This window comes from Anopheles nili, chromosome 3 (genome assembly GCF_943737925.1).
Source record: "Anopheles nili chromosome 3, idAnoNiliSN_F5_01, whole genome shotgun sequence".
In the NCBI taxonomy this organism is placed as follows: Eukaryota; Metazoa; Arthropoda; class Insecta; order Diptera; family Culicidae; genus Anopheles; species Anopheles nili.
In genome coordinates this window covers 15,309,954-15,586,976 of record NC_071292.1, presented here as the reverse complement: position 1 = coordinate 15,586,976, position 277,023 = coordinate 15,309,954, and the positions used below count along the sequence as shown (strand labels likewise).

The window sequence follows — 277,023 nt, the reverse complement described above, 5'->3', positions numbered from 1 at the left end:
ATATGTATAAAAATAAATGTGCATGCGTTTGTTGATTCAATGGAGACACAAATAAAAACAAAAAAATCATAAATAACGCAGCTCTGTTCATGACAAATATGCTCATATATGGGATAAGCTTCGAGCTTCGTTCGAATTAAGATAAATTTGCATGTTTATCGAACATTATGAAGAACAAAATAAACGCATAATACCGATATACTAATGTAATGCATTGTATACGAAAGAAATATCATGCAAATGCAGTAGATGCACCACGCTCAATGTGCCCCGATGCGATGAAGGGGTTAAGCTCAACAAAACCTTTCCAAACCCCCCACAAAAGGCACACGAATCCGTCTATCCGATAGTTTTCAGTCATGCCAAACGCCGGCCGAGTTGCAACAAATGCACAAAAATCAAGCCCACGTGGCTCTAAGGCGCGCTAAGCGGTTCGATTCGGTGTCGGATTTTGAACGCCAAAATCATCATATTTGAATTCGCTAGTAACGAGAGATCATGCGTCGAGGAGGTTGCGTCTACCAGCTGGAATATCAGGCTAAATTTAATGGATTTCCCCACCAAATGTTATCAGTACATATCGTCGATCTTTCCAGCGCATGATAATCAGCATCCCATCTCATTTGCTCTCGTTTGCTATCGATCGCAATGTTCTACGCACACTGTAGGAACATATTGAGCGTTGTACCTTGTCGGTCATAATTCGGTCGCAGATTTTTGCCGTTCATAATAAATTGTGTGGCTGCGTACATTAAATCCTTTTTTGATATAAAACAAGACAGCAAACGGTGTGTGATAAATTTCTGTTATTTCAACAGCCGCTCCCCATATCATTGAGCATCTTTTTATCACAAAACTATATGAAAATAGCGGGATGATGAAACACGGTGTCCATCTAGCACGCAGTACTCCATAGTGCGGCAATGGTCACCTCCTACGCTCGCCTGGTACAAAATATAGTAGCTTGTCCTTGTTGCGCTCACGTGCTGCTGCTGTTACCCGTTATAATAATCTTTAAGCCCATGCCGCACGTTTTTAATCCGCAATACCAAATCTTTCGTCGATGGGCGTGGTTCTGGCGAAAGTGGATTTTACAAAATTCTATCGCTAAGCCACCACGATAAAGACCACGTGACGAATGCTGCTAATCGGGAGGATTTCGAGGACGAATTTTGAACGCCAAAATCGCCACATTTCATTTCGCTAGTAACGAGAGATCATGCGTTGAGGAGGTTGCGTCTACCAGCTGGAGTATCAGGCTAAATTTAATGGATTTCCCCTCCAAATGTTATCAGTACATATCGTCGATCTTTCCGGCGCATGATAATCAGCATCCTATCTCATTTGCTCTCGTTTGCTATCGATCGCAATGTTCTACGCACACTGTAGGAACATATTGAGCGTTGTACCTTGTCGGTCAAAATTCGGTCGCCGATTTTTGACGGTTATAATAAATTGTGTGACTGCATACATTAAATGCTTTTTTGATATAAAACAAGACAGCAAACGGTGTGTTATAAATTTCTGTTATTTAAACAACCGCTCTCCATATCATTGAGCATCTTTTTATCACAAAACTATATGAAAATAGCGGGATAATCAAACACGGTGTCCAACTAGCACGCATCACTCCATAGTGCGGTAATGGTCACCTCCTACGCTCGCCTGGTACAAAATACAGTAGCTTGTCCTTGTTGCGCTCACGTGTTGCTGCTGTTACCCGTTATAATAATCTTTAAGCCCATGCCGCACGTTTTTAATCCGCAATGCCAAATCTTTCGTCGATGGGCGTGGTTCTGGCGCAGTGGATGTTTGTATCGAAATCCAGCTGGTTCATGTATCCTCTTCGACGCATGATCTCTCGTTACTAGCGAAATGAAATGTGGCGATTTTGGCGTTCAAAATCCGTCCTCGAAATCCTCTCGATTAGCATCGTGCATTCCGGTGTCCCTGCTTGCACTATGGAGTGAAGCGTGCTAGTTGGACACCGTGTTTGATTATCCGGCTATTTTCATATAGTTTTGTGATAAAAAGATGCTCAATGATATGGAGAGCGGTTGTTTAAATAACAGACATTTATCACACACCGTTTGCTGTCTTGTTTTATATCAAAAAAGGATTTAATGTACGCAGCCACACAATTTATTATGAACGGCAAAAAACTGTGATCGAATTATGACCGGCAAGGTACAACGCTCAATATGTTCCTACAGTGTGCATAGAACAAGGCGATCGATAGCAAACGAGAGCAAATGAGATAGGATGCTGATTATCATGCGCCGGAAAGATCGACGATATGTACTGATAACATTTGGAGGGGAAATCCATTAAATTTAGCCTGATACTCCAGCTGGTAGACGCAACCTCCTCAACGCATGATCTCTCGTTACTAGCGAAATGAAATGTGGCGATTTTGGCGTTCAAAATTCGTCCTCGAAATCCTCCCGATTAGCAGCATTCGTCACGTGGTCTTTATCGTGGTGGCTTAGCGATAGAATTTTGTAAAATCCACTTTCGCCAGAACCTCGCGCAACGACGCCAGATCTGGCACTGTTGATAGAAAAACGAGCGCCATGAGCTTAAAGATTACTATTTCGGATAACGGGAGCAGCACGTGAGCGCAACAAGGACAAGCTACTATATTTTGTACCAGGCGAGCGTAGGAGGTGACCATTGCCGCACTATGGAGTACTGCGTGCTAGATGGACACCGTGTTTCATCATCCCGCTATTTTCATATAGTTTTGTGATAAAAAGATGCTCAATGATATGGGGAGCGGCTGTTGAAATAACAGAAATTTATCACACACCGTTTGCTGTCTTGTTTTATATCAAAAAAGGATTTAATGTACGCAGCCACACAATTTATTATGAACGGCAAAAATCTGCGACCGAATTATGACCGACAAGGTACAACGCTCAATATGTTCCTACAGTGTGCGTAGAACATTGCGATCGATAGCAAACGAGAGCAAATGAGATGGGATGCTGATTATCATGCGCTGGAAAGATCGACGATATGTACTGATAACATTTGGTGGGGAAATCCATTAAATTTAGCCTGATATTCCAGCTGGTAGACGCAACCTCCTCGACGCATGATCTCTCGTTACTAGCGAATTCAAATATGATGATTTTGGCGTTCAAAATCCGACACCGAATCGAACCGCTTAGCGCGCCTTAGAGCCACGTGGGCTTGATTTTTGTGCATTTGTTGCAACTCGGCGGGCGTTTGGCATGACTGAAAACTATCGGATAGACGGATTCATGTGCCTTTTGTGGGGGGTTTGGAAAGGTTTTGTTACGCTGTATCATGTATTTATGTACTAGAAATATAGTTTTGAGAACAATACAGCCAGGTCGTCATTAAAATATAAAAAAATTGAACTTTTTGACTCAAGTCACGAGAGTGCAAAGTTTGTTGTTCATGCAGAAGCAAGTGCGGTAAAAAGCTACGCAAAGAAACTAAATGTTATTGTAAGATTCTTAATAGAATTACTTGCTCCAGACAAAAGAAAACTACGATAACATTTAAATTCTGTTATAATTTAAAAAATAAAACTCATTGATATTGAAAACAATCAAGCAGTTTTTAACTCATTTTCTGAAACGCTGAACCAATTATCATTTATTAGCATAAAATCTCAACAAAAAAGAATATGACTTTAGATTTTATGAATTTTTGAGCACGTATTTTCCAAACCACAAATAAAAAAGAGTGATAATTTTTTTACCCTTTTATACAAAATGGATGGACTATGAAGAGGTTAAGCAAATTAACGGCGAATGCAATTCAGGCTACTATGATTAAAACGTGTGACACGTGACAACTATCAAATGAAATTACAAACCTTCTTAACTCCTCCGTTGGAAACCCGTTCGAACAGTAAATAAGATATGTCGATCGAAACATTGAGACACGCCAGCAAGTTAGAATCATATTTTATAACTTCCTTCATTTTGTTTTATTATACTCGTATCTCGTTCTCTTTTCAATGTTACACGTTCTGTACTCATATAATTCATCTTATTCATTCGCTATCTGTTCAGTTTCTTTTCTAGTTTTGTTCTTTTTCATTCTTTAGCTACTTCTTGATCCATTAGGTTTCGTGTTTTCTTCATCATCATCACGCTTATCTCCTGCGAGCCATTAATGCCAAACCCGTACTGTATTGTGTCATTCTGTCCCTTCCCCTGTCTTGGCAGCTGGTTCCTGTGTGCTTTGCATAAGTACATGTGCTTTGCATCGGTACATGAGCCTTTTTCCTGCGGGGACACTATCGCACCGCCGCGGGTGTTTCGTTTGCTTCATGATTTAGTTACATCGCTACCAATGTTCAATTGTACTTCCCATTTTACTCGTTTTGTGCATGCTACCGTACTCGTGTTGCCGCCTCTGTTTCCACCTTCCTTTCTTCAAGGAAACATTCACCATAAAAAATTGCCAACTTCTTGCGCGATTAGAACACGCATTATCTCGTTGGCGCACAGCATTTCACATTTAACACGTTTCTCAGTTCTACAGCAGCTTCACCGAAAGCGGGCGCCGTTGCAGATTTATACACATTCTTTCTCTTCCCCGGTCTAGTCGAGTCTAGCTTCTCAAATTTGTGATGAAACTTTGCGCGCCCTACCGGCACGTGGGGGAGAAAAAGCATCCACAGAACTCCTGCATTGTGCTGCCGGCGTAGGAATGAAGGGTTGCATAGAAACTCCCGATAAGTGTAGTGTTCGCGTTTTTCGTGTACACCACAGGGGTGCCATTCTCACAAGCACGTATTTCTCTCAATCTTCGCCGCGGGAAAATGCTACGAACGAACAATGGTAAGATTTATTAATCGCATCCTCTCTTTCGTGGGCCATCGCGAGCACCAGTCATATTTGGCCATTGTATTTTTCTTTTAATAATTTTGTGTTGCTTTGTGGGTTTTTCTCAATTATTGATCCTATCAAAGCGTGCCTCTATTTAAAGCCCGTACCGATGTTATCTGTCTCGCGTGCCGCTACAACTGTTTCTTTTCGATCAGTTTGCGTTGGCGTGCGGACGCTACACTACCTTGGAAGAAGTACAGCAACGCACCGCTAAGATGGCGCCCGTGAAAAGCAAACACAAAGCATAAAGCTCTTAACACCTTCTCAAAAATCGAAAATGGGAAAAGTCAGTTTCTTTTTCATGTTCATCAACATACGGTAGCATAACTGCAGGAAACACCTTCCCAGCCAGTGGGTAGAGTTTTATTAATGCATAAATCATAAAGGTAAATAATATCTCAGCAGTAGTACGATTTTCCGTGGGCGCTCAGAAGCAGCTGTAAAGAATAATGCACGATTAAACGAACACCACGCTACTGGAGGATTGCATATGGGAGAGCAGTTAAATCATTTAAAAACACCCAAGAATGAACATTGTTTTAGCGGATCTAAAGCTAAGCGGCCAGGTGTCGAACTAATGTAGTAACTGCACTTCTTTGTATCTTACTGATTCGTAGCTATTTTGCACATACCCTACCAGTACGCGTCCTAGGAGTAATGCTAACATATGCGATACTGTTAAGTAATAATACCTCCGTTTGTGTCATTGACCTATGCTAAAAAATGGTTAAACAAAAAACAATCCCTCGATCTTAAAGTGTCGGTTGACGGTTGGGGCTAAATGATCACCTCGGTAAGTAGCTTGAGCCAAACACGAACTTCTCCTACGTTTGACTTTCTCATCATGTTCGTCAGTGAAATGGGAGTCGGGATAACGGCAAGTATAGTTATCTTTGGCTTGGAACGCAAGGCAATTAGCATGCCGATAGCAATCATAATCTCAGCCAAAGGGAACCCCTTCTAGGAGAAAGGAGGAGAAGTATTTGAAACAAATATACGAGTAATCGCCTTTCAAGCCGTTAAAGGAAGAACGGCATAGGTTTTAATTGCACTACCACGTGGTGAATCAATTTAGAAATAATCGAAAGGAATAAATCCTTAAAATCTCGCAAGACAAGCCCTGTACGAGGACATTCAGCTAAACCGAACACTGGTAACTGCGGGGTGTACGTGTTTTGCTTTGGATTTGCAACATCGCTTCTTTCCTCGTCATCTCAACCTGCCCACTAGTAGTGACTGTGTGTGTAGTTAGTATTTAAAATTATCACTATATAATTGGCTATCAGTTATGTAAAGCTGGTAAAATCGTCTCTATTGATTACGCCTTTACCACCGGGGTGTTGTTTTTAGTTAGCAATTTCATCTCCATCATTACCACAAGGATATCTGCCATCGAAAGCATGTGTCATCGCTTCGGCTTAAGGTGTGACTAATGTGCGGTTATATCCTTGCTGCTTAGACATCGCTTTACCGTGCCAAACGGTGGCGTGAAGCGGTGTGCTACGTGTACTAAGCTGACACGCTCAAGGATCAAGCGAGGATCACTACCTCTACTTCCTGCTTAAGGTTTTCGGCATGCAAATTTCCCCTCGGTGAACGCGAGTAGAATGAAGAAAACAAAATTCTACGCCTCTGAACGTCACTACCGCACGTTCAGCAAGAACACGATAGGAGTGAGTCCTTCTTATAAACGAATCGAATAAGTATGTATTGCCCCCAGTTCTGTTCCTGTAAGCTATAGCACCGGTTCATGTGTATGTTTCTAATCGTCTCATGTACTCCGCTAGATAAAGGAGAAAAAAATGTAATAAGTTTTTGTTTGCATAATTTGAACTAAACTACACCTCGGCTTACGAATTAGCTAGCGATTGTTTCACCTGGTTTCGTTATCAATCTACTTAAAACTAAATTCAATGCTGAAGGCCCCGCAGCCTGCTGTAAGTACGTCTTGTAAGTACGCACACAGTTGTGCTCTATATCCTTTCGCTGCCCGAATCGCTCGAATCGTGCGCCATTAAGCTCTCCCTAAGGTAACGGAATGATTTCGAATACTTTCTGCCAACGCAACGTAACGCAAACGGTCGTAGTAACTAGTAGTAGATGATAGCTGGCGAGCACTACCGTAACAGCGCCCAGGTGTGCTTTGTGTGTGCCTCCATTGCCACGTGCTTCTTGGATGGGCAGCGCTTTACGCGTTACGCTGCAGCGCCACGCGCATTACGCAACCATCGCTAAGGCATCGCATGCTCGCGGAAGGAATGCGATGAAAACGAGTCGAAAAAAAACGCTAGAAGCTGCGGTGTTCAGCAGCCTCGGCTGACTTGGCGGTTTGTGCTCGTTTCGGCCGTTTTTTGCTTGGTCGGCCCACCAGCAGAATCTCCTCGAATAGTGCGCGAGCGACTATCCTAGATGAATATTTCTCAAATGGGGTGCTGTTCGTCCGCACAGTCTGCATCCTCGTCGTCGTCATCATCGTCTTCGTCCTCATCGTCGTGCTGGCCTTTGTTGCCGTCTCCGTTCAGTCGCCGCGTGGCACCGTCGGATCGGTTGTGGTGATGCCGCAGACTTGCACCTCTTTCATCCTCATCCTCGTCGTCGTCCTCGGAATCCGTCGAACTGGCCGACAGGAGGGCCGTGGTTTGCGGGTTCACAGGACCACCGCCCGCCGTTCGCCGTCCGGACGATTTCGGCGTGCTGGCGGATGACGCCTTGATTAGAGCCGGTCCTCGGCGGGCTCCGTATTTGTCTCGCTCGGGTAGGGATTTGGTGTAGTTCTCTTCTGGGATTGCCTCGCTGGTGTGGGGTATAGGAGGTGGGCAGTGGGCGTGTGTGGGTGGATGTTGTAGAATGTTGGAATTTTGTTTGATTTGGTGTGGGGCGGGTTGTCCAGAAAATGGCCGGAGAACGATAAGGAACCACCGAGAGAGCACATTTGCAAGATCAAACAGGAAGCAAGGACCACCGGACGAGTAAGGACAATTGAACGGGATAAAAAACGGATTGTGAGAGAGAGAGAGAGAGAAAGAGAGGGAGAGAAAGAGAAACGAAATACTCGTATGACAGAGTTGAATTTACAGTTCGATGGCATCTACGTAGCGAGGGTGAAGAAGTGGAGCTAAAATGATGCAGCGTTTGCTAAGTTGCAGTTGTTTTTTTTTTCTTCTTTTTTTTGAAGGATTTATGTTTTGTGAACACTGTCTTTCATCAACAGTTCGCTCGAAGGGATGGGACGATAAACAAAAAAACATAAATGCACTAGAGTGGTGAACGTTGCATTGCTCTAGAGGCATAAATCAGGCGGAAGAAGATGTTGGCGAGTGCCCATGGGCTGCGGCCCTACTTGGCCGTACTGGGTGAGGGATTTTTGTTGCTGCCGATGTTTCTCAAAGCACCAGATGGATTGTCTACACAAGCGGACCGGAAACGGCGCCTCCGGTGATGTGAGATACCATTCGGCGAGGCTTAAATCATACGAAATAAGAACTAACGAACGAACGAAGGAACTACGGACCGGTGGGGCGATTGTTTCGGAAGAAACGCAACAAGCATGACAGCGCCGATCTAAGCACGGAGTGGCAGTCTTCAACGATGTACGAGGTAAAACACATATCAAATGAAACCTAACTATCGAACCGAAAGCTACCAAACCGAACCAAACCGAACGATGCTGCAAAAATGAAGCGTCTCCATTGGTGGATATAATCCGCTCTAGTTTTCTAGCAATACTAGATTATAAGCGCAATACTTACATAAACGACAGATATACAAACTCTAATAAAATTAACTAATGAAGCCAAGCTTAATCGTCTAGATATGAACGAATGTTAATGTGGATTAATAAATGCATGCCGATTTGGTTTTATATCAAATAAAAGTGGCTCTAGAATTAAAAAATAAACAATGAATTTAAAACTTGCTAGCATTAATTCGTAGAATGTTATCGATTACATTGATCATTGTATAACATGTTTAATGGAGACGCCCAGTCGCTATGAGATCGGCAGGTTATACAACACTGTCCAAGTGTAATGGAGACGCCCAATCGCTATCAGATTAGAATCGAAATGTTGTACAAAATTTATTATGTTCATCATCATTGAACTTAAATGGAGAATCCCAAACATTATTAGATTACGATGAACATGTATTACAGTGTAACATTAGTACAACAATTACATACATAAGTTATTCGTACAATTCACATTCAATGGAGGCGCCCAGTGGTTATCCCATGGCGATCGAAATGTTAAGTTAAAACTCTATTATTTTTTTAAAATATAACAAATTCAGTATTTAGGTGTATCAGATAAATGCCCAACGCTAGAACCAATCAATAACCATTTAATACATCGATAAAAGTTAAAACAAATTACATCAAATAACACATATCTAGTGAGCGATTGCATTTCAGAGGACAAATTTCAAAAGGCAGTGTCGATATTAATGGTGCGATGATATTAGCAAATAAATCGAGTGCAAGTGTATGGTGGGGTGCATATGCAATGATAAGTGCATGATAATCAGTGAAAACCGTATGGTAACTAATGCATCGCGAAATGAAGACCCCGGGCAGCATGATGGCGAGCTACAGAACGAATATTTTACCCCTACACTGCGCGTTCGAAGGAAATTGGAACGAGTATCCGGCACTATGACAGGCGTTTTTCTTTCATTTTGCATCTACTTTCCAAAGCATACCAGAGGATCGAAATAAGCGATTCTTTTCTAAACTCATTTGATGATATATTTTACGATCGTTATTAGTAGATATAGTTAGACGACTACTAGAATTAATAGCGTTCCGTTCTGGTCTCGGCTATGGTCTAATCCTGGCCATTCGAATTATTTTAGTAACCATCCAGAATATCACCGCAACCCAGCACCACGGGACGCCTTTCGACGGTTCTATGACCGAATGCAGCCTCCAAGCGTTCGAACAGCGAAGGTACTTGCATTCTCATCGCGAACCGGAAAGCATCCCGGGCTTTCCCGATAGTTCCGCTTACAAATCTACCAAACCATTTACATCTACGGACTTCGGCAAGGCACTATACATTTGGTAATTCACAAAAGCCATCAACTGGTCGCACTTTACACACCGCTTTTCGCTCATGTTGGCTACTTTCCTGCTTCGTTTTGATTGCAATTTTCCCTCGCTTGAATGATGATCTTATCATTCGAAATAAAATGGATAAAAGTGTAGGAACATAATACTATGATAGTGATGATAGGATACGAGAGACGTTCCTTCTACCACGACTCACGGCGTATATCAATAATAAGCTAGAAACAATACTATTTGCCGGTAATGCATGCCTTCAACTAAATGCTACTCACTACGTTCATACGTCAATAATACTAGAAAGAAATACTTGCTTTAGTGGAAAGAAGTTACTCTGTGAGATAGGTTGAACGTGAAGTGAAGGATACGGGAAATTTGGGAATTTTTATAACAATTTGGTGCACATTTTGCGATTCAGTGGAAGGGCGGCTGATCAACACTTAACAGCTAGCTAGGGTTGGGATTACAAACTATGCTAGGGGTGGCGTTCCTTCCAGCGAGAACCGAGAAACGTTAAGTACATCGTTGCAACGTTTTCGACCAATTCGTTCGTCTCTCCAATGCACAACAGGAATGGGGCGTACAAAAGGAACGGGAGAATGCATTGCATTGTTACGCACGCGATTCGTGAGAATGCCCATGCCCAGTGGGCGTGGGCTTGTGGGTGGTGAGTGAGTGAGAACGATTTCTTGCATCTTTGCTCGCATCCGCTAATTAAAGGCACTAATCGTTAGAACAGAGCGAGCCGTGTAGCTAGCAAGGGAGAACACGAACGTAACGAGAAATAAAGCTAACAGCTGATAGATAGATAGAAAGATGGATATATGGTTAGACAAGAAAGATAACGAACGGTATCTGCGGTATTGGTGTCTGAGTGTGTGGGTGTGTGTGTTTTTAGCACACGCAAGAGTGATGGGATGCAAGAACAGATGCAATCTAGCTGAACGAGTTAAACGAGGTACGAGAAGAATAGCAAAATACAGAGTTAAATACCAGCATTTCATCGACAAGCGACGATGGGACACAATATTAAAGTCAAAATCGGTCGTATTGTACCTGTTGTGAAAGGAAGAGAAACGAAAACGCTCGGTAAGATATAAACACGCCCAGGGACGAGTGGTCAGCAGCCTAGCGTAGGACGGGGAGATAAAGATTGGCATTAAATCAGGTTAACGTGGGGCTTGAAGATTAAGTGGTAGCATATCGTGGAGATGAAGCGGAACTTTCAGAAGCTCGTACGCTAAAACTGAACTCTTAAACGTAAATCCGCCCGGCTAGACTAGGACGCGGTGAGTTCCCGCGGAGCACTACGAATGGCTACTAGGCACCTTAGATAGGATTGATCTACAGCAAAACGTGACTAAATTGTTCTATCACACTCTGAAGTGACTAAGGGTGGGGATTTTATTTGCGTACTCCAGACCTACCTTTGTGCGGCATCTAACGCTACTACATACTACTGAACGAATTCGCTACAAACCTATCAACAAAGATGGCTACACTATTTGCAACGGAGGTTCAACGGAACGAAAGAAAAAAAATAACCGAATAACACCACACATACAACAATCGAAACCGATCGTAGCTACATGACACATGCAACAGAGCGCTAGCGAAAGGGCAGAACGGTAGCGCTCTCCCTTTTAATACACCCTTAAAACACCGACCGTCGCACTCCGGAGGTTCAGCTGCCATTCGCGGGGACGGTGTCATGCAAATCAAAGCTACAACCGTGTAGTTAACCCAGGGGCAGCTCGAGTAGCCGTCACCGTCGTCTTCGGGGAGCTGCGAAGGACGATCCCCGTCGAGAGTGACCATTCGACCATCCATCCGTCTCGTTGGAAGCGGTCTCATGCAGTTGGGGTTAAGGATGAAGACACCACATTAATACGGGAGACGAATTTGCGAAAGGAAAGCATCCCAAGGTGTTACAATTTACCGGATCTCGTGCGTTATTACATTTCGTTACACAAAGGATCATTGGAACGGGGACAGGGATCGGGGAGCCCGTAAGAGCTGCTACTCTTCTGATCGCGAAATAAGGGGTTCGCTATAAGGATAGTTAGCTGAAGGATCGTGTCGGCTATCGGTTGCTTCGTTCTTAATTTGTTCTTTAAAATTTGCTGTTAATGCTACTCTCCACCGCTTCACTACGTGTCCCTAGCGAGACAGAACTACTCGGATTTCGTCGGTTTTTCGTCGTCCGTCTCGAGCGGTGGAGCTGGGAAGGGCTCAAGGGTGTACCGGCTTGGCCGTCGTCCGGGCACTAGCAGCCTGCGGAAGGGGAACAACAACGAACATATGAAAACGGAAAACAAAAAAACAACAAATCAAACGCACACACCAAACGACGCATGCATGTCTGTAGGGTGGGGTTTTTGTGTTCGCATTTTTGTGGTGGAGGCGCCCAGTCTTGATCTTGGTTGTGGATCGGAAGAGCTGGAACGCTTGTACGTAGTTCTGTTCTGTTGTATTCTGTTTTTTTTTTTGTGTTGTTACTTTCAAATTTTGATTCATGTTGTAACTATTGTGGAGTAACGTGTAGTGTTTTTTGACAAACTTTCCGATACATCGTTGATGCAAAAATATTGCAAAAAAATACAGATCCTTTTTTAAACAATTATGGGTTTAAAAAAGGCAACGTCTTCTGTAAAATTGAACATGTTTTTCATTCTAGAGCGCTTTGCCTTCAACGGAGCACACATTCGCCCCATCGGGAGAAAAAATAACAGATACAGTTTTTCATTTTTCTTTTGCTCCATAGTGCATCCTGGAGCATCCTGGCGCACAGACGTGTCGCGGGAAAATATTCGTTGCTGGAGATTCGTTATTGACGTCCACTCGGACCCGGTGAGTACGATCGTGCAGAGCACATTCAAGCGACGACACAGCTTAACATCGAGCCAGAGCATCAGACGGAAAGACGGCAACAAAGCGCAACACGCACATGTGTGGGAAAAGTAAAAGTAGGAATGGTTAGAAAGCGGGAGTGGTGTTTGTGCAGCAACGCACTGTCCAAAATTGCATTTCGGCAAAGTAAAACAACCAAAAAAGAGTTAAGCGAGATAGAACACGGTAAATACATAACCAACAAAGTTCTCATGAAGCGACAAACTCTCAATAAAACAAAAAATTAATTGCGTGATGGAAGCGACATCAAATAAAGATTGGAATCAGGAAAAATCACTGCATTTATAACAGCATTAGAAACTAGAGCCTTGTCACTAACACAAACCGGCATGTTGTGCGTGATTAAAACGAAAAGAGTATGCAGTAAAAAGGAACAAGAAAAAGACTACCAATTGAAGTTGATTACATACGAAAAGAAAAAAAATCTATGATCAATGCATTCAAACATCGTTTGCATTATTCAGCGTGACAAAATCGCCCCATGGGAGCACTCGAGAGAGTGAAAGAGAGAAAGAGAGAGAGCGAGCGCAACTGGAGCATGGAAAGCGTGGAAAATGATGTGCTTTTCGAAAGTGCTAAGTACGATTAGAAAAGAGCACACATTTACCGCTGAAAACTGTTTGCTAAGGCCACATTATCTAGAAGAGAGAGAATGTAGAAAAAAGAGAGAAAGAGAGAGAAAACAGACAGATGAAACCGTGGTCTCACTCGACGGAGTTCTCGCTGTTTTCCTGCTTTTCCCGTCACGTTCAGCCACTGCACCGCTGTTGTTGGTGTGCCGTCACGCAATTCAATTTCTCCAACTGCCACAAAACCAGGAAGGACAACAAAATAGGCAGTGTCCTTTTGGCTGGAAATTTTGTAGGAATTAAACTACAGCTTTTGATCACAAACAAAACACATTTGCGTAAAACCGTATTGAAAAATGGAACAAAAACGTACGGTAGCGCTTGATACCAACAAAGGAATTGTTCACTAAAATTGTACAAAAAATTGCAAAACAAAGTAAATCTTCAAACAGAAAAAAGCACCGTTTCTATGATAAAGTGCAATCGTTGGGAAAAAGGGCAAACCCTAGTATGTCGCTCACAATCACGAGAAGCAATGAGACAATTTATGAAGATTTTTGGCAGGATACGAGGAAACAACTTCAAGGATACGGGGTGTTGTTAATCGGCAGTTCACTGGTGGTAGTGTTAGTAATTGTTCTCCTTCGTCTCCCAACGGATAAGGATATTTGTGTTAGCCTGGATCGCTAGTGATGTGTTGAAGTTCCTTCTTGCTCCCAGTGTTAAGGCGATAGGTATGTGGAGTCTCCGATTGTGATGTGGGGAGATCGGTGTTAGTGAGTGTTCGAATGTGTTATGTTGATGTGAGAACGGTGGTCAGTAAGATGTGAATAGGTTGTATTATTTATATTGAGCTACGCTTAACATAGTAAGTAATAATCGACTACTGTGCTTAATATACTACACACGCACACGCGCACACACATACCCACACGGGCACACGGACACACAACACGGGCATTCTTCAGCAAAAACTAATTAAAATTAATAGACACTAATCTTACTCATGCAACGAATATTTGTAGGCATTGGGGAAGAGGAATGGCTATAATATAAATAATCATGGCATCTTGGAGGCTTTTAGAAAGCCACCGACGTTAATCGAGCGTCAGGGGGCCATTTTGCAGCCACGAAGGCAGATCACATTACATATAAAAGGAATCATTACGATATCAGGAAAGATATATATCAGGCAAGAGAGTAATTTATCTCCACATTGAGATAGAAAGAGGTCAAATAAAATTGAACAGATTGTAAATCAGGAAAGTAAAGACGGGTTGAATATTGGAAAAGAAAAGGAACCGATTGAGTATGTCCCTAGAGAGGGGGAAATTATTAACTGAAATTTTGGAACTTCCCGAAAGGCTTCCCCACCATCGGGGGTAAACACTTTCGCAGGACCACCTCGAAGGTCCTCGGCTGGAACGTAGGGACATCAATTTTAAGCAACGGTTGCGTGTGGTTCAAACTTACCCGCTCAGTTCCAGCATCGATCCCCGGCGGTTGTTGCGCCGGTGGCTGGCGGTAACGGGGAATGCGTTCGCATGCGGCACGGCCCTTGAGATGCCTAGCGGGTCCAGGGCAGCCGAATCGCCACCATCGATCGTGATGTAACCGGCGATCGAAGCCGACCGCTTGTCCTTAGGCACAGCCGCACCACGGGCACCCACGGGCGTCGTCGCTGCCGCTGGGGTAGACGTCTCGGAGTCGGTCACTCCACCGATGACGACCCCACCGGAACCGGAACTCTCGCGCCGGAACAGACCTATTACGGACTTAGCCTGTTTAGGTTGCGTTAGGCCACCTATGAGGGGGTTTTTTTTTTTCATTGTGGGAAGTTCACACATGCGTGCGTCGCCGAGTGGGATAGTTGGTTGATAGTGGCACACAATCAAACACACACGCACACAATCGCGGCCGGGCGGTGCATGGAAGGATAGACAACGATCGTTGCAGGAATCGGGAACAATTGGAACAATTGGAACAGGAGCAGGAAGTGTTGCCGCACCAGGTACCAAAAATGCCACGAGGACAACACATCGTCGACAGGTTGTGGGTGTGCGAACGCAGTGTGCGATTGTGTTGAATCATTGGTTGGTTGTCGCGTTTTTATTTGTTTATCGTTGTTTTGAGGGAGGGAGTTGTGTTGTTGTGGAGTTGTCGTGTAAAAGAGAGAAAAGAAACCATACGGGGAAGGCACGGATAGATGATAAAAAAAATGCGGTTAGGTGCAAGCTAATGCGCGGATGCAGAAATTATATGAACCTATAGATAGTATAACTAACTGAACAGTGGAAACGGAAAATGAACTGGTGGCAATCGGATAGCAGGGGTGGTGATGTTCACCCGGGGTGTACTTTCATCAGACGGCACTCAAACGCAATCACAATAGCACTTGAGTTGCTCCAATATTACGAAATCAGATTGGTTAGATGAACCAAACATGAGGAAAACACACAGATTTGGAATCATCCAGGATGTACTAGTGAAAAATCGAACAAAGAACACGGAAGAATTGACTCAACGGACATGATAAAGAAAAACCGATCAAACGTCACCCTGCTTGTGAAGGCAACAGTGTGGCACAAAACATTTGCTAATAACGAACGAAAACTGCACTCGCGCCGGTGCTAGTTGATGGAAGTGTGTCTGAATACGGTACGTAATGTTCGGGTAAGGACACGATCCTTGGCCTGGTCAGTGATCCATGAGCTAGACAAAAACGTTAGTACAGATAGAAGCAGCAGCAACAGCAGCAACAGCAGTAGCAGCAATTACTTCCATATATACTGGGATTTGTATGTTCGAGCATATGACATCGATATCGTTTCATTCGCCATGCACGTATATACACAATCAATACACTAAAAGAAATAGGCCTCTCGGCTTGAGCAGCCGAATACGACAGGTATATCACACATAGGAAATATGTGGCTCGCAAATACACACGAAACGAGAGACAGCGACACACTACGGAAACGGAAAAAAAGAGGCAGCACAACGGGTGGTACGAATAATGCAGTGCAGAAACACACGGAAACATCACTGGAGCGGCCATTGCATTTTCATGGCGCCACGCGTCGAAGAGCGTTGAGTTTTGCACGCGCGCTCACGCCATTATGGCAAAAGAAAAACGTACAACGGTTGCAGTTGATGGAACGAAATCAGGTACGCGCACAAAAACCGGTATGAATAAAGAAGCGGTGCGTTACAGTTTAAATCAAGATACAGGCTGGTTTTGATTGGGTTTAATTTCGTTCTAGCAAAGCTCTGTAGAATACGTGAAAACGAAGCATTGCTTGTATCGCTTGTACTATATCTCATACACGCTATTCAGCACTTTTCGCATCGAAGTGTACGTGTTTTGGATACGACAACGTATCCGTATGTTGTCGGTTTGGGACTGGAGGTGCTCTTAAAATAATCGAAACAATATAAAACCATAGACAAAACAAACGTAAGAAAATTCGTAATCTACTTCGATCTGACTGGCATTGCTTCAACGCCGTACGCGAGGCGGCAAAAAACATGCAAAAACAAAAACCTTTCCCACCGATAGGGAACGAAAACTGTAGCCGCGAGTAGCGCCGAATTTGAATTTACACGTGGCTTGAGCGTCCTGTCGCGTTGCGGTGAAGGATGTGAAGATTAGCGGAGAACGAACCAGCGAGAAGGTCGTAGGTTTAAAGTGCGAAGGAGAGTGACAAAATTGGCGGACTGGCGAACATTTTCTTTTTCCCCCCAACGTCGATATTCCAACGCAGGAGTATAAAGTGTGCGCCACCAACAAGGTAATAGGGCGGATAGAGAAGGTGAAAACCCGGTAGCCTCCAAATTCAATTTCCAGCAGATGATATGGCATATTCGCCTGATGCTACTCCAAGACCCCCGTGAGATGGTTCAGCTCACGCGGACCCTAATAGTGACACGGATTGTGAGGACACGAGACTTACCCAAAAACGTTGCACTTGGTGAATTATAAGCTAGATACTCCTTGTTCGAAGCCCACGATGGGAATTCGTTCTGTTTGATAGCACCATTATCGTCGCTCTCGTCCACGCGCTTCCACGGCAGAACCGATTCGATGGCCGTCGGAGTTGCGACACGTTGTTCCGCTGAAATCGCATCAAAAAAAAGACATGCCAGCTGCAGCCAGTTGTACGAAAGCCACCCGCAGGACTCATACTCACATTCCAGCACGCGCGATTCTCGGGAAAATCGTTTGTCCTCCCTGTCGGCACCTCTCTCGTCGACTGTTCGTGGTTAGCGATGGAAAATCGATGCATGGGGAAGGAAAAGAAACAGTTAATGAACGTGGCAACTGGAAGCAGCCGGGTGCCTACGAAAAAAAAAACATCTCGAACCAACAACTATCGGCTGGGATTGGGAAGGTAGCATAAGTGAGGTGAAATATAAAATACAATTTCTCCATGCTTGACACGTACTAAACAGAAGCAGTTCCAATTCGAATACAGAACAACATCAACCATTCTAACATCAACGTCAACTGAACGGTGGAAAACAACGAAACTATAGTGTGGTACTGGTACAGGTGTAGATGTATTTGCATCGTGCAGGAAGGGTAACGCACAAAGGTAGTAAAGGTGTGTGAAAAAAAAATGAAAAATCGGCGCAACATGAAAGTAGGAGGGTGTGGGCGGATCTGCAACATACAACAGTGAGTTCAGTGTCGTCCGTCCGGACCGCTTGGAGCTAGTTTCCGCAGCCGCGCAATATCACAGACTCGCAATGCACAGGATTCGAGCAGAGGACTCCTTCGTCACGAAGCTCGCCGGTGGTGGTGAGAGAGTTCATGTAACTAATAACATGTGTTTTTGCTTTTTCTGTACATAATGCACGTGGAATGGCCATATTTGGAAACAAAAATACTGAAACGTAATCATTGAAACTCCGCTAAACGTCATGCATAAACAAAACAGGGCAAGAGTGTCAACTAAGAGCTAAGAACCATTTTGAGAAACGAGTAACGCAAACAGAATACCTAATGCGATCGCGCTAAGAAGCGATCCTCCTAGGAACGGTTTGAACAACAGCAAACACAGCTAACGAGAAATTGCTTGCATTCTCCTAAGGAGCTAGACTGCGCCCATAACGCGGGTATAAGATAGCTAAATCTAAAACAACCAAACGGAAGGCGGCCTCGCAGCAGCGCGCCACCTCCGCCGCAAAGGATTCGAAAAAACGGAACGAAACAGCGTTCAAAAATGCAGCGTCACTAATGGCGTGATAAATTCGGTGCTTTCCCATTCGCTCTGCCTGCTGTCTGGCAAACGATAAACCAAAACACAACAAATAAGGGAAATAATTCGACCACAACTGAACCGAACGCAAGAAAACACGGGGAAAGCTTGCGAATGTAAACTTGCACAGCGCAACTTGCAAAAACGAGAGAGAGAGAGAGAGAGAGAGAGTGTGTGTGTGAGAGAGCGCGCTAGAGTGACAGCGAGCTTGCGAAAGGAAACACAGCGAAAGGGGGTTGGAAAACAGTGGGCGTAGAGTGGGGGCGCTGGGCGCCGGGCACATACCGAAGGTTTGGTAGGATCGCTCCCTGCGCCAGGGCAGGAATGATTCGGCCGCCGTCGGCGTGATCCTTTCCCTTTCGGAGGCGGAACTGATGCTGAAGTTACTGTTGCTGTTGTAGGTGGTGAGTGTGAGGGTGTTTCTAGTGGCTTTACTGGGGGGCTCTTGGCTGTGGGAGGTAGAGGGAGCGGGCGCAGAGGAGGAACAGGAGGAGGAGGAGGTGAACTTGCTCGTGTAGTGCTTCACAATGCGTGCCTTGGTGGGATCGAACCCGGGCAGGCTTGCGATATGTGCGATCAGCGAGCTGTTGTTGTTAGCAGTAGAAGTGGTAGAAGTGCCACCAGTGGCGGTTGCCTTACTTGCACCGCGGTCTCCTCCGGTGGCGAGGGATTGCTTTACACTTACAGCCGGTGATTCGGCTGGAAGAAGAGATAGACAGACAGATAGAGAGAAAGATGGGCGAGCGAGCGAGCGAGCGAACGTAACGAACGCAACTGAGGAGTGAAAACCCTAAGGATATTGTGAGCTAAAAGGATAAGCACCAGCACGAAACCTGGTACGATCGATCGAGGTACGATTTTGTGCGATCGAGCGTCAGTAGATCTTGGTCAAGAGCCGAGTTTGCATTATGCCAATATACGAAAATCAACATCTCCAATAAAGCCGCGATATCGAGATTACATAGGAACTGAAAACCTCTACTACATCGCGTATCGATGGCATCAAAAATGGTGATGAATTCTAGAGAAAAATCAAATTCCCTATCATATCGTCTCTAACATTGAACAAATAAACGTAACAACATACTGACGGTTGCTATCGATAGTAAGTAAAAACAAGAAGAAAAAAAAAACAAAACCAATCCAGAAACAAGTACACGCACTGGAACAAGAAAGAATCAAACTAACCGAAGGCTTGCAGAGAGGATGAGAGAGTTACAGATACAGCGTTCGGGAGGTGAAGATAGATAGCAGAAGTATGATAGAAGATACCAAGCAGAAGGTAATATAGAGAAAGGGAACACAAGAAAGAGGCTAAAGATGCACACGCTGTTGCATAGTGTCGAGCACATGGAAATGCATTGAGACCATCGAAGAAGTGTGCATTTTTGGTTTGAGAGAAAAAAAATATCACATGTCACTCACGCGCAGATTCGCGCAGACAGAAACAGTAGTAACGTAAAACGAACATTTGTGACTCTAGGTAACCACTGATGGACGAGGGAAAACCCGCCGTAAATAACGTACGCCCTTGACCCACGTGCCCAATACTTACGGGATGATTTGGCGGTGAATGTTAAGCCACCACCGTCCCACTCTTCGGCCGGTCCCGCCTGTCTATCCTCATCCTCGTTATCCTCGTGCAGTACTTCGTTGATGTAATCTGCGGTGCGTGTGGACAAAAAACAAAGATACGTTAATTCGGACGATGCAATGGAAACGCGGAAACGATACGTGAAGGAAAACATATGGATCTCTACACGGAAGCACGACCAGCTCGACACGACTGAGTTTTGTCCGATGATAATGTGAACCAAAGTAGAGGGTGAAAGAAATCGATATTAAAGAAGACACAAATATTTTGATTGCAGAATACCTTTACGGGTGTGGTGCATAGTTACAGTTACTCTACTAAACAAATATGTAAAACAAATGGCACAAGGACGACTGAAGTAAGATGATCGAAAATTAAACGAATTTTAATGAATGGATCGGATTTGTATCACAAAAAAAGTAAATACATTTCTCCCTGACTATATGGGATTGATTGTAGATCAATTGTTAAATCTGGTTGCCTGTTTTGGAAGTGTAGTTATCCTTCAACAGCAGGACTACAAAAGTAACGTTCAAATACATTCTATAAGCGTAAGCGCAACAGGTGTTTTTCTAGAAATGATTGAAAGTTCCATTTTTTAACTCAGTGCCACTAATTCTGTCACAATGCAATAAAACTAAAACATATCTGATGCAATTTTTTCAACCTCTTTCGAAAGCATACAATGCAGAATTTTATAGAACTATGGCTTGCTAAAACAGTTATAATAAACCAAGTATGACTAGCTGTATAGTAACAGCACAGGAGAACGCTATATTAAAAACATGTTTAAGAAACAATATTCAGTGTGGATAAGATAAAAGACTAAATAATGCTTTGTCGTTCTCGAACTACATCATAACAATCACTAGCAAAATAATGTTATGCTGCTCACATGTAAACAATTAGCACATGTATAGTCTGTGCATATGTCTAACGAATATTAAAGCCTAATTTACATCAAGGAAAACAGTCAAGAAAAGACACGAAGAAAGAAGATAAAGAAAGTTTGAATGTGCATAAGATATAAAACATAGTCATACGGATAGCTAAGATAGGCGTACAGCTAGAGCTATAGAGTAGAAGAAGAATAGGATATGGCTATTTTTATATATATATACGTCAAAGAGTTAAACGGTAAACGATCAAAATACACGACATACGACCAAAAATATGCATACCACATAGGAATGAACTTTAGTTTTTTACCTATTTCTAATCTACGGTACTTGTTAAGACTGTGAGAATGTTTTCGTTTACTTTTTTTGCGATTTTCTTGATCGGTTAGTGGTGGTTCTAGTGGTTGTGGTGGTGGTGGATGGTAGTCGGTAGTAATCGTAATTGTATCATTAGTCATAACGATATCATTCGTACCGTTCGCAAACTGTTTTGCGGATCCGTTCTGCACAAACTCCGGAAACGAGACGTGGTTTTGCTGCTTTCCGTCCTGTTTTAAGGGTGAGAGGATGAAAAATTCAGCATCATAAAGCTCGGCAGGCGAATGAAACCCTGCAACGAGTGCCACGGCGAACCAGAATCAATGCCCTACCTTAACGCGCTTGCTACGCTTGTGATGTTTCTTCTCACTGATCATACGGCGGATGTTCATCTGCATTTTATAGTTAACCTGCAACGAGCCGAAAATAACATCAACTTAAAGTTAGTGTCTCTGTCACACGTCGAAACCCTCAGTGCTCGAAAGTACCTGTGTAGAAAGGTCACGGTCATCCACAGCATGGCGGCTGTAGCTAAGTCTTCGATGCTGCAGAAAGAAACAAATTAACATTAGTAAAGCTCGTCGATGAATTGGTTTAGGCTGGTAAGATTCGTTCGCTGTCGATTCGTTTCGGCAATCGAAAATGACTTCCAAAGAAAAACATGGCACAACAGAAACGAACACGACAAAACGTCACTATCGAGCACAATAAGAAAACGATTACATCAAATCATAATTATGTTGGCTGCCGTTTTGCGAGCACTTTTGCGTGGCTGTTAGATGTTAGAGGGTGAGTTCCACACAAAAGGTTGCTCGCAAGGGAAGCAATGTCATACGTAATGCTTCCTTGACTCTCTTTCAAGTTCATTATATTTTTTCGTCAAAATCTACCATAAGCGGGAAACTATAGTCTCGGTAAAGCATGGACGAAACAAGGTGACTAAAACAAGCGAGAAGCCTTACAAGCTGGAAAACTTAACGAATACAATACACCATGTATAAACGTGTCTAGTCTCCAAATATTCGTATGAAATCGATATCAAATGTAAAATAATAAAACTATTGAAACAATGAATGCATGCAACTTGACGGAACAAAACAATGAAGCCCTAATCAGTCAAGAACTGTTTAATATGTATGGCAAAAAATAGCAATGTCTTAATTGCTATGCAAAGTCAGCTTTGTAATTTTTGTAGTAACGTATCTTAGTAACGATCCTATACGGAACACATACGAGAAACATATATACAAACAGTGGGTTCATCCGTTAAGGATGCAGATGAAGACAAACACGAACATATTTACACAAAGGAAAGGATAAGGATCGCGCATTCGATCGCGATCTTAACACAGTGTATGCAACGATAACGGGTACAGGCTACATCGAGAAGGCTAGTATGTGATCGGGAGATAAAGGATTATGTTGAAAACAAATCGCACCTTCACTTGCTACCGGGTGGCCGCCAGTGTGATCGCCACACGTGTCATACGATTGCATCCAAGCACGATCGCGAATATGTGTTAGGAACAGTGAGTACACGCAAATACATACACACACATATAACACACATACACACAGTGACACACAGGGACAGTTATGCAGCGCACGTACAGTAACATACAGAAAATATAGAAGAACACGTACAGGTGGATAGAAAAATTGTTAGATTAGTGTTTGGTTGTGACGATCGACAACGAAAGAAAAAGGACTCCAAATAAGAGGTGTGTGTGTGTGGGGGGTGCACTTCTTTTTTTTTTGCCACCGAATCTCACACAAAATAAAGAAGGGTGAATAAGTGAAACAGATCAGAGAGAAGTTGGGGAGCAACTCAAGTTTGTAAAACTTAGAGGAGCACGGAACGAAACGTCCCAAATGAACGGTTGATAACGCATATAGCCAGAACAACGGAGGATATTAGAAACATAAAGTTAGCTCATTAGAGAAAAACAAAACAATCATTTAATGTATTCGTACCGTATGCAGTGAAGCCTTCGTTTCGATTGATTTTTTTTTCGTTTGATTCGTTTTTTTGGTTTGATTCGCGTATGAAACAGTTTTAGCATGAGAAGGATAGAGCGTTTTTTAGCGCGGGAAATTCGTTTACGTTTGCACGGCATTGCCGCACGTGAAAGGCATTTCCGTCACGTTTCCGCAACGGCAGGAAGATATTTGATGATGGAAGGATTAAAATGGGAAACACATTTGTTGATGTGGTCGGTTGATCCGTGTTGTTGGATGGGTTTCGTTTGGGGAATTGTTTTTGAATTTTTTGTTTTGTTGGTCGTTTTCGATCGATTTTGGTGATGATTGATTCGGGGATTCGTGATTGGTTCGAGCGTCCGTTGGAGCACCAAATATGGAAACGAAGTTGGGCACGAAATCGAAACCGTTGGCGATGATATTATATATTTTTTCGTTTGTTTTTGGTTTGATTTTATCATTTTGCAGGCATGATATGTATATATTCGCATGTTTACATTGCATGAATCGGGTTGGTTTCAATATTCAAATATTTGCATCGGATGGTTTGATTCAATTTGAAAGCATTGAATTTTTTTTTTTGATAATTTTGAGCATATTTGTTGATCATGGCGAAGAGAGGAGAAAAGAAAAGAAAAAATATTTTTCATTATGTGAAAGTTCAGCACACCGATTACATTTGAAAAACCTCTACAGGGTGCAAATATTGGATGAGCAGGGTGAAGGATGGGTGCAATGTACAGAATCACGGCTCAACTCGACAACCGAATCAACGGAAAGATGAAAAACTCAAGCTGAGCCGATAAAGTAACATAATGGGAGTGAACACGTGAAGCATTCCTACAGAGGAGCAGGTGACCACTAAATGGGTTGGTTCTGCAGGGTCGGTAGTGTTGCAATCCTAGTAGTACCTATGTGTCAGTGTTTTGTACTTCATTCGCACTAGCATGATAAAGATCAAGCAACTACATTTTTGTGAACGTGTGTAACTCTGCTCTTAGTTCCGATCAGCCGTAACGGACGTTTCGGTTTGAATTTTGGACAATTTTGAACACTTCCTGCACGACAAAATGGAGCGAAAATTCGACCAGCAGTTGGCCATTGTGCGTGGTATGACTTAGTGCTAGGACAGTAGCTCGGGCAACCCGTCTTCTCACGGTGGCCGCCACTTACCTTGCGGTATGGTTTAAGCTCTTCCGACAGCAAATGATGTATCTTGGCATCAGTTAAGTCTTTCTTCGAGGGATTGTAGTCCAGCTCCTGCATGTCCAGGTTGCGTGTCGAGTTTTCAAGGTTCGTAAAGCTAGGGCTAAAAATAATAAAACGTACGGATAAGTCAACACGGAGCCAATTGCAACTAGTGCCGGTTTACTGCAAGATCATCAACACTGGCACACTCTACTCCAACATTACGAAACTAATAAATTGATGCATGTACTTCAGCTACAGTTACCGTGTAGTAAGTAGACTTACTGGTGAATATGCACAGCTGCTCGCTTACAGATTTACATTGTTTAAATATTCAAATAATCTACGCTTGTAATGCTACAGCAATATTGCGAATCATACTATATGTTAGATGCATTACAATTTTAGTCCAAATTGCTAAAATACTGTACGTTATTGGGTGAGGCATAAATCGTCGAGGGCATGATAGAGCAAGAGCAATATTGCATAGATCTAGTGCTGGCTTTGGCATACGATATCGGCTTAATGATTTTAACGGTTTTTACACATGAATTTGCAAGAAACAATATAACGATACCATACGGTTGCCCAGCGCTCCCGAGAAGTATTCCAGCCAGCGCGACGTTACTATCAACAGCAAAAACGCAAGGAAAAAAAACCCAAGAAAACAAAATCATAAAGGAAAGAGAGTTAAATCAAACACGACAACACACAGTGTGAGAGGGGCATGCATCGATCAATTAGTTTCCCGTTACCATGTGCCGAGCATCGTGGCGCCGCACCTTCCGCCGAAGTAGGACGTGTAGTTTCTAAATAATGCACTCATTGATTCAGTTCCAGACATTTGTCCGATGGTGGATGGGTTGCGTCGCATGTAGTCCATCGCGTCGCGCATCGTTAGCTTAGAGTAGGTTTCCAAAATCTTCGGCTCGGGGCCCTGGGCGAAAAAACAAGTTAAGGACTATCGATTCCATCTGCTACTAGCGAACCTCCTCTTACCTGTAAATTCTTGATCAAGTATGGACGAATGAACCTATTGTCGAATCTCTTAAACTTATCGCGTATGTTGTAGTTGCCCGTCTTGCCGACGATATCCTCGATGCCGGCCATCATGTGATCCATAAACTGCAACCGGAAGCGAAAAGAAACGGCTTTATTTGGTGGCTCTTCTGGATCTGGATTTTCTACCCTCCAACGTCTTACCCTTTCGTGGATGCGCTCGTTCATGGTTGGTTTGCGTTTGTTCGAGCGCTTTACGTTGAGAATTTTGACTAGCGGCTTTATGGTGATGCCCTGCAGGAACACGGTAAAGTAGACGACCGCAATCGTCGTCGTCAAGAACATCGGCTGCAGCGGGATGTGATCCATGTCAACCAATAATACTAAAGCGAATGCTACCGCTCCTCGAAGGCCTACGGAGGGGCGTTAGAATAGAAGACGTTTGGTCAGCGATTTCCATCAGCAAGCGAAATTCACACTGCATCTTACCTCCATAAGACATAACAAATTGATCTACTTTGGTTAGCTTGTGTATTCTAAATCGATTCGCTAATGCTGACAATATCAAAACGCCTGCGGAGGGAATAAAACAACAAAACAGATGGGGAAAATGGCGCTTACTGTCGTCATCCAGCGTGCAGCACAAGCCACTGCACCTTACCTAAGATTCTATACACCGAACAGAAGATTATTGTCAGCAAAACGAACCAAGTGTTCCACACGTGCTTGTTGTTGACGGTGGCCACGCCGAGGAACATGAAGATGATCGTTTCCGCCGAGGAGGACAGCATTTTCAGCGCGTACTTAATCGTCGTGTGCGATTTGTGCGACACGTTCTGCTCGACGTAGTTTTTCATCGTTATTCCGCAGAAGGTGATGCTGAGGAGGACCGACAAGAAAATGGGTTAAGTACGGCGTTGTTCGGAGAAAATTGTCACACATCGAGAAGTACGAGGTCGCAAAGCTTTCCGACACTGCAGTAAATTGCAACGTGCAGCAAATTACGAATGCACCGCGCGTGGTGTATAATTTATCAGGCCCGCCAGGTTTGCTGACTAGCCTGCAGTTCGACAAATGAACACAACACAACGACAATTTCGAAATTCACAATAACCATGCATCCGTTGCAAGCCGGTGCAGGAAATCGTGCCAATCATCCAGTACGCATGTTACAGCAAATAATCAAGCAAACCCAAGGACATGCCGACTGAGCGACGACTGATCCTTGCTATCATTATTCGACACGGATTTCCAGGATGCCTGCAATTTTCCGCCTCCCAACTCACCCCTACGCCTTGCCATTTGTCTACTTACGCCAAGATGCCGCTCATGTGGAAGATTTCCGCATTCAAGTACGCCAGGTACGCCATCACGAAGATGAAGATCGGCTCGATAACGCGCACGTGATCGGTAAACCGTGTCACCAGCCCGGTCAGGAAGCCCCAGATGACACCTGGAAGGTAGAAAGCAAACAAATCGCGTTCAAATAAACGACCACGTGCACGTGCGATGGGACACTTGAAACGGAACGCTTGGAACGAAACAACTTACCAATGATTGTGCCACCGAGAGCGACCACGAAGAATGATCCAATGCCCGACACGATGTCGACGGCGATGATGTCGTTAGCACCGATTTCGTTGTACACCTCGAACATGTGGTACATCACGACCTGCGCGGGTGAAAACCAAAAAAATCCCGAGCGTTAGGCGAGCCTTGAGTAAACCATGTAAGCCGTGTTCTAGAAACGTCCCCAAAAGGAACCCCACACGCACCGTGACGGCATCGTTGAGCAGCGATTCACCGAAGACGACGATGTACAGCACCTCGTTGACGTGGATCTCCTCAAACACGGCCAACACCGCGACCGGATCGACGGCTGCGATCAGCGAGGAAAACAGGAAGATGTGCAAAAACGGCAGATCGACACCGAAAATGCCGGTTTGGCCGCAAGCCCACAGCGAGGTACCGATGGTGGCGATATTGAATATCGTCCCGATCACAGCCATCAGAAGGATGGTGCCGATGTTGTCGAAGAACATGCGATTCGGCATGAAGTAGCCAGCGTCGAGGATGATCGGCGGCAGCATGTAGAAGAAGAACGTGTTCGGTGTTAGCGGTGACACGTGCAGATTGGTTGCGTACCGCAGAAGAACGCCGATGATCACGCCCACGACGATCAGCAAACAGGACTCGGGGAAAATGCGGCTCAGCTTTGGCGTCATGTGGAAACCTGGAGCGTGAGAGAAGGCATAATATTAGCTATACAGCTGGATGATGAACAGATATATTTATTTACAAGCAGTATATCTGAGCTTAAGAAGCAATGCAGAGAAAAATAGGATGCAATTTACAGCCACTGAGCTGTTTCTTGTAGTGGAGTATCATAAAATCATACAAATTATGAAGCATAATAGGATAATCTTCTACCCGAACATTACGGATCCATTTTCCAATCTGAGCTGCCATTATGGAAAGCCATCGTCGTTGGCATGATGAACCATGGCACCGCTTCTTGACCGCTTGCTCAGATTGCACCCTGTGCACATCCTTGACCTTCTTTTGTTGGGAAAATGGCTCGTGCTCGTGTCGTGGTAGCCAGCTTTACTTCGTCTTTTTTTCTCCCTTATTTTTCCCAAGTGCTCGAACGAACAGATGCCGCTCGACGGGGTTGCCTGGTTGGAGTAACAACGTTTTGATCTTAAGCGCCTCCTTTTCGTTCGGCATCCAAACCGTTGTCGCCCCACCGAAACGGTTCCCTACGACGATGAAGGGCTTGCGATGGAACGGATGACACTCTTCATCGCTTAAGCCGCCTTCAAGAGGCTTCATTGTTGAACGTTCGGGCTCGATGCATTCTCAGTGTGTAGCCCTGGTGCACGTGTCCACCGGCCGATGCAATAAAGCATCCAAGAACCGAGCCGCTGCATGATTGCATTCGATCCGGGTTTGAAACGGTCACTTGCCATAAACACGGCTCAATAAACCGATAAATACACCGAAGCCCACACGGCCAGATAGACGGAAAAGTGGCCCCAGCTTCATGCATTATGCAACGGCACGGCGACAAGCGAACAAATCGAAGCATCAGCGAGAACGCAAACAAAACGAGATGCAAATTTTCTCGCCCATGTTTTCCCCATAAACGGGGCGTGAAAAGCGGGCATGACCGTGAGGGCTGTCATTGTGCCTAATGTACGCGGGGTCTCGTGCGGTCCGTTAAAACGCTCCGGAAACCGTAACAATCAATTAGAACCGGTAAGACGAGCGTCTCGATTTTTAAAGAACTATGGCAGTTAAAGTAGCTCTCGAATGGCTCGGCACGTGCCCTCTAGGGTTTATTTGCTATCTCTCGCATCGCTGGCGAGGGGTTTCGAAAAACGTGAGCCTCGAGCGGAGTGGATCGTCGTTGGAATTAATTAAAGCTTCTTCGTTACGCTCGGTTTCAGGTGTCGCGATGAGTTGTTGAGGGATCGTAACAGATAAGCAAAACGTTTGTTGGAATTAATTCGTTGGGAAATAGGTTTACGTTATCATCAATACAGAATAATGATCGTAAATGCAAGGCTATTTTGTGTGTGGCAAATTCGCCCTCGCCAACATCAACAATTAATGTCTCTTTTGCTTTCAGCTATCCAAACACACCCAAGCTCAGGATGCTTCGATCGATAAAGCATAGCTGAAAGCTCCTGCTAAAAGTCAAGAGCTGAAAATGCCATGTTAGGATGTGACATGAACTTTAATTGCGTTGCAACTGAGCACGGTGCATGAAAAGCAATTAAAATGTTCCACCACCAGCTCATCGGCTGATGACACGCGCCCGAGATGTTCCCGGACGTCCGCCCTCTGCCGCCCGTTTTCCCCCGAAAGCTCCCCCGAATCCGATCAAGTGGATGGCGAGCTGGCAGATTGTCGGATCACGAACTCATCACTCGAGATGCAGATGGCGTGAAATTGCACCCCGGCTGGGTTAACTTCCCGTATGCACTAATACGAGTTGGCTTCCAGCTGCATCTGCCAGCCGTCCATTTCAATCTCAATCACCATCCAGCGAGATCGCGAGTGCTCGGAAACCGCAAGAGGACATCCGAAGGGCGTCCCCAACCCACGCCACGCCTTTAAAGGGCTTGTTTGCGCCGAAATGGAGCAACGAACCGATGGAATCGATTTGAATCGTTGCGCACTTTTGTTTCAGATCGTTCACCACTGATCGGTGCCAATTGGTGGAAATCAGAATGACTCCCACGGACGCTTATTGAGGCCAGCGGATGAATTATGGACTTTACTGGTCGGCCAGGCTGGTGGAGCTGTTTGAAGAAATCAAACCAAACGATGGTGGTGGTGGTGGCTTAATTGGTGTTGATTGAAATTTGATTAAAGTGAGTTTGTTTTTCATCCGGCAGCACGCCTTCGGTCGTTTAGGTTCACATTGAGCCTGGTGCCCATAACCCACCGCAAATCGATCGACGTTCAGTTGACCTCTCGGTTAGCATGCAAATAGCAGTACATCGTGCCGACCTACGAGAAGTACACGCGTACAACGAACAATATCAAACCTTCATCAGCACTGATCGGCTGGGAAAAAGGAGTTTTCAGACCCCATCTTGGTCGTTCGGTTCGATGCCCCTAACAGGCTCCTTGAGCGAGGGTGAAGCAAATACGACAGTCGATCATGAATAATTTATGTGGCCGCAGTTGCCAACCGATTCGAGCCGCAGTTTTATTCCTCCTTTTTTATTTTTTTCCCCAAGCCAACTGAACGGAAAACGATGATTTATCGATGGCCCGAAGGCAGCAGAAATGAGATTCACCAATTACCGTCAAATCGTCAACACCTGATCCATTTGAAGGGAAAATAAGACACTGTTTTGTGGCTTTCAGTCTCGTCGCTGGGCTCAAGGCCAAAGTTTTTTTTTTTTTGAGTGTGAATTTTTATTTTTTCTTTGAGCTACAAAACGTATTCTGACGACTCACCGAAAAACATCCATTTTGCCCTTTTCTCTGAAGTAAAGCTATAGCCGAGTGGTTGAAAAAAAAACACATCCAATACAACCAATTCTTACCGCTCTTTGACGCGGAACCAGTAAAAGGTGTTTCTTTTTTATCTCATCGCCAGTAATTTACGATCGACATCAATAACAGCGATTCGGGGAAAAAAGATATCCCCATACACCATCACCAAGGGGTGCCAATCGTGCTCCATCAGACAATTATCATCGCGAGTTGAGAAATCGGGAAGAAATTAGCCGACTAATGGGGACGCTTGGTCGATAAAAGGTCCGTCCATCGAGCACGATATGGCTGAATGATCGAACGGTCAGCGGCAGGAAAAAAAAACAAAAAAAACAATGTCCCAACCGTAACGAAACCCACCCTAAGGGCTGTACCTTAATCCTCATTACACAACCATTTCGTCTCGAAACGTGCACAGAATCATGATGACAACCGCAGAAATCGTGACGCGATCTAGCGTCTTCTAAACCGAGCCACCCTTCGAGCTGAACCCACGGGAGTTGGAGAACAAATCCGGAGCCTCCTTTCAGCGCTTCCTTTTGATTTCCTGCCCTACCATAGCACACGATTGTGCTGCAGAAATTATTCATTAACGGCAACCGCACATACGTCAATGGCGACGAACGGTGACATTCCGCGCTCGCAGGATTGCTAATTGGACGATGGATCAGGCCGCAACCGAGATCTAGATCGAATGACGGAACGGTTACGGAACCGATGTCGTTTCGAGCCGCTTCGGAAAGTTCCACTAATCTGCCCACGCGGGTCAATAATTGGATGAGTGATTGGCGGAAAGTTCCAGGAAGTCTGGCCCTGATGGGACTTTTCTTACACTACCGCTCGGGAAACTTTCTCTCCACCAAGCGATTCCGTGCGAGCTCGTGCGATGAATTAAAAGTCAATCATGTTAAAATCGATTTGTTTAAAAAGATAATTCACTTTCTCGCAAGCGGAATAAATCATCCAAAAGAGCACAAACAAACTCCTTCGGGGATGGGATGAAAAAAAATCCCGCCCAAACACACCTTCGAGTTCGCTTGGAAGCAATCCATATGGATGATAAAAATCGCTCGTGGAAGCGATCCAATGAAAAAGGAATTTATATTCGCCCGACCCAGATACCCGCCAGCTGTTTCGTAAGCGAGCGAAATGCACATTTATCTAGGTTCCCGGCCAACGTCCGCTTCTTCCTGCACAGGGGGGTCCGCTTTCGAAAGCCGATTCGTTAGATTGGTTTCAATTGCAAGCGCCATTCAAGCGCCCGCCTGGGTGAATGGGTGGCACTGATTGAGTGTGCAAATGGAATTTAAAAATGCATCCGCGAAGGGTTGAAGGTTTTTTTTCTCATCTTTTTTTTTTCGCTCTCCCATCCCAACGTGACAGGGTGCATCATCTCGCAGCAGACACCGTTTGATTTCGCATTAACAAACCAAGCCGGATTCGGATGGCCTCAATTGGTGGGTTTCATAGTTTATTGAATCGAGGCATCGTTATTGCGTACATCCATCCCGGGAACGCGGTGGGTGTTACTTAACCGCAAGGCAAACCTCCTCCAAATCAGATGCAGTGCCGCAGTGGGCAACCTCGTTTGGTCGTGTTATGGAACCTTGGACAACGGAACCCTGCGGTAACGCTAAATTAGGACACATTCTTCGAGTGTTTGCAAGCGAGACACCCAGCCAGAAGTAAGCCGCAGCAAAAACGGACTGTTTTATGATCTTGGACAAAGTACAACAAACGCCCCTGCAGTTGCTGCTTATTACCGTTGGCCGGACCTACCGACGTCGACGTCATATACGCTCAGAGTTTGGCTTTATTTTTCCAACCATCAAACCCGACTGGTTGGTTATAATTTCTCATCTTGCATCCTTTGATGTCGCTCGTACGAAGCACTTGAAGTAATCCGTGCATCGTAAAAATCAACGCCGGAGTGAGAACAACAACAAAATACGCTCACTGAGCAGCACGTAAACAACCCGCAAGTGTTCATGGGGGTTTTAGTTAACCTTTCATTGTCAACCATCACCGGGAGAGCCGTAAAACGAAAATTCAAAAATTTTAATGAGCCTTCGCGGCTCCAAACCATCACGTTTAATGAAACACGAACGAGAGCATTTGTACGCGATGTTTGCGTGTGTATTTTTTTCCTTTTTGGCCCATCTCCGGATCCTTGAATTACCGCCCAAGGGTTTGCGAGCAGAACTTTCAATCTCGAAGGTGAATTTAAATTTATGTTAAACAGATTTCTGTCTGCGATAGCTGCCCTGCCAGCAGCCGGCTCCGTCAAACTGTCTGCACTGCATCACTCGATCTTGGTGACGGAGAAAAGCAGCGGTAGGTACAAACAAACAAAAAAAAACGGACTGAAATCATCTCTCGCCGGCAAGCGCGTTTCGATGGCCGGTTGAGCAGAACGATCTTCTGGATCAATCGTCTGGGACGGGTGAAATTTGCATGACGCCCCTTGGCATCATAGTAATCGTAAAACCACGACAAAATAAGGTGAAAGAAAAAATAAAGCATGAGCACAAATAAACACAACTGCTCGGGGTCTACCAATCGCGGAGGAGATGTCGCCAAAAATCGCGCTTCCAACGTGGGGAGCTATATTTATCCCTTCGGAGAATGAGGTAACGTGTACGGAGGCGTACGTTACATCGGTTGTACCGGAATGTGGTGCAGCTTGCAGCGTGTGTCTCGTACAATATTTACAAAACACGCCCGGACAAACGTTCCCGATGCACAAATGTGCAGTCGTGCGGAACGGGCCAACGGGTGTTTGCATAAGTGATATGTTTTGTCTGAAAGAATTTTCATCTTTCTAAGACGGTATGGAAACGCTTAGAATATCTCGACAAAGAATATGAATAAAACACCCCTAAATGTCTAAAACAACGTTCGAAATCCAACGAACATTGTTGAAATGAGGCGTCCAGGGAATTCGAACATGCTGATTCCGAGACGTTTATCGCATTCGAGACGTTGGTCTAGCCATTTCAGGCGCTCGATTCACCGAGAGTTTGTTTAGGTTTAGGTCCAAAGATCAACGATACAACGATGAAACTCCAAGCTGCATTACCGCCGAGCGCCAGAACTATCGCTAGCCAAAACAAAGCATCGACCCTGAGGAACAATCCGCAATGAAGCACAAATGTGCACGATAAGCAACCCGTCTGAGCCGTCAAGCACAAGACGAACAGTGCGTTCTAACACCAAGATACTCGATACGTCAGCGAGGTTTACCACTCAAATCGTTTACGCTGCAACGAACACTCCTTACAGTTCATGGTACTTACCGATCTTGGCAATGCTAGCCGACAGAATCCAGACACCGATCACGAACGGTGTTTCCACGCGTGAAAAGTCCACCTGCGACACGGGATACCGCTCGTGTTCTGCGCCATGCTCACCGCCCGATTCCTCGCCCGCTTTTCCATGACCACCCGGTGCCAGCTCATCGCCAGGACCGCTATGACCGTCGGCGGTGTCTGAAACTGGCGCAGATGAGGACGCGATGATGGCAGCCGCTTCGGCCGAACGCTTTAATTGACTCGCGCTCGTTAGCGAACTACCGCTGGTATCGAACGCCAGGTCCAGGGGCGATAATTGACCGACAGGCTGGATGTTTTAGGGATGAGAAGAAAACCGAAAAGGAAACAAAAACGGGTGTGATATTAACGAAAATGGACGAAATGTTCTGCTAGCGGATGGAAAGAAGCGATTCGAGCGGCTGTGGAAAACCGTGAGAAGAGACGATGTACAATTTCTTCCTTTTCTGAAGCCTCGCTTTTGGCTCTTAGTGATAGTGAGAATTGAAACTCATTAGATATGAATTTTCTGGCACAAAAAAAAACCCATAAACCGTCACCACCGTCTAGTTCCCCGTGAGACAGCAAACGTCAGTAGAAGCGTGATCGTCCCTTCAACAGATACGCGCCCTCCAAAAAACACGCACTGTTCCGTGGCCCAGAGACCGGAAACAGCACGATTATCATGGTCACCGACCGATACCCCACCAGGCCCAATCACGCTTTCTCCACGCTCGAAGGGGTTGTCACCCAGCCGGCCAATTATCGGTAACCAGCCTAAACCACCCTCAGGCGGATCGTGCCCAAAACAGACGGTGTGTTCTGATAGCGCACCATTTTCCCCCATTATCGGCGTTGGCGCTTCACCTACAATTAGACCCGACGCCGCGTCACACAAAACAGTGCATTTAGGGGGTGGTAGTGTCACGTCGATTTACCGCCCGGTTGATAGCTCGACCGGTGCTTTAAAGTTGCATAATCGTGCGCTGTAAATGGATCCGCGGTTCGGACGTCAAACAACGACGAGCGCGTGACGCCTGACGAGTCTGACCGGAGAGATGATATCTAGCTGGAGGGCTTGTTTTTGGAGGGCTGTTATGTGAGAGAATCTCAAGACAAAAAACCCCATCGAGATTGGATAGTGTCACTGATAGTAGCGCCTCGTTGCCGATGGCACGAACATGAAAAAGATGAGATGATAGTTTGGCGGTTGGAATGAGAGAAAAAAAAACACGCTTTCTAGGTTATCAGTGTCGGAAAAAGCGGGTCAAGGTTTAGATAGCAGATGAAGCTATCAAATGCCAACTGCGAGAGTTGACTGTCGCATCCAACAGCGCGCTTCTTCTGAATTATTGCATCATGCATAATTCCCCTTAGTCCCCAGACGGTGCTATAAGTCAAAATTCATATGCCTCTTCTCGCGTATTTCTCGCACAACCTCGCCGCAATCGATTGTTTGTTACATTTCACGCATTTCCATTAACGCCCCCCCCCCCCCCCCCCACTCCCTTACGGCCACTTACCACCTCGACCACCTTCTCACCGCTGACCGGCGCACTCAGGTTGGGCCTTGCCAGGACGAAGCCACTGTGGCACAGCAAAGCACCACACAGCACTACATATATACACAGCCTGCCGGCCGGTCTCGGCTGGCTCAGCTTTAACAACACTTGACCCGTACACATCACGAGAGCGGCCAGCAGCATGTGGGCTGCCCCACTCCCCACGACTTCTTCACCACCACCACAATCCGTGACTTCCTTTGGCGGCGTCGGTACGACGCTGTTAGCACCTCGTTCGCCGCAGTTAGCGGCGTTGCCGCTTCTGTGTTGCCGCTCGAGCCTGCAGGCTCGGCGCGATAAATTAACCTCCTGCTTCAGCGTCACAGCCATATCGTCCCGTCTCACACACACACACACACACACGCGCGAGTGCACTACACCTCCGGGCACACTTCCGGTGGACACTAGAGCGTCGAGGTGGTACGGCTCATGTACACCTCCAGAAGCCGTTGGTCCTCGAACAACCGAACAGCTTCGGCACACTCGGAAGTGCGTCGTCCTTACGGTACCAATAATCCTTTTTGCGGGTACCAATGCACCGGTACTGGGCTGTGACCGTTTCTGGAAAGCGTGTCCTTGGTCCTTAGGCGGTGCACTTGAAGTGGATGAGCCCGTACGTGCCGGAACCGGCGTCTGCGTCTGCGTTCCGGTGCCCTTTCGAAGGGATCGGAACTGGAATGAAGCAAGAAGAAAAAAGAAGAGTAAAGCGAAAGGAAGAACTTATTAGAACGGGCCATTATTTGCACGAAGCATGCGGTAAGGATGCGCTCTCTAGTGGTGCCCGTGTGTGGTGCATAAGTGCATGTCTCAAATGCGGGATACGACCGTTTCCGGTAAGATGTCGATATCACCGACACGCCAAAGGATGCGGGTGTCGAAATGTTTACACAACATTTGGCTCTTTTGCGGAACGAAAGAGACGGAAAGCCCTCCAGCGGGATCGCTTTTCGAATGAAGACGCTTTTTCCGACGGTCGTTCCACAAACGTTCCACAGTCATCACAAAACGCTCAAAATTATCTACCCTCTGCTTTGGAGCAGCTCCTTGAGCGAAGGATTTTCCGGCGCACTTTCTTCGTCAATTCCGTCGGCCCAGCACTCACTCGACGTAATACAAACGCGCAGTTGCACCCACCGTGTGACCTAATTGGCGTTGGAGTACGTTATGTTATCACTTCGCTACGGACACACTCGGCGACAATGTTGCCGCCCTTCCTTGGTGACCCTCTCTCTCTCCCGTGGTGCCCACCTCGCGTGAATGCAAACACACGTGCCACCCACCTGGCTGGATGCGGTTTCGATGCAATGCAAGTCCCGTGATGCAACTCACCGTCAGATGCACCGATGGCGCTGTGTCACCGCCAGATGGACGACCGATACCGGGGGTTCGTTTTTTTTTCTCGTTTGTTTATTCCGTTTTTCTTTAACCCACGACAGTATTCTTCTCCTTCTCGCCCATTGTTTCGCCCAATAAATCAGTGCCCAGTACGTAATACGCGCGGAAATTGCCCCACACCGAGCAACCGATGGAGCGGTATTTTCTCGTTCCCATCTCAACGGACTCCCCCCGTGCGGGACGAATAAAGCATCGCAGACAAACGGACGACAATGAACGGCTTCATTGTAGTACAATAGACAGCCCCATCCGTCACCAACGGAGGGAGAAAGAGAAAGACCAGCAACCGGTAGCCGAAGGGCCGGCCGGCTGCCTGTTCGCGAGCATCGTAAGGAACAAAATGGCTAAAACGCGACCGTCCGGAGCCGCTTGGTCAGGATGATAATTTTTCAATTTATTCCCACCCCACTCTCTTCCCAGTTCTCGCCTCTTCAAACCCTTGCCGGCACAACCACCGACGACAACAACAACGTGGTGGCCGCGTGGCGAAGGGTGCAAAAATGCAATTCAATTTGCAATTGCATTAAGATCGTATCGGGCGACGGTGGCTCGTGTTGTCGATCTCTGGAGAACGGGTGGCGTTATTGTTGGGTTTTCTTAATTTTTCCTGACCTTCACTGGAAATAGACGTAATGTTTGTTTGTTTTCATAGCTGGCGCTGGCCTTTTTGGTGTACGTGTGTACGTGTGCTGCGACCTTTTCTTTAGTTAAGATGAAAGGTATAGCTTCGTTTCGAACGCAGAAACGATGCGCCTACAATATGCGCTAGAATCTCCGGCACGCTGCTCTATTAGTAGCTTCATTATTAACACCCGACTCGAGTGCCTCTGAGGGACGAAATTAGGATCCCAAATTAACTTTTCCAATTCCACATACCATACATTTTGGTGGGGGCGAACCCAACCGCCTTTTCCACCTTTTTCCTATTGTTTGTTTCCTTGCAAATCAGAACCTTCGCCGGGTGCGTATCGCTCCGTTGAAGCAACGTTTCTCCATTTGTCCGATATCAATCGTGAGGTTCGTTTTTAAGCGGTCACCGATTGATGGTCAAGATATAAATATGTATATACCCCTGTTAAAAGGGTTCCTCGAACCGGTTTCAGGTGCTTCCGGTTATTTATATCACTTCGACCCTCTTGGTTCGCTGTTCCGTCGTCGCGATCGAATTCCCTTCCGACTGATTCACGCCAAGGTGCGGAACCATCCGGGCAGGTGTGTCGTTGTTCCTCCCCTTTTTCAGTACCCCCCCCCCCCCCCGCCCGTCACCAATTTTGTTGTTCTGCTCACCCCCCAATTGGGGTGGTTGTATTCAAAACTCATTAGCACGGGCTGTTGACGCGGGAAAATGCGCTATCGCTGGTGCGAAATGAGGAAACCTTAACGAAGCGGGCCTTCGGTGTTCCTTTGGGGCGCGAAACAATGCGACCGGTGCGGGGATCCTCTGGGAGGGACCGTGCTGTCATGTTGGAAGATTTACGAATAATCGCACAAATTGGCGCTAATTGGTGCGGTATACACGGTTCGGTTTCGAGACACCACGCCACGTCCAGTGCGCTCGTTCGCGGTACGCATTTCCCGCGAAAATGTAATTAATCAATTTGCATCGGTTACTAACGAGCGAGAGCTGAGCTACTGATGAGCAGCCAGTGCTAGAAACCCGTAGCCCTAGGCGATGGAGTTCGCACGAGACGTGCTAGATCGAGTCACGATTTCGAACGGCTAACAACAACCGACGTCCCAACTGCAAGCTTATGGCACTCGACACCGAAGAGATCAATCAAACTACGTCACGCTGCACATGAGTTCATGTACCAAAGCCAGAGGGTTGGAATTTTAATTTAAAAATAAAAACAGCCCGCTTACAAGGGACGGCAAAATTCCAGTCACTTGTGATCATTGGAGCTATTTTTAAATACGCCTCTGGTTGCCGTTTCTCACATGATTGCAACAAACTATCCGCTGCCTTATCTGCCTTATCCCGCTAGGCGCCGAACGTGCCCTCGAAGGCAAACGATCGCTCCCAGGAGACAGCCGGCAACTGAGTAAACTATTTAAGCACAAACTAAACCAAGTCACGCCTGCACAGGGCTTGGCTGCAGCTCATTTCCCTTCCAACTGGCCCAACAACCTCGAGAAGACCTGTTTTCGGCTGTGGACTGCCTCTTTCTCTCTGTCTGACTCGACGAGACCGGTCACGTGCAGACAGCTTCCCGTTCTCTGCCCTTCTGCGGCTCAAGATCAAGGTCACCGAGACCCGAAGGGCCTTTCGCAGGCAACCCCTTTCGCCAAACACACGCTCTCAAGTGCACGCTGCTCGAAAAAAAGGGCGAAAGATCAAAAAAACAAGCAACGCCTGGAGCCTCGACATTGACATCGATCAAACATAATGGACCGGTTGTTGTTGTTTTATTGATTTATTTGTTTTTTGTTTCGCGCGCGTCTCAAGCATTGCCGCCACCATGTTTATGTTTTCCTCCACCGTAAAGTGCGTCAAAAGCTTGTTCGAAACGCGAACACTTGTGCGGGCTGTGGGCGAGTGACAAATGTTTCTAAATTCCGCTCAAAGTGCGCTCGATGGCGTGAACCAAACACACCTCTAAACGCAGGGCAAACAAACGCTCCATAAGGGTGCAACTTTTTTCGAAAGGGTTCGAAGCATTGCAAAAGAGCGAGAGAGAGAGAAAGGAAAACAAATCATAAACATCACCTTCTTGCACGAGCTGTCGAGGTGCGGTGGTAGTGATAAGAAACAAGCCTTCTAGCAAGTGGAATTGCGAAATGTCCGGAAATTGATAACGAAAGTACCAAAGATCGTCAAGCGGGATAGACCGCTTCTCGAGAGTGCCGATTTGAATCAACAGCGTTAAAAGGGCAGATTGTCGGGTGCCGGGAGGTCACTTATTCAAGTAAATTAAGGTGAATCAACACACAGTCACTTGTAGGCATTTCAATTTCACCATTCACCAACTCGCTCGCGATCGCGAGAAGCCGCAATTTAGACACGTTCCATCGCTTAATCTCCAAAAGCACGAATTCCCGCACGGCTCTGACGCACGCCACGGCCAATCCACTGGAATTAGTCCCGCAGTCTTCCATTTCAATGGCCACCGGCTCGACGGCGCCAAATTCACTTCGTTGACGTTCAAATGGTCGCTCGCGAGGACGAACGAAACGCCAGCGCTGGTAGCAATCAAACCGGGGTTTACTGCCCCGAAATGGGGCCCCACGACAGGCTATTTACACCCAACCCAAGCGGCATCTGAAAGCGACACTTTTCCCAACCCCAGCTCGAGGGCATAACTCTTTTGGGAAGGGCGGTCCCGTCGAAACAACAATCGATAAATGGTGCTAGTTTCGTCGGCGGCACCCTTGCATACGGCATCGGTGGAGCATAAAGCTCGGCCAGGATGCGAGAAGGCGTGTGCGTCCTTGCCCAGTTCAGACGCCTCTTAGTTTTAGCGCCGAAAGCTGGCCAGCGTACTTCCATTATGCAAAGCAGTGTCATGATGTGAAACGCGAAATGAAAGCAAATCCTTCCGAACGAAGGAACGAACGAACGAACGAGAACTTCAACATGGTTGGGTTGGGTGCTATTTTCCCGCCAAGCGCTGAGTGCTGAGGATAAAGCCCTGCTGGCGTTATGATACGCAAACTTTGCCTTCGTCGAAGGAAAATGATCCAAAAAAAAAAATGGGGGAGTTATTTTAATCACACATAAAAGGCGCTCCTTTCGGAACGAAAAAGCTTATGCAGCACGTGTGGTTTGTGAAGCTCGCTGAACACTGCCGTAGATGAACTCTTGGCTGGCTATTCCGAAAACGGAACACAGGCAAACGATAATTTGATCCAGCTGACGGTAGGGCCATGCTAGCGAGTAACCAGATGACTCCACGGATTACCGCTGGCTTGCGAGTTTGCCAATCATGTCCGGTGGCGAATTCAAGTGAACTTTTCGCTCGCTAAACGCAACAGCAGCACCAGCCTCAGGTCTCGAGAACGAGCTACCTAATTGCCCCGAAAGAGCTTGATCTTCTGGACAGCTGTTATGAAGCTTATCGAAAGTTAATACAATTTTCCCGCAGACACCACGTCGCTATCTATCAACCCGTCCAAAGACGTGCTAGTGAGGATCATCCATCCTGGACTCACTCAGTGCTCGGGTTCATGGCCAACAAACGAGGCTCCAAAAAAGACGTCTTTGATCAATATTCCCGTGGTGCACTCCGTGGCTGAGCGCCCTCCATTCCCAAGGGAGCGAGATGAAATTGCGATTGGCGCATTTTCCACCGTGACCACGAAAACCACATGGCGTGACTGCACGTGATGTGATGACTATGCGGTGTGGTTAGAATACATATATTTTTTTTAATAAAACAAAAACGAAGGCCACCCGCCTTTTCATTGGATGCCTGCGTCACGAGGCCATCGTTACGGGGCTTTCCAGTGCAGACGTACCGAGTGCTGGTGGCGTTGGAGTTGGATGAAATAAATCTTCTCCCCTGCTGAACTTTGGGTAACCCAAACGAAATGAAAACTCAACGATCGCGCTCTCAGCACGAGAAGGGATCAACATTCTACCCACCAAAAGCATGAGACTTCAATTAAGAAGCTCATCGGCGCCTTCGAATGCATTCCGAAAACGCGCAAATAGGTATAATTAAAGTTCTTCGCGCCCGGTCGCGCGCCTCGGTTCGTGACTGTCGAACTTCATCCAGCAAAGGGCAAGAATGCTGCAACGCTTTCCACAAACAGGTCCTTCCGAGGGCAACTCCAAAGATTCCACGAACGCACGGGAGGCTTTTCTTGCGAAACTTCAAACACAACGTCGGAATGCGAGCACATTCTCGGTATCGACGGTTTGCAGTCGACTCGCGACCTACATTCTCCAAGGAGCCACGCAAACATCTCTCGCACTTCTGCAAAGTTCCCTTCCGAAACGGGGAAACTTTTGGGATGGCAACAGCACCGAAGCTCGTTGGCAAGTTATGAACCGTCCGAAATCGAGGGGTCCCGTGGCGCAAACAGCTGTTCCCTTTTGCTCTACACCTGCAGTGGCGCATTCGTGCAAAGACCCTATAAAACCCCGCCGGGCTAATGCTCACCAAGGACTCCCTAGCGCAGGAGTGTGGGATTGAAATTAAACACCACCAGCGTCACGTGGAGTGCCGTTGTTGCAGTAGACAAAACGCAACGAATACCTCCGAATGCCTGCAAGTCTACCTCACACAGGCAGCCGAACACGACCTTTATGGCAGTGACACTGAAAATGGGCGCCAGCTTTGCAAACCCACTTTGCAAAGGAAGCTTCTCCTGTGTTTGGCTACTCCGGTTACTAACGCACACCTCCCCCAGCGAAGGCCATCGTCGCGTTGACACAATGCCACCACTTCTGTGCGGTTAAAGACGAGAATAGCTCGAGGTTTCTAAACAATTTGCCATCGTATTTTTCTCAATTTGCATGCACCGTTCCAGGGGAGTGTCACGTTACACGCGCGGTTCATGACGTTACTCATCTTTCGGGAGGTGGGTGGGTGCGCGAAGTTTTGCTAATGAGCCGAAAGTTTCCATTCACAGCCCCCAGTCACAAACGGTGTTGGTTACGGCGAGCGGCATTTTGTGGGGTTTTTTTTTCTCCCTAAGCGAAGAGGCAAAAATATCGCCCCCGTTTGAAAGCGAGCCGAAAAGTTTGCTTGTTAATGAGAATTCCATCCTCCGACTTGTATCTTTCACCCGTTGGGGAAATGCCGTACAAGCTTTTCCATTCGCAACCACGCACCAAGGGAGCGTTTGGAGATTAGAAACATTTTAGTTCCCCAAAGCTTGAACCCTTCCAACAACGCCCAAACGCCCATGATGGTGAATTAACCTACGCACGCGAAATTAGCTGCAGGATCAAGCGGACCTTTTAGAAAAAAAAAAAACAACGCCAACAAATGGATTATTCAAAAAGGTACAACATTCAAACCCCTGACCGCCCACGATCGGTCTAACGTGGGTAATGAAAACAAGAGTTATTGCACGCCGCACGCGACTGCAATTAAACCACCACCAGCAGTACCGGCTCTCCAGGTTCAGCTCGCAACACCTCTCGCTGCTGCCGGAAAATGCTACCGATCGGCCCCGGTGCAGGGATCGACCAAAAGGCAATTAAGGTCCGCGTGGAAAACTGGCTGGCTGGGACGATAAATTTGGCGGAAAAAGGCACTCGAACAAGCGGTCGGAGCAGCAGTACCTGCCTTCAATCCCGGTGCACGAGCGAAAGCAGTTCACCACCACCAGACAGCAGGGTGTTGTGGAAGGCGAACACGCAGATTGTGGGCTATTTTTAGCGGAAACAGATCCGTGCCATAAAATTCTCGAAGGCCAGAGCGAACAGGCCGAGCTGGTTCGATTTTCTTCGAAGCGTCCGCCGATAGTTGGGGTTTGCGTTTCGATCGCCCTGTGGGGAGGAAAATCTAAACACACCCCACACATCGCTTGCAAACCGGAATGGTTGCAATGGAGGCCGTTGAATGGAGGGACCACCCTCTGTTTTAGGGTGAACCCGAGCCGTAGTGGAGCGCTCAAATAAATGCAAAGTCCCTCCACACAAACTAACCGTCTTCGATTTTCCTTGGAATTGTGTTGATTTTTTTTTTCTCTCAACTACAACGTCTCTACATCCAGACAACCAACGGAAAGGACGAAAAGGGGGTCCGTGAGGGAGTCCTGGCAGGACGGACGTATTCATTTAGCGTTGGTGGATTTTTGGCCAACGATCAAGAAAACCGCCAAGCAACGTATCGATCGACGATCTCGTGGCACAAACGCCAAAACACGTCGCAACCATCACACACATGTTCAGCTAATGTCGCGACGGTTTGATTGTTGGTTTGAATCCGAGGGCGGGTTTGAGTGAATGAAGCACCCTAAACCTCTATGCCAAAGCCACCCCGAGCGAATCGTCGATCGGTTGATCGACTTTTGCGCCGCGAGGTTTCGAAAAGGCGCAGACTTATTTATGCTTACGAGGCACACGGATTTAAAAACATGCAAATTAGGCGCCAAGCACACCAAGGCAACGGTTCGATATTTTCTAGCTTATTGCAAAGCAAACCAACCACTTTGTGACACAGTTCTTAGCGAGCTGGTCAATGTGATTGAGTGAGAGAAGGAAAAAAACGCTCACTCAACGATCGTTATTTACCGCTTCGGTCGAGGAAAGCATGCTCATTTAAAGTTCATTTCATCGCAGCCTTCATCGGACGAAATATGCCTACTAATTGGATACCTTCGCCATTTCATGTCGCTCACGGGTGAGGCATCAATTTATTTTTATTTCACCCGCTTTCCAACGGTTTGTTCGGAAGAAAAAGCCACCACTCAACCGTTCGTTGTGTCCACAATCGTGGCACGAGCAGGAAACAACCCTCCGCATCGATGGTTTTCCATCCATAATACCGACAACATAATGCGCTGTGGTTTTCCCGTTGCAGTTTCAAGTGCATCGAGGCCTGTATGCAGACAACGCGTGCACCACGCAGAGCTCATCCAATAAAGAAGAGCACGTACGATTCGCGCAAGCATTCCACTCTTTGCTCATTGATTGTTGAACATGAGATGGAATTGTCGGGTTTTTCCTGCAGGAAGCCACAAGGAAACCGCCCAGGAGCGTGTGACACCACTAATTGATAAGTCGGAATCGGAATCAGCATGAGAGTCACTCGCGAATTAAAAAGACATCCCTCACACAGCCCCGTGACAAATGCAGAATTGACGAATCGTTTTCCAAACTAAAAGCATCATCAATCACTCGAACGAACTCGATGGGAGAGTGCAAGAAGCAGAACAAATTTGAAAACGAAAGAAAGCAATTATTTGATAACAGCTTAGCGGTTTCGGCATCTCGCAACCGTCCGCCATCGTTGATGATTCGCGAAATAAAAACAAAAAGGCAGGGGAAGAAAAAAAACAGCCCCTGCCCAAGAAACAGCCGAAAGTCCGCAAACGAATTTATTGGCGTTTGCGTTCATCGCTTGATTAGTAGGTCAATAGGAGGTCTCAGCGTGTGAGTAAAAAAAAAATACAACCGACCCCCCAAACTCGAAGGAGGGTGAGTTTGCGTTTGTGTATTTTTGCGGATGAAAATGTTTGCCCGAATCGTTTCTCCGTCGTTTCCAACGTCCATTTGCACATCGACGGTTGCCATCATTCCGGACGGGATTTGTCGCTTTCTCTAGAAGACCTTGACATTTGCTGCTGCCTTTTTTTCGTTTTTTTTTGGCCTACCGCAGGACCAACCAGATGGGTTTTCCCTGCTTCTGTCAGGGCTCTTACACAGGCTCACTTCACAATAGCCTGCGTTCGAGCGATGTGATCATCGTTTCACCAACCGATCATAAATGAACTCGTCCCATTGTGTGGATCCGTTCATCATGTCACCATATTGTTTTTTTTTTCCTCCTTTTGTCACTCTATCTTTCTCTCGCTATCCTTCGTTCGTTCGCACTTACTCACTCATTCCACAAAGCACTAGCAATAGCTGCCCGGGATGGGCATTAAAATGTAAATGAAATTGCCAACATTCCATTCCGCGTTGCCTTTCTGCATTAGTTCTCTGCGAAAAGCCCTCCCACCCCACCCAATGGGTGCTGGTGGGGTGGTGAAACCATGAAGGCGGAAACATAAACGATCCCGGTGTGCCTGCGATACCGTTTTTATCGCGTTCAAATCGAGCATCGGAGAGCATAGATAATGCGAGGCAGAAACCGTCGTCGACGTCGGCATGCTTCAAAAAGCCGGGCCCGGTGTATTTCTAATGCTGAGGGTTTCTAGCTCATGCTCTCGGTCTCTCTCTGTCTCTATTTTCTTGTGTTTCTGTTCGTTTTGTTCGTTCCTTTCAACCTTCCAATCTCACTCACCCATAAACGGGCGCTCGGGCACAACATTCATTCCAGCGGAACCGAGCCAAATTTGGGCCACGCACCGGTGTTTGAAGCGTTAGTTGCTGTTTTGTGTATGAGGTGGTTTTTTTTTCACTCGTTTTCAGCATGAAACCATCGGAATATTACTCATACCCTACGTTTGGCACGTCATTCAAAGTGCCACGATTTCAACGTGATGGTTTATTTAAAAAAACCTTCTGTAAAAGATAAGGGACGATTTTGAAACAAGTTTGACAACGTGAATTCAACCGCTCTTGTTCAACCACAGTTTCGTAGAAGCGTCTGGCAGTAAATTAGTGCTTATTGTGATCACGACAAAAAAAACATAAAACGGGTTCGCGGGTATTTTCCCAAAAACCACCGAATCATCGCAATCCGGTAGCAAACTCAGCGTATCCAGCGATCGAGCGGCTTCCTTAGCAGCGAATTTGCGATCTCCACAAGAAACGTTAAAAGCAAGCAGAAGGGATCGATCCTACTGCCAGGTACGGCAATGAGAGCGACCGGGAACGAGAGAAACAAACCAGACAGCTCTGCAGATCACCATAAAGACGCGATTTTGTGATTCACCAGAAACTGTTCCAGCTCGACAGCAACTCAGAAAGGATTGTCAAATGAGGCCAGCATTTAGATCTGTTCGTTTACATCCATTAGAACCACAACCACAACCAAACGCTCGATCGTGTGAAACTTACTGAAGTGCTAAGCCGGAGACAACCACGCGGTGAGCCTCGGCAATAACGGTCTGACAGCGAGCCGCTCGTCGAATAAAACAAAGCAAAAAAGCAGATGGTCGGAGGTCTGTTTGGATTTTACTTCTCGCTTGCTTTACACAGCCGTTGCCGGCATCTGCAGGCGCTGCTTACTTCCTCGATTGCCACCATCCATCTATCTTGCTGGGGGCTTTGCTTCTCTGGCCCTGCCAATACACCGATAATAAAGCGCAATCCGGTCGGTTTCCGGTGGCGTTTTCATTCACCCGTCACACTCGCAAGGACACTCGATCACTGGCGTTCTTCCGCTCGTCACTTGGGGTTCAAATTTGCTTCCAAAAAACAATACAAAACCTTCCTCGCACTTTCGGGAGAAGCAAAATCACGTCACGTTCAATGACGCTCAATCACGCTCACTAGTTCGTTCAGACGACGCAAACACGCACGCACTTTCCGCTGGTGAACCGGAAGCCACCGTGAATTCCTTCTCACACGCGGTACCACTTCAAGCCACACAAAACACCCAAAACGAGACCGGTATAATTTGCGGACGCTCTTAGGCCATCGTCAGAAAGAACCCACGAGCGTTGTTGATCCTTAAGAGGACGGTCGCGCGCGCGTACATCCGTACAACTGGCAGACTGCCTGCAGACGCGGCCAGCTGGTTTTCCAGAAGATACGATGCACCGGAGTTGCGCGCCCAAGCGGATCTCGGTTGAAGCACAATTCCGGCGGAACCGCCGAGACTGGTGCCGTCTGCTGAGCTGCGAAAACTAGTGTGCTTCCCCGGTGCGCTTCGGTCGGCGTTTTTTTTCATTGATGAGTCCGTCCATTCGCTGCCGTGTGGGTCGTGCTGACTCGCTCACGCGCACCCGTTCGATGTTGGTCGTCTCTCGTGCGCATAACTCCATGCTTTGCAATGATCTCGTCTTCCATGATGTTGGCACTACGCGAGAGCGCTCGACGGCGAGAGAGAGAGAGAGAGCAGGAGAGTCACGCTCAGCACACGCACACTGCGATCGGTGTCTCGGTAGGCGGCACACTGGGCGAGAGTGATGTTAATTTGAACAACCATTCGGTGGAAAATCGGTGAAAAACTGCCGATTGAACTGGAATGTTTTCCTTCTTGTTCGAATTTAATCGATCGAACGGAGCACCGAAGTGGAATGGAAGATAGTAAAATCTGCTGTGTGTTCTGCGTTATTTCTTGATCTTCGATTCGCTCATCTACTCTAAAGTAAACTCTTTAATTTTTGATGCTGAATCAAGGACGATTTAACATAGCATCTAGAATACCCTCCAACTTATAGGCGACTAAAAGCGGTTTTGGCAAAGATGTACCATCACCGGTTCTAACGCTTGATCGGTAATGTTTTTCATCGTACGCTCTCTTACCGCCTCTTTCTCGCTCTCTCTTATACGCACACATTTACATGCCGATAGACAAACATCGTCCAAAATGCATCCGATGTCGCTGCACCCCAGCTGCATGCTGCCCTCACGTACACTTATATCTTTTATTTATAAAAAAAACACACATCTATGACGATGCAACCAACTGCACACATGGCGAGCGGTGCATCGATTCCGGCGAATGCATTCGTCCTGTAAACAAACGCGATCGATTTGGTGCACCATGGGCTTGGGGCGTTCGGGTGAATGATGGACTACAAATAAAACTGATTTCACGGCGTCGCCGTTGGTGGAAAATTCGATGAAAATTTACGAACAAAGTACATCAATTGCCCCGGCTGAATGGGGTAAGTTTTTCCGTTATTGATCAAAGCATAAAACGCACAATTCGTTTTATCATAACCTTGTTCGGTTGTTGTGCTAGCAGACGAGAACATAGCAGACAATAAAAAGGGGACATCGATCGGAAAATGCCCCCCTCCCCCCCCCCCCTCTCCCCACCGATAATCACTCTTCGACCTTTCATTGACCAGTCGTCCATTCGCTTGAGTGGCCCAACTCCACCGAATTGGAATTAGCTCCCAAGCGCGGGTAAACATAACCATAACCAGTCCAGTCAACCACGCTAAGGACAACCGCCCTCGAGCTCGGGGCTATCAAAAGGACGACCAAACACACACACACACCCTGACAGACAGCAAGGTTATCCCCGCGTGGTCGGTCAGCTTCTTGGCGCCCGGTCAGGTCGCATAAATTGTCCCAATCTCGGATTGGAGCGTCCGATTGGAAGCACGCGACCCATTACGGGTGTCTTCGCGGTGTCTTTACCTTTCCCAGTGCCCTGTGCCCAGTGGCATTATCACACCCGTGCCACTTTGCGCCAAACGGTGGCTCGCTTTGGGTCAAAGAAAATCAATACCCACAACGGCTGCCGAGCTTTTGGCGTTTCAATCCGAGCGCGGAACGGTAACAAAAAAAGAAAGGTGCATGAATTTATCAGACGCAACGTGTGTAAGTGTATGTCCGTTGGTGGATAAGCTCGGGAGGGAACAGAGCGGAGAAAGGGCGCAAAAATGGCTTACGGATTCAGGCGGGCATCGCACGGCAAGTTATCGTATCTCGCTTATCGCCGACGCCAGCTTGATCGTAAATTTGATTCCAAAACACCGCGCGCGAGACGACGTAACCAAGCGATGGAATAAACAACGGTAAAGTGGGAGGGGGGGGGGGGAGAGCTGATTGGGAAATGCGGAAAATTGGATGGCTTCAATTTATCTTATTGTCCCAAAATACCTAACCGAACGGACCGAATTTCGAGTAAAATCTCCTGCAACCGTACACGCTGACGCGTCGGCTTATCAGCGTGTGCTATCATCGACACAAATGTCTCCCACGGAGACGGTCACAGTCAGCGAACCGAGCCAATTGGCCCGCTGTCAAAGGGACCGCAGGCTGGCATGGTGACCGCGGGGAGACTCCAAGGGCAAGGATTTCCCTCGTGCAAGGGCCGCTCGTGTGGATGGGGCAAAATTTGAAGGTTGAAAATTACATAACCTTCACAGCGCGCTTGATAGGGGCGAGAGCGGAGACGGAAAAGAGAGTAGAAAAAGAAGGGAAGAAAAATAAGAAAAACTCGAACCCGAACCCACCGCACGCGGGATGGCCGCGTGCGCTAAAGGAGCCGCCTGGTGGTTGTTGCCGATGCACGCCAGGACTTGATTTTGGGGCGAATGGGATTTTGCATGCGTGATGCAAGAGCCGCCATCCTCGATTACCTTACGACGGTGGTGTTTCTATTCTTCTACATGTGCACGATAGCACGCTGGAAATGTTACATCTTGTCGGTTTGCTTCCAGCCGGTAGGACACGTCTTCAGGTTTCGAAAAATGAAAGGAAAACCACACACAACACGCACACACTCTTGAACACGTGGGAAAAACACGAGCCTTCTTGAAGCTTCCGTGCCTGTCCACAAAACTTCGGTACGGGTCCGGAAAAATCACTCCCAAACCGGTAAACAAAAGCAAAATGTCACACGGACTCCGCACGATTTTCCTGGACCTCTCGATGCACACAAAGAGCCCATCGAGAGCGAAGGAGCCCAGTGTGTTTGTTGGGTGCGTTTAGATATCTCGCACGCGTCCACGGCCTACTGCGAACGTACACGAACGCGAGCGAACGAAAACACCACGGACGCATACAGGCACACGCGTGTGTTTTCACTCCCATCGCAAACGCTCGCTTTTCGAAACGTCAAAACGGGCGCACGGAGTTTTCCGGGCCTGGTTGCCGGATTGCTGAGGACAGCTTGGAATGTAAATACCACCCTTTTGCACCCGGGAAAACACCCTTGCTGGAGGACAAAAAAAAAACCCCGCGACCCATAGACTCTTCCCGCTTCTGCTCACAGACACAAAACACACATGGGGGAGGTGGCCATTTATTTTCTTCGCTTTCGCAACACACTCGCTTTCCATCCGGACCCGGATCCCTCTCTCGGTCCGTCCGCTGGATCAATCGCCCTTGCCCTTGCACACACTTACGTAACGTGGAGCAAATTTTCCTCCATCGAATCGCTTTTCCACGCGATCGTGCAGCAGGTGAATGAGCTGTTTTCTTACCTTTACGCCGGCGAAAACACGCGCGGTCGCTGAAATTTGGCTTCACCCAACGCACCGAGTTCTGCTTCGTTTCGCGCTGGCGAGACGTAGTCCCCCGCGAGGGGGTGTGTTTCTATTACGCATTCAACAACAACAGCAACAACACGCGCGCGCACATACACACACTTCACCTTAACTCCGTGTTTCTCCGGTCCACATCGCTTGGTGCCCGCTTACGGTTCTGGGTGTGAGTGTTTTTCTTTTCTTGTGTTTTTTTTATCACCTTTCTCCGACAAGCAAAAGTCGAGTCGTTTCGCAAAAGGGCCACGTGCAGGTGGATGGAATTTACGGGTACCCTGCGAGGCCCCGTTGGCGCAACAAATCGATAGTTTATTTTCCCCCTATTTTCCGCCACACCAACACCCGCGCAACGGCGCCCTTTTGTGGGTGGAAGGGGTGGCCGTCTGTACACGTAACGCCTGGTGCACCCTTCGCACTTCGGAAGCTGGATCTCGCTGTTGGCCCTTCGCTACGGGAGCGAATCACACACCAGTGGCCACAGGAGCGAGCCCGATATCGACCGCCAGCAAGGACCTGCCCGAGGACACCGGAGTGGCCCGGGATGGCCGTGCGGTCTGAACGCAACCGGGGCTGGTTCGGGGAGCCCTTCGAGAGCCCTGAACACCGCTGCTGCAACACCGAACTGCTGGTAGCTGGCCGACGATGACGGGGACGACGGTTGACGTGGCCGCCATTTCTTAGCTCACCAACTGGAATGAGCGATGGCGTTCTGGGCCGTTCAGCAGCCGCGCTTCGGTCGGTCGGTTAGTTTTTCCATTTCCAGCTCCCGCCGTCCAACCACCCGGTCTTCCCGGTCCAACCATCAAATGGAGGCGCATCGAGCAAGAGAGAAAGAGAGAGAGAGAGAGCGAATGCGCCTGGCGAGAGCGAGAATGCGCACAAACGGGAGAGACACGAAACAAACATGGAGAGAGATAGAGAGAGAGAGCGAGAGACATTGGATGACGGGCAAGCGCGTGGAAAATGCGACGCTAAGAGTAAGAGAAGGCAAGCATTTCGCGTGCTCTCTCTCTACCTAGTAAGGGGTGATTTTTCCACAGCTAGTGATTTTGACAGTTCCGTTTAGTTTTGGGGTGGGAAAATTGTGGTTTCATCTACTCTCTTTCGCTCTCTTCCCTCGGCATGCTAACGAGAGAAAATGTTCCACGCTAGATGCCCCTTTCTCGCTTACCATTTTCCGAATTTTCCACTCTCACGCGAAACCCTCTCTCACCCACACACACACACACGAACACGTTTGTTGTTTCGTGACGAGAGAGGAATGTCGTGTTTGAGCGCATTTGTTATGTTTTGTTTTTCTATTGAGACTTTTCTTCGGCGTCCGACATGTGACTATATCGGAACGGGGGAGTATCGCTTTTCCGCGAGCCATACATCCTATCGGCAGTGAACGTTAACCGTACAGGTGATGGACGTGGCACAAATTACAGCGATTAACTTCATTTTACGCTTCATTTCGGCTATGAAACCATTTCCCCTTGGAATGAAGTAGATGAAAAGCCAAACAAACAAACAAACGTGTTTTCCATCACCGCCTGCTTCGGCTTGGATCGGTTGTCACGTAACGGCCAAAACAGCTGATCCGTTGTTTGAGGGAAACCGCGCAGAATCGCCTTTTCACAGCTGCAGATGGGTTGGTTTTTCCCCGCTATACATGTGTGTGTTCTCTGTCTGTATGCATTTGAAAGGCATTTCACTCCAACATTCGTGGCGACCATTAGCAGTTTTTAAATTGAAACTAACGTCAAAATTTCATTTTATTCCGCTTTCGATTAACCTCTACTTTAGCTTCAACTTGTACGGGCGGGGTGGTACGTTCAAGCTCCACCTTGCTCCATCAACCAAACCCCCCTCGCCAGGAAGACTAATTGGCAATGTCCTTACGCCGTCAACCGCGACACGACACATCAATCAACACGAACATGCGGCTGATAAGCCGATCGCGCACAGCCAACCTAGACCCAGAGGACAAACCGTTCCGATGCAGCACTCCGCTGCATGACGTCCGCCGATAACGGGTAATTTCCGAGATCGTGCGCGCTAATGAAATACCATCCGAAATTCGTACCGTCACTTCCCAACCGAACAACGAACGACAGACAAACAGAAAGAAAAAAATGGCGACCATCCCCTAATAGAAGGGGTAACTAATTGCTGTCAATTCAGCGCGTGCGCGCGCATTGGTAACGCGCCTTCGACAAGCAATCCACCGCTTATATGATGCGCAATCGAAAGCTACACCTCCGGGCCGGCCTACTTCGATTATGATTGATGTCTGGGTCGATGGAACAGGTTTTGCTATTTTTTCCCTCCTCCCAACGCCTTTTTTCCTTCGTTCCTGTATGTGGGCCATTTTGGGGGAAGAACTTTATGGCTTGCAAATTGCACACACCCGCCCAGCTTAAGCGATAGAGCCTGAGCCGCGGTGACAAGATAGCTACTTTCTTGTGGATGTGCAAGCTGCTGAACCACGTCATCCCATCCAGCATCTTCAGGGTGTCGCGTGGATGACAGGTGGATTTACAATATCACGAATCCGGATCAACAGCACCGGAGTGTGTAAGCTTATTATCTTGCTTATTCCGGGCGTTTCGCTGCAGTAGAACGAGATCTTAACCGCGGGGGTGTTCTAGTGGTCGGAAAGCCCTGCTATCATGGCGCCCTGAGTGATGGAGCAGGGGGCCAGGCCAACAGGAACGGGGCCCTTGAGGGCAAACAATCCATCGCGCATACTCGGCAAATTAGTTTACGGCCTTATCAGACCACCATAAAGGTACGTGGCCCTACACTGGCCGCCCATTTATCTAGTTCATGCACTTACAGCCCACCGAACAGGCCCAAACAGTAAATATAAAATACACAAAATTGACACTGATCCACATACGCTGTCCGGCCACAAGTGGACCCTCTTGCTTAGGTGCACCGCAAACACTCTGGGGACACCTGGGGTGGATCTCGTGAGGGCTCCCTTCCCCTATTCGATTGGAAGGGCCTGGAGTTTCGAGCACGTTTGTGGGATGATTGCTTGACGCAATCCTGTGTTGCAGGACCTCAACAAGCCAGACGCTTTGTTCAGGTGTTTAATCCACCCAGAAGAGAGTAGCCGGAGAGGGATTAATTGCAGTTTACACTTACAAAAACAGCACCGATTTCATTTCAGCAATGGAAGCGCGTGACGCAGTAGGGATTAAAGTACACGAAAGGGGAAGCTAGTGAAAGTATCTTTCATTTAAATTTACAGCAAAAGCAAAGTATATAGTGAAAGTATAAATAAGCACTTTTAGTATAGATAAACACTTTTAGGATCACAAAGTGTAACTGTAACGTATAGGCACCAGAGCTGGATATTGATATAGTTTTACACAATTTTGAATTCTGAAATCACTCAAACTTACCGTAGTTTCTGCTGCTATGGATGTACTGTGCCGTTCTGCCAAATACTACTGCGCCTCGCAGCAGGATCGGTTGCAGTTTTCCGCAAATTCCGTACCTCTGCGATGATCGAGCACCAAATCACAGAGGGAACCAACTCTACCAGTTCGAGACGGGACCGTCCCGTGGAACGATAAGTGCGCGACTGAACGTGGCCAGCTTAGCCATGCGTCATTACCTTCGGTGGCCAAGAACTCAAAAGCCTAATCAAACAACCTGGCGCTACTAGGCCTACGTAACACAGGGGGGAAGTAGCCTAGGCGGTCCTGCCATCCGTCGATGGACGAGGTTAGGTTTATTTTTTTCCCTATTATCATTTTAATTAAGTAGTTGACTGCCATTGACACATACACACCGAAACTCAAGTTTCGCCTTCAAGGGCGCGCGGATATCCTGGGAACTTACGGGAGCCTGTGGGGGAGGAAATTAAGTCGTACAATTTTTGGAGACAAACTCCCTCGTTTCGCGAGGGAGCACGAGAAGAGTAGTCCGTTATCAGTCGAGTAGCGAAATTGTATGCGATAAAAGACTACCTTACTGCACGAGATGAGACTGACGGACAAATTAAAAACGTATGTACGCCAACATATTTGATCCATACTGTCGTAGATAACAGGCTCGCATTTGCGCGAGAAGCTCGTGCTAGGGTAGCTTCTGGAGTGTTATATTACGTCTGGATGTTATCTTTATTACGTCACATAAATAATATATCTTTGGCTTGTTCAAATTAGACCTGATTTCAATTCTCCGGTAACGTAAACCTATCAATGTTGGTAGCTCTGTAGACAGAACTGTATTTTAATAGGCTCAGGTAGCGAACGAATATCATGTACGCCTCTTATATGTAGAGAAGGCAACATAAACGGGGACATCCATTTAAGGCGAACGTTTTAAGGCTCATCTCACAGTAATAGTACATCACAAAAAATCATTTAAATGCTCTTTCCAATCTAAATTTTCTATTGTTAAATAAAAGTCGGAGCACACGATAAGCATAAATTGCTATCGATATGCATGCTGCACTAAAAATGAGCATAACAACATATGTTTCCATCGTTGATAGAGTGAGAAGGGCATCATGTGCTGGAGTGAGATGACAGTTGTCACGAAATGATGCTCGAGTAGTGAGAATGCAATATTCTATGATTCGAGCAGTGAGATGGATGCGTAGTGAGAAGACGTGACAAGCTCGATATCTCACTCATTAGAGGTTGTGTAGTGAGAAGGTGCATTCTGCTAAGGGTATTTTCGAAATAAGGTTAAATCAAGACTATTTGAAGCAAAGAAATTAATTATGATACGAACGTACGATGCAAATCGTATTTATTTCGATTGTCTAACGGGAACTAAATGTTGCCAAGGTAAAATGAGTAAATTAAAGCCAATGAAGTTTGTTACTACGGTTCCCTCCAACCGTATATTTCAGGGGCGCGGTGTGCACCATTTCCCATGTTCGGATAACCGTTTCCAGGACGAAAATGAAAACCCATTTTATCCATTTTCCATGGTACAACACGCACGCATTCACACTACATCGCTTTACATGCGGTTTTATCTAGTAAAACGTGACGCAACATCGTTACACTCCACTTACTGTTTATGTACAACTACACTAATATTGTGTTTTTGTGTTCCATTTCTCGCCAGCAAACGTTTCCTTCCACTATTCAGCTAGCAGACGCGTGCACATGTTGCGCACATTACTTTTCCCTAGCCTAAGGATTGTTACTATGTGGGGATGGGGGCCTGCGCGGAAACATACACAACCTACGTTCTCTTCTAATATTCCGCTCTCCACTTGACCGCAGCTGTTACATTAAGGTTCGTTTGAGATCGTTCGGCCCTCTCATCAGTTTAGTGTTACTTTGTGTTTTGCACACGATACGATCTTTGCCTTCTCAGAGGATGAACGCGACATGCATCGGGTAGCGTTTTGGAAAAGATAATTTAACTGATGCCTTGCAGCAGAAACGCAGGGCGCAACACGTCACACAGAACTTCCAAAATTTAACAGCTAAAATAGTACGACGTTCAGCTACAGGACGTGCTCGGTATTCTAGCTCCGGCATGGTAGCTTTACAAAGGCCAGTGGAAACCCCTATCACTTATACGATAGAGAGTGAGAGACGCTAAAACGAAGAGGATCGTTTTGGAAATAATAATTACTAAAGCGATCGCTGCGTCCGCATGGTTGAGCCGACATATCAGGCGCACACGTGGGAACCGTTAGCATCTCGATTTCTCGTACAACCGTTCTGTTCAGCTCGTTTAATTTAAAACCGCCTCCTATAAGTAGTTATAGCAAGTGAATAATAACCGTCGATCACCGGCGATCGTAACAGAAAGACGTTCTGTTGCATAACGCCGTACCGCTCGTCCTTAACGGTGAGAAACCAAAGATCGGGAGGCGCAACATCGCCACGCCTCAGAATCGCAGGAAACTCGCCTAGCAGAACTTCCAACGGTGGCCACATTCGTTGCACATCACGAACGTAGTCATCGGTTCATCAGCGCTTCTCGTTTGCAGCTGATTGTACGTGCAGTTTCTCTTCTTGCACTTGCCGCATTTCAGTAGATCCGTCTTGGTACCTTGCACCGTCGCTAGCTGAGCGTCGTTGATCGCTTCCTTCACGAACCGATCGCGCAGGTGCTTCATTTCATCGCTCGCCATCTCCTCCGAGGTCATTTTTGCGAGCCGCTGGGCAGTGATGGCGCCGCTTATGAAGTTCGCCCGCAGGTTCGGGTTCTTCGGATCCTTCAGATTGGCAACACGTGACCGAACCCGGTTTTTGTACCGCATGTCGGTGTTCTTGAACTCAACGAAGATCGCCTCCTCTAACTCCTCGCCTAGCTCTTCCGGTGTTTGACATCCCTCAGGTGGCTCTCCTTCTACGCGTAACGCGTTGGCCAACATCTCGCGGCACTTCAACCGGACCGCGTCCGTCGTGTTGCTCGACTGAGACGACACACTACTGGCAGGTGGGGCTTTTATTTTGCTTTCCTTCTCCCGGTCGTAATCCTTCTTGTTACCTCCGACGCCCCCACCGGCACCGCCTCCGCTGGCTGTCTTTTCACCAGGGATACCACCGCCACCCCCACCAACTCCTGTGTTGCCGCCGTCCGAGGATTTGCTGCTCGACTTGCTTGACGATTTGCTCGACGACTTGGAAGAATCCTTCGAGCTGTCTTTTGAGGGTGGCGTTCCGGCGAGGAACCGCTTCCAGCTCTTGATGAGGGATTTGGCCAAGCTGATTACCTCATCGTCTTTGCTGCACTTGCGCAACTCGTTCACGGTCATGCCAATGCGCGTCTTCGTCAGTATGTCCAGGTCGATGTTGAGTCGCTGGAGCTCACGAAGCAAATCGAGTGCTTGCTCTTGGCCCTAACAACACACAAAAAACTAAGTTAGTTAGGCAAGCACACGCATTTGAGGCAACGAAGCGATTATAGAATAATAATCCCATTTATTCTGTGAATGTTTCGACATCTCTACATGAAAATCGAATACCGCATGTCCAACAGGTAGCGAATGACATAAAAGCGCATCTCAAAAACAGAGGGTGCTTTTCGATTCACCCTTCCACGCGTACTTGGATGCACTCTCCTCCTGAGCAGGCTCGTTGCGCTCCCGGTGTATGAAGCGAGCGGGCATCAGCATGCATGCGTGTTGGTTGTTTGGGTGTTGTTTTGTTTTGGATGCAAAAACCGGTTGGATCGACGCGCGCGCTCTCGCTCTTCGAGCTGCAGGTCTCTTCGAACCGTGCGTGGTCGTGTTCTGTGGTTCGCGCTCAGTACGTGCGCGTGCGCGCGCTTTTCTGCCGGCTCGAGAAAAATAAAACGAACCTTTATTCCGCCCAGTCAGAGAAACACAAACATAACGAGCCCCTAGATCGCCGTGGGAGGAACCATCTGGTGAGGAGGCGATCGCAGCAATCAACCCTCGAACGAGCATTTCGGCAAAGACACACACAGATGCTTGACAATGCTGCACACTACCGACGGATTCCGACTCGAATCGGGGAGAAAAATATCAATTCCCCGCACATCAACGGCTGCCAAGTGGCGTATTTTCTTTTTTCGCTGCCTTCAACCACCCTTATTTCGCCCATTCCCCACACCATACCATCGCAACGTGATTTTCGCGCGCGCACTCTTCCATCGTAACAAACACACACCTCCCAGTCGCGAACGAAGCAGCCAGCGAAAAAGTAAGAATCTTGCGTTTCACTGTTTTGACAAATGTTACGCAAAAACACGACGTGTGTACTACGGAACCGGGCCGCATGCTTCAAAAAGAAATACGGTGCTTGAAAACATGTGCAAATATCTGATGAATGAAAAACAGATATTAAAACACCGCCTACGACACACCACACCCAGTCTATGGGGACGGATGCCGAGGGAAAAATGTAAAAAAACGCCGTTGCAACCTGATTTAATGTAGCGAATCGATGCCGATTGTAAAAAAACGGTTCGTTCATATCAGTATGAAAATTAAAAAAACAATCATACATATTTTCTAAGCCATCAAACCAGAACGACAGGGTGTCGAGCGCAAAAAAAATAACCCTCATTAATGCTGCAACTTCTTCTCGTTCTCGTTCGATTATTCAACCGAGCCATGGAAAGCCCACCATCGGCAGGCAACGGGGCGGGAAATGAGATGCAAACATAGGGCCCATCGTCGTCTTCGTTATCTTCATCAGAGTATGCAGGGGCGTTAAAAACGCACGCTTGTAGAATCAGGTGTTGCTGGAAAGCTTCCAACACCCCATAAAGCGGAGAATATCGCATTTATATCGCTAGCCTTCGCTTTCATAGCTCAAACACCCTTCTTCATCCGGAGCATTCTGGCACGGGATTCGTTCTTACCGATCCATCCGATAGGGAGGTCATTTTGCCCAGCTTTTTCTGGATCCGAAACACCTCCTCCTCGACGTTCATATTTGGACAGGAACGGAAACGACAGCAGCGCGAATGATTCGGGAACCGTGAAGGCTTATGTTTTGTTTTTCCTGTTAAACACTAAAACGGGTTTCAATCCAGCGGACGACAGAAGAGGCGCGAGTACCCGCGTACTGTTTTGGCTTCCAGAGCTTCCGTTCCTTGCAACGCTTTGTATTACAGCTTCCTTAGCGTCGGTCACAAAATTCAGGATGCCGGTGATTCGCACAAATCTCAGCGCAATGCTAAACGGTGTGGATTTCACTTTTATTCAATCTTTTCGAGGCGTACGAAAAACGCGGTTCTTGCTAGCCCGGGCGGAGGAAAAGCGATTTTCTGTCCGCCATATTGAATTGCACTTTGACAGTTCGGAGCGGCGTACGAAGCAAAGCCTACGAGAGTCTGGTTGGCTCAGAACAACGTGCTCAAATGCCATGTGTCAATTTTAAATTCAGACAGATGCTATGTTTATTTGTACTTGAGTAAATTTAATTGATTCATGAATTAAATATACTTATTATTTTAAAGATTACTAGCACATACCTCACTGAATCAGAGACACGCTCAAAATAGAAAGAAATGAAAACTATTCTGGACTTTTAAGCGTATACTTGTGGCAAATCCTTGAAACTGTCGTTTAGAGTGATGGGTCGAAAGTTTTTATTTAAAATTCTAAGTTAAATTCCGTTAGGTTTTTGAATCCTTGAGAAACAAAGAGAAACAATCGTATCGTTGATAATAAGTAATATGATTCAGCGCAATAAACACAAAATCAGAAATCGTTAAAAAAAATTATAGAAGCAAACTTTAATAAACTTAAATGTGTAAGAGAAATGTCTTACGCAAATCTTTCATCTCGCTAATAAACAGTCTGAAACATGTTTAATTTCCATCACATATCAATGTTGTTAGGCATTTTTATTTGTTCGCTTTAGAATAGCATCTTCGTTTTGTACAACATTCACTTTCGTGCGCTACATAGAGGAGCTATGAAGATACCGTTTATATGCTCTGTGATAAATATGCTCACTCGCTTGTGAATGAGAACCAGCTTTGCTAATGTGCTACATTTTGATTATAATTTTGGTTTGCGCGCAAGTCCGAAAATATAGTTCTTTGTCAATATTTCGTAGTAGCAAACAGTCACCGGGGAGGCGCGAGGAATCTACACATGAATTCTAAACACTTCTAATCTGCATGCATTCCAATCACATCTTCATCCTTTGTCTCAGGTCATGGTTATCAGGTAGGAAAGAATGTTCGGTTTATCGCCACTCGAAACCATAATACTCCTCCTTTTCCAAGGAGGGTGGCTGACTGGGCAGCCATATCAATAACACCGATACACAACGAGACATACACAAATTTTGAGCCATAAATACATATGAAAAAAGTAATGACCACACGGCACTCTCTTCCGGCCAGATTTAGCGTGCACCATAGGGGTTTGTGCGACCTGTGGACCAGCAGGATAAAGCTGGCAGGCAAGCGAGCAAGCCTGTATTTCCATGACGATTAGGCCATGTGCACGAATCGAGGCTCGGGAGAAACATTGAAAAACAAAGCATAAGTCGTTGACGAACATAAATAATTGAATATTCTTCTTCGGTTGGTTATATTGACAAAAAGTGTTCCGCTTCCTTGAAGCCAGGCTTGCAAAGCACCCTCTTATTGACTAGACTTACACGGTATCCCTGATTGGGATGGTAAAAACTAAAATCGATGGCTTTTGGTTCAATGATGCATAAAATCGCTTACATTAAGTGATGACGGTGGTGAACAGACGAGAGGAAACGCATGGATCACATAGAAAAATATCACCTCGCTATCCAATGACACACACACACATGCACCCACCACCCAAAAATACCAAAAAATAGATCATCGAAAGGCTAGCTATGCTAGACCCAGACGATTCAGGGCAGCCTTTCGTCGGAGGATTTAATCCCGACGTAGCTTCTTCATTTCCCATGCCGTCTGCATCGACCATATGCTTAGCGGACGCATGTATCCGATCGCACGGTAATGCCGTTCAGCATACAGTGCCTCAGGTGTCTCAAAGTTCATGCCGATACGCTCCGAAAGCGCTTGGTAGAGTCCTCCGGCAGTTTGAAACGCCTCCTCGAACATTCCCTCATGGATCATGGTGGAGGCGAGCGCGTACGTCACACCGGTCCAAACCTCCTCACCCTGGATGGTGGACGTATCCGGGCGGCCATCCTTGTTTGGTTGCCCACTCGGCACGTACCCATTAACCGCACCCAACTGCCCACCACAGAACCGCATCACGTTGTTCTCGTAGATAGTTCGCATCGCTAGGCGGACGTTTTCCTTCGGGAAAACGTCGTAGTCGAAACCGCAAGCCCGCAGGTACCAGTGCCCACACAGCTGATCCGACATGATACTGTTCTTCGAGCCACTCTGCGCGTCGAACCGATAGTACGTTCCGTTCCACAGCTTCTCCTCGAACGAAGCACGACCCTTGTCAAGGATCTCCCGGTAGCGATCGCTATCATCGCTCTGATCGAGCAAACTAGCCATAGTGGACATGCAATGGAGGCTAGCAAGCCATAAACCCCCACAGTACGCACTCGGCCCGTCCATCACCCACGTGTCGTAGGTCTGATCCGGTGATTTGCTGTTCTCAATCAGTCCATCACCGTCCTTATCCCACTCGAGCGAGCGCTCTAACACGGCCCGGCAAGCCGGATACATCGCTTTCAGATAGGTGAGTGCGTCCATCAGGTACACCTTGCCGTTCGTTTCGTTGATGTACATCGAAGCGGATTTGCGGTTGGCCGCCTTGTTGTCCACCGGCGAGGCACCACCGTTCGGGCGGTTCCGGTTGTCCTGGATGTACGTATCGTACATACTCTCCTTGTCGATGAACTCGATCGAGCTGAACTTGCTCGCGTTCTCAGCGTTCAGCTGTGCGTAATGGTTGAGCGTATAGTAGTCCCGGTACACCTGCAGGATGAACTTGATGTTCAAGTCGCGCCATTCCGACACGTCGTGGATCGGATAGGCGTTGATCAGCTCGAACGGCTCCTCCGCTAAAAGCAAACGGAAAGTATATATCACCGAACTGCTGTCACAGTCCTCTGTCTTTGCTACTCACCAGGATCTCCAAGATCATGCGGTACAGAGTTTTTAATCTTCCTCGGTATGATCTTCCCATCGTACAGGTGCTTCCTTCCGTCGCTAATTTCACGATCTATGCTATCCTTGTAGTCATACTGGATGCTAACCTGCATGCGAGAGATACCGTCCAATGAAAAGTAGCCCAAAATGTCCAAAACGAACAAAATCCTTACCTGCAGATTCGGCCACAGACTAGCAAGAGCATGCGATGCATAAAAGTGCACGTCATACGTGCTGTACATCCGGTACTCGTGACCCTCGAGATACGAATAGCGCCCATATGCCAGCCGAGGATCATCGTACGGCAGATCAGTCCGATCGTCCATCGTAAGCCAAACACTGCCACCATCCGCAATGAAATACAGCTCGTTAAAGATCGCACTCTTGTACCAGTCCGGAAGATCCCTGCGGAATAGCGCGGAAGTGAGTCTACTTTCCTGTCCTCGCACCTGCTCAGTTGATCGCCTTACGCATCCTCCAGGATCGGTCGCTGCCATTCGTCGATCAACCGCTCCCACTTGGCGTAGTTGTTGAGCGCGTAGTCTGAGATCATCGGTCCTGCATCGCCACTCTTGCCAAAGTACTTGGTGTAATAGCGATGGTACTCCTTGCCACGCTTCTGGAAGTGAACCTTCGGCATATCCCACACCAGAGCGAACTCCAGCTGGGACGTCGTGCCTGGTTGCACTAAAATCTGTCCACTCACTGCAACAGCAACGTCTTTCGCTGAAATTGAAAGAAAACCCAAAACCAATCAATCATTAGCGATCCTTCCAGGATGCAAAGCTTCCATCCCACTTACACTTCAACGTCTCATCGTTGGACTTCTCCGTAAGATGGCCGTTCTCCTTAAGGTCGCTCCACAACTTCTCCCCGTTGCCAGTTGGATCAAACCTCTCACACCGGGTCAAATTGATCTCGGACGAGCTGCGGCAGCTGACGGAGTACGTACACGGCATATCCGCGATCGTTTGCCGGATGGAGACGCCACGTGCATTACCCTGAGTAAACGCACTCGTTTCACTGGCGCCTTCGGCATCCTGACGCTTTGTACCGGTGCCATTTTTGAACGTGAACGTCAGCGTCACCTGCCGATCCTTGTCGCATACGTTCTCGACCGTCCAGACGAACACACCGCAAGGCAGCGAGCTTTCCTTGTAATCGTGAGGGATAATCGGTGATATCTGACGTTGCACCAGTCGTACGCCGTGTTCGCTTAGATCATACTCGGACCAGGCCCGTGGGTACAGCGCAGTGTAGCTGCACTTGGATGCATCCAGTGCGCTTTCCCAGCTACCGAGCGGTTGCTTTGGTCGGCTGCAACGACGCGGTTTGGTGGAACCGCGGGTCGACGATGAAGGATGTTCGTTAGTGAATCGGTTGCTGGCGATCGAGCATTAAGCGCAGGCGTAGGGTAGGTGTTTTTTGTGTTCAGCACGATGTGTGTGTTTTACAAGCAGTGCAGCGTGTTTCAAGTTAAAGCAGCGTGTAATAGCGCAAAAATGGTTCGTTTTGTTAAGCATATTAAATCGGCGAAGAAGGCAGTCACATGAAGCGGTTAATGTTATCGCGAAGAGATGAAACAATGAATGGTTTGTGTGTTATATGTCACTATACAGATACATTTTACATAAAGGATAACTAGTCTAAGGATGTGATTCAAAATGCTACCAACCATCTACACCTCTAGCCTATTCAAACATCGAGAAGAAGCTTGTATATATTCAGTTTAAAAGGTATTGGATTTAAATATTTTAAAACTCAATTAACGTTGTTCCACTGCCTATTGCAACAAGTCAGTCAAAGTAAACTTGCTACAAACGAAACTCAAGAGTCATTTGTATCCACCGAAAGGTAAACAAAAGGGGTGCAATGTTGTCTTTCTACAAACGCACGCTACATCTCCTTTAGCGTCAAGATGAAAGGAGCTTCAATGACGAAATCGCAGCAGGCGGCTCCACGGATGGCTTTGATGGCATTGAAGATGGCGGATCGAAAGAGGAGGGAGTGGGATATCGAATATCAAACCACCATCACACCCCGTAAACCACACGTGGTCGTGTACGTTGCGGTTGGACGAACTTAGGCACGAGTACCGCCGATTCAGCGGCAGTAAATGATGAAACCAAGCAAACAAATCCGTACCTCTCGCGTTACAGGTGTCGAATTGGCCACTAAGCAAGTGATGATGCGCGAAAAAAAAATCGTTTAACGAACGGGGCGTTAAAGGAATGCCCCACCTCCCAGAAACACGAGATGTAATGCAAGAGTTAGACGTAAATCAGCGTCGTAAATATGAATGCCTGATTTATGGCTCTCCCAGCGAGCGTGTCCTTTTCCTTCCCTGTTTTCTATCCGCTTAAAATATTACCCCCACGACAACGCGTTAATGAGCTCGTGAAGTGAAAAACCAACAATCGAGCCACCAGCCAGGATGGTGGTGATTAAAACGGAGCGGCATTCTGCGAGTGCACGTGTCCGGGCTGCGGCCTCGTAACAAAAGGCATCCAGAGCAGCCCTATCGCGAGAAGAGTGATGCTTTCCACCCTCTAGGGGTGAGCTATTTAAGGACGAACTCAACCCACACGTTGGGGATGCCTCCGTTGGATGCAGGACGTGCACGCAAAAGGAGGACTTTTGGCCGGGGCTTACAGAACGGCAAAGAACGAAGAGCAACAAAAAACAGGACCCAGAACCGGAAGGCGAAAGCCCTTTTTCCCAGACGGCACAATCGATTTTTGTCGCCCGTTTTGACGCGAAGGCGGAAAGTTGCGAGACGGAACAACCCGGTACGGCCTGGTTCCGGATCCTTCGTCGGTCCGTTTTTTTGTGTGTGTTCTTCTTATCCCTTCCAGCGACGCGACAACACGATTCTCGATTCCTTCGCGTTGGTTTCGTCTAGCGTCAGAAACAAACAAGCCAAAAAAAAAACCCGCGCAATTTCTTCCGGCGCGGTTGGTCTGGTTTAGTTTCCTCATTTTCTTCCTTTAGTCCCCGTTGCTTGGAGTTGTACCGCACCGGACGTGCATTGGACGATTTTCCGATGCACACCCCTCGACGGTGACACAATGGGATCGGGTAAAAGGAAAACCTCGAACCCTTTTGGCTGAAGAGGTGTACCGTTCCGTGGGCTGACTGCCACCAACAGCTACGCACGCAATCGACATCGTTTTCAACACACACGAGGAGGTTGTTCTATTTGATGTACCGAGCTGGACTGGGGTACCGTTGTACCCTTTCATTACTTTAGTGGCCGGAAACGGGCTAGGATGGTGCTGGAAGGAAGAAACGGAACTCGTCCGCCTCGCCACACAATCCTTGCAGGTGCACACAACCGTCGCATCGTCGCATCGTTGCGTTTTTTATTCAATTATAAACGCAACAGCGGCGTGGCAGGATCAACCGGCGGGGGAAAATTACGCCAGCGTTGGATTAAACAAACGTGCGTCTGATTTTCTAGCTTTGAACAATCCCAAAAAGAAAAGCGAAACGGCATACGCGAGGCTTTTCGCGCTCGTCCTATTCCACCCTTATTCGTGTTAGGTGCATTGTGGACTTAAAACGAATTAAAACACTCAATGACGTCATTGAGAGGACGTTTAAATCCGCAGTAAAGCGCAGCGAACTGAATTAAAGAGAGGATGAGCGATAAATGTATGCAGTGGGTGCATCTCGAAGCATTAAAAGCATTATAAAACATCTCCACATTGAAAACGTATCGCGTTCGTGGTTTAATCGAATTCAGTTAATAAATAATGTAATTTAAAAATGGAAACTGGCGATGAAGCAGTACACAGAAGGATACATCTGGCTCAAACTTTAAAAAGTCGAGTCAATAAAATACACTAACCGCGTGCATGCACACACAAAATAACCAATAAACTATAAATCCCATTTTGGGTCGTTTCCTGTTACTTTTTTTCTGGCTAACCCTTTTTCCCTCCTCCAAAGCAACCCAAATAAATCCGCCAAGCGTTACGCTGAATCACAGGATAAAGGAAACTTCCAAAACCGAACGCATGACATCATTTTTGGGCGGCCGAGGAGAAAGAAAAACCTCCCCAAACGAAGATGGAGTTGTTGTTTTTCGATCTGGAAATTGCTTTTGATCGTGTTATTTTTTTTGCACGCTCTCTCTCTCTCTCTGTTTCGTTCTCTCGCTCGTTTTGCATCGTAAAACAATATCCACCAGAACCACCAGGAGTGCTGGAAAAACAGATTGCACGACCATATCATCCGCTATTTTGAGCGTTATGGAACGCGAGCAGCGAGAAGGCAGAAGAAGTGAAAGGGTTTTGCCAATAATTTATCAAATCTCATACCGACAGGCAAAACATCTCAACCGCAATCACGCTAACCCACGGGGACAGCGTGGGCCGAGCGGGTTTTTTTTTCGCCCGGCACAATTATCCACTCTCGATCTCGGCCCCATGTTTTTGTTGCTGATGAATTGTTTTCCTTCGCCCCCATTCGTTGGGTTCCTCGAAGGTACAACCGATTGCATCATCCGGTGGCGTCGGCTGTGCCGTCATTGCCTGCGATAAAACGCTAGCATAAGGATCCCGCATCCCGAGTGAACGACGGCCGTCTGGGCTGATGTTTGCCCGGTCGATTCTGATGATTTTTGCATTTGCGAACCATTCGGTGCCGGCGGCTCGAAGCCCCGTGTGGGAGGCATTTTCCGGCAGGACTCGCGAGGATCTCAGCACTTGTCGCGGTGTACATGGCCACTTGCCAAACACTCGGTCGGCTCCATTTCCAGTACGGGGGAGGCGCGTACGAGAGACAGAGAGAGAGAGTGGGTGGATAAAAGCGGATATTCAATTAGCCCGCGAGCAAACATTTTCCGCACCTCGGTACCGGCCAGCGGCCAGACGAAAACACCGCCATCTGGGTAAGGATTTACGTGGCGGAACATGGGCTGGCGTTTGGTCCTGGCGCCCGGGCCAGATTCCCCCGCAATACGAGCACGTGACCGAGCCAGGAGGACGGGGAAATGGAACGAAATTACATTCAACATTCAAAATGCCGTAAAGAATCGCTTCGTTGAGGCGATGGTAAGCGATCTGCTGCTCGGTCCGCGAGATAGTTTCGTGGAATTTATGTCACCCTAGAGGGGCTTTCATTTATGATGGGTTAGCATAAAAAACATTGTGCAATTGTGTCTGTTATAAGCTTAGGTGATATAAAGCAGAGTTTTCAACTCATAAACTACAAATGTTGGTTAACGTTCAATGATACACAATAATGTTATAAAAAAATCCTAGCATAAAAGCAAATCCACCGAAAGCAGTTTGTTTGGTGTGAGAAACAAAAATGCAACAAATCTCACAAAATTACCATAAATTAAGTCGTAAATGCCCAATTTCCACACAGCCACACAAACTTATCAATCCGTCGCGACCACCCCAACATCTCACACTCAAAAAAAAAATATAACCTCACCGAGAGGAGGGAAAGCATGCAATCAAGCACATTTACTGCCCACGTCTGGGTCCACCCGCCGACCCCCCGAGTTGGGTGGTCAGGCGAGCCCTCGGAAAAATCCTTTTCGCACTCGCCAGCCACTAATAAAATACTAACGCCATCGACAACGGCGACGCTGATGATGACGATGACTGTTGGACGCGTGGTAGGCGGCAAGCAACCAAGGACTAATGGTGGTCGTCATGCAGGAAAGGACGAATTGCAACATATATACACACACACACACACACACTCGCACACACATACTCCCGCACTCACCTGTAGGTCGACAGCAGACTGTGGAAAATGGTGGCGCCAGCTTCGTCCTTAATGGTCACGATGAACTGATTCGCGTGCACGGTGTTGTACTCGTACAGGCCCGGTTTCAGCTGGTAGCGGCAGAACTCGCCGGCAAACCCGCGCCCAATCGTCCCGGCGCCAATGCCACCGAGCGGGGCTCCATAGATCTGCTTCCCATTCTCCGTGTACCAGTAGTCCATCAGCACCTGGCGGCCCTCACGGGACACCTTCCAGTAGTAGGGAATGTATCTGGGGTTGGAAGTGGAGCGAAAAAAAGAACAGCGGATCGTAAGGATCGGTTCACTTGGCAGACGTGTTTAACTTTCGCTCCCGGGAAGGGGTGGTTTAGGAGAATGAAAAATCAATTGAAAATGCAAACCACCACAGGTCAACCGACTTCACCAGCAGCAGCACAAGGGAGAATTTCGATAACACGCCGTGGGTCGTATAAGATTTTTTTTCACTTTAATACACATTCGAGGCTGTTGGATTATACGCATAATGTCAATTTCTGTTGTTTTCTGGAGGTCTGTGACGCGAAAGGGTGCGGACTTTCTCCGGTCAACACCAAGCGGAGGACGGCGTCGTATTTGTTTGATGTGAATTGACCACATTTCCCTTATCAGCAACGACGGCTGTTTCAACAGAAACCGAAGCGTTTGAAAACGTAAGAAAGTTCGCTCTGTCGTTTGCCAGCACGCGCGAAAGGGTGTCAAGAGTTAATGGTCCGCTTTCGTAGCGTTTCAATGATCAATATTTGATTTAGAGCTGCTGCAACCGAAACGCACACGTGATGCCTCCTAATGCTGGTGTCGGTTGCACTTGGGGAGCATATTTTTCCAGCTGCACGAGGCCGATTCTAGCCGTTTAAAGAAGGTCGTACATCGATCGCAGTAATACGATAGAGAGGAATCGCATTAGATGAACACACTAAATTTAGCTTCCTCACTGCGGACGACACGGAGAAGTGGAACAAATGGCTCCCGGGGGAATATACAGGAGCACGACCTCCCCGGGTATGCTTTTTTTCTCCAACATAAACGCCAACCAACTAATTTCTCGTCCCTCGGGTCGTCGGGTGGGGGAGGCCACTTGAAAAGTGTGGATACATATACAATTTCGTTTTATCTACTTTTCCTTCATCGTGCCACCGGCTGGACACGATGGCCGTGGGAAAAGGAAATGATGAAATTAGATAAGTTTGAACGTGCCCGTCCATCGGACCAACCGGACTGCCAGATGGCCCCGTTCGTAAGAGGCCCCATCTTCGGAGTGTTTGGCGGGAAAAAAAAAACCACCGAAATCAACAACACCAACTCCTTCCATGGGGTCCATCACACGAATGTATAACTTATCGTACGGTGAGGCCTCACAAAACGGGTGGAGCGTTTCGTCATGGCCATCAAAATGGAATCTCAAGTCCGTGGTCATGAAAATTAGCTAAAAAATCCTGGTAACTCCACTTCAGAGGGTTTGCCTGGTTTCATCGACCACTCGAGCGCGCAAAAACAGCTGCACACGAGTGTGAAGATCAAAACAGCGAGAAAAAGAAAGGAAAACGGTGCAAGAAATCCCTCGCGCCCTTTTTGGCGGTTATCTATTGTGATAACGCAACAAAAGCGCGCTATCGTCCCGTAAAGCACGAGCGTCTAATGCGTTATTTAGCCTCATCTATCACGCGTATGATGCATTGCATCCGAGGCTCCCAGAAAAAGGGCACACAAAGGCCAAACTCCCAGGCCATGCGGCGTGAATTGCTTCAGGAAACTGCTGACCAAATCAACATAACGAAACGGGAAGGCAGCAAAGAGCGAGAGAAAGCCACGTCCGTTTAATGTTTTGCTTTATGCTGCATGCCGGTGCGTGGCTGCGAAACGATAAGAGAAACGCACGTTTACACCCATTTTGGGTGGGAGAAGTGAACAAACAAAATAGCATATCGAGAGAGAAAAAAAACCCATCCCGAAAAGCAATACCCATTAGGTGATTTAATATCGCTATAGAGAAGAGATGAAAAAAAGGTAGACAAGACATAACGATGTAAACTTTTCCCTATTCACGGTGCTCGTTATCGCGGCAGCATAAAGACGTGGGTCGGTTGGAGGGTAAAAATCGTTGCAAAGTTTGTCACACCAAACAAAAAGCTGTTAGGAGCCGACGTTCTTATTTGATCGCTTGAAGACGACTCTGTTTGATGGAGGAAACATGAGTCGTTGCGCGGATCAGCGATTTTTTTACGAAACTCCTCAGGATGATGATCATAGGAGGCTTTCTACTATCACGCAGTTTACGACAACACTGTTGAAAAGTTCAATTTTGGTTGTAAATATGCTCACAAAATATGTTCAACAAACGCGTTGTTTTATTCATGAACAAATAATCCACAGCAGGAAATGCAGGAAAACGTAGGACATTAAATTTCAAATTAACAATAAAACACGCAGCAAATTTAAACATAAGTTATGGAAGACGTGAGCGTAGAAAATATGCACAATTTACCAGCAAAAGGTGAAACATACCCCTGAGACAAGTGAAAATGGGCAAAAAACCATAAAGCGCGTCGATTCCACGCAGCATTTCCCTCAGCGAGCTTTGACGCATAAATAAATTCGACATTCGTCGCACTCCAGCCGACACACACACACAATCTTTTCCTAAGCTCTTCCCACGTGCAGGACTAACGGCACACCCCCACAAATGAGACCATTAGTCTCTCCGGCAATGCAAAAAGGATCGCGTTGTGATTGACGATCCGTCACAAGCCACCGTTTTCGGGCCGTTCGAGTGGCCTCGGTTGCGTGGAAGAGATTACTATCCTTCGGCACGCTCCCACCCACGAAAAGGGAACAATTCCACAAAACAAAAACAGGGCTCCAAAACGGGCACATTGTCTGCTGACTTTGATACAATGTGTTTGGTGCACGATTTCTTTTTACCATGCCCATTACCAGGCGGGCACAGGAAAATCGATAAACCTGGCGCGAGCCGCGGCAGAGGAAACATTCCGAGACAGTTTGTCTTGTCCTTGCTCTCGCGCCTCTTGCCCCCGCAACCACCACCTACCGCTTTCATCCTCTTACCGAACGGATGAAGTGCGAAAAAAAATGCTCCCATGAGGGGACGGGTTCGCCGGAATGATACACGCCCGAACAAGTGTACCTTTTTGCGGGATTAGAAAATACAGAAAAAAAAAACAAAGCTGGGCCTAATCTTCTGCGTAGCTCGCGGCCAAGGATTTGACGTGCGTGACCGTGTGCCTCACCTGCGAGGTCATTTTTCGCATGAAACTCCTACCTCGCCAGGTGGGTGTGGGAAAAAGCCACGCGTAAATGGTTTATGGTAAAGGAGATTGAAAAGTTGAAAAAACGGCTCGCCAGCACATACAAAAAAAAAACACGTCCCACAATTGCCAATTTGCTTATCTCATTTTCGGACCCACTTTTATCAATTCAATTCGACCCCGTGGGCAAAAAAATAAAGGCTGCTGCGATGATTTCATCCACGCGCACGCGACAAAGAAAGAAAGAGAGAGAGAGTATGAGAGAGAGCGAGAGCGAGAGAGAACGGTACGTTTGGTGGGGTTTTAATTTCCCATTCCCATCAACCGTGGGGGTTGATGGGATGCAACTTTGGGCTTTTGCTGGAAGAAGGAATATGCTACAGGAACCGATCTGGGGGACGTTTCAATCTCACCTCAGCGCCATCGGTACCATCGGCAGGATCTGCCGGATCGACGGGCGCAAATTCTGGTTCCGGGTGTCACTGAAGACATGGTTGAACTTGAGCTTTAAACCGTACTGCGGCACGGCGGCCACTTGTTGTTTAAAGTCACTCATCGACTGCACGCTGTCACCGTCCATCGCCGTCAGAGAAAACCGCCGAAGGGCAGAAGGGATGGATCCGCTGGCAGCAGTAAAGGGCACACACGCACACACGCGAGAGACACACAGAACGCGATTATCTCGCGAATTTCGCCCCACCGGACACGTCACACGGAGGGCTCTTCTGTAGAGCGCGTGTCGTGGATTCTGTTCGCTTGCTGAAACCTAAGCTTTCCGGTGTACCTTCAAGGTGTCGTCTAAAATAAAATAAGCCTCCCCACCCTTCACTAAGCCTCCACGTAGGTAGGCTGGCAGGTGCAGCGAAAGCTTCGACGCGAGGGAAATTGAGCAAATGCGATTTGTCGCTTTCTTTTTTTTCCTAACGCCAGGAGGGCCCTATCGCACTATCACAGAGATGCACGCACGACACACGGTCACAAAGCACGAATAAATGGAACCGATTACAGCAGGTGGCAAACATGGACCGATCTGATACAGCAAATCGTTCACTAAACTGCTACGAGCAGAAATTCGGGGGCCGCTGATCCGCGGGATGGACTTTTGTTTTCGTGCGGTTAGTTCGCGGCCGCGAGTCCCACCGTGTTCCGTCAGAGTGCGTACGCTCGAGAGCATAAAGGGGCGCGATACCGCGGATGCTCTCCGACGACGGGTCGCAATGCAGGACTGTCAAACCAATGGCATGGCAAAGCAACGGTTCGTGAGGATCGTTTTTCTTAAGAACCGTGATCATATGGTTTCCAGAAGGAGCTGTATATCTATTTGATTCTTAATTGCACGTAAACAGGCAACAGATCGGTAGAATTACTTCGTTGGCCATTGCACTGGAAAAGAATGAAATACATTTGACACACCTGGTTGGTTGCCCTCGAGTCCTTGAGAGCGTTCAAAATCAAAATGAACGTGTTATACCGCGTTCTCACAATTTTCATTTGGTTTTGGTTTCAATTTATTTTGAATTTAAGTAAAATCGATAAAAATATCCATTTCTAAATGCGTAAAATGGTTATGCAAAATAAAATATTTACGCTTGTAAAAATACAACAGAAACAATCTAACACATTTCTGGGCGCCTCCATCGATATTTGCAAATATAATAAAATATTAAAGAAATTATACATTTATTGATAAGTAAAAATAAACAAAAAGGAGGGAGTTGTTGAAGAAAACAAAGCGAAAAAGATTGTTTCACGTGTGAAAATGTACTCATGCTAGAAAAGAAAATTGAGTTTTCCCTTACCGGACGTCACCGTACCGTTCACTTACAATATGACGTCACAGTAGCATAGCAAACTGAGCATAGTATTACGAGCAAATGCACGCAAGCCATGGAAAATTACACGAAGCATATGTTTTCCCGCATTAGCACGATTTCCACACGCTGCTATATGTGCATATAAATCTTTGATATTTTATATTAAATCTTCATGAGCCAATGACCATTTGGCTGCCGTCTACCAATCACGAATGCAGGCTTTTTAGGTAGACTCATCAACGCATTCGCTAATCTTTCGCTTACCACGCACCATCAGACCACGTGGATGGCCCAAAAGGATGCAATTCAAATGAAATGGCAAGTGGCTTTATTCGAGGACACCCAATTGGCTTTATCTTAACCAAGTCAATAGCAAAACGAACACTTTGCATATAATTCTGTACAGCAACAGTAATTAAACACGCTTTCTGTTATCAATGAAGAAATTTAGTTAAATTTTAATTCGACAGTTTTTGCTCTTTACACAATACTTACAAATGATTGTAATGTACACTTCAACATCCATCCAATGCTGCCAGGCCGATGATGGCGCCGACAGGAAGGATCGTCGATTGCATTGCTTTTTTGAACCGCTGTGCCTCCATGCATCGCACGTCCATTCCGATGATCTACCATGCGCACAAACCAACACAACGGGTAACAATGAGAGAACATTCCGTCGGATGGTTTCATACTGAGGTACTTTTGAAAAGAGCAAAAGTGATACAAATTTTGACTGAGCCCTGACATATGTTCTCTCCGTGCGTGGCTTAGGAGTTTCTGCTTTTTGCTGAAATAAAACGTAACATAAAATATACATATATATCTACCTAAGCGTATCATAATCTCCGAACAGACAAGCGTTCAGAGCCTTGATGCTGCACAAACGTTTCCGTCGGAGGGAACCGTTAAACCTGGAAAGCGTACGATTTCAAGCGTTGTCCGATGTCGAACTACACAAGGACATGATTTTAGGAGCTTAATAAAGATAATTAAGAACTAAAGAAAGTAGGACTGGTGTACTAAGCTTAAATGTAAGTTACCAAAACATCCACATTCGTTCCCTACCTCTCTCGCTGCCATAGCTCTTCTCGCGCCTCCTCTCTTTACTGCCTACCTACTAAAGGAACACATAGTTTCATTTCCCTTTTTGAGACTAAAGTAATAGTAAAAACTAGAGGACTAACAAATCCACGCAACGAAATCAAAGCACGTTTGGGAACATTGCTAGAATCTGATCGGATCGTGTGGGCTCTTTTTGTTTCTGTTGCCAGCTTCGCGTTGTCCTTACCATCCGGTTGCGCTGCTGCACTATGAATAAACGCGTATGTTGGCCTTTCCTATGGCTCTCTCACTTGACGACCTGAACACTTTGACTGGTTTTTATGTTTCTATAGGATGGTTTTCTTCCCACATCGCTTCGCTTTTAAATGCTTTCCTTTAACGGAGCCATTCGTGAGTTTGCAATTTGTTTAATAGTTGTTGCTGATTGTACGAAAAAAGTGTATATTTTCATATGTGTATATCAGTAAAAAAAACGAATTCTATCAGAGAAAAGAAATCTAAATTGCACTAACTACCACGTGGCCGGTTGCAATCGCAACTTGCACATCGCAATGACTATTTTATGCAGTGAATGTTATTGTTTTGCTTTACGCTGGCTGTGAATTGGCTATCGGAATAAGTAGATCTATTGAGTCTTGTTGTTGGCTATCGTATGTATATATGTATGTATGGATGAGTATCGCGCAATGATCACGAAATGGGCAGTGTCTTAAATCGTACGTATGAAAAGCAACCTTGCAAGGCAAACGGTATCGGCACAGACAAACAAAAATGGTGCGCTAATCAATATGCTCGCTTCAATCCTTGGAACATGAGCCTGCTTTACTGCATATAACGATGGGTGAGGTAATTTCAATGGCGAAGGGACAGTGTAAAAAATAAATAAATATTAAAGCTTGAATGACCGTCTTCCGTACGTACTATAGGAGAGGATGAGTGGTTTGATTGCAATCTGATAAAGCATGCCTCACATTCCAACGGATCGAAGCGGCTTTCGCCTAATGCAATCTACCAACTTCATGATCATATGTTTGCGATCGACGGTGGCTCTGGTGGGAATGGATCAAATAAATAGCTTTCTCTGTCTTCTGAGGTTGAATGGATCAATTTTTGCGGTGAGCTTATATCCTCCCGCACTCACAAAATGGCAGTAACAGTACGTATTATTTCCCCTCATTCTAGGACTATGCGCTGCTGGGCTGTTTTAATTTTCCGCGTCGTCGCATATACTCGCGCCGTATCGGGCTAAGGCGAACCTCGAGAATGTTGTTCACCTTTTCCACGATCTGTTCTGCCGCGTCCAGGCTAGTCTCCATTACGTAGTGCTTAAAGCTAACGGGCACTTCAGAGTCGGTGCTGAGGACGCTCGAGGTGCAATACACCAGTCGTAGGATCGCTTTTGAGTGCTTCCTCTCGACGATGGTGCAGGCGGCCACGGAGTCCATCGGATGGCAGACCGGCTTCTGGCGATTCCAGAATTTGCTAGGGTTGTACAGAAGCGGATCGATTTCGAATCGATCGCCCGATATACCGAGCTGTACTTCCGTCTTGAGGCGAGACTTATGCAAGATGTGCACCTGGAACGTGCGGTACAACGGGGCCTCGATCTTGGACGTGTGTCCTTTGATACGATCAAGATCATCTCTCTGCTGGCTGCTGATACGCGGCGATGAACTCGTGGGCGTGCTTGGTGTGGGCCGTTGGGGCGAGGCGGGATTTTTTTTACTGTCCTGTTTCATCATTTTCGGTTTCGTCGTAGTCGTTGATGAAGCTGCGACTGTTGACGTTGTCGGTGTTGTTAGGCTTGCCCTGTGCTCCGTACTTAACATGTCGAAATGCAACGATTGGGCACTGAAGGTGCTCGGAAGCTGAGCGCTTGCGCTTGTCGAGACACGCCGCTCCGTCATTGCGAGGTGAGAGAACCGAAATTTAGAGCATGGTTCGGTTGGATCGAGCGGAGGAAAATCAATGTCCACCTCGCCCTCCGGCTCTGTCATGTACAGATCGTAATGCTGAGCGGAGCGCAGCTCCACCTCCGGGTAAGCGATTGTACATTTGTAGCAAATCAGGCCTATAAATTCCTGAATCTTGGTGTTGGCCAGCACGCAAACTTGCAACGGAAAGGCACGCTGTTCCTCCGGAAGGGCGTGTATGAATATTCTGAAGGTACGAATTGGCACTTCTATGTGACCGGTGCCGTCAAACTTAGCGAACGTTAGATATTTGTTTTGTGGCAAATCACACAAAATGCTCAACTGCTTGCTAAGCATCGAACTCAACCTTTCTGCACTAGAATCGACCGTATCCGATGAGGATGTCCTGGGGCGAAAAAACTGGTCATCATCTTCCTTTTCTGCTGAGCTCCGTACTGAACCATCGTCCAGCTTCGAGGTCCTGTTAAGCATTCCCTTACGACGTAAGCTCTCCAGTTTTTCCAGCTTCATTTCCGTATTTGACCGTTGGCGATGGAATCCACTTTCCTGGTCCATCTGTATTTCGTACGATTGCGACAAAGTATCAGCATCCTCCTCGTCCGTATCGTCCAATCCGGGGTACGAGTAAAAATACTCATAGTTTGCACCAAACCGTTCGTAATGGGTCTGCCAGTGGCTGTAACTGGAGCTGCTGGCACCCGTTGATTTTGCCGCTTCCGGTTCCGTAGACGTTCGTGTTTCGCGGTGGCGTTTCGCCAGCTGAAGTGGAATATCCTCCATTACCATGACGGTTTCACTGACACCGGTGTCGTCGGTAGAGATGAAGGAGTTTCTGATGTGCGACAGAAGCCAATGGGCATTATTGTAGGTTGCCATGCTGAAAAAGAAATATGATAATATGGTTCATTTTGTGTAGCAATGGCAGGATTTGGTGAATTAAAAGCATTACCAGAGCCGAACAAACGTACCTTTACCGGCGTTGCAGATTGGATCCTTTTTTTCTGCGCAGTGGAAGACGAGTAAAAAATGCCCAAACGCGCTTGCGGTGTGCGATCGCACCGCACCGTCTCTCGTGATTATCTATGTTTAGCCTTCATGGTGCTCTCATTTCCTTTTGGGGCGCTAGTACTATTAGAGCACCAGCCGCACGAGACCGTTTGTGACGTCGATTTCTAGGAGCTTATTTTGAATGCAACACAACTTACGCACTGCTAGGAACTGCAGCAAACACATACCGCACTTGTAATTCCAATATTTTATGCTCATACCCTATAAGTTCCTTGGGTGTAAGCTGCTCCTTTCTTGTGCGAATTGTTCCATTTTTGTTACATACTTTCGAACGGTAATACTAACATTGAAAATAAACACACACAACATCAGATAATAACAACTTAAGTTACGTTAATTTCAAAAGTTTATGTTAAAATTTTATAAAAATATTTCTTCGCTTATTCAGGCAAGCCGAAACAACAATAATCTGTTAAAAAGAAGGTTGGTTATGTAGCGCATATTTTGACGTTTTGGAGGTTATTGTTAAACAAAACAAGTACTCTAATATTGTTCGCATTTAATGAACTTAAATACCTTTTACATTGCATCTGTGGCAAAAATTTATTAAATATTGATTTTTTGTAGTTTGTTGAGGCTAAACTTACTGATTTTGTTTTAATTATAGACTCAAAAACATATTACCAACATGAATCACATTTGTTGACATTGTAGAGGATGAAAATAGGCGTGTGGCAAGATAGCTGTCAACAGAGGATAAAAACACAAAAGCAAACTCATCAAAAGCCGAAATACGTAAAAAATATCGTAAAAACAATACCAGATACTTTAGCAAAGTATTGCGCAGTGCTTTCTGTTTCATTTTGGATAATGATTTTTGTGTAGAATGCCAGTTGGATCGGATTAATTCTGCCGCATCATGGATTCTTCGTTTTCAGGTATATTTTGACTGTGTTTTCTCATCAACTAAAGGCGGTCTCACGTATTGAATTTTATTGGCATGTTTGATCACAGGTCATGAGAACTTTGATTTATCTCTGGAAAATGAATACCTTTCTCCGGCAATGTTTGAGAGTGTTCCACTCGCCGCAGGATTCAGCGATTTTGAGTCAGATAACCTCATACTACAGTCGAACCCACCCACTTGGAACACCATCAATGAGTTTTCAATGGATACGTTGGAAAGCGAAAATTGTAATGAACTATTCAATCCGGATGATTTTCTAAATGATGTACCGTCCAATAGCTCTGCTGTATTAAATCGCGACACGCCTTCACCTTCCGATAGTCAAAAGAGCTACGATTCGTTGCCTTCATCCGGTGGGTTTGATGGTTGCCATGTTGTACCAATGCATTTGGACAGTCCACCGATATCACCCCAGACATCGTCAAGTCCGTTAGATGGAACAAACGCAATCAACCACATCGGCGGCAGTGATAATATTCATCCAGTCAAAGTCGTCCCAAAAAGTACGTCCTCGAACGTTACTAAAACCATCACGAAGAAAACGATCGTTTTGTCGGCGAAGGACTATAAAGCTCTGCTGGAAAAAATGCAACGAAAACCCTCAAGCAATACTATTCTCCTGAAGGCAACTCCTACTAATAACCCACCTATTGGAGTGGCAGCTAAAGAAGGAATGGAATTTATTTCACAGGCGCTTAAACAAGAAAAAGCAACCGTTTTACCGAAACCATTAGCCACTGGTAGTGCTTTGACAAAAACTAGAAACGATGTTAAACCACAAGCAGTGGCCAAGGAAGACGGTCTGAATAGCGTTAGTTCGCTTACCGTTCCCATGATTCTAGGTATCGGTAGTAGCATTTCCGAACATACGATCGATGAAAAGATGCTGAAAAAACATCAGCGTATGATAAAAAATCGCCAATCAGCATATCAGTCACGGCAGAAGAAAAAGGATTACGTCACATCATTAGAGGAACGCCTCCAAGAACTATCCAAAGAAAACAATCAACTTAAGATGGTTAGTTGGATGGATGGTGAACCCGCTCTTAATATATCGAAAATTATGACAATTTAATTTATTTTTTCACCTCGGCAGGAAAATGCATCTCTTCTCGAAAGGCTTAGTATACGATGTACATGTGCAGCTAACAGTTTACTCTTAGGCCATTCAACCGTTAAGCAAGTATCGCCCAACGCGCGGAAGAATGCTGCGATCGTCTTTGCCATGCTTTTCATGGTATCGCTTAATTTCTTTCCTATTGGGTATGTTTTGAGCAAATCAAAAACTCGAAGCAAATGGTCATCATTTGTCATGAGGCCATTGGATTAATCAAAAACGTTTCGAAATATCTTACAGTAATCTGCTTACCAATCAGGATCAGGCAGCATTAGATAGAATACCTATCAACGACAAGATACAGTATCACTCCCGTGGCTTACTCTGGACCAATGATTCAAGTGAACGCGGTTCCCAAAAATCGCTCCGAATCAATATTACGGCACTCGACGAGCTCACAAAAGATGAGTCGTTTCCTTCCGCTGAATGTCCTTTTTATGTGAACCAAACGGAAAACATACGCTTGGCTAGCGAACTTCGTAGGTGGATTGGTGAAAACGGGTTTAAAAATCTCACCGATACCACCGGCCAAACGGCAGATGTTAGCATTGATACGTTCGATAAGATGTTCCGACTAAAAGACACAATCGATTCCATGTATCGGCAAATGAAAGATATCAGCGTACAGATGAAAACGTATGAACGCAGGCAAAAATTGGCTCTGAATGGGAAGAAATCGGCAAGTAAACGGCAACATGCGGCAGCTAACCAACGTGAGATGGCCACGTATCGCCGAAAAGTACCTCGCCAGCACGATTTAGATCTATATTACCCGAGTGTTCACGTGAAATATGCGGAATTCTTTGAAGAAATCGGTCGTCGTGATGATACCTTCTATTTGGTATCGTTTAGTGAAGAGCACCTATTACTGCCAGCACTAGCTTATAACAAAACGAACCGACCGCGCATGTCACTTATGCTGCCTACCATCACGAGCTCCGGCGTACCGATGGCCAACGGGACGGATCGCTCAGAAAAGATCACGCTTATGCAGATCGATTGTGAAGTGATGAATACGTCCGTGATACAGATACGCGAAAAGACGATCCCGGGAGATTTGCGTCCGCAGGGTGGTGATCCATCGAAAGCAGGCCCGGGTTCGACGAAGGCCAGCTATGAAGGTCGCAATACTACGGCATCTGGGGCTCAACAGAATCGAGCGACAGGTCGAGCTTCTGCTGGAAATAGACTAGTTCGAAGTAACTCCACTACAACCGGTCATCCTGCTAATACGTCGGATGGGCTTGTTCGAAAGCGTGATAATCCCCATCATCATCATCAGCATGTTCCTAATAGGCCGTTCTTTGTTGAACGCATGAACGAACATCTAAAAAGTGAACTGCATGTTAATTAAGGTAGTAGACGAGTAAGCGGTCTCTGTTCGAACATATACCGTTGGCATTTTGTTAATATTATTTTTTTTTGTTCCAATACGATGTCCTGGCTGATCTCAAATCGTAAGCAAATCTAAAATACATTGTAAACCACTGCTCTATATTATACGAAGCAAATCATTAGCTTAAATTGAAGTATCAACAGGATTATGCATTTTTCTGCGAAAAATAATATATCTTAAACAAATGATAAAGATTGCTATAAAGAAGATATTTGATTTTCTATCCATTCCAAGCTCTCGTAATATCAATTGCAGGCAATGTAGCGATAATGAATAGACTAAACCAAACCGCTTACCGCTTAGAGAAGACAAATTACAGTATGAAGAAATTATAGCAATAGCAACTACTAATACCGATTAAGTGCAATCATACGACAGGAACTAATCATAACGAGCAATAGCATTTTTTGCATTCTTAAGCTATTCTCTGTTTTTATTAGAGAGCTTCTATTGTTCAGCATAGACTAATCGATTTTTGTTTTCAATGTTTAGTGTAATGCACAAGCAGACTGATCCGGTTGATAAAGACGAACGAAAACGATAACAACAAGCGATGGTTGTACCGAATAAGGTTATTTATAATGTTGTTTTCTTACACTGGTTTTATACGAATAAAAGTAACACATATTAGTGAAATATAAGTTCTTGTTTTCAAACCAGCCCTTATCCACCATCAAAGCAGAAGGTGAGGGTTTTTTTTTCGCGGCAACATCTCCGAACGGCTAATCGAACCCTTGAAATGATTACGATCACTCATCCGATTCTTTAACTACACCCTCCAGGCCCGTTTGTAATCGTGGAGCCTAATATTATCTATGAGCTACGCCCGACCCAGATTACCACCGGCCGAGCAGCAGCGCAGGAGAGCATTTTGGGTGGAATTTAACAAATCACTGAAGCCTAATTTTGACCCATCTAACGTCGGCTGCTGCATCCGCTCACTTCGAGAACCGACGCAGTTAATCGGTTTAAAAGCCACCAACGACCTCGGGCCCCAAAGCACAATCAAAGCACCAAAGGCTCCAGGGCGTGAAGGCTTCGGGTGAACATCGAAACCCTTGGTTTGACCGGTGACATACGGTGGTGGTGACACGCGGATTTTTTCATTAATTCCAACAACCGGCGCACAGGGCCAGTGTCAGCCGAGGCCACCCAACGGATGGTCCGAAGCTCGAGGACGCGGTAGCAATCGTTGGCCGGTAATGGCAAACGGTTCAGCTTAATCCGACCGATGGTTAATTAATTTCGACTGGGGGCGCCATCGATGGTATCTGTGGCCACCCATCGCGCTGTCGGACCAACCCCACCAACGGGTGTCGATGCACGTGGTGGGGGGCAAGGTGTTGGGAAATTTATGATCGACTGATTTTCGTTAACGCCCATTTGTTTGCCCTATATGTGCGGCCGGATTAGGACGTTCCGTTCTTCGGGAATGGAAGGGCTTTAAGCTCAAACCGGGCGCAGCTGCATACCGTCCGGTGGGTTGTGTCTGGGTCTAGGCGATCGATTGAAGGACTGGGAGACTCACATTTCGGTGTACCGATCGCTCTAGGAGCCATGAGGGACGATCGCAACGGCACTGGTCCCGTTGGAATGTGTGACCCATTTCTGACGGTGGCCAACGGAGAAACCTGGCCAGCCGGCCACGGCGTAAGATCAGTGTGATGATAATGTGTCGATCGTAATTGCGCTGCGCCGCTGATAGCATGCATTCTTTAGTCCATGCAAATGCAGAACAATGACGTCGCGATGGGACGGTTGATGGGCGATGGACATCGGTTGATTGACAGGGTGTGCCAATAGCGGCACTATGGGAGCGTTCTGTGAGGTCTCAGCATGTTGTGTTAAGCTCTTTTGGCACAATGATACTCGTGGGGTTGGCCATCAAACGATGGATGGTGTTTTAAATTGCCTCCGCATGTATAATTTTATCCATCTCTTAACGGAGAGTAGCTCAAGCAAAAAAGGTTTACAAATATATTAAGCTACGTTAAACTCATTAGAATATGTTTTCCTATTTATTTAAAAATGGGTAAGAAGACGTAAGACATTATATCTATCTTTTATGGATGTGAGGATTTAAGAAATGGTGTTATAAAAAATTGGATAAATTTGTCCATCTTACGATCACGCGTATCGTAAACTTGCCATGCAAAAATGCATCAGTTGCATAATCTAAATGGATGCAAACGCACATTCATCGCAGGACAGTTGAGCCATCGCAAAAACAGGCTTTAAAAGCGAGTCTCTTCAGAAGTCTTTGCAGCTGATTGGCGGGTCTTTGTCGCTTCGAGGAGGAAGTAACGAGTGAGTAATTGAACGGGCAAACGGCGATCGTCTGCTCGGTAACATCGTAACGAGACCTGACGGGCCTTTTTTCCCAACGAATCTGAATTGGTGCCACCCCTGGGGGGGCCGCTGGATCCTTCATTGATGTAATTATTTTATTACAAGCACTTCCAATGCCTGGGAGCCGCCTGGTGACCGCTAGCCAGAGAAAGCACAAGTTCTGAGCGGAGAAATCGCCCGAAGGCCTAAACTGAACGCGCGGAGTATAATGCTCCACTTGTTCTGCGATCATAACCGTGTCGTTCTGTAAAGCCGTTGCCTTATTTTGCATATCGGCCATTGATGTAGAGTAAAGATAAAGTGATGGCTTTTTAGGTGTTCTTAACGATGGTTTTGATACATATAAAAAGGTTTCGTCAACCCGCAGTGAGAATGTTTTGATAAAAAGAGGATTGAAGGCTTGTAAAATGTGTTGAATTTATTGCACATATGTTTTTAAGGACAAATTAGTAAAGGAAATGAAATGATGATTGAGGTCTTTCTTGATCATTGCCATCCAATCTGGTAAGGTTCAGTGCCCAACATCTAGAGTAAAGATAAAATAACCCAAAGGTAACGGAGAACGCACTGATGTGGTGCAAAAAAAAACTCAAGATATATTTATTGGGGAAAAATCGTTAAAAACGACCAGGAAACACCGCCGAGATGGCAGAGATAGAACCTAAGATCTAGATCGGTACGGTGCGCGTTCGCGAATCTGGAGGGCAATAAAATTAAAAAATCAAACAAGCCACAGCACGGAAAAGCCAAACCGCAAAACGGTGCGCCACGGAAAACGGCAAAAAAGCTGCCGCTGAATCCACCGATCGGCCCTAATTCCTACGCTGACGTGTAGGAAATGCCGTAAATTTTAACAATTTATTGATCTCACACATTTCTCGATCGCTCTGCCATTCTGCCATCCGGTTTATTTCGATCCGTTTTTTTATCGTCCTGCGGGATCTTTCACCCAATGTCACCGATTGTATAAGACTCGGCCGGGACTGTTCTGTGTGGCTCGTGGCCTTCGGGCGTTAATTCTATCTGAAAATCTTGGCCTGAAGCTGAAGGATGGGATCGTCACATTCCCGTTCGTTCCTGGAATGTTGGAGGCCAACTCCAGCTTCAGTCGGTTGCGAACTCAAGGAGAACGACCCCAGGTGGGAATGGACCTCCAAGGGATGGATTAATATTCATCTTGCTGGCAGAGAAAGCCTTTAGAAGGGATAGAGTAGGATACAGAGATGCAAATGGGCGTTAAAATAATGCTTCTTCATGAAGAAAATGATCAGATTGGTTGAATTGTTTTAGTTGATTAAAGATTTCCATTCTAAGAAACTAGTTTATCTAGATAAATCCTGTTATATATACATTTTGGGTATCATATATAACTTTTTTTTAATAATGAAACGTTTTTAAATTGGTATTTTATTATACTGATGTTATTATTGCACAAAAAAGACGTAAACAACAACTCGACATACATTCAAAACGACTCTTTATTCAACAATTTTATACAAACTTTCCGAATCGATCGCCACATTTGTTTGCGTACCTTTTTCCATAATATTGACTCCTCTGAAAGCGCCCTGCGACTCGAAGGAAATGTGTGTACTTTTCGCTTTGTGGCATTTCCTTGAATTTCCACCGGCTCAACGAGCGGCCCTGATCGGTTGCCCATCATTACCGGGCATCAATTAACGAAATCCGCCCCCCGCGGGTGGCGTTCGTGCGTGGTTCGCATTTCCGCGCAGCTGATAATTACGCTCAATTACGCGCGATGCCGCACCGATTTGCGAGAAAAATGTGGAACACGGCTGATCCGCAACCTGCGTCAGACAAACACCAACCGATCGTGCAGAAGCCCTTCCACGAGAATCGATCGTTTGCTGGGGCGGAAAGCGAACTTGAGCATTTCCACGCAACCACCAAGTGACGGAAAACTGCAGCTCGGGGTAGCTGCTGTTGGGTGAAATTGAAACCGTACACAAAAAAAAAACAAGGGCGAAATGTAATTGACCGATGATCGCACTCCACGCCGGTGTCCGATTGCATCTATGTCGGGTATATTACCGCACCGCGGGCCAGTAAAGCAGGGTTCCAGGAGAAGATGAACCAAATTGGCCTTCAATAAGGTTGGCCCGTTTCGATCCGTTGACCCGTTTCTCCGGTGCTCGGTGCATCCATTTGCGTCATCCTTTGAGCAACCCGCCTTTCGATCGATGTCAGTCGGTGGCTTGTTTTCGGTGGCTCGCTTTTGGCCCGCGCTAGATCATATATCAATTTGCTGCATGCACATTCCGTTTTTCATCCCGTGGCCCCGAGCCATGGCCGGGTTAATTCGAACCGAGCCAGGCGTGTATGTGATTCGGGGCGGTTTGTTTATTGGGTGAATGGGCCATCGAAAATGATCGCTTCTTGTGTTTTATATTGCGCTTCCCTGTTTCGGTTTTCCCAGGGGGAAAGTATCGTATTTCGATATGGGTCACGGTGAAGCTTATGAGGCTTCGATCCGCACCGGGGCATGTGTATGGAGTTTATGAGTTTTTGATGCTCGCTATCGGTAGCCGTGCTGTTGGAGCAGCGTGTGAGCCCGTCACTGAAGGAATGCGGGCTTTACTGCGTGTGATAAATTAATTTGAATGTATAATCATACGCAGGAATATTTCCATCCCGACTTGGTAAGCTGAGCATTCAGGGGAATCGTAGCTGAAAATAAAATACACTCCTTGAACCACGCTGAATGTGGGTGATACGGTCTCCAAACAATCAGTGAAATTTAAATAAACGGAAGCTTCAAGTTGCTGCTTTCCCATTCACTTTCCCGATCGTGGAGGGAAAAATAGAGGTCCATCCGCCGGCAGGCACTGTTATCAACGCGCTATTTTCGGGTCAAAAAATCAATACTCATCGGACACCGATTGCAGGTCGAACCGATTATGATTATCTGCGGCCACGGTTGGTGGTCAAAATCAGGCCAGTGCGAAGCCTCTACGAGCTGCAGCTTAGACACGACTTCCATTAACACCTGCCGGAAGCCGGTCGTTTGTTGAGCTGCTGTTCGACCATTTAAACTGCTTTTCCTTCCATTTTCTGTGGCGCCAGGCGGGTTGGTGTGGATTCAGGTTAAGGGTTTCTGTAGCCAATTCGATTTCAATTTTATCTAACCTGCATGATAGGAAGCGATTGATTTGGGGAATGATACATAATACAGCTCACGGTGTTTAACATTAGCAATATCATGAAGTAAATTATGCGCATCGCTACTGTCCGCTAGATGGCGCTGCGACGAGCACGCTTTCGCCGGTAATCAAAGCGGGCGTTTCGTAATTCTGCTCGGTTTATTGAGTGATCAACCTTGCGAACATCCAGCCCGGTACCTTCTCTTGTTTCCTTAAGCGACCTTGATGATGGTGCGGCCAACAATTATGCTCCCTTTCGCTTCCATATGCTGACCTCGCCGAATTGCACCCTTCACCGAGGCGCCACCTTTCTCTGTGATGACCGGAGCGCACGAAACGTTTGCACGGTAGCCCTGTGTTTAACGTCCGTAAAGCGTGCGTGAGAGGCTCACCTGTTTGTCGATTCCCATTAGTTCCTCTAGTACGCGTGAGTAAACAAATCAGGCTGTCGAATTAAAAACCCCACAGTAGCTTTTCCGCTGTCATCGTTAGCTGCCACTCCATTCGTCGAGAAAATGATGGTTTTGTTGTGCGTCATAACGAAAATTAGTGCATCGCCAACGTGCACACGTTTGCCAGCCACGCCAACCCATGTCTGCGGAGGCTTTTTCGGGACATAATGCCCACCCAGAGCTATTTCTGGCGTTTCTTCGCCCAGTCACGCTCGAGCCATTTCGCAATGGCACTCACTGTTAATCCACTTTGTTCCACGCGCGAGTCTCACGTGCATATGCCTCGGCCACATGTACCTTGCACGCCACACGGAAGGACATCCAGCTTGGCTTTGGGCATCTTCCAGCCTGGCATGGTGACTAAGAAATCCATACCAACAGCGGACGATGCGTGTGGTTCGTTTCGAAAGTCATCCACGCGGTGGCGGTGGTCTCAAAAACAGGCCCAATGTAAATCGCCCATAATTCATGTGTGTGCACCTCCCCTTTCTTCTTCTTCTTCTTCTTCTTTTTTCGGTCCTCTTTCACCCGCGTCACCCACCGCCGGGGGGATGCAATTCCGTCAAGGACAGCGACATGGTTTTGGTTGGCTTTCGCACCCGGGCACCCGTCACCGTTTAATGCGTTCATTATTGGTTTCGTTTTTACGCTGTTTGTTTGGTGGACGCCGATGAAAGGTGGCACGATTTGTTCGAAAGTTGGCGCTTTTAGCCGCCGGTGGGTGAGCGTCGATTGTGCAAACAGTAATTGGATGTGGGAGCAACCGTTGGGAAAAAGTGATCGAGGTATTACAGGTGTGCGCATTCGACGATGCTTTGAATGATCACTCGCGAATATGGTTCCATTTTTTTACGTATACTCGTTTTGTGTTTTCGGTTCCTTCTCTCTGGATATCGAATGTATGATAAAATATTTCATAACGTGTCTAGTAATATTTCGATCCTCACAATAGATAGAATAGCTTTAACACCCTGTTGTGAGTAACTACGGTAAATTTGAAAAGAATTTTTATGACACGAACATTCGTTTTTATTACTAGCGCAACATTGTGGGCCCTGTTTGCGATCAAGATACGGCGGATGGGAGAGTTTATGGGTAGCGAACAAAAAAAAAAGTTTCCCCAACCCTTCCCGGCACACGATCGCGACCGATCGTAGGCAAATATGTTATTTGAAGATCAGTTTCCTGCGCCATTAGCATAAGCTGCTAATATCTAATCGTTCCCGGTCTCATTAGGCCGGGAGATTGAGGCGAAATTTGCATTATTAGTCAGCGCGCTGTTTCTGTTCTTACCCACTCCCGGCATCACGCATGCTCCTGCCTAATATGAGAGAATGTCACAAATTATTTTAATGACCAGTGATAGCGATCCCGCGTGATCGGGATGCCGTGCGCAATTTCATCGCACGTCCTCGTGCCCAGGTGAGCTCACGAAGGAAACGGGAACAGATTTCGTCTCCGATATGAACACCGAAATGACATCACACGGTGAGCGAACGAATGGCGACCGATTAAAACTTGCGGCTTGCCAAGATGGGGGGAAAAAGCTGGATGAAGCCCTCGGAGAGCCTTATAAAAATCAACAACAAAAAAAAAGGCCCCACGTGACCCTGGCTTCGCTGGCCGGCAGCCGTGCCGTTCTAGCCGAGGACTCGACAGCTAGCGAGATAATGAGGTGTGTCGTTTTATCGTTTCCTTCCCAGTAGATGGCTTTTGGGACGTTGGAGCCCGACTACCCTGAGCCCTGCTGTTAGCGATCCCATTATTGGTGGACGGTTTTTTTCTTCCTTTAGGCTTTCATTTTTTATTCCAACCATCGTTGACTCCTCAATTTTTTAAGGCTCAAGGCTAGGTTCGAAGAAAATCCGCCTATCTTGCTGGGGGAACCTGCAGGACGCATTTGGAAGCCTGGCGTGTAAACTAATGCAAACGAAACTTCTTCCTGGGCACCATCAACCTGTGGTTATCGAACCGTGGGCTAATTTTTGTTATTCATGACCGTCCTTCGAACGCTTAGTTTTGGTAACACGACAGTCGCTCGCGTTTCCGGTTCGCTTCCGGAGGTCATCGAAGCGTGGTGCATTTTTTGTTTTGTTTTGTGGGAAGAAGGTCACCCTTTGCGATGGCAAAGATGGACAGGAAAGGATGCACCCTCGCAGTGAGGGTGCATATCTTCGAGCGGTGGAAGGGACCTGTGAGGGATGCTAACACCTCGCGGAAGGGATCTCATGGGAATTCTTTTTTTTGTTGCTCCCTTCGATCGATGCATTCCGATCCTCGCCGTCGACGCTCGTTCAAGGCAACCGGGAGGGATCTTCGTTTCGTGGTTCTGCTTCGCTTGTGTCCCGTTTTGGCTTTGAGCAAGGATGACGGTCAGGTGATTAGGGATCCTTCACGGAAGAACCTGAATGCGTTCTTGCGTAAGCTGCGCTAGGGAACGAATGAAGAAACGGGACCTGAAAGGAAACATGAAGGAAGACTCGGGAGGATATGTGCTCGGATCTGTCGGTGCATTGCCGAGGATGGGATCCGTGTGAGATGATTCGATGCAGACACCGCACAGCAAAGAATGATAATTGAAACTGCCTCTAACCATTGAACCACAAACGCTGGGTATTTATCATCGGGAATAAATTTTGTTTTTTAGGATTTTTTTACCCTAACGTTCGAGCGAAAGGAATCGTCCTAATTGAAATCCTTCTTGGGTTTGAAACGTGAAAAGAGCTGGAAAAATACAGCGAGAGAGATGAAATATGCTCAAAGGAAAGTATTGATGGGAGGCAATTTTCTTCTTGATTGAAGTGTTTCTTGAAATTTAAAATCCTTTGATCTATAGTTTCTGGACCCAACCAATTTCGACATCTTGCGTACTTTTGTCCTTGAAGTATTTCATTATGAAAGACGCAAAAATGCTTGCTTGGCAATAAATTTCTCAATGCTATGTCTAAAAACGAACCCATATTTCTCTAAACGGGAGGCAAAAGAAAAACGAAAAGAAAAACTACACAACTTTGTCAGCTTCTGCGACGCGTGTAATATGGTAACAAGAGCGAAACCGCAGCAATAAAATACGAAAACGATTCGGCCACAGTGCGAGTACCTGTAAAAGAAACCTGTTGCGCTAATAACTTGTATCCTATAATTATGGACGGCTTCGTATCGGCTCACCAAAGGCGGCTTCCTGGTCGCATCTTGCATGCCTGCCTCTACGCCCTCTCAAGAATCACGAACCCAAGTTCTCCCCGGTGGGCGTAGGACGAGAAAATTAATGGCTTCCTCTCCAAAAGGCCAACGTCGCGTTGGCTTCGACTTGTGAATGAAGCCTCTCGAAACCGCTGCTTTAGGGGGAAAAGCAGAGTAGGAAACTAAATCAAACCGATTCGATAAGAACTCTTTTATTGGGTGTGATGAAGCGGCGTGCAAATGGACGGGAGGCAGGAAAAACAACAAAAACACGGCCACAAACATTGGCTGCTCGGTGGCTCGGTCATCAGCGCGGCATGCTCAACCGGAAAACTGGCCCTAAGAACCGTAAATTGGGTGATGGATTTTTGTTTCGTGTCGTTTTTGGAGTTTTTTTTTTGTCTTCTTCGCCCTATCTTCAGAGCTAGAGCCTCTATTTTGGTGCCTTTCTGTATGTGTGGTTTCCATTTCCCGCGGTTCGAGCACACCCACCGTTTGCCGCACCATTGGCCACGGTTATGAGCATAATTTAAGTGGTTTTTCTTCCTTTGTTTCTATTTATAGGCTTCGCTTTTACTCGTCTTCGCTCCAGGGGAGTATCTTATCTCGCCGTTCCCATATGGAGCGGAGTAGAACGGAAGGAAAATGTTTCCCCTCGGGGCAGCAACCCAAATCCACTAAACCCGTGTGAGTGGAAAAATGGGACGCGTTTTGGGGAAGCAACAAAAAATAAAACAGCAATTATTTACTGTTAACAAAGAGGCACCTAATTTTTTCTCGTAATGCTCTCATAACGAGGGTTGCTTTCATTTTCTCCCCGAAAACAAAAAAATAAACGAGGGTTACATGTTTGCCGGAAATCGATGAAGATGAGCATAACTCAGCTCGCTCAGGCTTTCGGGTGACACTTGCATGTGATATTTTCCGACTCATTATGCTGCTCCCCGTGATGTTGCATAATGGCGCCAGCAAAGCATAGGCCCGCGGAGAGAAAAAAAGGGTCCATCCCCATCGAGAAGAGCTCACAGATCAAACAATGTGCTTCGGAAGCTTTCCATCTTTCAAGCGCACATTATGACGCCCGATCGTTACGACACTCGGCTCTGGCTCCATGGCATCTGAAGGGTTGCATCGATTAGGTGCGGTGCGACTGCACATGCACCGATGCATCGGTGGTGCATCGAACCCGAGAAAGCAGTTCACTTTCGTTCGCTTGGCCGTGCAGAACGGGTTGCATTACGCGTGCGATATGTCTTCCTCTATGCAGCCTCCTTGCTGGGAAACGCGGGTGAGATTATCAACCGGTTCTGTGATAACAATGTGCCGATAATGATGATGCGGCGTTGGATTTTCCTTCGCATCGATGCATCGTGGGGAAACGTAGCGCATCGTTCCCAGTCGAATCACGCACGGAGGGGGCCTAATTCTCCGACCGATTGTGCACTCGAGCAAACAATCGTCCAGATACGCCCCAGGCCTCGAGGAGACGCATCTTCTTTCGACTGGTGACGCAGACGGAAAGAAAGTTCGTTACGCATCCATTGATTTGGACAATGGCAGGTGCGTACGGTGATGCGTACGCTTCGATGCTAGCGTCACATAAGTACGCAAAAGAGTAAATTACCGGCAGATTTAACGGGCTATCTGCGTGGTACACCTGTGCGTTTGGTGGAGTGTTGCCAAAAATATGCTCGAGCACAAATTGAACGGATGTTTGCTCGCTCGTGGCCGGAAATGAGCATTTGAAATCACCTGCTGCACTACCGTTGTTATCTCTCGTATAATTAAAGCCAATCGGAGTTGTTACACTTAATGAGCTCGATTGTTTTTTTATTGGAGTTGGATGGAAGCAGCAGCGAGTAGCAAAAAGATTTCTTAACGTTTTGAACAAATTACTCATAACAAAATTGTAATTTTTTCTTGTTTAATTGGGTCTGAAAGTCTTCCAAATGGTGCTTGATTAATTTAAAAAATACTATTGCTTTTATTTTGAAAAATATGATTGATCCAGGTATTAGGGACTCATGCTAGTAAAAATTCGTTCATACTCTAGGCCATCTTATGTAAAACGTTTAAAACTTATGCTACTCGTATTTTTTCATTTAGAGCGCTACTGATCGCAGTAGCCAGATTTTCTTTGTTCCCGCAGGTTAGGGTCCTGAACCGAGGTGAACTTCCATTGGCTCGTATCTTGCTACCGTCATCGCCCGATTGCCGGGTTACGTTCCTGGAGCATCGTTCGTTGGGAGAAGAACATTTTCCCGAGCGACCACCCTTACGACTCCACCCGGGGGTCATTTCACTTTCGGCGCCCTGACGGAGGTTTCGCTTTCGATCAAATCGCATCAACCTGCCCCGGGCGGGCGTTCACCGGTTCGATGCGATCCGATTCGGCGGCTCGGCATTGATTGATAGCTTTTGTTCCAGAACGTTGGCCTCGTTGGGTTTACACCTAAGGTGAGAGGGCAAAATTTGGGATGAAGATTAAACCGAGAAGATTCTGTTGGCTTACGTGGAAAGCTAGTAGTGCAGTAGTGTATAATTTTTTGATCACCTATTGTTGGACTTTAGTGTTGATTTTTTCATAAACATTTTCGTCGATAACTATCATGTTGATGCAGTCGTTGAACTTTAATTTTTGACCCCTCTAAATTGACATCAAAAGCATTAACATCAGCGACTGTCTGCCAGCCTACACGGTGGGTTGTTGAACTACTTTCGCAACCATTTGCGACTGCAACTCGCTACATTGTTTCATCGATGCTCCCGTTTTGCTTCAACCATTTGGCAATTTGTCATTGTTGGAGAAATTGTACATCGTCAGCGGGCGAGCGCTGGGGCTGAATGCATCCATTATGATGGCGTTGTATGCGCTTGAACCTCTTGCACGATGCACAATCCGACCGACCGACGAGACTTAGCCGGGACGGCGGGAGCTTAATGTGCGTCGTAAATCGCCATCGTTTTGGAAGTTGCGCTCCAGTTAAGCGCACCTGCGACAAGCCACACACGTCATTAATGCGTTCGATGCGTTTAGTTCCATTTTCTGCCGATGTTGCTGCATTTCATCCACCTACCGATGGTGCCGGTTGCATTTCGCAACGCACACTCTCCGAGACCATAGCACGCTAGCAGGAGTCGCGCTTTCCGTGCACGAGATTCATCGCAACGATTATGCGCTTTTCATACGACTTGTACCGTAAGTGAGCGAGCTTTCGAGTTGGTTGACTGTTTCCAGGTTTCTTTTCATTTGGCCGAACCATAAAATGCGCTTTGTATCGGTTCCACGTGCTGCCGCGTGAACCGATATGTCCTTTCCATTCGGTGGATCAGTTTTCCCTGCGATCCTGCCCTCGACAACATGTGGCCTCCTTTCGATTCCACACCGGGTTTGCACCGGACTCTCGGAAAGCAGGTTAATATTCTCACATTCCACCGTCTCACCTTCACCTAATCAATCAAGCAATGACACTGCACTTTTCCGCGTCGTGGACACGGACCCCTCGTGGCCGGTTCAAATCGCTGTCAATCGTCCGAGGGTCAACGAAGGGACCTGCCACTCGAAGCATGGCACATCGGTTGACCAGTGCAGTATGTTTTGGGGTCAAAAAGTAGGAAAAAAGCGGCACGATCAGGACACGCAACATATCCCAGACGATGGGCAACGATGATTTATGCACGCAAGAGCGTACAAGGTGAGACACCGAACTTTGGAAGGACGGTTTTGATAATGAGGAAGCAAACGTGCTTGATGAAATACATGCTGCTTAATGTTGTTTTCGCCGTGTATCGCTCACTTTTATCGGAATCCATTATTTTTCAGCCATTTTTTGGTGCTGTGTGCTTTGGGGCGCAGTGTGGGCTTTTTAAACGCTAAGCAAAGTGTGACCATTAATATTAATGCTGATAAAAGCATTATCCTCCAAATGGGTTGATTATATGATTTAGGGTTCGTCGCCTTGACAAGTCTTTCGTTTTACCAATATCCGTGTTTATTAGCTCGCCTTTCATTTCTGGGCGCGAAAAGAGTAAAACCAACCGCGTTCCTAGTGTCACCCGGTATCGTGGTGATAGATGCTGATTATTACGCGATCGATTTGCGCCACCATTTTCATCGACACCCATTATCATAAGTTACACCGGGAATGTGCCGCGTGGAGTGTGTTACCCAATCTACGCTCGCATCGGATCGATTCGGTAGGGATTTGGTGCCTAATCATCACGCGGCTGAGCGCCATCGTGCGCTATCGTTTTACACCTGTCTCGTAAAAAGCGGCCCCTTTTTTTTGTTTCATCGGGAGAAAGAGTGAGCAAAAAGGCACGTTAGAAGATGGAGGAAAAAAACCACACAAATCAGCCACCGATCTGCGCCAGCCAGTAGGTCACCCCTAATCACGGTCCGGTGGGCTCGTAAACAACGCATAATCCATAAATCTATCGCTGGCTCGGGGGCGATTGGCCACCGTGAATCCGAACCGGCCCACCTTTAACCCGTGACGATGGGCCTGCGTGTTTGTGAAGATCAGTTGGGCTATCGTGGTGGAGCGATCTTTGGTTTCGTTCGTCGTTGATGTAACAAACTTCCAATTATTCAACAAACAGATGCTAAAGATAGCGAACGAACGGCTTTTTTCACGATATCTGAATAGGTTTGAAAAAAGGTACACCCGTTTTGAACGAGCTCACACACTTTGGGTCATAAAAGATATGCTGAAAAATATATAAAACTTTTAATCTACGCCATAAATCACGCCACATCGATGGCCGTAATCGATCGATCGATGGACTATATCGACCAACCGAAGGTCAGCGAGAAAACCACCACCTAAATTGGTGCAAAATAATGCGCTGCATTAGCATAACGGCGTGCCCGCGGGGTCACTGCAGTAGCTACGCTGTGCTACTTTCCCTTCGGGGTTGAACTTTCGCTGGTGCACTCGGTAGGGGGTGGGTCAGAAAGTGACCGCAATAGGGACCCAATTCGAATGCATTCGATCGTTGGGTCAAGCGATCGAGCGAACGAGCGATCATTCGTTAAGCAAAGTATCCATAGATTGACCGAAAAGTGGGCGCCACGGTTAAGAATTACTCGGTCATCGAAAGCACGGCCGTAATCGTTAGGCTTAACGAAATTCGGACAGGTGATCGAAGCCGTTTTCTTTCGCCCACATTCCTCGACATCATGCTCCTCGTTGTGGAAGAGAATAATGCATTCTTCTTGTAAATGGTTGGGAGTCTTTTCAGTGGGGAATGACGTTATGGATTGATATGTCCTTAGAAGACTTGGGCAGGAGTGCCAATCGCAGCAAGCCGATGGATTCACAAAAAACTTTCCACCGTGCGAGAGAAATGAGCAACTTTCCTACTCTGGATAATCCAGCACCGCTTCTCTATTCATGCGATTCCTTTCGGTTATGATACCGTCACGCTTGTCCAGCCGATTTTTCGATCCATCCAGCAGGATGGATGTGAACCTAATTTGCGCCTCTTCTCAACGCTTCGGAACGTGAACCCCGGGATGGAAAGTGTGGACCGTGTGTCAATTCCTCCGTCCAGTCAGTCAGTCAGTCAGTGGGCCAGCCAAACCGTGAAGCTTTAAGGGTGCAAGGAGAAGAAAAGAGGAAAAAAAAGAAATTTCCCACCGTTCCCAGGAGGCAAAGAGGGTGCCGAGAGACAGGAAATGCTGCATCGCCACGTAATAGTAATATCGCACCGCCTGAGCTCAGCCCGCTGGGAGCCAAAAAGGCGGCCTCTTCGCGACGCTTTATCGGTGGGAAAAGCTTTTCTCCAGCTGCGAGCCCACGGCTTGTGGGCATATCTTTATCTCTTCTTTTTCGCTTTTATCCCCTTCCATCCGTTGGGCCTCTTCTACTGTCCCTTCGCGCCGACAGCTTGCGAACAATTTCTTGCAGTTATTTCGCTCGTTAAGATTGTTTCGCCAATTTTATACTGCCCCCTCTGCATTATGTGATGAGTGTGTTTATGATGGGGGTTTTACTTCTCTTCAGGTTTTTGTTTTTGCTTTATCGCGCCGGTGGGCAGAATTCTATAATCGTCACGATAATTACGTCATCGAAGGGAACGAAGTAAAACAAAAAAGTGCACACACTGACAACACTCTTGCCAAGGGGTTATTCGCTTTCCCATGGCTGCCGAAGGGGCGCGTGGTTTCATTTCTCCCGCGGGAAGCGTGACACGGGCATGTTTATTTGTTTTAATTCACAATTTCTCATCACATTCCGGCGCTATCGGCGTAACGATGCAGTTATTCGCGCCACGCCGTTTGTGCGCACGATCGGAATGGGGAGGATTTTGTTTAATAAAAACGTTCCGGACCCGGTCTTTGCGCAACCAAAATGCGCAAACCAAATGAGGTTTGAATGCGTAATGTCCAATTAAATTATAAGTGCGTATTGTGTGGATGGAGAAAAAAAATGTGGCTTAATTCGCTGTTGAGTCAACGAGCTGTTTATCGTGTGGTTTATTACTGTTGCCTAATTTAAAGGAATGTTATATATTCCAACATTCAAATTCGAGAGTGATTTTGGAGCAATTTACTACAAAAAGAAAAGCATCACAAATGCTCCATCTCTACGTCCTGCTTAATCAGATACGCAGCCGAGAGAACCCTTAAGCCGTGAGGTTTTCTTTGTTTATCGTTTCTTATGAAGCGCGTTGGGATCGCTTCCTGCTTAAAACGATTAAAACTCGTCCAATCATCGCACTTAATAAACGTATTTCACTTTTATCTCTCTCTTTTCGTTCGTCAACCGGCTCCAGCCTGGTGTTGCTGGTTCTCGCCTCCCGGCTGGCCTGTAGCCAATTAGAATATTCTCGCAAGACGATTACGAACGAAAATGCCCCCAGATGGCAGATCTTTAAGCCTTTCAAAGCTTCCGAGCTGCGCCGAGGAAAAATCCGATCGATCGAACGATCTAATCTCCCGAATGGCAGGACGGAGAAAGTGATTAGGACTCACGGGGTAAAGGAAAAAAGACCCCTTGTTTTGGAATGTTGGGGGGTGGATTTTATCGAGAACTTCTTCTTCTTCTGGCCTTCCGCCGGCCGTGAAGGTTGATTCAAGGTCGGCTTGGCTTAGGTCATGGTTGGCGTACCCTGCACGACGATTGTCATTCGTAATCGTATTAGGGCGAACGGGTCACTAGCTTTCTAAAATCTCATCCTCGATGTCGGCAAACCGGCTTGAAGCTGACGGCATCAGCGGCAGTGATTTAAATTAGATATTTTATCCTCCAAAAAGCATAAAAAAGCAGAACGTTTTCCTCAGACAAGCACGCACGGTTTGGCTCCATTTCTGTGCGTCTATTCTCTGTAGCCGCCCTGCGGGTAATTCCGGCGCAGGAGCAGTTCTAGATGCGATCCCCTGATGGCTAGAAGCCATTCTCCCATCCCAATGACCACCAATCGGCTTTAGTGCCGTCGGGCAAAGATGTCGAATGATATGAAGCAATAACCTGAGAACTGTGGACACGTAAATTAAGATGTTCGATCGATAGAACGAGAACTAGTTCCGAGAGGGTGTGAAGTTTTGTTTGGGATGAACGCGAGCATGGGGCTGCGTGTTGCGTGTTTAGAGAACCTCTTAAATTCCTAAGAGTTTAGAATGGTGCTCCCAGGAGAACATCTCATGGTAGCGTTATAAGTCGAAGTACAGCGTGAAAAGGTTGCGTTATAAATTGTTCACAATGTGTTTCAAAGTCATTTGAATTCAAATTATATTATGTTATAAAATCTTGTCTTTCATAAAATATCCTTCTAGAAAGCTGAAGTTAGACGCTATACCAGGAACAGTTAAGCCTGAATCATGCCACTCATATACTGCCGATTTTTCATGCACTGCAATCACAATGAAACCGCCCCAAGATTTCGAAACCGATGCCAGTGAATGAGGATGAAATATACGTGACGTAAGATAAATCGTACGATATAAAATGTATTTATTGTACGGCCCTCATTTTTCGTGGGCAATGAGGCCACCGCACCGTAATTACGAACGATAACAATGGAAAAGAAACCCTCGATGTCCTGCCTGTACCGATCTGCTACGCACCTCCGTGCCGGTGCCAAAGTAATTCAATCTCAACGTGGCCAGATACGTGGCAGTACAATTGGCCCCCTTTTTTTTTGGCCTGCGATTCCCGCTCAAGGATGGCATCTCGCACGCATCCCGAACCGGACAGACCGGGCGATTATCGGATGCACGCAGACAAGGGAAATTAATTAAATTGACGTGCCCAACCTGGTGGGCGGCCTGGTGGCAGGAAGCGATCGTACAAGCCGTGTGTGTGTGTGAGAGAGAGATAGAAAGAAGGAAAAGATTGATCTTCCCGACGACCGAACGACCGTTGACCCGGGCTGGGTTGGGCGCACGTCAAGCGTCGTGGGTGCACACACAAAAAAATAAGGGCTCCCCAGCGGCTAAGCTGGGATGAAAGATGAATTTTATCGCCCGGCTCGACCCCACCAAAAAAGCGCCATCCACTCGAAACGGAAAGGAAGCCAGCTCACGCGGGACCATTAAATGGAAACAGGTTCCATTCGGAACGTGCCCGGTGTGCGTGTGTTTGGGCGTTTTTTTTTTTTTCATCTCCTTCTCCACCAGAAAGGAAGCGAATTCCTCCCGAATTTCAAACATCCCGGCCGTTAAGAAAGGGTGAAGAAACGCCAGGAAAAAAAGGGCGACCCGTGTAAAATCTAGCGATAAAAAAAAGCTGACGGCCACCCTACAGCACGCGCGAGTGCGATCTTCACGCAAAGGGGTAAAATACCTTAAGGAAGGCGATAGTCATAATAGATGACGCCTTGTTTGCGTTTCATAAAGGAAGCTACGAGAGAGAGAGAGTAAGAGAACGGGGAAAAAGGGGGGCAGCAAACATCCCCCAAATGATGCGTACGTGAACAGGGAAAGATAAAAAATACCGAGGAAAGATAGAGCTCGGAAGGGCGATCGGCAGGAATTTCGGACGACAGGCAGATGAGCGCATCTTCATGACCGCATATCTTGACCTTCATCAGAGGTGGCCATTCGCGTCCTGTGGCATAGCGATGGCAGCGATTCTTGCCAATCGGAGGAACGACATCCAAGGCACGCAGGGGCCACCGTGGGCATCCGGCGGATCGGAAGAGTGTAAATCAAATTTATTGCCTCGCAACAGCAGCAGCTCCAGTGAAAAAGAAGCGTGGAAAAACCACCCCATCCAAAGCGGGGATGATTTCGATTGAGTGGATTTGTTTGTCGCGCTACCCCCAGGCATGGAGATGCCCGATGCGAAGTCATTATGTCGTGGACAATTGCTGTAACGGTACTGTCCGAAAAGGGGGGGGGGTGAGATAGGGCTCCGGACAAGGGTGGAAAAAAGGGCTCGACCCGGTGCCGTGTCCGTGTGGGGGCGAAGATGAAGGTGCTGGCCTACATTCGCCGTTGTTGCTGCTTTACATAAAACTACGATTATTCGGTGGGTGGTGAGGGACATCAGGCGGTTGGAAAGACAGAGGGGGCTTATCAATGAAATCCCTCGTCGCGGTTGGGCGTGGGGAATAATAATAATGTGTCGAATTTATGAACACAGTTTCCCACCGTGGTGTGGGGTGATGACAATTTCGGGCGTGTTGCATTCTAGGAATGAGCGGTCTGATGCAAGCGAGATGCATACTGAGGACCGATAGTGCTATCGGAAGGTACAGTTATTTTATTCGGTTCGAGAATGTATCCGTAAAAGGCCGTGTGGGCGTATACTGTTAGAACTTGGCTATCCCTGAGTGGAATTACTGACTTTTTTTAAGTTTTTGTTATATTTCATATTTTTTGTTATATTTTGTTGTTCATTTTTATAAGATGGTGAATCAGTGAAATAGAATTTTTGTGATTTTTTAGCACAATGTACAATCGATGAATAATTCAGATTAAATGTAACTATAAAAAGTAACTATAAAAGAATTGAATTATGCCGCTTAAATGGATCGACGCTCCTGCATGATCACGCAATCACAGCCTACTTTGTAGAAAAACGTAATTACCGCTCAAGCGACAATCGTTTGCAACTTCCACATCAGGAAGTCCTTTTTCCCAGCCCAGGTAATCCAAAGCTGCGCAATAAAAACGATGCATCACTTTAAAAAAAACCCCGGACGTTCCTATTACGCCTCGCAAGCTATGCAGTTTTATCCATCGCAGGCCACCGGGCGGACGATTTCCAGCTCCAACCCGTACCCAAATGAGTCACTTTTGATGAGTCAATTTGATTGTAACGGCTCGTCCGGACGGCAAGCAGCTTTATCGTCCACCGGCCCCCATCACGGCACTAGTTACCGTTTTCGCGTGCCAACGTTTACCTTTTCGAGCCACCGACCGCCGGCGTAGGGTTATGGGCCGATGATAGGTGACCTTATTTGGTGTCGCTAAACTCAACGCGCTCGCGCGCGCGTGCAAGGTGGAAGTCGCGTCTGGAGGCCGCGTGTGGACCGCCCGGTTGAACGTCCGGCGTTCGATCGATCGTACGACATTTCCTAAGCGAGGAAAAACAAACGAATCTTGCGTCCAACGCAAATTGCAATTTAAAAAAACACACACACACACACACTCCAAACAAACATCATTAAACGGGGCGGCGAAAGAGCTGTCATCGTTTGCCGGCGTTACCGAGGTGACACGCGGCATCGTGACGAACGACCGTTACGATTGTGCGAAACCCTTGTAGGTTGTGATCGTCTACTCTTTTTTTTTTGTTGCTCCCTGTTGTCCTGCCGCCTGGTACGTGCCCGAGGCTTTTTACGTAAGGTTGCTCTCCTTGTCGACGAGCCTTATCGGCCAGCTCGCCAAACCTCGAAAGGTGAACCGACCGTAGAGGTTACATGGCGCAAATTTCAAACGGTGAGGGTGAGCGACATAAGTTTAACATCAGCTGCGCCGAAACATGCGCGCCACGTGAAATGAAACGGTTAGCTGCTATCTTAAGAAAGGTGGCGAGGTGAGTGTTTTTCAAATGCCAAATGGCGGTAAATGGATGGTGTTTTATTTTTCAGACATTTAATTGAACCTTAATGTAAGAGTCCACTCAGATAAGAGGGTGTGAAAAGTGTATCAAAAATAAGATCAAATTGCCTCCTTTTTGATCAGCCTCCCACAAAAGGACACATCCGTGCGGGTTGCTCATAACCAGAAAAGTACAAAACAATCCCCACCGTCGTAATGATCGCTCGAGGCACACAAAGCGAAGCTGTCAAACAAATTTAGCTCGAATCCGCGCGTCACCTCCGATTGACGGGGTTTAGACGGTGCCTGCTCCGATTTGTCACGTCGTAATGGGCAGGCAATTAAAGGTCCACCCGACGCACCGACACTGGCAGGGGTGCAATTAATGGTGGCCAGGCTCGTGACCAAGCAAAGTACCCCTTAGCGTACTTGGGCAGTTGGAAGCCTTTCGAGCGCATGCCGACGATCGGTCTATCTGCCGCATGTGGTCGATTTTCCCGAGGCAAAACCCCGGAAGAGCACCGGCCGGTGGGCTGTGTGTGATGTGAGGCATTCCTAGGGGCACGCTCTCTTGATTACAGGCCGGCTGATCCGGTTGGTGAGCCCTTGCAACCGCGAAGTGGTAGAACTGCCCGCCAGCTGGCCAGCGCAAAGGAACTGTGCACGTGTGGAACCATTTCCGGGATCGGTATCGATCGCGAACGGCTGGCGATCAGTTTATCAGTCCCACCGGCACGTCGGACGTACGTTCGGTAATCGTTGCGGTAGTTGAAATTCGATCTAGCGGTTTCGAGCTGGGTGGGTATGCTGGTCGAAGGGCGATTACGAGAAGGAAATCGATTTCGCTCGCCAGCCGGTAAACCGTTTGCTAGATGTTCTGCGATCTATTCTTCCGGGGTGCTCTGTTTTTTGTGCTCTCCCACGATGTGGAATCGAAATCGTTAATGGTTTGAGGGCAAAAAATGATGACAAACCTGTTCGTGGTAAAGGAAGACAAACCCGCTCGTGGTAGATTGCTTAGGTGGGATGCAAAAAAAAACACATAACCTCCATTGAAGCGACATCGTAACGTAACGTCGTTCGTTTCCTTATTCGCAAATTAACACGCTTTTTATGCCGCCGTCTCTATTTTGTATTTTTATCTCCCGCAAGCGTTGAGCGCTGTGTGATAGAACTCGTTACATTTAAAGCGTTATATTGCTCGCCAAAAGCCGATTGATAAACCCACGCCCTCCCTGCGATCAGTAAACAATGGCGTGGAAAGAAAGAAAAAAAAGGCACGTACACGTAAACGTTCCAGGCCCACCCGAACCCGCCCGCCCGTTAATGATGTCTTTATGTTACGTCGTTAAAACTGAACCAATTTCCTGTTCCCGGTGACAACGGTGTCGCAAGGAATGTGGCCGCGAGCTTCTTCCCTTCCCCATTATGCTAGAAAGGCTTAACCCCTTCCGACTAGAAGCGGCAAAGAGCGGAAGAAAACCCTCAAGGTAGTATCTGGTTTCACGCCATAAATGGCCCCAACCGGGGACGTTCTCGTACAGAAGTGGTGAACGATAAAAAAAAAGCGCCGATTACGACGGCGCAAGAAGAGCCCGATGCATGGAGTCAGCGATCTAGATTTTGTCCGATAAGCCGCTGGTATGGGGGGGTTGGTTCTGAACTAGGAAATACAATGGCGTTTGATGGGCTTTGGGTTTTGATTTTACTGTCACGAGATTGTACAATCACTACCCTAGGCAGGGGTGGGCAGAACGTCCTAAATCGGGTTGACTTATCGGTGCGACATTGATTGAAGCGCCATATCTTCGCCCCATCAGCCTTAACTTTTAGGATCGGATGATCCTCACACACGCACCCAACGATCTCTGAAAGCGTGCCGGATTCTTTACTCACTGGGAGGGAAAACCTACACGATCTTCTAGACCGGGACTCTGCTCATAACTTCGAAGAAGAGGGTGAAATGAAAACGCGCCTAATGCGCTTATAATTAACTGACCCGTTCAAGGGAAGGCGTTCGGTTTCGGCCATTCGTATTTCTAGGTTTTTGGTAAATCGAACCGGTCAATCATGGTGCGTCCCTGGGCACATGAAAAGGTCCGGTTGACCGATGTTACAGTGAGTTGTAGCCTTTTAAGGTCGATCTATACGGATCAGTAAGAAGTAGCCACAACTTATGATGAGCAATTTATCAACCAAAAATGCATTTCGAAACCAACTTCCAATAAGACGCACAACCATGTGATCGCTGCACATAAACTTGAGCCCGTCACTGTGCTTTCCTTCGCGTGTCCTTCGACACCGGCGACCCGACGGGTTACACCAGGGTCGAAACTCCCCCGGCGAATAGTCTTACAAGTCCGGTGATTATAGCACACGCTCCATTAACGAAATCCCGGTCCCGGGCTGGCCAACACGTTGGGCCATTTGTTGGCCGATCGGTTGGAAAATGTAATCACCTGCGTGGTGAACCGGGCGACCGAACATGCCGACAAATTTGGGCGAAAATAGTGGGTCAGTTTTACTTTTCCAACCCGCGCCGGCCAGCGGATGGAGTTGTTGGTGTTGAAGTTGCTTTCCTCCCACCCCGAAACATAGCTTGCCGGCAATCGAATGTCCAATTTTGGCAAATTCCTGCTCCTCGCCGGGGGTCAGTTGGGGTGCCTCGATGGACTCTCGTGTGGCGGCGCTTTTGTGCGTGCGATTAGAAGACAGAGCGAGGGGTCGCTGAGAAGCTATCGCCGACTACGGTTTGGGGCGAGTACGGTTTGGGAATTGATAGACTTTCCATTTTTTTGTGTTGCTTTCCTTTCGGAGTTTTGATGGTTTTTTTTTGTTTGAGTGGCTACACTTGGCGGCACGCAGAAACGTTTGTCCTAGGAGTGGAACAGACACGATCGAATGCTCGTATTGCAACACCGAGCGACCTCCTTAGGACTCCATTTAACAACCAATAGATTGTGGATACTGCCAGCAAATGGTGGTTATTAGGGCGTTCCAATGTTGCTTAACATATCTGTTTTGGAATGTGTACATCAACGATTTTTTTTAAGAAGAATGTCAACATTAAAAGAAACCATCTTATCAGCGGAGCCACACGCCCTTATTGCATTCCTTAGGTGCATACCAAGGCGTCTGGCTGCAATAAATGCAGTAGAGAAAAAATGTGTGCTGATAAGTGCAATGTTATGCTGCCCCATCCCAAACTCGGTTGCATAAGAGCAGGTGCTCTAATAACACACTTAGATAGCGTCACCAAAACGTCGAGTGTCGAATTTCACTTTTACGCCCTATTTCCTGCCCGTTCAAATGGATACGAAAACATGCTTCGTTTGCAGAAGATGTTCATTGTTTTTTCCGGCAGTAGGAAGCGAAGCGAATTTCCAATTATGACGAGTCGTGCATCGGTGGTTTTAGATTGTGTCGATGGGAGGAAGAAAAAAACGTAATTAAAACTAACCAAACAGCAGACAACTTCTAAGCGCTTTACGCGGATGCTCGGCATTTCTTTGTTGTGAGGAGAATCCATTATGCTGCCTTCTAACTGTACTCTTTATCATATTATCGCTGCTCTCTAGTATCGGATCGTAAATAACTGAGCGCTAACGCCGTGGAAACAATTTATATGCTAGCGCAAATTATGACAGCCGGCCAGAACCTTCCCAAAAGAAGGGGTGGGCGTGATTTTCAAAAATAAAAAAAAATACCCAAGAAATGATCACTCACTTACGTTTACGTCTTCTTTGTTCTGCACTCGAAGGCCTATCGCTTTTCCGGTTAGCTTTCCAACCAGCGTCTGGAAAAGTGAGCTAGCGTACGTTTACCCGCAGAAGCGGATTAAAAGCATAAGCATAAGCATTTACCAGAGATGAGAGCCATGAATGAAGCAACTGCAACGGCCAGAAACTCCCCATGCGTGCGGAAGACGCTGGAAAGTAAAATCGAAAACACGGGAGCGACGACATACTCGAAGCATGGCGAAGCGAGAAGAGCATGCTTGGATTATGCTGCCTGAGCTGAGCCCGCGAGAGGACCTGTTTGATAATCAAAGCATGCCGCACAGGTGTACATTAAAAAAAATACATACTCATGGTTCGTTGGTCCGGTAGAACGCAATGCAATCGAGGCGAAACGCTCCGGAGAGCGGCTATGTTGGAATGCTCTCTCATCAGGCTTTCTCTCTTGCTCTCTTGATGCATTTTATGAAAAATCCAGGGATGGACAACCGATAACATTGTATAGTGCAGCATTTATGTGAATAAGTGTCGTTGGGCGTTATTTTATCAGCACAAAAGAACCTATATTTTACCGAAAAATCGAACCCCAGTGATGGATTATGCACTACATGTACCGTGTTGTTTTCAAGATAAATTTAAATGTGTTGCTCACCCCTGCATGCGTCATCAAATGCAATCTTGATCAGCTGCAGCTATCGTCAGCACATATGGTGGAATAATGGCTGTGATAGGACAAAATTCAGTCGACTTGCAGACCTGTGCATTTTGAAGCGTTTGTAGATCTGCATGTGCCTATAACTATATTCCATGTTTGAGCAGTCTGATGATTCGATTGAATGATCATTAGTCTGTAATAAGTTTGTAGACTGCTGGTTTTCCTTACTTTAATAAATTTCATATTCTTACTACAAAAGCACTCTATTATGTTATGCTTCCCTCAACATTATTTCAAACAAAATTCAATTCCTCATTCACCATCGAAAAAAGGTTTTGTCCAGCGATGCTCTCTTACATCCCACCGTGCGAGCAACGCAATCAACGCTCGCGATCGGTGCGTCAAGTGCTCCCGGGCCGTAGCGTTGTTTCTCAGAACAGTCAAACCGTTCGTGGCGTTCAGTCGCGAGTCTCGTTTTCGTTCCGCGCACGCGTCGAGACGGCTCCGTCGCAGCCAGTCCCGTAGGAATTGCGTTTTGTTTTGCTTCTCTCCCTGCCAAGGTATGGTGTGTGTGCGGTTTGTGACTGCGGTTCGCCCTTAGGCACGCGCGTGTGGCCCTTGTTTGCACAGATTGTTTTGGTTTCGAGGGCTCGGGAGCCACCCACCGGTGGGGTGGGTGTGCCAGTGCGTTTTGTGTGAACGTGGGTTACGTGCGCTTGGGTTGCGATAGCGCGCCTACTTAGTTGAATGTCAATCACTTGCAAACAACAACAAAAAAAGTAAAAGAAAAACACCAATATGTCAAACGCCGATGAACTATCGAACTGCGTGGTGGGACGCGAAAGTGACGCAAACCCGGTAATACGGCTTTGTGGCCAGCGGTGATAGCATTTCGAGGGCTGGTTCAAGCCATGGTGCGTGTGTATGTACAGTGAGTTTCGTGCGTGAAGCCACCGCAACCCATCCACCGGGTTGTATGTGAAAGTGAAAAGCGCATAAATTTCTCCTTCACTCAGCGAGACTCGAAGATGGCGGCGTAGGGTACGCGCGCAGGTGACAATCAGGTTCAAGGAGGGTTCGTCCACAGCTCCTTCAACGTTTTGTCGAATTCTCGTCCCGTTTCGGTGACGGATGCGTGCCTTTTTTCCCACAGGAGGGTGTTGGGAGCCCCCAACTCGCCGGGCTGTATTTATTTGTGAAAGTATCCATCACGAAACGTCCGGTTCGGTGTTGGAATGCCGCCATGAGCTGTGATAAGGGCTCGGGAGAGAATCCCTCGTGAACAGAAAGGCCTCTAGAGTAGGCTCGGATCTTCCCTCAAACGCTCTAACACGCACACGCACTTCTCCGGCGAAGCTTGAGACTGATATGTAAACAACCCTTCGGCCTCCGCAGACAAGGCGTGCACGGGAGCTAAAGCAGCTGGTTCGCAGAAGGGTGAACGTAGGACGAGCCCTCTTCACGGCTATCCACCCTTTGTGTTGTGCTACGCGCGCAAAAGTACCGTACCGTGTTGTGAATGCGCGAGTTTGCTTTGTTCTTAACCCCCATGGCTCCTGGGGCTCGATCACGTGGGGGCTTCTCAGAGTGGCTGTTTCCGGTTCCGCGCTGGATAGCGGGCTCATTTGATAGGGCGCACGAAGAAAAAAAACAAGGAAGAGATCAACCCCGAGCCCAGGCGCCTCCGGGGAACGAAGATTTTGACAGTTGTTTCAAAGGCGCCCGCAAAGGGGGTTGAATAAAAAACAAAACAAACCCCAACCCGTTTCTCTCTCGCTTGATTCGTGCGCTCGTGGTTGTGGGGTTGACATTTGTCGGTTTAGGGAGCTTGCAAAGGGAGGGTGGCGAAGTGTACGTGTGGTGGATACTGTGTTTGCTACTGGTTCGCCTCGCCTCGTGGTATGCGCCATGTACTAAGACGGCAGTACACTAGAATTAGGGCTGGTTCAGTGGAATAAGAAGGAGAAGAAAAACCAGGCCCGTTCACGATCGGGGGTTTCGAATCGCGATCACGGCTTTGAAGGCCTTTCCTGTCGTTGCCGGTGATGTTGGAGTGGAGTGTTCTAAGCAGCCAGACATAGCCCAGCAACCGGTGAGGTGCAGCAATGAGCCTGTTCGAAGGTCCTTCAGCAACACAACCAAGGAGCATGCGGTCTTTTATTGTGTTCCCTTTCGCGCTACCTCGAATTTGATCTTCAACTACGCCACGGGCTTGGCTCTCTAAAGGTACGTACTGTTTGTGTCGCCATATTGTTGCCGGTTGTGTTTCTTATCAGATAAGCAGAGATCGTTGTGGGTTGAGGAAGAAACATTCCACCCAGGGCGGGTTCAGAGCAAGCCTTGTGTCTAATCTCAACACCACTAATTGAATTCTTATCGGGTGAGCTGGAACTGCAGTTTGTTCACGCGGGTGGGATTTTTTTTCGGCATTCCCAACCCACCGCGTGTTAAGTGGAGTAAATAGTACAGGACCGTCCTCTGAATGGGGTCTTTCTTGCGTACGTTTTTTTTATTTGAGTGGACGATGATTAAAATCGTTCTAGTGCCAGGTGGGAAATTGGACACGTTTTGAAGTTCCACTCGAGCGCCAATTTCAAGCAATCAATCACCCCTGTCGCTAGGCTGCTTCGGTGTGTGCGAAAAATGGCCACCAAATCGGCCCTTCGTCGAATGCAAGTAAAAGGGTTTGGGATTTGCGTCACCGCGATTTTCCTCCCACCCTCCCCGGGGTGGGTGATATAATTTCCACGCCGATCGTCAAGCCTCCCTTCTAGCCTATTTAAGGACCACCGGTAAAAGTTGTTTCTTTTTGTGTCCCGCATTCCGTCACCTTCAAATGGGCACCTTTTACCGGGCGATTTCATGCGATAAAGTTTCACAGTCCACGAGTTCCTGATAATTAGCGTTTCTTAACGGTTTTTTCCTGACCGGGAGTTTTTTGGTCAATATATCGTGACGGTATTGGTGTCACAGGCCCGTAAAAAAAGGGATAAATGCATAAGGGACCAATGCTAACTGAACTCAAGTGCGAAGGGTTGAACACATCGTGCAAAAATATGACATTAATTACGTCCGCGTTAAGGGAGACGAGTTCTTTCACACCAAAGCGGAAGATGAAACCAAGCTCCCTGAGACTGTGGCTGATGCGAAAGCCTTTCTTATGTGATGGCAAACACATACGCAATCGCGCAATGCGCAACACTTCCCATTCACCTGCACGCCACACGTCAGACCATTTTAGGCCATATTTATCGGTCTTCTCTCCACGATCACCCCACGCCGCCACGACATGAAACCCAGATGATGAATGATGCTGGGTTGCGCGAGGATTAGGTTCTGTAAAATTATGCGTGACTTGATGGAGGATGTGTCAGCTTTGTTTGGTTCTCGTTTTGGAATTTGGTCGAAAGCAGCAAATCCCGACAGCAGGTGGTTTGTTTGGAAACATCGGACCGAAATATTTTATCAATGATTTCATCGCAAAACTCGTTCCCTCCTAGCACGTAGGAGGCGATTGACAAAATCTGAATAAACTTAGCTCGCTTCCTTGGGGGGATTGATGCGAACGTTCCAGAGGGCACCCACGGACATGCTGAAGAGCTGCGATCGAGGCGGGAATATTTGCATAAGAAAAAGCTGAGTTATTTTTAATTAATTTATCTCACTGATCGTAACAGTTTCACACCGCAAAGAGAATCAGCATGGAAAAGGGAAAAAAAACATCCCGCATCTCCTTTCAGTTGGATTTTAATTTTAAACTTTGTATCCGCACGCGGTATGTGGTTATATTTTAAGTTTAAAAATAATTAACCACCCGATCCTTGGGCTTCCTGTCCTGATGGGTCGCTTTCGTGTCCTTCAACATTAATATGGCTTAACTACGCCACCGCTTGCCCATTCTTCTGCTCCCTTTCGCCGGTTGGTTGCAAATTATGGTGCGTGATGTTTTGCGCCGAAATTCACGAAGAACCTGTCGACTTGCCACGGACCATTCCAGTCCCCGGTGTCGCATTTTGGCTCCTTCAACCACACGAACTCGTTTATGCGCCCGAGCGCGACATAGAGAGAAACACATCACAGCTTCCCCCCTGAAAGCCCTGATTATTTAATTTGAAGAAATGAGCTGAAAGTAAAACAACAACCTGTTTCTTTCGGCGTTCTCTCGCTCTGATCCCTCTCGCGTCCATCACGTCCATATCGGGACGTCAGACAACCCGTTTTGGCCCGGGTTCGGCACCGAGAGTGGCCAACATCTTCCAGCGGCTGGGTAAAGGTTTGTGGGTTGTAATTTTTTTTGATCGTTTTTATCGATCTTCTCTCTCCCTGATCGATCTTTCTCGCTCGCACACTCCTGAGAAGATCACGCACATGCGCGATCGCAGTTTTTTTTCCTCTCGATCGCCTGTCCCACAGCGGGGCAGTGTGTCTTGAGACAAAACGGCGATTTTTTAGGTCGCCGCGAAAAGGGAACGGAACACGCCAGTCCGAGCGTATTTGTATGTTCCGTAATCTGGCGTCCACCAACGTGAGTGCGGCTTATCGGGAAGCTATCGAGCAGAAATCAGGCACGCGGTGAAATCGTTAATTCGAACCCATCCTTTCGGCTGGGACGATTTTAGGGGCTGAAATCGTCGAACCACCCGCGTTATCGTATGGGGAGGATTTTTGATTGAGCGATCACAGTGGGAAGGATGATCGATTAGCCCATCGAGCGTACGAGCCCTTCAGGACCCATCTGGTGCCGTCACCATTCAAGCCCCAGGAACAACACGACGTTCGGTAGGGCTGGATGGAGTTGACCATATTTGCCGGCGTGATTATCGACCAAGTAACCTTGCCGGCGACAGAGGAAGGTTGCTTTTCTTCCCGCCAAACCCTTGGTTGTTTTCTCGTCGCCAGCTGACTATTTTTACGTATGCTAATTGGCTTCGATATCATCTTTCTCCCGCGGTTCCGTCGCTTCCCAACCGATGATAGATGAATTGGGATGGTCCGCAAATGATTGGATCGCATGTGTGTGTGTGTGTTCGCCTCCGCAAACACTACACGCCAATGTTTGCGGTTGACGGAATACAAATTCCGGCGATTTATTATTACGCACCAAAAAAAAAAAAGAACGGAAAAAATCGCACCAAGGCGTGGCCGAGTCCGTGACCGATGCCGCTCGCAAGCGAAGGGTTCGAATGTGTTTGCATAACTTTGCCGAGGATCGCATCAGGGCGTTGCTGTTTTGCGATTGGTTATCTGTTTTAATGATAATCGCAATTGAATTGCCAACGTTCCATAAACGAGCAGCAATTTGAGGTATTTTTTTACTGCAAACAAACATGATGGTATCAAAAATGCGAAATACGAATCAATCGATGAGTTATGGTACTTTGAGATATGTTTCTTAAAGCCTCAAGTCCCGTCATACCAATGATCTCAATCAACTTTTAAAATATTCCATTGAAAACGTGGCATTTCATTTCAAATTCAATTGAAAATTGATGCCAAATTATTGCACCTAAAAGCACAATGCGAAAGTGCATCATCAACCCACCGAATGCACCGAGTAATGCCGCGTGAGGAATTGTTCCGAAAGCTTCCCCCATTTGGCAAATCAAAATTCATCACGAGCCAAACCCAACGACATCGAAGCCGACCGCACATCAATTAGTGCATTACGCGGTGGTGCTGAGCCGCGGAAAATAAAACAATGCCCGCGCTACCATGGCCACCCGCCCAAGCCACTGCCCTTCTAAGGCGGGCACTTTCTTCGCACTGCCGCTGGCCGCTTTCTTCGGCGGAACTAATTTTTGCACATTTCACATTTTATGTCGGTGGCCCGTGCGCTGCTCGGCTCGGAAATAAATGCACGCCGCCGGTCGAAAAGGCCCACGAATCATCCTGAGGAGCCCATTTGAAGGAGGCCCCCTCATTTATGTGCAGATTTCTCGCGCTCACACGTGGGGTTGAAAATTGGTTCGAATATTTGCTGTGAACCGTACCGGCCGGGGGCTCATAAATGAATAAATGCATCACGATAAAGGCCACTTTTCCACCTGTGGCATGGCAAAAGACGCGACTTTCGGGGTGGTTGGTACGATTTTTCAGCGCCCAATCGTGGCGCTGATTTATTTCCGTCCATTTTGTGATCTTATGGATCACAATTTCCGGCGTGGCTCGTTCCGATTGAGGGAGATTCGCGGTCCTTTTGGATGGAGGTCACACAAATCATGCCAGAAATGAAAGCTACACATTATCGAGTGCTATTGAATTTAATGGCGCCTGAAATGCCAATAAAAACGTATGATTTCGTCTACGTTTAACGTTTCGTTGATTTGGGTTTTCACACGTTCCGGGCGCTCCCATTCGAAGAGGGGGACGCTTTTTTGCAGTTGCAGTTGCAGGACTCGTGCATTCAATACTGAGCAACGCTGCCAATCCATGCAGCTCACGTGTAGTGTTTGAATTAACGTCGAACCAGGAACAAGAGCCCCAGAAAATGGCCTCTCAGCGGGGGCTCTTTTTGGCACCGATGGTGACGTGAAGTCGACGCGATTGAACCGATTCCCGATAGGGCTTCCCTCCGCAGAATAGTAAGTGCGGATTTTTCACTTAACATTCCTAACACCGCCGCTCGACTGGGGAACACCAAATAGGACCTTCCCGGCATGTGCCAAATGCGGGTGCCATTCCGGCGATAAGCGGACACACGTGGTATTGAGCAAATGAATTCGTCCGATCGCGGTCAGCTGAGGTAACGTGCTGAGGCCGTACCAGTATCCTGGTCACGGAATCGGAAGCGCGATCCTCGCAGGCTGGTGGAAGGAGAAAGTGTAACTGAATATAAATGATGCCATGTCTTTTTTTTTTGTTTGTTTCGCCTTGTTTCGCCCCCTTAGCCGCCTGTGCCTTCGTTCGCGAGGGCTCGATTGGAGGCGGCGGTGGCGAAGGCTGCAGGTTTCCCATACGCGTGCACTCGGCCCACAACGCGGGCAAAACGTGAAAGTTTGGAAAGCTTTCGGGGCCAAAAAATCGAACCCGGCTCGATCGCCAAAGTCACGTGCGAGAGCTCACCGTTTTGGGGGGGGGGTTCGCGTGTTCGGTTTGGTTTGCGCTTTTTCACGCGTTTGGCGAAACGTACATTAAATATTAGACTGCCATAAACGGGCGGTGCCGGGCCGTTCCGGATGGGAAAATGGGCTCACGTTGGTTGGGCGGTTGGGTTTTCTTGCTAATCGTCGAATGGCTTGCGCAAATTTGGCAAGAAGCTGAAGTTCATAATTGCGATTCATTGATCAAGCTGAAGTATGGATAATTCGCTTTCAGTGTGATAATCTCGCACAAGGCTTAATTGCGAGAATTTTCTTCAAGCGCCCACCCCAGAAGGGTTGGTTAAACCAACAGACTTGACAATGCTTTCAAACAGCCAACAAAAGGCTTGAGCCCTTGAGAGAATTGGCTGCGAATCTGCATCTAATTGATCGTGACCGTTACATTTCGGTTGATTTAATTAAATTATCTTATTCTCAGCCTTTTAGCCTTTTGCCGTGGCGTTTAATTTGGGCCCTTATTTGCACATCTTGCTTCCCAGCACAATCGCGCCTCGTAGCGTTCTATCGCATCATCAGACCCTAAATGCTTCCCTAGTGCTTTAGTGACGCCACTCCCGCACAGCTTGCGAACGATTCCGCTCTCATCCAGCGGCGTGGAATATTCGCGCGTACGCGCGGTGAAGCAAATTGGAGTTTAAAATTTTCGCGTGTCGAAAATTAACGACGATTTCATGGAGAGTGCGCCCCCCAGAGCGTGCCGTTAGATGGTGCATTTTCTTCCCAAAACCCTCCTCTTCGCGGGCACCCGGTTCACGCCAAACGAAAAGCAAATTGAACGTGGCCCCCTCGACTTCTAGCGCCGCGAAAGTGAAGTGAAAAAAGTCCTAACAACAGCAAATAAAATAAAGTACGACGACGCTAAATGCGGCGCCCGGGAAAGCACTTTTCCGTTCGTTCACCGGGTGGTTCGTTGATGTTTTTTCTTTTGCTTGCTTGCTTTGCCTTGCCTGCCTTGCCGGTGGAGTTTTTCTCGCCGTCACGCACCCGGGGGTGCGATGGCGATGAAAATGAAATGTTTTCATTTTACAATCGGATACCGGAAGCGAATCGAAGTGAGGGTGAGGAGCTGTCCATTTGTCGAATGGGTTTGGGGGCTCCATCGTCCACCCGGGCTCGGCGGGACCTGAACAAATGAATCCTAAATGAGCTTCGCTCGTCGGTAAGGTGGAGTGGCCCGTGGCCTGGTGGAGCAAGGGAAAACGCTGTCCAAACGCGGGCAAGAAAAGCGAAATTGAATTGAAGTGACCCGAGAGCGCCTTGTGCGGTAACTTCCACTCGGTTGTCTGCCCGTGGTCAGGTTTGAAGAGCACCCACGGGTCGCGATCACGGTGCTGTTGAATTATTCAATTTTATGATAATCGAGCACATCTTCTTCACCGGCTAGATCTCGGATCTTGACGATCTCGCGAGCGGTTGACCTTTCTCCACCTCCCCCACCAAGGGTGGTTTCAGGATTTTCTCTTTTCTGCGACCCCTAATGGGGTTGGGTTGGGTTTCGTCGCCGAAATCCCTCGGTGCGCCCGGTAGCCCGCGTAGCAAGGCGGTGGAAAATTGTGCATTTTTCACGGTCCAAATCGTAGGACTCACCGAAGCGGTTCGTTCCGGGCGTGAGCAGTGAGTTTTCCTTGGGGGAAGAGTTAGGTGAGAAAACTCTTCTTCGCGTGGCTTCAAAGCCAAGCCCGCGAGTGATAATGCGGCCCACCGCCAACATTTTATTACGGATGGTGGCGCACGTCACTTCCTGGCCTTGATTTTCCTTAATTTTCACCGGGCTTTTTGATTTTGGCCGTGTTTTTTTTGTTTGCTTCGTCGGATGAGATTAAAAAAAAAACCCACCCTCAACGTAATTAGTGACCCGAAGAGCTTCATCCTTCGTTTGCAACCACTCCCCGGGTGGGGCAGCTCGTTGCGGCCTGTTTGATTTTTGATTTCGTTGTTTTTCTCCGCCATAACCTTCACCAGCATGCGCTCATCACCGGGCGCCGCTGATGCTGATGGGTTGATTCGGCGAGGAAAGTTTGTGGGGTGAAAGTGAAATCAAACAGGTTGATCTGAGATTTGTTTCGGGTGCTTTTAATCTCGAACACTCACGCACACACACACATTCACAACAATTATACGATCGTTCCGTCGATCCGTGGCCGGGCGGCAAGTGTCCCACCGGGGTGGGGTGTTTCGTTCGTCCGTTCGGGCGATGAAAAATGTCCGCACCGTTTACGGGAGGAATTTCCCCAAAACATTCACCCCGAAATGCCGAGGAATGGGCTTAATTGGTTGCGAGATAGCTTATTAAGCTGAACGCCCAACGTGCGGGGGGTGATTTATTTCCGAACGATGTCACAGCATAGAATCGGGTGCCGTTCGAAAGGGGTGAGAAAAAAAAATTAAAACATGCCGCCGGACGCGCGTGCACTCGGACATCCGTTGCACAATTGCATCGTAAATCGTTACGCCACTGAATGCGCTTGTAAATCGCAGTGTTCGTTTTTTTTTAAATCATGTTATTCACCATATGGTCGAACTGAGCTGAGGGCACATCGCAGAGGGCGCATTACTGTAACCATGAAAAGTAGGTTATCTTTTATCGCCACGTTGGTCCGGCCGAAGGGATTTCACGGCGCAAGGCCGAACGAATCGGACCGCGCTGGGTTGTGTTTTTGTGAACGAGTTATTTTTAGCAATTTTTTGCCCGTGCTGTGCTTTAAAATTAACTCTTATAAATGGTAGATTTTGTCCCTTTATGGAATTGATTCTGTTCTGTGAATATATATAGCAGGAAAACACGACACAATTAAATCGATTTAGCTGATGTCGTTTAAGTTGTGATTTATTTCACGTTATCGGACTGATTCATAAACCATTTAAGCAATCTGGTAAACATTTATCAATCCGGCTAGTTTAAAATAGCGTTCATAGTGACTTCATCGTTTGCCCTTCGTCTTATCTACAACGTTTTTGTGGACTGTGTGCTGATAATGATCGCGGGTTTAAGCTACAGGCCATTAGTTTTACCTCGTTCCCATCCAACCATCATAATTCCGAAGGCCAATCGAACACCGTGTCGAATTCCTTCGTATGATAGAATAAACAAACGAGACCCACACAAGGGGCTCTCTGCTTACGACGGCGTCGAGTGTTTACCTATCGTCTATCGAGACTCACGCTCACGTGTAATCAGGAAGTTTCCCGCGTCCGGACCCTGATCACGGAAGATTTATTTACCCCCCAAGCGGATGGTGATGTTCAATCGAACGGATTTTGTAGCCTTCCGGAGGCATCGCTCGTTTCGAAAAACCCGATCGGTCCCGTTCGAGCCATTATGGCACCTGTTTTTCGGCTGCCCGTTTGCCACAAGGACGCCAAGGTCTCAATATTCTTCAAGCCAATCATAAGCGCTCAACGATGGACGAGCGCTTCCTCAACGTCCAGCCGGTCGCTATCGGCCTTTTTAATGCGAAACGATATATCTCTCCTTATTGCGCAGAACATGCGGACGTTTGAATGACGACGGGGTTTTGAGGATTGCTGCTCAAAACACGCTTCCGATCGTTCCGTCGTTAAACGTCTGCTCGCGAGGCCCAGATGGCGCAAATTTTTCAATAAATTTATGAAGCCGTGTGTCATTCCGTCACCGCGGCGTGTTTCTCAAATTGTGATGCCGAGCCTTTTAAACGTTACCATAATGTGGGCATATTTTACCCAGCTAGATCGCCAGGCGCGCCGAGATGATTTAGAGAACGACAGCGCGGGTTTTTGCATATTTTACCTCCATCAATATTAGTATTCCTAAAGTACGCCTGCGCGGCATAACGCGGCTCCAACGCGTTCAAGATAAGATTGATTGAGACAAGCGCGCACCTCTCTCGCGTGTTAGGCGTATGACGCATTTTGAATTCTATCCTCGGCCCGTTCGCAGATGGTTGTGAAGATGCGTTCTAGCCGGCTTGGCGGTCGTCGAGGATGGTCACATAATAAAAGGACCTGAAGTGGCGGCGTTGCGGACCCGCACGTGTACGTGTTTCGCTTAGCTAATCCGGCGTGTTTTCCATGCCCTCAGAAGGCGCAAGAATGTTGCGTATTTGCCTCGAGGCAGAAGATGATGGTACATGACAAAATCACTGCTCTCCTGTGCGGTATGTGCTTGCCAGTGGGATGAATATTCATAACGCTAAGCAGGCGAACAAACGGCGGGTTTAGATCCGGCCTACGGCGTGTTTGCAGGCGCACGTCTAGACGCACTCTCGGACTCCCGGAAAACTTTGCATAAAACCAACGCTGGATCTGGATTTAAATGTCCTCACATCGCGCATCATCGCATCCTGTTGGTACGAATGGACGGTTATCAGTATCGCTTTCGCGCGTGAAGGAATAATTGTGATCGTGGCGACGGTTAGTCGCTTCCAAGACTTGTAGGCTTCGAATCTTGCGTGATGACGCTAGTTCACGGTGTGTTCGGTTTCTGGCATTTTTTTTTCTCTCTCTCTCTCTCTCTCTCTCTCTCTCTTCTGCCGTCCATGTCTGTTGTTTTACGAACCGGCTGACCTTCCTACCGGCCTAGCCGTGTTTCATCGCTGGCCGCGTGGTTTGCGGTGGTGGCGTTGAAGATATTAATGAGATTCACCTCACGCTGGGAGCCAGGACGATGGGCGATCGTGATCCGTTTCGAGTGACCGTCGATCGTGCCTTCGACGAGGGTGCTGTGGTTGTGTGGCTTTTTTTTCCCGCTTCGAACGGCCAGTACCGCGGCCAGAAAACCGGTATGCAAATGTGACACATTCCAATCAGAAGACGACAACCACGACGACTTCGGCGACATTGCTGTTTGTTTTTTTTTTGTGTATTTCTTCACTCACCCACCGAGCCACCCTGCGCCCGACTTTGCCACAGGGTTTTCTTCCAATCTTGAGAGAGCTGACGCGCTCATTTACATCTGCGCTATTCTGTCACCTTGCGCGCGGTGTGACTGCTGGAAATGTGGAGGGCAAAAGTAAACACACATTTCGCGCCAACAACACGCGACGGTGCCGAGCTGCGCAAATGGAAAGGGGCCCATCCCAGGCGAACGGATGCCACGGATGAACCAACTCCCTCTGATAGCTGACGTATCTGTCAATGAAGTCGCGAATTTTACGATATTTTTTCTCCCTGTTGGGGAGTAAATGAAGAGTAGGGAACTAAACCTTGAAGGTGGTGATCGTGGTGAGGTGTTGAATGGCTTCAACGGTTATTAAAAATTCAATTTACCTTTTATGGATGCGTGGTTCTAACGCTAAAATATGCCCGTCTAGGGAATAACTGAATAAACTAGCCAGTCCCTAGGAGTTTGCGTGTCTGAGTCACCAATTTCGTCGTTGATTGCGTTCTGATACCACTGATAAACGGTGTCTGAATCATCGATCCCAAGACCAGAAGTTGTTTGACCTGGTCCGACGCCATAGTCCATTAAAAAAATTGCATCTGGTTGGCGGAAGCACTAATGATTCATGTTTTTTTTTGCCAACCACAAACTCTCGCCTCCAAAGGGTGCCAACGAGAGACTCCAAAGATGGTAGGGTCATTTGTTCAGCTTCTGCTTCGAGCTTCCGCTTTTCCTTCGCCGGTTACCCAAACCTGACTTCCGAGAAACACCTCGAATAATGGACCCGATGAATCAGAAGTGACCTGCAAAACAACACGCAACTCCGTCCGTTTCGGAGAAAATTACAGTCCTTCCACACGTGTGCAGCATACATCGCAATTCATAATTACCGGGTCAAAGGACCACACGATGCAGCATGGCATCTGACGTTGTCATTTGTTGCCGACCACCGCCACGACAGCTGACACTCCTGTGTGTTCTTTTTGAGAAGGAAACTCAACCACAGGGCCTCTACAAAGTCTCCCAGCGAACCTGTAATCCCTCCAGAACGCTATCTCGCTGGTGGATGAGCATGAACCGATGCCAGAGAACGCGCGATAATTACCCTCGCCGGTTCGGTTGGACTTTTAATGCCTCGAGGGTATGCTCGCGATCGTGATCATAGCCAGCATAAAGCGACCTGCCGTTGCAGGTGTTGTGTGGACGCAACGCGCGAGAATACGCGGCCATTATCGCGCAGCCTCATGCGCTTAGTTTGTTTGCGTTTGTAGAAAACGCGACACGGTGGGCACGTGTTAGGCAGGTGTTGTGTCGCGGTGGTGTTGAGACCCCACTGCTACGGACGGTGCATAAAGTGCACGAGCGTATTTTAATCAACTTCCCACATTCCTGCCCCCTGTTGGGGTGGCCCTTCGCGAGAGTTCTAATCCGCTGCAACGAGCTGGTTCAGCGTGCGATCAAGTTCCCCACCAACTGTCAACTGGTCAAACTCGTTTGCGTGTTGTTGCGAGCCGTTGGCGATGTGGTAGAACTGTGGCACGGATCGGGTCAGACCCACGAGAACACTGTGGTTGGAGAAACTGACGCCGGATTTGGGACATTCTTCAAGTTTCCGTTCCAAGAATTGGAGCAGAGTGTGGTCGAATGGACGGCTTGTCGTGCAAAGCTAAACGAGCCCGTATTTTGGAGGTGTTTCTACTTTCGAGTGTCGATCCTACGACCCGATACTCCCTCTCGACTTACGTCATCGGCAAGAGTCGCGCGCGGGCCAGCTCCTATGTCACGGTCATCTGATATACCTGACGAATGATCTCCAAAGTGCCCATCATCTCGCAGCCAGAGCACCCCATTAATCTGTTTCACAAGTTCGATCTGTTTCTCTTTGTCGCATGATAAGGCGCGGTTGTAAAAAGCACTGTTTTACGATCGCTTCTCGCGATCAAGCAACATCGTGTGGATGTCGGTCGGTGTTGAACGGTGTCGGTGAGGTGTTACGAAGGCGAGTGGACCTTCATTTGCGGTGGAGGACCCGTTCACTAGACGCCTGGTAGATCGTAGGCACCTCAGATTCTCCGCCTTCCGAAAGGATGTACTCGACGTGGGCACCGTTACGTCTAGCTCAGCAACTACTCATTCGTGGCAAGTGACCACAGCGGACTTCCTGCTTCCAGATTCCAGGGGACCGGTTTCGTGCGCTTATCGTGGGACGAAAATCCACCCCGTGGAACACTGAAACGCGCTCGGTCGATTTATTCTGAACTAGTTTCAGAGACATGCCGCTTGGGTCGGGGCTATTAACGTTGCGGTGTCTATCACGTCTGGCATATCAGCACCCACCCATCGGAGATTTGTGGCCAAGGTTTCTGGTGGCGTCAAGCGCCAGGGAGCGGGCTCGTGGAAAACCGGCCTTAATGGAAACCCTGGAAGCGGTTCGAGTGTTAAGGGAATTGTATTTGGACGCGTATTTTGCGATTGGCGCTTGCGTGTGGCCACCTCACCGTGTTACTTTGGGTCCTGTTTTTCTTGTGGTTCTGATGGTGGCTCATATTTCCATCGATCGCCACATACTCAGACCTCGCGTGGACACATTTCGCGGTTTTTGGCGTCTCGCATTCGCTCTCCTTGTCTCGCATTTCCATTCCCTCGTGCCGTCGGTCATCAACATCAATGGCAAATGTGTAATCATCGTTAAACGCTAAGCGATACCATAAATCTCGACGGCAACATGGCGCAGTACGAGTAGTAGGAAGTCGACTTAACTTTCGCTCACGCGCACCGCACGCGAATCCCGGTGTGGTTGTGGCGACGTAATCGCTTCCTCCGCGAAATGGGCCTTCACTGGAATGGTAAATGAGCTTACTTTTCGGCGAACTGCATAAACAAACACACACACACACACACGGTCGCGTTTGGCAAAAATGCCCATCAGGTTCCCTTCGTCCCAGCCGGATGCTCTCGTTGGAAGAAAGCAGCAAATAAATGAGCCCGGTTAAGCTTTTGCGGCAAACTATCTGCCCCACAAGCGCCTTCCTGGGTGATCTTGGTGGCCCGGCTCATTTGCAAGTACAATGAAGGTAATCAAATGCTGGTGCCCTATGCGAATGAGCTGAACCTTTTACTCATATGTCAATGGTGGGAAGAGAAGAGCTAATAACATGCCCCGAAAAAAGAAACAAAAAAAGCCCACACAGAGAGATGCTAATCGCAAACTTTGCCTCCATCTTTTGCTCGATGGCTAACGTGTGTCGTTGGGATGTTTCGTCGTTTCGACGCATCTACTGACGCATTCAATGTTTGATGTTCTATTTTAACGGTGCATTATTGCCCCAAAACCCACAATGAATGACTCAAGAGCCTCAAGGGATCGCGATCAAATATTAACCTTCTCGACGGTCATGTTTGGTTGGTAGCTGTGTAACCTAAATGAACGCAAACATTACCGGGATCCCCTTTTTTCCCAAATACCCACTCACCACGACCTCCACGAGGGCACTCGAGCACTTCAACGTTCCCGTGGGCTTTCTCGTTGTTTGACTGAAGTTCTACTCGTTTGCTCAGCGAGCTGCATCATGACGAGCTTCCGCCTGACATTGCCAAACAATGTGTCGCGAGCTGAAACGTAGCCGTAGGCGTTTTCGTTTCGACAACCCGCTGAAGGTGGTCGACGAACAATTTGGTTCATTTCCTGGCGAGGAACTTGCACGTACTTCATCCCCGGGCGTCGTCAAGGTAGTGTTGAAGGTGAAGGAGACCTGTGTGGGAGTTTCCCGAGGTTGCTGCCACATGACACATCACCATCTGTGAGTTTCGAGCTTCTTCTCGCAAGAGGGCGCTTTTTTTTGCCTCCTCCATCAACATGGCGCCATTCGCACGATGAGTCAATGGCGTCGTCATTCATGCGCACATACGCGAGCGTGTACGCGTAAAGGACCGCACCGCCTTAGATCAGCTGCCCGGGATCCGTGAGCCGGCGGCAGCCTGACGATTCCGGTTCAGAAGGGTGTGTTTTATTGCGGCGTTCTCCTCCGATCGCAGCACCTAAACCGGTACCAACCGGGGAGGATGACCCAGCGTAGAGACGCTAGGCACAGTTTCACCGTACGGCTGTACGCCCTTCTACGAGTGCGATGGTTTTATGAATGAAAAGTGAACGAACGCAGCCGACGTCCCCCGTAGTGGGACATCCGAGGGCGACAAATTTCTCAGAAATTGCGTGTCTCGCGTGGAATCGCGTGACGAGCCGCTGCGTAGAGCCCCGGCTCTCGGGAAAGCCTTTTAAGGAGATGCGTCCGCTAGGAGAAGAGACCCGTACGGTCGCGGTTGATAGTAACAAGCCCGCAGCCGGTGTACCTGTTTGGGAGGAAAGAAAGTTGGAAGGCACCCAACGGTTGGTGCAACGTGTTTCCGAGCGTTGTGCCGTTTCTAACCAGGCTGAATGGTTGAAGCATTCCTCGTAACGTTGACGAGGCAAGCAACGCTGAAAGAACTGGCAACAGATTATTTCAACTCGATCGTCCGTTTAATGCTACACTTTCCACGCTATCCACACCCATCTGCCGGGCATGAATGAAGCTCGATCGCTCGATCGTCTGATCGTCCCTACATGAGATGCTCGAACCGGAGTGTGCCCGCTAACTGGTACAGCAAAAATTCGACCCTTATCCGTCGGCGAACGTCACAATCGCACCGTTCCCATCACACTTTCGCTGGCCGCATGGTGTTCGGATTTGGAAGTGACTGATCGAGGCCAGCCGGCCGGCCACCGGCTGCCAATCCGATCCGGAATCGGAACCATGGGGCCTTGGGCGAGCGATCGCGCCAGCGCCGGAGACCCCGAACTGGGTGAAATCGAAGTCGGAAAATCGATAATGACACATCATCGCCACCGCCGCCGCACACTTGGACACGCGCATTGTGTCCGTAGAAGGTCTCGCGTGCCACCGTCGACGGTGGTTTTCATTTCGTTTTTCACCGCTGCGTTAGAAATCGATCGTCGGAACTGGAGAATGGGATTTGTGGCTCAATAAGGCACGAGGACTTTCCGATCGGGTGGCTGGATGGGTGGTTCGGACTGGTGGGGTGCACTTGAGTTGATGCACCCCTGGGGTGGTGCTGAAAAGGGCCCACCCTTCGGTAGGTTTGGGCTTTCATTCATCAATCGGCCGGGCGAGAGTCAAGTGCCCGAGAGTTGCGCTAATTGATTCCATCGCTTTAATGTGTACGACGAATCGGGACGAAACCGTGCGAGCCGGGTGCATGTGTGTGGGTCGGCAATCGTCAAGGGGTCATTGAATTGAGCGCTGTCGCTTTTCCTAGTAGGCCTAGATGTTTATCTCATCTTGCATTGAGGCTCGTTGGAGGTAGCTCCACTTGACAGCTGTCAAAATGGGGTTGCTTTCATTCGCGTTCCTGTTAACGCGAGCCTCAATTCCAAGCATAATCATGATATCAGTATCACATTGATCAAGTGCGCTTTGAGATGCTGTGAAGATCGATTCAATTACAGGGTTGAATCGGGAATAAGGACAGGCTCCTCTAAGCTCTACTAAATAGTCCCCAAAATTAACATATAATAAACCGAGCGTACAAACCGGTTTAGCTTCATAAAATCGACCTTAAAACGCGTGCTGCCAGTCGACGCCGTGATCCTTCTAACACACAAATCTCTGTTCCACCAGCCTTGCGGGTTCTGCTCCGCCAGTTCAACACACTCGAGTAAATTAGTGTCACCGCGCGAATGGTACACTTTCGTTGGCTGCACACCAAATTCGTACAGCACACCACTTTCTACGTCAATTAGCGTTTTTTTATCGTTCTTTCTCTCTCGCTCTCCGGCGTGCACTAGAAAATAGAAACAAAAAAAGGGCAGTAGTTTTTGGGGGCAGATGGGAACGCACGTAGGCGTGCAGTACTGTTCTGCGCACGGGCCGTTGCGCGAGAAAGCGAAATCCTAAAGCGGTTGGTTTTAATTTTTGTCTGTTTGTGTTGTTTCCTTTTGTGCTTGCAGGCGACTGGACGTGCATTAGCCCCGAGGGTAGTGTGTAGGTGAGTTTCGCTGATTGCTTTATTGCGTGAATGGGACGTAAATAGGGGTGGGTTTTTTTTGTATATTAAATACGATGCATTCCACTGACAGGCATTTGTTTCAGTATCGTTCAAAACGTAGATGAATATTTTAAAAGCAATAAAAAATCCTTTGGACGGCATAAAACGAACTTGATCGATGGGAATATTTGTTTCGCAAAAAAGGAACACATCGTAAAAGCTCTTTAACAGCGAAACAAAAAAGAGAAGATACTCAACCCGGTGTTTAAAAAACTCCTTACTAAAGTGAACAATCAAGAACCCGTTACAAAGCAGGACAAGCTGACCGCGGCAACACCTTCAATTGCGCATAATTTATCGTCGGCACTTCGAGTGCTGCGTAGCCCGCGGTTTCGTGGAATTGGTGTCCAGAATTTTGAGACCTTGTCATCGGTTTATACGTTAACAACTTGTCCGGAGCGCTTTTTTTGCACTTGTGATTTTTTGCATCGCGTGCTTCCCCTCTGGAAAAGTGTCCCACACGAGTGCCATCATCGGCAGCGTAAGCGTAAACGACGTGTCGCCTGAAGCTCCCATACGTAACCCATTGACACAGAAATGAAAAAATTGCAAAAATTTCGCTACGCTTCACGGTAACGGATTTAGTGTGAAGCTTTTTTGACTCTCTCTCTTTCTCTCTCTCTCTCTCTCTCTCGCTTACTATCATACTGCTCTCGTGTGTATCCATTTTCTTCGGATGAAAAAAACCAATCATCTCGGAGGACTGCGACGTCTCACGGTCTTTATAATGTGTCCGATGGGAAGGCTCTCGATCGCGTGTCATTTGCGCGCGACAGGACATGCGAGGGTCACTCATCGTGCCTATGTTGTTGTCGAAATTTTGCAACGTTAAAGCTCCCCCCCAAACATTCATTGACATCCATGGAGTGTCGGGTATGTAAATATCTGTACTTTCTTCACTTCGTCCGTTTCCTCGATCCGATTTCCGATCACCTATCCCGCACGGCAACGCATGGGCGTCAATGGTGGGAAGCAGCGTCTGTACGTTTTCGACGTACGAAGTCAATAGTAATTTGGAAAGTTACTCGATGGCAATTACGCCAACCGAGCGCAAGTCGATGCGAATTTCTGACAATTCATTTAAGTAACCACATTTCTCTCCGGTTGGCTGTGTGTGCCGTCATGGGAAGAAAGCAAAGGTATGGTCGAAGTGCACCACGAACAGCGAACAATCCATTGCCAGCCTAGGGCTGCAGATTTCTAATCGATTTAGTCATTGAGCAACGAAAATGGTAGGTGTTGGCGGATTTATTTGCCAGCGTGAGATGGATAGAGAGGAAAAATACGGTTCCAGTCAACATTGTGCTCATGATCGCTTGTCGAGATCGTGTATCGAGGTGCGCTTTTAATTGAGTAATTGCCTAAACGCTCCATTTTGTTGTCAGTATTGCTTTAAGTTGATAGGTTTTAAGTTAGAAGACTTGCCCTAGCGAATATTATTTCCATCCATGCGAAAAGTAAGCACATTATCTCAAACAAATCCATCAATTTACAACATAATCTTGCTCTTTTTCCAATTACACTGGCTTCGCCTTTTTGGCGGCAGAAATCGGCTTCATCAAATGCCGCCACCCAAGTAGCCGTTCGGATCGGTTGGCCTTCAAGTAAAAGCTCTTCTTCCATCGGTCCGAAAAGGCGGCATTTTGCCGTAACCTTCGCCGCTTTCGAGTGAAATCATTCCCAACATCGACCCCTGTTCGATGAAGCCGGTTCTCCGATGGAAGATTTTGCAACAGTTGCGATCTTCCCACTCCAGCGTGTTAGCCAATTGCCTAAAACGGATTAAACGGTCGCATCACTTTCGATCTCGTCGGCCACTGCGGCTGGGCCGGTTTAAGGATTGCACTTTCTTCGTTCGATTCATAAATCAAATAAACCTGCTCCCCCTGCCAGCTCTTCTTCTGCTGCGTTAGATGGCTCGTAGCTCACTTGAAGCTGGAAGAAGGAAATGGTGACGGAAGCGCAAAGGCAGACAAGCGGAAAACGGCTTCGATGCGATGGGGCGGTTGTGTGGGCAATGGGGCGAACGATTGGTTTGAGAAAAAGCGCCCAGCCATGCGGCGAAGTGGTAAGCGATCGGTAAATAAACTCCCATTCCGGCGCTGCAATCGCAAACGCACGCACGCACTCGAGCCGAGCGAATGGTGCATCCATTCGTGTTGGGAGTACGACGAGGAGAGAAATTCGACCGTGGTGAAGGAGAAAACGTGCGCCCCAGCATAAGCGGTGGCACCAAACATAGGCCGAAACTGGCGAGAAGGAAAAGAAATCCACTGGGGTGGAATAAAAGCAACGTATCCCCTATGCGAGGGGTTTCGAAACAAATCGAAGCAATTGATACACTCAATCGATCGATGCTCGTGCCTCTCGAGATTGATCGACGATCGTTTACTGTTTGGTCTTTTTTTTTTGTTTCTCGGTTGTGGTTTGGGGCTGCTCGATTCGTCTCGCAAGCTTAGCCGGATGGTGAGTCAGTGAGACGGTGAGTATTTGTTTTATTTCCTGATCGTCTCATAATTGAGCTGAAGCTATGGATGTAGAATGTGTCAGTTTGAAGGACTTTTATGCTACTATACGTTTGAAAATTGCATGCCTTTAAGCATACCTTCCTTTACTAAAATATCATAATTACAGCTTGTTATAGGAAAATTGCGATGTGTGGGTCATAAAAGGAAAATCTCCTTCAAAAAGGCTGCCGCACTGTGGCGCTGGTCAAATAGAATCGTAACCGTTTTCACGCTCGTTTGTCGTAAGCCGGTGCGAAATTATCTACTTTTTCAAATCACCTGGCGCCGACCGGGCAGCAGTGATTTTCGCAATGCGCCCTAGGGGAACGAAACCACAACCGGACCAGGCCCGACCGTCAATTTTCGTCCCATTCGAAGGAGAGCGAGGGCGCAAAAGTTCCTCCGTAGGATAGTGCCTACTCGCGCGATCAATCTTGCGATAAATTCGTTCCCGTCACGGTGTGTCGGAATATAGTTATTGAGCTCGGAACGAACGAAAACCAGACGCACGCGCTCGTACCCGCAGGTGGGCTTGATTTCGAGGCGAGCAGAGAAATTTAAACGTCGACCATATTTCATGCCCTCAGCGGACATCGCGCAGATCGCGGATCGCGCAGTTTGTTGAGCATAATTTGGACCGGTAGTATGTTCGGTAATTAATAGGCCCCCACCAGAGAGGTCTTGTGTGTTTGGGAACGAGTTTGAAAATGCGTCCCAAAACCGTTGCGTTTGAACTTGAACGCTCAGTGCAATCGATCGACCAACTAGAGCGGTAATGCCTCTCGTTTTTTTTTCTCTCTCTCCCGCGTGTTCTGCCTACCTTGCGACATTTAATTTTATGCCCCTATCCTACAACTTCATCTGGCCAGTTGCAACACACAACCCAGAAGGAAGGAAAGGGCAACCGAAAAACGATCGGCCAGCGTCCTTCGACGTGGGGTGATTTCGAGTGACGCAAAAAAAAAGAACGGGCGACGGTAAATTTAATACCGACCCGCAACGAAACAGAAATTGGCAACCGAAGGTGACTTGGGGTGGGAAATGGTTCTGCCACGCTTCACCGGACCCTTCCGCCCGTTTGGAAGGTCGATTCGCGAAGGGATCGACCCCACGATTGGAGGGTACGCATCCGCTTCGGAAGTGATCGCGGATGAATCGATCGCGTCACGGTGCCGTGCCCTTTGGCCGCGAGTCTCAGGGACACGATCTTTATGTAGCGATCACGGTTATGTAGCGATGCCAGTAGCACCAGTTTGCGAACCCCAACTCTGCCGGAGTTACGGCTTTGAAAGGGAAACACGGGTGGCTTTGGATTTCTTCCGTCACCTCAGCAAATCGCCGCAGGTTGTAGGCATTATGTCTTCCGCCCGTTACGACAAATGGTCACTTTTGTCAGTGCGCGAGTGCGCGCCTCGCCTCAATCGTTGCTAATCGCCATGTCACTCTTAAAACCGGAGACTCTCGAAGGCGCAGAAAAATGCATTTTCCGTAACCATTTCCTGCGTGCGAGTGGAAAGTGCGTCGTTGTTTGGTTGCTCGTTTGTGAATCCACTCCTGTGTGTTCAGCGTTGTGACCACTAATGCCAATCGACCTAGTAAGCGATCGGTTGTAATTGCAGCCCGTTAATTGCGTTGTCACATTCAACGAACCGAAACCGATCCGTTTGAGGCCGAGCGTGTGCATTTCGAGCCGCACGCGTTCGTTTTGAAAAAAAAATAAAGATCATCATAGATCAGGGTCTGCGGCGTCCATCCAATTGATGTGCAAGAAAATTCAATTTGCACCCCAAGGTTGTGGCTGAAAATTGATGACATCAAACCTTGAGCCGTCCAAGCGCCGATGCGCCGAGCTGATGAGTGATTCGTACCATTATGATTTGAAACCAAAATTCAAGCCGTTGTCTGGCACAAAAATCCGTTCCGTTCGATTGGTTGCAGCCTCGTCACGTCACGTTCTCGTTCGACTGGCCCCGTAATCAGAACGTCCTCCCGGAGGATCGATCGACGCAACGGGTCTCATCCTCAGGCCGATCGTTGCGTTGATTATTGGTTTTCAAACGGACGAAATATGCGATTGAAAGCAAATGGTCCGCGGCGTTGATCGCTGATCCATTCCCGGCTAGTCATCTTCACGGTGTTCCGAAGGCCACCGGCACAAAGAAGAGTGCATCCACCTTCGACGGTCGATCGGACGTCGTGGGTTTCTTCTCCCGGTTTCAAGGTTGCACCCCAAAAATAGCCAAACCACAACCCCCACGCGGACTAACCTGCACGACCGTAACGACGGCGCTCGTTAGGGTGGCGTTAAATTAAACCGACCAGGCGTGCTGGAACACGTGGATGTGAGGAGAGAAGAGAAAAAAAACAAACACGAAAAAGAAACACGAGCAAAATAAATTAATGCAAATGCATGGCGTGCCTTGCACACGCGCCCCTTGCAACCTTCTCTGCGCCATTCCTACGTTATTAAATCGATTTCACGCGACACCCTACCGTTCGGCCAATCTCGAAGGCGGCAAGCGAATGTTGCAGCGTGCAAAAACATTCCGGCACGGGTTTTTTGGGTGATTGCGAGAATTGTTTATCGAAACGAATTGGCTGAAAGTCGCAAACGATTAAAGCGTGAAATACATTTTTGCTGGCATTTACCAGAAGCCGGGTGATCGTTCGTGTGCAAGCTTCGATTTCTTTGTGCCCCGCGATCGAGCTCTAAATGGATCGAACGAGGACTTCATCGAGCGAGTGAGATTCTAATGCGCAATTATCTACCATAATTGGAAAACAAATGGAAGATTAATTGCACATAACAAAAAGAGAACAGTGAAAATTGTTCACATTTCTTAGACACCTTCCCGTCGAATGACTGGCCACCGACTGGGGAGATATTCCGCATATCATTCTGTGCTCGCGGTTTACGATCACGGCTCACGTGGCCCGTTAGATAAACACCTGCCTGCCGCAACAAGTACCCGAGTGAGCCACTCGCCAAGCCTTGCGCTCCTTCCGAGCGGGTCCGATACGCAAATGGAACACGCCAATGCCGTTCTGGGACGCGAGAATTGCCGCGCGTAATTACGCGTACGCCATTTTTCAACTCCCCACCATGCTCGAGGCTGAGCTGGAGAGCTGTGCTTTCCGTAGGGCTGCTATAATCCTAATCGGAAGCGATGTGGCATTTACGATAGGCGGGAGACTGTTTGTCAAGCAATTGAACCGGGCGGGTGAGCGAGTTTCCTTCGGCGGCCGTTTTGATGTGGTATGGTGCGAGTAAGAACACAAATGACCGACGGCGTCATTCGAGAAGGACGAGTTTCGAACGACGCAACAAACTGCTTGGGATTCTAGCGAGGGAATGTGGGCCCACACGTTAATGATGCCAATTTAAAGTGACAAGAAACCGCTTCGGTTTTAATGGGTTTCTAACGCGCAAATCGGGGGTGCTGCGATGGAAAATTCCACCCCGTACGTGCCCGGCTGCCAGGAAATATATCGCGTAGTTCTCTGTTCGATGGGCATGATTAAGACGGCAGGAAAAATGCTGGAAAACTGTGAATTTCAATTCGCGGCAGTGAATTTCAAAATAAAGAAATCAGCCCGGCAGTCGCCTAATGCGGCGGTGCTTCGTTTCAACCGAGTGAGTTTCTTTAGACGGGTTGCGTTAATTTGGTCCGATTCTTAAAATATTCAACCCACATGTGAAGGTGATCGCACACGGTCACTCAACTGGCGCGCAGGATGCTAAAAGGGACGGACGTGTTGATTTTTGTGTTGAATTTTTATTGCCTCTTCGGATTACTCCGCAATCACAGTCAAACGGGCGTTTTTGGGGATTCCTTTTTTCTATGCCCAAGGACACCTCTCGGTTAGGGGTGTGGGCCGTGAACCGCATCGAGTGTGTGTGTGTGCGTGTTAATAAGTAGATCACTTTATGGGCAGCTCAAGTTTGATTATAGCTGTTCACTTTCCGCTCTTCAAAGACACATGCTCCGCCTCGAGCAGCTTATCTGCGTCGGCCTTGCTCTCTGCACACGTCCTCGGCGTGAGGGAAATTTATGGCAGGAAATCAATTTCCATCAAGCAATCCAAGCGCCGTGAAAACAATTACGACTGCGAATCGACAATGGGTGGCATTAGCGCGACGGCCGATCTATTATCACACAATAATTTGTGCAGTAAAAGGATCGCGGGCAATCTGGCATATCGAAGGAGGCCTTTTTTTTTGTAAACGCATCCGCTCGTGGATCTCAAGTGACTCCAAGAGGTGGGTGCACTTTATCAGAGTGCTCTGATCTTCGCCGTATCGTCTTCACCGGCGGCATTGAGCAACCCAACAACAGCTGGAGTGGATATCACGAGAGTCCATTAGCCAAACAGAATCGACATGTCGACATCTCGTGGTTTGGAAGCGCGCATCAATGTTCGCTCGGAGAAGAAATGCGAGATTTATGATGGGTTCATTAGGGCGTAAGTGGTTACCATCTGCCGCATTAGTGTCTTTTAAAGGTGAGCGAGGGTTGTTTTTTCCCCAAAGGGTGTAGAACGAGGCGTTGGTGCAAAGAAACAAATCCATCTCAAACGTGGGTCGTTTGTTTTTCCTCAACTATGCTAGGCAAAGATATCATCAGCCGCTTTTATGGTTAGGATTCTATCGACCTAGTCAGGTTTTACATTGCTTTCCAATTACCGCTACAACGGATCGGTGAGGTTCTACCGTTTGGCCTCAATGTTGTTTTTATTAACTTGGTATTAAAAAAGGCTCTACTTGGCTCGTAAAAAACGACTCCCGTAACCGTTCGATCTGGCCCATCCGCTGTACGAATGCTCCTGATTTCCACCTGATGAAACGATGGCGTTCTATCCGGCAGGTTTTGTCGCTTCTCGCGGCCAAAGTGGCACAAAATTAGGTCTTAATTTACTGTAACTGTTAATCTTCTATCACCAACACCGTGGACCCTTCAAACCTGTCGGTGGGGCAGCGATTGATTCTTTCCATTTTCTTCCGTCTGCCGTTTGGAGCCTTTGTCTCGGCTTCTTAAGAGAACTGTCCGGTGACTCGTCGTCAACCTTGCCACCTTGGAGTTGGTTTCTCAAGCCACACCATTTTAGAATCCCGACTCCCGCGGTCGCGATCGCGATCGTTGAATATTCATATTTTGGGCAGTGGTGGTGGCGATTTGAATAAAATCTAGTTTCCAAACAGCCACACGGTTTCTGGTTCGCCGGAGTCGCGTCGGTTTGGTGCTGGCCAAACTGTCCGATTACCGCACCGCAACATTATATATCTTATTTTATGGGGCGCTTTGGTTGCGTCTGTTGCTTTTTTTTTGCCTCTTGCACGAGTGAACATCGTGGTTCGGCGAATCCTGAACGTGAGAATGCAAAGACGCGAAGAGGAATATGTCTCCAACAAATCGAACGAGTTCGCTGAAATGCCTCAGAAATGTGAAGCCATTCAACGTGTCCGTGACGCTTCTCAGAATACAGCGTCTGTAATCCAAAAATGAAGTGATATTCCAAAGTGTAGTATCTCCAAGGTGACTCGCTGTAACAACCCCTCGAGGCTCATTCCAGCGAAAGTTGCGTTACATCCCTGGGAACGGAGGACTCCGATGATACACGCATCCTCCGCTGACGTCAGGTGAAGTTTCACTTTCTTCCCTGCGCGCAAAAAGGCATCGCGAGCTCTCGCGCACGCCCCGAAATGAATCAGCGCGACAAAATTGGCATCAACCAACGGCTCAACGACCCTTTCGTGATCGTGGAATTCCTGACCTCCTCCAGCAGCTGCTGCTGCTGCCGTAAAGGCAGCTTCTGCTTCATCCCATCCAGTCGCGTCCTCGCGAAATTCGACTCAATCTAGCCTTTCCCGCGCGAACTTGCCCTCCGGCGGTACCGCGAAATGTTACCACACGTCGCCGTTCAGCCGCCACTGGCTACAAGGTCTCGTGGATGGCCATTTGCGAAGTGGCCGCGGTCGTGACTGCTCAAGTGCCCGGAGTCGAACCCGCCCCGTGTAAGATAAACCTGTTCCGCGCGACCAGCGCCCAGCGAAGGGAGGGCTCGATAATGAAGTATTCACCAACCACACGTGGAGATATCGGCGAGGTTCCTTCGGCTCGGTCTTTCAGGCGTAGGTCCGCGAGGTCGCCCAAGCACTATCTCCCTTTCGTTCGTGTCCATGCGCACCCACAGCCCTGGAGGTCAACCTGTTCGATCCAAAACGAGAATTTAATCGCTAAATCGCCGGCAGGGCTTTAAGCTGGACCGCTCTGGTCTGGAGAGGGCGCTGGAGAAACTAATGGCGTCGCACAAGAAGGCACGTGGTGGGAAAGTGCGCCCCACAGGTGCGGGTTTTCATTCGAACCACGCTGGACAAGCTGTCCAGAGATCTGCCACGGGTCATGCCAGAGTTCACACTTTTGCTTTCTACATCGGGGTGAAGATGCGCATGACATCGATGTTCAGCCGGTATTGCTCCCGGAACCGGCTTGATTCGTGTGCGGGTGATTGTAATGCCTTCTTCCGCTACCGGCGCAACGGTGCCCCAAGGAAAAACCTGTCGTACCATCACTTTCACTGTCTCAGGTGGGATTTTCTCCATGTACAGCCGTCCCCTTTTGCCGGAGGCTTCTTGAGCAGAATGTCACAATCGCTCGACGACGACGACGACGACGACACAGCGAAATGGGAGCTGGAACAACGTGTTCGTAAAGGGACAGGGCTTCCGCAGAAACGCAGAACGATGGTTTCCGGTGGTGAGAGCCACAAGTGCGACTCAAACCGCGTGCGGGAGGAAACCGGAATCGGTTCCATTAAACGGCGCTTGGTCATTTAAAGCGAACCCGCGTGGACGGTTACTTGACCACAAACGGCAGCCGGTTTCTCAGGCGCATAATTCGCGAGCTGCGTGCGGTTCTGTGGTTGAACGACACGGTTTCAACACTGACGCCGCTAGCGGAGCGAATGTAATAATGGTTTAATAGATAGATATATGCGGGGGACCTAGCGATGGTGGTGACCGTCTCGTGGTAGCGAATGCTCACCTCTTCGGTGGATGTAATGAAATGGGGCGGCTTTTTCCGTCCCGGAACGATACGGCCGCCTATGTGGGGAGGGTTTTTCCCTTCGGTTTCGCAATTTCTCCGGCAAATTATGGGTGTTGATTTTTAATAACCTTTTTTTTCTGCGATCAGTACTAGGAGCCAGCGGCACCAAACGGCTTAAGCGGAGTTAAATACGGTGGCTTAAAGAGGGAAGCCTATCGGTTCGTTTTAGTTCGAATGGCTTTTCATAAGCGGCTTATGTTGGAGGGCCTCGAACGATCACGACAACATGGGATCAACGCGCACGTAAGGATCAATATTTACATCGCAATATCGTTTACTTCGCTCCTTTGGCGTTGTACCTTCAACTGGGGCATCGTGAAGAAGCAATATCTGTTACATTATTGCTCCATTATCTTTATATCGCGTTTAATTCCACTTACAACCAAGTGGCCATGGCAGCCATAGCGCTTCGCCGTGAGTTTCTCGCCCAATAGTTGTGTTTAATGAAACGGAACGGATTCCTTTTTTTTTCGCTCCATCTTCGTTCGCCATCGCGGTCGTTCAATCAAATGCAATGATCTGCAACTTGTGCGCCGTACTGCAGCGTGCCAACTCGTTTCAAAGCGTTCTCCGCGACATCGCAGCCTTCAAGTCGATAGTGTCCGAGTGTCTTCCTGGCTTCTCGCCGTTGCGGCCCTTTGAAGGGACCCTTCGTTTAAGGCTCATTGCCTGTGCTTCCACCTGCCACGAGGGACCACGATCACACCGAAATGGCCTTCCCGCTCGCGGGATTACTGCGCGCGGGAAAAAGTACGATAAATTATACGCAACGCGCAAATGTGCCCGTAATTGTTGTAAAAGGTGACCTGTCAATGGCGTGATTGCACGGTAATCGAGCACGCTGGGCGATCGAACCGCGCGATCGAGTGATCGACTCGAGCAGGAAGGATCGCCAGAAGGATGGACCTGCGTGATGGTGTTAAAGCGCTCGCTTGCGGACGCCATTGTTGCCTTGTGTCCTTCACCGTTGACCGGTGAAGATCGCGGTGCGATGGTACGCAGCCGATTAATTGAATTTTTCACACAAAACCCCACCACCGGGGGGGTTTTGCGTTTCAAGAGCCAAAAGTAGAGGGTGCGCGTTAAGCCGCGAAACCATGGGCAAATCTGCGAGTGCTCTTTCGTTTTGTCCCTTTGAGATTGTGGATTCTGGCGACCGCATTGACACGTAAATATGTTTACGCGAACCCGAAGTTTAAGCGCTTGTCGTGAAGGGGAGAACCCTCTTCGAGGGCACGCTTGTAATGGCGGCGCAATTTGTTGTGTTCCTTTTGTCGGTTAGCAAGTGCCGGGATTTCTGACCACCGAGCCGTGAAGCTCGTTGATAGTGGACGCAGAATTCAGAGGAGGCGTGCCAAACGACGGGATAAGCAAAACCTGGAGCAAGAACGACGTTCCGGACACCGCAGCGAAGGTGTTCGGGGTTGGAATTGCGCACTTTTACGCTGAATCATGGGGTGGGTGTTGCGATTTCAGGATATTTTTCCAGCTGACAACGTGGATCGTTCTCGCGGACACGCGTGTGGGTCCTCGATGTGGTGCGTTTCTTAGTTTGCTTTTGTGAAAAAATGCATGCCAACCGAAGAAAAATGTTATTTTATGCAATCAAAACGCTCGCAATCAAACGCCCATTAGCTGATGATTATACACAATGGTTTATATTGTTGTTGATCGAGCAGCCCGCTCATATGGTGTTTGGTTCAATAATTTTTCAACAATTACCACGCACAATAACTCTCGCCCATTTTCAATTACTACTCGATGGAAGCAGCGTGAAAACATTTATCATTTATCAACAGCATCTCGCGTGCCGGCTAGGGGGATACGTTCGCACCAAACAAATGCTCTCTTTCGAGGGCGGTTTCATTTCAAGCGTTCTGTATTTCTGTGCTTTTGGAATTAAGCAAATCAACGACACCACATGACGCAAGCTTCATCTCCGAGGAACATTTCGACCCCCGGAATGGATGGCGGTTTTTGTGGGCTAAATTACGTAAGCGATCTCCGCAACGTGGTGCCCGCCGAAAGGTTTTTCTTTTTTCTTTTCCCCTGACATATACGCGGGCCCTCAAAATGGTTGGGTTTCTTTCTCCATTTTTTTTTCTCCTCTCGCTCTCCACCACACAACACAATCACCGATTGTAAGGTGCCGTTTTTTCGTTTAATCACACAGTCACGACGAACTGTTTCAGCCGGGATCAATTATCATTTGCTCCCAAAAAGCACCCGAGCAAGTTCCGGGAAGATCGCGCGGCTCGATCTAGCCATCCGATCGTTAGAACATTCATGGGTTAGCTTCTTCACTAGCTTCTTGGCTCATTCATGGCCGGAGTACGCGGCCAGAGTGATTGATGATGGCCCTCCTGGTTGGGTGCTAAATTTTAGGATTCCATTTAATTTTCGCCTATAGAACTGTCCACCACAAGCTTCTTCGCAGTGGGAAATGATCTGCGTGTTTTCTTTCGTTCTTGTTGCTCTTCTGAGCGTCTCAGGTCTTATCGATCGCTCTGACTTAATGTTAGGCAACACGCAGAGTTAAAAAATGTTTACAACCGTTTCTCAGCCGCAAACTTAAACAGTACGCCGGGCATTAATTTATTAAACTGTGCCTTTTACTTTCCCGAACCCGAAACGTAACAGAATTAAACAAATCACTCCGTTTTTCCTTCTCCATCCGCAGATTACCGCCGGAAGAAACCCCAACGACGAAAGCCCGCCCGCCCATCGATCGGTGTGAGAAGCGCGTTTGGTCTAACTATCCCCAGCTCAAAGGCGCCTCTCGTGGCTCTCGGGGCGATTCAAACAGCCCAACAGACCTTCGCCGTGGCAGCCGTTAGTTCAGTGGCAATTAGCTGCGATATAACCATTTCCGACAAATCACCACCCCGAGGAGAGGGAAAAACACTGTTCGCCCGGTAGCAGCAACCATTTTTCCATCGCCCAGGCATCAAATCATTCCCAACCCCCGGCACTGGCCGCGGTCACACGTGGACCAGCGGTGGACCGGAACAGGAAGTGAAATGAAATTAATAGCGAGAAAGAGATGAACACAAACACTGGCGGCAAACAAACGCCACAAAGATACTGCGTGCTTGGAACCGACGCTTAGGCTTATCCGCTCGGAGTCGGGCCATTATGATATTATGAAATATCGAGAAAAAAGCTCCCCTGGTCAGAGGGAAAGGACAAATGCGGTGTGGAAAAGAGAGAGAGAGAGAAGGGGATGGTTTTTTTTTCTCTTTCGAATTCCCCACAGCATCCTAGTGCTTTGTGATTTTCTATCGCCCGAACTGCTGATTCAAGAGGGTTTTTTATTTAGGTTTTTTTTTTGCTCTTCAATTTGCAAAAGCAATGCGGTGTTAATTGTTTGCTGTTAATTGTATTTTTGTTTCCTTTTACGGTATAGCAGTCGAAACAGCGAAAGAAAGATAACAACAAGTGCTATCGTAAGGTACACCGGAAGAATCAATTTCGAACGAACCGCCGATGTGATCTGCCGGTGGAGACGGTGCAAACAGTGGAAGTGAAAAAGCAAAAGCTCTAAAGTGAGACAAAAAGCTCATAAAAGTGCAACATCCTCCCCCACAAAGTGTACGTAGAAACGCGCGCGCGCCAAATGGTGTAAATCGGTAACGCGGCAGCTTTTCTGCAACGACTTGCATCATTCTGTTGCAGGGCCCACGAAAGGGTGGCCGAGAAGTGAAGTGTGGCCAGGTGTAAGGCGAGAAAGAAGAGCTCTACGCTAAAGCCCTGCTGATAATGCTATCGCGCATCGGCGGCGGCAGCGGCCATCATCATCAGGGCCAGCAGCCCTCATCGGCACCACCATCGCCGCAGGCCGTGACGATGACCGGTAGCCAACATCATCAGCACAAGGACTCGCACGAGGTGGACGATCTGGACGAGTACCTGTCGGAGTACAAGCTGCAGGCACCGATCGAACCCATCGCCCATTATGCCGGTAAGTGCGAGCAACGGTCGCGTGGTGGACAAACTATTTGTTTGACCTTCAACCATTTTTCTAGAGGAATGTCGAATGACGATATCCAATCGGGGTCGTTGTTGGGAACAAACACACTACATTTGTGCCGTTTGCATCGCTCGTATCGATCACAACACGGTTGAATACTTGCAATTAAGGCCACTTACAGCAAACAGCAGTTGGCCGTCGCGAATAAGAGCCGTACTAATTTGATTCCGGAGCGTTTTGTTTAAACTGCAAAACAAGGTCCCGTGGGCGGGCACAAACATCTCATGCGCCAAGGGAGATGCCAGATGCGATACTATTTGAATGCTTCGCGGCCTTTGATAACGTTTATCAAACACACCGTTGCGTGCGGCACCGTTCACTGTTTATTCAGCGATACAACGTAGCTACACCGTGTTGCGATTGCCATCTTTGTGACGGTGGGGTGGTTGTCAACAAGTTGTTGCAGGGTCGACGATTTTGTATTGCTTTGTTTTATCCCTTCCCCCCCTCCCCCAGAAACCCTCCACCCTTTTCCCCCGGTTGCCAGTGACATAAACAGAAGTGAACTCATTTTAGATAAGCCAATCGCCAATCAGGCACAATTTATTTGCTTCTCCTATCGGAAACTCAATCCAATCAAGCCGACCTCATGGCGCAGTGTGCTTGTAGAGATTCGTCCTTAGGGAGCAGCGTGCGTATCGACAGTAAAAATAAAACGCTAGCATTTATTTTGCTCATTTTTTTATGTTCCCCTTTCACTCTAGAAATCGTATTATGGTGAATCTTATCGTGAGCCAAACAGAAAGTTCACCTGAATCGTACGTCATTGATACGATTTTTGCGAATTGTGGTCGAAGATAAATGGTAGCAAAATTTCTACGGATAACAATAGATAGCGTGAAAAAGAAGGGTTACTTTTTTAATTAAACATTTGTAAGAAAAATAGGCGAAACCATTTCGTTTGAATTTCTCATGAGTATTGCCACCGCAAACAGACATGAGATTTTCTTAACAACTCATTAGATAGAAAAACCGTCATGGAATAAAAATATGCAAAAAAAGGTTGCTACATCAGCCTTTACCGGTACGGTTTCACAACCGTTACACACGTTTGCAAGGAAAGCAATTCGTCTGATGTAACGGGAATCGCGTAAGCTCACCTGGCAAAGGCGACAATCGGCGCCGAAAGCGATCCTTCTAAATCGTGGTGCTCGTATATTGTGTTATTATTATTTTCCTCTGCCAGGCGGCTAAAAGCACCCCATCCACCGGGACGGTGCACCAGAGGGGCCCCGTTAAGAGAATGCTTTTGCGCGCAAAATCGAGCATACGACTTGGAAAGTGCAGTCGCGTGCACACGTGAAATGCTGCAGCTGCAGCGGAACAGTAAACTGCCGCGTCGTTAGAAAAAAAATCCCGCACCGTGGTCGGAGGTCGGGCTCGGGTGCGTGCCCATTTTCATTCCCTTTCTGTTTCCCAACGTTGCACTTTCCAGTGGCAACGAGGCCCACTCGCCTGTTAGGGCAACGCCACAGCCAGCCTGCCGGTAGTCAAAGCCACTAAACATCTATCATCTCATTAGCCGGTCGCGTCAACCTAGCGCCGGGGGAATAATTTTTGCTCAAGTACCACTTACCCTTTTGGGTGTGTGCACCGACCCGCGGAAGTGCATCTAAATGACGGTGATTTTCGGTTTAAAATAAAATAAACAAAAAAAAGGTCACGCCCGGCAACGCGACGCGCAGAGAGAGAGAGAGAGAGAGAGAGAGAGAGAGAGAGAGAGCCTGCCCGATGAACGTCCTTAACTGCAGCGGGTTGCCCTCAGACGCCGTGCCTTTTATTAGCGAGCGATCGTACGATCAATCGGCGCGTCATTATCTATTGGAGGCTATCATTTGGCGGTGTTGCGGTGTTGCTCACGAGGGCCACCAATTGCATTTTCTTAATGATCTCTCGGCTCGAGTGGCCCGCTGAAATCGATACGTCGATCGCTACCGATGGACCCGTATGATCTCTTTCCTCATAAACATTGGGTAAGGGCCCAATTCGCTCGAGGCGGCATTAGAAAGTCCGGAAAGCAGGGCCCGCGTGTGCATGTGACGAAACGTGCATGCATTTGTTCGATTTCGTAAGACACCGGGAGCTCGAGATATGTGATCATTGCATAGTCGCACTCCTTTTCCCAGCGGTCATATAAGTAAAATTGAAGTTTCTCGCGCTGTAGATGGTTAATGTGGGTTACATTTTACCGTGAGATATGATAATCATTTCATTCATCATTTCATTAGGCGGCATTTTATTCAATTCATTAGCTACTATGGGTTTCCTTCCTTTTATTGGACACGTTTTCGATTCACCGGCATTCTCACGTTACCACCATAAATTGAGCATCTTGCTACTTTTCCCAAGTCCAGTTAGATTTCCGAAGGTGACGGAGGGAAAGCAACAAAAAAAAAACCCCCGAAAGTTCAGTAACATTTTCAGTAACCCTAAGCCGAAAAGGCGAACATCGTCAAGGCTAAGGCGCGATCACCTCACAGCGACACAAATTGGCTTAAATCCAGCTGATCAATTTATGGCCCAGTCGGCGCGCATCGTTCGCCACCGGTGCGGTATTTCGCACCGCGTGACCATTTCGTGAGCATTGCGATTTATTAAGCGATCCCACCCCACGCGAGAGCATCTTCACGCAGAGTCCAACTCCACCGCCACCCAACAGGGATCATCCGGTGCGGTGTTCGAATGGGCCGTGATTAAACGAGGTCATCCGCCACCGGTCGGGGTTTTTGAGCTGATGGGACCGATTGAGGGTGCGCAACAACCTGCTAACCTACCGCCCGGCCGACTCTCGGATGCGCTCGCCGAAGGCTTGGGTGGTTGAAATTTTAATGCACTGCCCGGTCGCCAACCATTACATCATCGAACGGCCCCTCCGGGTACAGGCAAATATGTGTCGCCGTGTGGCTGCTGCGAAGCTGTGGGGACGATATGGGAGCCATCTTCTCGGCGGTGCATGAAACGGCGATCAAATATGAAGTCCCCACGGGTCGACCTCCACGATGGGGCTTCATGGTGTGACGCAACCGCGGTTGCTATCGGCGAGAGGCGATTTTTGCTTCTCGATATTTCTTTTCCCATACGTATATATATATATTTATTCCTTTCGCGATCGATCGGGCGACCATCACCGCCCGTGGGATTCACGATAAGACGGGGTGAAAGAAAAAGAAAGCAAATCTTCCCGAAGATCTTCGAGGCGTGTAAAATAAGCAAGCGACGATCACGAAATAATAATACTCAGCCATCCAGACGTGCCACACCTTATGCTCGCTGGGAAGAGAAGTTGTTGCTCGGTTCCGCTGAACAGACATTGCGCAAACATTGCCACCATGTGTATGGAGGCTGCTTGTTAGGGAGTAAGGGCAATGCTAGTGATGGAGAATGAACAAAAAAAGCCCATTTTATGCCCCTCGGATGACTCCATTCAGCCCAGCGGCTGTGGCGGCTCACGTATCCGATCAGATCGCTAAATTATCGCACAAGCTGTTGAACGATCGCACTGTACGCGTTGCCTACTATGGACAGGGAAAACATAGGTTACTACTAATCGTCCACTAATTTGACCCAAAGAATACTCACTCGCCTCCTCCAGACAGGGTCCGCTTGATGGCTGCAGCACCGTCTGCTTAATGATGCACCACGTTGACCCCGGCGGCCAACGATGGGTAACAATTTTTCTATTCACTTTGCATTTCTTCTTCACCCAGCCACGATGCCACGGGAAACGAACCGATTGTTAGCCCCCTCAAGCTTAATCCCTCAATTCATTCCGAGCATTGGAGTGAGCCAGCGCTTTACCAAGTGATCGCGTCATCATGCCGATGCCTCAGATGGCTCCGATTTGGTTCTGCTCCACCCGCTCTGGGTATTACAAAATCGGTTTCGTTTCCTTCCTGGCACCGCGCGTCGACTCAACCCCAGGCGATACCGATCGTACATCGATTGTTCTCCCGCGAGATCGATCAGCAAGCACGCGCGTCGACACGGGCTCTACAGGGTGGAGGTTCGAAACGAGCCGCTAATTAAACGCAAGTACATATGTAAGTTCATTAAAAGCGCTGTCGCGCGCACTGGACGGTGACGGCGATACTCAACTGTAGCAGTGGGGCGAGACGAGCAAAAAACAAAACACACAGCTCGTCCTACACCAGACAAAGAAGAGCATGAGCATACGAAAAAGAGAGAGAAAAAAAAACAAAGTACTCGCCAAGACGGAAACAAGCGAACCATTGCAGGTTGGCATTGTTTTTATCGACGAAGCCGGGTTCGTCGCTTGTTGAAGTCTTTCGTATTATTTCGATGCTTTTTTCGCTGTTGCTGATTCTTCTGCACAGCAAAACCGATAAAGGTGGAAGGGGCGCGTTTCTCGGGCCCTTCGCGGGCGTCGTACTTATTAATTGTTGCGCAAGAGCCCCATTCCGGACGCACCGTCCGGCGACCACCCCGATCGGGTAACGGCCTCTTCGAAAAAAAGGGGGTCGCGGATGGACAGTTTCGCGGGCGATCAGCGATCAAAACCCGCCACGTTCAGAATCGCAATCGTGATGGAATGGACCGGCAACGATTGGCAGAAGAAAGGCCTCAGCTTATGATGCTCTTAGAGGTGTTCCTTTTTTTTAATACGTGCTTTTTCCCATCTCGCGCGCTGATTGACACCCCGAAAAACGGTGCGGGTGTTGGTGTTTTTTTTTTTGATCTTTTTTTTCTCGCTCTCTTCCCAGAAAGATCAGTAATGAGCACGAGTGCCCGCTTGCCTCCAACGCCCGCTCGACGCTGTGCGGATGTTATTACGCGAATTTGGGCACCGCCATGTCGTGCTCGTGAATTATGGATTGCGTAAGGAGCTATTTTTTTTCGCGAATTACAATAATCGCCTTCGACGAACCGAAAGGAATGTGATCGGGTTTTGGAAGCTCGCCCCGTCGGGTGCGCGGCGTGTTGAAAGTAAATCAATGGCAAGCAAAAAAAAAAAGAAACGGCCACAAATTCGGTACGACAAAATGGGAGGATAGAGCCGATTGGCTTCGACTTCTCAAGCGATCGTGCTGCTGGGTGCGCGCGCTGACGGTAAAAATATCACAACCGCAGTTACGCCACGGCCAAATGTCAACTCGATGCGGGTTTGGCCGCTGTTTGACCCCTTCGCGGGGCTCGAGTACGACCGTCCTGCCATCGTACAATAAATTCTAATTCTTATGCGCCTCGCGCGTACTCGCTGGGACGCAGGACGGCTTGGTTGGTGCGGTTGGCCATTGAACGTGACCATGTTTCATAACCGTCTTTGGGGTAACGCTTCACGTAAGCCGCCGCGAACGTGCGACGCCGGGCCGTGACGCTGTACGTGCGTAATCTTGGCGTCACGGTTAGGCACAGTCTGGTGGGCCAGTCTAGCTCGGTCATATCTGATCCTCAGATTCGCCGGTCGGTGGTGACCACCTGCTTGACCTCACGCGGACAGACTTGAAGAAGGTTCTTTTGGGTACGTTTGTCTAACGCCTTCCCCCAAAAAGGGCACCCATTTCCCGCTAGTCACATCGCACTTTGGCGCGATTGAGAAAGCAACGCCTTTGTTGAGGGAAACATTCCAATAATTGAGCTACCGGTTCGATTCCACGCCCATTAAGGGTGCATTTGTGTCCGCCCGCCCGCCCGAAGATCATCGACCCTTTGTTCGGGTGGACCCGGATGAGAAAAAGGGTTTGTTGCATTTCTAATGCCCGCAAAATAAAGCCCATTTCTCTGTGCCCCGGTTCAGCTGCAGCGAGTGCAACCTGCAGGCAATCTGAGCCGTCGATGGAATGCGAACTTTAAAGCCGACGTCGGCTGGAATAAGTGGCACATAACACCACACACTCACACAATCGGTTAGCTCTCGGGGCACGCACCAACCCACCGCCCTCTAGGTGTCCTTTCTTCGCCCTTTCTTCGCGTCACAATACGCTTTGAATGCTCGCCATACCGCACACTTACCATTTCCAACCGATCGACTAATGGCCAGGAGGATCAGAGGCCAAGCTTTCGCGGACTTTGTTTGCTGGTGCTGCCCTCGAAGACGGTCGAGCTGTCGCACGAACCTCCACGAGCCCTTTTGCATCCCTTAGCCCCCTGGGTGCGGTGCATTCTGTCTCGGATGCATGCGTGCCATATTCCAGCCCCCATTCGGCTGAATGGGGCAAATGAGTTATATATTTTTCGCGCAAACATATGTTTGTTTGCCGCCCACCGTCGTTTGTTCGTGCAACGCTGCGTGAAAACAACGCCGGTCTTCTCCGATCCGCCGAGGGAGAAGGGCTACGTGCCGAAGCATAAATATGCCAATCTCGCGGGTCTCTAATGAGTTGAGCCTCGCCGGCTAAAGCCCATGTTGAAGCGGAGGTGACGACGGCAACGACGACAATTATCGGAAATTGGCATTGGCAGACTCAGTCGGGGTGGGCATTTGTTTCGCTAGTGCATAAATCTCACATTGTTGCTGAGTTCCCATTAAGGCTCGGCGAGGAATGTCAAAAGGGAGCACTAAAACCCATGCGTCTGCTGTGGGCGCAATTTGTTTGGTGTCTGATTTCATAACAAAAGCTCTAAAAATACGATCTTCGAACACGTTTCGTAATGCGGCTTTTTTTTATCAGCTTCGTACCCGCCGGTAACGATCTGCGAGAGGTTATCCAGAAAATTGACTCATTAAAAGTAAAAATAAAACACACCCATTCGCAAGTGTCCTTAAATGGTTAACTCCTTCGAATAAAATCGAACGACCAAATGACCTACTGCTGGTTGGCATTTCGGTTGTGCGAGTTGAAAAAAAATAAGAAGCACAAAGCAGCATCCTGCGTGCGCTAAGCCTTCCCGATCCCGCACTGATGCAAGTTGTCATCGCGATCTGCCGACGGGGAGTCGTCCCATAAAGCAATAATCACCGGCCGAATGGGTCTTTGCAGAACCACGGCCCATTATCGGCTTTGCAGCCCAGCCCAGCGCCCTGCGGCATGAAGGGCTGGAAAAAGCTGCAAAATACCGAAATAAAAATAAAAAACACAACCCCGCGAGAGGCACCACACGGACGTGACCCATATCATTAACGCGCTCTTCGACGTGTGCTCGAGAGTTCGAGGCAAACGAGTCGCGATCCTGCAGAAGAACTGCATCCCCACAGGGGTGGTACACACACACACGCACACACGCTTGAGAGCTGCAATTATTTACTTTATCAGCTAATTGTTGACTCGCTGATGAGCCCGACCCCGGAATGCCGGCACCGATCGATTCGCGAATCGATTAAGCGAAATCGCGGCCCAACCTGTGGCGCTGCAAAATGTCACCCATCGGTGGTGGTGCTGCTTACGATGGGAGCTGGCTGACCTTGCGTTGCATTGCGTTCGTCCAGCCAAGCGCAAAGGACAGAGGTTTATTAGGGTCGAGGTGAATCGTGGGGTCCATTTTGGCCTTCGCCGGAAGATGCAGCTAAAATCGAAGAACCGTCGGGGTAATCGAATACCCGGAGGTGCCGGGTTTTTTTTTGTTATTAGCTCAAACGGACCCATTCCATTCGGACGTTGGGGTGTTGTTGGTCCACCCACGTGATTAAACGACCTCGTGCTAAAGGTGCCGCTCGCCACGGAGTGTCATTAAAGCTCATTACCGTAACCGTGCCACGATGACAGCTCCTTCGATGGGCGAAGTATTCGCTCGCGATCGTTCGCTTAAAGGCAGCCAATAATTTGTTTATTAAAATGAAACATTCGTTAAGTAACCAAAACGAACGCCCGTTTTTCCAGTGTGGGGGTCAATTGGTATTGGTGGTGAGCTTCAAACCCTACAAACCCCCTTCGCATTTATGGCACATTTTGGGGCCACAAACGGAACAAACCGAACCGCACCACCTGCTTAATGGTACATTTCAGGGCTCCCCAGCGGGTTGGGCCTTGAAATTCTATGCATCCCTCTGACTGCACCCCTTAAATCGGCATCTATGTAGAGGCGGAATCGCGGTGCTGAGGTGGTTTGATTGGTGGATCGATTACACGGAATCAAGATCGCGCGCAATTGTTATTGGGATCACGTACGTGAAAGCAACCCCCCTGTGGCTCGGTGGCCTCTCGCAAGCGATTCCCTTCGAGGCGAAAATCGGCCGATCGAATGCAAATCATCGCCCCCGAAGCCACCCTCAAATGGAGAGAGAGAGAGAGAGAGGGTTGGTTCAAGTCCTACTCAACGAGGGTGCGTGCGCACCATATAGGACGGGAAGTGGGAAGCTTTTAAAGTTTTTTCCCCGTAGTTGTATGGACCGAAGGTGCTGTTACTCGTTCCCGTTCGAACGCGTAACCCTGAGGTCTGCTGCTCGTTGATGGAAGGGTTAGCGAAATTGAGTATTGCCCCCGGCCAAGGTTTGGTGTACCCCAATTGCACCGATTACACTAAGGACCGGACACGCCAACGTAACGCACAAACTCGGAAGCGGGCTTCGGTGGAAAGGGATGCGATACCGTTGGCTGGCCATTTGAATGGCGAAATTTGCGTAACGTGGATGCTGTGCGTGAAAAGTTCTTCCCAATTATGGAGCGTACCGAATGCCCGGCGGAAAGCTAATGAATGAAGTTAAACGGGGGTTTTGATCGAAATTAATCCCCGCGCGGGAAAAAAAACGGTTGGAAATGTACAGTTTGCTTCTATCGGAAAGGGGTCCCTCATACCTTCAGGTCATAATTAATTGCACAAAACGTGCACATAAACCCATTTCAGTCCTGCAAAGGAGGCTGTCTCGAGCATTCAAATGCCACCCTTTTCAATTTAAGATTTTCATTATGTTGGTTTTATTTTTCTCTCTTGCCTTAAGCATCGCCTTTCGAGCTCAACTTTCCACTAATAAGCAGCTCTGATTACTATTCTTTCACTCTCAAAAACGGCTGCTTTTGCAAGACAGATTCCCATGAACTTCGCCGGCATTCTTCCTACGCCGGAAGCGATCGTGAAATGCGTCACTCAAAGCTCATTCTCAGCCAATTCCGGTGGCTGAAAACGCACCTGTTGTTCACCGTTCGGCACGTGAGCTTTTGTACGAACCACAGGCAGGAAAGGAATTTGTTTTCCCTCATTCACCACCATCATCGAGCCAGTTCTCCCCGAGTGTTGATTTCTCTATTAATTTAAAACGAAATCGCATCTTTCGAAAAGGTAAAACACTCGATCCTCACCCCGCCTTGCTCGATGCGAACTCATAATTACCACCGCGGTGAAGGAAACGAAATATCGCATGACGCGAAAAGCGACGGTACGGAAAAGAAAAGCCACCCGTCACGCGGGAGGGTTACAAACCAAATTAACCCCCGTGCGGGTGAGAGGCTGTGTGGCTTAAGAAAATGAGAAAGAGAGAAAATAAACGAAGCAATTATTGCCCGACGAGTGCGCATACCGTGGTATGCATAAGTTCACCAACAACAGCAGCGAAAATTCGCACCAAATTTAATTTACAAACTTAATAAAGCAGTCGCCACGAGCCCACCGGTTTGGAACGGGGCCCGATCGCGGCACAATAATGAGGGAAAATGCAGCCGCGGGGCGGACAGTCATCTCAAACGTCTCACGTGCTGCGCAGATTATGTTTCCTCGGGCGCGGTGCTCGTTAATTAATTATTAATTTATGCCCGCAATATCTTACCATTTTATGGGGCACTGGTGCGAACAGGTCGCACCGGCTGGTTGTGGCTTGTATTGGGCTGGGTTCATCGCGATCGTGATCTCGATTTGGGACTGTGAATGAGGATCGAGCAAATTGTCAATGGGGGAAATTGTATTTAAGATACAAATTTGCATTTCTTTTCGCTTTAAATTAACAATTTCTTTTGGATCCGAACGAGCTAACGAATGTGTTTGTTGGAAAATAATATCCAAAGCACAACATCTTGATCAACAACGTGCACGATCAGCCAAGTGTAACACACTGCACACTAGCAGGAGTAAAATTTAAGCTTAATTACCGATGCAGCACGTTATCAAATGCTTATCGCAGGCTTATTCGAGCACGCCGTGTATGGTTTGCTGTGTTTGAATAACGTTTACTGCACCGCAGTGCGTTCATGCAGTCTGCCTGTGAGAAGGGAGGCGTTTTGGAGACCTGCTTTAAATTGCCACGACTTAAACGCAGCAGTAGTTGTACTATAGCCCTGGCCAACAAAAAAAGCTTTTAAGTCTCACGGGTGCGAGCAAACAAACCTTGCCGGTTACATTTTCTTGCATAACATTCCGTACATTTGCATTGGGGTGTTGCTTTTATTCCTCTGTGCAGCAACGAAGGGAACTCCCTTCGTGTTGAGAGTGTGTGTGCGTGTTTTTTTGTTGGTCGTTAAACTTACCTTCGCTCGCGGTCACAGAAAGAATCACACTTTCGCCTCAGCTCAACCAACCCTAGAACCTCATGACTCCACGATCGCGAAACTAGTGGGCGGAAGGCCACGGAAAGTTACTCGGTGGTTGACCTTTGAAGACTTTACGAACCAAAAATGGCACATGACGGTACGGCGAGATTCGCCCACCACACCCAGAGGTCACATGAGAGCGATCGTCTCAGTCTCTGGTTTCCATTTTGGTCGATTCATCCACCGCTCTGTTTACCGGATGCTGATGTAGACCGATGTATGTAAACAGGAAGAACGGTTCCACACTCGTCTGCGTGGAGAAGATGGTGTTGTTGATCACCGCCACCGACTAACGACTTCCGCGTGTGTATGCACCCGGGAGCGCATTCCCTTCGTGCTGGGGCTAATTGGCGCGAACCGCCACAAAGGGCACTTTCGAGGGCTAAAAGGGACTTCCTTCAAAACGCACCCCTTGCGATGGAGGCAAAGAAAACAAATCACTCACCGAAGGAGCGCGTGGCGGAAAGGTACGAAAATTAACACCCTCCTTGGGTTCTTCGAGCGAAGGTGATGGAACGAACAAAACCCCACACCGATCCTCACGGCTCACCGTGTGATGGAAGAAGGTGTTCTATGCGCGTTTGCGGCTTGGCTTTGGTGCAACACCGCAAGGTCACAAGGGCACGGCCGCAAAACTCGCGATGTAATTAAGATGAAGCCCGCGCGAGCCCGTTTCAGCCGCTAGCAAGAAGTTAAATATTTGTTTCCTGTTCTCTCTCACTCTTCCGCAGATGGCGAACTGGAAGCCGAATGGCTCGCTTCGGCAGGATTTCCCCAGCTAACCAAAGCATTCGAAGAGGTAAGTGTCTGTGTGCAACGTTCTACAACAGCAAGCGGAATGGTGGAATTATTTGATTAAGGCGATTAAACACGCTGTACCAGTGGATGCATTGGGTAGCATAAGATCCAGCAACTGAGCAAACACCTGCAAAGTGGCAACTTGAAGCCTTCATCCGGTGTGTTCTCATTAGCGGGGTGCGTTCATCTTTCGGGTGACGTCGTATCAATCACGTCAACGGGATCTCTTCTTCGAACGCTTCTGGGGTTAGGTTGTCCCAAACATTTAATTACTCCAACCGTGACGCTCGGAACCCGCTTCCGAGTGCAATCTTCTCCGGTGCGTCGCGTTCGCGAGATTGAGTTTGATTGATTGCGTTATTGAAATTTGAAACTGATGAACGTCAGAGTCGTCTAGCAGATTCCTTAAAAAACGGTGGAAAGAAGCCATTTACATCACACATAAACGCACCCATACATTACCGCAAGTATATCTGGATGAAAATATTTTTAATTTCCTCCCGGGCATAAACACCGCGAACCAGTTTTGATGTTGTACGAGAGAAGACAGAATCGTAGTAGGCACTGACAGCGAGTAACGAATTTTTGACAGATGCGCAACAGTAGTTCATTAGCATCCGTGTTCCATTGGCGGCCAGTCCTGGAACTGAAGCCCGTTCAAGCCTTCGGGAATCGTTGCCATCGTTCTTCCGGCAGATCCCGGCTGAAAATTGAGATGCCTTCGAAGGCGTTTGTTGAGGTGATTAAGAACTGTGCGATCTGTGGAAGAAGAAGCCATCGGCGGCGGGTAAAGGATAATAATTTTTTGGAACCTGTGTACTTGGATGGGGCGTGCTATTTTTAGTTCAGCGTCTTCGTTCTGACGTGAAGTCGTATCAGCTTTTAAATTCTTCCTGCTTTGGGAGTCTAAACGCAATTGACTGCTTCCTCGCGATACCCACGAGCGAAAAGAGACTTTTAGCAAATTCTTACGGAGAACGCGGATGTGCTGCTTATAACGACGTGTTCTACTCACCCGTGACGCGCGTTTAGGCGTGAAGATCCGTGAAGAAGCCGCAGCAAAGGTTACCCAGATCGCCGGCTAGGGTTGTGGAATTTAATATCGAAGTCTCGCTTCATTTATTATCTCTCCTCGCTCGTTGGTTCAGACATTCGGTTGTTAGAACGAGTTTTTAAATCCAATGAGTGTCTGTTTGTTTTTAGAAGTCTCAAAATCCCTATCCTCCATTCACATTTGATGGTTAATTACGATTCCGTTCTTTCCCACGTTTCTTCCATAGGGTCGCGAACTATCCGCGACGGAACTAGCTCCGGTCATCTCTGGCCTATCGAGTGTACACGCGGAAGCGGTCAAACAGCGCGTAAAAGCACTCAACCGCACGGTACGTGGCCGCACGCGTAACCGTTCGACCAAGAAACCGGACATTCGAGACGTTTTCCGGGATCAGGACTCATCCAGCACGGGTACTCGTTCACGCAGTGCTACTCCAGATTCACTCGATTCGCTGCCAGGTGATGACGCCTGGAATGGATCAAACGGTAATGGGCACCATCATCCGCATATACCGAGCTTCGTTTCCGTATTCGATGGAAATGGAGTCGTCCGACCGACACCTATCCGTGGCAAGCAACACCTTCGGCGTACACCGAGTGCGCCTTTGCGAGGCTCAGCTGAGCTTTTCCGTGGATCGCACATCCGCTGCGACATCCCAATACACAACGGTGAGTATCCTGGCGACGTGGGCTGTCAGAATCCATTCCTCTCTAACGCTAACCTGTTGTTCTTTTTTTCAGAGGGCATTGAGTTGCTCAATTTCCAAAGACTGGGTACGATCCACATACCAAGGATTCGATCCGGCTCCGATCCATCGTGCACCATCGGGTAAGGATGCAAGACGGCCTCTTCCAGCCTAACCTTCTTCTAACGGTTCCATTTTCATCTCTCCGTAGACCCCACGCTGGTCAGCACATTTCTGGCACGCGCAGCCACACGAACCTATACAACGGTACGCCCGTGGTCCGGCGGGACAACGATGACTCCGGCAACTCGTCCTCGGAACAGAGCCCGCCAAGCTCGCCGCCCCGCAACAGTCTGCTCGGGTCGGTGGAGAACTCGCCGCTTCGATCGTCATACGAACCGGTCAGCTTCGAGAGCATGATCAAGCAGACGACCCCGTCGGCAGCGGACCAGTGGCAACCGGCATTGGAGGCGTCCCGAGAGCCCTGTCTCGACATCGATCAGATTTCGGAGGGTGAACAGAAACGTCTCCAGCCACTGCTTTGGCTCGAGCTGGCTTCACTGTTCGATAAGAATCACGTATCGTTGGACAAACGGAAACCGTTCAAGCGAAAGCGCAAGGAGGAGGGCAACGTGTTTGGCGTGTCCTTGAATGCGTTGGTGCGCCGAGACCAGCAGGTCACCGGTGAGGATACGACACTGGTGCCACGTGTGCTGCAGGCTATCCTGTCGGAGTTGGTAGCACGAGGTGCTAAGGAGGAGGGCATACTTCGCGTACCGGGCCACAAGCAGAAGGTAGCCTATCGAGATGTGAACGAAACGTGTCAGAGTTCAAGATTCTAACCACCTAATTTCTATTCGATTTTTCCCCCGCGTAGACCGAAGCTCTCTATAATGAGATCGAGCACAGTTTCTACTGTAAACCGGAGAAGATCGAGCCTCTTATCAAGAAGGCCGGTGTGCACGATCTCAGCGCGTTGTTGAAGCGCTGGTTACGGGAGCTACCGCAGCCACTCTTGGCCAACGATCTGGTGCATCTTTTCTATCAAACGAATGGTATGTGAATGTGATTTTGATCCCTACTGAACGTTGAATTAATGCACATTTTTCTCTTATAGTTCTACCTCCGCACGATCAGTACAAAGCACTGGCGGTCCTTTGCCAGCTGCTGCCGCACGAGAACCGCAACACGCTGCGCGAGCTGTTGAACTTTTTCCGCCGGGTTGTGGAGCTGCAGGATCTCAACAAGATGTCCCAGCATAACGTAGCGACCATTATCGCACCTTCGTTTTTCCCTCCACGGTGAGCAAATAGACGCATTCTACCGGTAACATAGATGCAGGAGATAAATCCTTATTTTTTTCTGGATCACAGATTCGTCCATCCACCGGATAAGAACGATATCGCAGCGCAGGTGCGCATGGCGGCCAAGTGCTGCAACCTGACGAACGTGCTCATCACCATGACGGACAGCTTGTGGATGGTGCCGCAACGTTTGATTGAGCAGGGCAAGTTGATCAACAAGAACGGCCAGGTAAGAGACGTCCGCGTTGTGCAGTCGTTGGGAAAACTTAACAATTTGCTTCTTTCATCTGCTCTTCTTCAGCCGAAGCGGCAGCTCACGCGGAAACTCAAAAACGGAACCGGCAGCATCATATCGATCCATCGGAGTGCGACCAACGGTGGCGACTTCGTGTTCGACACCAACCACATCCACCGGTTAGTGATCTGATTGCGGGCGGCCGCCACATCCCACTGGAATACAGGGTCTTACCACCAATAAGCTTTATCACCGTCGTCAGAAACAAAGAACATAAACGCTAAAACCACTTCAGATACTTAATACTTAATATAACGCTTAATACAAGCAGTAGTTACTAGCGATACGATACGAATGGTATTAATCTTTGCACGCGCATTCGCCACCATACGTCCATACCTCATTAGGCGATAGAGAATGGAGATTGGAACGCCCTTTTTGGGTGTTTCCGTCTTTCGAGGCCCTTCAGCCGGGTGCTTTGTACAGGTCAGTTAGCCAGGTCGTTTGGTAAATGGTGCGATTTGTCGTGCATCTCCACGAAACCGTGCAGGGTGTCGCGAGGAAATAGGACATTAAGGACATTACTTAAGAGTTTGCATAGCACGCGAGCGTTTTGGAGCACATATGTATATAGTTTTGGCGTGTTTTCTAATTCGAGCAGCATTTAGAGCTTTCTACTCCTTCCCTCTCCGAAACGTCCGTTCCGTAGGAACGGTGGTTTAAATATAGGTACACTCTTTGACGCCAACAAGCGATGCGATTCGTTCTTTACAATTCTCTGCGAGGTCCGCAAGGAACGTTGCATCTATTCATCGATTGGGGAGTCACTCGTGCTGGTCTATTCTTGGAATGACCGGAGCGGATCTTTTCCCGCGTTCTATTGCGTTATGGAAGAAAACCCATTAATGTTCGATTGGTTGGTTCGGCAGGGTTAAAAATAGACGCTCTATCCACATCCATCAACAAATTCCAGCTGCGTTTGGTTGGAAATAGATAGGAATTGAATATGGTTCAAAGGTTATTGGATGGATAAGCAAACGATGGAGGTTTTTGGGAGAACAGAGCATTGGGCAATAGCAATATCGCGGTTCGTTGCACGCACCGAATCGACCATTATGTTAGGGCAAAAATACTATCGAACGATCGCTTGCTAGGAGGCCAACGAGAAATTGTACCGAATATAGTCAACGACAATATTTATTATGCTTAGATGGAACGCCGGAAGCTGAAGGAGTTTTTCTTAATAAAGGAATTTATGAGCAGTCCCGAATCGCCAACAGGACACAGGATGATGCACATCCTGTTGCCTGTGCGAGTGGGTGTTATTGTGTGCATAATTAACGTGCGTGTGAAACATTACCGGTTAGCAATAATCTGAGTGTGATGATAGTGTTGCCTCAAATAAACGATATATTTTCCAACAATTCGTGTGTACTCTTATTTATTTCAATGTTATTATAATATCCGAAAGCTAAAAAATCTATGTAAAATACAAGAAAGAAATATTTATTAATGGTTAATTGAATACAAAAAAATTCAGCAAATTTTACTCATCCAAACCACTTCATTCCGTTTAGTTCGATATTTTTCATGCAAAACACAAAATCCCGATTTTCTTCAAAAAATCCATTTCGTGACGCGCGCCACTTAGCGGGCGAAATCGGAAACTTTTACCAGGAGCGCATGTTTCTCAAAAGATGCTGCCAGCCGACGCAAATTTGCTTACCAAAAACGACAGTACCGAACCGTCCGGTAACAGGAGAACATGCATCAAAGAGGATGTACCAGCCGCACTCGAATGCTGTCTCGCTCTCACGGATGAGTTCGATTGGGCTGCGAGCTCCGTTTTATCAACACATATCGTCGCTCTTTCTGGCGCGTGACTATCCGCAGGTCATCTCTTTTCCCTTCGATCTCCGCTGTTTTGATGCACTATGAGATATTGGTGGGCATAATTTTCGTGAAAATAATCGGCGTTAAAAAATTTCGCGACGAATATAGGTTTGATTTTGAACAAAAAACAAAGAAGCAAGGATTGTGTGATAAATTTCCATGTCATAAAACAATGTTTTCCAACGCATTGAGTATCTTTATTGTACGAAATCAAATTAAATTACAACGATCAATAACAGTGGTCGCTGACTAGCACGCATTGCTCCATAGTGCAGCGATTATCCGTTAATCCAATCACGTCGCTCGCCTAGAACGAGAGAGAAAGCACATTTCTTCTCATTTCGTGACCAATCTTATTCTATCGCCAGGTTGTTTACACTCACGTGCCGGCCGCCACGTGCCAGTCGCCACGTGGCATATCTTAAATCATTATTTTAATTTTTAACCTAAAATACAATTTATCTCTTATTAGAACGCTAAACGTACATTCGCTAAGCACCATTTCCACGCACGGAAATATTACGAAAATATTCTTCTGAAGAAACATAATATAACAAGGCTGTTGAAGCCGAGGCAGACAATGATACTAATAGGAGTTCGTGCTCCAAATAGGCTGCATGCGTTCAATGCTTGAAAAATACAAGCTTTAAAGCTCCGACAAAGCTTAAAAGCTCAAGTACGAATAAAAGCGTGTGTTCAGCGAACTATTCCCTTTCCGCAAAGCTTGTCTAGACGTCGTCTAATAAATTAATAACGGATATCGAAGGCACAATTTTTGCTCTACTAAATATAAACTAAACTACCTAAAATGATATGCATCCTGGATGATCAAAAAGATACAATAGATTGCTATATTAAAATAACACAAGCTATATAGTATATCTATCGCAAGGCACAATTCAAAACTTGTATACGCCTCATTGCACATTTCCCGGGCGTATAATTTAACGGCCAAACAATAAACGGATAACACTTTACGGTTTCACCTATTCACCTTGCTCGCTGATAAATATCTCATCGAATTGTTTTTGACGAGAGATATCCCAGATAATGGCTCTGTGCCCCCAGCCAACACAAGTATGACACTGCAGCATCAAGTGGTTCGGGTGCAGCGTAATTAAAACGAAGGACCGCCCGGGGCCACTTTACCGGAATGGGTTAAAGAAAATGCGTGCAAAAAAAACGATAAAGGATTATAAAACGGGAACAAAATCCCACTCCACTCGCGCTCTTAAGTGCAAGCTGGAACATTTCCACCGACCGGCCGGTCGTTACGATTGTGCGAATTTTAATTCATAAATTTCCAATCCATATTCCAGTTCCCTCCCTATCCCTCCTCTAGAACGACGAGGAAAAATGGGCCAAGCGAATTATGCTCCTCATGCCGGATGCAGGCACTTGCAGCGTGCGCACAATTGTTGGCCATTCCACCTATGGCTCACCCGTTTCCCCAGCTGCGTTTCGTCTAGCCCAGGGCACGGAAACGTGACAAATAATGGGAGCCCAGATTTATTTGCCTGCCAAACGAACGAACTTCGGGCCCAGGCTCATGGAACGAGAAACTCATCCCGATCCGAGGGATCAACCCGTGAATGTGTGCGGAAGGCGGATAGTTGGCGCCGAAAAAAAAAATGCAAGAAAATTGGATTATTCGGCAGCGAGCGAAAAATTAATTATCGTTAATTGAAACGACATTGTCTCGCGAGGTGACGGAGTTTTCGGAAGCAAAGTGGGGAATAGCAGTGCTGACAAAAAAACGAAGTGCCACCAGCAACTTCTCTCCTACAGAGTACTTAAGTAAGTATTGCGCGAGTTTAATAAACTTAAGTAAAAATGGGGACAAAACAGTCAACAAACCGGCCCGGGCAGAGTGCGAGTGCGTTAGGAATGGCACAAAAACACCCCCTCTCTCCGACATCTCGTCCTCGGGGATAGGATGTGGCATTCATTCATTGTTGTCCGTGAAAACAGCCCGGAATCTCAAATCTAAATAACAATAAACCATCCACTGCACGGACGCAACCCGGTACGTGATCGAAAAACGCTACAAAAAGCAACAATCCTAAATGCACACGAACGTGGGTGGAAAAATTGCATCCGAATTGAGCACGTGCGCGCGAAAAAAGCGTGGCAGGATGAAAAGCAACCAAACAAAATACACGAAACCGTATCCTGCCGGGCAGGCGACACCAAAGCTGCCGGAGACAATGTTGTGACTCGCTGGCGATGGTTGAAGTGTGCGCAATTAATTATTAAAAGATTGTTTAGAAGTCCCGCCGTTGGGACCGTGAATTCAAACCGGCTCGTCGCGTGTAACACGCTCATCGGCGCGCTTGAACGAGCGACCGGAAGTTGCGAAATCCCAGTCACACAGATCGTAACGGTGCGATACGCGAACAGAACCGTCACGAGCAAACAATAAATGTTGACAAACGCACACACACGGACGATGGGACACTCGCAAAAAGTGGGTGCATCCTTTTGGCATCCCATCCCAAACAACGCAAGCACGGAATGGTGCATATTCCATTGGAGTCCGGTTCCATCACAGCATCGGCCGTTGGCTTGATTCGCAGCGGTGACATTTCGGTGCAGCGCTGCAAAAGCGAAACTTTTTCCACTTTCATCTGGCGCAACGTCCAGCTGCAGTTACATGACGTGGCGTGGCGCGATATCATCGGTTCCCGTTGTGCCGTCAGGAGAAACAGTTTACTTTGGGACTTCTTGGGTTTCCTGTGATCTCTCCGGGCAGCTCACTCCCTCCGGGCGTCGAGGATGATTGAGAAGATGTTCAAAGCGCCTGATGTGCATGAAAGTACTCCATGGGGTGCTGCTCTTGCTTCAAGGGTAGTCACCTTCACTGCATGCAACCTGGAAAAAAGGTAGTAATTTCAATCAGATCATTTCGATTTATATCAGTTTCAGTAAAATTGCTGTACGCTGAGGGGGACACTCGGGACCATCCAAAAAGGATTTTAACTTCATTGAAGGATGCCCACAATTACAAGCGCTAATTAGGCCCCGCTAATTACCCGACCCACCAGCTCGGTGATATTCATTTTAATCGGCTTGCACCGAGGCTCTCCGAGTCCTTTTTCGATGCACTAAGTGCTGTTTACAGTTGCATTTCACCGGTATCGAAACGAACCACCCCAGCAGACATCGACAGGTATGACCAATTGCATGCCAACGGCATTTCACGTTGCAAAAACGAATCCACTCCAAAGGCGATTAGGTCGTGCCGTTTCCGGAGCGTCAAATGCAACCGAATACCACCGGTATCAAAACCAACCCCACGGTCGGTATGCAACCCGCTGCTGGCCGCAATTGTTGCACCAAAGCCCTCCAGACGCGGGACGGCGTTGTTTGCACAATTAATATTCCGCAAACATTTGAATAACCTTCGATCGGGCGTTGGTAACGGCGTTAGTGGCGGTTGCAGAAGAATCGACCGAGGCGGAAATTTGAAACTTGTTCAATTAAATGCATACCGGAGGCAGGTGGGTATTAATAAATTATATTCACGAGTCGACAAATCAATTTTCCGTACGCTCCTAACCCGATTCTCCTCGACACCAACGACCCTCGCCAGTCCTCGGAAAAGCGTACCCCCTTGGGGGAGGGCGCCAACAATCGAGCGAGCGCATTTCCCAGGCTGCAGTCAAACAATCAGCAAGTGGAATTCAGCCCTATTCAAGTGGCATTCGGTGCAATGTAACGGGCGGCAGCGATATAGCAACAATCTGCGTCGCTCGGTAAGGCAATCAAATCCCTATTGACAGTGTTTGGCGCATGCATTTGGCTGGTGTTTTACATTTTAAGCACTGTTTTATGCACCGTTAGTGGTCGAGTAGGAGCAGGAGGAGTTGCGCAGAAAGAGAACTAATCAAAATGCATATGCATTTAAATGGGAGAGTAATTTTGCAAACCGTACCAGTATTTAATTCGTGCAAATAACCGCACACCAAACACGGGGAGAGTGCGTTATTACATGCATGCGTCTGAAGGTGGTTGTTTTCCATTTGGTCAACCCTCTCGGCATTCCGCAGAATAGCCGTACCGGGAGTAGTTTAAAACCAACGCAGGATTTGTTCGAAAACTCCAAACAACTCCGCTTGTGGTACGCGTGCTTTCAGCCAGCCGTTTGTCCGCGTGTTGTATGAACACGTTGTTACATCAATCCCATCCAATTCCATCCCATTACGCCGGTCACAAACGCCTTCCATCCGGTCTGGCGGCTGTGGCCGTCTGGTCAACGACGTGCCTTCCCGGGATTTATCTTCATTTGCATCCGGCCAGGCCTGCGTGTGTGTGGGTGGGTGTTGCAGAATCACGCAGGACACGAGCCGCTAGAATCAGGCTGTGGTAAACGGCACCAAACCGGCGAACGGGTCCGTTTGGCGCGAATAGCGTTCCTTCCCAACACGCTGTAACGGAAGGCAAACATTTGCAATGAATAAACGAAACCCGGCCCAGCCCCACAAGGCACAGCTCCACTGACCGGTTATCGCAACAATAGAAGGTTTGTAATTCTGCTTTCGCACACCACCGGTGAAACACTAAAGCTGAAACGCTTTCACAGCAGTCCTGAACGAACGGGGACACTCGGGAAAAAGGCCTACTGCGATTGGAGCGTTTGTGGCACTTGAGGACACCTATTTTGACGTATTATTGCGTCAAACATGGTGATTAAATCATGAACAGTGTGTCGAAAAAGTTGTTTAGATGTACCGGGTTTACCACAAATGGTAACCCGGTACTACCCGGTATTCAAAACCCCGGCACTCAACAAAGTCTGGAATTTAATTTCAGCGGAAGTTCTCCACAGCCAATTGTTTGCTGAGACCGGTACGGAAAATAAAATGTGTCTCTCTGGGCTAAAGGCATTCCGCCGGCGCGGTACGAATTCGTGTGGACTCCGCTGCTCGGGAGCACAATTGCATTGCTGACCTGTCGTTTGAAAGAATTCGATTCCGATGCACCGGAACCACCGGTACCGTCCGATGCATGTGCACGGCGTGGTACAGCTTCCGGCTGTTCCTAGGTTTGCTGGACGTCTGAGCGCTCTCGCTCCATTCGACCTTCATTCGGTTGAGCGATTTTTCAACTACATCACGCTCATAATACCCGTTTTCCACGGGAGTGGGCGAACGAGTTTCCGTGTGATGCCGAAGTAACGGCCACCATAAAACAATCGGTCCCGAGACTGGGTTTACTTTTACATTCGTCCTCCAGCTCCACCGGCCGGGGATTCCTCATACACCATTTAACAGCGCGCCAGAGGGTCCGGTCCCGTGCTTTGTTGGGTGAGTTTGTTTGTTCGCGTTCATGATGGTTGCTGGAAGACGGAGAAAAAAAAACTCCCTTCATAAACAACAAACAAACAAAAAACCATCACGCCTCACTGCCGGGATGAAATGGACGCCGATTTATTTATTGTTAAAACGACAGGCGACGGTGCTGTGTCCTTTTGTGTCCCCAGTCTCGGCTGCCCACACCTGGCTGCATCATTTCCGTGGATGATGGTGAGTGGAGAAAAAGCCATTGCACTTTTTATCCAACGAACCTCGACACCAGAAACGGCGGCGGTGGCCGTAGGGCACTAAATGGACAGCAAGATTTCCTTTTCAGCCGAACCACCACTGCAGAGGAGCTGCAGTGAAAGAAAGAAATCGAAAAATTCCGCTCTGATTTGCATATCTGCAGCCTGCGAGTGCACGATGCGGGGCTGATTCGCGTAACAGACAACCCCGGGTCCCGGGAAAGTTGCCTGCTCATTTCCATTCTTAATGCAGCTACTTAGTGGGTAAAGTTCGCCACTCGCGCTCGGATGAAAAGGGATGAAAAAGGGGTCAGCCAGCGCGAGAGACTTGCGTAGTGCCCAGCGGCTACGGCAATCCCGGTTTCTGAAGGGGGTGTGTTTTTCTTTCCATGCTCGTCTTATCGCGAAGTTAATTTACCTGAACGAACCCCGGGAAGGGGACTCTCGAAGGCGATTTCTCTTCACAAGCCGGCTCCCCCATGGAAAGCGCAACGTTATCACAAACGCGCGGTGCGCTACGCTGCAGCGTTTGCTTAAATGATTAAAATCCATCAAATGAAATGGAAAATGCAGCTCCGGTCCGTGCGTCACTTGCATCCTGTTGTCAGCTCGATCGGTCGAGCGAGGGCATTTCTTAGCGTTAAAGTTTCCCAGAATTGGATACGATTTTTCCACAAAGAGCCATATTGCATCCTTGTCCCCGTAACACACCTTCATAGAACGGTTGCTTACGTACTGCCCTAGTGGACGACTGGCTTGTTGAGCTAATGGAAACATACCGTTGTCCAAAGACCATTATATGGAAGCATCCCTTGATCCCATTGTTTTGAGGATGCCGCCCCGAAATCACGCTACGAATTAGTGCATTCTGCAAACGATGGTCCATTGTCGATCATGCTGCAACAGAGCCGACAGATCTCGAGTTGATTGGGAGCAGAAGCTCGGTACTCAGACTTGTTGTCGGGTATAAGCTTGCAAAATAAAACAATAGTATTTCCAGTAAGATGTTTTATGATAAAACAATCTTTTGTGAGGTTGATTCTGCCGTACACCGTACACAATATGCATTACAAAGGTCAGCTAGTGGAACACGTTTGAAAATAATTAAGTTGCATCTCTCCAACCAAGTGAAAATTGGCACTAAAAACTGCATTATTTATTATGCACCAGAATGGCAGCACAAAAATAAACATCGAATATTTACAAGGTTTTATTATTGATTTTACATGATAAAATGAAATGTTTGTGGCCTGCCATTCAAATCAATCATTCAATAATATGAAATTAATTTTATCACAGCTTTCAATTTACAGCTTACTAAGGAAATGGAATTGAAAAAAAAAATGTATGCAAATCTCTTTCTCCCGACACCTGGAATCCCCAAATGAATCCTAGCCTTACTTCGAGTAGGGAAAGGGCTTTCGTTTCATTCCGGCATGAAAATGAATATCAGATAGCACGCTTTGCGTTTGTTTGCGCCCTCGTGTGAAATTGGCACAAACGCGCCTTCCAAAAACGCTGCCGCCCATAAATCATCACGTTTGTTTGTCGGTTTACTTCCACGATTGCCCACTTTTTGTCACCCGGTGGGCATTAAATTGTTAAGACGTGGCTTTCACTCCTCTCCACGCGGACTTTACTCTTTGAGCTCCCGCTGGCGTATCATTTATACGCGAAAAACACGTGGAAATTTAATAACACAAGCGCAGCTTCCTCTTTAATTATTCACCCGGAGGTGCTATCTCAGTTTGCTGGTTCTCTCCCACTTATAAAAAAAACCATCTAAGGGTGAGAAATAAAGAGCTCCTGAAAAGAGGACAACCAGAGGACGTCAAAGCTGGTGGGCGTCATTGATTTGATTTCACATCCGCCAGCCAGCTGTTTGTGTGACCCTTGATGCTTCAATCTATCGAGGTTCATTAGCACGTGTTTTCCTCCGGGGCGTAGCGGTTTACCGTTCCTTAACCTCGCCTGCAACTGGTCACCGTCGTTAATTCCTGTGTCCGAGTGGGTGGCCGTCGGTTGAAGCAAAAGCGTTGGTTCGAGCATCTGAAAGTTTTGTCATTTGGTTCTATCTCGTTGTGGCGAAAGCTTTGCGGGAAAGCGACCAACTTTGCCGCCCTTTACGAGTGGGGACTTTTTTCCTCCCTTAAACATCAAGGGTCATTGACATGCCACCCCGTTCTTGTCACTCCGGTACAACAGCTAGGCATCCTCCGCTTCAAAACAGCAGATAGCTCGAGGAAACATTTGCTTTATAAAATTCGCAAATAATTAGCTGTAAGCCGTAGGTTCATTGGACTGTCCATTAGGCACACGAACGACCCAATCGGCTACCGGCGGATGTAAAACACACACTTCACACTTGTTATCGTGCGGATTTATAGTTCCGAAACGGCTTCGTTCCCTAACCCGGGCGGATGTTAATTTACGTTTTATGGGCTACCGCAGTGGAAACACAGGTGGGAGCAGTCATGCCGGAACATCATTTGCAAATTAGCACTTAATGATGCGAATTAACAGTTGATTGCTCATTAAATTTCCGGTTCAACCTCCCCCTCCCTCTTCCCTTTCTCCCATCTTTCGCAGGTGGTTGCTAGAAACCGAAGAGGGGATTGTGCGGATTTGAATATAAGTGGATTATCTCGAATGATTTTAAGGACATATCATCGAAATTAGCCATGAGCGGGGTGAGTACGGAAAGAGGTTTTTCGGAAGGGCCATAAGTTATGGAGCCTGCTGACACACTCGTTGTAAAATGAGGCTTCAATTCGAAATCATAAAAATATGCTCCAAAATTTGCTTGGTTTCATTAAATATATGACATTTAGTAGATGTAATGTAGAATGCCCATTTATCTTTCCGTACGATGCAAACAGTCTATATCTCGGCGTGTTATTTAATCGTGATGCGTGATTGTGTGAATTAATCCCCCTTACTCATCTTTTGAAACGTTTCAAAAGTGTGTGAAAAAAAATAGCGAACAGGGTTCGCTTCCATCATTCGCACTCACGTCACGCATCGTGAAACATCAAAGCAACCACCGGTTCAATAACTTCTCACTCGACGACGCCTGTTTGTGAATGAAAAAGCAGGAGAGGATTGACTTTTGTTGGCCAAATCGATCATACACACCCACACCACGACGACAGGCCTATCAAAACGCACGATCGTCCGTCACGTCGCACACGCAAAAGAAAAGCGGAGGTGTGTTTTTCCAACCGGCGGCATACGAGCGAAACCATAATCTAAGCGCTCATTTCTCGTTCCAATCGACGGAGTCCATCGATCGTTGGTGTCCCTTTCGAAAATCACACACACGCACACATGCATCACTGACGATTGAATCCTGCCAATCAAAACGGCACGGCTCCCCGCGGTGCGGTGGAAATTTCAATCGTCACCCTGCGCGAACAACCATTCCCGTGTCTCGCTTTCCACCCGAGTATCGAACATAAATATCAATTTTCTCTAGCCCTCAAGGGAGGATAACCCGGGAGCTCGAGCGTGCCGGTTGCAATTTTCGAACGAATGGTACGGACTCGGAAGCTCGCGTCCTCGCGGGACGCTCCTGAGTCAGCTGTGCCACGGAGCCTGCCGAAATCCATCGTGATGCGCGCGGCAGTCCGATGCACGGAATTAAATCGATTATTTCAATCATCGTGCTCCGGCAAACGGAACGGTCTCGACGGGTGGGATCCGGTGGGATCGGTAGGAAAAGCGGCAAAAACAACCGAAACAGTTTCCACGCCGGGTTCTATTTCCCTTTCCAAGCAGCTCACGCACACTGTGAATTGCGACATCGGCATTGATTTTGCATTGATTCGTTAAGCTTTCTGCATTTTTTTTATTTTATCACAGCAAACTTTTAAGTATATATTAAGTTTGGCTACCCTAATTAAAGTTGCTATTTTCATCACTTTGTCTAACCTCATCCCGAAAAGTTGACCACGCTACTCGGTAATACAGTGCCACAGTGTGCTCTCATCGTAGGACTAGTTTTACGCGAAATCCATTATTGATCACTCGAATGCGGTTCAAAGTTTTGCGCGCCCCTTATGCCGAAGGGTTCGTTCGTGTGTTACTTAAAGCAAAAACACAAATAAATAAATGAACAATACAAACAACACCCGTCGTCCCGAGTGCGCATAAAGCCGCGATTTTTTTCCAACTCTCGCTGCTCTCAGTTAACGACTTTTCTACGTTTGTTTGTCTTCGCAGAACAGCTCGTTTGGTTCGGATTTTTTTTCCGATGCATTCCGATGCGCTACGCTAGCAGGTTTCCAAGCGTGGCTTCTTTTATTCGGTTGCTAGCAATTGAGACTGCTGCTAGGAATAGAATAAACCTGCCCCTCTACGAAGGCTCCTTAGAAAGGTTTGGACCCGGGGACGCTAGATCGAATATTGATTTCGGTGTATTCGTCTGCAACTTAACATTTTATTAATGGGGTTTTATTAGCCCACTCTGACGAAGCGATGTTTAGCCACCGGCTGGTGCCAGCTGAACAAACGGTGCCAGCTGCCGAATGTCCTCGAAGGCGCTCGCCTTCTTTCTTCGCTGTGGGAGGTAATTTTCCATACAATTTGCTTCGGATTGCATTGCATTATGACCCTTCCAGTCTCACTAGGCGACCGCTTGGGGAAGGGTCGGGCATTTTGAATGATTTTCGCTAGAATGGTTTCATATTCTATGAAGGTTTCGGGTGAAAATCTAAGCTGAGTGGACATGAATCTCGAAGAACAAGATGAAGATGCCGGCTCCTCTCAAAAGAGTGCAGAAGAATCCGATCAAAATGACAAAGCAGGCGGGTAGGAAATGATACTTCTAAATTCCACAACTTACGAAGTTCTTCGAGCGCCACGAGACACCACTCGATCGATGCCTTGGCCAGGTTCTTCAAAATGTTTTCTATGTCAAATTAAATGATGAAACAGCTCGCAAACTTGACCCAGCTGCGGTAGGTTTAATTTCGAAAATGAATTCTCCGCCTCTCTACAAAACACCAGGCGGCTCCATTAAAGCTTGCGACATCGCACCGGTTAAAGCTTTAATGTTCTCGTTCGGTAAGCAATTGGAGGTATCTAAAAAGTTACTACTTAAAACTTCACTTATGTTTAGAGAACCTTTCATTATCTCTATAAAATAGTAAACCCCAACCACACACAAGCATTTTTGACCACTTTAAAAAAAGCGATGCGCTTCGTGCGTTTTCAACAATTGAATAATCGATTTTATGGCAAAGTTTCTTCTCCTTTCCGTCAGCTAATGCATGACCCTACCCACTAGTGTAGCCAAAGTACCGGCACGAGATGAATAGGAATTTCCACAAAGCTAGACCGATTAATTAGTGGGATTTTGGCGTACCGCCGCCACTTTGCCTGTTCGCCGCTAGCTCCAGCTTACCTAGGTATCATTCATTAAGAATGAGAAGCGCCTTCAGCCTTGCTAAGCCAAGTAATAACTTTCCCACTGACACGGCGATGCGTTTCTCAAGCTCTTCATTAAATAGCCCCTACTTGAGCCCGTGCGAAAGCTCATGAGTAGCGAATTGAAAAAAAAATTCACATCCTTGTAGACGCACGTGGTGATCATTGGAAGCGGTTTGTACTAGCGTGAGGATGAAGCGAAGGGAATTGAAATATTACGCAACCTGTTCGAAAACCACCCTGCCCATCGTCCACCCGGTGCCTGCCAACAGCGGACGGAAGGGCGAGATATTTATGAGGCAATTCGAAGTACATCATCATCCCATTAGCATCAATTTTACGACCGAAGAAGATCGACGGAATCGATGCGTCTGACAGGAGATTGGTGGAAAAGGGACCGAAATGAGGCACGTATTTCAACAACGACCGGTGGTGTTGTTGGTTGCCCTTTTGGTGGCACGAATTTTAACAGAGACATCACTAACGCTGCTGCCAACGTCATCAATAAGCCGCTTAAAGTCCGCGGATGCTGCTAGCGTGTGGTTCGCTATTCTATTAAAGAAGCACCACCGGGGAAATGAAAGCATGGAAAAACATACATTTCCCATGTACTTTAAAGCCTACCAAGCGATACTGGACAATGCTAATCCCTGTAGGGGGTTTTATTGTTTTCATCGATTGTTTAATTAATGCGATAATTATGCATTGACCGGTTGCTATGATAAAGACATAACGAGCGGATTATTGTACGGATAAAGGGTGAGCTCACTATCTCGAAACTAATCTGCACAACTTATACCCCAGTAACGGTGGTGATAAAACTGTGTAAGTAGCTCACCCAAAGAAGAAAAAACCCAAAGCCCCGACCGCAGAAACTCAAACTAACCGCTTGTTTTCAAAGAAAGGGCGAAAAGCAGATTACCTTCCCGGGGCCTTTGGTCCAATCAAAAAAGTTAAAGTAACCACGCTATGCGCCTTTTCCCGGCTCGCAACCATGGCAACACGCGAGCCTCTTGGTTGGTGCCTTACGGGAGGGATGACGGGGCAAGTTCACACCGCTGGCTGGCTGACGTTAATATGCGACTTTATAACGAAATCAGACAGCTGCCAATTGGGAATGTTTCGCATGAAAAATTCATGGCTCTACCGACACCGCGGTTCAACAGGCGGCCGGCGTCGTAGTCTTCGTCGTCGTCGTCGTCGCCGTCGTCGTCGAAGAAACATAAAGTTTGATTGCAGTACCCCCGGGGGCGGCGGCCACGTGCAGACGAAGAGTAAGCCCGAAGAGTGAAAAGCGTACTTCTCCGTTTCCATTTCCTTCGCTGCATATTGCCCGGTGGTATTTGTTTCTCGCTTCCTGGCCGCACCTTATCGCCCCGGCATTGAAACGCGTACGCCAACCAACGGACGAACCGAGCAATCGCACCATCTGGAGCAGCGTGCCGGAAAATGCCCCCACCCAGTTGATGTTAGGATGGGTGTTGGTAAAGCGCATCCAAGCAGGCAATTGTTGCTTTACATATTCCCACTCCTTGCGCGTGTGAAACGGACAGCGAACCAACGCGAGAAGCAGCTGGCTTTCACTTTTCACGCTAAACCGATTGCCCCGCGTGGATTTAGTGAAAACATCGCGAAGGGAAACAACGTGCCACAAAAGAGGTGATCCTGGCATAAATCCGCGCTATTTGCTTTGGGGAAGAAATTGTTTCGGAGGAGGGTAAAGGGTAAATTGGAAGTGTTAAAGGTTGTTTTTGTTTCGTTTTTCATCCCAATCGCAATCAGCTGATTCGGAAACGAATGAACTGTGCTGGTGGTCACCAATCGGGGCGCGAAAACTGCTTCGGATCCAATCAAAGTGTTCATCGGATCCTTCGGGTGAATGTGCTTGCTTGTAGTGGTTGGATTGTTGGATGTGTGCGTTGGGCCCCCTTCGATGAATCTAGCCACGAAGGAGAAACCCCATCATTTCACTTCCTTCGAGCGCATGCGTCCTTCTCCAAGGATATTATTCAAAACTGATGTTCGAAAATGGTCCAAAACATCGCACGCAAGGATATACGTATATGAAGCCATATGAGGAAAACGAATCTTTTGAAGCTTTTTTTTCGTTTTGAGATGTTCTAGTGAAACAATTTTCAGTTTTTCATGATCTTTCTAATGGAATTTACCATAGCCTATTTACTTTTTCGTGATTACATGATTACAAAAATTAAGAATTTTATTCAACTGTACCTCGTCCTCCATACAAAATAGATACGCTCAAAAACGTAATCGAGCACTTTTCCATCTATTTCAAATAATCGGATCGCTGTCCTAATCGATTCAAATAATCAAATTTATGGGCAGATTGTTCGTACCATGTCAGAGTCGAACGACATGATTAGTTCTTGAAATCATCCACAAAACATTAGAGGTTTTTCAGAACTAATCAACGATGTCTGTTACTTTGTTCAACTCATTAATTCACTCGTTTCTTACAACGGACATGTTTCATTCCATTTTAATTTCAGATTGACTCGTTTCTTTTCAATTTGCACCAGACGCTGTGCGCCATGAAAAACGAAGATCTTTAATTGCACACCCGCAATGTCAAAACATTCGTCATTAGCATCATGCTTTACGTACGGAGAAAAAGCATTGCATCGGCTTCGGAAACCGTACAATCAGCCGTAAAAGGGACATCAGCCGGCTATAAAAAACCAGATGCAATTGGCTTTCAGGATTCAGAAACACGTCGACATTCATTGAGTGAAGCTAACGACACGACTAGCATCAATCGAGACGCCACTAGCCACAGCTAGTACCAAAAAAAATTAATTAGCCATCAAAACCCCTTCCCCCGAACAAAAAACAATAATGGATACCGCGAAATTATTCAGCATTTTGTTGATTTGTGCCACTTTGATGTTCGTCTGCGATGCACAGGTAAGTAAGAATGGCGAATTTTCCACCGCACCGAAATACCGATCTATTGATTCGCGTTCCAGCTGACCTTCACGCCGGCTTGGGGAAAGCGCTCGCAAGGCGCCTTGGGAATCAATCCTCTTGGAAGCACATATGGACAGGATGCGTGCAAAACACCGGTCGACTCACTGCTCGTCATCTACCGCATGATTCAAGTGAGTAAAGTTACAGTAGGATAACGTCCAGGGATTGGCATTAATCATTTGTACTAAATGCACTCCCCACAGGCCGAGGCTCAGAAGATTGTCGACTGCAGCCAAAAGTAGACCTTTGAGTAATGGGTTAGTTCCGGAAGCACCGCATCCCGTATTCCTTTAGCCTGTCCCTATTCGCCGACGCATGTTTTGTCCGACCGGGCAATGCATCTTTTTCCCTCTCTCTTCAGCTGATAGGATACAGATTTTCCACACCACTAGCTTCAGGCATGTTTGGTCAAGTGCTTACCTTGCGAATGCGCCTTGTCCAAAGGACTTCACCATCAGTTCGGCCTTCGTGGTTACGATTGTAAATATCTCGTGCTGCTATCATCGACGGAAGGATTCAATGTAACGAAAACGAAAATAAATAAAATGGCATAAGTAACAATCATGGCTTTCCATTTCTTAATTCGAGAAAACATTGATGATCAATTAATGCTTTTGGATTGCAGATAAACTCCTAATTATTTATTAAAGGCGTGATCAGCGAACCATAAATCAAGCTGCCAAAAGAAAGGACAACGGAGACAAACTTATCGGGTGTTTCCACCAGACAAGTGTCTGCAAACGCGCCACCATCCTTCTGCTTGACTCAAACGGCTCAATTTTTTCATCATTTCACACCGGTGGTCTCAGATTGAAAACTAAACGAATCACACCGAGAGATCTTTGCGATTTTTATGCGGCAAAACCCACTACCCTTCCCACGAGAAAGCTAATGGACCACATACTCTCTGTCAAACGCAATTTCTTTTCTTCATCGACCGCATTTGATGCTGTTAGGGGTCTGAACATTTTATACTTTATGATGGAACATACCCTGTGCATAATTGTCGAAAATTGCATGTGCATAACCATCAGCGCCTGGAAAGAAAAATAATAAAGCATATATAAGTAATAATAAAGAAAATGTAGAAAATCTAACAAGGGTGTTTTTTAACAAAACAAATTTAAAATAGATAATATCAGGGGAGTAATCGTAACTGACAGAAAATAATTAAAAGCGACATGTGGCTTTTTCCGCCAAAAAGACACAACAAATCACCTATTTAAAGCTTTAAACCATCGCACGTTAACTAATCCGGTGAATAAAAAACCGGTGCCACTAGAACATAAATTACCAAGAACGAGTTTCGTTTAGCAGGGGATTTCTTCAATTCAAACCTACCACCCCAAGAACATCCAGAATGAACACTCAAAAGACCAAAGACCCAATGGTTTTATCACTTGCAACGCATTCGAGGTGCGAAACCTGTTTCTTGTGAATCCACCCAGCGCGTGGTTCGCTATTTGAATGTGCGTCCCGCGTGCATGCGTAGAGATGAGACTGCAAACGGTTTCATCAATCGCCAGTTGCTCCCCATTCGTGAGAAAAGTACATCAGAGGTGTAACAAAGCAGCAGCGATCGAAGCCACCGATTGTTTGCGATCGCTCTCGTGCATTCGCGCCATAGAACTGGAGCAGTAAAGATGGGCTCACGCATCAACACACGGTGCTGGTTCCGGTGTGCGTCATCCACTCTCACGCTATCCGTAGTGTTACTGTTAACCGTGATCGTTGTTGTTCGTGCGGACATGGAAGGTGATTTTGCGTGCAATTCGTGTCTGAAAAAAGAACAGTATCTACAAATACTTTCTCCTTTTTGCAGTGGGAGATGAGTGCGTAGTGCAACGTACGAATGTGCCCGGTGTCTGCCGTGCCGTGTCCGAATGCCCGTCCGTGATCGACGACATCCGGAATCGGCGGGGAAATCCAACCAAGTGCGGATTTGTCGATCGTGTGCAGATCGTTTGCTGTCCCCGTGCAACCACCAGTGTGGCACCCACCGTCTCATCTACGCCATTACCCTTGACAAGCAACAAAAATCAGCGGGTCATGGAAAGTACGTCGATGAACCGTAAAACAAAGCATAGTTTTCCCCCTATTTTAATTAGTTTGCTCACACGTTCATCCCGGCAACTTATCTTTCCCATGCAGAGTGTGCCGAGTACGGACAAGCGGTTTATTCAAAGGAATACGTCAACTCGCTCACCGCTGACCAGCCCAAACTGCAAACGATCGATAAATGTGGCCACACGGCCGTCGAGCTAGTGGTGGACGGGGAGCTTGCGAAGGCACGCGAATTCCCGCACATGGCACTGATCGGTTATGGAAACGGATCGGAAATCAGGTACCTCTGTGGGGGATCCCTTGTTTCCGATCGATTCGTGTTAACTGCAGGACACTGTCTGACGTCAACAACGTTGTAAGTATACCGACAAGCGCAATCAGTTTTCGTTGAGGTCTAAGTTAAAAACAAACCTCAAATTTAAAAGCCCACGAAGTGTTGAAACATGCTAATTCATCGCTTCAATTTCCGGGTTTCTAAATCATTTCGAGGCGCTCAAGCTCATTGCATTTAATTGTTTGATTGACAGGCGTTGGTTTTATTTTTACAATTAAACCATAGTCGTTTCAACTGCATTCGTTTTACACACAAGCATAACGAATTGAGCCAACGAAAAGATATCTAGTTTCGTTCAACGTAAATCAATTCGACCTTCGGCAATACTGTCGAAACATTAATTGAAACAATTAACAGGTTTTTCATTGCATCTTCGATATGAATGATGGATAACCAATCCATTCAACTGAATAGAGAATGCAAAACTATGCATTCGTAATACAAATTCTGAGGATGCTAGAGTATAAAATTACATAAATCTTATACTTCTTATCTTCTGGACCTATCTAGTGGACCTGCCACGATTGTGCGGCTGGGCGAACTGTCGTTAAGCTCAACAACGGACGAAGCATTCCCCGAGGATTACGACGTCACCGAACGGATTCCACATCCCGAGTACAAGCAATCGTCACACTACAACGACATTGCTCTAATCAAGCTCAATCGGAAGGTTATTTTCTCACCCTACATCCGGCCCATCTGCTTACCGGTGCAAGAGGGAATTACGCAAAAGCGAGCCATCGCCACCGGATGGGGTGCAATCGGATTTGGCCTAGAGCAAAGCACTTCTCTCCTCAAAGTAACGCTCGATTTGTTTCGCTTCGACGAGTGCCAAAATCAGTTCGAAATAACGCGCAAGCTACGCACTGGCCTGAACTCCACGACGCAGATGTGCGCAGGGTCGCGTAATTCAACCAAGGACACCTGCCAGGGTGATTCGGGAGGACCTCTCCAGGTGTATAATGACGCCAGTGTGTACTGCACCTACACTATCATTGGTGTTACTTCGTTCGGGCAAAGTTGTGGACTGGCCGGTGTTCCGGCCGTGTACACAAACGTATTTGCCTATCTTTCCTGGATAGAAAATTTGATCTTTTAAGTTCACAATTTAACCTAATAATCTCTACCTCATACTGCCAGTCCTCACGGCTTGTACCGTTCGTCCATCATCAGATGATAGATGATTTTGCTGAGCTTTTCTCCGATCATCCGGTTCGTTGGACCGTACGGGATATTCAGCATGCGCTGTCGCTCCTCCTCACTCGGGCAGCGTTCGTAGGCGCGGAACAAACATTGCGGCGTCGGATACTTTTCTACGATGGCGTTAACCTTTTCGATCGTGAGCAGCTTTATCTGCAGAAGCTGCTTCATGAAAATGTCCCGCACGGTGCTATCACGCGTTTTCGAGGATTGTTTGTAAAAGTAAGCGAATGAGAAAAGGGGAACCGTTTGATCGACAAAGCGGTAACCAGCTGGATCGTTAATTTCCGACGATGGCCGATTGGTAATGTCCAGGTATAATTTGTTCTATAAAAGCAAAAGAAATGAAGCAAACAATAAAAAATGAAAAAAAAATGTTTCAAAAAAAAATACAAGTCGTTATCGTACCTTGAGATAGTTGTTTAAGAAGTTCGTCATGACCGACAGATACAAGACGGTATGATGATGATTCTCTGTGTACTTTACGGTGAAGCCCTGCACGTAGGTGTTTAAAGCAGCCTGAGTTAGCGTGGCTTCTGGAACACCGACCTGCCGATTGTTACCCAGATGTTCGATCAAGTAGATCACATTCGGCAGACCGCATTGCTTAAGTCGAAACTTTTGCTCCTGAAACCGACCATCCTTGATACTACTGGCGAGATCGTCCATCCTCTTACGTTCGATCACGTAAGGCAAGAGAAACTCTTGACCGGAATTATCCCTGACTATCCAAACGAAATCTCCCACACTTAACCGACGTACTTCATGCTCGATCGCATTCCGAGATAGCTCTTGGAGTGTTTTATCCAGACCGCTTTTTGATTTGCCAATAGTTTCGCAGGTGTCCACTAGGAGAATTGCTTTTGGGTGCGAGATGTTTCTGAGCTTTTCTTCCTCCGTGGTGATTGGGATTTGATCAAAAATAGAATCATCTGGCATGCCATCATTACAAGGATCGTTATTTTCAATTACAGCTGCTTCCTCGTCGTGGTGAAGGTGCTTAGTAAGCTCCTGATAGTGTTCACTCTGTACATCATTCAATATTGCTTCAATAGAAGCATTATGCTCGGTTTGTATCCGTCCACCACTGGCCAGGTAGGATTTTAACCGCCGATCGAGGTTCTCGCAGATCGTTTTACCAAAATCCATCAGCGCTATACAATCCCTCCCAGATGCCAACGGCAAAGGATACCGACGTAGGGACGTAAGGGCTTTTTGTAGGGCAATTTTCCCCATTGTGTTTTTATTTTCGGCTTTCGCAATCATTTCCTCTAGCCACATTTCGAACAACGGATTCGGTCGCTTCAACCGAACGCTTATTCTTCGCCGCCGTGTTTGATCCGGGTCAGATGCGGGATCGATATCGCATTGTTTCACTATTTTGATGGTGTACTTTGTTGATGGCATGCTTGCAGTGGGTATTTTTTACTCAAAACTACACTTTACACACTAAATTACTACAATAACTATGAACTTACAGTTATAATTTCAATTTTTGGCGCTAAGATACTGTTTTCATACGAAACCGGTAAGACACTTGAATTAGAACTGTCTACAATCATGCCTACATTACAACTGTCAACAATCGTGAGATCATGCTCCATGTATGATGAAGTAAAAATCATTTTTACATTAAAAAAGGTGTGAACTGAGTAGATATTTGGAACGAGCACAAATCCATATTTGCTGGAGTAAATCGATCGTGTAATAATAAAAGCAAAAACTTGCCGTAATGATATATGAGTGCAATTTACATGATTGAACAAAAAATCATTTGACGTTCGTATGACTTTTGAAGAAACGTCAGATACCAGCCTATACAATTCTTGTTTGTCATTCAGCTAGCTTCGTCGGTGCCTTGGAAGGAAAGTAATTTGTTGTAACGTTTCTGTTTCGGTGCAAATAATCGCTCGCAGTTTATTCCAAAATGGAAACCTTGATGGGAATTCGTGGTCCAGACTTTGTGATGCTATCCGCCGATAGCACGCACGCTCATTCGATCATGGTACTGAAGGACGGTAAGTGCAAATCAACAAAACAAAACTCGGTTCCGCTTGTCATCGTTACACTCTTAACCTATAACGTTCCGCCGTCCCGTCCGGTTCCAGATGAGGACAAAATCTACAAGGTATCGGACAACCTGATGATGGCCACGATGGGAGAAGCCGGAGATCGTGTGCAGTTTACAGAGTACATCAGCAAGAACATCCTGCTGTACAAAATGCGTAACGGGTACGAGCTCGGACCGAAGGCTGCGGCCCACTTCACGCGCCGTAACCTGGCTGATTACCTTCGCTCACGCACCCCATACCATGTCAACATTCTCGTCGGAGGGTATGATGAGGTGGACGGACCACAACTGCATTACATCGACTACTTGGCCAATTCACTGCCGGTCAAACACGGGGCTCACGGTTACGGTGGCATGTTCGTGAATAGTATTTTCGACCGGTACCACCACGATAAAATAACGCAGAAGGAAGCGTACGAGATTTTCCGCAAGGGTGTCACGGAGATTCATAAGCGGTTGATCTTGAACCTTCCGAACTTTAAAGTAGCCGTAATAGATAAGGACGGTGTCAAATATCTAGACGATATTACGCAGGATTCTCTGAAACAGCCTTCCGCTGCTTAGGAGTGTTAATTTTCGTCTGGTTCCTTTAACGAAGCATCTTTGTGGGGAAGGCTTTTTTTCACGTATTCTGAATAAACAAAAATCATTGTAAAAATTGATCCCTTCTTTTACAATACGTCAAACTTTCGAAAAGTTTAATCATGATTATGTTGTGGATTCTTGTTAGAGAAACTTTATTGCATTCTCATGCAACCCATGGATGTGACGAATTCCTATTTCTCTCGTATTCTTGTCGTCTTAAGTTGTGTTCAACAAGTCACCTAAAGAAAATAATTGTTAATGTAAATACAGCCACACAAAAATTTTCATGAAGCATAGTTGAGAGATTAAAATATTTTATTTTGAATCACTCTTCGGCAACGACTATTCGTTGCATTGCTGGAAAGCTCCGTGAAATGGTTCTTTTGAAACATTTATTAATTTAAACTTTACATCCCGAGTGTCGATTGTGGATGTTCATGAGAGATCCGCAGACCCGTTTTACTTCTCACGGAATCCCCAATTCTGCGCTCATCTTTTGTGCCATATCAAAATTTGCCTACGATCTTAAAACCCTATTTCTGCTTTATTCACGCTTGCGCTTCTCAGCTGTATCGAGATACAGAACCCCAACGCAACGGTTTTTCAGTCAAATTATACACCTTATCAGTCATTCGGCTGTGTGCGCCTCAATAAAGATATTTGGAAAAACGTTTTCTCTGCAAATTAAAGCATCTACGGAAGTCCACGATAACGTGAGTAACTTTATGTTTGTGCTGCCGGTATATTGCTACAGGAAAAACAATATTTAAAATAAACAAAAAACAAAGCCACACCTGGTAGCAGTGGTACGTGGAAAACAAAGAAAAGTGATGAATCGCTGCAGGGGCATGCATCATTGCTTATAGCTAGATGCTAATTCATGTCCAATATGTTCACCAGTTTTCACACGAATGTGTTATCCTGTCGACGAGAAGTTTTGCGTCGATAGTTTATCCATAATCATGAAGAAGTTGGACACACTCCCAGCACTGATTGTTAATTACGATCTTAATACACAATTGCACTAACAGGGATACTTTTAGCGTCTAAAAAAGATCAACCGATGTTGGAGAGAGGAGAAAACGTGATGCTACCGGGTTGAGATCGCATTCACTTTGCTTTTTTCGCTTCCTTCTTTTTCGGTTCCTTTTTCGCCTGCGGAGCCGATTTTTCGGTTTTTTTGTCGGTCTTCGTTTTCTCTTCCGGATGGTCTTCGTACCTGTGAACAAGAGTTTCGTGTAAGGAAAGGTTTTCATTTGTTTGCTCCTTGAAATGCAAGGACGATCTACTTACGCTAGCAGTTTCTTAATATCTCCCTTCAACACTGCCAACAGTAGCGGAGTTCCCAAGCAAGCCGGCACCAAGTACAGCAGGGCGGGCTGCGCGTGTTTGAACACGTGCATTACAAATATCGTTGCCAGTAGACCCACAAAGTACGCGATAAAGGTAGCGTAGAAGTAGGTCTTGCTTTTCCGTTTCAAGCTGTTGTCGAAACGCAGCAGCAACGCGATGAAGATTCCCGGAATGACGATATCACCTAGTCCGAGCACGGCGAAGTTTGACGCCGACAGACCGTTCGTGATGAGATCCTGCGGGAACACGAGTTTGATGGGTGCTTCGAAGGATTTCGCCACCGTTACCATCACGTTCGTCCCAAACACCCAGAAGATGTCGTAAACGAACAGTCCGCACAGCAGAATACATCCCGTGGCGATGTTGTTTAGGTGCAGTAGCTCTACGCCATTAACGGCGAACGAAAGTCCCAGCAGGTTGTTGGCGATCCAGTGCTTTTGTACCAGATACCACACGCTAATGATGAGCGCCACAATAAAGCACACAACGTCGTGCGTCGTGAAGCGGTAGTCGATGAGGTACTTCTTTTCTTTGCTTTTCTTCTCACCACCCTCCTGCGGTCCTTGCACGAACGATAAGTGATAAGGAATCTTCGGAATTGAGGCCGGAATCAGCGAGCTGATGACGGGGCTGAGCAAATGCGACAGGGCCATCACGCCCAGGAAGAAAAAGTACCCCGTCAGCAGGTAGTTGATGTTGTCCTTCGAGAAGATCTTGAAGAACATGTACAGCCCGAACAGGGCGCAGGAGGCCATGATTGGGAACATCATTGCGTCCTTCGAAGACATCGTGTCCGGCTTTTCGCCCGTTTTCGCAAACGCCGTCGACTGCTCCTTGTGATGTTTGACCGACCGCATCGAACCGAAGAAGATCGGCAGCATGGCCATCACGACCAGCGTGCCATATGCTAGGGCCATTCCCTCCGGAGTGGAGGGAGTCTTCCCGGTGGTGTTTGTTGCACCACCCTCCACCTCACCCACAGTGGCGGTCAGGTTCTCCTTTAACTGTGCGATCACTTCCTCCACAACTTCGGCCATGGTTCCGCGTGCTATGGGGTCACTCTACAGGAACCAAAACTTACGTGCACGATACTGTTGCTCTCCAGGCGGTCCTAGAGTTCGGTTTCCCACGAAATGGTGGTCTCTAGGCGCTACGTGTACACGGACTCCAGCTATTTGCCTAGATGGAAGAACATTTACGCGCGCAACAGTTAAACAAATAACACCGAACGATACCGGGGCGCCGCGAAAAAAAGATTCATTAGCTACGCGCCACTACGTAGACACCATTTCGCGCGGTTGGAACGGAAAAAGGGCCACCTCACAGCTTTTACTACACGTACGCAAACTTGTTTTTGTGAGAGCAGGCAAGGGATACATTTTGACAGCACAGTCTCTCTCTTTTCCCCGTGTGTCTTTCCCGATAGTTCACTTACTTAACGAAGCATAAATAAAACCATCCCCTAAAACCCCTTTTCTACCCCTTTCAAACATAACAACTGTCACTCAACATGTTGCTCAGTGGAATGGGCTACAGTACGATGGGTCTGCGAAAAAGACTAGAGCAGAAAACGCTGTATGCCTATGATAAGGTAAGAAGTAAATTCGTATAAACCACTTTTATTAAGCACTGTACAACAGTATCCTTGATTCTATCTATGCTGGAAATATAGTATATGTTATCATAAATCCAAAAAGATAAATCTATCAAGTCATTCATTTTATGCTGTTCAATTCACGCGCATAGCTGTACCCTATACCTTGTCCAAAGTTTGTATATGATGACGTCACGTAGCACAGAGATGTTTCATTCACTTTCATGTAAAAGACCTATCATAAACAATTTAAAAAAGCTATAAAGCTAATGGGGTACGACTTATAATTCAAAATAGTATGTTGCGTTGTACATTATCCTTAAAGAGGTCCTTAAAAGCCTTACAATACAAGCTTTCCTTGAACATATTTTTTTAACAGGGATTTATTGTAGTCATAAATAAGTCTCGAAATGATAAAACGTGTTCTCACAAATGCTTGGCCCCATCCTTGGCGTTCCTCAGCGAGTGCAGCATAATGCTTTCAGCAGCTCACTGCACAGATTTGTCTTTACTTTTTTGCTACCGATTTGGTGAACCGATTGCCAAACTCAAGCATACAGGCGCGCAATCCCTGCTGACAAAGATGGTAGTCCCTATACGGGGGCACCAGCACATCGCTCATCGTATCCATCATCTCGACGTACTTCTTCAAAGCCGCCTCGAACTCACCCGCCGTATGCAGGCGCGTTGCCGCCTTAAACAACATATCGGTGTCCTGCAGCGACTTCAGACCCTTCATGATGTTCGTGTGCTCACCGCACTCCGTACACTTCACCATGAACTCGTTCACTTCCGCCGGAATTTCCAGCACGTTCGAGCAAATCTTGCCTCCATCGCACCGGAACCGGATAACGTTCGGATCCATCTCGGAAAAGAGTGGCCAGTTCTGCATACACGGCACACACTGGCACGTGAACCGGTACTGATTGAGTAGCGTTTCATGGCGCTCATTCCGGCGCACCTGCGTGAACAGTGGTCCGTAATTTTCGGCCACCATCGAGTCAGCCGGAATGTTCTTCACCGTACGCACACACACCTGATTGCCCCGGTAGTAGCGGGTCACTCCAGGATCACAAGAGTGATTAAACAGCGCCAACGTAGGATAAAGACCACCCCCGATGAACGTTGATTTGCCGATGTCGTCTGGTGTCTCTCGGATCATTTCCGACACCTCGTGTGCGTTGAACTGCAGCAGTTGCAGGTTGTGCACGATCAGTCCACCAAGGTAGTTTTGCTCTTGCATGCAACTGCCATACCCACCCAGGGTGAGACACGTGTTCAACAGCGTCGCCATCAGCGTGCGCTGGAATAAATCCTCCGGTGATCGCGTAGACTCGTGTGTGACCAGCTGGTACACCTTGCGGTAATCATCAACCGGCAATCTGGGAAGAAACAATTCACCGCGACGCGTTCAATTGATCGTAAATTTCTCGCGAAAGGTTACGCGGCCCGTACTTACAGATCGATCTGCTCGTTAGTCAACCCCGTCTCGAGTTCCGGTTTAAGCTTCATGAAGTACTCCTCCGACTTTTGCGTGATCATACGCAGCGCCATGTGGCACGTGATGGACGCACCGGAGCTCCACAAAATGGGAAGGAAGCCACACTCAAACCTGTGGTACGATTCGTTCGCTTTCTTTTCACACTCATCGGAACAGAATATCACGTCCGCACACAATGGACACGCGATCGGTACCGAAACACGCTTGAAGCAGTGCGTGCAATGATCCAAACTGTAGTCCTCCAACAACACCGACACGTGGGGCCGCTCGAGCAGCAGAATCGTGTTCGGTTTAAGATCACTACTAGTTCGCGCGAATCGACCCTCATCCTCGGTTTGATCGAACCAGAGCGCCTGCTCAACGAAGTGGTCCGGAATCTTCGCGGCCACCGGTCCCGTGTGATCGCCGGGTTTTGAGGAAGACTTTTTCTTCGCCTTCTGCTCCAACTCGATGTTTTTCGGCAGCAGATTAATCATGATCTGGGCGTCACGTTCTAGCTTTTGTTTGCGTTCTAGCGGAAGGTTCGAGTCATCCAACGCCGTGACGGTAGATCTGAGGATGAGACAACATCAGCATGTTAGCAAGGTTAACAATAGATGGAGGATCAGCTACGTACTTGAAGCATTCAAGTGCTGCCTCATAATTCTTCTTTGCCAGAAAGCACCGTGCCTTCCGTTCAGTCAGCTTATACATCATCTGGTTTGGATATTGGTGATCCAAGGCACGCTGCATGTCTCTTAGGGCGAGATCATACTTTTCCAGATGGTATAACGCTGCACTTCGATTGGCCAGAATAATTGATTTTTCTTGAACTGAAAGCATAAATAAAACGGGCGTAGCTTAAGAACGATGCTTGCAGGCATTCACTCTCGTAACTGTGATAAGATTTTTCACGCGTCATAGCGCGGGGATTTTTATGTAATAATTTCACTACATTTATCTCTGCCTTTGCAAAATAGTACAACAGCAAATAAACTAAATTCGACTTCACGATTGTGTTTAACCGCACCCGAGCCGTTTGATTTTCTCTGCCACCACTAAAACTGGGTCAACTATAGGGACCATTCCTGCCAAATATAGCTCTAACCCGGCGTGCGATGAGGTTATGTGCACTTTCTTCAACCCCAATGCCGTACCGTTTTCCTTCGGTGTGGACACATAGCATTTGTTGTAGAAAACGAGCGCATCGTTCCACCGTTCCGCCTGGAACGCCTTGTTTCCCAGCGTCTTAAGGGCGACCGCCTGTTCCATGCCCTTTCCATTGTACTCCCGCTTCAGCCGCAGTTCGTCCACGATCGATCGCAGCCCATTCACAAACCGGAACCGATCCTCGTTGCTGGTTAGCCCGGCGAATGCGTTGAATTGATTGCTATCGAGCGATTTCCGCACCGCATCACAGTACCTCGGAAAGGTGCCGTCTTTGTGATAGATTTCCATTTTCCACACGCGAACCTGCAACGAAAGATGCCCACGTCCACGAATCCGGCCGATTGGTGATCACGGTACGTCTGTTGTCACAAAGCCTGAGCCGTTTTGAACCCCGTCAATGCTGGGGAATGTGGCCACTGTCACATTTCGGCTTTCCTCGACGTCGATCCGTAGAACGCATGCTCGCGGGACGATATTTTTAGAATCCCCCATCCGTGTGGAGTAGTTGGCGTAGCTGGCGTCGAAGTTACCGAAACGCACATGCCGTTGCGTGGCGGTTTCGGATGGATTGTTTTTGTTTACAAAATCAGAACCACATCGGCGCGTGCGTGAAGCCATGTTCTCAGCTGGTCGGTTGATTTTTTGTATCATTTACGCAACAGCAAAAAAACGGCAAGCGGAAGCTTACGATCGCTTCCGATCGATGGTAGTGTGAAGCCCAAGAACGCCTTGTGTAAACAACCGTACGAAACGAAAGCGAATTGTGTTGATTTATCGAAGGGTCTATCCACGTGAGTCACCTCTCCACGCTAGAATGATTTCAACCAGCAAAATGGAGCATTCTTGCATGTCGAAAGTGAAGATCGCGGTAAGAGTAAACCATCTACAATGATCGAGCCTAGAACGATGTGTGGACGATGCTTTCAGGAACAAACTCCTTCCTGAGTGCCTTCTAATTTAATTCCTAGTTCTAACAACCATCTCAGGGACATCTTGAAGCGGCAGCTAATACCCACGGCATGTCCGCAGGTGTCGAACTGCACAACATAACATTCCGGACTTCATAAGTACGAAACAAAACGGAGCCTCATCATCAAATGGGTCAGGTTCACATTCACCAACCAATCAGCCTCGCAGGCCTAATAATTACAATTTCAAACGGTAATTGTTGCCCAACGGCTGGTGGACACTTTCTGAACAAATTGGAATAGGTCTAGCTGCTGTTATCGTACCAGCAGTGTTGTTCCTAATCGACTGGACGTGCATCAATTTGTCTGGTGAAGTACCTGCGGACAAACCAGTTCAATTGTCACGCTACGGGGCGAACGGAATGTTAATAGTATCGTCATTAATATAGAGCACCGTGGAATACTTGCAGAAACAGTCATCATGTAACACCTCGATGACGATCGATACTCTGGTATCGTTCTACTGGCGATAAACTGGAAATAAATACTCTGTAGTCGAACAGAAATAAATTTTCCATCACAGCAGACATCTCCAAAAAAACGCAGTTGGCGTTGGAAAAAAGATACCCGCTTTCCTTTCTTACTAGTTGTCATTATTATCCTTGTTAATTGAATTAATCTGACCTACTACACCCCCACAACCCGTTTAAATCCAATTTGTGGTGTTTAAAATGCTAGTTAAACGTACAACACGTTCCCATTAAGCCATCCCGAGATCACAACTGGGAGACTCCACATCTTAATCGCCTCCCCGTCTCGAAGCCAGATAAACCACAAGTTAATTTTAGTGCTTTTTTATTCCCGATCACCACCACCACACTCGGAGCATTCGTTTCTCACCCAATTAAGCGCGAAATATGGCTGGAAATGGGAGTTGACAAGCCGAGACGAAAATAAAACCCCAGGATGAGAATGTTTATGGGCGTCTCATATGCTCAATTTCCACCGCACCGCAGTTTCCCAGGGCTGATTCGCACTGCTCCATTCACTTTCACGGGATGGCCTTAAGGTCCGTGGAACGTTCTCGCCCCCAAAACTTTCCTGCATGGGGGTAGAGTGTGTTTTTTTTGTGTTTACTTCATTTTTTTTAATATTTACCCCATTGCTTGAGGTTTTTAAACTTCCCGCCGATCGATGGAGCCGTGTGGGACGAATGTGAATACCGCTCGTGGCACAAATATTGCATCATATTGTTGTCATTTTAGCGTTCGCTCGTCTCAATTCAACCCGTCATTAAATATGCGCCCCAAAAACGGTTCACACGAGCTAAAGGAAACCCCACCGTTCCTCCAAGTGGAAGCAATTTGTCAGCGTAAAGAGAGCGTTTGAAGCCAATCGTCCCCTAAACGGGAGCCTAAAAGGGGTTGTTTGGTGGGACACAAATCGAAGCTAATCACTGCTCGCTTCCGATCAGACACTTTGGTGTCAGTTGTTTCCTTCGGAATGGTTTAATTATAAATAGAAACCGAAAACGAAACCGGTTAGCAATAGGAAACGAGCCTAGGGTTTCACAGCAAGGAACCCAGCGTGCCAAATATTAAAAAAATGTCAAATATAATTGTACAGGAAAACAAAACGCACGTTATGAGCTCGGTCAACAAGCGAGATGAATCGCAAGCAAAACAATAACCAACTGCTGACTCACCCCATTCGTCGCTGACATTCACCCCACTGGTCAAGCGTGCCTAACCTTGTCCCTGTTGGGGGTGGGGAGATGATGCGCCATAATCGACCGTGATCGAGTATTATGCGCTCGCACGCGTGCGAGAGGAAAGGAATCCGACGGATATAAAGGAGCGAATAAAAAACGGCAATAAAACATGCATACGCCCGGTTCGATCCATCAATTTTATCGCACTTCGTTAATCGTGTTTATCATGCACCCACCAATCGTGCACACCCACATCGATCGAATTTCAGGTCGAACGCTCCACCACCACCTCTGCTCGTCGTCCTTCATCCGGTACAGGAGGGAACTGTCGCAAGAGACCTCCAGAAGACGCTCCGTTGGAATGGGTCGAAAGATCCGCGCGCATCGTGGGCGAAAGTTGCGATCGATCGCCGACCATCGATCGAGCACACGTGGGTCTGATGGTTTCGAGAGGGATGCCGATGAAACACTCGGAAGACGATTACACTCGAGTCCTTTCGAGGCTTTTTATTGACGTGCCACGTGAGATGGAGACGCGCTGAGGGTGGACGGCATTGAGACACGGCCACGGTGTACGAGTGCCATTCCCTTGCGAGGCTCTTTCTAATGATCTGTTCTTCGGCTTCGATGAGGTTCCTGGCCCTGGCAGGTGTGGGTGGCCGTTGCCTGGTCCATCCATATTGTCTACGAAAGGTCGAGGAGGCCTTTTTCTTTTTTGCAAAAATTAACAAAAGCATACAAATCGATGGGTCTGGCGTGCGAAATGGCCATAAGTGGTCCGGACGAGCGGCTAAAGGGTTGGAAATAATGAGAAGGGATAGCGCATGAAGCGACCCGTGCCGTGGTTGTCCAATCATGTTTGTGTGTTCGCGAGGCTACATTCCTGACCCGACCCAAATTTGCGTCATTAGAGATGCAAGGGGATGGGTTTTGTTCGTTATTTCTGTACAATACCCATCGGTTAATAGTGACAAAAAACAATTTCCCAGTACGAGTCTCTCGTGTTGTTTCTTTCACATTTAAGGACTCACAGCAGCTTTCAATTATTTCTTTCGCCCTTTAAGAGTTAGACCTTTCCCGATCCTTCCAAAACAAAAAAACGCAAACGCCGGCGGTTGGTTAACATTATCGTTCGTTTATTCAAAGATCTTCCTTCTCGGCTACAACAACACGGTTTTGGTAAATTCCGATGTATATGATACATAAATAGAACTTACGAATTAAATCGGATCCCTATTCGATAAATGATGTCCACGAAGATGTTGCGAATTATCTGTTTGCTTCTGTTTCTGTGAGTGCTATCCTTTGCTTTTCTTAGCTCGTTTTGATCGGCTTGGTTTGATGCATTTTTTTGTTTTGTTTCAAAAGATATCCAGAAGACTGCCTTTTTCGAGCGGCTTCCTTGTGAACTATTGCTGAATATACACGACGGGCTTCTGCGCGAGGCCACCCTAAGTTCGTCGACGAACTCGTTTCTAACGTCTTAAGGCCACCACGTTATCGCCCACGGGCTGTCTAGGGGCACTCGCAGCAAAAGCCTCTAACTCGCTAGCTCACGTGCCAGCTGAGGCTCGTTTAAATAATACAATATAATGCGATAAGAATCTTACACGAGAACGAGTGAGGGGGTAGTGCATGTGCGTGTTATCACCTACCGGTTCCAAACAGCAGTACAAATAAGACGAAATAAAATAAAAAAATAAACAAAATACAAGATAGAAACAACAACAAACACGTAGAAAACTCCGACCAAAAACCTGGCGGATTCGTAATCGCGTCCTGCCGAAACCCCTATCTTTGCGCTGCGCCTACGGCCTGTGTCCTTGCTGCGGCCAAATAAGTATGCTCTAGGTGGTCAAAAGTGTCGGTGTGGGTGTGCTTCTCCACTAGTACAAGAAAGCTAGTCAAAAAAAAAGACACGTACTTCCGAAGTAGCCTCCTACAAGCCTGTCATATTATTTTACGTCGGAATAGTAACCTGCCTATCTGATGTTTTGTTGCATAAAAAACACACAAACCCCTTTTTTTACTGTTAATCATTACATGCACAACACGCAAACGTAGTGGATAAAAAAATGCAGTTAGTAAGCCTGTGTGTAAGTATGTTGCCCTTGTGACCTGTTAGTGCTAATATCAGTGTAATAGAAATGGTGATCCGATAAATATTACTTGCGCCCCCGGTCAGTACGAAGCGCCACACGAGCGAACTCCATCCGGGAGGGCGTTTTGCGCCTCCATTTTCCACCCGACATGCGTTCCACACGTTTTCCATTAGCGGGTTTGGGTTAGCGGATGAGGTGTGATGAGTGTTTCTGTATTTTCGAGCGTCCCACCAAACGTTTTCCCACGTTTCCGGTTAGTTGTGTTCCGGCTGGAATCGAAGCTTTTGTTTTGCGTACGATCGCGAGATCGATCGAATGCGATCGGTTGGAATCCGCACACGACCGGCGTCGATGTGTGTGGGGGTGTATGTATGGCGTGGTTAATCGTAGTAGAAGCTATGAAGATGGGCTAGTGGATTACGCTCCGGGCTAAATGTACTGGACGTCGTTAGTCACTTGGCCTACTTTGTTAGTGTTCATCTACCCGTGGGCGGAAGTTAATCGGGAAGAAGGCAGCGATGAGCAGGAAGAGAGAGAGAGAGAGATAAAGATAAACACAAATAAGATTCATCGATCAGGACATCGTGATCACTACGCACACACACACGGACATCCATACACGTACACATAAAATCACATAATTTAGAAATGGTCCACCAGAGAGGGAATGATTAATCAAGGATACAAAAGGTTATTTGAATGGTTTTTAGAACATTAAACACGAAGAAAAAACAGGACATGAGCCTGCACAGGACTCTCCACATCTTCTTGAGACAAATGTGTTGCAATTTTCCCACCACATTTTACACACTCTCGCACACACACACACGAACGCACGCACACAAGGACACAAAGAACATAAAACCGAATGATTTCTGTAAGGACGCGCAAACTAGCAGCAAGGCTGCTCGGACGCTTCCTTTCGCATCCCGATGGTGCCGATTTTCTTCGCGCCCGATGGCGCCCTGCTTCGGATTTGGCTGGTCGGTGAAATTTAGTACTACGTTTAAGCTGAACAAGGGGGTTTGTTTAAAAATCGTATGAATTTGATTCCTCGTCACCTTTTCTTACTTTGAAGAACAGACGATAGACGGCACCGGCGATGATGCCACCGACAATCGGACCAACCCAGTACACCTGAGGGCGAGAGTAAGGGAGGGCGAGGGCAGAAAGATGTTAAAGCTGATAAGCAAAAGTACCTACGTATGATAGGGGATTTGCAAACGAGAGCACTTACCCACAGATCGGTGTAATTGCCCATTACAACAGCGGGTCCGAACGAGCGAGCCGGGTTCATGCTGGCGCCAGTGTACTTAATCTGGAAGGTTAGCAAATCGAGTTATCTCTCCACTTGTCACCCCCTCCTCCCCCTCTTTCTCTCTCTCCCTCACTCCTCTGACTTACCGCAGCGAGATGGCCAGCCGTAATCGAGAGCCCGATAGCAAGTGGAGCCGAGCCCTTGACATCCGTACGTCGACCGTCACACACGCCATGGACGACGAACACGAGCATGAAGGTGATGAGCGCCTCGATCAGGACACCCTGTCCTGTGGACAATCCCGGGGCAAGGCCAGTCACGCCCAACCCTCCGACGACCTCTGATGGGGTGGCAGCCTGCAGAAGGAGCAGTAGTTGAGTGAAAATTGGATCAAGCGACATCGAACGACCTTGGGGCACGCACACGGAACCACCTTGCTCCTGACAGGGAAAGGTCATCCCTTCGTTCACGCGTGTGAGACGCACCGGACCGGTGCCCCACTGTCATTATCTCGTAATTAATTTAGGCTCGGTGTGATTTCGAGCGGCTTTTGGGGTGTGAGAAAATGGGGCGATCCAACGGTCGGTTCAAAGTGGAAGCATAAAGCTAATGAAAACGTTCCATTTTGATTGAGCTGTTGGGGCAGTTGCACGCTTTGCTAACGTACTCACATGGAGTTGAGTGAATTGGCAGCGATATGCTTTAATATTCTAGCAGCTCGAATATTTTATAACGTGCATATTCGTGCATAAAGGGGGCGCATTTAACGAGACATACTTAACGATTGCGAGTCACGATAGTCGGGAGTGATAAGAGCTCATGAAAGCAGCCCCCGTTCAGCAGATAATTTAATTATTTCCCCTTTTTGTGTCACGATAGCGTTGTTAAGCTCTAGAAAATTCCGCTTCTAAAACATCTATAACGCTATAACTGACCGTTCGAGCATTAGTGTGCACATTAGGCAGCTTGAAATGAACAACCCCCTTGCGATACCTATCGCGGATTCCACGCCGTCCTCGTCAGTCGGCCGGAGTTGACAGGGTACGGCTGTTTACCAAAATTTCGACTCACTCCATATGTGCCCTCGGGTCCGATTTTAATTGCTACCATACAGGGTCTTGCAGATCGATTCACGATCAACGAGACCAGACACCGTTGCGGCGATGAGTTCTACTCGTGCTTGGCTTTAACTTAACGCAAGCAAATGAGCCCAACGGCTGCGTTTTCGCGCAAGGAACACAACGCGAGCGGTTAGAACGTGAATCGCAACGCAGAGGACCAACGTTTTAATCGAAACTCACCATTACGGGGGCCACCATTTAGCACGTCCACACCGTTGCGAGCGTGCCGAAGGAAGCAACCATTAGTCGGCCGCACCGAAGGTTGCCAATTAACGAAGTAATAATCACGCCAGACGGGACTCGGAGCGCCTAGGAATCCAAAATTCAATTACCAAGAATCGATGCTCAGAACGACTGCGGCGGTTCGGTGCAGACCTTTTGCGTCCTTTGCGAGCTTTTGCGGTGCGTTGTTGCAGTTGGCTCAAGTTCCAAAGCACCGTGGTCGAGTGAACAAGTCGTAATTAAAGCAGATTAGAGCGTCCTCATGTCACGTCACGCGTGCTGTCAGAGTGTCCGGTTAAGGGAGTGCGAAACTCCACCGGTTCCATAAGCTACCGGAACTTGTACAAAATGGCATCGGACCTGGTTTTGATGGTGAAGGCGACATCACCCAACATACATGCCAAACACGTCACTCTTAAGGGCTTCTCGGCTATTTAAAGTCAGATTCAAATGATCAAAGCCACCTTCTTGAACCAAAGAACGAACTGGCTTAGCTGTCACACACACACACACACAGAACAGACCTCCAAAAAACCACCTCAATGTGGAAGGAAGCATACGAAAAAAAAAGCAACCCTCCGAGTGACTAAAGCATGCACATTAAGCCCACGGGCCAATATAACACTCCCACCTGCGTGCCTGCGAAAGGGCGAAAGGTTAATGCAGGGGCGCTCTTTATTATCTTTTTTGGTCTCTTTCCCCTCCGCCTCCCTCCTCCCCTCCCATGAGCTCCCTCCCCCCCGTGTCACACATGGTTTTTTGGCGGCAAATCAAAATTGGATTGATCCGACGGCTACAACCGTGTAACCGGTTACACGGGTCGGTTTTTGGTCAAGGTTTAGGGCAAGGGGAACTCTAATAGATGGGTTCCGAGATCCGTTGCGCGTCCGTCCACCTCTCAACCCCCACGTCCACGTGCCGAGTTCGGTTGAACCGAAAATTGGATTAGGGATCTGCCGCAAGCGGGGGGTGTTATTATGCGCCTGATGGATGGTGAGTTTATCGGTTTACAGCACGTGTTAACTGCGTGCCGGTTAAACAGCTTTACGGTAGGGTTCTTGAAAGTCCTAACCAACGCTAGACGGCACGCGTGACGAGCTGCACCGCGACAGACAGAACGTCTCGGCGGCTTTCGGTGGCATCGGAACGAACGCTGGTACCGTGCTTGATTGATGGCTGCGCGGAAGATTGTCGTTTGACGGCTGGTTGAATGAGCATCGCAGACGGGCAAGGTTGACCAGGTACTCTGGGGGGGGGGGGGGGGGGACAGACCAAAGGGGTGGATCGAAACCAGCCTCCCAAACTCGGTACGGGGTGGATTTACCGCGAGGAAGTAAGCCATTGGAAGAGATTATTTTTTCAATAAAAGGACCTTCGCATGACTCGCTAGCATGGCTACACGTGTTCGCTCGCTTGAGTTACTTTAACGTCCTTTCTCTGCGTATCCTGTTTCAATCAAACGAACGCATTCTACACCATGTCGTATACCAGCGTGATACGATAACAGTAAGCTGCATTTCGAATGACCCACTATAGCAAGGTAAGAGCACCTTCGGCACCATCAGCTCTGTGATTATCACGCGGCTAAAAGGACACCGAACGGGCTGCAAGAACGAAAGGTCCACAAATGAAAGGTGAACGTGTCAAAGTTTATTTGATCCATTTTTATGTAAACCAGCGATGGAGCTCGCCCATTAACGAGGTCATACCATGGAGCTAGCTGCTTTTAACGTGCACAACACAGCTTCCTGCACCCATTAGGGCATCCGGGGTCTCCATTCAGCGGCACCAAACGAAAGGGACATGATTGATAAAATGCTCTCCCAGTGCCATTTCAGAAGCGGACTAGCAAAAAAAAAGCCACACAGCCTTTCCATCGATGCACCGGGGGCCGATGCAAGGGAGTACCTTGGCATTTCGAGGCAATTGTCTGCCACTTGTCGACCAACGGGCTCGCCCTGAAGACAGACATAAAGCATGCAAGCGCACATGACACATGCGAAAGCTCGTACGATCGATCGATCGGGTGATCGAGTTGAACGTGGGACACCCTTCCCAACCCGTATCGGCCCTTTACCAGCCCATTGACACACGCTTGACAGCCAGCAAATCAGCGGGCGACGCGCAGAAGCGCGTTACTCGCGCGCTCGAAACAAGTGATTTGTGCGCGCGCAAAGGGAACGAAATATAAGCGACGAACCCCCACGGGCCGGCAAGGGATGGCTGTTACAGCGGAAGGAAACCACGGGTGGAGCTACGGTTTCATGTCGTCGTACAGGCCACCCATTACTTCAATAGTAATGCAAAATAGTGCGATTTAAACATCGTAAATACGGTCGGTGACACGAAACGCAGGTTTGTACGCCTGAAGGTAGGCAAGGTCCATGGGGGGAGCATTCCCTGGAATTCCCGTTGCCTGCCGTCGAACGTAAAGGGACGATGGAACGGCGCGCTTGCTATTGTTATTCGGATGGGCACGTGCACCGAACCGGTGGGTAATTTGGGTTACACCGTCGCAAATGTCGCGTACGCGCATTGTTGTGCACCTTGATCGGCGCACCGGTTGAGGTGACAGTTGAAAAGAAGGTTTCATCTTTGACATCTGCATTGTGCATCGAGGGTTGGCGTTGGGTATGGTATTATTCTACACCCATGGGGGGGTTTTTTTTTCGTTCACCATCCCATATGTTGACGCGTTCTAAAGCTCCAAGCAAGGCGTTGTTTCCGTTCCATTCATCGCGGCGCTGACAACAGGTTTCTGCGCGAGCGTTGTGGGCGAAGTGCGCTGGAAAGTGCATGTGCATGTGCACTGGCACGATGACGGGCTTGTTGACACAGTTTGGTGCCATTTAAAAATTAACCATACCGTGAGGGTGCCCTGTTGTAGCTCGCACGCACGATTTGGAAAGCCAACAAACGCCGACAATACATTCGTTCGTGTCGTTCACACGAAAATCGATTCGTATGTGAACGCCAAATGGCTTGCAACATTGATGTTACCAGGTGGAAGGAATAGTATTTTTAAATGAATCGTTTGTAGATAAACTAAAATGGGTTTTCTTGACAATTTTGGAAATTTTTTATGATCTTTATCAGATCTTTTTTTGTTCGAGTGGTGTGTCCCCACCCAAATACGTACCTTAATGGCAGCTGCTCCTGCGATTGCACCGATGCACTGCGACACGATGTAGAAGGCTCCCTTCAGTATGCTGACGTCGCCCGTTACCATTAGCCCGAGCGTGACGGCAGGATTAATGTGGCATCCGCTCACGTGCCCGAACGCCTGCAACGAAGCGGAGAAGAAATGCGTACACAATAGAAACGAGGTGAGAAAAAGATTCGATCGCGAGAGACCAAAAAACCCACGAGCGAAGAAGCGTAAAAAAATATAGTGTAACCGCATGAAAAATAGTGCACGCGCGATCGCAACTTCACACGTGCTCTACATATCGCGGACGGGTGGTTTTTCGAAGCCGATCCCAATCCGATACGCGATCCGTTACTCACCCCACCGATCGGTATCGGATTTATTGTTCGAGCTTATTTAGCGATCGCGGATCCGACAGGCGGCTTGCTGATTTTCTCACGCGTGTGTGGCTTTTTTTTTCTTTCTTCCTTCTACACCAAACGCGATCGTCGCGCGTCGATGGCTCGTGCGCATGGCTCATGTGAGAGCCCGCGTTAGCCTGCACGCCTCGATCCGTCACGTTGGGCACGATTTTTGGCGCGAACGGCACACCGTTTGTGGTCGATCGGTCATTTTTCATCGCACCAGGCGTGAAAATGATGAGAAGTGTTTATTGGACGCGTGTATAATTATCGACGGCGGCATCATGGGAGCCGGTTGGTGGGATTTTTATTAGCCCGCTGTATTTCCATACGGCTTTATTATCTTCGGGTGAATTCATTCATTCGAATAAGCATAATTATTTCAATACGTGTGAATTACCGCATGCAATTACACGTACCCTTTTGCGTCGGTTAATCCAAATTTAATTATATAAATTCCGAAACATTAATAAATATAATTTCCCAGCTTCATTCCCATCATCCACACACCACGTGGTGCAATCGTGCCCAGTTTAAAAGCACATTCCCACCCAGAATGGTCTTTTATTTGCGTACCAGCAAAAGCCAAACATTAGCGTACGATGGTAATTAAACAAGCTGCGTTCGACCTGCCGGTGGGCCCGTCTCTTAAGGGTACCCACCATCTTCTAGTGGGTGCTTGTGATGGGAAATTAATTACATGTTTGCTCATCATGTCAAAGTACCACCATTTGCGGGGCACAAATAAATCAAGTGCCTGGTTGTGCCTCATTTCCTATCGCTTTATGCAGAAGTGCACGCGAACCGCGAATGTCAACAAATGCAATCGATATCGCACGAACTCGACCGCAAATGCGAAGTGGCCACCGACGAAGAAGGGCTCGCAGCTCACGATGAAAGAGCCTTAGGGACGAGGGAACGAGGAGACTAATTTATGCGTCAATTAAGAGCAGTAGAGTTAATACGATGGCATTAATCACATTTCAGAAGTACCTACGTGACGCATAGGGGATGAACATGGTGGGTTTAAATTACACATTCAGTAAGCACGACATTTCGAAGCAAAAAATGTATCAAATTTTAAATAATTTAAATATCAATGCAAAAGATTGCTCACTGTTTTTTCTATCATGTCTCATCTAGCACAAAGATGACTGTGCAGTGAAATTATCTAGGACAAAAAAAAACAAAAGTCGTGACGAATCTCCTTTTCATCATAGTCACACAAATTGGAGGGTTTAACCCAGGATAATATTCGGCATGACACACGACGCTAGCTGTCGTCGCTGGTTTTTCCTACATTCCTCAATTTATCGCCATTCCTCTCACCGGGACCTTAACTTTCCCGCAGCTTCCGATCGGCCCGTTGCATGTTGCGTAACTCACGCCGTCTCCGTTCCGTTTCGCAACTCGTTCGGAACCACCAGATCGGATCGTTGACCGCCACACAAACCCACCGGCGGGCACGCACAAACGCCTGATGCTGATTAACGCGATCAGAATTACAAATGCACCACACATTAAGTCGTGCGTACCGCGCGAAGGTGTGTGCAACGATCGGTGCAACAATCGATCGATCGAGCAATATAAGACGCACATGCAGAAGAAGAAAAAACCCAGCTCAAAGCAAAAATCGAACAGCGAACAGAAGGGAGCGCGGCGAGAAGCCTTAAGTATAACAACCCTCGCGACACTTCGCTGAATGAAAACGGTTTAATCATTCATCGATTTTTTATTACTATTTCTCTTTTGTGCACCCAGCCGCCTCGGTAGGGATAGGAACCGGTTTTTCGCTCGGTCAGCCATGCGACCGAGAAAAACTCGAACCGTCTAGCCGCCTCGAGCCACACGCGAGAGGCTGTTGCACGTGCTGGGGGAGAAGTTCTTTTCTTGTCTGTGCTAGGCCACCATCGCCGTGTGGCCGCCATTTGTCACCCGTTCGCGGGAGGCTCTCGAAAGCCCGGGCGCGTCGATGGCGTGGCGTATAATTAGTTCACATTATGCGCTAATCGCAAACGCGTAAACCCGGCCCAGACGCAGCACCGGCGGGAGGCCTTTTGTCGCTAGCCAGGTCATCGATCATTTCAGCCGCAATACGAGTGCAAATTGAAGGTGAGACTTTTACTCTGACGGAATGATAATTGTACCCTGTAAGACCGCATGAAGAAACCGCACTCGCGTACTTTTATTCGTATTTAGGTGCCTTTTTTGTGTGTGGTTTTACGTTGAATGATCATGTTCCGTTCGAGTGCGCACCTTTCAAATGGAGCGCCCGCGGAAGTGGCTTAAAATGCCGAATTCCGGCGATCCTCTTGCAGGGCTATCATCATCCAAGGTTAGCCGCCCTGACAGCCCTGACAAAATGCCAATGCCAAGCGCGAGATCAGCGATAGAACGCGAGCCCCAAAATCGAACGCATCCTACCGATCGAGCGGAAAACGATCCTCGAAACCGATCCATCACGATCGCGGGATTTCGGGCGCGTGCGATCGATTTACCCTTCGCGGTTCTAGTTCTTTGACAATTGGCCGCGACCCGTCACGAACGCCGTGAAAGATTGCAAAAATGAGCCCCATCGAGTGTGTAAAACGACAGGAAAAAATATAACTCAACCCTCCCGAGATTCCATTCTACCGACCGCAAGATGAGCGATCCGTTGTCCCTGGCAGAGATCGATCCGTGGCGGTTTGTTTGGTTTCGGGTCACATGTTCGTGGTTTCATTCACCAGCGAGCTTCTTTTTGTTTTGCTCCCTTCCTGACATGTCGCCTCGTATCGTCCCTTTCCTGCTGCGCCCAGTGACCCCACAGTTGGCCCAACAATAAGCTGATTGATTGGGCGAAGGATAACTTTGCGAACTGACGAGCGTATGCGGCCGTTCCCTTTCCCTTTGAGCGGTTCATTTCTTTGGTACACGAAGTGAGATGCGTTTTTTTTTTTGTTTGATGCCTCACCGCCAATCGCACTGAATAGAAGGGAATCGATTTTGGGGCTTAAGCGTGTCTTTTTTGTACTATTTTGAGGCGCTTTGCTGCCGCCGGCTTTGTCTTTTGGAAGGGAGTGCAATTCCCCTACCAATAATGAGCCCAGCACGAACCCGCGGAATCGTCGCAGTGCGATACAAACTATGCGACCTTTTGCTAACGAGCTGCTCTCGGTGCTCCTTTTTTTTCTGTGCAACCCCGCAGTTTCTGTTCTTTTGCAAAGTTTTTTTTCTGTTCTTTTGCAAAAATGGGAGGGCAATTCTGCGCGAAAAGTGAATTTAGAAAAACCACCAAACGATGATCCCTAGCGATCTGATCGGCGCCGAGTGATTAGGGTTGATGTGGAAAGAAGGATGATCGTGCCGATGGCACAAGATAGCGTTGACATTTTGGTGCAAGGTTCTTTGGGGTTCCGCTTGCCTTTTTTTTCTGCCTTTCGTCAGACAGCCAGCTTCCCAATAGAAAGATTTGAAGGTCGGTAAAACAATTAACCCATGGCCGAAACGATATCGATCGTGCCGTACCTGATGGATCGCTTCCTACGCGAAAGACTGTGCCCATTGCAAAGTGACCGTACGATTTGGAGCTTCCCTTCCAAATTGTTTCAACTCACGTTTGTAACATTCGAAATAGGCGAAGATTTCTTACGCACGGTTCCGTTTGTGCACAAACTTAATTTCCAATCAATTTCATCATCGAAAAGCTAGCGTAAGCTCGATAACCTGCACGTTCGACCTTCGCCAAAACGCTTTGATGAGATGAAAAAGCCTGCAGCGTTGAGAGGGTTTTAGAAATTAACCTCTTTTTAATTGAATTGAAAGGGTATGTTTAAATCATACCCCAAGCGTCCACTAGATTACTGGTCGATTTTCTTAATAAAATTTTAATCATAGCACTACCATTTCCCCCTGACCGGATTAGCGCGCTTCGTTTCAGGTCAAATTGTTTCACGAAACGCCTTATCGTCGCGCGAAGGATGAGCCGATTCGCTGCGCACCAAAGCCAACGGCGAAAGACGGCGAAGGAACGCCAATCCAAGGGCTTATCGCAATGGCAGCCTCTCGGCTTTGCCTTGCGTGCTCGCGATCGGCAGCCGACAAAAGGAGCAAAAACATTTGCGAGAAAAATTCGAAACGATTAAGCACCACTGTGGGGGGAATCCAGCGTGGTTTGTCATGTTTTATGTTGCGGTTTATTTTATTCTTTTTTATTTCGTTAGCCCTCGCTACCTCATGACTCGGTTTCGCCGGTTAATGCCCACAATCGGCCTATTAAAAGTAATTCCCCTGGTGAGCCGAATCCGTCCGCACGCCGATGGTAAGCACGGTTCCAGTTTGTCTAGCAGGGGCGATTTTGGTTTGCCACGACTCGTACCATTCACTTTCGCCTCGCGAATCGCGTGAGCGCACGCTCAATCGCGGGTACGCCATCGCACACGGTAGCGAAAGCTCTCCAGGCCTACGCAGGGACTCTCGTGTGAGCCTTCGAATTACCACAACCAAAAGGAAGACCCATTACCACCCGTGTGAAACCGACAATGGCAACACGAAAAAGGGATACAACACGAAAGTCGACGCACGGGCTGCGACTGATCAGCACCACACTGTGCGCCCTCCCCAAAAGCTACAGTGTGTGCAAAAAGCTTTTGTTTGTTTGCTTTTTCTTGCGTGGCAGCAAGGAGGGCTGTACGCGCTATTTTACTTTTTCTCAGCTCGTGTTCCTTACTGCTCGCCTCACGTCTTTCTTCGGTTTCGTCGATGATCTTAATACCGGCTCGATCGCCTTCAGCGCTCTCCGAACCAGTCCTTCAGGTGAATGAAAAACGCGACATAAGGGACCGCCCCGGTGGCAGGGAAGGGACCAGGCCCGCGGGTCGACGCGAGCGAGTAAGAGATGTCAAGGTTGCAGGCGTTATATTGAACAGTATTATGCAATGTATTCGCTAAACAAGTTACCGAACGCACACCGCGCAACCCCGATCGCCTGGGCCGAAAGGGAGAAGCCCCGGTGGTCCTGCCATTTGCAGGCACACATACACACCTTCGAGAAAATATAAAACAGTTGCCTCAGCGAAAAGAATAAGTCATTATTTGAAGTTTCGATAGCCAGATGACTATCGGAAGATATATGTCCCTTCGCGGACACGTCCTCACTGGAACGTTCTCTTTGCGACCGAAACATCGTACGGCTGAGACGTAGAGAGTTCTAGAACCTTGACTTGTTTACTTCTAAAACTATGATTTGTGTTTTTGCGGTTCAAAGTAGCAAAAAACAAACCGGCTCCACGGTTAAGCTGATCGGGTTTATTTATTGACGGAACACAAATGCTTCGGAATATGGGCCCGAATATTCGAGATTTATCTGTTTTTCATAGCTTAAACGAACGTCAAAGATGGCGATCTAAGTAGACAGCGAAATAACAATGCATCAACGGACGGAGTTACGGACATGTGTCAAGTGTCGGGCAAGAAACCGCAAGCGAAGGTGTTCTGTAGCTAACCAGACCGACAGCAGACCGACCCACATGTCCACGAGCGGCAGCTTTAAGCTCTCCTGCTTCTGCGGCCAAAACCACCCTTAAAGGTCTCCAATCTCGCCGGTGGTACGCTCAACACGCGGGCACGATTCGCCAACACTCCCATCGCCAACAAAGTGTCAAAGAATAGCCGACATTCGACCGTACACCGGAGGCCTCCCCCCAAAAGAACCCATTCTGGGGCCACTCTAAAAAAAAAAGCAGCAACCACCCCATGAGGGCAGTCAAGGCCCCCCAATCTCCGCCACCGGCACCTGCAGACTTCGTTGACAGGTTAACGCCGCTCGGAATCAATTGCCATCGCGCGAGAGTGCGCACGCGTGCAAGCTCGCGTAGTGACGCAGCTCGGCTAAGGACCTAAGGCAAAAAGGGCACGATGGCGAGGGCCGGTGACGATGGTGGTGGCATCGATTCGCGATACATAAAATTGCCATCGAAAAAGGGTGGCCCCCGGGTTGGCCCCAGTGTCGCGGCCCATTAGACTTTCGTGCGTTTCCAAAGCCAAAGTGAACGAACTTTCGCACACACCAGGACCGCCGCTGCTCTTGACTCGATCATCACGTTGATCGCGATCTTGGGAGGTACTGGTTGGCAACCAAACCCCTTTCCGAGCGCTGGTTGCAGGGGTGTTACACTTCGCTGTCGGCTCTTGTTCACCCTTCATTTTTCTTTTTCTCACCAGCGATTCCTTCGGTCCAGCGACAGTCGCTGACCCTGAAGTGTGAGTGCACCGAGAATCGGCACCGATCGTGGTGTGCCCAGCGTTCGGCGTAGTACTGCGGATTTCTTTAATCGCTGAGGCCGGTCCCGTTCGGGGTTTTCGTGCACCCCAATCGCCCCCGGTGGCACGATCGTCGCCTTGGCAGAGGGTTGGGTCGGTACTTTGGCAAAAGGAAAAACGACCAAACGCGCGAACTGCCAACTGCGAACGAGGGTTGAGATTGAATCTCGACATCGGGGCACGTACACGCGAGATAACGATCCGGGTGTTCGTGGGAATCGCGTGCATGACTCATGGAACAATTGCTCAAAATCGCTCCCCTCACTGGCGAGATGGGCTGCTCGAGATTCGCATCGGCAAATTGTGACACCTGTCAACTGTGGGGTGCGATCAATCATCGACCTAGATTTATTTTGATCCAACAACAGTGGATCTGATCAACCAGCCCAGACAGTGGATCCTGATCGTAAACCCTTGAAGTCTTGTAGCAACATTGTGGTATAAGTGAGTACTTCGACAAATTTGGTCTCACTAGAAATTCTCGGCAACTTCACTGGAGATCCCACGCACAACGCATGTGACGCATTCTAAGACCCCTGGTAGCCTCCTTTCACTTTCTCGTTCGCGGTCGCACCTCAGACGGTAGCCGATTTGTTTAATGTCACGCACCAGACGCGTAGACCTCCGCGCGAGATCTTCACAATCTAGTCACATCCGAAGACGAGCAGCTCTTATTTGCATACGGATCCGTATCTACACGAGCCAGCCGTGGAACATCGACATTGTCGGTCTCCTATTGCGGCCTATCACACCATCTAACGGGATTGGAGGTCTATTCCACCCCAGCTATATCGGTCGGTGTCAATATTTGAACATTCGCACGCTCTAGCCGCCGCATGTACACTTCCAGCTCACCCTCTGCAGCAGTTTAAATATTTATCAGCACCAAGCACCGGCTCGCAGGCAAGTGTTCAAGTATTGTTATCTTTTTAATTATCGTACGCATTAATCAAACACAGGCTCCTAAAAAGTCAAAGCCAAAACTAGCGCAACCATCGTCCCCGAGGTTGGTAATGGTGACCCTGTATCAGGTCGGGTGACTCGATTTCTCTGCAGTGTGCGTGCGTGAGCCCGGTGGATGGTAATTAACTCGTAAATCGTCCTCACCGCCGCATTAGAGATGGTCTCAAGCAACGAAATGAGTCCACAGCCTGCAACGCGACTATCTCGACACACCGAATTAGCAACCGAATGGTTGCTTGTTCACGGGGTGTTTAATCAACGTATCTCAGACGTGCCGATATGTGCCTGGGTGGCCTCTAAGGGTTGCCTCTGGCCGCGTGTTATCTGCGCTATCCGATCCTCGATCCCCTTTACGAGCGCTCGTTACGGGTAGCCTATTTACGACCGGTGGCGTTTAACAGCTTCGAGCTTCCCAAAGGCAACAAACGCTTGAGATTTATTGATCTCGAGCGCATCCGAGCCACCCCGTTTCGGGAGCAACATGCGCGAAGCTTTATCTAATTGATGTTCGGACTTCACTCGAGGAGCAATTAAGGGTGACATATGGCTATCGTGGAGTGGATGAGTGCGGCAGATAGATAAAAAGAGACAAAAAGAGCAAAAAGCCGGAGCTATCAAAGAGGCGATTTTACAATCCACGAGCAAAACTCTTACGCAGGTCGGTGTCGGTCGGAATTAAATTGTCACTGTCGAGAGGAGCTAATGAGCCACCGGTTTGACCTACTGTCTCGAAAATGTGCACACGGTGCACATTAAAACCGGATGAGAAGTGCGCCCTCGGGGGGAAAAATCGCTCTAGAAAACGCTTCACTAAGCTCCGTGTGTGCGTCGTGTGCGAATTTGCTCAGGGATGCTCAACCGGGTGCCCTTGTGGCCATGGGCGACCGATGGACAGGAAGGAGCGATCTCGCAACAGCCGTTGGCGATTGACGTCCGTCGGCGAAAATTCCAACCTTCGAGGCGAAGCACCACTGGGAATGTGGTGACTTTTCGCCCTTTCATTGCTGCTTATGGAGGACCCGGGTATACCTCGCGAGATAGAGACCAACCCTTACCTTCACCTTCACGACATCAGATCCGTAGATGCCGCGTGCAGCAGCAGTAAAGAGCGACGTGCACTGATCGCCCGTTCGTCCGTTGATGGATTGATGGAACCGACTCGCTAACACGCGGGTTAGAGTGCACCGAACCTGATCTAATCTTTCCTAATGGGCGCGTATTGTTTTATAACTATTATTATGATGGGTGGGTAATCAGAATCGTTACAACGGCAGAAAACAAACATCATTCCACTTATCCTCGAACGGCGGGATCGTTCTCCGTCTTGGAGGACTTCCAATGCCACGAGCCCAGCGAGGCAACAAGAATTCTACTCAAACAGCTCAGAGCGGCATTCCACCGAGCCCAAAGCCCACTGCGTGCGCTCACATCCCCAGGCTATCAAGGAGCACGCGTACGTGGTGGACTTTGGATTCGAATGTCAGGCTCGATCACAATCGTTAGTCACATAAGGCAGTGGTGTGTAATTGGATCAATACTGCCCGTTGGACTAAGGCAGGTGCAGCAGCAGTTCTTGTGAGGTTTGACCTCTGTGACCTTCCCAAGCGTTTTCGGACCTTCGTTCGAGTGTCACTGGAAGGCTTTTGAGTGCACCTCAAAGAACGAGCAACTGCTGGCGCCGGAATGCCCGCATCCCATTCCAATCGATCATCTAACACTGCTGGCCACGTGTCAGACTTCTGTGTGCAAGATGAAAGACATCAAAACTGCCAGCATAACCCGAGAGACAGCACTCACTCAATCCCTCGGTGGCGGGAAAACGTGAGCAAAGCGTGAGCGGTGGATGAAAAGCGAATCAAAAAACCAAGCCGGCGAAAAGCACGCCAGTAATGACCATGCCCTAGGGCACGGTCGCCGCGATGCGTGATCTCGCACGCCATGATCGGTGCTAGTGTCCTTCCACCGTGTGCACGCCGCAAGATGTCCGATTCAAACCGAGAACCGGTGCGGTGACATAAAACTGATTGGCCAAAGGTGCACGAGCGGCAGAAACGAGAGAGAGAGAGAGAGAGAGAGAGAGAAAAAGCAAACGCAATCAAACCCGATTTTAGATAGTTAAAACCATCTAAAAAAAGCTCCCAGGGAGCCCCTCGAGCGTGGTACAGGATGGCGATGAATCACCTCACGATAGTCCAGCTCCACCAGGGGGTTCATTCACAAATCTTGACGTGGAGACACTCCTCTCCCCCCACCCCCTCGCAAACCCCCCTAGCTTATCCGCAATCTCCACCGAAGGTCAACCCGCTCGCGAACCGGGTTCGCGGTTCACCCAAACTGCCCAAACCGGGTCCGATCGAGCGCCGGCGAGACGAAGAGACGACCCGCACTTACCTGAGCAAGGGTGGCGACCACCAGACCGAAGGTGAACGCAATCTGCGTCAACGTGGGGCTATAGTCCGTCCAACCAGTCGTGCTACCGATGCCGATGGCGACCAGAAAGAAGGTGCCGAGAAACTCGGCCACCAGCATGCGCCATATGTTGCGATTCTCGGTGATATCGGACACGCCGACGATCTGTTTGACACCTGCGGAAGACGAAAGAACATGGATGGGCGCGCGTTAGTGCCGGTTCGGTGTGATTGTCCAGGGTTCAACGCTACTCATACGCTACGACCATGCGCTACTCGATACTCGCCCACTGAAACCGGGAACGGGTGTCGTTTTTCAAACACGCGAGGAGGAGCAAAAGAAAAAAAAACGAAACAGGAAATCGGAATAAAAATAATACATAAATGGGAACACCCGTTTGGTGGGTGGAAATCACAACACGCAACCACCATGCATCGTGCATGCTACACCTTTTATGCGCTTCCCGATGCACGAAACCCGTCATATGTTGGTTTCGATCGTGCGAGTTTGGCCCACATTCTAGGGGTCTCCAAAGGGGGAAACTACGACGATGCGGCTACGACACAAATCACTTCACGCCCAACCCGCAGGAAAAACGACAAAAGGTGCCTAAGACCGCTAAAGGTTTGGTGACATTACTCGAAAACCGTCCAAAATACCTGCTTCCTGCTCTTTCGCCTGCATAATACGCACGTGAAAACGCACCGCCAACATTTAGCGCACCGAAGACGAACGGCCAGTCGAAGGGCCAGTACACCGTAACGCTACACTACCTTCTTTCAGATCGAACTTGCTCAGGATGGGTATCATCTCCGCTCCAAAACGAGGCTCCTGTGCCTGCTGGTGCGTGCGTTCGTTGGTTTATACTGCTCCCTTTGCTTGCTGGCTGGGTTCCGGTTCACACTCACACAACGCCACAACACGCTCGGGATTGCGAATTTTCCGCACGCGCTAAAAACTCTAACTCCGCACGCGTCCTGCAGCGTGGTCGCTGGTGAAATGTCACGGAATCGAGCGCACGGGAGCAAACAAACCACCGCCAATGGTAGCCTGGCAGGATATTGGACCGCTTATTTTTTGATATTGATCAAACTTTCCAATCGCGATGAGCAGCCACGATGCGATGGGGAACCGACGAAGGGCCGTGAAAGGGCAGCACGCTGGAGTGATAATAAATCAACGAACCGAACGGGGGCTTTGTTTTAGCCCGCACGAGCGCTACAGGGGGGCTGGAAAATTACTTCCCGCGAGTTAAACGATCGTACGGTCTTCTGTCCACTTAGTTTTCCGCTGGCACGCAACAGTTCGCGAATTAAAATTAAATAAACCACATCCAAAGGGGGCGGGAAAAATCAACAAGCCATGATATCGCTTTTGGTCGCAAAGTTTCGCTGACAAACTTTGAATCCCAACCGTTACGTTGGCGCCGTGTGTGTCGCGTGGTCCGTTAGATTCGCGCCAAAGGGCTCTCTCGCCGTGTACCGGTTCGGTGGAAGGAAAGTTATCTACTGAGACGAACGTTCGCGGGAACCGATCCGTTGACGGAGCCAGCGCCCAGCAATCGGAAGGCGTACCGCCTGAAGGCTTGGCGTGAAGAGATACAGAGAGACAGAGAGAGAGAGAGAGAGAGAGAGAGAGAGAGAGAGAGAGGGTGCCTAGGAGTGGGTTGCAAATCACCGTCGCAAGCCCTACCACCCACCCTGTCAGGGGGTTGGTGTTGTTCGCGCTTTCACGTACCAGTGCGAATGCAACGCGAATGCCCTTCTCTGGGTTCACAAAGGGTGGCGAAGAAAAACGAAACGCCAGTGAAGGGTGGAAAAGGGGTTCGGAAAATCGTCAAACACGCAAGAGCGGAGGGGGGGGCTCAAGGGCCTGATGAAAATGATAAATGATTATCAACACCCTTTTTTAGCTACCCTTCTAATAATTTGAAAATCAAAGCAAAACAACACAAATTCGCACACCACAATGAATCAATCATAACGCACTAAAACAAGCCCCGTCTCAGGATGGCAAACATCTCGCCCATCCAGTCTCGGTGTCTTCTCTTATCAACTACACTACGCGCTCTATGTGCCGTTGTTCAATCAGGATCGATATAGCGAGACATGGTGTTTTTCTTCCCACTTCCGCGCCTTATCACCCTTGACACCTTTACGGGTTGTTTCGATGGGCCCATTTGCTAGATATCTATCGGTAGCGCAAAGTTCAATCGAACCCTTTCCATTGATGAAATAATTGCGCGAGCGGAAGTACCCGCACAAAACTACTCCAAAACACACAAAGTGCAACCAGCGTGTTCGATTGTGCTGAAAGGCTGTTTGCGTAAGCCATGTTTTCCAAACGACTATAGGAGAAAAACACATACACACCCGAGAGGCATTGCCGGCGACACTTGGCTGCATTTTCCCTTGTTGCCGGGCGTTTTTTTTTTCCTGACCTTTTTCTGTGCGATGTTTTGAATTCCATCGACTTCTCGCGCCGTGAGGAGGAAAACGAGACACGAAAAACGTGTCTGAATGCGAAGGGGTGAAGTTGTTTTTGCGAGAAGATGTAACGGATCACTCCACGTCGCGGCTTGGAAAGGGCCCAACGCTAAGAAACACTAATAGCCCTTCCATTAGAACATGCCAGTGGCGCGACGCCTGATAGCGAAGTGTTATTAGTTCGCGCGATAAGACGGGACGAGACATAAGAATCCCTGGCCGTGGCTGTACGTGAGCAACGTGAGGCATCAGCGCGATGTCGATTGGAGGAAAACAAAGCACAAAAGCACCGTCGATTGAATCGTCCAGCGTAATGGCAGCCATCGGGGGGGAAAGAAAAAAGATAAATACACACCAAACCACCCCATAAGCATGCGCCAACGGAAAGCAAACATATATGGACGTTTAGTGACACAATCACTAAAAAAGAGACGACATTCTAAGCGGCCGGTAGTCGATAATTGGCGACATCTGTCGGTGGACTAATTGACTTAGCAAACGGCAGCGAATGCCTGCATAAAACCGGCAGTGGAGTGTTTGGGTACGGTTCAATCAACATCGAGTAGATATGATTTAAGTCGGTTCTATGCCAACATTAAGCATTAGAACACTCTCAATCCAAAGGAAAATGGCCACAAACCCACGAAGGGTTCAATGGCCCCAGTATGCCTCATGGTTTCTTGCATGACCTCGATATTTGTTCATTTTGTTTAAGCAATAGCTGACGTTTGAAAGCGAAAAGAAACCTTCCTCAACAAATCAAGGTCTCTGCATCGATGCAATCATAAAGTGCAATTCGTTCGTGCACAGGAGATAACGTTACTATCGAAAACGTCACTAGCCTTTTTCTGGTATCAATTTCTCTCTCCACCGGTCCATTGAGTTTACGCAATCGGCACGCGATTTTTTCCCCATGTCAAGTTGCGATCAAAACCCCTTTCGTGTGATAATCTGCGCGTGAAGATACGCGTGCAGCAGCGTCTGGACACGTTCGCGATAAGCGAATCTAGCGAATCATATCGATTGCTAAATCATCCTCCTTTGATATTCGACAGCCACAAACCCAGCAATCACAAATCTCGGAGTCATCCATCCAAGGGGAAAAGCCACGCACAAGTGCAAGCAACTATGCACCGGTGCAGCGCTGGAAAGCGGCATATGAAATGTGTTTGCTTTAATTAAAAGAGAAATTTTTTCCTCCAACCATTATCTCCCCACACGGCCCGAAGCCGCACAATGGCGTTGTTGCGAATGTATGTTGCTGCATTCTTTCCGGGGCCGGAGAAAAGCGACCAAACGAATGGAAGGTGGCATTATGTTCATTTCGAGCCCTTTCGCGTTCACTCAACCCATTTCACTCGTGATTGACGGAGCTGAAGCTGTCTTCACGGTTTCAACGGTGGCACATTGGCTCGAAAGAAGCTCATCTCAATGGCACCCCCTTCCGAGGAATGCAAACCTCACTCGTCTTGTAACGTGTCTCGTCTCGCCACACATCGTGATGCACTTGTGCGCCCTTTTCTTCTCCAACATGAAGCTCGGTGGTGGTCGGTGACGTTGACTGGTCGAGCTGCATAATAAACAATAATGCCATCTCATAAACCGTGCATAGACATTTCCCTCCGCTGCGCCAACATAAACCATCGCTGCAGGGAGACCATTTCCAATCCCCGCACAATGGAGGCGCTCTCTAGGAAGCGTGCGGTTGTAAAACAGCGTACGGCGGTGCCACCAATCAATTTGCCAACATTTTCTCCCCCCAACATCCCCTAATGGGGGTGGGGGTTAGGGCAGGCAGCAAAAGATGCCCCGAGCACTTGGCAGAGGGTGCGGAAAACTACGACTAACGGGTCGTGGCGTGTGCGCGAGAGAAAAACAACTGTTTTCAACCGGCTGTTCAAATTAGCGTAATAGTAGCCGGGAGCCGTCATAGTTTTGCTATGCCGTGCGAACCAACGTTGGTTGGTGGTGTTTCGCCTCATCGACCGTACGGACGAGGGTAAGAGAGAGAGATGGTGAAGGCGAAGGGATGGGTGGGAGGAGTTCTGTGACTAAAAGGTGGAAAACTTGAGACCCCCGAGAAGCGATAAGTTTATGGAGTAATATATTGAACCGAAAAAGCCGTAGTATTTAGCTATTCAAACTATACTGAATTAAGTACTTAACAGTATCGTAATAATAGCTCAATTTACTTAAAATGAAAGCTATTATTGGAAAGTTATATAAACATTACAAAGTTTATAGTTTAATAAATCGACTCAGTTCATTTTCTCCTCATTTGAACGATATTTCGAACTCGAAAAAAAATCTCCACTCGCTAGCAATTTTCATTTGCATTCCTCAAACTTATCAATCCATCCCCAACGACGTCCCAGACCCCTGAACACTCGGCACCCGTTTGGGGTCCGTCCTCGGCCGGCAAGTAAGGAATTCAATGTCAAGGAACCGGTAACGGTCCGGACCGAGCCATCGTTTCAGCGGCCAGGGTTACGATACCCACCGCAAAAGGTTGCCCGTGGTCATCATCTTCCACCCCATCGGCAAGGGTTGGGTTTTTTTTATGGCACCAACCAAACACCGCGCGACATCTTACGAGCCTAAGTTAACCCTTTTGAACGAGGAAGCACGAGGTTCAAGTGTTCGAGCGCAGGTGTGATGGGAATATGAATGCATTAACGGAGTTCCTGCATGGGGCACTCGACGTGATCATTTGTCCAACAAACGATCACCTCTATGAAGCTTCAAAACCGTACCGAATACGACGACGTTTCTGATGGCAACGGACCGATCAAGCGGGATGATCATTCGCATCCAGCAAATTGGCCACTAGTTGTTATTTATCAGGCTCATTATCGCGTTGCACCTCACGGTTGCGGTTAAATGAAGTGAACCGATAGAAATGGCTAGGCACCTGGTCGGTGATAGCTGGCTGGGAATAATTTATGATTCGTCCAATTGGCGTACGTAATAAGCCACTGCACGCTTTCACGCTCGCACGCTAATCGCCAGCATATTGAGCCTTAAGGGTGCGAGACTTTAATCTTTAGCGCGGGAAAACTTCTCCACCAATTCGCTAATCCAACGCCGGAGGGCAAATAAAGATATAAATTTGTTTCGTAGACGACGTTTACGATAAAGCGCAACAGCTGTTTCCATGCAGCAGCAACAGTGACCCCCTCGGGCAGGTTGTAATTACATTTTAATCTGTTTGGCGTGCAGAATCTAAGCCATGGAGTGTGAGTTTTTTTTTGCTGCTGGTATTGTTTCATTTTGCGCCGTTGCGTCTAGTGTGAGCGGAAATTAATGGCTCGATCAAACCGTGCAACACGTGCTCAATTATCGGTGCGTCCTTGAGATTGGCCGAAATAAACAAATCGGTACACAATTTCGACACACATGACATTCAGCTCGCACGTTACGCTCGCAGCTTCCCCGTGGAGGAGACCGTGATCCAAGGAGCCACAAATTACACGGTACCATCTTCTTCCTATGTGTAACTAGCGCGTTTGTAAGCCCAGCTCCCTTAAGCGCAACCGATCAAGGATACGCACCGGTTGCGCTCGATCGTACGGCTGTCAAGCCATTTTTACGAGCTTCCCTAAAAGATGGACACGCGTTTATAGCCGCGTCATCTCTTAATTCATTGTTCCATCTCTTGGTGGCAACCAATAACGCACCTCAGGGGAGATGTACGATCGCCGAAAATCAGCATCAGTTCAGTTGCGTTCACCGGTTCCATGTGCGCGATGTGTAAAAATGCGCGACACGAGATAAGATCCGATCGAACGCCAAATGGGCACCCAAATACGGTCACCACCTGGAAGTCACCACCCTTGGGCATGGTTAAAAAGCGCTTTCGCCTTCATCACCAAACGCATCATCGTCGATCGTCTCGCACAAAACAAAAAACACCAAGGTTGAGGGCATACGCACAAGTACCACAAATCGCACCATTGCCAATCGATGCGCCGCCCAAGTGCAGGCACAAACTAATTAAGCGTGCCGCCATTACCACCCCAATGTCACCACCCCTTTGTAGCGCCGGCCACACGAAAGCACGAAAGGACGACAGATTCATCTGACCACTTTTGGAACCGGGTGATGATCGCGAGCGCGCGCGCTTTAGCAATCACACCGCCGGTTATTACCAGAAACCGCACAAGGCCATCACAGGGTGAGGCATCCGTAGGCATTGAGCCATCTCCCTGGAAGGGCAGCCGTGCGAAAGCACCTAGGAAGTCGCGGTTTGGTCCAACCAGACCGCAAAACGTCGACGACCACGTCGTTTCATTCATGGACCGGTCCATTCAAGCCCACCCGAAAAAAAAACTGTGCCATCACATTCATCATGGCGTGGAGTAGTGAGAAAGATGCTCCACCCTGGGTCCATCGGCTTTTGGAGCCGATTCGCATGGGTGCGTTCGATTTATCGCCATTCGGTGGAGCTAGGCCATTCGGAAGCGGTTTTGCGCAGATTGATGGTACGATCGGGCAGTAGCTGACAGGGTTAGGGTCGACTAATCGCTGCGTCGTTCGTTGCGTAGGATAATTGATCGTTTCTGGAGACCCGTTGGCGGACGGACATAACCCGGTTGGACTTGCAACAGGGCCATCTTGGCGACTTGTGCGATAGCTCAGACGTATCGCATGGATCGATACCTGACACCTATCTTCACGATGGTGGCCTTGAGATGATCCACAACGATCGACATCTCAGACTCGCAAGGTAACATCTATGGAGCAATCGTCATCACCACTCGTTACAGCCACAGCTAATTAGAGCCAGTGCTTTTCCTCCAACAGTCCGACGACCCCGCAGCTTGGACGAAGTTTGGGTGAAATGGATGCGCACGAAGCTGGTGGATGCCGCGAAGCCCGCTTGCGTTTGGTTAATAGACCCAGCCCCGGCAAAGCGGTAATTGCCGGTTGTTAAGTGCGCGAGGCTACAATTTCATTGTTTCGCACTCGGCAATTTGCACAAATCGCCATAAACGCACCCGCGCACGATCGTGATGCTGGGTGGGCGAGATCGAGAAGGCTCATATCCTGAGGGTGGCCCTCTGGCGGATGACTCCCGTATCAACCTGGGTGACGATGTTCCCTACTGATGACCGGTAAATGCTACCCTCAGGGTGCCCCGGTGCCACTTCACTGCCAATTAGACGCATCATGGTACATAGCTCCACCGACGATGGCTACTGCGAAGTCTCCGGTAAAGCTGCCACTACTTTATCATGCCACCTCGGTAATTATAATTTCAAATCGTTCCTCCTGCCACCGGTCGCTCGGTAACCGGAGGCTCTGGTTATAGGTCAGTTTAGGCGAGATTTTATGAGCACTTCCTAGTGGCCGGAACTAGACACCCTTGAGCACGATCGTTTCGTGAGCAACAGAAGACAAACGGTCGCATTAATCCGGCATGCACGAACACCCCGAGACCGGGACTCGAACCGAGACACAATCGTTCATAAATTTCCGCGCCAAGCGGTGATTATCGCGGCGGAACACTGTAAAGGTTGCGCGATATCTTCTAGAAAGCATCGCCATTTGTATGGTTCGATCGTTTTTTTTTCTCTGGAATATTCCTGCCCTGCCGTGTTGAGGTGTTGTTTGCACAATCAACGGCGAGTGCGCGTCTTCCTCGAGTGCTCTCACAATTCTAGCAATTCTATCGTCTCCATCGCACATGGTCGTTGCGAAACCACGCCACGTTCAAGCGCGCGCGCACACACGCGGTGGCTAGCTTACACGCGAGACTAATCCGATCTGTAGCAAGGACAGCACGATCTGAGGCTATAGACGACGAGCGCAAGGATGCCTCCTCCTTCAAAACCACACGTAATTGGCCCCACGCGCCATTAGGTGCGAAGTAATCCGACTTAACGCGAGCGAACCAACCGTGATTTCCAATTCGCGTATGGCGCTGTGCCACCGAACAACAGCAAACCGCGAGCTGGGAAAAAATAGTCCTGCAAGCGAAAGCGAAATACCCCCGTTCAAAATAACGCGCCAAACTTCAACCGTGATGCAATCGAGCTCGCAACCGCAACGAGAGAGCGTGTTCGAGCGGCCGCACACAGATGGGATGGTTCAATTATTTGCCCAAAAGCAGCCGTGCAAAATGGTCTGTGGCCGTAAGAAAGACAACAACCACTAGAAGAGAGAGAGAGAGAAAAAAACGGCAACAAATTGCCAAATGAAAACAACACAAGACACAAAATTCCGCACGAAAGGAGAAAAGAACCGCACCGCACAAAAGCACGCCGGTTCGCTGTCGGAGAAGCACTTGAAGAAAGTATGCTGTCCATGTTTGGGAACCCTTCTTTCCCTGCTGCCTTTTGCCCCTTATTTCCTCATAATGCCGGGCTCGGACCACCTGGCGGATGATGATTAACTTATTTCACGCCGACCGCTGAATGGATGCCCGCGAAAGGCGACTGCCGAAAGCGGCCGGTTGGGCTGCTCATAATAATCGATAGTTTGGGGCCTTGTTTTCTGGCTGAAAGGAAGGCAGAAGGAGGTCTGAGCCCTTGTGGAAGGAACTAGCAGCATGATGCTAATGCACCAGAGAGACCAGCGCGATGGTGGCGATTGTGTGTCAAGTTCAGGCGGCGGAGTACTTTTACGATGCGTAATATTCGTTTTCGGATGCGGTTACGTTTGCTGGCGCCTGCAATCAACGTTGCATTATCGGCTTTAGATCGAGCTGATCGAGAAGGGAGCTAGAGATCGGTGTAATGGGTGGCATGTAAATAATAATTCCAAGCACATTAGCACTTGCGGAACACTGCATAATGAGCTAATCATGGCATATGAGGCGTTCGTATACACACAAAAATCCCATCGAAAAACCTCCTGAAGATCACTTTCAGCTCATCACACCACCTTTCCAAATCCACACAATAAAAATCAGTTTAACAACCCCACGCATGGCTACGCATGATTCATCTCCTGCATCCGATTGCCAAACAACCCCCCAAAAAATCAGCCCCTAGGTGGATCGATGCTTGCCCGATAGCGGTGGCCACCTTCACCGGCATTGGCTTCCTTTTTAAGCCGTCCTTATTTGCATACGACACCACCATCGGTGGGGCTCGCATTGATTGATACCAAAGGCAACACTGCCCACCCTCTGAGGTACAAAAAGGGGGGCTTAATATTTATGCTGCATTATGTCTCGGCTCGTCCGGACTTCGGTCGAGCTCCTGACCAGCTGAAAACCGCCTCCGAGCGTGCGAGAGTCTTTTTAAAAAAAGGGTGGCCGTGGGGCGGTGACGGGAGTTTTGCTTGTTTTTGTTTTCCTTCATTTTGAGCGATCTTCGCACGCGCACGTTCCGTGACGTCGTTGCGCCCCGTGTAGGTCAAGGTCGTGGGCGAGTGGTGGTTTTCTTTCTCATTCTCTCGGTTTCGTTTTGGAGGGTTTTTTTTTCGGGATTTTTCTCACCATTCGCCCAATGTGATCCTCTTTTCCGATCGTATCGGCTTTTGGCCAAATTTCACGCCCCATGAGATGGTTTTTCTTCTTTCATTCGGTTACCGTTTCGCACAGCTTAAAGTGTTCTTCTTCCACTGATCGCTACTGTTTCTCTGGGAGCATAAAACAGCGATTGATTTTGTGGGGCCGCAGGTTTTTTACATACATCAGATTAGATACATGCCACTTCCGTCCGGGAGCGATTCCATAATAAGCTGGAATTTATTGCACCTTTCCTTCAGCGAGCGGGAGAACAGGAGCGTTTGGATCTTAAAAGGAGTCCGAGGGTTTTCCCCACGAGCTTTAGTAGCATCAGCATGCTGGGGGTAGCTAATTTGGAGCCAAAATTCATGTTTGTTTATGAGGCACGTAACCGAGCCAAAGGAAGAGTTGGGCCACGAGAGCCTAACAAAGAATACATCACAAAGAAGCCACCGACGTAAGAAGGCTGGCCGCCTGGAGAAAGAAACGAAACAACCCGAGGCACTTTAGCCAGCGTAGCCTTAGTTTATGCATTCGTAACATGAATACCTAATGAAAACGGCAACGCACCGAGCCGGGTGGTGTGATTATGATTTGTATTTCTTTCATTGGGGCATAGTTTTTCCTCTCCACTTTTGCCTTTTCATTCCACTCCCGGTACCGTTCTGATTGCAGAAAATCACGCGAAATGTCGGCCAAGAAGTATTGGGCCCCGTTGCCCCCAATGCAACGTCCGTGTAATGGGATAAAAGCCGTTGCTAAATGAACAACGCCTTCGAAGTTACACGCCCCAAGCACGGGTGCGTGAGCTTCGTTATTAGCATGCTCATTTTTTGCTAATTTCTTCAACCGGCGTATGCTTTAACGCTTTAGCGCGTTGTGATCCCACGCGTTGTGATATATCGCCGTGGCCAATTTGTAGGGAATTCCAGGCGGGAATTCCAATTTTCCGTTCCTATGGAGAAAGATCTTTCCTCCGATGACGCAAACGATCACGAGATCACAAACCTCGAGAGCCATAAAAAAGCCACTGATGGTGGCTCAATATGACTCATGTTAAAGCTGGAATTCTTTCCCTAAGTCTTCCAGCATCCACGGAGAGGTTTCGCGACAGGTTCAAACGCCTCAATCGGGTGAATGCAAATTCGCCATAAATTTAACCGAAATGACGTCAATCGCCGTATCAAATTTCTACTGAATAAAAATTAGCCTCTCCACATTCGGTAGAACCTTTACGAAAGGTGTTTGAAGTGCTGTTTTTTTTTTATTGTCAGCCATCTTACACCACCGGGGACAATGGCACCGGGCTCTCCAGCACCAGCTTACAATGCGGTCGTTGATGTGCCAAAATTCAAGCACCTCTTTTTTTGTGAGCTATTTGCTCAATATCCATGACACTCGCGAAGGTGCGCGAGGATGAGGGCACGCATAAATCTGCCATGCTTCGCAAATCGACCACTTGCCAATTACCATCCTGTTTTTACGCCACTTTTTTCCTTTATATATATATCTCTCTTTTTTTTCGGGGGTCCCCTTCTTCGTTAGACGCAACCTTGTGCTACTTTCACTTTTGCTGCCCCACGCTGTAACGCCGAAGAGAACTGGCCCGCTGAAGAACTGAGCTGCTGACAAAGTAGTGCAAGTGCGGTGTCTCGGCGGAAGAGCGATGCTCAAGACGTCCTTATTTTTTATTTGCCCAAGAGAAGATGGAGGCTTTATTTATGATGTAATTTAAATAGGAGCCCAAACGCTCAAGATCACCGGATGCACGAACCGACCGCGTGCCGCTGATCCCAGCGATCTTACCCGGCGCCGATAGATCCGCGATCGATCTGATTGTGACGAGGTGAACCGTTTTTGCCGGAACAACCTTGGCAGCGCATCTCCGGAAGTGTCTTCATTTGCATTTGTTTGCTCTCTTCCCGGTGGTATATTGTTATTAGTCGTTTTCCATCCATTTTTTTGCTCCTTTAGACAGAACCACCAACACCACGACGCCAGTAGGACAGTAGGTATGTGTTTCCTTTGCCCGTTCCTCACCTTCACCTCAACCTTCCTTCGGTTTACTGTGCGCCCGATGGCAGCAGCTTTTCGCAGTCATTATTTTATTGGCTTTTTTCATAGCCTTATGCTGCTCTGATTAACATACTACGGACCTGGCGGGCCGCGTAGGACACCAAACCAGGCTTGACCTTCGTCCAGTTCCTCGCGGGTATGCGGCCCTCCGACCCGAGCGGGTCCGTGTGATAAAGTCAAGAACTTTCCCACGGAATCGGAAATTCAAATCAACCAAAAACCCTGCCCTACCACTGCCCGTGACCGGTCGAAGTGGGTCAGCATTTCGGTAATCCTCCTGCTCTCGGATATTGACATTTTTTTTTTGGCTCCTCCTTTATCCTCGTCCACCTCGAGCGTCGTAAGCAGCCAAACGACTCAGCACCCCTTTTAATGCCCCCGGGGCTGCATCGGGGTTTGGTGCGAGCCAACCCCGGGAAGGTCAGCGAGAGAAAAACAATTAATGGCACTTGACATTGAGCGGTTTTAATCGATTCGGGTCGAAGCCGAAGTCGGTTACATGGCAGTTTGCATGGTCGCTTGGACCACCCGAGAGATCGATCGCGCTGGGATTTGGGACCACGTGCGTCTCGTGGTCTCGTGGAAAGCCTTAGAACGGAGAGCGGAGTCCATCCTGGAAAGGTCAGGGCAACGCCTGCCGTGGGTGTGTTACTATGATACTACAAAATGACACCGGACCGTCAAGTGCGTTTGACAGTTGAAACGCGCGATGATTGCGCCATTGCGCAACGCAGCGCCCATGTGGCGCTGAGGAATTGTAGCATTTTTTTTTCGTTATTCCGGGTTCGCTTAAAGGCACACCCAACCAGCCCGCCCAACACAATAGGTAATCGGCAACGATTTACAACCGTCAAGGGGTTTGGAGGTTTCGTTCGAGAAGGAAATCTTGCTTTGATTTCCTGCATGCAGCGTGTTCCTTCACGGCGTCACAAACCGTTGATTGCAACCTCGCCGCGTTAATAGACTGTTTGATTTTTTGTTCGTTCTTCTCCTACACATCTTTGTCTTTCAATTTTCAATTGCGAGAAGAAAACCATCATCCGAACGGCTCGTGGCCATGTGGTTTTTCGATTGTCTTAAGCACTACGCAAATTGGTTCTTCAAATGTCACCACATCTCCACAGCCCTCGATGCCTTCTTCCGACCTTCCGGTACGCAATAATGCCTTCGGTAACTGTTTACGCCATTTATCGAAGCCACCAAAACAATATAGCAAAAAAATAAGAGCCAGCCAAAACGAGCCGGCACACACAACCGCGCGCTCTGGCACGAGATGGCGTTGTGCGATTTGGTGGTTGTTTATCTCCCAAATAAAAAAAGACAGAAAAAAGCGAATCAAACCGGCCCAACAGTAACACTGGGAACTGTGTCAATCGGAGACCTGATCCGAGAGCCCTCCGTGCCCTGCGATCGCGTTGGCAGTTAGCACATGGTTTGGGCTCCGTTTTTCGGCAAACTCTTTTCCGAAACGACACATGTTTCTGTGTCGGGTGCTGGCCCGGGGGTTGCTGCCACCGTGAAGCGTCACCATTTTTGGCCCGCCGGCCGTACTTGAGCCGCAGGAAGTGGTTTATTTGATACACGATTGGCAAGCGCGACGCGTAGAAACAGAGACCGTTGAGAAATGAACAAAACAAAAAATACTTCACCATCGTACGTCTGTGAAGGTCCCTGATGCTGCGGCCCGATACCCGGGAGCATCCATCATTTTTCGTGAGTATTTATACCTTCAGACCGCAGCATCTCCTGCGGTACGGTGTGGGATGAGTAATTGTTTATTTTTACTGTCAGTTTCGTTGGACGAGCGAACTGAGTGAACTTGGGTGCATTTTTAATTCAAACAGCAACGTTTAAATCCCGCCCGGGGGCCGTTGTGAACCGGGCGAAGGTTCATGACCTGTTTAGCTTCTCCCTGAGCGCTTGCAGACACTTAATTTCATGAAGACTTACCTGCGCTTTCAGTCATTTTGCGTTTAACTGCTTTCTCCCGTTGCTTCAATGGAGGCGATTTTCAGCGCTAATCAACCGTGAACGGCTATAATTTACCGCCTAGCGTTCGTATTCTGTTTCCAGCCTTTCCTCGCTGGCAGCTGGATCTTCTTCACAGTCACTTAACTTTCGGGGAAGGCGCGCACGTTCCGGCCCAGCAGTTACTCGACAGCTGAATCAACCGGGGAGTGAACCAACGATTAGTGGGCTGTGTGGTGCAGAGAGTGAGAGAGGAAAAACGGGAAAATGTATGAGTAAAAGAGTCAGAAAGTTGTGCGGTTGCTCCCACCCCGTAGGGCTCGTGCGTAGTCCTGTTTGCACAGCTTGACATAAGAAAACTCGATTCCACTGTAAAGTAACAGAGACCATTTCTTATCTAACACTTCGTATCTCGAGCAACGCGCAAACTATTCCTATTTGAATTAGAGCGAACAATTAAACGGAGGCCCGTTTTCCGTTAGCTATTTTGCGAAGAATAGCGACGGGGTAGTTCCGCAGACGCATTACAATTACCGACCAAAACGTTGCATTTATTGAATTTCGTTCGAAGAATGAAACACGCACAGTACCCACAATCAGCAGCATCTCGGCACCTTGGTTTCGAAATCAATCGTCTAACCAGCGTATCAGATCGGATCAGCTGATCGTTACGTTAGTGCATTGCGGGAAAATTCCTACCCCGTAAAGCGCACCCCGAAACGGCACCCGGGCAAACCGGTCCCGCTCACCTACTTTTCCCAACGGGCTTTGCGTGAGCGGAAACCTGAACGAAAGCACCCCATGGCATAATTGTGCACCGTCCCAAGATCATGATCACGATCCGCACCGTATCGAGAAACCTGCACCACACGAAAGGGCTACAATACGCCCCATTTTCACCGGTTTGGCATTTGGCGATCGGTCAAAATTTTCCGTCACAAAACTGCGCTCCTTGCAGGTGACGATTGCTGTGAATTTCACCCGGTGGAAAACGATCGCCATTCGTAGCAGCTGCTAGCACAGCCAATAGATCAACGTCGCCCACTCGCCTTGGCACCGAGGGTGGGTTTATTTTTATCTCCATCGGGCCCACATTTCCATTTTCACCAGCTTTCGCTCGAAAGGAAGTGCGCTCTTCCTGGCTGCCAGTGGCAAGGCACGCCAGGAATTTATCGCCCACCGCAGTCCCGAGCCCGAGAAGGAGTATGCGCTTCCCTACTGACCCAGTGCGCCATTTCCGGCCACAATCGAATGCAACGAATGCACCCGGAAGCCACCGCGCCTGGCCAGTGGACGGTGCAGTTAATCGTATATTCAACATCTGCCCCGTCATAACTTAGCCCGCCAAGGATCCAGCGTTCGCGAGCGGGATTGAGCCACTATCGTAAATACCCGGGCCGGACCTCTGAACCGGAAGGCATTCCCATTTGTTCCGCCCAACACTTGGTCCCGGCTGGACGGGCGAACGTGCACCGTCACCGGAAGTCGTACGTTCTCGGGCGGTTCGGGTGCCGGTTTCGGATAGACCGAGGTCGAACCGAAAGGGCAAAAAGGTGCCCCGATGGGACGCATATCCGTGACAGGATATGCTAATTGGAGGGTTTTGCCGGGCGGTTTTTGCGGGTCGGTTTTTCTTTACCCCCTTTTTTGCTAGACTTTCCACTCGAAATACTAGCGCGCTGATTTAGAAACATGTGAAAAACCCGCCCTTCCGGTGGCGTTTTTATGTATGAGGGACATTTTGAGGGAAGGCGCATGCATTTTACATCGTTTTTTACACGTACTCAATCATGCCATATGATATCGTTCTCAGTCGAAGATTTTCTGAAATTAAGCTATAATTTCAGAGACCAAGAATAGAACGTTTTGTTTTCAAGACCTATTCACTGGTTACTACTTTTCACATAAATACAGATTTCAATTGAACCAATATTTCATTTCGTAGTTTCCATATGATTTCTCGAACTAAGCGTGTTCATAAATACACTATAAAACTGTTCCTTTCCTACACAAATTACCACGAAAATTCGATCACTTTCCGACTGTAAAACCCAGAACTAATTAAATTTTCCGGTACACCGATCGGTCGATTCCGGTACAGAAAACCCACTACTGATCAACCGGACCCTGTCCAGAACCAAGATAGCCGATAAAAAAGCATTCCCCCCTCAACGGTACTTCAGATCACCTTTTAGTGCGACTTCTTCAAGCCCACGATTGATAAGGCTAGCGGGTATATCGCGTTCGTAAATCTCTCCACGCCACAGTACAAGCAATTACGCACTATCTTGTGTGTCTCACGGTGGCTGACAAGCGCCTCATCAAGAGGATGTCTCCAGTCTCAAGGCGACCGTACACGGGAAGGCCTCACCGTCCACTGCAACTCCGCCAGGCTGAACCGTTATCAGTGCGGAATGTGCATATCCCTAAGCGCCAGCAAGAAAAAAAAACTCATCCACAAACGCGCGCGCGCACGCCAGATCGGTATCGGTGGAAACGTGCGAGAATTCGTCCCTTGGCACACAAATCGCACTAACCTTTCTGTTAGGTGTTCTGTTTTCTCGCTTAGAACAGACAGGCTCTTCCTGCTGAAAATTCTGAACGATCACACGAACTTTCTGGCACGTTTCGAGAGCACACGCGAACGGAATGAAAACACTAAGCACGCTTGCAGGTTGTTTGGTAAACGAAGGCAAATATACTTAACCAACCGTTTATTGGCTCAGGACACTCGGGAAATGGGTGACGGGTTTTTGCTGATTCGAAATGCACCACGCGAAGGAAATCCAAATCGACGGAAGCACACGGCACTCTCTGACCACGCGGTCTGCAGCTTGCAACGGACAGCGTTTAAATGGCGGCCACCTGAAAGTAACCGCACGAAAGTAAACACACGCCGAGCACGCGGTTCTGGCGCGCGAGATTATTCGCGAGAGAGCGCCCCGGTCTCGAGATTTTGCACCTGAACGCGGCTACGGATCCCTCTCTCTCTTTTTTTTTTTGTAGTACACGAGAGAGCGAGGGAACGTGGAACCGTGACGCACTGATGGGGATATCGTGATGGAGCCTACCTGCAACGGATTTGGTGGCGCGTAACGTCGAATTAATCGTCCCGCTGGGAACGTCCTTTTTGTGGGAACTGGCGGGAGAACTGGACACGTGCCTGCTTCGATCATAACTGCCGTAAAGTGAGATCGTTCAGTGACAGAGGGTCTACTTTGATCGAAGTTAAATTAACATGCAGTTTATTTGAACTCTGATTAATACAAGAGCTGACAATTTTTCTTGAAACATGCATGTTGATTTACTGCTGATAATGTTTGCAAATGTTAGGCATGAGTAAATTTGTTGTCAAGAACACATAAAGGTTTTTAAACAATTTCTACTGTTTTGTTTTCGATAACCTTTCTTTTTATATGAGTCAAAATAATTTCAAGAAAATAAGCTAACTCATCCAATTCAGTTATGTTGGTTTCATAACCATTTACACTTACTAATTGAAGTATGGCGTTTCACAACACTCCATGCTCTAAACTTTATTGTCCTATCAGTACAGCTTTGACCAGTTTCAAGAACCGCTTACTTCAATTGATCAATAAATGTCCATTAGTGAAACTTCTGAAACTATTGAGGCCCATCTCACAGAGGAACCTTATCTAACGCAGTTCCACTTAAAAAAAGTGCCACTTCGCACCAAAAACCCATGCCATTGCAGCAAACTGGTTTGTTTCCGAAAAACCCACCGACAAAATCCGCCTCCCCATCGATCACAAGCGGTCCCATCAATCAAACCATTCGAATTGTCGGAAGCATTGAACAGTGTCGTGCACACCCACGTCACAGTCGATGGAACATGACACGAATTCCGACACCTCCCGCAGCCAATGTGGACGATAACGAACGGCTGGGTGGCGTTGAAAATAGGGAAACAAATGTGTCGTCCATCAACCAGCATAGATATGGTTCCGATACGGTAGCGCTTTTGCAATGGTAACTGCCATTCCTCTCCGAATCCGGTGGCATTTGAGCAGGGATCGTACCGAAACTGACCTACCTCGCTAATTTGCAATCGTGCAAACGAAATTAATAATTCATCTTGCGGGCCGGATATGCCAATACGCGACGGATACCTCAAGGACTCTAAAGAGATGCCGTTTGGAATGTCAATGGACTTCCTTCGACAACTGTGCTCTTCACCTCACGGCATCCTGTTCGTGGGTTTCTTATCATTGTTCTTGAGAACTTTGGCTGGTAGTCTGATTTTCGGTGAAACCTTTGTGGCTGTTGGTCCAAAAAAATAGGGTGACATTTTCCGACGACGCCCATAATCGTCACGGCACGACGTGTCCTGTATCGCGCCATTTAAGGCGCGCCTGGATTCATTTGCCAAATGGCACCGCGTTCGACACGGTTTTCGGTACTGGACAGTCCATCCGAGAAATTGGAATATCGGTCCATTCGGAAGCAGAGCAGATACGCCAGGCCGGATATTTACGATCAAGGGCACGATCGGTAAGGTTGGGCGGCAGGAGGCTTAATTTTCCGTGAGTGTGATCTAATGGCACCGGGCCATGCCATGGGATTGGTCGGAAATTTATGACATTTTTGGGGCGATAAGTTCAGCAGCACAAAGCATTAGTGCCTAGTATTCGTTAAATTTCTGTGATTTTTTATCCTTTACGCAAAGAAAATGGAAACAAATACAAAAAGCAATTACCGTTAGTGATAAAAATAACCATCCCAGATAAATGGAGAAAAAGAAATTACCCAGAACATTCCTGTAACAGGTTATTAAAGCTTCATCTAAGTAGGCTGTGCCCGTTTTTACCTGCCACTCTGCTACTAGAATACTAACTGCCAGCAATTTCGCAGGCACGAGCGTAGAGTTTGATAAATAATAGCTTTTTCTTTGTGCAAAATATGCATAATGGCTTCGACCTTGAATGCGCTGCCCATCGGCGCTTCCTTCCTCCTACGACCGCCTGTTAACCACCATCCTGTGCGGTGTTTATCATCACGTAAGAGCCGCGAATCACTCGATCGTTTTCTCTCCCCCAAGGCGGCAAAGGCCGCATCTCACCGTTGCACCGATGCATGGACACGTCCGAGTGCACGGGCGCAGGATGCCAGAAGCTGGTAATTAATAATTCAGTCACATCGCCGTCGTATACCCGCCATAAACCTCCGCCCCATCTTCACCGGTAATGGCCGCAAGGTGGGGACAAAACGTCACACCAACCTCGATCATGAACCTGCCGTGCCATCGAACCCCGTGCCAAGCGCCGTTTTGTTTAAGCGCGCATCTTCGGTTAATTAATTACGAATAAAATGGCCCCACCATCGGCAGCGGCAGAAAATGCTCGGAGAGCGTGGTACGTGGAAGGCTTTCCGCTTGGGTTGGTATCTTCCTGTTTGATCGATCGATCGATCCCTTGACCATCGTGTTCGTTCAAGGATCGATTGCAAACGCGCCGCGAGTGTCACCTAAACATTTGCCTAATTAGCAGGAGGACTACTCAAAGAGCGGAACGCACTACTAAACACTCAAGGAGGCGTCCTTTGAAATAGTGATGAGACTAGAGACTAATAGTGATCACGTGGATCATTTGCAAGCAAATAACACATCCGTGAGGTACCTTTCAAGGATGCATTGTCAAATATTACGTCGTAGAACGTACGCTTTTTATAACATTCAAGTAGCTGACATCTTCACATTTCACTCAAAACGAATTTCCCTCGTTTACGTTGATTCTACTTTTACCCCTTACACCTACTCATGCAGTTCACATCTGTTGTCCCATTGCTGGCAGTCGGAAAGGAAAATCGGTCAGTTGACAGCAGAAAATGTTTGCTGATTAACGGGAACAAAACACAGCCCCACCATCTGGCCCTCGATTAGAGCCGGGCCGCATTGTGAGCATTTCCACTTCTCCTCCGAAGTCCGAAAATGTATTACATAACAGCTGAAGATCTGTCCCGTCCCGGATCGAGTGGACGGACGCCTCGTGGGTGTTGAAATAATTGTGTCCCGCGTGCATGTCATATGTCGGCGTAGGGTGTAAGAATATGTTTGCGTAGCGTATCGCATTTCGGTGGTGTTTCGGTTTTATTATCTAGTCTGCGGTCGTCGTTAGATCGCATTTTTACCGCCCCATGATAAAGTGTGCCAGTAAGTGATGCCAGAGGAAAACGTGACAAACAATACGTAGACCTTAAATAATTTCGATTCGACATTAGAAACGCTTTCAGAATGTGTCAAGGTCCACAAAATAGAAATTAGAACATTTATGGCTTCGCCCCTTAGTTTCTAAGTGCATCTTTTCTGCAATGCACGATAGTTGTAAGGCATTAATTTATCAAACATCACTTGAACCTCCATTTTGAATGAAGCTTATTACATTGTTCTCTTGTTGTTGCTCTTCAGATGACATCAATGGAGTCTGCCTGCTTTTAGCTCGTCAACGATAAATCACCGAGATTCATCACGGCACAATACGTGAATTGCATCGAGTTTTACACCGTCAACCGTCACACAAGCCACGTGAGTTTGTTGTGAACTTGTGCAAAATAAAATCAAACAGAAAACAACCACCACACGCGTGTTTCTCGATCCTGCAGCGAATAATTTTCCTCTTACGGAATGTACGGTTTCTTTTCGAGCACCACCCACAGTGCCTGTCAAAAGCGGCGCCATTTTTCAAGCCGATTTTCCTCCTCACAATAGCGAAGGTCGACGGCCAACATTCTAAGCATCTTCAACACATGCCGTGCGTGCCTGAGGATGTTTTTGTCGCCGCCGATAAACGCCGGGTCTTTGTCATGTGCGCGGATAAATGATGGGCGATCGTATACTTTACAATGGTACCTTCGTTTTACGTTTTGGCAGCGAACGGACGCCCGTCGTTCTCGTCGTCTAATTACTGCTGACAATTTAAAGCCCTCCCGTATTCTTGCCGAGCTGGTGCTCTAAGTTACTCTTAGATGTTATTGCCATTGCACTGCCAAAACGAACATCAAATCACTCACATCTGGGACGTCCTCGGGTGTCCATTTCTTTCGAGCGGCGAATCTTTGTGACGATCGTTAAACTTTATTGAGATCACGAAGTGCAGTATATCGAATTTTATGACACTAATGTCCCACTCTAAGACATCCTTTGGCTTGCCAAAAAATCACGACAGTGCTACTCGCAATTTGATATTCTGTGCTACTTTTTCTCCTTACTCTAATAAACTACTTAAATTAAAATGTTCCCCCATGTGATATTCATTTTCCATCTCAGTAACACGTGCGAGTCGATCCTTATGCACGAGCAACGATCATCAGATAGCATTCCGATGCCATAGCTATCGTTCCTGGAAGCGCCTGGAAAATGGAGGGAAAATTCCCATTGTTGCGACGTTATCTCAACCGGGAAGGGCTGCATTCCTATCGCAGATAAACGCACAAACCACTGCAAGCAAAAAGGTGGCATTTATCTTATTGATTACTCTCACGCTTCCCCGCTGGTTCCGTGTTCCGTCCGCGCACCAAATGCAAATAATTTAATGATGTTTGTTGACACGTGCCTTCTTGTGGCGAGGATCGGCCGTTCCACTGCCAGCTTTATGACCGCTTTTATTAGGGAGGGCTGGGCCGAGTGGTTCGCACTAATCCAGTGCATTAAAATTGCATTAGTAATGCATTTGATGGCCGATGTGAGGTATTGCAGAGTAGCAGCGGTGTGAATAATTATGTTTTTTTTTTCTATCTTTAACATCTCTTGATGATTTTAGTTCATAATGGGAAAGAAATTAAATTTTAATTTTTGGCACAAAAAATGAACTTACAGCTCCATTATCCACACCACAACGCCATTATCAAAAGCATGCGCTTATTTTCAGTAAGCTTCTTTTTGCATTTCAGCTGTAACAACAGGATGTTCGTGGGTTGTTGTTCATGGAAAACCCCTCCCCCAACGGCACTCACGATTGATAGCAAACAACCCTCTATTCTGCTGTCCATCTTCGTCGTTCTGCAACAATGGGTAACTTCCACCAAACGATCAGCGAAAGCACCGCTACCGGCGCTCCGAGTCGTGCCACCTGAGCCACGGAAAGACGTCACCACTCGATCCGGAATCCGCGCGAATATCATACACCCGTATGACGTCGAACGGGCGCATTGCGAAAGAGCTCACCGGATCGTGTTTTATCTTAGCAATTATGTGGGCAATTATTGGCCACTCGGTGGAGACTGTTTTCAGCGGCGTTATCAAACAGGATTGCTTTTATCGTGCATGCGTCCCCCGGGCTGGGCGGCTGGGACTGGGAGATCGTATTTGCATGCTTACATAGATCGGAATATTAATTACGAGCTTAGGTAAATGTTTGATGCTTAATTTATTCCAGCTGGGCTGGCGCTGTAAGATGACACCGCATCGAAGTAGGCGTTCTGCTCATCCTGATGTTGTGATGCAACGGGACCATCCCGACGATGACGCTTTTCCGAGAAAACGGTGAAGCATAAATAATTGCATTATAGACTACGCAGGGGGTGGTGCGTAAAGAGTAGAGCATTTAAATCACGACAACTTGACTTCAATGATTAATTGAACCATACAAGATGCACATACCAGTTTAAAGCTGAATGGTTTAGATATAAATCTATATTCAAAAATTAATCTCCTATGAATTACCCACTCGTGAATCATTAATCGATCTATCGAGCTCCTATTAGGAAAAAAATAATTTTCAAGGTTAAAAAATGAATCCTAACATCAGCTTAAAAGTCAACTTCTTCCCATGCATAGTAACAATCGGTAGCGGCAAAAAAATTAGGCCAATATCCCACAAGTTTCTGGCATGCTTGAATTAAGAATAATTACGAAATTTAATTGCAATTATTGTACAAGTCACTGCACAGCAGTTAGCACTTGTAGCGTGATTGGATGTTGATGTATCCTGCTGTGTGACCGCCTTGCTTCGGGCGCTCCAAAATAAGCGACAATTACGTGCATCATTCGGAGAATGGAAGATTTGTTTACTGGAAACACTTTTGGGTCAGAGTATCCCAGCCATATGTCAATTTGAGTTTTTCGTAATGACTGAGCAAACGAGATACTTTCCTATGAAAACGAAAAGTAAAACAAAAATGCTCAAGTAGAGTGCTGGAAATCCTTTTTTGAAAACGATCACCGACCTTCAGCCAAGCCAGAATGGAAAGCAGATGTGCCGAATCAGGCCAGTATCGTGGGAGATACATATAATATATGAGTTTGATGGCTGCTTCAGCTGGCGAGCAATTAATTCACGAAATTGAAAATGATACGCTTGCTATCGTTAGCACGAGTTTTTATTGTGACACAGATTTTACGACCAATCGGAGTAGCATTTGTCGATAAGATAGTACGGCAAGCGCCAGCAATTAAGCACGTGTCTGGTGTAATGAAGGGCCAGCGATGAGAAATCCCTTGTCGATACTAAAACGGTCGTTATCTAATAAACAGACACATTGCCGACTTAATTTTATTTTCAACGAACGGTTTTGAACGATAATCGGTCAAGTGAGTCGTTCTCACTTACGACGTTTCTTCTCACTAATGAGTACAGTTGAAGCGTTTTCCTCTCACGGAATATCACTTAAGCGTTTTTTATAACGCCATCTGTTGGCGCTTCATAGCAATTTTGAATTTGAATAATTCGTACATGTTTTTTATAATAAAAACTCTTAAAAGACATTGTTTATTCAAGTATTAACATCATAAGTCATCATCTCATACAATTTTAACCCTCCTTAAATTCTCGGAACAAGGGACATGAGAAAAATCCATACGGAATAAACATTACTGGGATAGTCTTTTATATAAACGCCCAAAGCGAATTCAACGGCTGCCTCTGAGTTTAGGTGAATTCCCGTACCTTTAACCTGCGCAACGATTGTCGAAAGGTTACTGTGGGGCAAGTTGATGGGAAATCCGTTCACCTTGTAGGACACGAACATTTGCCCAAAGTTGTCAACGTAGCCTTCCGTATTCGCCTCCGTGCAAGCGTCGCGCTCCAAGCTTATTAGTGTGCTTCGAAGGTGATCACTAATAAATCTGTAATGAAAATCGTAGATCAAAAACTTAAGCTATTTGACTATGCTCCACCTTTACCGTACCGATTCCACACTGTTTTCCTTGTAGTCCGCCAGGATGCGATCTTTCGCATGAGTTTCCGTTCGATCGCCCGTTGAAGTTCCTTGACGGGGAGCGCATTTTGATACTCAAAGGAAGCCTCCTGCACACACCCAACCGGTGGCTCGTGAAATCGATTAAACAACGCACGCCAAAAGCCCGATTTTCGCACGTCAAGCTGGGTTAGAAAAACACGGTTCTCCTTCTGAATATTACCCCACACGTTAGTCTGGCTCACTATCAGGTAAATCCGATTGAGCGGGCAGTACGTGTCGGTGCTGCTGTACTTTTTGCCACTGCAAGGATCGACAATAAAATAATCACCCCCATCAAGGAGCAGCACGAAGGTAGTATCTCCCATGAGCACGCTATTCCCGAAGATGAGCCACACTTCATAGCCAAGCTGAAGATAGAAACACACCAACAACACACCCAGATCCTTCGGAGAAGCGCACATCATCGTGAGAATTTCCTGCCGAGAATAAACCGACCGTTATTGTTACGCTTGGGCTTTATGTTTTCATCGTAGCATCATACCTTGTTCGTTAGCCATATTCCACCGAGTTGAGAGCATGGATCAACGCTGTAGTGAACGGGAATGAGCGAAACGTATCGCCTAATCATCGACTCCGACAACTCGTCCATAACGAAAGGAATCGGCAACGGTCCGAGCAGCCGCGTTGCACAGATACGCTTTCCACCAAGCAGAGTCACCAAAGGCAACACAACTGCCCGGGCTGGAAACTCATGCCGATACTCGTGATGCCACATGTAGATGCGGGTTTTGATGCGCTCCAGCTCTACACACTCTAGCCCGCCTGTGTCGAGAGACGATCGTTCTGTCAGCGGTTCTAAGCTTATGAACAGCGTTACGTGTGTCAGCTCTCGCATATCTGGTAGAGCTGTGCCTCCGATCAACCCGATCGGACCCCCGTAGCTCTCCGGGACGTCTGACGGTTGGTTTCCCTGCATCTGGCGATCGTACCCAAACAGGATGGGTGGAGTTTTTATCTCAAATGTACCCTCCATCTTGAGCAAAAAGAATGCAAAAATTAACAATGATTTCCGCAGTACTTTGCGAGAATGACGTTCTGCTTACCCTTTGGTTCAAATAGATGGTGCTGATTGGAATACGAAGCTGTCCCAACCACCGACTCGAGATACGCTGGTACACTTCGGTAGGTCGCGTTCGATCGTCCTCGAGCAGATCCTCCATGTACTCGTCGTAGAGATCGATGTGCAGGTGTTTCCTCATCTGATCTGTGCTGGTGTCCAGCGGCACCTCTAGCTGCTCGTTCCAAGTCGGTGCAGTCCCGTCTGCAGTTGAGGTGCGTAAAATGCAATCCTTCAACGACACGGTCACGTACGGTCGCACGTTTGAAGTGCGAAATGCTAGAACAAAACAATACATAACGTTGTTTCTACTGCTCTTCCCTCGACAAGTGTCATCCACTTCCTTAGCGAACACTTACAGAACCTTCCATTTGAGGACGACATGATGCTGCTCCGTCGACCGATCGAGCTCGCCTGGTAGTCCTCCGTGCGCATCGGAATACCGAAAGCACGCACGATTGTCACGATGATCTTAAACCGCGTCACGTCACTAACCCGCACCGACGCACGGCTATTCGGGGAACGGCGAGATGGCTTCAATGGTCTTCTCGGACCAAAGATTTCCAGAAACGCCAGACTAAGAGCTCCAAAAGATGGCGCCTGATCACCCCCGATCAAGAGGTTCGCGTTGTTCACCTTATCGTGGTTCAACACCCGGCAGTGGTTGCTTATGACATCGTACACCTGCTGCAAATAGCGCTTGCCCCGATGGCGCTGCAGATCGATCGGATCCGTACCGAGGGTTTCGTCGATTATTTTCGCTTGCTCAGCGTCCTCCAAGTTGCCCACCATTGTCAACTCCCGCTCGGTTTGGGGAACGAATTTAGCATCGCGATACTTGACGCTGTGCTGAAATCGTTTGCTTAATAGAATCAAACGTTCGTTTTGTTCGATCGTCTCCTCCGAACAAAACGCTAGTGAATCCTCATTAAAACGGAACTCGGTCTCTTCGGATTCCGCAGGAGGCGATTCTTTGGAGTGGCGTCGACTAGTTGCTGCTTCAGTTGCACGTTCATCATCTGCTAAAGCCCGCAAAAAAGTGGCTTCCGTTTCAACGTCAGACTGGCCACGGTTCTCCAAAGCACGATCATCAATCCAACGGCGCAGAATTTCCTTCGGCAACACGGTACGGCGTGGTAACGAACGACGCCGGCTAGGGCTGGGAAATGTTCCGTCAGTTGGCTCTAACCAACCGATCTTCAGCTCAACCGTGCCGTTGGCGTAGGACGGCATCAGGTAGGGTTTACCTGACGAAAACTGGTACTCCACAGTATCAACCTCTTCGTACAGTTCATCCGTGCTGGGAAGTGGTACGAATATCTCCGCTCTCTTGCTTTTCATCATCAGGCGGTTTTTCTCGTACAACTGCAGCGAGATGGTGTCCGGGATTTTCGTCGTCAGCATGATCGAGAAGCACGTGTTGAAGTCGACTTGCGTGAAATCATCGTGCTGAAAATGGCGCGCTTTCGTCGACGCCACGTGGTTCCCATCGATGAACAGCTTCATTTTGAACAGAAGATCGCGCCCTGGAAGCTCGCGAGGATCACGTTGTGGGCTACCAGCCGAACTACGTTGCATAACAATGCGTACGATCGGATCTCCAGCTGCCTGGAATGTTTCATCAAATAGCACACGGAATTCTCGCTTTAGTTTAGCTGTGTCTGGTTTTTTCGGCTTCTGCATCAACGGCCGAACTTCAGCGCTATCCGTTGGATCACGGGCCAAATCGCGCAAGTACGCCTTATACTCCTGTTTATCCCGCAGGTAGAGCTCGTGCTCTTCTTCCAGCATTTCTTTCTGCTCCAATTCGTACCGTTCCCGCCAATCACTGCCATCGCGCTCCTCGACCGTATTTTGGCTGTTTACGGACATTTTTAATCCATGATCATGATGGGTGGCTTTTAGTTCCTCCCACAGCTCAATGATTTGCTTCGCCAGCTGACGTTCCGTGCGTATTTCCTGGTAAATCAGTTTACGATACTCTCGGCGCGTCATTTTCAGCTGAAATGGGTCCAATGTCCCTTCCTCAAGCGAATCGACACCCAACGCGCGCAGTTTGTTCAGTTTCGACTGCAACGAGTCTTTTTGATTAAGCCTAACAATGCGATAGTACTGCTTGTACAACCCCTCCAATTTCAGTCGCATCCGGATCGCATCCCCAAACGAAGGATGCGCATCGAAACGGAGCCTTCCGATCAAAATCTTTACTGTGCGTTCCATCGAGAGCCGCTGCAGCGTTTTTTCTAGTGGAATCGGTTCTACGAAGAATGGGACAAACGTTTTGCTGCACATTCCTCGGACACGTGTATTTCCCTCTATGAAACGCTGGAAATCAACCAGTTCCCCGCTGGCGTCGAACCATTCCTCTTGCTCTTCCTCTAACAAACGATTCATCAGTCGGTGCTTGTTGGCTACATTAACGATTGGTAGCTCTGGAACTTTCAGCTGAGTGGAGCCTTCGTCCTTTCCGTCGATAGTGTTAGGATCCTGTACGCATACCTCTTCAAGGACTGCTCTGGAAGCAGGATAAGTGCTGTCCGGTACAAAAAACATCAAATCCTCGTCTATGGTAGGGTATTTCAGCAATTGCCATGGCACAGTGACTTTGGATCCTTCGTCTGTGTGAAAATACGACGATGCCAGATGGGTCGGTGTATCCGCTTCGTTAGACGACGACGATCGAAGTGAAGCATTTTTTCTGTTATCTTCATCAACCGGAACTGGAGCATCTACAGGACTGCCCACGGCGTCAAAAAATTCGTCTTCGGGAAGCTTCTCGGTGAAAAACAAAATTTGTCTATCTATAACGTGCAGATGCTGCGTTTCGTTTGCTTCATCCTCTGATTGTGTCGTAACGGTCAGGCGCTTCAATGATTCCGTCACCTCACGTTCTTCCAGAAGGAAGTTTGGGCTTATTCTGGATCTCATAGTCGGTTGCCTTTTTTCCGGTAATGTAGGCAGAGGCGATTTTGTACGAGATGGCATTGCTGCATCTTGAGAAGAATTAGGAAGTGGGTCGCTTTTTAACGGCGCTTCTTTGCCGGATGAGCGGCGGCGATAGCGTTGACGATTACGCCGTTTACGAGGAGATTTTACTTTGAATGATTCACTCATTTCACGACTAACTGAATCACAGATAATTGCTTATGTTTGTTATTTTGGGTGCTTTTGATATTTAATTTCATTCGTTCCTTTATTATTGTAGGTGTTTGTTTACGTATTTGAAGGCAGCAACCGTTGCTAGGCAACATGCATCATGGGTTTCGGCAGCACGTGGGATCGTGTTAGCTTACCAACTTGCTACAAACTATAAGCACCTGAAGACCGAATAATAAAAATATTTAAATAATCTAAACCTTACGATTAAGCTAGTAAGTGATACGTAGTAATGCTTCAATATTCCCTTCGGTTGCTGATTTGATAGCATTCGTTCTGGCTGCTGTAGATTTGGCGTTTTCTATTAAAAAAAGTATCGAATGGAAAATAACGTTTTGACTCCATCGTATTCCTTATTCCTTATTTGAGTTCTAAAGCTAAATTGTTATGTTTCGACTAATATTATAGATTTTAACGTCAGACAAAAGATTCAAATTTGATTTCCTGTGGTCCTTTTTGACATTTTGATTTGACAGCAGAAGCGACATATCGTGATTTTTTTTTGTTTACGTTTCAGCTTCGTAAAAAATTGTTTCATTAATTGATATCATTACGCCCGTGTAAAGATAAACTGTTTTTATTGTTATATTTAACAAGTTTTCCTTCTCTTGTCTTCAAAATGACGGTGGTGGAGTTTTTTGGCTGCAGTTTCCTTGCGTTCGGGCCACCGGTGGCTATGTTTGCTCTCACGATCGCGCACGATCCCATACGTATCATTATTTTGATAGCTGCATCCTTCTTCTGGCTAGTATCCTTATTGCTATCTTCGACGGTTTGGCTAGCGTTTTATCCGGTTACCCCACAAGTTACTTTTGGTTTGATATGCTCAGTTTTCATTCAGGTAAGTAAAACTCCTTTCTTACTCCAACCCATTGCTTTGAAGATATACAGTATGTGCATGTTTCTCATCTCGTTTCTCGAACGTAGGAAGCATTTAGGTTTCTCATGTACAAGGTACTACGCAAAACGGAAAGCGGTCTTCAAGAAGTAACTGATATTGTACGGATTCCTGACTACCAGCACATTCTTTCCTATGCATCCGGTCTTGGCTTTGGCATCATAAGTGGTGCATTTTCGTTGGTAAACATCCTAGCCGATTCCGTCGGGCCGGCTACAGTTGGACTTAAGGCTGGGTCAGATATTTTTATGCTCATTAGTGCAGCCCAATCCTTGGCCATGATCCTGCTGCATACTTTCTGGAGTGTGATCTTCTTCAACGCCTGCGATGTTAAAAACTACTATCATATTGCCTACGTTGTCGCTAGTCATTTGTTTGTTTCATGCCTAACGCTACTAAACGCGAGCGCACTATTCGGTGTCACACTTAGTCTGTCGTACCTAATGCTCTGCGTTACAGGTGCAATTGCATTCCAAGTGGCCGGCGGCACACTTATTTCCTTCCGAAAATTCCTTACTTGCAAGTAAAGCCTCCCCTCATTACATTAGCTGTAATATTTAACTTAATAAAGAGAATATATACAAACGATTTAACGTAAAACTTATGTAAGTATGTTATTCATCTTTCATTCTCATTTGAATTAAATTATAACAAGGATAGTTCGAATAGTTCTTAAAAAAACACATTTTATTGAAATAAAATATTAACATTCTTTGATTTCGAACGACGATATTTTTATGGAAATCTTTTAGAGACAATACTAGATAAAAGAATATTATCGTCGCAGGTAAGGGTGATTTTGAGTCTCGCTGATCCGTACCCGTGCCGCCGAATCCCTATCCAACCTGAGAAGTAAAAAGATAAAAGAATAAAAATAACTTAACTGTACAGAAACTATAGACACGATTCTATTTGAATCGTTTCATGTTGTCAGTTAGGGGTGAAAGACCATTTTAAGTGAAGTTGTCATAGATAATTCATATGAACTATATATCATCAAATAGAATAAATTACATATTTGAATAAAGGTTGCAAAGGTACTCAACTTACACTTGATACACTTTTGTCGCCAAACATCTTTTAATGATTACGTTCATCCATCAGAAACCCATTCTGTATAATGTTGCATCCTCAGTAATATTCAAGTGGGTTTTATAGCCTCGGACTTCTTTAAAGACTAACCAATTGTTGTCTTTGGATCCATGGACCTTTGGAATAACAGGGATTTCTAGGAACAGAACAGAAAATTGAATTAAAATCACGACATACATTAAAATATCTAAGAAAGATTGAATGCTAGATTCAGAATCCTTTTGGTATTATAATTGTGGAAATGAATTGGTTCAATCATTAGCTATCATATTCATTTTATCATCATATAGTACTTCGTTATTAACCAAATGAATCTTGCAAAACTTACCATTTGAAGTAGTTCATAGATTTGCCTCAGTGCAGCAACATCTTTTAGCATCTATCAAAAAGAAAAGCAAGTAAAAATAAGGCTGTTAAAAATTATCTCATGGAACTGCCGTTGATTTTCAAAGCATAAATTTCAGTTGGCCGTTCTTATGTCGGAATCATGCTTTTTCATATGATTTTATATGCAGAACATTCATCATAAGAATAATCTTGCATTCAGTATTAACCAAATTATTCTTGCAGAACTTACCATTCAAAATAGTTCATTGATTCGCTTCAATGCAGAAACATCTTTTGACATCTATAAAAAGAAAAACGAGCAGAAATAAAACCGATTAAAAATTATCCACTTATCAGACCACCGTTTACATTCATAGGATAAATTTCAGTTGGCCGTTCTTATGTTGGAATCATGTTTTTTCATATAGTCTTATATGCAGAACATTCATCATGTTAGGCAGCTTATAATATATTGAAATGTGGATAGCTTACCCATTTAATGGAGCCCAGCTAACTTTGTAGACATTGCCAGTATCGTAAAATGGATTCCTACAAAAAAGAAATTAATCATTATTCACGGAATGTAAGATAATTTTTTTCATTGCAATTTGAAGTTTCAGAATCCTTTTGGTATAAATATTGTAATGAATTTACTCAATCATCGCACGTCATATTTATTCAATCATCATTAAAGCTCTAAATTTATAATTAAATGTATATAACAAAACTTACCATTTCAAATATTTGAAACTAGTTGCACATTGTAGTCGACGCTTTTTCCAATCTGTGTAAGATACACAAAAAATATGAAATTAGTCGCAATCAACCATATCGACGACTCTTTCTGGGATATATAGTGTTATCAGTTAGGGGTGAAAGACCATTTCAAGTTAAAGTTGTCATAGATTATTCATATGAACTATATGTCATCAGAAAAATTTACATGTTCGAATGCATGTATTCAACAAATCAACTACTGAACTTACAGGTTGATCGCGATGTGTGAAGCGATTATGAAAATCGCTCAACAACCGGTGTACGGTTAAGGTTCGTCTTGGTAAGATAAAACATTCTGCCGATGACTTGAAATTTTCACGTAGCTGGACAGTCAGTCCTGCGTACAGGGAAGAGGTTCAGTCGAGATCCGAATACAGCACTGTAAAAATAAATGAAAAAACTTATCAGACAATGAACTATGACACAAACTAGAGAAAATGTCTTATTGTAGAAGATTCAGCTGGCCGTTCTTATGATGAATCATTAAATGTATTCATTAAATAAAAGGTTAAGAACATTCATCATATTCAGAGGCACAACGTAGATTAACGGCTATAAAACTTACCTATTATTTAAGACTTGAAACTTCACGGTAGTGCCGGTTTCTTGAATTTACCCTGAACGAAAATTCTTGGCACATCTATGTTCAGCTTCGGATTAACCGTTCTTCGATGGATATAGCTGTTTGCTTCTATCGTAAATCCAGCCTCACGGAACAAATCCGATACTTCATGTTCGGCAAAGTAATAGCTCCTGGTGCCATCTTGACGCATGTAGAAGTTTTCAGCTATTTTATGACCTGGTTTGAACCGTAACTGTGCCATGTCGTACAGACCGTAGTCGCGGAATAGCACAACTCCCCCCGGTTTCAACAACCGATATATGTTGGCTACAGTTGGAAGAAACTTATCGGGATGTATAGCGGACAGCACGAAAATCAACGTGACAATATCGAGCTGATTTTCGTTTAGAGTTGAGAACACTTCCTCCGTGGTGATGTCGCATGGGAATGCTTTCATGTAGCGCTCATCGTAGAGATTATGCTGAAGCACCAATTCGACAGCACGTGGCGATAGATCACAAGCATAAATGAAGTAATCGCGGTGACCATCTTCTATCAAGGGAAAAATCAGATTTCCCACGCCACATCCGATTTCTAGCAACGTTTTAATGCTGTTACTCTCGTCTTCTGCCATTTCCTGAGGTTTGCCGTCCGAAAATTCGGCTCCAGACGAGGACAAGAGTTCGCTGAACTCTCGCGTCGTCCAGTGTCGGTCTTTAAAGAACCGGTTCTCATTTCTCTTGTAAAATAAATCCCAGTGTTTACGAGCATCCTGCTCGAGCTTAAGGGCTTGAAAGGGCGTCACCATACGCTTGTTCTGTTCGACCAACTGTGCTTTTTCTTCATCGGTCAACACTTTAGCGGCGTCAGTGACCACGTCTCCTAGGTTAAAGCCGGGTTGTTTCGGAAATCGGTCTGATTTCGTAGTTCCATGCTCGTCACTCTGTTTTGTTGTTTCGGCCATCGTTACCTATTCACCAACTTCCAACGAACGGGGAAGTTTTTACCAATAATTTTCATCGAAACACGTGAACGGATGTAAATGCGACTTTACTCGAAGAGAGCGTGTTTAGAAAGAATTTATAGAAGCCTTTCAAACCATTAGCCTTTGACGGAACCGGATGCTTAAGGTAAAATTATACAGCCGCCATTTGTAAGGTCACATGCTGTCAAATCTCTTGTCAAAATTCAAAGGCGATCACCAGGGCTGATGCATATCCTAATATTGATGATCATTTTGGTTTCTTTTCGTTGCATTTACGAAATGCTTGCCTTTTCTGTGATTTATAAAGAAAAGGACTGAAAAGCATAATCTTAAGAGGCCGAAAGCTTGCTGCTGTGACCGTTAGCTTTACCTAAGCGTAGCAACATAATTTTTATTGTAACTTTTTTTGTAAAGTTGAAAAGATTCATTTTGATTACAAGCAGATTACAATAGTGAAGTAACTTTCAATTGAGGTCAATTTATGAATTTCAATTTTAATTATATCTAATACGGTGAATTTATTTTATTTCATCAATTATTATCAATTATTTTGAATTTTATTTCATCAATTATACAAATATTCAATTATGCACGACAGCTTTGCATGGTCATTGAAATTGAGAATGCTTTGAGCCTTTATAATTTCAGTACTTTTTATGCACCGAGATGGTAAACTGTATCTGAAATATAATTTAAATTCAATCATATTAAATCTAAACAGCAAATTTTAAGCAAAATTTGCTATATGCTATGCGCTTTGTTAAGTTGTTACATTACGTATAAGACAAAAATATTTGAATGCGCCAAGAACGATTTTGTTGCTCAGTTAGCTTCGGATTTTCAAAACTAGCTGTTACTTATTTTACCTAAATATCGTCAACACATGTTTGCACGTTGAATTAAAAGCGAGTGGTGCTAAATTAAAAAAAAATATCCGTATTAAATATAAGATACACCAAATAAATTCGAGAAACGAAGATATTTTATTTTAGATTTTAGATTTTAGATATTTTATCACCGCATGAATATTTTTCATAAATTTATATTTATAATCACTAATAGGATTTTTTTGCTATTTTTATGACTTGTCTCTTTTCTACAAAATTTATAAGACATCATTATGGTCATATTGCGTTTTGGTGTTGATTTGGCATGTCATACAGTAATGATAGTACGCAAACGATCATTCAACCAAAACTAGGCTACCTAAATTTAATACATTATGCATCTCCAGCTGAAACTCCACGCAGTCGTAAGATTCGATTAGAAAGAGAGAAAATTTTAAATGACGACCGATTCTCCTCAAGTTAGCTGCCATCGTCTGTAGCGTGCCGCCCCAATCAACATTAGTGCGGGAGCATTTGGACGACTGGTACTCCGCATCGCGAAGGAATATAAGAGCAGTCCAGCCAACGGACTACGAGTATTTTCGTACATGTTGCGGCGATGGAACGAAATGGTTTCGTGTGCAGGACGCCCGCTGCGTAGCAGGCAATAGTAAACATTTTGCTTTCACGTTACCGTCACAACCACCCCAACTGGCTGACTGACTGACCATCGAGAGCTGACCCGTTAGCACGCGAGGACCTGTGCAGGGATAGTTGCATCCTTCAGTAGCTATTTATACCTCCGGAAGTGCACTACAACTTTCGCCATCGTGATATCCGTTAGTACCAAACGCCTGGATAGCGGATAACTTTTTGCTAGCTAAAGTAGCCTGCTTGGTTAATGTTCGCCAATTAACGCGAGACACACGTGGAGTAAAGTGACATTTGAAACGTGCCGTGACGTGTGGTTTCTTATCGCTTCTAAATTTCCCGCCAAACTTTGTCTATCCGTTATATTTTGGCACCGCTTTAATTAGTGCTTCTGGATAGACCGTCGTGCGAAAGTGAAAATTTCATTCACCCTGTCGTACCATCGTACCGTGTTTAGACCCCATTTGCTTCGATTTTCCCTGTCCGTGATCTAGTGCTTTTGAAGGCGGACGGTGAAGTGGGCTTCGCGTTAGGCGACGATCCCCCAGAAAGCAGTGTGAAAACGCAAAAACCACCAGTGCTCTAATGGTGGTGGCGGGCTCAATCACCGTTCGACGGGAGAACCAATGTCGGTAAACAAAGTCGCCTCGTAGAATAGGAAGAAGAAAAAAAAGCACATAAAAATACGTGCGAGGTGTCGGTGCAGCCATTTGATGGATTTCCCGGATGGCGCACACTGAAACCATGTGGGAGCGTACGGTGTGAAGCGGTCCCGATGTTGCATGCTACACCGAATTTGGCCGGAAATCGTTTTCGCGTGCGGCACACTTCTGCCTTCACGCCACCATTACCGGGTGCGGGAGTGCCGCGAAAACTAGTCCCAAGGTGAGCATGTACGTCCAATTTTCGGGATAGAAGCGGAGGAACAACGCTCGCGAAATGTAATTCCAACCGCCCCGGTTCCCTGGCGTCGGTTGAGTGTCAAGGTCCGGGATAAATTTAGTTAGCTTCATCGCTTCCGATTGACTAACGCTCGAAAGGCAATTGAAAGGCACGCGGCTCACGTCTCGTTGCAGTTGTTACGTGAAGTCTCATGGCAAACTCCGTTCTCGGCAATGGCCTACTGAGAGGGTGCGGAAATTACTTTGACATTCGCGAGGTTGATGGAATCCGCCTCGGAGAAACTGATTTACCAGTGCAGACACAATTGCCAACAGCAACATCACGAAGGGATTCCCTTACGAATTCATTACTAGCAAAATAAAAGCAAAAAAATAAATTGTAGCTAAGCCTAATTTTAAATACCTCTTTCAAGAAGGCTCAAAAGTCAATTTAGACTATGCAAAGCAATCATGTTTGGGCTTTCCTTCGCTAGCTTGCAAGCTCTCATCTTCTTAGTCGAATGTGAACAAATTTTAAACAGCTAATCCCATCGAAGTGCAAGCTTTCCATGTCAATGTCAGCCCGCACATTCTGGCACATTAAAAACCGGTCAATGCCACACGGACGATGTTTTTGGGACCCATTTTCGTCCAGATTACCCGCGCAACAGGACAGACGGACGAATTTTAATCACCCTCCGGCACGATCTGGGCGGTTGTCCACTTTAAGAAGCCGGTGCCGTTTAGTGAGAGAGGTTGCGAGGATTATGTGTTTCGACAGATAATTGCCTATATTGTGCAATCGCAGTTGTGGCTGCCTTTTTCTCACAAAATGCCACTTCCATTAAGCCACGTCGGATGGAGGGTTAAATTTATAATGCTAACCCAGAGCTACTTCGGGTGGGCTTTTAGCGTGCAATCGGCTGCCGGCGGCTTGCACAACTCGTAGGACGACCGTAAACACATAAGCGCTTGTCTGTCTCCCGCCACCCCTCTACGTTCCAACTTCTACCTTCCCATCGTCCTGCCCGGTTGGCCAATTATGTCCACTGTGATTCCGATTTCCTGTGGGCCCCTTGGGACAGGCTATCGATCGTAAGAGGACTCGAGAAGCATAACGGCGGTTGAATCGATGCAGGTTGCATTGGCCATCCCGTACACCTCACTCCGGCTGTCTGTCCGGAATTTGTATACGTTTTTTTTTTCGCCCACTCATCGATCGATGGACACGGGAGTTGATAATTTAGCGGGCAATCCAGTAGGTCGAGGCGATGAAGGGTGTCCTATAGCAAGCAATGTTTTCCTCGCACTCTACAGGATGCGTGTACGCAACGAAACTGGACCACGATGGGCAAATCCGGTCAACGCCATCGAGCTCAGAACAAACACGGTGGCGCATTCACTAATATTGACAGCAGGAACCAATTTCCTCGTTTTTCCCCCCACTTCTCGGCGACCAATTAACAGGGGTGCACAATTTGTCCCGATTTACGATAGCCGTGCATAAATGAGACTGTTAAATTAAACGATTTACGAGGTATGCTATCCCACTCTCTCTGTTTCTTTTTCTGCCAGCAGATCCTGGCTGGTTCCTGCCGCGTTCCCATCGGAAAGCAATCGGATAGGGGCACTTTTGCGCCCATCGTAATTAGAAGGTAAACATTACCCGGTACCAGAAGCACTAGCTATTCGAAATTACGTTTACCTTTCACTGTAGCAGGATGTGCCTCGTGTGAGGAGCTGCACCCGTGTGAGGGGACGTGACTGAGCATCGTCGAGCAGGAACACGTGGCGCCGTGTTGGCAAACGTGCAAAAAAATATAAAAAAATATAAAAAAAACAACAACCAAAGGACGAAACGAAAGGGTCATGGCACCGTTGCCACCTCCAGTAGGGCCACCGGGTGGACGGGAACGGAATCACCACCATCACCATCGGCGAAGGGCCCACGGATTGTACTTCCATTCATCGCCACCGAAAGGTAAGTAAGACGATTCGCCACACTTTTAGCAAGGGTTTTCCCCATGGAGGTCACATTCGCTTGATGGAGACGCCTGGTGGTTGAGACACCCAGTGGTGGAGACGCCTGGTGTTTTATGCTTCGTCAGCATCGCGAACGCATTGGATTAAATTTTGCATCATCACACACGTTTTGAGGGCGCGCGAAAGCTGCGTGCAAAGTGATGGTAAAATGTCCTCTTTTGATGATCCTTTTTATATCAACAGAATTTCCCGCCCACGGGGTGATGAAATGTGTTCGATTTGAGGTCAAATCGATACCGATCGTAATTAACCAATTTTAAATGTCACCCCACTGTCTCCGGTGGAAAAACGAACACTTGTTGACTTGGGTGTCATGTTTATTACGATAACCTAGATACGCCTGCTGCATGTGCCAGCATTTGCAGGACACGTTTTCGATCGGTTAGCCGGTGACCGTTTCTCGGTACCGACGCCGGCGAATCGGTGAATTATTCAGCTGGTTCGAAAATAACACTTTACACGCTCCATGAGGCGTGAGGTGGGAAAAAAGCAGTAGACAACGAACAAAAAATCAACGGTGTTACTCACATACACGCGCGCCCTGCGTAAAGTGTGTCATTTCGGACCGAGGAATACGGAAGCGATACCGACCGGAAACAAATTACAGTGCCGTAGATAATGTACGAAATCCTCGTTCGTCATACATGGATCCGGTCGCAGAACATGGAAGCACGCTAACCGAAGCCAACCGATCGGGACAGACATTGTCCTGGGCCGTGCTGATGACCACATAGCCCACAAAGGAGCAAACGTGCGTTGTGTGGCGCTTCCCTCCCTGGACAATATTTCCAACGCCCCATGACTCAGACATGAACGGTACGGCTTTAATCATCCGCTGTCACGTCAACCTTCAGTGTCCACGCGGGTTGGCCTCGCATCGGCCAAAGATACCGCCATGTCAATCGCCGATTTTGAGGACATCGGTTTCCCATTCCCAGTGAGGTGAAGAACGGTCAGCTCGGTCTGCGGGTGTGTGTCAAGATGGCTCATCGACGCAACAACGCCGTCTAATAATGGCTCACCCCCAATTAGGTTTATTAGGCGTCCTTGGGATCAGATGAGACCCTGCCGTGCGTTCGAGGCTGTCATCTGAAAGACGGTTTGAGGACAAACTAGTTAAGTTTAGCCACACGCTCGCAACACTTATTTACGGAGAGGTAGAAAAACCTCCCATTTACCGTCATGGAATCAAGGATCGTTTGACCTTTCGTTGGAATTCCCAACCACCCCCAGGTGCTCTCTTGTCAATCATACGCAGGGAGGTTTTCCTTTGCAGCAACGTTAAAGGAAGCGAGCCTTTTGCCGATCCCAGCCTACCATGGTGTGGGGCATTCACTTCCGAAGGTCATCGAACGGGCGGTACGCATCCGCTTTTGAGTTCCCTTCAAAACTGTCATGGAAGTGACATTCGTTCACGATGGATTGCTCAATTACTTCGCTTCAGGTGTACTGCAAAAAAGGACCCCTTGCAAGACTCGTGATTCCTTGCTGCACATTCATCACCAGTGTTGCTTCTGATGGATTAATTCCACGTATAGACTCTCGCCCCCGACCGAGGTCTTTAGATGTCATTATCGTTGATGTACGCTCGGGAAAGTCCCGATTGCGTAATTTCTCAGACGGGACCTGTATCAAAGATTCATAAATGGCAAATTCACGTACCAATAGTAGTGTTCTGAATGGCAGGTCCGCTGGCTTTTCAGCCTGCGCAAGCCACTCTACGTAAACAACGATTTGCGTTCGACCTGCTTACTCGTACTTTGTTTAACGTTCCCATCGATCGATACCAATTTGGTGCGCCAGTTTGCGCTCTTATGTACCCGAGAATGCGCCTTTGGAGTCGTTAGGAGATAGTCTTTTCCGTGTCGTCCAAGACCAAGACTAGGGTCCATTATGCAGCCCGATAGACGTCCAGAAACCGTTCAAACAATGGCTAGTCAAATTGATTTTCAATTATGCCGTGCCTGCCCTGTTGATACAGAGCATCAATTTGATGTACTTTGTGTGCAGGAATGAGATTGCGCGAATAAACGACTGGAGTCAACCAGCGTCCAAGCGTCGAGACTCCGACAACGCGTATCCTGGTGCGATCTTGCTCCCAGAAAACAATTGCACGCGTCTACGATGGGGGGAGGCTCGAACACCTCGTCGGTACCGCACTTTAATGTTATCGATTCCCACGGACAACCTGCAGCGGCCCGTTCGGGTTTGGCGGGACCCGTTCCACCTTGAATTGCGCGTTCATTTTCCAGATGAACGCGCCCGTGGCACTATCCGCAGTCACGCTAAGTCACTTTATGGGCAGTTTTTTTTGTTTGTCTTTTTTTTCGCCTATATCCTGTCGCCATTACTCATCCTGGCTGAGGTCTCAGACTACGGTGGTGATGGAAGAGACAACAAAAAATGTAGAGCGAGAGAAACGAACAGGAAAAGGAGCAGCACCGAACAATCGAACACTAATCGAAGTGTTACCCCGTTGCTCGTGAGTGCTCGAAGTGTTAGCCGCGAGAGGGAAAGTAACTAACGAGCATTCCGAGGCATTGCCACCCGGAAACACACACGCATGCATACCCACACATGTGGCCACCTAGGGGGGATTGCAGACGAACCATATGCAACCACATCCTGACGGTGGGGTAGACAGGGAACACCAACAAAAAAAGGGCCTCAAAAAGACCCACGAATAAATTATATCTTTTGGGGGAAATCAATTTCCAATCTATCAACTCGCGTGCGTGTCTGCGGGGAGAAGGATGACGCTAGAGAGCAACCGACGTATCCTTACGCCTCTCACGTGTCCGTATAATAACGGTTGACGCCTCCATTTTAGCTTTTTTTCCTTTTTTTTGTTTCCCTACTCATTCTGTACCTTCACGCCATTACACGACGTTACACGCCCATGCTGGGTAGTGGCACGGCCCAGTCTAGTTCGGTCCGTTGGCGGTTCTTGACGTGGAACTTGAGCGTTTGCCACCACACCTTCGTCCTGGGCTGACAGTGAAAGTACACCTCTCAAAGTAAAACTCCTCCGACAGGGTCGGACATTTCGCAATCCAACAGCCGCAACGTCCCACGTGGGTCTTTATTCGATTCGAGCCCCTACCCCAAATCATCGATTGTGCCCAGCTGCTAGACACACGCGTAGGGCAAGAAGTTTTACTTTCCATCGGCTTGGCTAAGGTCCCGGGTATCGCGTTTTATGGGACGTCCCGGTCGTATGTGTCATATGTTTTCGGTTCTCATGACCCAGTTGGTAGAGGGCTAGAGGGCTTGTACTAGTTTCCCAGCACATCCAGTCAACGTAGGGCCACTCTCTTGACGGTGATGATTAAACAGCTCTCGAAGGACGTGGCAAGGATCCTGTAGAGCGGCTCATCCGATCGCCGACGGAAGTGCGCGCTGCACGCTGAAGGGTGTAGTGGTTTCATCGACACCGGAAAGTTGTCGGTGTTCAGTTCGGTTGGTGAATTATTGATAGCAAGGAAACGAGGACACGGGCAGTTGTGTATGCGCTTTAGTGGGGACGAGTACATGCGACGAATGATCCAGTGGCTCTAAGTAGGCAGTGCTAGGAAAAGTTTGAAAATTTGAACTCGCATACAAACAAACGGGTAAGATGTGAAGTCGATTCCTGGGGTTCAGCAGGTCCTGTCAGGTTTGATAGTAATTACCCCATTACACTAATAGACCTTTGAAAGGGTTTTACTTCATGTTTTGGTTTGTTTTGCAAGCGAGCTCGCTGGGAAATAATCTGGGAAAGAATCCTTTGTTTAATAACGTGTTAAAAAATTGCTTAAAAGTGGTGTATGTGAAACCACTTATTTTGAACATCCGGTTCACCATATCTCCCAATTAATATGAGTCTTTTGCTTCATTCTCCATCGTACGCTTCCGGCCGCAGTACTCCAAATGAACAACCACTTAGCGACGAAGGAAAACGATTACAGAAGCAGAGACGGTAATGACTCATCCCGATGACACAAACAGGGTGGCGTAAAACTGTTCCCTTCTCTTTTTTCTCCCCCAACCGGCCTGCGCGATCGATAGCGATCAAACCGTCAAGCATTCGAATATGGTTGCACCACAAGCAAATGTCCAAACTGGCGAAGGTCCTGTGGGCGGGTCAGGGTATGCGGCTGCGGACGGAAACCTCCCACCACCCTCGAATGAAGCGGTTCCTCGAATGCGTCCCGCACGTGATGGTAAAGCTGTCTGGTGTGTACGTCTTTTAACGACTGTTAAATGAACCATTTGGGCTATCCTGCAGGGCGTCATCAAGGACATCCATCAGGCCGTGATAGACAACGATCTGGACACGCTGAAGGAGAAAACGAGCCCACCAGCCCCGAGGGTCATTCTGACCAGCAAGGACGCGAATGGTTTGACGCCCCTGCACAAAGCCGCCGGGCTCGCACACACGCACATCGTCGAGTACATCCTATCCGTGTGGCCAAGCCTGTCATCGGACGAGGATCACACCGGCAAAACGCCACTACACTGGGCTGCTAGTGCGAAAAACAACGCGCGCAGTTTCAATCTGCTCGTGCAGGCTGGCGCTGACGAAACCGCCCTTGATGACGTAAGTGTGCCACCAAACTCGATGAAGGTCCTGACGTCACTAACGAGTATCCTTCGTGTCTCCCCACCTAGCGCCACAAACCGGCGGAGTATTACAAGAACAAACCGGCCGACATCGACCGATCGCTGCTGACCGTTATCCCGGAAGCACCCCGAATTTCCCAGCAAGGTTTTCCCGCCTACTTCGATTGGGCGATGTTCACGCTCCCGGACGACTCCGATGAGGTAGCGCACGGTGTGTGGCGTGCTTTTTTGACACTCATTTTCTTACCCAACAAACCAAACCAAACAAAACAAACAAAAAAACAACTCCCTCCCGAACGATCGCCCGAATGGGTTTCTTTTGGCGTGGAAAATTCTCCCCACAACCCACGCGGAGGGAGCCCGTTTTTTCGTGCTTGTTGCGTTTTCTTTTTTCGTTTTCTTGTTCTTCCACCCGTTCGTTTCATTCCACGGAAAAAAAACACCCCGCATCGCATGCTCGCAGGGCTCTCAGCCAACGCGAATGAAACCGTTTCTTTCGCAGCATAATCTCCTGGACGCGGATGCACCGGCGGGGGTGGCCACGGGTGGGGCGGGCGAGTCGGTCAGCAAGTCGAAATCCGTGCACAACCTCACGAACGGCGTGCTGACCGAGCTGGGCCAGGAACGGGCAGGCACCGGTGGCAGGTAGGCTCAACGCATTTGTCGCCCTTTGTTGTGTTGGGATTTATTTATTCGGAAAATTACTCCTTTTGTTTTTCTTCCCACGGGGTTGGGTTGAACAGCGAGCGAGAGGATGTGGCGGAAAAAAATGGCGAAAAGGATGTGCAACAAGCGGCAACGGATGGGGTGCACGATCGCGAGGATACACCGACGGTGGAACAGGTAACGAGGCCATGGTTCTCTCCAAAAAAACAAAATGCGTGCCCTCTTCATTTCCGGTTGGTTTGGATCGTTGCCGTTACGTTTTTCCTTTCCATTCTTCCCACTCGGCACCCGTCACGTATTTGCAGGTGAACGTATTCCGAAAGGATGTACGTATCCTTCGGTTATCGGCCGGGTCAAACAAATCGGTACAAAATTTCCCTTTTAATTTATCGATCCTGGAAAACAGAACTAGCACATGTGTGTGTGTGTGTGTCTCATGGTACGCACCTCAGCCGGAGTAAACAGCAATTAAAATCGCGTTACGTGGGCGCCGGTGGTTCAAATATTCATCGCGAATGTCATGCGGCCGTTCGCTGACAATCGGTTGTACAAATCGCTTGCCCTTCGAATGCTGAATGTAGCTTGTTTTGTTTTAACTAGAGCAAACCGCTCCAACCATTCCAATCGATAGCTGCCGGAAAGATTTTCTGGAATCGTGCAATATTTAGTGGACAGAGAAGCCGCGTTCCCGTGTGTCGTTCGAATTAAAATTCAATCTGCGTTCATGAGCGTTCTTGAAATCCGTTCGTTTAGTTCCGTGGACGTTTAGCGTCCATTGTCGTGTTAGAGTTGTTAGTAGACCGTTCTAGAAGTCGCCCTTCGGGACTGTACATTAGGCTGCAACGTCTGCAACAAACCGCCATGAAGCGACGATCGGAGATAAAACCAACCCAGTACTGGTTGCGGGAATGTAGTAAGCGTGTCCGTTGCACCCTGTTACAATAGTTTCTCTAGCTCATCATTCTAACTGTTTCTATCTCTCTATTTCTCTTTATCCCTTTTTTCCGTTCTTTCAACGCGTGCGTGTGTGTATTTTGTGTGCATTTGAGTGCGATCGTTGTTGCATTTGCATTTGTTTGCAAGCAAGCAAACAAATCAAACCTGTACATATTGGATTAAATGTCGGAATGGCTAGGAACAAACGATGTGTGTCAATCTGTCTACTCCACAGGACGAGACGGTAGTGGAGCATGGTACTAACACTCCAACAGCAGGAGACGGCACCGATGCACCGGACGTGTCGCACGAAACCGTCAACGGTGATAGCGTTTCACAGGATGCGCCTGTTACACCTCAAACGGATCCCGACGCTGGTTCCGTTGGGGACGTAGCAAACGAGGCTGATCGTTCGCTAACGCCCGTTTCGGCGGATGTCGAGGCGAGCAGGGTAGACAGTGGTGTAAGAGCTGATAGGGAAGCTGCGAGCCGAAATGTGTCCGCAAAAGAGCAGTCCATCGAACCGGATACAAAAGCCAGCAAGGACGAATTGGCAGATCCTTCAGCTGAGTCTCCAGGTCCGAATGAAGACGCAGAAGTGTCCAAGGACAGTCTAGAACAGGTCACTGCGAAAGATGAAGAAATCGACCAGGATAGTCTCGGAAAGGATCTGGAACCGGAAGAAGCCGAACGTGATTCGAATGCCGAGCGGACAGCGTCAGCTTTATCAGTTCCGACGTCCGGAAAGATTGGTTCTCAAGCACAGTCAAGAGCTGCCACAGGAAAGAGCATCAAATCGGTTGGGTCTGTTGCTCCGGAACAGGAACAAGGCGCGATAGAAAGTCAAACCAGTCGACAAGCCTCGGCAGCAGTTGTTCCGAATGGTGTAGAGGAAGCGAGACCGGATTCAAGGGCTACAAACGAAGCTCTTGAGCTCCAAGAAACGCTTGAACCATCAGACGACCGAGAGTCAGCAACATCTGCTAGCAGTGCAAGACAAAATGAGCGCAAATCAGGCTTTCGTACGCAACCAAGTTCGGCGAAGGAACCGGTAACACCTACCACACGTCCTCCGAGCCATGCTGACGTGGAAATGGATCCCATCTCACGGCAGGCTTCATCGACGGTGACGACGGGTCGTGCCTCGGGTAAATCGGTCGAGTCATCGGCCACAAATCGACGGGCTTCGATCGGATCTCGAAAATCCATGAAGTCGGCGAGTCTCGCGGCAACTGACAGCCAGGAACAAACTGACACGGGACCACGGCACGACGAGAATGATGATGATTCGGAAGGAAACGATGACTCAAATAATGCTGACGTGCAGATCGCTAGTTACCGTACGCCCGCAGAGGTATAGAAAATTTGTGTCATTTTTCCGCCATCGAACCACCCGTCGGGCGGTTCAGATGATGCGTTTGTATTTTGAAAGTGGCAACCCTTTTTTGGCCACGACTTTGTAAGACTAAGCAAGATCGTGTGGGTGAACTTTGGCCAGCGTCGATAGCAATCGTTGCTTGACGTACTGGTGATTTGAATCCCAAGCCTACTGGTGTCTTTGAATCTTTGTGATGTTATTGTCTTGAGTAAATGTGATAGAACTTAGCGGAACAAAAGCGAACAATCATACAAATCGACCAATGGAGAAACAAAAAATCTCCCGGCAAGCAATTACAGCTCCCGCCAATAGAAAACGGCTTCATCCAGAAAATCCAGCGCACCTTTCCACACCCACATCAAGTAGAGCATTCGTGCGTTTGGCGGCCATTTTGTATCGTTTAGTGGCATGTTACGTAGGGGCGTAAAGCAAACTCGTCCATTTCATCGGCATTCGGCTATCCTGGCTTAATTCAGAGCAAGTACAAGAAAACAAAGCAAATGAGGGATGGCATCTACAAACACCCTCTCAGATCAAACAATTCCAAAGCACCCGGTCCTCGTCCTGGCTTGTACCAATCGCAGTTCATTGTGTTCAGTTCGCAACCGTCCCTCGTATCGCAATAATGGTAGAACGTCTGTCCGAGAGTGTTGTGTATCCGTTGCCTTAAAACATGCCAGAGCACTTTCAGTAGGCTAGACAGCAGCTAAAGCATGAATGAATATCATAATCACCAGCTCACACCAAATGCGCTTTTTGATATCCCAAGTAGTATGTTTACTAGCATATTTAGTTTGTGTCCGTGTCATTTGTCCTCGTTGTGCAAAGAAGTAGTTGATCAGCAAGCCCTGTCCCGAAGGAGTCACAGAAGCTCTCAGGTGGGGAAAACCCACGCACAACCGAACAAAACCAAACAATGGCGCCTTGGGGACGTACTATCAATTGGACTTATTAGCAAACCACAGGACATTGTGATGTGAACGATCGATTTGAATCGTGTAGAAGGAGAGGGAGCGTCGAATGTTCGTTTAAAACCTTTCTCACCATTCTGTATTCGTGTTTGTTGTCGATGTTGGTTTTTCTCAAATATAGTACGAAGCATTTCATGTAACGTCTTGTTCTTGTTTTATTCTGTTCATTCGCTCGCGTTACGTCTAGTATAATCACAGCTCTGTACTCCTGTTTGGCTACTGTTCATTTGTTCGATTTTAATTTTGTCATTTCTGTGGAATGATTTTGCGTTACGATACGTTTTCCGTTTCCAACATTGTGCGCCTCACTGCGGGTTTCTTCTCTCCCTCAGTGATCGTTGGAGGGTGATCTGGAGAGATCGACTCTATTCGACTTCACGCCTGCCTGGTCGAATTACTAATGTGGATGGTGTTGCTCTGTTTTTACTTTCATTTGCAATGTTTGTGGTGTTCGTTCACTGTCCTTGAGGAGCAAATTTTTTGTGCGTGCGCATCGTCAATCTCCGTGCGAATCCGCCGTTAATCAGCAAACACCGTCAGCACGGAAGAAACGGTCACCAGACCCAACCGAGGACGAGCAACCGAAGCTGACACCAGTGAACGAACCAGATGGAGAACCATCCGGAGATGGAACACCAGCAGAATCGGATCCGCCAGACCAACAGCCGGTGGAATCCTTGCCGGTTGACGAGCCCACACCGGAACCATCCAATCAGGTGCTGGAAATTGAAGGCACGGTGGAAGGCGAACCGGATCAGGGTCAACTGCAGTCACAAAACCAGGCACCCGTGCAGCTCGAAGAACCTCCTAATGTAATGCATTACTTCTTGACGTTCGGTAGCGCGTTGTGTCTCCTTAATGTGTCGTGTTATGTGTAGCAATTCCGTGTCTTGTGAGCTAGAAACTCCTCGGCAAAGTAGTCTAGTACAGAAACACCTTGCATGCTTACCGTGGTTCCGTAGAGTGTTACGTCCTCAAATCGCATGCTTTGTGTTCCCAAATTCCCTCACAAACACTTGGTTTATTTGGTTTTCGAACTTTGCACCAAAGTGATCCCCAAGCACTCCGTTTGTTGTCCACATGGTTTCGATCGTTACAAACCGATGTTCTAGCGTACAAACAGCGCTCCATTGTCAATGTTTTTTAACGTGCGATCTTCCTACTTCTCGCTTTCTTCTGACTCTCCTTTCAGATGCAACAAACGGTGCAGGATGCGATTGATAGCGCTGACTTGGAGCAGCTGGCCACTATCGTGCTGAACGGTGAAGGAAAACAACTCATTGGACGAAAATCCGGCCAATCGGAAATACAAGCGTTTCTAGACAACGTTCCAGCGTACATGGTAAGTTGCTCCAAGTGCAAGCTCATTCAATTGGTACTAATGGAATAGATTTCGCAAGCAGTGTTCTAAAAGCTAACGAGCGCGTTCATTTTTCTACATGAGAAAAACATTTTCTATTGCGTCACAAAAACATATTTTTTTGAAAAGAGAGATACTACAAAAAGAGATAACTACGCTTTTGTGTTAAGATGGTATCAGAACAATTTAACCATCTGCCGCGATGGGGATCTGAGGCTCCTTGATAGCTCTCTTTCTCTCTCTCCCTCTCTCTTTCTCGAGAGATCCTACAAATGCGTGATTTCCTCCAGGCTTGATGGATATTTAATTTGTCTCACCTCATTAGCTACCACTCGCATGTCCTTTTTGTTAACCAACAATTCGCTCTCTCTTTTTTCTTCTTTCTTCCTCGAAGGCTAAAATTCGACGAGTACACCTGGCGGCACGCGAGGGAAGCCTGCGTGATTTACAATCGGCCCTAGACAGACGCAAATTCGCCACGGCAAAGGACGAAATTTCCCCGCACGGTGCAACACCCCTACACGTGGCGACGGTGTTCGGGCACGCAGGTAATCGAAACAATCGAAAAATTCCACCCAACTTGAATTTGAGGTTAGAACAATGTCGTCCTTTTTTGTGCGGAATAATGAGTGTCCCCCTACGCGTCGATTGTTCAACAACAGGAGGGAGACACAGTCCCTTTACAAGGCACCATCATGCCCCCTTTGCGGTGATGAGTCCGTTCGATTGTTTATCGATTTGTATGCCTCCGCGATTCCGTTGACAACGCAACACTCGTTTTCACGCGATGCATACCAAATGAGAACACTGAAGGACGCACGAAACACGTTAGCGTGTCGTTAGTCCGTCCGTCCGTGCCATAATTGTATGTCCCATCCCATCGAGCCTGAGTATCCTTCCGGAACGGGCGAACCACAAGAAGCTAGAGCCTTCATTTGTGACAGCTTGCTCAACTAACTCGGATGGCGCATCGGGAGGCTGACTATCCGGTTGAACTTCCCGTCGATATTAATGGTCCGGGAGCTACGGTTTCGTGCCTTTAAAGGACCTCACAGAGTACACGCCAATAGCGTAACTACAAATCGTATTCTCCCATTGCAGGAATCGTGCGCTACCTTGCGGGTCGCTTCCCAGAGACACTCGGTGCCATTGATGACGATGGCAGGACTCCCCTGCATTATGCGGCAACCCTGAAGGATAACGGCCACTTCTACAATCTGCTGACGCACCTTGGCGCCAACCCAAAGGTGGAGGATAACGTAAGTTGGACACACGTTTGCGATTCGCGTGAATGATGCATGATGCCACCCGTGCGAGGTGGACTTGATCGTCCGTAAAGGGACGGTCACATGGAAATGGAACGTCCATCCCTGTCCATCACTTTCCGAGAGCGTACAGCCGGAGGTGGGCTCGAGTAGAATGTTTTTAAATTGAAACCATGAAATATGCATCCACACACGGCGTAAAACTCCACCACTCGAATGCATCAAACGATCGATTCGAACCCGCCTGTGGGTGGCTTTGCAGGCACTGTCTAACGCAATTCACCTTCATTCCGTTTCGACCAGCTCAACCGCTCGGCCGAGTATTATCTGGGTCACGTGCAATCGCAGGGTGTGCTGTCCCATCGGCAACTGTTGCGCGATTATGGTGCCAAGGAAGAACTCGCCGATGAGATGCTGAACGATCAAGGTAGGTTCGGGTTTCGGGTGGTCCAATGGGTCCACCTGACGAGCTGTTAAACCGCGATATTTGCCGTCGTTTAGTGTTTTCTTGTTTTGTTATCGTTTATTTTATTTCTCTCCAAAAAATTGAGCCACCATTGCCCCCGTACAGTGTGTCCTTTAAGAGGTCCTTTTTAATTTCCACGGGTTCGTGCCATTCGAGACTTGGGCGTATTTCACGCTCTGAAATGTGTGCAATGGCGTTAAGACATTAATACAATTTTTGAACTACATTAATAAGACTCTAATCGTTAACCAGTAGAGCGTCAAAATGGCGGTGGCATGGTTGGTTTTATTCTGTATGCGTTTTAAAAACTGCTCTTTTGCACCGTATTGCGCAACGTCACGCAGCAACACGATCGGCGGTAGAATGGTCCGATACGATGGTTTTGCTTTTTGAACATTCACATCATTTCACGTTTCTCCATTACAACCTCCATTCAACTGTAGCTGTATTACGCTCTGGAGGGAAAAGCGGCAACAGATTTTTGCTTCTAGGTGGTGGAAGGTTTTCTCGTTCTCTGGGAAAGTGAACAACCGTACCGAGTGTACGTTCGGGTGTTGATGTTATACAAATTTACCTAATCATTTCGAATTCGTATAAGAATCTAGTTGATATAAAATTTCCAATCGAAACGCTCCTTTTCACTACACTTCGACCACCGGATGGAGCAGTTCCGGATGACCAGCACAGTGCCCGTCGACCGTTGGACGACGTCGACACGTTAACGACACTCGAGCGGTGCTTCAAGATCATCCACGAACCGATCGACGATCTGGTGCGATCGGTGGGACTACCCACCAACAGCGTACCGGGCAGTGCGTCCTCTCTGCGCATCCTGATCACCTCCTATCTGGCGCGGTTTCTCAAGCGCAGCGTCTTCGATAAGGTGAAGAAACGCCAAACTCGGCTGGACCACAATCTGTTCGACGTTATCTGGCCGGCGATGAAGAAGGCAACGAAGGAGAAACGCCTCGACGAGGATCTAAACGTTGGGCTTGTCATACCGGACTACGACGTGTTCGTGGTGTTCCAAGAGTTTCTGGTGCCGCTGATCAAAGACATGCACTGTATGGAGTTGACGCAACCGTTCATGCCTCATCCACCGATGCAGTACTTCCCGAGGTACGTGATGCAAACTCGTGAAGTGGAACAACCCGTGGAACCAGGCACAAATGGTAATGTACTGCGAGAGAATCCTGATGGCGTGCAGCTGAACCTGGACACTTCGGGTAAATTCATCACCGGATGTGTTCTTGAGTGCGCTCGAAATCTGGAGGCGTACGAGTTCCCGCTTAATCTCGGAATCGCGCAGCTGGAACAAGTCGAACGACTCATCACCGCCCGGGTGCTTTCGATGGAGTTCGTGCGCGCGATCGGAGAGACAGAACTAGGCACGTACTACAGCATGAACGAGATCCTGGAGAATCCCTCCGAAATCCGGACGGTGTTGGCAACGGCTGGGCTGCTAATACCGCTGCTTGATCACACCGATCCGTACCAGACGGCTGAATCGATCGCCATAAACGGGCGTTTCTGGCCGTACGGACGTGGCGTGTACGTCAGCCACGATGGCGGACTAGTCGTGTGGGTTAACGCGCAGGATCACTTCCGGTTGGTGTGCTGCACCGAGAGCAAAGATCCTGCCTGCATCGGAGCAGCCTACTCGAAAGTTGGCCGTGCCATGCACTACCTCGAATCGTGGCTCTCGTTTAAACACAGCTACTTCCTCGGGTACCTAGTGTCACGACCGTCCTTCCTCGGTACCGGACTCAAAATCACCCTCACGCTCGTGCTGCCCCATCTGCGCAAGGAGAAGGAAAACTTGCGCCACCTGTGCGTCGTCCGGGGGTTGTACCTACTAACCGACGAGGAACTTCCGTCAGTGCGGATGTGCAACATGCGCAGCCTGGCCCAAACCGAGTGGCAGCTGTTTCAGGACTTTTGCGGTGCCATCACGAACGTGGTCGCGCTCGAGAAGGAGCTGTCGATGTCGAACTCGCTGCACATCGCCGCCACGCTGTTGCGCATATTTCGTAAGAAGAAGCATAGCCTCGGAACGGAAAGTCCAGCGCCGCTGCACTGATCGTCCGGCCTTCCCGAGAAGCTGGCAAACGGACGCACGTGGAAAACGGCCTCCGCGCATACCGACAGCGTGGCCGACCTAGCGTGGGATCAGCAGTTTGCATTCATTCGTTGGCATTTATTTGTTTGCGCAGCTAGTGCGCCTTTGGTACGCGATCGGACGCTGGTGTAGAGCCATTGTGGCTAGTGCATTTCTTTGCCGGTAGTGGTCGCTAATGTAGCTTTAAGCAGTGAACTTACGCGGGACCAACTTGTGCGGTTCTTAGCATACACGGTAGTAAACGCGCTAGTAGATGCGTACAGGCAGACAGCGCAAGAAAGAAGGAGAGACAGGGAGTTTGAAAAAAAAAAACAAAAATCAAAGTAGAAAGAATGTGACAAAGAGCGAGCCAGACCGGGCAAGGATGCAGAAAGGAAACCGATGGAGAGACGATCCACCTCGGGTTAGTAGAGTATGCTGGTTGCGATGATTTGTTAGTCCTTTTTGTTTGTGCCTCCTCTCTGTTCCTAAAACTTCTGCCTAACATTTGGTGTGCCCCACGTGTGCGATCTTTGTGATGTTCTTTCGATGGAGCTGTGTGTCTACGCCGAGAGTTCACTCTGACCAAACCGCTCATCATGTGCCGGTGTAGCATGATAAAAAAAATGGCGCTCGTGTTTTTTTTTTCGTTCCTCACTACTCTCCTACTCCTTCTTTCTTCTGCCTGTCTCTCCATACGTCTCGTTTCACTGTAAGTTCGCCTGCATCGCTGTAATTATAACCGCAATAACTTTTGGCTTGCATACTGACGATCGTTTTGCCGCTAGTCCTCAACAGTGTACTGCGTTACTGCGGCTAACATCCCTAACTGCATAGCCGTTATTATTAGTGTGTTTGATAGGACGAGGATCATGCATGACAATCCTTCCAAACTCGTGTAAGAAAACACACATCATCAATTGCATTTGTTTGGTTTTGATTTGCATAGTTTCGTTACCGTTGCACCACTAGCGCTAGCAAGACACCTAGTTTGGCTTCTGCATCTGTATGATATGGACAAATTAGATCCCTTTGTATGGAAGTCATATGTTGTGCTACTCACTTCCTTAGGTGACTAGCCATTGCTGAACATTTTTATCTCATTCACATTCCAGAGCTGGGTGAACAACAGGTCGAGATACCTTTATTCCGCACCGAGGAAGGTCGTTATCTCGCCACGTGTGAGTATAATTAACGTGTAATGCACTCCAACCAACCAGCCACAGGATCAAGACACACGACACTTTTTTCACACAGCTCTCGGAGATCCGCTGATCAAGGGCTTAACGGAGGTAGCGAACAAGCGGCCACCGGATCCAATAACGTATCTGGCAAATTATTTGTTTAACTTTGCCAATCAAAAAACGAAACCCAGTCGTAAGGAGTCATCAGAAAACGACTCCAATAACAACTTCATCGAAGGTTCTGTAAACCAACCGGCCGAAAAGGAGCTCGAAAGCTCGGGAAAGCAAACGCCTGCCAACATAGCGGCCACGGTGCAACCGACGATGGAACCGATAGCAGTCAAGGATGAAAGTCAACCGTCACCTGACGAGCCGGATTTGATACCAGCTCCTTCGGATGATCGGGTATGATCAACGAATAAAGATCAAGCGATAGAAAATGGGTGGAATTTCAAATGGCACTTATTTGCAGGACGAACACGGACAGAGTATGCTTCATTTTGCGTGTGCCCGATCACACGGCAGGAATGCGCTCATCCAGCTGATCGAGGAGTCCGGTACAAATATTACGTACCGCGACGAGCTGTACCGTACGGCCAGGGATGTTGCTTTACAAGCAACGCAGCCAGACAACGCCAAAGAAATTGATCGCTATATTATCGGATTGGTTGCTAAAGGTACGAAAGCCAGAAAGTTTACTCCACGCCATAGTATAGTTTCACCAGTACAGTGTCTGTTTCTTCTGCTTTTGAAATTCCAACAGGTGATCTTGAGGCGTTGAACGGAATGCTCCTGGAAGGATACGATCACATTGTGGACGTTGTTGCTCCCGACGGTACCCCCATTGAGCAGGTGGCGAGTTCTCGCGGTCATCAGGATATCGTTCGGTTTTTGGAAGAAGTTCGTGCTTTTGAGGTATTTTTTCATCTGGGACGTACAAAGGTAAAAACAAAGTTTACAAAGTTCTCGTTGTCTTCAGGAAAATCGGGAAAATCTGATCAGTGCCATAAGACAGAAACAATTCGAAGCGGTTGTTAATCTGTCTAAATTACCAGACGGCGCAAAACTTGTTCGTGCGAAGAATTACTATGGTATATAAAACATTTCAAAGCACATTAAGCGTTCTGTACAGTGAACTTTTCTCTTTCTTCTTCTCTGAAGGCCGTTGCTCACTGCACATCGCCATTCTCATGGAAAATGAAGATATTGTCGACTATCTGGCATACAATTTTAAAGGAGCGTTGAAAATTGGTGACAACGTGAGCTCAAAGCATATTAGATTGTTCAGTTGATTTATATAATAATCGCTTTTCCCAATTTACAGTTAGATCGCACTCCTTTGCATTATGCCATGGGAGTCAGCAACGTGGAGGCTCTTAGTCGCATTTTGATTAAAAATGGCGCTAAACGAGTAGTGAAGGATCTAAAAGGACGACAGCCGAGCTACTATTTCATGAATAAGGCTGACATATTGCGTTTACAGGAAGAAGAAAAGGAATAAGCTGGTATAGTTACAAACGCAATCTGAGAGATACTAATGATTTAACGTCTCGGCCCCATCGATCATCGTTGCTGGATCAATATTTATGGTACATAAATTCAATCTGCAAAATGTTATTTGAATGTTTTGTGATAGCGTTATAATTGTGATAGTGGTGGCATTCACAGAAATAAAACTAGTTTAGTAATTGCATGTTAACTACATCAATGAATATTTGTATTAAAAAAAATAGAAACAGCTTATATCGGTCTCCTTTAGTATGATTTCTGAATGTTTTTCTTAATACCATTCGTTATGCTATATCACAGTGTTGCAACATTGAACTAATTAATTAAAATTTGTAAAACCTGACTCCAAAGGCAAACGGTTACGATTTTGACGACGTAAAAATTTAAAATACGATCGCACATGTCTGACATTTGAAACGCCAAAGAGAGCGTTTCATTTACTTGGGTTAGATATTTGTTTGCGAATGTTTTTGTTCAACTTTCGTACGGATGAGAAGTGTCCTACAAATTCTTACATGAAAAAAGTGCTTTTAATATTTGCAGCAAAGTGAACAGTCTAACCATAAACTACATAACCACGTGATTTTGTCTGATTCCGACCTCCAACGGTGGAGAAGATTTATCACCATGAGTTCGTCACCGAATTCGGATGAGGATAGGTAAATTGTTCCAAGTACCTCTAGTGGACATAATTCCATTAGTTCTCTTTTCAGAAAAATGGATTTTAACCCTCTGTTGCTGGCGAGTGGAAAAAGAAAAAGTGCATTTTTACCTTATAAACCATCCAATACTGTGCTAACTAATTTGCAACGTGGAAATACCGAAGCAAACATTCCTAGTGAAATATGTCTCAACTTTCATGAGAAGACCGGTCAGGGAGAAATTACCGAAGAACAGGTAAAAGCCGAGCAGATGGTTGATGTTACCGATTCTAGCCAATTCACGCCTCTCCATTGGGCGTGTTACTACGGGCAGTTAGCTGCGGTTACCATTCTTGTTAAGTATGTAAAAACACATCAGCCTGGGAGCTCACCATTGCACTACATTGTTTCTATTTATTAGATGCGGAGCTGATGTGAACAAACTCGCAATCGATATGATCTCTCCGTTGTTATTGGCTGGTGCAGGTGGTCACAATGAGATCGTTAGGCTCCTGGTAGACAATGGTGCCGCAATAAATCATATGGACATTGTGGGCAATACGGCTCTTATGTACGCGGCAGCCGGGAATCACCCTCATACCTGCAACGAGCTGCTTAACTCGGGAGTCAACTTCACAGAAACTAATGAAGATGGTGAGTCGGCCTACTCCCTTGCGGTGAAAAACAATGCTAATTTAGCACAAGCTGTATTAGAGAACCACATAACAGCATTGTTAATGACGTGATAAAAATTGTTGTTTTGTATCGAGAAAAAATGTAGAAATTATTGTGATAATCACCGTACCACAGAACCGTTTATATTAAAGCCTAGCTTTTCATGTATATTTAGCAAAAAAGTAGTGATATTTTATCGATAAAATAAATTTTATATTAGGTTTAATATAAAACCTGTCGCTTATTACATTACCCTGCACTGTAAAGGTAAAGCCTTTTTAACAACAATAGTGCCGGTTGTCACAACGTATGTTTTCCCAAGTTGGCAGGGCTGTCATGAAAAGATAACACTATTGTGCTGCTGGGCATGCAAATTCTTCAGCGATAACTTGTGATCGAACTGCAAACTGGTGCCGGTTTATTCGTTTATCTGATCTCCAATCTCAGTGCATTCCGTAGTTTCTTGTGTGCGCTTTATCCTAGACTGTCGGTTGTGTAACAGGACGTTGAATCGCGGTATATAATTTTGTTTGCTTTATTTTATCTTGGCAAAACAATCAAAAAGACTATCCACCATCATGTCTTACGACTGGGAGGTTGTTGGCAAACAGAAAAAACCTCGTAAACAGACGGGTGGCGACAAAAACTCTCAATCCCAGAATGGATCGGAGAACGCTCCAAAAATAGAAGATGCCGGTAAGTTTGGAACAGAAATAGTGATACGTGACAATCGGGACGGCATCGTGCCACTGGTTTTCGCGGTATAGTAACCCATTCCAAACCCGATCGTGCGTATTGCAACCAGGATCGGGTGCGACAGATCGGAAGCTTTGAAGTCGATGGTTCAGTTCATGATTTGCTTCCGTGGACTGCGTACGCACCAGCAGTATCCGTAATCCAACTCTAGTTCTTACCGTGACGATTTCCCGTGCTGTACGAATCTGCGGGTATATTTTTAGTTAACATGGACGAAATTTGTTCGCTGTACGCTGATGTGAAGGACGAGCTGCTGGCAAAATTGTACGGGTTCAAGGATGCGACCGAAAAGATCGACCCGAAGAAAAGTGTCATTGGAACCGGCAATCGAACGGCGACACCTGTGCGTAATCAACAGTCGAACAACAACAAAAACAAATTGAAGGAAAGTGAAACAACTAAACAGCCTGCTAGACGAAAAAAGTTTACATCCTTGGATGCGGCCATCCTTGCCATCAATGAGCCCGATTTGGCCACCCAGCTTGCGATTATAAGCATAAACTACGAAGAAAATCATTTGATGCTGCTAGAGGCGGTAGCTAAGTTACTCACAGATCAGCTATCTGTCTTTGTTCCGGATCCGTTTTTCATGCACAAGCCGGTGGGATATCCGTACAAATCTTTGCCCGGAAAAGTGCGCGCTGTCATTGACAAGTGCATTAGCAAAACGAAAGAGGAAATTGTGAAATATTTCTACGACAATGCTCTTTCTGATATGGCAAATGAAATGTGCAAAAGCAAGCACAACTCCGGCATTGGGTATAGTTTGTTACTACAGGCAATAGCGTTACACTACCCAAAGGCCTGCATAAATAATCTGGCTCGCAACGCCATCCTGCTCGACAGACATCATAGATATAACCCTTCTGTTGGGGCCAGCATACTGTGGACGCTGGGACAAGGCGGTTACAAAGACTTGGACGTAGGGTTGAAAGTGTGGCAAGATATCATGATTCCAATGATGGAGGAAGGCAGCTATAGAACGTTTTTTACTAAATACGTTCTGGAAATCCTTAAAATCCATCAATCCTATCGGTAAGTAAAATTTGGCACCTGTTGGACATTTAAAGTAGTTACAATTTTTCAGTTAAAACTTCTCTTCTGATATATTGCATTCGTCCTTGAGCTTGTGATTTTAGGAATAAAAAATCAGTTCCAAATATCGGTTATGATCACGTTTGATCACCGTTAGATGTCACGAGCTCTTGTCTCTACGGTACTAACGTAAGCCTTAGAACATCAATCTCCCGACAAAGGAGAGATTAATGTGATCCGAGTCTGGCTTTTTATTGGGATCTGTTGCAATGCCGCTGCAGCTGCCCTTTTTGAACCGCAACCTGTTGTCACTGACACGTTACGAAACGGATCACATTTCATTGGCTGGGATACCAAGTTTGGCATTTTTATTGAATGCCAATTCAAAGAGGCCAACGAAGAAAAGTCAAACTGATGGGAGAAAACCATAAATTTTAGCTAAAAACAACTAACCAATCCTTCCGCACGATACGAAAATGATAGTATTAATCGTGTGCAACTATCACCGCATGGGATACCGTGCACTCTTGCGCTTATTTATAGACTCGTTTTAGGAGGCAGCGAGTTCCTCACGATCTTAAGCTCGTTAACGACGCTACCGGGGTCGGTGCTAAGGAAACCATGTCCGGAACTGGACGAAGCGGCCGAACTGCTGGTGCAGCGCTATGTGTTCAGCTCACGAAAGGCGTCCGCTACTTTTGCAATGCTGTTCAAGAACATCTCCTTCATCACGCACCCAACGATAATATATTACGGCCTTGCATTGTGCCTCTTGGAGGACCCGGAAAGTTGTTCCATGTGGCTGAAATTATATCGTCAGAACATGGACACTTCTCGAGCAATACTAAATTATCTTAGTGAGTACGAAGCAAAATGATTTCTTACTCAACCTGATCTCATACATTTTTCTCTCTTTAATTTAAAGATTTTTCAACCCATGAATACTGTAGCAAATTGTTAAGAGAGGTTCACTTCCAGAAGTTTTTATTGGAAGTCGACGAGATAAATCAAGAGCTTTCGCGGTCGGAGAAAATAACTGAAGGACTGGTATTGACTACAGATTTACTAAAGGTAAGATAGTGAATAAGTCGAATTGTTATCTTTCTAGTAGTTAAAACCTCGACGAAAATCACATAATTTCAGTCGTATAAATTTTCTAATAATATTGTAACCAGGTAATATTGTAACCAGGTATTAACTGCATGCCATTTCTATAGTTTTGAAGATATAAAAGAAGCGCATGAATTCGCTTATTTTGAAACCGGTATGAAAACGCCTGCGTTCGATCAAGCTCCAACCAGCTGGTATAAACGATATCCCCATCCGCTTGACATCACTTCGTGCCAACGCGAAAGGCCGATTTGACAACACGACGGTTTGTTCTTACCGCTTCTGCGTCTCTTCCTCTCCGAAGACCCATAAACGCCAGCAATTCGTTCGTTAACAGCTTCTTTCCCACTCCTGCTCGCCGTCTCCCTCTCGCTTCATCAGTTGATTTTCTGCTTGTGCATCGTGAAGCCACGCATTTTGTCGTTGCCGTTTTTCTTCCTCGACGGAAAATAGGTTTTAGCTTGTGTTTAGTGTCACCACCGGTTGCCACGGTCAGTTTCTCGCCTTCCGTTCTGTTCCTTAATCGTTGCCGTTCGTCGGCATTTTCTTATGCGGTGAAATAAGTGCGCTAAGTGGGTCTGTTCGCTTTTTTTTTGTCGCCTTCCTCCGGGGTTAAACAACCGCAAACGCTGACGCGCGTCACGAAAAGGTGCGGCGGTAACGCGGACGTCCCTTCGAAAGTGTGCACTTCCTCGGAACCGTAGAATTTCGACGGATAACCCACATGTCGGCCTGGCCAAGTGTGCGATCCTGATGCGGTCGTAGTGATGCTACCCACCAAAGGGGAGAGAGCGCATGGAACGCGTTCGGTGGTGGTCAACGCCAGGCATGCTCAAACGGAGAAATGCCACGAATATTCGTTCAGCTTTCCAATTTCACGCGCGACCCACGTTTCCTCGCTCCTGAACGGTTTTGTAAGCAGGACACATGGGTGGTGTGGTGGTCATGCCGCCCGTCTGATTGTGGGGCAGGCTCCAGGCTCGACCTGCCCAGTGGCGGCCCTAATTACTTAACTCGTCGGTGGCGAGAATCCATCCTTCCGGCGCGTTGCGACGGAAGGACACGAAGCGGGAGGCAAAAATCGATACATCTCAAACTCCCTTTGCGTTCACCCGCTTACGAGCTCTTAAACAGTACCGTTTCTATTCCATTTATATGAACCCTTTTAACGATTTTTCGTTGTGTATTTTTTTTTTGTGTGTCATTACGAAAAAAACCCAGAAAGTCGATGTGCGAATTGAACTGCTTGAGGAAAAAAAAAAACAAAGACAACGAATCCCTTTCGGCTCGACGGTTCCGACGCGGCAAAAGTTCCTCATTCCGTCAACGTAAAACCTGCACTTTCTACACGCCAGACACCGAAACGCCGGCGCTGGCTAGCGAAGGGGACGGAAGCGGGGAATGGTTCGTGTGTCGAGCGGCCGGTTCTTCTCCTTTTCCCATGCACGTAGCCTCCGGTGCAATCCGTGCTGCATCTATGCACACGAAGAAACGGCCTTCACTCTAGTGTACATGATAACGTGAGAACTAGCGTGTTGATTTCGCCGGTTTCGGCGAGAGATTTCACAATCCCCCATTGTGCGGTGGTTCAGGCTTTCGAAGGAAAGTTTCTTCTTCCGAGCAGTAGATGGGGATCCGACAAAGATTTGTTGCACCGGTTGTTAGACAACATCCACGCACACCAGAAGATGCAGCAAATCCAAGGGGAATGTGCCCAGTGAGATACGTGTGTTATCACTTTCTTTATCGTGTGAGCATAGAAGAGGCGTTGTAACACATCGTGATGATAGCACATGGTGCCCGGGAAGCGAAGGGATGATTTTTACACCAAGTTTGATGCTCTTTCCCGCTCTCTAGAACCACATTCTTTGGCCGTTTCGAACACCACGTATACAGGCGAGTACCGGTTCTGGGGAAGCCACCGCAGGGGGTTGAGATGCGTTCAAATACACCACTACATGGAGATCGTACGAAAATTTCGCGAGACCCATTCAAATACGAAAAAGTGGTGCATTTGTCGAGAAGCCAACTGGTAGCTAAATCACCTCATTTTCATAGGGTTCGTAGGGCTCTAGGCACACACTTTCCAGTGCGCGATCATTCCGCTGCTTTCCATTCCTTCCATTTCTCAAGTATCTGCCTCGTGGGCTACCCGAAAACCTGTCGCAACACCACGCAAGATGTCTCTCGACGATGATCACCACCCGCGGGCTCCGCGGATGACTTCGAAAGGTGAAAGAAAACCCCCACCGAACGTAGTCTGGGAGAGAGCGAGAAGAAGGTACCGTTAAATAATCGACGACCGGCGCGACGAACCTACCAGCAACGTGGTCCGTCGCGGGTTTTCATTTTCTTTTTTTTTCTCCCCGCCTGATTCCATTTGCTCGCTCACGATCGCCGGTGGTTCCCTCCAAGCGGGCAACCGCCACAGCTCATTTGCCAGTGGCCGCCCCGATAATGGCTAATGCCATTACGTGGCCACGCCGAACGTGTCGATGACGTTTGGCACGCAGAAATTGTTCAACCCCTAAACGAGACCTCTTCTACCCTTACGTACACGTGTGTGCGCGTTTCGAAAGTGCAATGGAACACGGTACATTTGCGAGCAATTAAAAGCCAGCCACCCTTAAGTGGTTGTGTCGTCTTCGGTTTCGCCGGATTAGATCGATACCAACGTGTGCCTCTTGATCCTGACCTATCATGTCCTTTGGTGGTGGGTGTCTTATCGTATGCTCTACGAAAGGATTTGAAACGAACGATCGGTTTCTACGGCAGATTAACAGCAGGGGTGCGGCTAAGACTGCGTTATCGCTTAACAACGCGACAAGAACAATATACAGATTTTATTTATTGGCGCTTGTGACCTTTGATATGGGGGGACCAATAAATTGGGCCCGTCCGCTCAAATCTAGATAAGTTTTTTGTTCATTTTTCACCGTTCAACGAACCTTTGCCGGACACACAGCTGACTTCGGACCAGCTGTGGGTTCGTTGCGTGCCCTCAGGGACGTGATGTGGCGCGTTCTGAATGGCCAAGATGCACCTCCGATATTGGTTCGATGGTGCTGGAAACAAACCCCCAGCGGCAGAAAGCTGGCCCCAGGGTGATAAGAGTTCGTCTCGGTTGTTCGCTGCAATCGAACACGGGTGTACCTGAAAGCACTGATAACGTGTGAAAAGCTCCGAGGATATGGTAGCAACACAATCACGCCTGGCAGCTGGCCGTGTGGAAATCACTGGAAGCAAACGTTGCGTTTTGTAAGCAACATTCTATACATTCATGGTTTTTTTTGTGGCAGAGCAAAAATGTCTGAATCCTTCGAAGAAAACGTATTCCTCGATGGTGAGTTCTCATCGGATTTTAACGCATAAGTGTAGGCCACTTCGATGTCGAAACAGCTTTTTTCTTGCTAAAAAGGCAGACTCCGTACGCCGGTGCCAATTGCGATCTTCCGCAGAAAAGGCGTGTGGACACAAGGCTGCGGTTTTGCGTTCCAAAATTGGCCAGAACAAGTATCGGTAAAGCTGCTAGTTGGCGCCCATCTTCGTACCGGTGGGGTTTTGAATTCTGGATCAAGGATGACGAACGAACTTTTAGAAAGGAAGCGGTGGACAAGAGCTGTTCGTTATCGCTTGTAGGTTCGTAAATTTCTTAGACCTGTTTCAGAACAGGCCTGCCTAGCCAGCGTGCTGTTCGCCACGAAACAATGGGAGTCTACTCGTACAACGCAATTGGGAACTGGTAGGCAGAAGTCCAGTACCGGTTTGCGTGTGTGCGTGGCTCACTGGCAACTGCATTAACGTAATTTACGCCCTTGACGTACTTACGTAATGATGTGTAGTAGCCAACAGAGCCCGATTGAGAGAATAGCAACAACAACAAAAACTACGTAAGCTAAGTCAACAAAGATTTTTCCGTCGCCTTGATTCGATTGTTCAATTACGCATCGGATCGACAATGGCTCGAGTCGGTTCATCCGTCTTTTTGCGCATGATCGATCGATTGATCGGCAGGGAAATGATCCTATACGTGATTTGATATAAATAATTTCGCCGTACGCACTTTTACAAGGCCACAGCTGCTTCGTGTCCATTACCGCGTAAAGAAAAATATCCGATGCCGTCATGCCACGTCCTTGTTGTCACATTAGCCGGGAAAACATTACGAATTGATTAAAATTTTGGGCGAATTTGAGCCATTGGTAACTTTCGTTTTGGTACGCGCGCATATTAAAGTTGTAATTAAATGATGTTTTAGTTGAGACAGTGCCTTATAATATTCACATTTCGTGACTTCCGAGTAGACTCATTAACAAACGATTAATGCTGGCAAATAACCCACCAATTGGTGCTTCTTCTTTTCTTCCTGCTGCTACTGCTACTGCTGCATGCCAACGTTGCACCTTCTGCAGCACGCAAAATAAAATCGGGCCATTCGCTCGATAATGCTTGCACAATTGATATAGCATCGCATGGATGGTGTGTATGTGTAGTGCGTTGGCCTCCTTTGTGTGGTGTCGGCGATAGGAGCTGAAAACCTCGCAACGGCGCACGCCGCTTAATCGCCGTCCTTCTGGTGGAGCATGAAGTTCAAGAAACATTCTTCCTCCTTCACTAAAGCATAAGGCACAGAACCATTCAAAAGCGGCACGTCCTGTTTAGATATTTATCGGCTGCGCTGTGGTGATCTTAAATGTGCATTGATTTTGCATTGGTTTGCTGCACAGGTTAGATGGTTTTGTGCGCCAGTTCCATTGCTGAACTTTAGCGAGCCAACACGGCACGCGGAGTAGCGCGCTTTTAGCACGGTATAATAATATCGGCAGCTTCGGAAGTCTTCGAAAACGTCCGGTTATTGTTTCGCGATCGTCGTAAACGTGTGATTTTGGTAATTTTTGGGGAGTCCAACAAAGGTTTCTAAAATCCTGCGCCAGAAGAACTTCGAGAGTGTGTGTGGATGGAATTGTGAGGAGGAAAACAACATATATTAATGTAAAGTTACCTCTCTTCTCTAGCATTTGCATTTCCGTTCCGCTAGTGTTGCATTCCCTTCGTCGTGATTCTACATTCCATACCCTTTTTCGCGTGGGAAGGCTGGCCTCCCGTGCATTCGTGTGTAAAGTGTGTACAAAACTAAGTGTATTGTAAGTGTATTGTATCAGCCCGTCTGCAGTCGTTTTTCCTTGTGCGGTTATTCCATCGTGTTACGAGCGTCCTGTAAAGGTTTGAAGTTTAAAATGGCCTCAAAGTCGTCCGCCGATAAGAAAACCCAGAAACAAAAGCAGCAGCAGCAGCCAAACTCGAACCAAAACCAAAACCAGAAAAAGGTAAAGGCTCGTCAGAGATCCACCCGGGGGAACAGTTCGTTAACGCTTCCGCCGGAAGTAGTGGTGTTGGAGTTTAAGTATATAATTTTTTTGGCAACTTTCGCAACACCAGCTAACGCATTTGGACTATGGCAGATTCAATTGATCTGATAATTTGCTTTTGGTTCGATTTCGACTTTTGTAGGAACTCCAGGGCAAGGGGAAGAAGAAGCAATCGTCGAAGGCCAATAGTAAAGCGTCCTCGTCGGTGACGTCCGTCCTGTGCAGCTTCCTGTTGGCCACATTCCTGCTGTTCGGACTAACGGGAGCCCTCGTCGGATATGACACGTACCGGGCCGGGGGCAAGTTCGAGGCCTCGTTCACCGGACAGACGCTGAAGCAGGCAGGACTGCTGCCGGCGGTACAGGATGCGTGGACCTGCTCGATGAAATACAGCGCCCGTGGCTATAAGTGGGCCGAAGCCAACGTACCGGTGTATTATCAGGCCGCGAGCAAGGTACGGGGGTCCTATTTTATTGCTCTTTTGTCCCCTCTCCCGTGAAGGTTTCCAGATTTAATTGAAATGCGTTCGTCTCGTTGCAGGCACTCGGACCATACGTAGAATTTTCGATAGATTTTAGCAAAGTTCTCTGGAATGGTACCAAGAAGGGCTTCGCCAACGCGAAACTGCTGGTTGAACAGAAGCTGCCAGTGGTGGCCGAATTTGTAAGTATGGAACAATCGAATGCCGTGTGTGTGTTGGCATGAGCTTACGTGTTTGGTGTGATAACCTTCGTTTGCTTCATCATTTTGCTTCCCGCACTATTCCAGGTCGAACAGTATGCGCCAGGACTACCGAAGAAAATCGGCGAAGCCAGCTGCTCATTCTGTGACACCGTGTGCACTTTCGCGTCCAATGCGTACAAGCATACGTACGAGTTCTTCAAGACACAGGTGTTTGTGTAAGTGTGCTTTTGGGTGAGGTAGCTTCAATTGGCACTTTCATTATTGATTCCGATCAGATCATCAACAGCCTTTGCGATCGAATGAATGATACTAATCATATTTCACTGTGAATCCCCCCACATGTGTACTATAGATAGTATCATTCATAGTATAGGCTTGTGCATTAGCTACCTATCCTTTGTTCTCCACACAAGAGAATTAACGTGTTTCTTTTCTTTCTGTCCTTTTTTCTCTTCCACAGTGGGAAACTTTCCATGGAAAGCTTGGGGAAAGCCTTCAACAGTACCCAACAGGTTGCTGCTCAGTACTATAGCTGGTTTAACGATCAGGTGGACTTCTACGCCAAACTCAAGTAGAACGAGTGTCCCACCATCAGTAGCAGCAGCAGGGTCTCTTATTAAAATTTCCGCGACCATCTATTCGACGAGAGAAAGAGCGATTGCTGCGTTTTGTCGTCGAACCCTTGCGGATATAGCTCACCCAGCAGTCGATCGATCGTAGTTTGATCGGTCATACGGCGTTACGTTACCATCATTCATCAATGCAATGCCGTAATTCGTGGAAGGGTAGAAGAGATCTTAGTTTGTGAGATGAGAAGGCAGGAAAAGAGAGGAGGGTGTGGGCGACAGAGTTAGGAAAATGGAAAATGAACCTTTGTTTCTAGCAATAAGAATGGAGTTGAGAAAGAAATGAAAGTAGAGTGTATCGTGCAACACTGTAGAAAACGAGAAAAGTCATACGATCACCAAGAGATGAGGCTGACCGCATTAAGTAACCGTGTGGGGGTAGGGAAACCAAAATCTGAACCTACTCCATTGGTAGTGTAACATCCTAAAACCGCTACCGCAACAGGGTGCGGTGCTCTGTTTTTGGGCATTCGATTGGACCTTTTTGTTTGTAGGAAACTGTTTTTGCGTGTTGATATTGAGAGTTGATGTTTGTCAGTCATCTCCTTCTGTCCCGTTGTGTGTTGTGCGATTGTTTAGTGCTACATTTGACCACAAAATCCGGGGATTATTTGGAGCCGAACGTAATATAAATGTGAATTTGTAAAACAAAACCTTACCACAGCCCTGAGTTAAATGGTAATGTGATCCATTATCTCAACCACCATATTGCTAAGGTGCAGGAAAGCAAACTATAATTCAACATCAGATTCAAAAGCAAAGGAAGCATCAAGAGTGGAATTGCAAGGTGAAAAATTTATGGTAGAACATCAAATTCCAGGTGCGTATTCTTTTTTGAGATCATACTTGTTTCTAATTTAAGATCAATGACCAAACGAGGTCAATAATGTGCAAATTGGATTTGGAAAGACCACTATTCCAGTTCATACTTTATACAATCCCTATTGTGAAAAAATATAAATTATCCCATTAGCCGTACAACAGACCATTAACAAACCATTACAATTTCAACCCACGGGACAGTGCGAGAAATAGATAAAGGAAGAAAAGAAGAGAAAGAGAGAGAAGAAAAGAGACACTAAATAACAATACGATCTTGAAATCGAAATGTAGGTTTATTCCAGTTGCTGACTATCGAACGGATGCATTTTCATTTTGAATCTTTCACACCCTTTGTTTTAAATTATCGGAAGCTTATTACGCTACTAGAAACCCGTAAGGACATATTAAGTGAGAAACATTCTGTAACATTTTGTTTGAGATTTGTCGCAGCAAGAAGAAATTGTAGCAACATTCTGTGGTGTTTTTTATCTGTTCATTTCGGATGCTAGCGGCGCGACGCAATGGTACGCAAGTTATATTAACAAATATGTGTTGTGTATGGTGTGCAAACCGTAACGTGGAAAAGAATAATATCGAAAGTTCGAATAAAAGATGCATGAAAATGAATGAGTTCAATGAAAAATTGTAACCAGCTTATCCTTTTCACGTTGAAGAAATTGCAAGCTATCGGTAGGTGTTTGGGTAGTTCTTCAGTAATGTATTTCAATATTAATTTACAAGGAATAGACGTGTTCCTCTACGGTGCGGGCTGCATCAGCATGCACTCTGGGTCTAGTAAGCATCGACGCGTGGTGGGGGCGCATAGTAATCATCACCCTTACGCTCACCGTTAAATCCCTGTCGATGTCGCTCCAATCGCATGGCCTACAACGAATGCAAAAGAAATCAGTATCAATGTTGGCCACACAACAATCGTACTCTTTGGTTCGCATCCCAATTGGCATCCTTAATCACATACCCGGAATCTGGCGATCTGTTTCGCCATAAACGCACACTCCTGGAAATCAGCGAGCAGATCCGCGCACTTTTTTGCGCCTCGAACAGTGCCGTATGCTTCCAGACAGTCGATAGATGCCATCTCCAGCTCACCGCACTTGTCGTACTGTTGGAAGTTGACCATCGAAGCGGTCAGATCGGTGAATGGCGAACGAAAGAATGGCCCGAGAGACATTTTGCTGACTGCCAGAGGGATCGATTCGAATAACCATGGAACGATAGTAAAATAACGTTTTATAATTGCATGCTTTGCTTCAGTGCTGCTTATATTCGTCCTGTCGAATCATCAAAATAAAACAATTGTGATGTAACGTCAGGCTCCGAGAAGTTCTCAGAGGGTAGATTTTAATTGAAAACACTACTATCAGGATAAAAAACTTAATGCGATATCAAGAAGAAATATTTCATGACTATATACATCTCTTTTGATGTTATCTAAAATAAGAAAAACACACTTGTTCAGTAGTTTAACCAATATTATTCACCTTACAAAACTTGCGAACACAAACGTATGCAGCTATCGCACTGTCTTATAGTCGGAGCTGTCAAGAGTGTCAACCGTGTTGCCAGATGCTTCAGATGTGTTCTAGCTGCCATTACTAGTTGTACTATTGTGAAAGTGAGGCGCCAAAAAGGTTAACTAAAGTAAAATCGCTACGGTGGTGACTAGCTAACAACGTTGCGAAGAAAAATAGATCATAATCTTCAAATAGCATTGTGGACGCTCGAGAAATTGGTACGTAATGTTGCTCGAGAAAAGTTTTACTAACAATCTACTAAACACGCGCGAACATAACGGTAACCGGTGCCGGTACGAAACAAAGATGGAGATCTGGTCGGAAGAGGTGCGTACCTATCACAATCGACTCAGTTGATAAATCATTGAACGTTTAGTTCACAATTAGTTGTACCGATCAGTTTTTAGTTGTTCCTTTAGCTAAACAAAATCTCTATAGTTCTATAACTCAGAAAACGCCTCTGAGACTTCGTCAAAAACTGACGATACCCTCTTACCTACCCGTTTGGGAAGAAGCTGCTCAGAAGCATTTTTTTTGCTCCGCATGTGTGGAAAGATAATAGAGAACCCGTTAACGTGATGATATCTGTGAGTTGTACAATTGGTTCAGTGTGGTGCAGTGAAAAAGACGCACCAGATTGCGGTAAATTGGTCATGTCTTTAAAATGGCTGCTGACTACCTAATACGTAACGTGCTTGAACATGAATATAGAGAAAGGAGTATGAAAGGATTAGAGATTAGCCAACGACGGTAGCAGATCGAGCGTGGTTCTGTTTTCCCCTACAGCCACCATGCAGTTTCAGCGTCTTGTAAGTAATTTTTTTTGATTTATATTTTCAAATTTTTTTTTAAATTTATTATCAAATTTCATCATGTTTTCGCTATTTTAGAATGATTCATAATTGCTATAGTAATTGGGAAAATTTTTCGAAAATTCGTAATTCTTCTGCTAATTGTATGGTTTTTTGTAGGGCTGATATCTCTTCCTGTTATCAACCGCGTACGGACCTCTTCTAGTATCTTCGTTGGTATATCGATAATATCTAGTTTTGTAGTCGTTTCTGCCAGAGCTTTCAGCGTTATGTTGATCATATCTTTTTTTATAATCGTTTCTGTCTGAAGCACTGTCAGAATCTCCTTTGCTATATTGATCATATCTTTTTGTATAATCGCTTCTATATGAACAATTATCAGACTCTTCGTCAGTATGCCGAATATAGCTGCTTTTGAAATTGTTTCTGTCTGATCGTTGCCTGTCATACAAATTATGATAGCTAGCATGCTGTGTTGCACGAACGTTGTCTCGATCATCGTTTCTGTGAGATTTTTTCAAATGGCGCCTTTCTGAAACGTCATCGTATTCCGGCATAGAAACAGTTCGAGACGCTCTGGAACTTGAATCGTGAGTCATTTCTGCTTGTTCACAATTGTTGCTCTGGTCCGGTTCGTTTCCTTGAAAGCTTTTATCATAGACCGAATCAAATTCTAGCTTTATCTTGGTGTTTTGGCTTGGTGATTCGTTTTGCATTTCTTGCCGCATCAGAGCGGCTTCTACGCTTTTACCGACAAATTGGTTCGGATTCGGCACGATGAAGCTCTTGCTTTCCAGTTTTTTCATACGGCAATTATTTAATGGATCGTACGCTTGATAGGAATAATCATCCCAACATTCGCTGTCATCCTGTAGCGTTTTTTTCCCGGTAGTATTTTTTCCGGAATCACCGGTGTTTATGATCGGATGTTCGGCCCCATCGGTTTCGTGCGAAATGTGATTGGCAGCCATTGTGGCCACATTATATCTGTACACGTCGAATTCGGCTCGGCTTGGGCAAGTGCGCACGTGTTCCTTCAGCTTTTCCTCCTTCATCAGATGGGATGCGTTCAGCGGACATCGTGCTAGTTTGATATCTGGATTCTGCCGTTGGCATTTCACGATATGCAATGGAAACGATTTGGCCGACACGTGATGCGACCGATCGAAGGGACATTCCTTTAGTTCGGACATACTAAACGCTAACTATGCAAAAACGGAGAGTGCCGGTCTTATAGCGGTGGATTCAATTTGCTTACTGTTGAATTTTTTGGCATTCGTAAATAGCAAATCAAATCGAGCCAGTGCTGCCAAATCATTCGAAATTTTTTGATTTTGTAACATAGTTAAATTTAAATATTCGTTATTCTGTTACTTAAAAAAAATCTTAAAATAGCAAGGTGAAAAGTTATATCTTTCATCACTTATTCTTTTATCAATTCAACACAACATAGAACATTGTCTGCAGTCAAAGTTTTGCACTTTATTTGAACAAAACAACAACTCTCCCGCTGTAGGGAAGGGGTGCAAACACTTCACCTGAGTTACACGCGCATTTTGCTTACTAGGATATTATACAAAAATCCAAAAAAAAAGAGAAAATAGTTAACAAATTAAAAAGAAAACTCAATTCAATTCCAACAATGTGGAAGACTCTTGCTTCTACATCCCCCTTACATCTCCTTCATCACTCCTCGGTGACTCGTGTTCAAGGCGCTCGTGGAAGCAAGTCGAATCGAACGGTTGGTATCCTCTTGGTTTGGCTCGGCGTTATTCCCTTCTATTTACTGCTGACTGGGGTTTTCGCACTGGTGCACGAACCTCGGTTGGATTTGGGTTTTTTTACACCGAAGTCCGATGGGCAAGTCCCACCTTTTCCGCAAAGTTCCCGAGCAGACTCCCAAGGGCGGAATCCGGCACCGATTTGAATTTGAATGCAATGGTCGAGTAGTAACAGTTGTAGAAGAGTGTTCGCACTTGATTTAACCGTTCACGGCGCCTAAAAGGTAGATAAGAAAAAGGTAGATTAAGCGAATGACAATCTGTTCAAAAAACGAACTCCTTCGTCCGTCGTGGACTTACATGGCGTAATAATCGTGACTATAAGACAAGCTGAAACAGTCATCGTCCAGTATCGTGCAGCAGCTGGAATCCTGCGAATGCTGCTGCTGATGCAACTGGGAAGCAGGTATATGTCCCGGCCCGTGATGATGGTGCTGGGAATTTGCGTTGGGAGTCGTGGCCGTCGTATCCGTGGCATACGCGACAGGAATCGGGGCGTGATTGTTTCCGTACAGATGGCTATATACAGGGTGGAACTGTGGCTGATGGTTTCCAGGCGCCTGGTGGTGATGATGATGGTGGTGATGGTGATGATGGGGATGATGCTGGGCAGTTTGGTTCAGTTCCGTTGCGGAGTCGGTACTTCGCAGGCTTCCGGTTCCAGAAATCATTTGCCAGCTGCCTACGGACAGGGACGAGGTAGATTCCTGCCGCTGTCTTAACCTACTCGCCACCGGCACCGAGACTGGACTAGTTCTGGAAGGGCGGATGAAGGATCGATCGAGCGATGGAGTTAGTCAGAGCATACAAGAGTCACACGATCGATTGGTAGGGGAAAACAAAACACCAAAACGCAAGCTCAAGCAAATTACATCCACTGATGTAAGCTAACCGCTTAATTTAGCTCCTAGTAAGCCCACAAAGCGATCGAAAAAAATGTAACCCACAAACGAAGGAAGCAAACAAAACGGACATTATCTGGTCCTACAACAGCTTCTACGCATAGGAATATAAGCCCGTAAAACGTCGCATGGGAGTAGGAGTTTTGGGGAAAATGAAAACTACTAACCTTTTCGTTTGTGGCGACCAAGCGCAATGATTACTGAGATTAGTAGTACTATCGTTCGATATGCATCCAATACTGCTATTACTATCGTGACTATGCGCTAACCAGCCATTGCTGTCGGGAAAGGAACGTGTTCGGGTGGGTATTATAATGGTTTGCAGGTAATTCAACCGGTAAGGATAACGTGGGCAAAAGAGGGGTATCGGAACGTAGTGGGTCGGATGGGAGGGGGGAAAGAAGAATAAATATAAAAAAGAGGCGCGATAAAATATGTGTGAAAGCGTTAGGATAGTATATACGGATAGTAGAAATGAATTGCGTAATACTGCATGAGCCTAGTTGATGGAGCATTTGCTAAGAGAGCGAGAGTATTTCAAAACTATTCAGAACTGTTTAACCATCATGCATCGGGACTGATTCAATTGATCTACTAATGAGCAGATGCTTGAGATACTCTAAACAGGTTTAGATAAAACACTCAACTGAACACTGGAAGTGTGACAACAAAACCAACTCAATATTTCAGAATTGAAACAACTAAAAAAGCGTTACAAAATGTTTCGCACGTGGCAAATGTAATCGCTCTCTTTCATGAACCTATCCCTGGTAAGGCTAGCTAAAACGCAATTCTTGTTCTCTTACCCGTTGCTGGCGTTTAAATTGTCGTCGTGCGGATTGTGTACACCAACAATCGGACGGCTACCGCTCGTAGCGTGAAGGCAGTCGGTGTTGTGAATATTGGAACCACCGATCGTCACGTTGATCCCACTCGAGGCACTGATTGCGCCATTTCCACCGATGCTGATGCACGTTTGGGTATCATGTTGGGAGGAGCTTCGACCGCTTAAGCAACTGCAGGTCGAGTTGAGTGAAATGCTCGAACCTCTACTTTCCCCGTCGAGTAGTATGCCATCGAGCATCGATTCGCTGTCGGTCCGGATCACGCCTATGCTGCTGCTACCGCTGCTGTGTTTGCTTTTATACCTGCAACGAAGGACAGTTTTTAGGCTTTGCACTCACTGTCATGATCCGCGACTTACCGTTGTCCTAAAATGCTGTACTCATCCTCCGCGATGTACTTTAACGCATAGAAGCAGAAGAAAAATATCACCTCGCCCTTGTTCAGTCGATCGGGTAGGTTGTGACCGAACAGGAGCCAATCGTAGGCGATGGTAAAATAAAGGATCTGAGCCGCACTGAGCGATTGGTGAATCGCGCCATCCGCCCACAGCGACAGCCGTAGCAAGGATACGAACAATGGTGTCCGATCCCATCCACTGATGCAGTGTATCAGCAACCCCGAACTGCTGTCCTGGAGGTACCGCAGCAGCAACTTCAGATAGTTTTGTGTGATCTTCACCAGATCCCAATCCTTGTAGTTATCCCAATCGATCTGTAATTGCGCCGACACGGTATCATCCGGGACGCCAATGCTTGCGTCGACGTGGGCTTGGGACCAATCGAAAACGAGCCCCTCACCGGAGTAGTTATTGTCACGGTAGTCCCGGAAAAACTCGCATCCCGGATATGGTAGCGAAACGATCTTGAACTCGGCGTAACGCTTCTCCTTGTCGACCTTCTCGGACGACGTTACGTTCATGCCAAACTTGACCTTTTTCTTTTCCACCATAAAGTCTACGATCGTGCCGACGTTTAGCGTCTTCAGCAGCTTGATGTCCTGGCTGCGTACGCGATCGAACAACTGCCAGTCACTGTTGGTGATCGGTTCCTCGAACGTGTCCTCCGGCAGGGACGTTTCACGCGCCTCGTACGCTTCCTCTGTAAGGGAAAAAAGGGATATCATGAATGTCTAGGGCCGTCACTAAACCCGTGCAAAGGTGTACAAGCCTATTACCATCTAGCGTCGGTGAGGTAGCTGCTGAGTCTAGGCTATAGAAGAGGTAGTCCAATCCGGAACGCCCATAAATCTCCGGTCCACCGGATAGCGTCGCCGAACGGCAGATGTATTTGCCCTTGTACAGGATAACGGGCAACGGAAACCTCGCCCTACAGCGGGCAAACCGGGCTTTATTAATTAAATCTCGAAGCTTATTGCCGTCGTACGATGTCTCGTAGATGGTTTGCTGGCCAGGCGCCGATGGAGTGGATGGTGCAGAAGATGGATGCTGCTGCTGCAGGTTGGCAGGAGCGGGCTGATGTTGATTAGGCACGTCGCCGGTAAGGTTGCCGGAACGGGCGAGAAAATCGTTAAGGCTAGCGTACCCATTGTTGGGTCCGGCCGCCGGTGCCTGAGTATTTCCTGAGCTGCTCGAGAGATTCCGGTACTCGTACTCCGGTATCAGCAGGGTGCTGGGATAGTGCGAGGAAAGCTCACCAGTGCTGTTGCTGATCTCGATCACGCTGTAGTCCTGCTGCAATAGTACGTTACACCGGTGCATAACGTCATTGCCCTGAAAGTGGAGAAGACGTTACGGTCGGTTAAGTGTGCGGTTGATTAGCGTTTTGTGAATTGCTTTCACGACGGAGGGCTTCTTGTTTATTTGCCGCTATTATGACGCGTTCACACATCACCCATAGCAACCATTCATCATGCGGCCAAATATGAGACTAATTTTTTGTTTACACACTTGACACTCGTTCCGAGAGCCGAAGCGAGCTTGATTTCGTTGCGTAGTAAACAAAGTCCAGAATAACGCCCTTCTCTTTCACTGTCAACAACAAAGCTTTAATAACACCGCGTGGGGGCATCATGGCATCCGTCCTCCGTCCTCTTTGGGTGGGTGGAGTTTTTGCAACGTTTTATTCAATCTAAAAATATCATTGCGCCCCTGCCCGTCCGCGCTATCCTAAATAGGAGATTTATCAAAGCTCGCCACCCACCGGTGGGTGGAAAATACGAAAACAGGCGAAAGGATGCCAAGAGGGACTGGCTCGGATAAAAATAGCATCCTTTCGTACGGCGATGGATATCCCCCCTTTCCCGTGGTCACGTCCTGGCCACGCGATACACAAAGCATCACAGCCGCATTTGTGTGTTTCCGCCCTCGAACATTGTCTTCACGTGTGGGTTTACGACGGTCGTTTCCGCGTGCGATTTTCCCATGTGGCGCTGGATCGAGTGCGCGCACGCGGTTATTACTTAAGCGCGTAGTAAATACGCCTGCCTGTCTGCTGTGGGCCCGAGGTGGTTGCGCGCATACCAACGTGTCAAACTAGACGGTTTTGGTTTGTGTACGAACGCGTATGTCTTACGCTGGCCTGTCTTGATCGCGGGGAGTCACGCGAGCCAGGCAGGAATGAGGGGTGATGTTTAGCGGGGCAGGGTGTGGGGCGTATTTTGATGTTATTTGAGAGCTGCTACCGCTATTCCCGTGGGATCACCAACACACTCGCGCGAACGTGCGCATCGTGGCGCTGGGAGGTTCCGCGCGCTGTCCGATGGGTGGCGCCAGCCAGAAGACCTTCACGTGAACGTGTGGAGGGCTTATCGCGCGAAGGACACCAAAAAAAAGGTGCACATGTAGCACCGGACGTGGAATGGGGGGGGGGTGGTGCAGTGGAGCTCTCAGAGGCGAGACCTCACTTTTTAACGTCAACGTCACGCGGAATGTGGGTGAATAGGTTACGGTTTCTTCGTGAAATCTTTATCCCTCGTGCAATCCCGCAGGCTACTACTACTGCTACTAATACACCCACTGCCAGGTTGGTACTACACTCTCCGCACGCCTCAATTGCGAAACCACCGTCCATCATTCATGCCCTTGGGGCCCGACGGAGACGGAACTCTCGATGTTGGCGATGACTTCTTTTCCCCTCCCCCTCTCCGACAACCCACACTCACACGTACATTTTCACAATCCTTCGCGCGGTACATGTTCTTGGCGAAGTATTCCAGTAACGATTGGATGTCCTGCGGTAGAATTTCGCAATTCATCCTTGCTGCACATTGACGGTGACGGGTTGGAAGCACGAACGCGTACGCGAAACACACGGAGCGGGGAACCAATCGAGGTCGGCTGACGTGATGTGGCACTGCGAAACCTATCACGCGAAATGTGACGTCCGCGTGTGTGGCTGCTGGTGGTGGTGGTGCTGTAAGTGGGGAGGACGACGGCGCACGGGGTTTGCTGCCTGCTGGCGGTGCTGCTAACTGGGCCGTGCCACGAAGGATCCGTAAGGTGGCAAGGTTCGCGAACGTCGCGTGGGGTTACTCACGGGACACGGGATACGCGCACACACACACGGGTCAATGGAACGGAGTCGCGGATCGCGCAAACCACCACCGAAGCAATCACCGAGCGCGGTCGAGGCGCGATACGCAAAAGCACGGTAAAACGCGCTGCTACGCAGCAAAAACGGCTCACGGGACGCGCGAAAATGTGATAAACAAAGCACACCAACAAGGCGCGGGCTTGTTTACTGCCCACACAATGCACTGCACGCGCGGATGTGGGACGTTATGCACGAGGTGGTGCCATCGACGGGGGCAGGATCGCGATGGTACAACGAGTCACTTTGTCGACGAGCGTTTAGAGGGGTTCAGCAAATAGGGCACGGATTTTGGCGACCACTTCGAGAAAGACCGTAACTCTTCACTTTTTTTCTCCTACTCACTGTACACGGGTGGGATGTTCTTTCTTTCTTTCTTCTTCTTTCTCTGCACGGTTTCAGCACGAACGCAAAACGAACGGCAGGTTTCTGCTTGCACCTTCGCAATCTAGAGCATCAATTGCAATAGAAGCTCCTGATTTTACTGTGCAGATTTTGTAAACTCTAAAAAACTTGAGAGGTTTTGCGGAGACCAAGTTGGTTGAAACTTTTGTAAACAATTTACATTATTTCGAGTGTATGTGGTTTCCGTACACTCGCTGACGTTTGTCTCCTAACGAATGACAGTGTCTTGTTTATGAACTGACGACCTGGTGTTGAACTCTTCGCGGTATCTTGTTGACTGCGGGACTGCGAAGGAATATATAACATGAATTTCAGCTGTTCACCTTCTATACCACTCTTTTTATAGAAAAATACAAAATTTTATATTTGTAATTTTTTTTTCTTCTCAGTTAAACACACGTGTGTTCGCATTTACTTGTTCAATTGTTTATGGGATTTGGGGTTCCACGTTCGGATTATTACGTATACTAAACTGTTGTTTAATTTCTTTAATGCCTTACTTTAAAGTAGATCATCTATCGAAAACAAATAACAATATTCCTCAAACATATTTTAAATTATTTTGACTGGTGATTCAAACGAACTTTCCAATTTGACGTCAGGGACCGAAGACTGTCAAAAGTATTATGCATTATTGGATGGGCACAGGCTGCCATCGAATGGTCCCACCTTAATAACTTTGGTTTCCAATTTCTTCGCGAGTACGTTCGATTTTCCTGGCAGAAAATCTTTGCTTTTACCTTGCATATTTGCGTATCAGGTAACTAAAAATGGGTTCAATCCACCTTCGATAGTGCGTACCGTATCGGGACGCTCGAGTACGCTAGATTCAGTGATGGAAACGTGCACAAAATTGCAGTTAAAAAGTGGCCAAAAATTTCGCTATGGTGGATGGCTCTCGAAGTATTTTTTCATACGTCGCTCGTCGTCGTCGGTCGTAATCTCTCACACCCTCCACTTGTCTGACTCTCTCTTTCCCTCTCTCACTTTTGAGCTTCCACCCGTTCGTTCGACCGTTTGCGGACGGCTTGGGAAACTGGCCGAGTGTGTATATACGTGTGTGTGTGCTCGATGTTCTGTCTCTCTTGCGCCAACTGTAGTGCTGCGTTATTTGCTCCGCTGTTCCCGATGCTTTTCTCTGTCCCCATGCAAGCCAGCCAACCCGCAGCTGCTGGGGCTCTCTCTCTCTCTCTTTTTTGCTCGTTCTCTCTGGCTGGGTCTCCTCTGATGTTGGGGCCGCTAGCGATGACGACGACGGAACCGTTCCGATTCTGTTCCGCTCTCCGACTGCTCCCCTCGTCTGGCTTGTTGTCCGTGTCCGTTCCCCGTTGGCCCATCATTTGCCCGATGGTTGCGCTAGTAGCCCCCTCTCACCCACCCGCTTGTTCTTCTCTCGTTGGTTCATAATGTTTCTATCTCTCTCTCTCTTGTGTTCCCCCGCCCTCCATCTTGCAATCTCCCATCCTTAGCTCGGGTGTAAACCAACCGTAGTAGTAGTCCGTTCGATGCTCAGTGTGTACTACTCATTGTGGTGTTGGCTCTCAGCATAGCGCAGCAACAGCGGGCTCCATCAGCATCCTCCCTACAGTAGCGCGGAATCGTGTTGCGTACGGTATTATTCGTGTGTGATCCTCACGTCGCGTGTGCATTTGGTGAATATTTCTGTGTGCTGCAGAACAGTGGAATGCTGTTTGCGGTTTGCTCCGCTTACTAGTGAATTACGCTAAAACACAACAGTCTTGAGGCTTATGGTAATTTTCCTACTTTACAACAACACCTCCATCCTACGTCCGAAGGAATGGTTTGCAGGGGGGATACGTGGTCATGAAGTAAAGGCCAAAAAAATACGACATGAGTCAATGCAACAGCCTAGAGCAACGTTTTCTCGTTAGAAAAACCCCAGCGAACGTGTGGAATTGGAAGTGGATACATTTTCGCCTCGTTCACAAATCACACACACACACACACACACCTCAACGATCGGTCAATGGTGACAACATCAGCAGCAGCATTCAAGTTCGTTGAAAAATGCTCCAGAGATCCTTACAATCTCCACTCCCTGGATGCATTGGTGGACTCATTAATCAATACAGCA

General features: G+C 47.4%; 22 protein-coding genes and 2 non-coding genes across 35 annotated transcripts; 9 read left to right on the top strand and 15 right to left on the bottom strand.

Annotated features, from left to right (window-relative positions):
- Positions 1-3,935: 3,935 nt before the first annotated feature.
- LOC128727807 (sodium/hydrogen exchanger 3) lies at positions 3,936-36,032 on the bottom strand. The gene is made up of 21 exons (XM_053821751.1): positions 35,505-36,032; positions 33,961-34,282; positions 27,427-27,884; positions 27,203-27,323; positions 26,966-27,104; positions 26,313-26,530; positions 26,141-26,224; positions 25,856-26,064; positions 25,652-25,777; positions 25,408-25,589; positions 24,638-24,773; positions 23,459-23,473; positions 21,973-22,029; positions 21,817-21,894; positions 21,642-21,714; positions 20,229-20,336; positions 19,313-19,372; positions 17,603-17,665; positions 17,366-17,527; positions 14,886-15,216; positions 3,936-7,664 (listed from the first exon to the last, which is right to left on the bottom strand). Exons 1-21 carry the CDS (start codon positions 35,862-35,864, stop codon positions 7,292-7,294), a joined length of 3,675 nt encoding a protein of 1,224 aa, XP_053677726.1. The 5' UTR covers positions 35,865-36,032; the 3' UTR covers positions 3,936-7,291.
- A 19,366-nt stretch (positions 36,033-55,398) lies between these two features.
- On the bottom strand, positions 55,399-59,241 carry LOC128722911 (transcription elongation factor S-II). Of its 7 annotated transcripts, none has more exons than XR_008410808.1 (3): positions 58,965-59,241; positions 56,463-57,474; positions 55,399-56,378 (listed from the first exon to the last, which is right to left on the bottom strand). XR_008410808.1 is itself a non-coding variant. In XM_053816599.1 (3 exons), exons 1-3 carry the CDS (start codon positions 59,034-59,036, stop codon positions 56,539-56,541), a joined length of 954 nt encoding a protein of 317 aa, XP_053672574.1. In that variant the 5' UTR covers positions 59,037-59,241; the 3' UTR covers positions 55,399-56,538. The 7 variants fall into 7 exon arrangements, 6 of the variants coding, with proteins under 6 accessions (XP_053672574.1, XP_053672575.1, XP_053672576.1 ...); XM_053816599.1 differs by having other exon boundaries at positions 55,399-57,122; positions 57,177-57,474; XM_053816600.1 differs by having other exon boundaries at positions 55,399-57,122; positions 57,210-57,474.
- A 1,736-nt stretch (positions 59,242-60,977) lies between these two features.
- Positions 60,978-71,803, bottom strand: LOC128722584 (non-lysosomal glucosylceramidase). 2 transcript variants are annotated; one of them, XM_053816256.1, is made up of 7 exons: positions 71,637-71,803; positions 67,923-68,192; positions 62,980-63,560; positions 62,648-62,903; positions 62,351-62,582; positions 62,155-62,284; positions 60,978-62,089 (listed from the first exon to the last, which is right to left on the bottom strand). In XM_053816256.1, exons 1-7 carry the CDS (start codon positions 71,801-71,803, stop codon positions 60,978-60,980), a joined length of 2,748 nt encoding a protein of 915 aa, XP_053672231.1. The 2 variants fall into 2 exon arrangements, with proteins under 2 accessions (XP_053672231.1, XP_053672232.1); XM_053816257.1 differs by having other exon boundaries at positions 62,980-63,494.
- A 3,483-nt stretch (positions 71,804-75,286) lies between these two features.
- LOC128726423 (stress-activated map kinase-interacting protein 1) lies at positions 75,287-76,912 on the bottom strand. Its single transcript, XM_053820232.1, has one exon. The coding sequence runs from the start codon at positions 76,910-76,912 to the stop codon at positions 75,287-75,289; it is 1,626 nt and encodes a 541-aa protein (XP_053676207.1).
- A 1,051-nt stretch (positions 76,913-77,963) lies between these two features.
- On the top strand, positions 77,964-80,482 carry LOC128726179 (cyclic AMP-dependent transcription factor ATF-6 alpha). The gene is made up of 4 exons (XM_053819972.1): positions 77,964-77,982; positions 78,059-79,029; positions 79,108-79,274; positions 79,369-80,482. The coding sequence occupies exons 1-4, from the start codon at positions 77,964-77,966 to the stop codon at positions 80,480-80,482; spliced, it is 2,271 nt and encodes a 756-aa protein (XP_053675947.1).
- A 55,786-nt stretch (positions 80,483-136,268) lies between these two features.
- On the top strand, positions 136,269-152,649 carry LOC128722686 (rho GTPase-activating protein conundrum). Its single transcript, XM_053816362.1, has 9 exons — positions 136,269-136,691; positions 147,904-147,971; positions 149,251-149,692; positions 149,765-149,852; positions 149,921-150,503; positions 150,587-150,764; positions 150,827-151,010; positions 151,083-151,242; positions 151,315-152,649. The coding sequence occupies exons 1-9, from the start codon at positions 136,490-136,492 to the stop codon at positions 151,438-151,440; spliced, it is 2,031 nt and encodes a 676-aa protein (XP_053672337.1). The 5' UTR covers positions 136,269-136,489; the 3' UTR covers positions 151,441-152,649.
- A 14,253-nt stretch (positions 152,650-166,902) lies between these two features.
- LOC128723154 (hypertrehalosaemic prohormone) lies at positions 166,903-167,651 on the top strand. Its single transcript, XM_053816869.1, has 3 exons — positions 166,903-167,035; positions 167,098-167,229; positions 167,302-167,651. The coding sequence occupies exons 1-3, from the start codon at positions 166,967-166,969 to the stop codon at positions 167,338-167,340; spliced, it is 240 nt and encodes a 79-aa protein (XP_053672844.1). The 5' UTR covers positions 166,903-166,966; the 3' UTR covers positions 167,341-167,651.
- A 1,090-nt stretch (positions 167,652-168,741) lies between these two features.
- LOC128727018 (venom protease-like) lies at positions 168,742-170,595 on the top strand. Its single transcript, XM_053820874.1, has 4 exons — positions 168,742-168,853; positions 168,921-169,154; positions 169,250-169,517; positions 170,007-170,595. The coding sequence occupies exons 1-4, from the start codon at positions 168,742-168,744 to the stop codon at positions 170,593-170,595; spliced, it is 1,203 nt and encodes a 400-aa protein (XP_053676849.1).
- A 44-nt stretch (positions 170,596-170,639) lies between these two features.
- On the bottom strand, positions 170,640-172,103 carry LOC128723772 (crossover junction endonuclease MUS81). The gene is made up of 2 exons (XM_053817538.1): positions 171,105-172,103; positions 170,640-171,023 (listed from the first exon to the last, which is right to left on the bottom strand). Exons 1-2 carry the CDS (start codon positions 172,101-172,103, stop codon positions 170,640-170,642), a joined length of 1,383 nt encoding a protein of 460 aa, XP_053673513.1.
- Positions 172,104-172,562: 459 nt separating this feature from the next.
- On the top strand, positions 172,563-173,418 carry LOC128723343 (proteasome subunit beta type-2-like). Its single transcript, XM_053817072.1, has 2 exons — positions 172,563-172,714; positions 172,805-173,418. Exons 1-2 carry the CDS (start codon positions 172,624-172,626, stop codon positions 173,329-173,331), a joined length of 618 nt encoding a protein of 205 aa, XP_053673047.1. The 5' UTR covers positions 172,563-172,623; the 3' UTR covers positions 173,332-173,418.
- A 231-nt stretch (positions 173,419-173,649) lies between these two features.
- Positions 173,650-176,003, bottom strand: LOC128727500 (minor histocompatibility antigen H13). The gene is made up of 2 exons (XM_053821419.1): positions 174,646-176,003; positions 173,650-174,571 (listed from the first exon to the last, which is right to left on the bottom strand). Exons 1-2 carry the CDS (start codon positions 175,740-175,742, stop codon positions 174,463-174,465), a joined length of 1,206 nt encoding a protein of 401 aa, XP_053677394.1. The 5' UTR covers positions 175,743-176,003; the 3' UTR covers positions 173,650-174,462.
- Positions 176,004-176,692: 689 nt separating this feature from the next.
- Positions 176,693-179,237, bottom strand: LOC128725669 (SET and MYND domain-containing protein 4). Its single transcript, XM_053819430.1, has 4 exons — positions 178,937-179,237; positions 178,417-178,612; positions 177,759-178,352; positions 176,693-177,681 (listed from the first exon to the last, which is right to left on the bottom strand). Exons 1-4 carry the CDS (start codon positions 179,235-179,237, stop codon positions 176,808-176,810), a joined length of 1,965 nt encoding a protein of 654 aa, XP_053675405.1. The 3' UTR covers positions 176,693-176,807.
- A 3,452-nt stretch (positions 179,238-182,689) lies between these two features.
- Positions 182,690-216,291, bottom strand: LOC128723316 (aquaporin AQPAn.G). Of its 4 annotated transcripts, XM_053817046.1 has the most exons (8): positions 216,190-216,291; positions 213,461-213,707; positions 199,475-199,668; positions 189,411-189,554; positions 185,075-185,284; positions 184,908-184,988; positions 184,732-184,807; positions 182,690-184,150 (listed from the first exon to the last, which is right to left on the bottom strand). In XM_053817046.1, exons 2-8 carry the CDS (start codon positions 213,474-213,476, stop codon positions 184,140-184,142), a joined length of 732 nt encoding a protein of 243 aa, XP_053673021.1. In that variant the 5' UTR covers positions 213,477-213,707; positions 216,190-216,291; the 3' UTR covers positions 182,690-184,139. The 4 variants fall into 4 exon arrangements, with proteins under 4 accessions (XP_053673021.1, XP_053673018.1, XP_053673019.1 ...); XM_053817043.1 differs by having other exon boundaries at positions 182,690-184,807; XM_053817044.1 differs by having other exon boundaries at positions 182,690-184,807; positions 216,016-216,283.
- A 6,961-nt stretch (positions 216,292-223,252) lies between these two features.
- On the bottom strand, positions 223,253-227,861 carry LOC128726561 (coiled-coil and C2 domain-containing protein 2A). The gene is made up of 5 exons (XM_053820376.1): positions 225,107-227,861; positions 224,734-225,026; positions 224,172-224,663; positions 223,619-224,106; positions 223,253-223,556 (listed from the first exon to the last, which is right to left on the bottom strand). The coding sequence occupies exons 1-5, from the start codon at positions 227,859-227,861 to the stop codon at positions 223,253-223,255; spliced, it is 4,332 nt and encodes a 1,443-aa protein (XP_053676351.1).
- Positions 227,862-228,522: 661 nt separating this feature from the next.
- Positions 228,523-229,468, top strand: LOC128723061 (gamma-secretase subunit Aph-1). The gene is made up of 2 exons (XM_053816768.1): positions 228,523-228,744; positions 228,831-229,468. Exons 1-2 carry the CDS (start codon positions 228,523-228,525, stop codon positions 229,326-229,328), a joined length of 720 nt encoding a protein of 239 aa, XP_053672743.1. The 3' UTR covers positions 229,329-229,468.
- Positions 229,469-229,511: 43 nt separating this feature from the next.
- Positions 229,512-232,583, bottom strand: LOC128723060 (tRNA N(3)-methylcytidine methyltransferase METTL6). Its single transcript, XM_053816767.1, has 8 exons — positions 231,563-232,583; positions 231,207-231,376; positions 230,953-231,004; positions 230,713-230,769; positions 230,471-230,521; positions 230,222-230,272; positions 229,852-230,029; positions 229,512-229,646 (listed from the first exon to the last, which is right to left on the bottom strand). Exon 1 carries the CDS (start codon positions 232,521-232,523, stop codon positions 231,585-231,587), a length of 939 nt encoding a protein of 312 aa, XP_053672742.1. The 5' UTR covers positions 232,524-232,583; the 3' UTR covers positions 229,512-229,646; positions 229,852-230,029; positions 230,222-230,272; positions 230,471-230,521; positions 230,713-230,769; positions 230,953-231,004; positions 231,207-231,376; positions 231,563-231,584.
- LOC128728061 (small nucleolar RNA snR60/Z15/Z230/Z193/J17) lies at positions 229,724-229,810 on the bottom strand. The gene has a single exon (XR_008411013.1). It is a non-coding gene; the product is annotated as a small nucleolar RNA snR60/Z15/Z230/Z193/J17 (small nucleolar RNA).
- LOC128728060 (small nucleolar RNA snR60/Z15/Z230/Z193/J17) lies at positions 231,075-231,161 on the bottom strand. The gene has a single exon (XR_008411012.1). It is a non-coding gene; the product is annotated as a small nucleolar RNA snR60/Z15/Z230/Z193/J17 (small nucleolar RNA).
- Positions 232,584-236,483: 3,900 nt separating the features above from the next.
- On the top strand, positions 236,484-253,534 carry LOC128723771 (uncharacterized). The gene is made up of 22 exons (XM_053817537.1): positions 236,484-236,558; positions 236,621-236,884; positions 240,848-240,905; positions 240,989-241,148; positions 241,214-241,525; positions 241,597-241,748; positions 242,005-242,193; positions 242,292-242,391; positions 243,386-244,504; positions 246,027-246,311; positions 246,692-246,841; positions 247,254-247,407; positions 247,961-248,118; positions 248,428-248,551; positions 249,259-250,620; positions 251,804-251,869; positions 251,946-252,277; positions 252,345-252,549; positions 252,636-252,787; positions 252,852-252,963; positions 253,034-253,131; positions 253,197-253,534. Exons 2-22 carry the CDS (start codon positions 236,773-236,775, stop codon positions 253,371-253,373), a joined length of 5,577 nt encoding a protein of 1,858 aa, XP_053673512.1. The 5' UTR covers positions 236,484-236,558; positions 236,621-236,772; the 3' UTR covers positions 253,374-253,534.
- A 474-nt stretch (positions 253,535-254,008) lies between these two features.
- On the top strand, positions 254,009-254,923 carry LOC128725712 (ankyrin repeat family A protein 2). The gene is made up of 3 exons (XM_053819478.1): positions 254,009-254,040; positions 254,095-254,382; positions 254,444-254,923. The coding sequence occupies exons 1-3, from the start codon at positions 254,009-254,011 to the stop codon at positions 254,766-254,768; spliced, it is 645 nt and encodes a 214-aa protein (XP_053675453.1). The 3' UTR covers positions 254,769-254,923.
- Positions 254,924-255,275: 352 nt separating this feature from the next.
- LOC128727713 (transmembrane protein 214) lies at positions 255,276-265,735 on the top strand. The gene is made up of 8 exons (XM_053821650.1): positions 255,276-255,393; positions 255,657-256,488; positions 257,032-257,345; positions 257,414-257,559; positions 263,110-263,421; positions 263,508-263,630; positions 263,736-263,866; positions 264,112-265,735. Exons 1-8 carry the CDS (start codon positions 255,276-255,278, stop codon positions 264,224-264,226), a joined length of 2,091 nt encoding a protein of 696 aa, XP_053677625.1. The 3' UTR covers positions 264,227-265,735.
- Positions 265,736-265,806: 71 nt separating this feature from the next.
- On the bottom strand, positions 265,807-266,636 carry LOC128723558 (uncharacterized). 2 transcript variants are annotated; one of them, XM_053817313.1, is made up of 3 exons: positions 266,602-266,636; positions 266,079-266,299; positions 265,807-265,984 (listed from the first exon to the last, which is right to left on the bottom strand). In XM_053817313.1, exons 2-3 carry the CDS (start codon positions 266,289-266,291, stop codon positions 265,892-265,894), a joined length of 306 nt encoding a protein of 101 aa, XP_053673288.1. In that variant the 5' UTR covers positions 266,292-266,299; positions 266,602-266,636; the 3' UTR covers positions 265,807-265,891. The 2 variants fall into 2 exon arrangements, with proteins under 2 accessions (XP_053673288.1, XP_053673287.1); XM_053817312.1 differs by having other exon boundaries at positions 266,572-266,619.
- Positions 266,637-267,313: 677 nt separating this feature from the next.
- LOC128723770 (uncharacterized) lies at positions 267,314-268,639 on the bottom strand. Its single transcript, XM_053817535.1, has 3 exons — positions 268,030-268,639; positions 267,643-267,950; positions 267,314-267,328 (listed from the first exon to the last, which is right to left on the bottom strand). Exons 1-3 carry the CDS (start codon positions 268,637-268,639, stop codon positions 267,314-267,316), a joined length of 933 nt encoding a protein of 310 aa, XP_053673510.1.
- Positions 268,640-268,957: 318 nt separating this feature from the next.
- Positions 268,958-274,188, bottom strand: LOC128723577 (myotubularin-related protein 14). The gene is made up of 7 exons (XM_053817332.1): positions 274,102-274,188; positions 272,149-272,704; positions 271,334-272,072; positions 270,936-271,277; positions 270,297-270,407; positions 269,528-269,983; positions 268,958-269,444 (listed from the first exon to the last, which is right to left on the bottom strand). The coding sequence occupies exons 1-7, from the start codon at positions 274,186-274,188 to the stop codon at positions 269,288-269,290; spliced, it is 2,448 nt and encodes an 815-aa protein (XP_053673307.1). The 3' UTR covers positions 268,958-269,287.
- Positions 274,189-277,023: the final 2,835 nt, after the last annotated feature.

What these genes read in the sequence shown, in the direction of transcription:
- LOC128727500 (XM_053821419.1), bottom strand. Translation starts at nt 175,742, where the DNA reads ATGGCCGAAGTTGTGGAGGAAGTGATCGCACAGTTAAAGGAGAACCTG. An exon ending in GATATTAAGAAACTGCTAGC is followed by an intron (nt 174,572 to 174,645) that starts GTAAGTAGATCG and finishes TCTTGTTCACAG; the next exon opens with GTACGAAGACCATCCGGAAG.
- LOC128722584 (XM_053816256.1), bottom strand. Translation starts at nt 71,803, where the DNA reads ATGGACGGTGACAGCGTGCAGTCGATGAGTGACTTTAAACAACAAGTG. An exon ending in ATGGTACCGATGGCGCTGAG is followed by an intron (nt 68,193 to 71,636) that starts GTGAGATTGAAA and finishes TTCCAACCCCAG; the next exon opens with ATACATTCCCTACTACTGGA. An exon ending in AGTCTGCTGTCGACCTACAG is followed by an intron (nt 63,561 to 67,922) that starts GTGAGTGCGGGA and finishes CTCGATCGCCAG; the next exon opens with CAACCGATTCACTAACGAAC.
- LOC128723154 (XM_053816869.1), top strand. Translation starts at nt 166,967, where the DNA reads ATGGATACCGCGAAATTATTCAGCATTTTGTTGATTTGTGCCACTTTG. An exon ending in TGTTCGTCTGCGATGCACAG is followed by an intron (nt 167,036 to 167,097) that starts GTAAGTAAGAAT and finishes TTCGCGTTCCAG; the next exon opens with CTGACCTTCACGCCGGCTTG. An exon ending in TCATCTACCGCATGATTCAA is followed by an intron (nt 167,230 to 167,301) that starts GTGAGTAAAGTT and finishes CACTCCCCACAG; the next exon opens with GCCGAGGCTCAGAAGATTGT.
- LOC128723316 (XM_053817045.1), bottom strand. Translation starts at nt 200,302, where the DNA reads ATGATACCCATCCTGAGCAAGTTCGATCTGAAAGAAG. An exon ending in CAGGAGCAGCTGCCATTAAG is followed by an intron (nt 185,285 to 189,410) that starts GTACGTATTTGG and finishes CTCCTTCTGCAG; the next exon opens with GCTGCCACCCCATCAGAGGT. An exon ending in CGGCTGGCCATCTCGCTGCG is followed by an intron (nt 184,989 to 185,074) that starts GTAAGTCAGAGG and finishes CTAACCTTCCAG; the next exon opens with ATTAAGTACACTGGCGCCAG.
- LOC128723558 (XM_053817313.1), bottom strand. Translation starts at nt 266,291, where the DNA reads ATGTCTCTCGGGCCATTCTTTCGTTCGCCATTCACCGATCTGACCGCT. An exon ending in AACAGATCGCCAGATTCCGG is followed by an intron (nt 265,985 to 266,078) that starts GTATGTGATTAA and finishes CATTCGTTGTAG; the next exon opens with GCCATGCGATTGGAGCGACA.
- LOC128722911 (XM_053816598.1), bottom strand. Translation starts at nt 59,036, where the DNA reads ATGAACGTCGAGGAGGAGGTGTTTCGGATCCAGAAAAAGCTGGGCAAA. An exon ending in CCTCCCTATCGGATGGATCG is followed by an intron (nt 57,475 to 58,964) that starts GTAAGAACGAAT and finishes GTGTGTTGTTAG; the next exon opens with GGCCAAGAGCAAGCACTCGA.
- LOC128722686 (XM_053816362.1), top strand. Translation starts at nt 136,490, where the DNA reads ATGCTATCGCGCATCGGCGGCGGCAGCGGCCATCATCATCAGGGCCAG. An exon ending in TACCGGGCCACAAGCAGAAG is followed by an intron (nt 150,504 to 150,586) that starts GTAGCCTATCGA and finishes TCCCCCGCGTAG; the next exon opens with ACCGAAGCTCTCTATAATGA. An exon ending in CCTTCGTTTTTCCCTCCACG is followed by an intron (nt 151,011 to 151,082) that starts GTGAGCAAATAG and finishes TCTGGATCACAG; the next exon opens with ATTCGTCCATCCACCGGATA.
- LOC128723061 (XM_053816768.1), top strand. Translation starts at nt 228,523, where the DNA reads ATGACGGTGGTGGAGTTTTTTGGCTGCAGTTTCCTTGCGTTCGGGCCA. An exon ending in TATGCTCAGTTTTCATTCAG is followed by an intron (nt 228,745 to 228,830) that starts GTAAGTAAAACT and finishes TCTCGAACGTAG; the next exon opens with GAAGCATTTAGGTTTCTCAT.
- LOC128723343 (XM_053817072.1), top strand. Translation starts at nt 172,624, where the DNA reads ATGGAAACCTTGATGGGAATTCGTGGTCCAGACTTTGTGATGCTATCC. An exon ending in GATCATGGTACTGAAGGACG is followed by an intron (nt 172,715 to 172,804) that starts GTAAGTGCAAAT and finishes GTCCGGTTCCAG; the next exon opens with ATGAGGACAAAATCTACAAG.
- LOC128723770 (XM_053817535.1), bottom strand. Translation starts at nt 268,639, where the DNA reads ATGTCCGAACTAAAGGAATGTCCCTTCGATCGGTCGCATCACGTGTCG. An exon ending in AGAAATGACTCACGATTCAA is followed by an intron (nt 267,951 to 268,029) that starts GTTCCAGAGCGT and finishes AAAATCTCACAG; the next exon opens with AAACGATGATCGAGACAACG.
- LOC128726423 (XM_053820232.1), bottom strand. Translation starts at nt 76,912, where the DNA reads ATGGCAACCTACAATAATGCCCATTGGCTTCTGTCGCACATCAGAAAC.
- LOC128726179 (XM_053819972.1), top strand. An exon ending in AAAACAATCAACTTAAGATG is followed by an intron (nt 79,030 to 79,107) that starts GTTAGTTGGATG and finishes TCACCTCGGCAG; the next exon opens with GAAAATGCATCTCTTCTCGA. An exon ending in CTTAATTTCTTTCCTATTGG is followed by an intron (nt 79,275 to 79,368) that starts GTATGTTTTGAG and finishes AATATCTTACAG; the next exon opens with TAATCTGCTTACCAATCAGG.
- LOC128723772 (XM_053817538.1), bottom strand. Translation starts at nt 172,103, where the DNA reads ATGCCATCAACAAAGTACACCATCAAAATAGTGAAACAATGCGATATC. An exon ending in TCTTAAACAACTATCTCAAG is followed by an intron (nt 171,024 to 171,104) that starts GTACGATAACGA and finishes TTGCTTTTATAG; the next exon opens with AACAAATTATACCTGGACAT.
- LOC128723577 (XM_053817332.1), bottom strand. Translation starts at nt 274,188, where the DNA reads ATGAATTGCGAAATTCTACCGCAGGACATCCAATCGTTACTGGAATAC. An exon ending in GCGCGAAGGATTGTGAAAAT is followed by an intron (nt 272,705 to 274,101) that starts GTACGTGTGAGT and finishes CTCCACTTTCAG; the next exon opens with GGCAATGACGTTATGCACCG. An exon ending in TGGTCGCCACAAACGAAAAG is followed by an intron (nt 269,984 to 270,296) that starts GTTAGTAGTTTT and finishes CCGCCCTTCCAG; the next exon opens with AACTAGTCCAGTCTCGGTGC.
- LOC128727807 (XM_053821751.1), bottom strand. Translation starts at nt 35,864, where the DNA reads ATGGCTGTGACGCTGAAGCAGGAGGTTAATTTATCGCGCCGAGCCTGC. An exon ending in ACGAGCGCATCCACGAAAGG is followed by an intron (nt 25,778 to 25,855) that starts GTAAGACGTTGG and finishes TTCCGGTTGCAG; the next exon opens with TTTATGGATCACATGATGGC. An exon ending in ACCGTGACCTTTCTACACAG is followed by an intron (nt 21,895 to 21,972) that starts GTACTTTCGAGC and finishes GGCTCGTTGCAG; the next exon opens with GTTAACTATAAAATGCAGAT.
- LOC128725712 (XM_053819478.1), top strand. Translation starts at nt 254,009, where the DNA reads ATGAGTTCGTCACCGAATTCGGATGAGGATAG. An exon ending in CCGAATTCGGATGAGGATAG is followed by an intron (nt 254,041 to 254,094) that starts GTAAATTGTTCC and finishes TTCTCTTTTCAG; the next exon opens with AAAAATGGATTTTAACCCTC. An exon ending in GCGGTTACCATTCTTGTTAA is followed by an intron (nt 254,383 to 254,443) that starts GTATGTAAAAAC and finishes TCTATTTATTAG; the next exon opens with ATGCGGAGCTGATGTGAACA.
- LOC128727713 (XM_053821650.1), top strand. Translation starts at nt 255,276, where the DNA reads ATGTCTTACGACTGGGAGGTTGTTGGCAAACAGAAAAAACCTCGTAAA. An exon ending in TCCAAAAATAGAAGATGCCG is followed by an intron (nt 255,394 to 255,656) that starts GTAAGTTTGGAA and finishes GTATATTTTTAG; the next exon opens with TTAACATGGACGAAATTTGT. An exon ending in AAAATCCATCAATCCTATCG is followed by an intron (nt 256,489 to 257,031) that starts GTAAGTAAAATT and finishes GCTTATTTATAG; the next exon opens with ACTCGTTTTAGGAGGCAGCG.
- LOC128726561 (XM_053820376.1), bottom strand. Translation starts at nt 227,861, where the DNA reads ATGAGTGAATCATTCAAAGTAAAATCTCCTCGTAAACGGCGTAATCGT. An exon ending in GAATATGGCTAACGAACAAG is followed by an intron (nt 224,107 to 224,171) that starts GTATGATGCTAC and finishes TATTCTCGGCAG; the next exon opens with GAAATTCTCACGATGATGTG. An exon ending in AGGAAAACAGTGTGGAATCG is followed by an intron (nt 223,557 to 223,618) that starts GTACGGTAAAGG and finishes TTTTCATTACAG; the next exon opens with ATTTATTAGTGATCACCTTC.
- LOC128725669 (XM_053819430.1), bottom strand. Translation starts at nt 179,237, where the DNA reads ATGGAAATCTATCACAAAGACGGCACCTTTCCGAGGTACTGTGATGCG. An exon ending in GCAGCACTTGAATGCTTCAA is followed by an intron (nt 178,353 to 178,416) that starts GTACGTAGCTGA and finishes TCTCATCCTCAG; the next exon opens with ATCTACCGTCACGGCGTTGG. An exon ending in ACTAACGAGCAGATCGATCT is followed by an intron (nt 177,682 to 177,758) that starts GTAAGTACGGGC and finishes GTTTCTTCCCAG; the next exon opens with ATTGCCGGTTGATGATTACC.
- LOC128723771 (XM_053817537.1), top strand. Translation starts at nt 236,773, where the DNA reads ATGGCACCGTTGCCACCTCCAGTAGGGCCACCGGGTGGACGGGAACGG. An exon ending in GTTACCGTACGCCCGCAGAG is followed by an intron (nt 244,505 to 246,026) that starts GTATAGAAAATT and finishes GCCGTTAATCAG; the next exon opens with CAAACACCGTCAGCACGGAA. An exon ending in AGGTCGTTATCTCGCCACGT is followed by an intron (nt 251,870 to 251,945) that starts GTGAGTATAATT and finishes TTTTTCACACAG; the next exon opens with CTCTCGGAGATCCGCTGATC.
- LOC128723060 (XM_053816767.1), bottom strand. Translation starts at nt 232,523, where the DNA reads ATGGCCGAAACAACAAAACAGAGTGACGAGCATGGAACTACGAAATCA.
- LOC128727018 (XM_053820874.1), top strand. Translation starts at nt 168,742, where the DNA reads ATGGGCTCACGCATCAACACACGGTGCTGGTTCCGGTGTGCGTCATCC. An exon ending in AAATCAGCGGGTCATGGAAA is followed by an intron (nt 169,155 to 169,249) that starts GTACGTCGATGA and finishes TTTCCCATGCAG; the next exon opens with AGTGTGCCGAGTACGGACAA. An exon ending in TGTCTGACGTCAACAACGTT is followed by an intron (nt 169,518 to 170,006) that starts GTAAGTATACCG and finishes GGACCTATCTAG; the next exon opens with TGGACCTGCCACGATTGTGC.